At 40.8% G+C, this 288,358-nt stretch overlaps 1 protein-coding gene across 1 annotated transcript; it reads right to left on the bottom strand.

Moving 5' to 3' along the window:
- Positions 1–17,330: 17,330 nt before the first annotated feature.
- ADGRL4 (adhesion G protein-coupled receptor L4) lies at positions 17,331–142,315 on the bottom strand. The gene is made up of 17 exons (XM_070746214.1): positions 142,254–142,315; positions 138,105–138,298; positions 136,948–137,112; positions 81,616–81,768; positions 65,034–65,189; positions 64,216–64,283; positions 61,845–62,021; positions 61,565–61,748; positions 57,380–57,496; positions 54,108–54,301; positions 50,256–50,432; positions 47,740–47,940; positions 45,950–46,170; positions 43,594–43,660; positions 28,563–28,654; positions 26,346–26,514; positions 17,331–19,741 (listed from the first exon to the last, which is right to left on the bottom strand). Exons 2-17 carry the CDS (start codon positions 138,223–138,225, stop codon positions 19,679–19,681), a joined length of 2,325 nt encoding a protein of 774 aa, XP_070602315.1. The 5' UTR covers positions 138,226–138,298; positions 142,254–142,315; the 3' UTR covers positions 17,331–19,678.
- Positions 142,316–288,358: the final 146,043 nt, after the last annotated feature.

Here is a 288,358-nt window from a genome sequence, read left to right on the forward strand (position 1 = left end):
ATACCTACTGTCCCTGTTCTAATATTCCTTCTTATAGTACCCATCTTACGTATATAAACTATGTTACATCTATGTATATTACCAATACATACTTGACAAATAAATTAATTAATTAATTAGGGTAAACCCTTAAAAATAAGAGAGAAGTGCAGAGGATGGTAAAATATCAAATAAAGTGAGCCCAGAACACTCTACAATAAAAAAAATACTTAATCCTAACATTAATAAAAACTGAAAAGTTTTAGTTTAGGCAATCGCCAAATTTTGTACTTCTTTTGAATTGTAGCTAGGATGAAAGACACAAAATCAAACAACATCAATTTGGTCTAATAGAAATTGTAGCAAATAAGCTTTGTGCTTCCCAGATTAGTGTTTGCAAATGGGATAAAGATCTTCTGAGATTCTCTCTAAAGGGAGAACAAAGGAGCATGTAGTTTGGGATTCCATAAAGCCATTTCCAAATGGACCTAAAACTATTAAAGAATACAGTAATGTTTTTCTACCAGTCACACTGACCCACCGAGAGTAGGGCAACTAACCTAGCCATGATGAAGCCCCAGCAAAATTGGAATTGGGAAAAGCAAGAAATTGACAGCATATGGTAAAATCTATAGACATTAATTTAGAATCTAAAAGCCATCAAATCTCCTTCTCCCTAATCACAATCTCATAAGAATCTCCCCTTCACCAAATTGGGCACTTCCAAATATTCCTTCTCTACTCCCGCTCAATTTTAATATCACAAATGTCTCTTTTTCCTTTTTCTAGGAAGTATACATGAATATACACAGCATTTATAACTCCTCCCTTCAGAAGCAACTCCCCCTTCCCTCAGTTGCCTGATAATATATATATATATATATATATATATATATATATATATATATATATATATATATATATATATATATATATTTCAAAATCCTTGTTTCTGACCAAGGAGAGATTCATTCTGGAATTCAGGAGAAACTTTCTTACAGTTAGAGTGATCAACCAGTGGAATAGCTTGCCTGTGGAGGTTGTGAGAGCCCCAACACTTGCTACCTTCAAGGGGAGATTGGGCTGCTATCTAGCTCAAATGGTGTAGGAACTCCTGCTTGAGCAGGGGTTGGAGAAGATGACCTACAAGGTTTCTTCCAATTTCAACAATAAATCTAAATGTAAGTGGTAACAAGTCCCCCCAAAAACCTTTGAGAATGCCTCTTCTACTATTGTACATGGCCCAGGCTTGTTTGTTTCACTTCAAGATTTTCTGACTGAAAAGCAGGAACTGGAAGCCATGCTCTTGATAAAGAAATGGCTGACTTGGATGTGCCAGCAGAATAGGAAGTGCTGTAGAAACAACAGCAAAGGTGCGTCCCTCCCTCGTACCTTCCTTTCCCTGCCCCCCCTGCTATAATGCTTATTGGGATTTGTGTTTATAGGCCTCAACATGGCTATCTCCCCTGCTTTGACTATTTCTATGCTTTTGAGTGTCAATTGCTCAGCTACCTCACATGTTTAATTGTTTAGAATTCCATGAGCTGCGATGCCAATATACTAGGTGGGGGTAGACAGATATGTTCAAGCATGTAAGTTTGAATGTTTGACAAATCTAAAAAAATAATATCAGAAGTTTTAAGGAGACAGGTGGCCTTATAGAAAGCTTGCAGTAGTCTTGGCTCGTGCACCTTGCCCATTACTGCAAAAATGTATCTATAAGTTATTTGTGCCTGATTCAGTAGCTTGTATTGCCCTCAACTCTCTTGAAAGTGTTGCATACAAATTATCTATTAAAAAGGTAGCCTATATAATATCAGAGGAATTTCTTTTAAGATTCAGTGGATGCCTTTTCAATTTTGCTTAGCTTCAGGGGAGACATCTTTCAAACTGCAATCAACTGATGCATTTCCCATTCCCCAATAATTCATAAATCTACTCCTCCCCCTCTGTCTGCTTAATGCTTTTGTCTACTATCATGTACAAGCAAGGCCCAAATCCTTCAAAATGAGGATGTTCTCAGTTATCAATATGACCCCCCCCCCGTTCATCTTTTTTTGCCTTGACTTTGAGGCAAGAATTGAAGCTATACAGAATGTGAATAAATGGATTGTCCCAAATTTCTTTGCTTGATAAGAGGAAGTATAGGCATCGGACCAGAATATCTCCGGGACCGCCTTCTTCTGCACGAATCCCAGCGACCGGTTAGGTCCCACAGAGTTGGCCTTCTCCAGGTCCCGTTGACTAAACAATGTCATTTGGCAGGACCCAGGAGAAGAGCCTTCTCTGTGGCGGCTCCAACCCTCTTGAACCAGCTCCCCCCAGAGATCAGAACTGCCCCCACACTCCTTGCCTTTCATAAAGTTCTTAAGACCCATCTTAAGAACTGAGACATCTCCCCCAGGCCTATACAGTTTATACATGGTATGTTTGTGTGTATGCTTGCTTTTAATAATGGAGTTTTTAGTGTTTTTTAAATTATTAGATTTGTTCTTACATTGTCTTTTTGTTATTGTTGTGAGCCGCCCCGAGTCTATGGAGAGGGGCGGCATACAAATCTAATTAATAATAATAATAATAATAATAAAAATAATAATAATAATAATAATAATAGTCAGTTCAGATTTAGTCATTCTAAGACACATTAGACTTTACTTAATTACAATTAAGTTAAAGGTTAAGTTAAAGTTTGCCATGCCAAGCTGCTTTCACATCAGGTAACATGATGAGCACCAGGTAAGCCTGGCTATGCCAAGCAGCCTCAACACAGTATTTGGCAGCCACAATGGGGAACGAATTGGGGCCAGTGCAACTGATGCCTGCCAAACAACAATCTGGCAAGCAACCCCACCACACTGAAAGAAGCTGTGAGTCACCATCCATCTCAAGGGGTCCCCATGCAGCATGGACATTGACACTGGGCCATTTGTCACCATCATATCTTGTGCCACGCTGTAACAAGCAATCCTGGGGATCCAGAAGAAACAACTGTGGTACCAAGAGCTGAGGTTGACTAACTACCAAGGCAACCACATTACAGTCATTGGCCATGGCACCTTCTGGGTGCAATTCAAGAGTTTCAACGCCCCCCTCACATTGACAGTGGGAAGCGGTTCCTTCCAAGCCTACTCGGCTTGGAGTGTTTTGAGGCCCTCGGCATGGGAGTGACTAGAAGACACCATCATTGACAGTGTCACGGGAGACCATATGAGAGAGTTTTAGCAGCAGTCTAGGTACATATAAGGGAACCCCAATTTCATTTAATTTGTACCTAAGTGTAGTGCCAATTCGGATTAAACCCTGGAGGCCTTCTCTCACCCTCTGACCAAAAATAGATAAGTTATTGGACAACCTAACTGGCCAAGATGTCCTAGAGCCCATTGGCCATGCATGCTGGAAACCCATATAGTGACCCTAGTCAAGTCGGATGGGTCAATTCACCTCTGCACTGACTATAAGTCTGTGCTTAGTAAGGCACTTCAGCAGAGCGCCTATCCAGTTCCTGTGATTCAGCATCTGCTGCATTCCCTGGGCCCAGGAAAGATTTTTGAAAAATTCCATCTTTTGCAGGCCTACCAGCAGCTGCCTATAGATGGTGCCACTGTGGAGGCACAGACTATGGTGAGGAGCAGGGGTGCATTTAAATATATGTGGCTCCAGTTTGGGGTTAGCGTAGCCCCCAGATTGTTACAAAGTCTTATGGAATCCTTTCAGAATTCCAGAGGTCATACCGTATTTTGATGATATTCTAATTTTGGCCAAAGACAAAAAACAATTACAGTGGAACCTCAAGATACAAACCTAATTGGTTCCAGGGGGAGGTTCGTAACACGAAAGGTTCGTAAGACGAAACATTGTTTCCCATAGGAAACAATGTAAAGTCAATTAATCCGTGCAACAACAAAACCCCCCCGCAAAAAACTGCTGCCGCCTGGCTGTCACCTTTTAAAACAGCCCAGGGGCTGTTTTAAAAGGTGACAGCCGGGCAGGGGGGCTTCCCAGCAGCCTCCCGAACCCGGAAGTTTGGGAAAAGTTCGGGATTCGGGAGGCTCCGGGCCGCATTAGCCTTCCTCCGCCACCACCAGCATCCAGCTCTTCCTCCGCTTCTCCCTTCTCTACAAAATGACAGCCTGGCGGCGGCCTGGAGGCTAGGAGGGGGACGGAATATGGGAGAAGGAGGGAGGCAGCGTCCACGCTTTTCTTTCTTTGGCTAATTGGCCAAAGACATTCCCAGCCCAGCGGTGCTTTTACATTGATTCCTTTCTCTGGCCACTTAGCTCTTCCTCTGAAAGGAAAGCGTGGAGGCTGCCTCTCTCCTCCCGTATTCTGCCCCCCTCCAAGCCGCATTCGCCTTCCTCCGCCACCACCAGCATCCAGCTCTTCCTCCGCTTCTCGCTTTTCTACAAAATGACAGCCAGACGGCGGCGCCACCAAAGGAACCTCCTGATTCTCCCCGCTTCTCTGTCCCACCCATCACCCATATCTAGAAGAAGCTGCCACCCGAGTGCTCTTGCCCGGCAGGAGGTGAAGCATATGGGTGGGGGGGCTGACAGGACACCCCCCCACCCCAGCACTTTGCATCCCACCGGCAAAGAGCAATCAGGCAGCAGCTTCTGCCGGACACGGGCAATGGGCGGGACAGAGAAGTGGGGAGAATCAGGAGGCTCCTTTGGCAGCTGGGGGCTGACTGGCTTTGTTGTTTTGGCTGCAGTGGGTGCCAGGCAACCTCCAGCCGCCAAAGGAGCCTCCTGATTCTTCCCGCTTCTCTGTTCCGCTCATTGCCCGTGTCCGGCAGAAGCTGCTGCCTGATTGCTCTTAGCCGGCGGGATGCAAAGTGCAAAGAGCGCTCGGGTGGCAGCTTCTTCTAGATACGGGCGATGGGTGGGACAGAGGGGTGGGGTTAAGCCCACGTGGCTGGGCTCCACAACAGAGACCCGGCGGGGAGGAGAGCGGAGCTCACAGGGCTGGGCTCCGCAACAGAGACCGTCGGCCAGCTGGTTGGGCCGGTGAGGAAAGGGGCGGAGCCCACATGGCAGGTCTTTGCGGCAGCTGCCTGCTGGGCTGATAAGAGGGGGAACGGAGCCCACATGGCTGGGCTCTGCAATGGAGACCGCCAGCCTTCCCAGGCTGCTGGGAAGCCGCCCAGCTGTTTTAAAAGGTGACAGCCAGGCTGGGGGACTTCCTAGCAGCCTCCCGAACCCCGAACCCGGACGTTCGGCAAAAGTTCGGGGTTTGGGAGGCTGCTGAGAAGCTCCCCAGCCCGGCTATCACCTTTTAAAACAGCCGGGCGGCTTCCCAGCAGCCTCCCGAATGCTGGTTCGTAACTCGAAAAAAGTTCGTAAGAAGAGGCAAAATTTTTCTGAACCCTGGGTTCGTATCACGAGTTGTTCGTAAGACGAGGGGTTCATATCTTGAGGTACCACTGTATTTCAAAGATTGAAGTCACTGCTGACCCGAATTTGTGACAAGGGTCTGTGGCTTAAAAAATAAAAATGTCAAATTGGAGTGAAAGGGTAGAATTCTTAGGGTACATGATTGACAGTTCTGGAATCTACCCCACAAATTTGAAAATTAAGGCAATTCAGGATTTCCCTACTCCTCTGAAGTAGACTGAACTACAAATATCCCTCAGGCTCTTTAACTTCCATAGCAGAAGGCTATGATTACCAAGCTTCTCCACAAGCTGCTGGGGGAAAAGGTCTGGGGGAGGACTGAGGCAGCCACTTTCGCAGCTGTCAAATGCTTATTTTCTGTGGGGAGCCTCCTGATCCAGTATAATCATACCTTGCCACTTGTGTTGACCTATAACACTTCAACCCTTGCAACAGGGCTGTCCTCAGTCATCGTGTACCCAACAGCACCAAGGCACCCAGCACCTTCTATTCTAGCACTCTGTCCACCATAGATCACAATTATAATCAGCTGGACAGAGAAACGCTGGCTGCAGTGGCTGGAGTCAAGCACTTTCATGACTATTTGTATGGGCGGCAATTTGACTTGATCACTGACCACAAGCCGCTTTTGGGACTCATCACAGATGAGTCACTATTGCACCTGCCTTACTATCATCCAGGATGACTAGATGGTCCATTTTCCTGGCTGTCTATAGCTACCAACTAATTCACTGGCTTGGACAGACTTTGGGGCATGCTGAAACCCTTAGTCGCTGTCCCTTGCTAGAACTACTGCAAGACCCCATACCTGAGACACCTGTTCTTCTAATTGACTGCTTGGCCCCTGTCCTGATAACCTCACTTGGGATTGCACAGCACTCTACCAAGGACAAAATAATTACCCAAGTCTTGCCTTAGGTGTTGAGGGGGTGGCCAAAGGGGCTGAATTTAAAATGTTTATGACCAAACAAAATGAACTGTCAATATTGCGGGTTTGCCTTCTCTTGGGGGACTGAGTGGTTGTTCCACAGAAACTGCATGTTGCGATATTGGAAATGATTATGTCAGTGTTCAGGGAATGCCGGGTCAAATATGCACAATTTCTGCAAAATGGAAGTCAATGTTATTTCTTCAAAACATAAATGTTAGATTAACTCCCTCTCTCTTTAAAATAGATACTTTCCATAATTACCTTGGCTTGATGGACTTAGTATGCATTTACAAAAGACTTGCTCAAGCTAAAATTTAGGGATATAAAGAAATAACAGATAATACTGTAAAAACATTGGTTTTGCTATTCCATTAATGTTTCATAAATTTTATAGATTATATGAAAATGAATCTTTGCAAAAATTTCATTTTACTTAAACCGTAGGCTGAGAGCAATGGAAGGATGTTCCATCTGTCCGTCCATTACCCTGGGGGGGGGAATTACTGACCCCCTCAGAGAGGGTCCGCAACTTGGGCGTCCTCCTCGATCCACAGCTCACATTAGAAAACCATCTCTCAGCTGTGGCGAGGGGGGCGTTTGCCCAGGTTTGCCTAGTGCACCAGTTGCGGCCCTATCTGGACCGGGACTCATTGCTCACAGTCACTCATGCCCTCATCACCTCGAGGTTCGACTACTGTAATGCTCTCTACATGGGGCTACCTTTGACAAGTGCTCGGAAACTTCAGATCGTGCAGAATGCAGCTGCGAGAGCAGTCATGGGCTTACCCAGGTATGCCCATGTTTCACCATCACTCCGCAGTCTGCATTGGCTGCCGATCAGTTTCCGGTCACAATTCAAAGTGTTGGTTATGACCTTTAAAGCCCTTCATGGCATCGGACCAGAATATCTCTGAGACCGCCTCCTGCCGCACAAATCCCAGCGACCGATTAGGTCCCACAGAGTGGGCCTTCTCCGGGTCCCGTCAACTAAACAATGTCGGTTGGCGGGCCCCAGGGGAAGAGCCTTCTCTGTGGCGGCACCGGCTCTCTGGAACCAACTCCCCCCGGAGATCAGAACTGCCCCTACTCTTCCTGCCTTCCGTAAACTCCTCAAAACCCACCTTTGCCGTCAGGCATGGGGAAATTAAACATCTCCCCCTGGGCACGTTTAATTTATACATGGTATGCTTGTGTGTGTGTCTGTTAGTATATGGGTTTTTTTAAATCTTTAAATCTTTTAATTAATTGGATTATTTATGATTTGTTTTCACTTGTTGTGAGCCGCCCCGAGTCTTCGGAGAGGGGCGGCATACAAATCCAAATAATAAATAAATAAAATAAATGTTATTAATGACATTTCTGGGCTGTTCCATGCAAAACATTGCATGGAAAACTCTGAAATAATAACTAAAGCAATATAATCCTTATTGTAAATTACAAATACATTACTTTCTAGGTGTATTAGCAAGAAAACAGATTTCTTGGGAATTTGGATTAAGCAAAAGGATAAACACATACAGTTCCTATGATTTAGAAAAGCAATATTCAAACTGAACAACTTTAAGATTTGTAGACTTCAACTTCAGGAATTTCTCAGACAACATGGGTGGCTGAGGAATTCTGGGAGTTGAAGTAAAAAATATCTTAGAGCTGCCCAGTTTGAAGACCCTTGGTCCATTTGGCTAGTTCTGTAGTTTGTAGAATATTGCACAAAAACCTTGAAGATGAAAAAATATGCAGTTTGTCATTGACTTACAACATTTCTGATATGTTTGCCATCAAAATGCATCTCTGCTTTATCAGGAAGATATCAGAAATAGCATGAATAATTGGTGGCATAATAAGGGGCAAGTTTTTAGCATCACTGCAATTCATTTGCATTTTCAGATTTCTGGAATTCAGTTCATAATTTATGTATAACAATGTCAACAGAAATATCCTTGAAAAAGCTTTGCAGTTTTTAACTCAATATGTGAGGAAATCAGTTGCCAGTAAAATACAGTATTGTAACATTTTTTTCCACGTATTTCACAGGAGCATTATGAATGCAATTTTCATGTATTCATGTATTTCATGTATTTCTCATCACTGTAAACCAAGTCAGGAGGATATTCTTTAAAATTACACATAAGACAATACAAAACAGCCTTGCAAACAATGTCATTTAAATTTTTCTGCAAAGTAATTGTTAGTGTGCTGGACAATACTTATTTCATTGGCTATCTCTCAGATGGAACTTGTTTTGTTTGTTAAAAAATGGCAAAATGACATTCACTCTTACTTTGAGGCTGAACATACTGTTAAATTCACACTTCAGAGGATTAATATTTGCTAGATTAACTCCTAAATGATTGGTATGTATTTGACTTGATTAATATTATTTATAGCCTGTTTTTTTCTAAATACTTCAAACTGTTTCCACATATTACTAAAACTCTTGGGTCTGATAATTTGTTATCTTCAATTGAGTGAAATACTGCATCACAGGGAAAATCTTTGACAATAAACTCAAACTGGCTAAAGTACAGAATGATGGGAGCTGTTACTAGTACCTAGAGAATAAAATTTGGGAATTTTGTTGCCATTTCAACTGTACTACTGCTGGTCATCTGCACCTCTATAAGTGTCTGATTTGGCTCTGCAACCCAACAAGACAGACACAGACTTCAATGGATAATTAGAACAACAGAGAAAACAATTGCTATCAACTTGCCTTCCCTTGAGGTCCTGTATACTGCACAAGTCAAAAAGACGCCTGAGAAAATATCTACAGAGCCCTCACATCTTGAACATAAATTGTTACAACTTCTAACCTCAAAACAATGCTATAGGGCACTGCACACCAGAACAACTTGACACAGGGACAGGGTTTTTTTCCCAAATGCCATCACTCTGCTAAACAACTAATTCCCACAACTCTATCAAGCTATTTACTAAGACTGTATTATTATTCTCATTCTTTCTATTAGCTATCTCCTCCCACTTATGACTATAACCATGTTGCTTGTATTTTTACAATTTATATTGTTTTGTTTGTTTCCTAGTATGATTTGATAGCTTATTAGTAACCTATGGATATTATTAAGAGTTGTATCTTATGATTCTTGATGAATGATTTTTTCCCTTTCCTTTTATATACACTGAGAGCATATGCACCAAAGACAATTTTCTTGTGTATCCAATCACACTTGGCCAATAAAGAATTCAATTCAATTCAATTTTACTCCACTCCACTCCACTCCACTCCATTCCATTCCATTCCATTCCATTCCATTCTATTCTATTCTATTCCATTGCTGCTGTCAGCAGTGGTCTAGGCTAATGGCACACCCAGAATTCCACTGGGCACATTTCTGACAGGATCACTCTCTGTTGCGCACCCAGATCGGACACAAGATAGCCTTCAACTTACATATATTTGTTTAATGGATGTTTGAAGTTGCAATGGCACTGAAAAAAGTGCCTTATAATGGGTTCTTGAACTGCTGAGCATCCCCAGGGTCACATGATCAAAATTTGAAAACTTGACAATTTGTGTATTTACACTAACTGCAGCATATGCAGGTCATATGATAGCTATTTCTGACCTTTCCACTAAGCTCCTAACAAGCAAAAGTCCATGGGGAGAAGTGGGATTTGCTTAACAACACGGGTAAGCTTCAAAAATTTTAACATGGGGTTCTCTGTCTAGTTGCTGGGTGGGTGTGGCCATGGTGGGCGTGGTCTCCTGCACCACAGCGGGGCATTTTTGCCCTCCTGGGGCTTTAGAGGTTTTCCTTGAGCCTCTGGGAGGCTGAAACCGCTCCTGATGGCTCTCTGGAGATTCGAAAATTCCCATTGTCTCCCTGAACTTCCAGTAGGTCTTTCTTTTGCCCTCACCAAGCCTCTGCGTGTAACTTGCACTTATCTGCATCCAAAAGAGGCCACATGGAGATTCTTGGGAGGACCAGAGGGAGGAGGTGTCTGGGGCCAGCCAGGAGTGGGATTTGGGGGTTCTCTGAACTGCACAGAATCTTAGCTAGAGGTTCTCCCGAACCCCTGAGAATCCCCAGCAGCCCACTCCTGCTTAACAACCATGTGATCACTAAAGACAATCATAAAATTGGGCATGATTGACTTAGCAATCATCTTGCTCAGAAATGGAAATTCTTCTCCCAGTTGTGCTCAGAATTTGAGATGTACCTGTGATGCATGCCAGGTCAGTCCTTCATCATGAAGGAGGCCTTATTACCAGGCTTGCATTTAGCAGAAGCATCTCTAAAGAGCCCTAAGTCTATTCTTACAAAAACTTAGTACAACTAATCCACTAATTTGATGGGGGTTTTCTGCTACTTTTAAAGCTTTGCTTTAGGGTTGACATAACCTTCTGGGAAATCTCCATTTGCTTGAATCTATATATTTTGGGTCCACTTAAGCTATTGGACTGGTTTGGCACTATCTATGTCTAATGCTGCATATACAAAAATGCATATTTTTATCTTGTACATTTTCAGCCTCCAGTACTCAGAATCTTCTTGTATATTCATCATAATGAGTTGAAAAGATCCATTGAGTCAACATTGTTCATATGGCCAGCCGGCAGGAGGATGGCACCTTTGTAAAAAATTATGTAATATAGTTTACCATTCTGGTCCAAATATAGTTGGCATATAGAAGATGTTTTTTGACTTCCCACTCTCAGGTAGACAGAGCTTATTCATATTTTTCTTTCTTATTTAGGGAGCATAGTAAAGCGATTAAAATATGTCAAGAAATAACTTACCTATACCTTTGAACTTACTGTTAAACATCACAGTAAGCAATATTTTTTTAAAAGCCAACATTCTTAGAGTGACTATTCTAAGATAAGAAGTTTGATACCATGGATTAATCTCAACAGTGCTTGTCAATTGGAGGATCTGCTATTTCTTCATGCAGCTTTTCTTCTTTCTTAAACTGCACAAATGCCCTGCTCCTTGAGCATATCCGTCTTGAAAAAAGACAGAATTACAGCCTAAAATAAAATTGTAACTTTATGTTGGCTAAATTGTTTTGCACAAGGTGGATTAGCTGCAGACTGCCACCGTTAGTGAGTAAATAAAATTTGCATGGCTTCTATCCTTTTATCCTTGTGACAGAGAAGCATGAAGAAAGAGGAATCAGGTGACTTTATTATGCTGTATCTGATAATTTAGCGAAGGCTAAATATGTCAGTGAATCATTATATTTCTCACTTCCATTCATTTTGCTTAATGATATTTACAGTCAAGAAGGCAGTGCTTATAACTTACAGGATCTAATAGAAAAAAGTTCAGCTGTACAGTGACAGCTGGATATCATATTTCCAGGTGTGTATTGCTATGATGTGGATAGTGTGCATGGAATGCCTTCACCTTGGATGCCATTCTTCTCAACTTCTTTGTTGGCTTTCTTTTCAGATCATTGTACCCCAAAGTGACTGACTTCAGTTAGAGATAGCATCAGATTTACAAAAAATAAAATAAAAATAAAATAAAATAATCAAATCACACACAAGGAGATGAATGCAGCATGGCTCTGTGGGCTCATTGTAGTGGGCTGCTTTCATTGCTTCTCCCAAGTCCCAGGAATCGGGCTACAAGAATGGTGGAAGGTCTTAAGCATAAAACGTATCAGGAAAGACTTAATGAACTCAATCTGTATAGTCTGGAGGACAGAAGGAAAAGGGGGGACATGATTGAAACATTTAAATATGTTAAAGGGTTAAATAAGGTTCAGGAGGGAAGTGTTTTTAATAGGAAAGTGAACACAAGAACAAGGGGACACAATCTGAAGTTAGTTGTGGGAAAGATCAAAGGCAACATGAGAAAATATTATTTTACTGAAAGAGTAGTAGATCCTTGGAATAAACTTCCAGCAGAGGTGGTTGATAAATCCACAGTAACTGAATTTAAACATGCCTGGGATAAACATATATCAATTGTAAGATAAAATACAGGAAATAGTATAAAGGCAGACTAGATGGACTTTTTCTGCCGTCAGTCTTTTATGTTTCTACGAATCTGTGATATCATGGAATTCCAGGATCATAATCTGGAAGCCTTGCATAAGAGATGTGTGCTGTGCAGTGAAAAAGGTTGAAAACCACTCATATAGGATGTTCAACTTTTGCCAAGGTCAAAACCAAAACTGAACAGTAGTGTTATGTTGTCCCTTAAGAGTTGGTTCAGGTGAACCTCCTGCAGTATAGAATTACCACATTCATTTAATAGAGCCAGGAAAGAAATGCAACCAAGCAAGCAGACTATTGCAATGCCCTCTACATGGGGCTACCTTTAAAGAATGTTCAGAGCTGCAGTTAGTGCAAGATGCAGCTATGTGAGCCGTTATGGGCCTTTCAAGGTATCCTCATATCTCAACACCACTCCATGAGCTGCATTGGGTACCAATTGGTCTCCGAGCACAATTTAATTTAAAGCCTCTCCGAGTCTTTGGAGAGGGGCGGCATACAAATCTAATAAATAATGATAATGATAATGATAATGATGATGATGATGATGATGATAATAATAATAATAATAATAATAATTATTATTATTATAATATAATATAATATAATATAATATAATATAATATAATATAATATAATATAATATAATATAATATAATATAATATAATATAATATAATATAATATAATATAATATAATATAATATAATATAATATAATATAATATAATATAATATAATATAATATAATATAATATAATATAATATAATATAATATAATATAATATAATATAATATAATATAATATAATATAATATAATATAATATAATATAATATAATATAATATAATATAATATAATATAATATAATATAATATAATATAATATAATATAATATAATATAATATAATATAATATAATATAATATAATATAATATAATATAATATAATATAATATAATATAATATAATATAATATAATATAATATAATATAATATAATATAATATAATATAATATAATATAATATAATAAAGTGTTGGTTATAACCTATAAATCCCTAGAGGGCTTAGGACCAGGTTACTTATGGGACTGTCTCCTGACTCATGAATCCTAGCGACTGGTCAGGTCCCATAGAATTGGCCTTCTCCAGGTCCGTTAGCTAAGCAATGCCATCTGGTGGAACCTAAGGGTAGAGTCTTCTTTATGGCAGCTCCGACCCTTTGGAATCAACTCCCTCCAGAGATTAATACCGCCCCCAACCTTCTGGCCTTTCCTAAGGTTTTAAAAATTCACCTCTGCCGGCAGGTTTGGGGCTATTGAGCATTGGCCTTTTGCTCCATCCACATGTATGATTGTAATGGATGATTGTTTTTAAAAAAAATTAGATTAGACACAGATTAGTTTTAACATTTGGGTTTCTTACATGTTCCTTATTGTATTTATTCCTGTTTTGTAAGCCACTCTGAGTCTACAGAGAAGAAATAGAAATCCAAATAACTAACAAGCAAGCAAGCAAGCAAGCAAGCAAGCAAGCAAGCAAGCAAGCAAGCAAGCAAGCAAGCAAGCAAGCAAGCAAGCAAGCAAGCAAGCAAGCAAGCAAGCAAGCAAGCAAGCAAGCAAGCAAGCAAGCAAGCAAGCAAGCAAGCAAGCAAGCAAGCAAGCAAGCAAGCAAGCAAGCAAGCAAGCAAGCATTGGTATATAGGCCACCTAGTTTCTGGAATTATTAAGTATTATACCAATATTAGATATTAGATTAGATCATAAGGATCAGTGAACTCAAATAGATGGGTAGACAGGCAGGTCTTTAATAAGAAAGAGGAAAGAATTTATTGGATGACAGTCTTCATTGCTCCAATCTGACCCCTTAGGAAAAAAAGAAAGAAAGAAAGGAAAAAGAAAAAAAGAGAGGGGGGGGGGGAAGAGAGGAAGGGAGGGAGAGAGGGAGACAGGGCAGGAAGGCCTTTGGCTCCAAAGCAGAGGGTACTTTTTACTAAAGGCATTGGTTGCAGTCATGTCAGCTCTGAATTCTTCCATGCTTGCAAGATACAAAACAGATTCACCCACAGCCATCCTTCCCTGTGACTACTCCTTTTCCAGACAACTGGAACTCGCCAAGATGTTTTGAGAATACTGAGATGCTTGGGGGTAATCCGCATATTTCTCAGGGTGCTCGGCCTTGGATTGCTGGTACGAACAGCTCTGGTCTTTATCACTGGTCATTCCCCACTCCTGCTTTCTCCTCGTGTAACACACACAGCTTTTTTGCCCTTTCATCCTCCCTTCTCCCTTCCAGCCTTTAATGGCTGAATACTTGTGAAGTACTAATCCAAATCAGGCAGAGCTGACATTTCAGGCAATAATGGAAGAGTTGCTTGATGAACATAAACAACATTAAAGCTGTGGATAAATAAGGGCTAACTTGAAGGAAACCTCAATGCCAAGCATGGAGAAGGCTCAGAAGGAAGACTGATGGTTTGAGGAATCTCAAAAACCCACTATGGATAAACTTTTGGGGAATTATTAGAAGAAGTAGTGTGATGCTCTTGGTGAAAATGAAGACAATGAAGGAAATGAACTGAGCACAAGTTTTTATATTTGAACAAAACAGCTTGGGAAAGAAATGATTGAATGAGAGATCACCATGTGAGGAAAAATACAGTATCCTTTTTCATGTAATTTAAACTCTGCCAAAAGAGGTCTAATTTTCATTTTTTTAAAAAATCCAATAGAAATGTTAACAATATTTATCTTGATAAAAATCAGGTGGCTCATTGTCCTGGAAATAATTATACATTTGCCATCTAAGCTATAGTATTTTTCTCCTACTTCCTCAGAGTCTTAAATAGAACATTAATAACAATCCAGATTATTATTTAGACTAAGCAATCTTATATTAAAATGGTACAAGCTTTTGTGAGTTGAACCAATATTCCTACCAGAATTCTGATTTTTTTTGTCCACTCTTCTTGTAACAGGGACAGGAATAGTAACTGATGAGATAGGAGGTGGCATGAACAATCAGTCAGTTCTATCCCTCTCTGTATAGACTAGCTGTTGATGGTGACATGAATATGGATCATGTATCCCAGTGACCAGTCAGGTCCCACAGAGTTGGTCTTCTCCAGGTCCCATCAGTCAAGCAATGTTGTCTGGCAGGGCCTAGGGGAAGAGCCTTCTCTGTACTGGCCCTGGCCTTCTGGAGTCAACTCCCTCCAAAGATTCGTATGGCTCCCACCTTTCCAGCTTTCTACAAGGTTTTAAAAACTTACCTTTGCCGACAAGCCTGAGGCTATTGAATTTATAACATCCAGCCCTGGGCAACAATTGAATGCATAATGTATGACAAGATAAGATAAAATGTGGATAATTGGTTTTAAGCATTAGAGTTTTAGAGCATATTTTTAATATTAGATTTCTATGTGTTGTGTATTTTCCAATGTTGGGAGCTGTCCTGAGTCTGCAGAGAAGGGTGGCATAGAAATCTAATTAATAAATAATAATAAATAGAAACATAGAAACATAGAAGACTGACGGCAGAAAAAGACCTCACGGTCCATCTAGTCTGCCCTTATACTATTTCCTGTATTTTATCTTACAATTGATATATGTTTATCCCAGGCATGTTTAAATTCAGTTACTGTGGATTTACCAACCACATCTGCTGGAAGTTTGTTCCAAGGATCTACTACTCTTTCAGTGAAATAATATTTTCTCACGTTGCTTTTGATCTTTCCCCCAACTAACTTCAGATTGTGTCCCCTTGTTCTTGTGTTCACTTTCCTATTAAAAACACTTCCCTCCTGGACCTTATTTAACCCTTTAACATATTTAAATGTTTCAATCATGTCCCCCCTTTTCCTTCTGTCCTCCAGACTATACAGATTGAGTTCATTAAGTCTTTCCTGATACGTTTTATGCTTAAGACCTTCCACCATTCTTGTAGCCCGTCTTTGGACCCGTTCAATTTTGTCAATATGTTTTTGTAGGTGAGGTCTCCAGAACTGAACACAGTATTCCAAATGTGGCCTCACCAGCACTCTATATAAGGGGATCACAATCCCCCTCTTCCTGCTTGTTATACCTTTAGCTATGCAGCCAAGCATCCTACTTGCTTTTCCTGCTGCCCGACCACACTGCTCACCCATTTTGAGACTGTCAGAAATCACTACCCCTAAATCCTTCTCTTCTGAAGTTTTTGCTAACACAGAACAGAAATAAATAAATAAATAAATAAATCTCCAATACAATATATATTGTACTATGGGACTATCAAATCCTGTTGAATATGAAGAGATTTTAGCTTTTTGTCAAATTCCCACGTTAGCTACTTGCATAAAAATAACAGCACTTTTCTAACAGTGAAAGTGTTCTGAAATGACAGACCTCCTGGATGACTTCTCGAGATGGATTGTGTTGATTAAAAAAAAGCCTGCGTAAATAATGGGCTGAAAATAAAACATAATCCTGAGAGCTGTTATGTGGAGGAACTGAGGGCAAGCTCAGCAAATAATTAATTTGCTGCATTGTGTCCAGAGTGTTTTTAAAGTAATGCAATAATAACTTGACATTAATATTACATTACTGATATAATTCTTCGGTTGCAAGGTGACTCAAATGATAGGATACATTGCCATAAGTAGAAGTTGCCATTCAATAGGAAAGTGAAGAATTAGAGAAAGAAATGCAAGGGGTAGGACTAAAAAAAGAAATAAAAACAACAAGGAAACATAAATTCCCTCCATAAAGAAAAACAACAACATCAAAGACATATAAATAAAGGCTTTTGTTGCTCATATCTTTGAGCTTCGCTACCTCGTTACATTTCCAATTCAACTAGAATTAGAAAAAGATTGAGAACTATTTATATGTAACTTGTTTCTTTACATCAAATACTGGTTAATAGGGAACCTATTTGGCCAGCTATAGTTGTTCTTTGACATTGCTTGTGTTTTGCTGTAAATATCCTCAGCCCTCCCCAGCATCCCTAAGATTTTAGAGTCTTTGAAATTACAAAATAGAACGGTGGAGGAGGTAAAATTACTATGACAACACTCCAGTTCTTGTTAACATAGATTTGATTTATTATTATATAGATGCTCTGGCATTTGAAAAACAGCAACATTCTCTTTGATATTCTTAATTTAAAGGATTTATTTAATCCAATAAGTAGATTTACACTTACATCTAGGCATACATGTTCATCTCTCATTTATTCAGTCCTCTAAATTTGTTTCTCATGGAAGCCTACCAGAGAAATTCTGCATTTCTAGAAAGCCTCTTATTTGTAGGTTTCACGTGCATTTAAACATTTTGAAATTAGTCCTTCAATGACCATACTGGCCTGAAGAGGTCTTGCTGGAAGCAAATGTTGTTATATACAATGCAGTTTTCACATATACATGCATTGTATATAACAACATTTGCTTCCAGCAAGACCTCCAGCAAGGCACATCTCTAACTACATATGGCATTTGGCTTGGGCACCATGCCCTGGAATGACCAGTTTAAATTTTACTAGCATATGCTAAAGCTTATCTGGGCTGGGAAAGTTCAATGCCTTCTTTGGCAGCATCAAATTAGTCCTGTCTAATGAGATTCAGTTGTGTGAGACTACCAACATTGCTTTGGCAAAGGAATTGGGATGCCTTCTTCATTTCAGCAAAACAAAAGGCATTGTCTCCATCACCTGATTCAATTCATTAAAGCAAACTGGCTGAATTACATGGCTGTGCTCCTGTTCGTAACAGGTTGACTTAGATCAGGGGTGTCAAACTGGCGGCTCACAGGCCGGATGTGTCATGTGCAGGCCACACCCATCCCAACTCCACTAAGGGGGAAAAACATCACAAAAACATCATGTGATGGTAGTGTGATACCACAGGTTTGCTACCTGTGACTTAGATCTTACAGTACTTACAGTACTCCCACCTGGTGAAACTACTACTTTCATCACAATAACTGTGACTACCCAGTTGGATGTGGGGATGGGAAGACATTAATATCACGAGTTCTTGCAGTACCTTTTCCCAGGTAATCTACATCTCTCTCTCTCTCTCTCTTCCCCTCCCTCTCCCCTCCCTCTCCCCCTCCACTCAAAATTGGGTGAAACTCTCAAAGGGTCCTGTTAACCCTTCTGTGGGACATGGCTTCCATAAAGTTTTAAGGAGAGGTTACTTTGTCACACAACTATGCTTTGTAAACTGGTCCCTTCACATGCTTTCCATACTGGTGATCCACTCAATGTTGTGACATCGCCATTATTTTAAGGCAGTATTGCAAAAGAAAAGTTTTTTCTTTAAATACATATCTCTGTCAAACATAAAGAGCTCCACCTTTTCTTTGCTATGCAGATATGTTGTTTTGAGTGAAACGTTTGAGGTGCGAATAATGAATACTGATAAGCTATATATCATTATTGACCGTGCCATGTCAGAAACCCTCACTAGCAGATCATGGAAATCTGTGTGAGGCAGATTTCCTTTATCTAGCCCTATATGGATAAAAACAGAGAATTCCACTCCTCTCTCTCATGGACAATTTATTTATTTATTAGATTTTAATGCTGCCGTTCTCTGAAAACATGCGGCGTCTCACAGGATACAATGTAAAACAAAGCATACAAAACAAATCTAATAAGTTAAAAAACCACAGCTAAAAACCTAATATGTTTAAATCAGTCAACAATGAACGACTAGTATGCACCACCACTTTATAGGACAGGATTAGACGATGTTTTTTCCCCGACTTTAGCACATTTAAGTCTGGTGGACTTCAATTCCCAGAATTCTTCAATCAACATGGCTGGCTGAGGAATTCTGTGAGTTTAAGCTAAAAGAAGTCTGACACCTTCTATCTAAACTTTCAGCAAAATTGCTGTATGTCTTCCCCTTATGATCAGAACTAAAGAACTTCTCACACTGCCATTTTCTTAACATAGGTCCTTTCAAGGCAGGACATGGTATTTTGATCGAGGTAAAACCTTTTTAAAACACTTTAATGGGTTACATTTTCTTTAAATAACAATAAATGAAATTATTTCATTTCCAAGCATTAGATAGGAAATGAAGAGTCAGTCTGCCAATAACAACAAAAAGCTTTTCACCTTGGATTCACTTTTCTCTCTTTCAAGCTTTAGCTGTTTGCCCTAAAGAGTCCTGGGTGCCTTTAGAAGCCTTATTTGTTACACAATAAACCAGTCTGTCTTGTACAGATATGCAGTTTTTGTACACAATATAGCGTGCCTGAGTGCACATTTAAGTACAATACCTATACCGGAGAGAAAATAATTGATTTAAGAGAGATGACAGCTCAGTAGCTCATTTCATACTTTCACAATATAGCAATTTTTCGAAAGCCTCTTGTTTTATGTTTCCTTCCACAGTGCTGTGCATCTTGCCTTTCCATCAATTTACCTCAAGCATCTAAAACAGCAAGGGACATTTCTGAACAGCCTGGAGTATTCATCCTGGATCTGAAATGAAGAGCACCTTGACTTATTAATAGGTAAATATGTATGTTTTAAGTTTCTTACACCAAATGTGGCTTATTCTGTTAGAAGGGCATTAGATAATTTGGCCCCCTAGGGAATTAGAAAAGATGCTGATGAGGTTTTTACAATATAAGTTGTAGGACATTAGAATAAAAAGTTTCAGTCTGGAATCAGATGACTATAGTTAGTGAGCCTCTTTAATCATTTGATAGGATTACTGCTGTATAATTTGAAATACCTTCTGAAATCCCAGACCTGTGTTATATAAATCAGATTTCAAAGTCTTAATACATGAGTGTGAATTATGCATGTGCATGAATTATTTTATTTAAGCATGATGGCAATTCCTAACTCATTTTTAAGTATGGGGCACCAAACTAAACCAGACTTATTATAATTCATTTAATGTGTGCATTTCCAACTTTTTCTAGTTCAGATTATATTTTTCTTTAGAGCTCATTCAAATCTGAACTAGGCATTTAAAGCTTGCATGGTACTGCTATGGGAAACAGCCATTCATTCATTCATTCGTTCGTTCATTGATAAACTTTCCAACTGATTTCTGGGGATACTCTTATATTTGCAAGAAATTACTAGTCACTTGATCCCAAACATGTTTGTGGGTTTTTCCATATCAATTCTGATAATTCCTGTTGAAGATTTTTTAAAAAAATATCAATTTGGAAACTTAATTTTACAACGCTGCTTAATATATTTCTTTTCCAAGTATGAAATAGCAAGGTATGATTTCTTTTTTCTTTAAATGGTTACCCTTTTGCATTTGTGCAAATAAACACAATACAATCTTCCTCATCATTATATCAGTCAGTCAATCAATTTGGTCCTTGTTACTCTGTGATGTGCCCCTATCTTGCTATAAAACAGAGGTGGACACCTAAATCCTGTATACCTAGAACAAGTTTTATTTTATTTATTTATTTATTTTATTTTATTTATTTTATTTATTTATTTTGTCCAATACACAATGAGGATTTTAGTGAGTATATATCAATATACACATAGTAAAATACATGATGAAGGTTATAGAGGAGATACTCATAGTAAAATATATCTAAGAAATAATAGAAAAGAAGATATAGGAATAGAATACATAGGAATAGAATATATAGAATATATAGAATATAGGAATAGAATATATACACATATACATATATATATATATATATATATATACATATACATACATACATACATACATACATATACATACACATATATATATATAGGAATAGAATATATCAATGAAAGAATAGAAGAAGAGATATAGGAGATATAGGAGAGTAATAGGACAGGGGACGGAAGGCACTCTAGTGCACTTGTACTCGCCCCTTACTGACCTCTTAGGAATCTGGATAGGTCAACCGTAGATAATCTAAGGGTAAAGTGTTGGGGGTTTGGAGATGACACTATGGAGTCCGGTAATGAGTTCCACGCTTCGACAACTCGGTTACTGAAGTCATATTTTTTACAGTCAAGTTTGGAGCGGTTAATATTAAGTTTAAATCTGTTGTGTGCTCTTGTGTTGTTGTGGTTGAAGCTGAAGTAGTCGCCGACAGGCAGGACATTACAGCATATGATCTTGTGGGCAATACTTAGATCTTGTTTAAGGCGTCTTAGTTCTAAACTTTCTAGGCCCAGGATTGAAAGTCTAGTCTCATAGGGTATTCTATTTCGAGTGGAGGAGTGAAGGGCTCTTCTGGTGAAGTATCTTTGAACATTTTCAAGGGTGTTAATGTCTGAGATGCGATATGGGTTCCAAACAGATGAGCTGTATTCGAGGATGGGTCTGGCAAAAGTTTTGTAAACTCTAGTAAGTAGTGTGAGATTGCCAGAGCAGAAGCTACGTAGGATTAGGTTTACAACTCTTGAAGCCTTCTTGGCTATATTGTTGCAGTGGGCTTTGGCACTTAAATCTTTTGTTATTAGTATACCAAGGTCTTTAACCGAGTGGGCATTATCTGTGATAATTTGATTATTCAGTTCGTATTTGGAGTTTAGATTCTTCTTCCCAATGTGTAGGACAGAACATTTGCTAGTTGAGATTTGGAGTTGCCATGTGTTAGACCACTCAGAAACAGCGTCAAGGTCTTTTTGGAGAGTAGTTGTGTTATCGGTGGTGTTGAAGAGTTTTACATCATCGGCGAAGAGGACACAGTTGCTTGTGATGTAATTGCAAAGGTGATTGATGTAGAGAATGAAGAGCGTTGGTCCCAGTACACTACCTTGGGGAACACCACTTTTAACTGGGACAGGGGTGGATATGGTGCTTCCTATTTTGACCACTTGTTGTCTGTTTGACAGGAATGCTGCAATCCATCTGTGGAGGGATCCTGAGATGCCATAGGATTTGAGTTTTAGGAGTAGTTTGTCGTGGACCACTGAATCAAAGGCTTTGCAGAAGTTAATATAAATTGCATCTGTAGATTTCCCTTGATCTAGATGAGTTGTCCATATATTTTTGCAGTGGAGGAGCTGCAGGTTGCAGGATAGTTTTTTTCTGAAACCAAATTGTTTGTTAGAGAGCAAATTATTAGTTTCTAAATGGAGAGTAATTGATTTGTTTATAATTGATTCCATGACTTTGCATGGGACGCAGCATAGTGAAATTGGTCTGTAGTTATCTACAAGAGAGGGGTCTCCTTTTTTGAAGATGGGGATGACCATTGCTTTCGACCATAGCTTAGGAAGTGTGCTGGTTCTGAAGGATTTTTCAAAAATTATGCTTAGTGGTTCAGCTATGGCAGAAGAGAGCTTTTTTAGGAAGTATGCACATAGACCATCTGGTCCGACTGATAGAGAAGGTTTAAGGTCACGTAATGCTTTTTCAACTTGGTCTTCAGTGAAGTCTACTTGGGTTAAGTCGTTGAGGGAGTTTGAGGTGCGATTGATGAAATTGGGGGATGAGCCATTGCTGTTAACAAAGACAGAGCCAAAGAAAGAGTTGAAGAGGTTGGCTTTGGATGAATCATCATGGTATTCTTTGTTGTTGGGTCCTTTGAGAGGTGGGATTGGTCTAGAGTCTTTGAGTTTATTGTTGACAAAGTTGTAGAAAGCTCTATTAGATTTGGTGCGTAGGAGGTTTTCCTCTTGTTCGCTGTAGTAGTTAAGGCATTGTGCTTTTATTTGATTGCAAATGCTTTTATATCGGCTTTTGAAGTTGGAAACTTGTCCTTTTTTGTTTTTTCTCCAGAGAGATTTTTTTCTTGTTTGTAATTTTCTTATTGAGATGGGGAGGTAATTTTTTTTGTTTATGGTGCATGTTAGAGGTACATGAAGTCTGATAATAATTTTCATTTCGAGTAGGAATGTGTTGTAGAGGTCATCAGTAGTGTAGCATTCAGAGAATAGAGTTTTCCAGTTTAATGTTGAGAGGTGGACTTCAATGAGTTCGTAGTTCGCTTTTTTGAAATTGAATTTTGGTGTTGTATTATTTTGGTGGTTCATAGTGTGGCTTAAGTTGAGACGAAAGTTTATCATGCTGTGGTCGCTGTTGGAAAATGGTTCTGTTATTTGTAAGCCATATATTGTACTTTTGCTGTTACAGAAGATGAGATCCAGACAGTTATCAAGTCTGGTATTTTTAGTTACTAGTTGGTCGAGTCCCAGATGGGTGACGGTATTATATATAGTAGAATGGATGGTTTCCGTGCTGCATTCATTTAAGGACCAGTTGATGTGTGGTAGGTTGAGGTCTCCGAGGAAGATAATGGGGTATGGGCAGTTGGTTGCCCATGTTAGTAATGTGGATAATTTGTTAGCATGTTCAATGTCGTAGTCCGGGGCTCTGTAGCAGAGTAAGAAGCGAATTGTGGTATTTAGGGATAAATCACAGACAATAGTTTCAGGTACCAATAAATCCTGTGCAACTTTGAGGATTTTTAGGTTCAGCAATTTTTTGTAAAATATAGCTACTCTGCCTCCTCTGCGGGATTCATGGTCTGAGCGGAAAACATGGTAGTTTTTTGATGTGATAATGGAGTATGGGTAGGAAGCATTTAGCCATGTTTCGCATATAAAAACTATATCAAAATTGGAGGTGTCAAGTAGAAGGAGGAATTCAGATATCTTGTTGACTAAACTTCTAGCATTTAATAGTTTACATTTGAGATTGGTCTTATGTTGGGGATTGGTTTTGGGGTGGTCAGAGGAAGTAAGGGGCACGCTTTCCTATTCTTGGTTTGAGGTGGTAGGTTCAGAGAACGGGCGTGTTTTTTTCCCCCTACAAACAAAGGACTCTTTCATAAGGCTTCCTAGCAGAGGCAGCAGTTTCCTTGTTAACTATTTCAGAAAGTTATAAATACATAAGGATGTCTTCCTAAAACTTTTGCCCTTCACTGCAAAGGCACCCTGCAGACTTTTCTGTTCCCGTTTTAATGCATGCTTTCTACTTTCTGTTAATAGCAATCCTTGATATCTGGATCAACTGCGGTGTCTTATTTGATGTGTTCAGTAATTCTCCCATCTGTCGAGCAAAGGAAAGTGAGAATTAAGGGACTCTTTAGACTACATCACCTTATGAAAAAAGGATTGAACAAGTCTTTGGAGGACTGGACGGTCTTCAAGAAAGTCTCACCTGGATTGGACATCTAGGTGAGGGAAAGAAGATGATTGCTAAAGAGATGTTCCAACCCTGATCCCTTTTGTTTGTGAGAGTATAGGGAAAGAAGGAGGAGGGGAACAGCTTCTTAGAGCCTCTCAGATAGAAACCATGGAATTGGAGAAATGGCAGCATCAGACCTGCTCCCTTATTCTCTTCCCACTTCTTCTCTTGCCATGAGTGTCAGGAGAAATAGTGGGAGAAATGGCACTTTTGGTACACTTTTCCAATTCAAAGAAGTAATGATTGCTTAGGATTAGAAAACTGACAGCAGAAGACTTGCTCAGACTTGTCCTTCAAAGGTGGGTTCCTACCAGTTTGGACTGGTTCTATGGAATTGTAGTAACTGGGCGGCCTGTGTTGCTAGAACTCGCAGCAACCCAGGCCTGCCATGCCCCCAAACTGGCTCTCTCGGCAGCCCCATAAGTGACACCATCTTGCTTTTTGCTTTTGTGCATATACAGAAGCTGGGGTTTTTTTTAGCACTGCACATTGCCCAAACCTCCATAAAACATGTGCATACAGTACGCGTTCCCAGCACGCAACACACCTACATGGCACATCAAGGAGCAAACTGGCAGCAAGGAAAATGAGAACCCAGCCCTCTTATCTTTTCTTGTGTTGCTAATAGTGGTGGGTGGAGAAGTAGAGAGGCAAGAGGGAAACAGCCACTTTGATACCATGTAACTAATTCCTAGAGTGGTCATTTAATGACAGTTCAACAACATGGGGTCTTCTCTTGGCATTAATTGCTATCCAAAGAGGCTTTCCCCACTCTATTTCTTTCTCTTTGATTTTTCTTGTGCCAAGACAGAAAAGGAATAGCACAAAATAAACCAGGGCACTGTCTTAACATCTTATCAACTATGGGTTGGAGCTCAACATGTGCAGTGGATATAGACTAATTTTTCCAAAGAGAGACTGAATCTGCTTAACTTTCAGAAAAGTAGCTTGAGTGGATATGTTAGCACTTTTCAAGTATCTGAAGAGGGTTTCAAATATGTTTTGTCGTAGATTGCAAATTATGGAATAAGGGCTTTAAGTAATAGATGGGCAGACTTAGATTTAATGTTAGGCAAAACATTTTATAAGCAAGAGCAGTTTGATAATCAAGCAGTTACTTATGAATATGACAGGATATATATTTCTTTGGGATATTTTAATTTAGATTATTGCAGTGAGCAGATCATCCTGCATAAGATGTTGAAAATGATATAAATGATGGAATATATTAAACATAATTATCAGTATTGTCCTTATTCTGTGGGTGGTGGAACAGTGCAGTGCAGTGCAGTGCAGACATCAGAGAAGTTTTCTTTACTAGTTTACTAGAACACCAAGACTACTACTTGGGCAATGCAAGTAGTAGTTTCAGAAAAGGTTCTTTTACTGAGACTGGGACTTCGGTGACTAATCATCCAATCAAACTTTCCAAGAGCCAATTTTATTCAAACTCTTCTGAAACAGCTCTAACTTTCAAGTAGCTGCTATTTACAGGAAGGAAGGAAGGAAGGAAGGAAGGAAGGAAGGAAGGAAGGAAGGCAGGAAGGAAGGAAGGAAAAGAGGGAGGGATGGTGTCAGCATTCCCAGGAAGATTTAGAACTGGCTTTTCATTTAGGGCGGGAGATGAAGGAAGACAGGGAATGAATGAGTGAGTGAGTGAGTGAGTGAGTGAGTGAGTGAGTGAGTGAGTGAGTAAGTAAGTAAGTAAGTAAGTAAGTAAGTAAGTAAGTAGTATATTGACAGAAAGGGACCGACGGAGAGAGGGAGGGAGGGAGAGAGGGAGGAAGGAAGGAAGGAAGGAAAGAAGGGAGGGAGCCAAGGAAGGAAGGAATATATTGACAGAACGACAGAGAAGGAAGGACAGAGAGATGGAATGAAGAATGGCAGGAAGAAGAACATTTTAAGGATAATTTTCCATAAATTCATCTCATGGTCTATTTTATATATTGGGGAAAAAACCCTTACTTTTCGTGACAGCACACAAAGAAATATAAAGATGAACAGTCCTTGGAATGCATTGAAAATTGTGAAAAGATATGCCGTGGCCACTGATCCCTGGATGACATGGAGCACGCCAAAAATCCACGTAGCCCCCAGGAGAAAAAGGAGAGAAAGTGCCCCTCGTGCGCAGGATCTAGGGAGAAGGGAAAGAAGAGCTGTTAGCCTTGCTTTTCTTTCTAGTTCCTTCCCTTAAATGTGACTCACTGACAATCCCTTGCGTTCTGCATCGCAGTGGCATGGTTTCTTCTTTAGGGTGTGCTGCAGTGCCGTGGATGGAATAAAGTTCCTATTTTGTTTTCTGAGCAGTCACCAACAAAAGTGGAAACGCTGATGGCTTTTAAACACTGGCTGTCTTAATCTTCAAATCTGTTTTCTCTAGTGTGCTGCAGAACCATATGATTTGATTTTAAATCTACTGTTGGTGCAATTCCCCAAGGTAAAACATATGTCTGTTATGAAGTATACCCCCTAAGAAACCTTGGGAAAAAAAGAAATGTACGGCATGCTCTGAGGTCAGCATATGTGTCAGGTAACAGAGGGAACTTTTGGGCTGTTTCTCAGTTTCAGCCTCGGAGATGGTTCTTAGTTTATTCAAAACACAGACTTTCTCCTTATTCTGAAACGATTTTGCTTTCACGATGCAAAGGAAGTTTAAATTGTTGCAGGGTCAAGATATTGACTCCCAAGCAGCTCACAGATCTGTTCCCTGAGATTGTTTCTCTCTTCTTACGTTAACACATTCTAATATAAGTTTCTCCAGCTTTGGTCATGAGCTATGACAAATTACACAGTGTGCTCTTGCAAATGGACTCAGTCATTAATTTTCTGTTTCATTTGCAGCCCACTGGTTTTGAACTACCTTTGCAGAAAGTTGTTTCTTTCTCTCTCTTTGTCTCTCTGTGTCCCCCCCCTCTCTCACTCTTGTTCTCTGTCTCTCTCATTCTCTGTCTCTCTCTATGTCTCTCTTTTCCTGTCCTCCCCTCACACACACACAAATCTCCCATCCCCACCATCTCCCTTTTCATGTTGCTTCCTTAGACATGTACACAATAACCATTTGACTCCATTAGACTTGGCCCTCTGTGAGAGCTGATCAGGTGGAGAATGGGAGCAAAGTGATCAATCAAAGAGCTGCTAAATCCTAACTATAAATCTAGTGCAATGACTTGAAACAACGTGAATGTTTCCAAGCAACAAAAACAGTAAGTTGCTTTCAATGGTCCCTATAGCACATTCCAGCTTTCCCAGCACAAATGCTTTTCAAGGTCTCTATAAATCAGTTTAAAGAAAACAGATTGATGGAAAAATCATAGTAGCTTATGAAATAAAAAAAAGAATAACAATAAAAACCAAACCACAGTGAAGGAAGAAAAAAAAATAGAACACCTATTTCTATAATCTCTCTGAAAATAGAGTGAAACATCAAAAGCCCTACTGAGAGTTCAGAACAATAGAGTTAAACATATGTTTGGCTCCCTTACTAAAGAGTCTCCTATCTGGATTCTAATGCAATATAAAACTTTAACCTGGCATGCAAGACTAAAATGGTCATATCAGTCAAACTTAATCTCAGATTTGTTGTTGCTTCTAAAAAAAAAATCTCCCAAAACTTTAACTCTGAAGAATGATCTAGAGTAGGGCTATCAACTCCCAGCCTATGAGCTGGATGTGTCATGCACTGGCCATGCCCATGCCTGGTTTAGCGAAATGGAAAAAAGTCCTGATATGTCACAGGACACTGTTGTGATGATGTGGGTTTGACACCCTTGATCCAGACGGAGCAACCTCCCAGCCGACAGCTGCAAAAGCAGAATATTAGCAATCAAAGTTTCTCATTTGAAAAGCTTAACATGTCTCAGAAATATTGATACAACAAGAAATAATGTTTTTTCAAATGTCTCGGTATTTTGTGATGTCAGGAGATCATTTTGTTTCACTATTATTTTGTTCCCAATAGATCCTTATAAAGGGTAAAATATCAATATTCTTTTGTAAAGAAAAACATCCCATGCAACTTAGGTCAGCAAAATAAATACTTTAATGCAATACAGTGGGGATGTCCTTTCTTATTACATTAAGAAACTGAAAACGCTTCAGAGAGTTGTAGTTCGCTAAGACTACCATTGTATGGTATCAATTTAAAACATGCTGCCAAAGAATTCTCTCAAAGTTGATTCTTACCTTATATTTTCATAGCAGCTAACTTCTGGTTTTAGCATGGCTGTTTGACGAAATACTTTATAGATAATTACTCCAAATGCCATCCAATTCACCTTGAAAAATATAGATTGACATTTTAGTTTAGAAAAAAAAAGGCTTTTCCAGGTTGCATTTGTACTTTTTTTATATAGAAAACAACTAAATAAGTCCACTTGATGTATTCTAGAGGAAGAAAAGCCACTTTATAAAGTAGTAGTAAATCCTGTACTTGTGCAAATCTGAATTATAATTCTTTTTCCTTACAGTTGAAAATGGGCAAAGGAAACATAAAATACTGATTAGTGTAGTATGTAGAAAGTATATTTATAATTAACTAAACATTACAAGTTAGTAAATGGCATGAATAGTGGAAAAATAAAATAAAAACCTTAAAAAAAATTCCAAAAAGAATCTGAAAGGGAAAATATATCATATTTTGTCAACTTTTGCATAGTACAGAAAACAGTATTTACATTTTTTATTTAAAATATGTCATACAATTTGGAACATTTCTTTTATTACCCAATATTATCCAAATGTGTATAACCAACTTAGGTGCTGAAAATATCACAATACTGATATTGTAATTGGGATGAAGCTCTTGCCAAAATTTCAAGGAAAACAAATAATAAATCTAACTGGGTCCCTCATAGCATATATTTAATATAATTTTTATTCTAATATATTGCATTTCTGACATTAGCAAATAAGTCAAGAAATATAGTTAAAATCAGTAAAATAGAAACCACTATAATTAAATAGTATGGTATGGTAATTTAAAGTGTTTTCCAAAAACACATTAAATCTTTTATAAATGAATTGGTAAGGTTATTTGGAGAGCAGAAATTCATCCAAAATTTAATTATAAAATACAAATATTTATCTTGGGTTTTAATTCAAACCAAATTAGACAAAGATCAACCTAAAATATTTTGCATTCCCCTCATTGCCAGAAATGGAACACTAACAAAAGGATATATTGATAGAAACTTTGAGTACAGAATATAGAAATATATGAAGATTTCACAATGAATTTGCATTAAAAGTTTCTGTGTTAGTCTGTGTTAATCTACCTTTCTTTTCATCAAGCAATGTATTAAAAAAACCCAGCAAATGAATATTTTTTCTCTATGTTTGAAAATATTCAAAACTACCTGTAGTAATTAGATTAGATTAGATTAGATTTATTGGATTTATATGCCGCCCCTCTCCGAAGACTCGGGGCGGCTAACAGCAATCATAAAACAGTGTACAATAGTAATTGGTTAGAAATGTTATATTTGTTTCACTAATAACTAGTAAAAGAGAAATATAAAACTTCAACATATAGTGAATAACAGTATCACACATCAGTCTTTTGGAATAACAGTATCCTATACAGGAAGAACGTCTTCTCTAACAATAATACTTGGGCTATTCTGCACCTATTCCTATCAAATAAATTGCAACTGTGTAGCAGTTATGATGGAAAGCAATTACACACACACACACAATATCACATATCAAAACAAAACCAAGAGCAGTTTAAGGACCTAAACTAAGGACTATCTGTGTAGGGAGGTGGAAGGACCTTCACCATCTGGAAGGCTTTAATTTAGAGCCTGCTTTTGAGCAGTTCTATGATTTAAATTAGCTATGTTTCCCTTTGTCCTGATTTTTAATTTAATCCAAAAGGGAATTTCAATGGTTATATTTTTGAGGTAAATATTATGGGCCATGACAATTCTGTGTCATTCTAAAATTAAATGTTTATCATGAACTATGTGTAACCCTTCACATTGGCCAATCTTTTAGGTTTTGGCTTCTGGGTGGAGATCATGGTGAACTAATATACTTCTGCACTGCAGAGACAATTCTGAGTTAAAGATTGGCAGCTAGGAGTTAAGCCCTGGCTGATCGTCTTTGAGATAAGTTATGGGATCTGTGAATTGAGTTCTGAAAATTATTTAAAATGATTTATTTATTTATGTATGTATGTATGTATGTATTTATTTATTTATTTATTTATTTATTTATTTATTTATTTATTTATTTATTTATTTATTTATTTTGTCCAATACGCAATAATGCACAATGAAGGTTATGGAGGATATAGTAGAGAAGAAATACGAGATATAGGAGAGACTATAGGACAGGGGATGGAAGGCACTTTAGTGCGCTTATGTACACCCCTTACTGACCACTGACCACTTAGAAATCTGGAGAGGTCAACCATGGATAGTCTAAGGATAAAATGTTGGGGATTAGGGGATGATACTACAGAGTCCGGTAATGAGGTCCACGCTTCGACAACCTGATTACTAAAGTCATATTTTTTACAGTCAAGTTTGGAGCAGTTAATATTAAGCTTGTGTGCTGTTGTGTTGTTGTGGTTGAAGCTGAAGTAGTCTTTGACAGGCAGGACATTGCGGCATATGATCTTGTGGGCAATACTTAGATCATGTTTAAGGCGTCGTAGTTCTAAGCTTTCAAGACCCAGGATTGTAAGTCTAGTTTCGTAGGGTATTCTGTTTCGAGTGGAGGAATGAAGGGATCTTCTTGTGAAGTATCTTTGAATACTTCACAAGAAGTATAGGGGAATTATGGGTAATTTACAAGTAGAGCTCTAGCAGCTGAAAAAGAAAACATCTTAGTCACAGCCTTTGACAGATTGGAAGAAATATTTAACATTTAAGCAAAAGAGATACCAACATAATTCAGTCCAGAAGGCAAGAGATTTTTAGGAGACCAACTGAAATGTTTAAATGAAACCATCAGTTAATGCAAAAGGGAAAGTCATTGCTCCTTGATGCTTTTTCCATCATTATGCTAGTCCTATTCAGGTTACACTTTCAATCCTGCTTCGGGATTCATCCATTTGACCATTCATGGGTCACCATGCAGGGATTCAAAAGAGCATCAATAGGTTCACAGTGGTGTGTTTGTGCTGCTGTAATTTATCCTATAAATGATTTTTGATTACTGAATTTCTGGCAGATCTAATGTAAAGCAGCCAAACAAAGTTTATTTAGGTCATGGAAATGACACCCATAAATCAAACCTCACATTAACAATGATATTCTCTGGTTTACCTGAAACTTAAATTAAAAATCTACACTGATCACAATGTACATGAGAATTAAATTTAGACTTTATATTTCAGTTCCACTTTTCATACTTATATAACTATATATAGATCTCAAAATCAAAACCTTTTAATCCCTCTTTTAATTACATAAATATATATTCCCCTTTGTTAATGAAAATATCTGGGCTGATGGAGTGGACAGAATATTAAGTCAACTGCCCAGGTAGGACAGAACTGAAGGGAGAGAAGATTGTTTCTTGCTGAAAAAAAAGATAAGATAGCAGGCTATCGATTAGTAATTGAATGCATAAGGGGATAATATAAAGATATAATAATGTACTAAACCAGAACACACTCTTTATGGGATTTTTTTTAAATGCTAAAAGCATAGGTTGATTTTATTAGTCAACATTCATGATCCTTTTTTATTTTTATTGTTCTAAACTTTTCTATTATTTTATCCTATTTTGTTTTATTATTTTATTGAGATAATAAAGCACAACAGTTAATCCAATAAGGCTGAATATGCATCCTTGGGAGAGGACTCAAAATGGAAGGCCAAATAACTCTTGGTTTCCAATTTGAACAAAGACTCCTAACTGACCGTTGGCCGCTTTAAGGCCGGCGGCATTTGTGGGGGCACCGGGAGCACAACGGAGCCCGGCGGCAGGTATCCTGTGGGGGGGTGATAGTAGGTGCACACATATGATGTGTGCCCCCCCCCATGTTCCCAGCATGCCCCGTGCACGTCACAGGGTGTTCTGTCTGGGTCACTCCGGAAGCTATGACCAACCCAAAAAGATAAGCCAGACACACAGGTTGAATCCAAACACAGTTTTATAATGGTAAAGAGAAAAGAAGCCAACAGGAAATGTCCTTACAGGTCAGGAAAGCACTGGAACTCCAAAAGAAACATGAAAGCAATTGTTCATAGAGAAAAACAGGATCCTTAATGCCAAATGAGGCTGTTGAGCTAAGAGACACAAACCTCCCACCGGTCTTCAACACTGCTGGGCCACGAACCAGGAACAAAAACTCTGAGAGAAAATGCAGATAACACCAACTCCTCTTTGATAACACTCCACACTGCCGAACTGGTTCTCATGCCTTATAAACCCTTCCCTGCTAATGAGGACCACACCCAACCCCCAGGTGGTCCTCCTTCAGCGCTGATAATATCTACGCAGTTGAGTTCTCTTTTGAGCTATGCGTCTCTGCCGCATACTAATGATAGCTTGTGCTTCGTCATCCAGGGACTCCAGGGAATCCAGAGAATCCAAGCTACTTGCTTGAGATAGCCCTTCCCCAGGGCTCCCAGGCCTTTCTTCATCTTCACTTTCTTGACTGCTGTCTCCACTGTCTGGCTGCAAAGAACTCTCCCCTCCGCTCTTAGACTCCCCCAAGCATGGAGCCAGCACAGACGCAGCTGGTCTTTGATCTGGCTCAGGCTGAACCACAACACCGGGCAAGACGAGTTCCGGAAGGTGAGCCGCATCCCCCATATAAAAGGGGGTGAAGCACCACTCGCCTCCTCTTCTTTGTTGCCACCAGCCTGGATCGCAGGCATCTGCCCCCTCCCTTTTATGCAGTGTGTCTGGAGGTCGCTTACGGGGGCTGAGTAGGAATTTTTGGCGGTCATAACGCTTTTAGTTTTGCCATTTTTTCGCCTACTCCACATTTTCTGTGTCTGTGTGCTTACTCCGCATCCACCGCAAAGTAGATGGGCTACTATATACAGTAAATGGACAAATATTTAGCATGTCACACTGCAAGAATTCTTCTTTGCTAGACTATGATGGGAAAGGATGGAAAACATTTCATGAGCAGAGAATGGACTGCATATATAAGAATCAGAATTCAGATGATTTCTACTTAAAATATCCAACTTCTTTCCAATTGTAATTATTATGGCCTCCAGAGTGAAGAAAGTCCGCTGTGGGTTTGAATTTATATTATTAAATCTTTCAAATGTCTTGGTCCCTATGATATTTACCAAGATAAAGCTGTTTTTCGTTTATATTCTTTGGGTTATTTGATTCAGCAGCTTTCAGTGTAAACAACAACCATAAAATAAAGTATCTTTTAAATGAAAAGTTATTGAATGCTATAGTATATAAATAAATCCTCCAGTGTTTTAACTCTGTAGTGCCTGTTTTCAGGTGGCAGGAACAGCAAGTACGAATCATTGTAATTCTGAGTTCCTCTGGAGAAAATCAGAAAGCCACACGATATCTAGTGTATTAGATTTTGCATTAGGATCCATGACTCAGTTGTAAGACATCCAGACAGCTCCATATTGAGCTCACATCTGAGGAATACAAGGCATTTCATCTTCTACTGGCAGTTTGCTTAAACAGCTGGCTTTGAATGCATAGCTTGCCTTATACTGGCATATAGGAAAAAGAATTGAATTTTGATTTGCCCAGCCATAGTCTTTGTTGTGAATTTAAAAAAAAAGTTTGGAAGCATCTAGTTATTCACTGAAGCCATTTCCCTTAGGCATTTAACCTCCCCCCCCCCCCCCAAATATATCTATGATATATTTCATCAGCTCAGATTCAATAGGAAGACAGTTTTTCCTGCCTATTAATAAGGATCAAGGGATGACGGGTGAAAGTGTATTTAAGAAAGAAATGGTAGAATGTCATAGGTTAAAGAGAAGAGATTGGATCCTGTCTCAGTAAGTGAGATAAAGGAGAGTGAAATACTTAAGTGAGAGATATCTGTAAGTTAGAAAGGAGAGAGATGATTTGAAGGGTTAAATAAAATAATGAAAGGTTAAATAATATATACTATCTTGGAAAAGATAGAAAGTTGCATTACAGGAAAAATAAACTAAAGCTCCCACCCCAACTATTAATGTTTCTGTTTTGTTTTCCCTTTCAGGTCACAAATTATCCATATTAGATTCTGCTTTAATCGGCCCACTGACTTTAGGATGGTCTATAGGCAAATAAAAATTAAGTAATAATTGCACATTAAATAAGAAATATTTTAAACATCTTGCCCTCCCAGGGTGAGATTGGCTCCCACCATCCTGATATGCTACATGCTGGGGTGGCGCCTCGAGAAGGGTGACATAGAAGTTAAATAAATAAGCAAATAAGCAAATAAACAAATAAGCAAATAAGCAAATAAACAAATAAACAAGCACATACATACACCTAATTTGGAAGGACTTTGCGGATGCTCTTAGTCATAGTAATATTCTAGTTCCCATCAAGGATCATGTTTTCTTCTAAAAGAAACACTTTGATCCAATATTGGAAGAGATCTTCCTTTTTCAGGCTAAAAGGCTGGAGATATCATTAGTCCATAATGATTTTTTGCCTCCTTTTAGGAAAAAAATTAGATAGTTTTTGGAACACTTTTGAATTTCTCAAAGTTTACCCTAAAGGGTCATAAAACTCTTCAGAGCCTTTAGGAAATTACTGATGGCAGTTTTATTTCAACCATGCCTTCAACCTTAATTAAATGTCATTAGTATCCATCTTGGATGGTAATTTGGTATAATAAAGATAATTATGTTTATTAATTTTAACATATTATAACTTTACTCCAAAATGTGTGGTTTTATTCTAGTCAAAAAACTAAATAAGAAAACAGAGAAAAAATAAATAAAAATTAGAAAGGAATATTTCTATTTCTGGCCATTTCACATCCTTTCCCCTATTTCCATGTGACATTTCTCTCATGGAAGTCATAAAGTATACCTGCCATATTTTTAAAAAATATTCTAAGGAGAAAAAAAGGATTTCTTGATTAAAAAGAATACTTCATTCTCAAAAGATTGAATATTCAACGCAACGATTCATAAAAACATATGTGAAAATGATCATGTGCTAGAAATAAAAATATATGGTGGGAACATAGAGGTGAAAAAGTAGTTGAAAATGAGCAGGTTAAAACATTGTGAGATTTTCAAATGCAGTCTGATCAAGTTTTGGCTTATTCCAGATTTCAACCATATTTGAATACCAGGTAGTCATTGAGATATGACTGCAATTGTACCCAAAATTTCTGCTGCTAAGCAAACCAGTTGGTAAAAAAAATTGCACCATTTTGCCACAGTTGTTAAGCTGTTAAGTGAAGCTGGCTTCCTGCATTGACTTTGCTTGTTGGAAGCCAGCTGGGAAGGTTACATAAGGTGATTACATGACCCCGAGACAGTTCAAATGTCATAAATACATGCCAGTTGCCAAATGCCTGAATTTTGATCATGTAAGCTTGGGGTTGCTACAATGGTCATAAGTTCGAAAAATAATCACTTCAGTTGCAACTTTAAATGGACACTAAATGAATTGTTGTATGTTGAGGACTTTTACAAAAATCTGTTAATTGAATGATTTGGAGGGTGAGGGGATGTGGCCAAGGTCAGAATTTTCTCATATAAGACTCTAAATTTCAACTTGGAGTTCTAGATAGAAATTCTCAAACTTGCCTGCTTAAATTAGATAGGCACTGGGTCGTTAACTAATACCATCTGCAATACATGTTCACACCTTCTCCCCTCTCCCCAATAACCTTTCAAAATTAGGATTTGCAAATAGATAGGTAGATTGAGCTTACTTTGCATATTTGTGACACTTAGTTAATGACTTACTTTCATATGCATTACTTGTGCTTACTGAGTTGAAGTATGCACATTTACATCTATATCCTATTATGAAGAGTTGCAGGGATAGTACACAGCTGACAAAGCTGTGGAAAAGGGTGAGATAAGAACCTTCATTGGTATTGCCATCCTATTTGCTGCCACAGTAAACTAGAACAGTGTTTCCCAACCTTTCTTAAGCTGCGACACATTATTCACATTTACAAAATCCTGGGGAACATTGAAGGGGGGTGGTGGTAAAAAAAGTTTGGACAAAAAAACCCTTTCTTCCTCCCTTTCGCCCTCTTTCTCCCTCCCTCCCTCTTTCTTTCCCTCTCTCTCTCTCCATCCCTCTTTCTTCCTTCCTCTCTTTTTTGCTCTTTCTCTCTCCCTCCTCCCCTCCCTCTATGTCTTTCCCTCTCCATCCTTCCCCCCCTCTTTCTATATTTCTTGCTTTCTCTCTCACACATACTCTTTCTCTCTCCCTTGCTTTCCTTCACTTTTTCTTTCTTTCTTTCTTTCTTTCTCTCTCTCTTTCTTTCTTTCTCTTTTTTTCTCTCTCTTGCTTTCTTTCTCTCTCTTTCTCTCTTGCTTTCTCTCTCTCCTCCTTTTTCTCTCTCTCTCTTTCTCTCTCATACACCATGCTGGCAACAGAGAGAGAAAGAGAGAGAGAGAGAGGAGAGAGAGTGGAGGGCAGCTTGCCGGTCCACGGCCCCCTGGATCAGCGGCCCCGCATGGCCCCAGCGTGGACTCCCCTGTCACCTTTGCCTCTGCCCCGGTCCGACTCTGCAGCTAAGAGGCAGCAGCCACATCCACCTCTTCGCCCTCCCAGGCGTTCACGGTGCTCAGTGCCCGGCCACGCGCCACCTCCGCCTCCCGGTAGCGCACCTGACTTCTACCTGCAGGAATAGGTGGTGGGGCACAATGAAAGGCATCCCTTGAAGGCCGCCATGGCGCCATTGTTGTCATCATGGCGCAAAGCCACGCAGTCCTGGATTGCTCGCTTCTCCAGCCAGCAAGCCGGCTGCCTGGCAAAGCAGCACGCTTTTTAAACACACACTTTTCAAATGCGGCACTTTCCTGGGCAGCCGGCTTTGCTGGCCGGAGAAGGGAGCGATTTGGGACTGGGTGGTTTTGCGCCACTTCAAAAGTGTCTGCCGGTGGGGGGGTTCCTAATGGCTGTGCGGGCGCATGCACACGCAGCTTAGAGGCAACAGTGGCCGGCGCCCTCCTACCGGGCCCCAAACCTCACTTGCCGTCACCATCAGGGAAGCTCCAGCCGGGCCGGGCACGCAGCACACCTGACCATGTCCCGCGGCACACTAGTGTGCCGCGGCACACTGGTTGAAAAACACTGAACTAGAAAGATGACACCAGGTGTCAATTTGGTAACTGGTGGCATGACTAACAAAGAGATGCCATCTTCATTCTGCTGTAGCTCTAAGGCTGGCAGTAGTAACTGTAGCTGAAATTTTATGTTTACAATTATTGTTAGTACAATGTATGCACCGTCATGGGTTGTAAATAATTTTGCCGTGGGTTGTAAATAATTTTGTGCACTGATGTGTGTGACACTTCTATACATGCTCCAAAGCATCCTGGGTGGGTGGGTGGGTGGAGCCTCCCGCCCCCAGTGCTATTGGTTCTAAGAACCAATCCAACCCAGGAGTACCCCACTGCTGATACCTGCCTTGTGGAACAAAAGCATTATGCATTAGCAAAAGTGAAGTACAATTGCTTATATCAGATGCTAGCTAAATAATATTTTAAACAGAATAATTTAGGTGCAACTGAAGAAGTCAAGCAGTAATTACGAGCATATTCAAAGGGAAGAAAAGGAAAATATGACTCCTCTTCAAATCTCAATGATAAAATAATATTGAATGCTATATATTATGAAAGTGAAATACGTAAGCATGAGACTTTTATGGCACTCCTCCTGTAAAGAAAAGAAACAGCCTAAGAAAGAGATAATTCTGAAGATTTTGACATACTATTCCTTAGTCTATTCAGTGTTTTATATTCAAAACTTCAGAAATAAAACCTCCAATTCATCCCTTTTTCACTAACCTAGACTTTCTCTCAATAATTGATGAAACTATCTATATGCTGATGTTAAATTTCAGTAAAGCAGAGAGAAGCAAAGTCCTCTCCTGCTGCTTTTTACAGTCCCATTCTTCCTTTTTCCTATTTTTTTAAAAAAATCTATTTAGATATGTTTCCTTAAAAATATCTGATGTCACTATACAGACATCATTCTTCCTGTGACCCTTATTATCAATGTTAGAAATAATAAGCTAGAATTCTGAAGTGCAGCCTTGCATGAAGAGAGAAAGATTTTTGTCTTCTGGCTAATGGCTGGTGAAATGAGGCTGCTTCGGGGTTGCTTCCATCAGGGTAGAAGGTAACTTGATAACTATGCAATGGTTTAAACCAGTCAATAAAAATGTATGCCATATTAATTGCCTAAAATTGCCCGCAAGCTGTCAGTCAACAAAGAAAGTATGTCTGCTGTCTTATTTTGTCTCATTATCATCTCTCACATGGATACACCTGTCCAAACACTTTAGCTATTTGTTCTAGTTTGACACAACTGGAAACATGTTTAAGAACAACAACAGGAAGAAATGCTGATGGCAGAGTGAAGACTGAGCAGGAAAGAACAATCTTATAACAGCAAAGCCATCCTTTTAAATTGTAGTGGACTAAGTCTGCACTCGAACCTGCTGAGAGAGAAAAAGAATGCCCAACTTCATAAAATCCACCTTGGGGTAAAGTTGCATTCTGAATTGTATATGAGAGGGAAATTTCCAGCCCGAAGTAGTACAAAATGCATATCATTAGGTAAAGCTGCACATTTATCACCTGAGGATTGGAGGATTTGTGTTTATTTATCTTGGGAATGAGAATAAATATGGTATAGTCTTTATTTGGCCAAGTGAGATTGGACACACAAGGAATTTGTCTCCAGTGTATAAGCTCTCAGTGTTCATACAAACAGCAACATGATAAATCATAAATCATAAGATACAATAATAAATCATAAGATATAAACAACAGTGATAAATCATAAGTTACCAACAGAAAAAAAGTAATAGGAAAGATGAGAAGACCAATAGCAATACAGCCCTTCTAGAACAGAATAGAATAACAGAATTGGAAGGGACTTTCTAATCCAACTCCCTGCTTAGGCAAGAAATCCTATACCAGTTCAGACAAATGGTAGTCCGATCTCTTCTTAAAAACTTTCAGTATTGGAGCATTCACAACTTTTGGAGGTAAGTTGTTCCACTAATTAATTGTTCTAACTGTCAGGAAATTTCTCCTTAGCACTAGGTTGCTTCTCTCTTTGATTAGTTTCCATCCATTGCTTCTTGCCTTGCTTTAGTGAATAGCTTGGCCCTCTTTTCTTTGTGGCAACCCCTGAGATATTCGAACACTGCTATCATGTCACCCTAAGTCCTTCTTTTCATTAAACCAAACATAGCCAATGCCAGCAACCATTCTTTATACGTTTTAGCCTCCAGTCCCCTAATTATCTTTGTTGCTCTTCTCTATACTCCTTCTAGAGTCTGAGAATATGTGAGTAAATATCCTTAGGCATAAGACAATGCTGTGGGAATTACCATAGGTGTTTAGCAGAGTGATGGCATGGGAGGGAGGGGGGACCTGTTTTTGTGTCTAGATTCTGTATGCAATGCTGTGTCATGGCATCTTGAGGGCAAGGGTTTTTATGTACGGGATCCTCCTCATAATGGCACCACTGATGGCAGCCTTAGTGACAGGTTCTCTAGATGTTATTAATTTTTGTAAATAGAATAATCAGAAACTGTTGTAAAATGGATTAATAACAGAATATGTACAACATTAGCTAAAATGAGCCACCCTGAGTCCTTTGGGATTGGGCGGCATAGAAGTCTAAATAAATAAATAAATGAATGAATGAATGAATGAATGAATGAATAAATAAATAAATGGATATAGGTTCATAGTTTGCTAGATTTATATTTTAGAGTGATAACCTTTCTTTTCTTCTTTTTTCATTATCTGGAAGAGATACTAGAAAATCACTGAGGTTTCTGACTGTATTCTTGAGAGGTATTTGGGAATCTAAAATGAAAACTTTATATGCAGTCAGATACTCTTCTGTGCAGCTGGATTATTGGTATAATCAAGTATCCAATTTACATCAGACACTTTGGTCTCCTAAGTGAATTGTCAAAATTTCCCTTTTCCGTAATAATCATGGGAAAACATCCTCACCCAACTAACGTGTGTTCTTATTTATTTATGTATTGCTTTATGATAAATGGTGTGCAAAATTTTAGTTGTAATACCAGTACATGGGATGGCTACTGAGGCATATATGATAATGTTTCTTCACTCTTGGCCAGATAAATAAAGAGGCATTTGTTTACTTTCTTACTAGCTAATACAGTATATCCTGTTACCACTCACTCTGAGCATCTTAGCATAATATATTCCATAAAGAAGGATTAAAAATTACAATCTCAAATTAACTCTCAGTTCCATACCAGGCACCATAAACTGACTCAATTTGGAAATTAAAATATCTCATTTCAAAAGGGAATACATGATTTTCTGTCCCCAAGTCCTGCTCAAGAAATTAGATTTCAATAGTCTTTCTAAGATAGGTTGAGGTCTTCTTCTGCATAATTCTTTTCCAAAGAAATCTGACTTAAGAATCCTTTCCAGTTTGCTGATCATATGTCTATTCACACTTTCCCCACAGTGTTGTTGAATTTAATATTGAAAAAGGTTTGGTACCAAAGTTTTATAAAGGAAAGACTGGATCTGCTGGAACTAAACAATTCTTGGGGGCCGTTAGTATGATTTCTAATGCCTTGTCTCTCAGTGATTTCATGGAGGCTTTCAATTCAGTCCTCCGACAGCAGCCTGGAAGGAGGTAAATATTGAAGCACTTCTGACTTCCCAGTGCTTCATAAATATCCTTTCATGTAGGGTTACTTTTCTGTACAAGAGTGGTTACAGTGGCTGAATACTGTATCGCAGCATAGAAGTTAGCAGGTTTAGCTTAACCTTTTTATATCACCTGTAGCCATAATTACTTTCACCCCTTCCTGCAGGCAGCTTTTCGCTATTTCCCTAAAGCTTATCCTGAAGTCATTATTTTATTTTAAAACTATATTATATTTGCAAACTCCCTGCCCACTTGAGCTTTGATCTAATCTAAAATATAGTCTTGGAATTATTGGTGGTGCAATAAAGACTGCAAAGAGAAGCAAGTTGGGGAAATTATCTTTGGCACACAGCTTGCTTTACAAAGGTTTAAAGCACTCCTTCCTCTTTGCACACTCACACTGACCCAATATTTTCTTTTTTATATTTTTTCATCAAGAAAATAATAATTAAAATGTTGATAGGATCAATTATTCCACAGGCCTATACTTTAGAATTCTAACAGTACGTCATGAATTAATGAATAAATAATTCAGGAAAGCGAGCACTGTTTAAACACTTGGAAAGGAACAAATGTATAGTGATGAATGTTGAAGTGAATGTCTTTTTAAAATCAGATCTGTAATATTAAAATTGCTTCATAGTCTTAAAACAAAGTGTGATGTTATAAATAACCCTTATAAATCTGCAGGGTCGCTATAACTTTAATAAAGTATGTGAAACTTCCAAGGCATATTATGATATACTCTAACTCATCAAATTACATCTTTTCCCCATTTATTTATAAAGAAATATCCAGAAAAGCATAGCAACAGCTTCCCTCCAAAGCTTTATTTAAAACATTATGGACTCCAACAAGTATTCATTCTTCCATCCTAATAAAAATCAAAATGTTTCACGGCTGTTACATTCCTATGTTATATTGTCATATTCTTATGTAAAAAGAAAGATTTTTTAAAAGTATTTTGATTACACGATGGGCATATTCCTCTCAATGGGGAAAAAATCATATTCCCCTTTAGTTTAGGCATGGTGATCTGACTAGAAATGTTTATGCAATTATTGTGTTCTTTACATTAGCTTGTAGCTCAAAGTTAGTAGAGAGAAAATACTCAAATTAATATGAGTATTTTTTCTAGATCAAGTATTCGCAGGTATCGCTGTTGCTAAGATTATTTCTATATTTGTTAATATTCTTCCTGGTTGTGGAATGCTATTATTAGCAGAGCAATATTTTGCAACCATTCCAATGCTGAAGACAGCAATGCCACATTGAAAATCCTTCTAGATCAGACCTGGGGAAGGAGTGGCCTGCTACGGGCCACATCCGGCCCACCAGTTGTCAGTGACCAGCCCGCCCACTATCTGTGACCGAGTCTAATGGTTGATGTATAGCCGTCTGGCAACCACAGAATTTAAGTCTAAATGCTATTGCTATCTAAATGCTATTTATTATTAGATCGTGTGCATACGGTAAAATGAACTCCGGGGTCAGTTTATACCAATATAAAAGAGAGCAATTTGGATGCCGTGAGACTAATGATTGCTTTCATTCTTACATTTTTTGATACCAACCTGGTAATATATTTATGCTTACTGTATTTCATGCTAACCATGCAAATATATTTTAAACAAATTTTTTATCAGCAAATGAGGACCTGCTATATCATTGACCTAACAGTCAACAGTTCTTACTTGATCCAAATTAAGTCTTACATGTTTAACTTCCTGGCACTTTGAAAGCATCAAATATTTCCAAAAGATCAAGTCTGAAAACAATTCCAAGAGGAATTAAAAAGTCTTCTTCCATCTGAAATATAGGCTATCAATTCTCAACTTGCCTGTCTGTGTGAAATAGCAGGTTCTTGTCTCTGATGTTGCAATTTTGTTTAAAATAGCCTTGATGATGGCAGGGTACACAAGAATGAAAAAAAAAATCAAAAAGATGACAGCCTAATCTTCAAAGATGACCGATCACAGATAAAAGATTAAGTAACTCAGCATTTGAAATACCAGATTATCTGTCTCCTGGCATCATGTCTATATACCTCTCCTGCTGAGTTCTGCCAAGATACAACTGACATGTAAAGATGCTACATCTTACACAACTGAATTGCTATAGAGAATTCTGTTCCCTCCAGCAATCGGGTTAAAAGAAACAAATCCTCAATTGAAATATTTAGTTAATCAAACATATGTTTTTGAGACAGGCAAAGCACTTAGATGTACAAGAGGTAAATATATATTTAGAGCCAGTTATGTAAAAGCCAGTAGTTCATTTTGCCGTATTTAAGCACTCACAGATGGCCTATCAATAGGTAGGTAATGATTACACACCTTTGTTATTATTATTATTTTATGTATTCCATTTTTTAAAAAAAAAATAAATATGGGAAGAAAAGCATACTTACAAGGATTATTAGACATGCTGGTCCTATAAAACTCCATATAAAGTTATTCTTTGTGCTGAGCCAACATCTGTAAGGTAAATAAGATGAAATATTTTGAACTACATTTACAGATTAAACCTTATTGGCCTGATTTTGAGAGCTGAAGCCAAATATTTTACTTTTTTGGTATTTTTATTTCTGGACAAATTTTACTGAATGCATTGTTCTTTGGGCTACAGGTAACCCATTTTTTTGTAGTTGTGTACAGTGTTATGAAGGTGTGCTTCATTTCAAGGGAGGCTTGGGAGAAGCATACCTTTAAACCTGTTTGACAAAGCATTGTATACTAATTTAAAACGGGAGGTGAAATAGCCACGTTGTTTCACTTCACATTGTTTGAATCCCTGGTCAGGCATCAGCTACTGGATAGGCCAGAAAAGCTTTGGAGAGAGCTAGGACTGATGAAAGAGATGAGAAGGCAGAGATGTTATGGGAGGTACGTGGAAAAGGAGTATTGTGTTACCTCTATGGTGACATGACATGACATAACAGCCAGCTTTGTCTGTGTTTAGGTATTGGTCTAGAAACCAGGAGACTGTTAGTTCTAGTTTTCTCTTGGGCTAGTGACTCATTTCAGCTCAATTCATCTAATATAGTTGTTGTGGAAAAAAATAGGAGGCGGGAGGAATATTAGGTGTGTTCACTGCTATACAGTACTAAAGGTAAATTTGATAAACAAATAGATGGCTCAAATATTTTATGCTGACACCTAATTGAACAATCTTGAATAGGTCTTGTTTCTGATTAGAAGATATAGTATTGCCTTAAAGATGGATGAGGTGAGGAAAAAGGAATAATTGAATAGATATTAATGAACAAAGTTGATACAAAGTATGGAAGAAGCCCCAGAATTCTCAATTTCTGGGATTGACATAGCTGCCTATTCAGAAAAAATTGAATGAAATTTGCGCTAAAAAAAAATCTTTTTTGAAAGGAAATTATTTGGCCAAATTTTATCAATGCCTGATTGTTAATCTCTAATTGTTGCCTGCCTTCAGGTACAGGAATAAAGTGTTATAAATCCTGTTTCGGCAGGTTACAAAGAAAAAGAAAGTGTCTGTATGACTTTATTCAAATTTGAAAAAAAGATAAGGGACCAAATCTAAATCTTTGCATAATAGGAGATAATATTTCCCCTTGAAAATTAAATATTTAAATGTCATTGAAATTGAAATATCATTGAAATTATTTTTGCAGCAGCTTGGATAAAAGAAAAGAGAAAGGAGGAAGAGAGTATTAATTTTTAAAAATGGAAAATATATATACAGCATATAATATCAGAGCAGGGCTGCTAAGTGTTGCCTTCTTCCAGGGAAATAAATGGAGAAGCCTTTATAGATGAGACCAGAGATGGGCTTCAAAAATTTTAGCAAGGGGTTCTCTGCCCAGTTGCTGGGTGGGTGTGACCTAGTTGGCCTTCTGCACCATGGTGGGGGGGTGTTTTTGTCCTCCCCGAGCTCCAGAGGCTTTTCCCGACCCTCTGGGAGGCTAAAAATGGCCTCCTCAGGCTCTGGAGGCTCTCTGGAACTCCAGGAGTCCCATTTTTCGCCATCCCTAAGCCTCCATGCATGTCCTCCATTTACCTGCATCCAAAATGGGCAGCGTGGGGACTCCTGAGAAGGGTGGGGCAGGCAGAGCCAGCCAGGAGTGGGATTTGGGAGTTCTCCAAATTGCACAGAATCTTACCTAGAGTTTCTCATATACCCCTGCAAACCCCCAGCAAGCTACCGCTACAACTAGTAAATTTGATCATTAGATTTTTTTTTTGTCTTGCTCCAGAAATAAATAAATAAAAATATCTTGCCTTGAATGCACACTTTCAGACTTGGTCATCTTATTTAGACTTGGTTACAACTGACAGTTTCCACTTGAATTGATATACTGGGTTTCACCCAATTCAACAAAGGAGACAGAACTTTGGAATAAAGTGTCCATACATTGAACTACAGGCCAATATTTGTCTGAGGCTAAATCTCTTCTGTCACTATAAAGGATCTTGTGAATGTTTCTAGTCTTCAGTCAAAAACCAAGTGCACTCAAGACACAAAGAGAATGGTCAGCATAGGAACTCCAATCCCGTATTGTGCACAAGAGACTGATGGCACAACACCTACTGGTAAATTAACGTCTACTCCCCATTCTTAAATGAGGAATACTGAAGTCAAAATTGTTAATGATATTTCAAAACTGTTAGTATCAAATGACTAGTTTTGTTAAAAATAAGAAAGTCCTAGCCAAAGCATAGTTGTGCTTTCACATCCTGACAGACTGTATTTGGGCCACGTTTCACATATTCAAGGTGTAAATGGTAACTTACACATCACTTGTTCCATAGTATTTATATCCCAGTGCAGCAGAAATGCCAACCACCACTGCTGGGCTTACATAGCCAAAAATATAGAAATTCTTGTGTAAAAATCCTTTATTGTAGATTACTCCCACAACAATAAGATACAAATGAATGCCTTCAATACACATCCATGCAAAAGCCGCTAAGAGGAAGTAATGGAGCAATCCAGCGGTGATGGAACAGAATAGCTAGAAGGAGGGAAAAAGGAACACTATAAAGAGACTCATATAAAACAGTACATTTATTACAATGCAGGTTAAAACTTTCTTCCTGTACAGGTTTTTCTGACATTTTGTCTCAATACAAGATAATTAAGGACCTAACCTCAGCAATTACAGTATCTAAATGTGGACCAATGTCATTTGAAAATTGAAGCAACATATATGCTTGTTTTGCCCATGTAAAATTTTTAGCTTGAAGTATTCAGCCTGTCACATCAGACTATGCAAACTGCACATTAATCTACAGGTAGTCCTCAATTTACAGCAGTTCGTTTAGTGACTGTTCAAAGTTACAACAGCATTTAAAAATGACTATTTTTCACATTTATGACCATTGCGGCATCCCATGTATGACGGTTGTAGTGTGATACCTCTTTTGTGACCTTCTGACAAGCAAAGTCAATAGATTCATTTAACAACTATGTTACTAATTTAACAGCTGCCATGATTCACTCAACAAATGTGTCAAAAAGGTCGTTAAATGGAGTAACACTCACTTAAAAACACATTTCTCACTTAGCAACATGCATTTTGGACTCAGTTGTGGTCATAAGTCAAGAACTACGGGTATTCTGTCCTCCAGGAGATAGATGTAGATTTCTCTTCTTTTCCTTACAGATAAGCAACATTTTTTTTCTATACTGATTGAAAGTAAAGCAACCCAGTAAAACAAATTGGCAGAACTCCTGCTGATATTGGAACATTGCCAGTCTAAACAATTAAGAGCCTGCTTTCACTTCCATTAACGAAAGTCTCAATTCTCCGGGAAGTCCACAGGCAGAATTATTATTCAGTGGAGTTTATATACTCTGAATTGAACTGAATTGGCTGGAACTGTTAGATGAGGATTTTAATGGTTATATTAAATGCCAGCATTCAGCTTTAAACTGGAATATACCCCACAGATAGTGTCTGTTACATGCACACTATGGCATCATTGCATAAATGACAAAAACAATGCAATCTGTGGGATGATGACATCCTGTAACAATCCATATGACATCACATAGAAACATAGAAGACTGATGGCAGAAAAAGACCTCATGGTCCATCTAGTCTGCCCTTATACTATTTCCTGTATTTTATCTTACAATGGATATACAGTATGTTTATCCCAGGCATGTTTAAATTCAGTTACTGTTGATTTACCAACCACGTCTGCTGGAAGTTTGTTCCAAGGATCTACTACTCTTTCAATGAAATAATATTTTCTCATGTTGCTTTTGATCTTTCCCCCAACTAACTTCAGATTGTGTCCCCTTGTTCTTGTGTTCACTTTCCTATTAAAAATACTTCCCTCCTGAACCCTATTTAACCCTTTAACATATTTAAATGTTTCAATCATGTCCCCCCTTTTCCTCCTGTCCTCCAGACTATACAGATTGAGTTCATTAAGTCTTTCCTGATACGTTTTATGCTTAAGACCTTCCACCATTCTTGTAGCCTGTCTTTGGCTCACAAAGACTCATTAGGACATACACCCTTGAAAACGAGCACTTTAATGTACGTTTTTCGGTATTAAGAAATGATACTCACTTTATTAGTGTTCATGTTAATTCCAATCAAAAAAATAAACTCTGCCAGAAAAAGGCTGCAACAGAGATTTTTATGAATCGTTGTCCTCGTACTTTGGATTTCACTGAAGAACCAAAACGTGAAAATGCACATGGCAAGGCAAATCAATGAGATAATTATTCCCAGCTGAGTGATTCTTGTAAGAATATAATCCTTAGCTTCCTGGGATTGAAGAAAAAGTTTAGTGTACCTGGACATTTGAATAAAACTTTATTTTATTATTTTGTTATCCCCCCCCCCAAGGGTATCCATATTGCGTGTGTATATGTGTGGTGTAGCATGAAAAGGGCAAATGCACCTGCTCCATCACTTTCCCCTGTATTTTCCCTGGTTTTAGTAATACATCAAATAAATAAAAATCCCTTGCCTAGTCTTAGTCTTGATTATCCATTTCTATCTTGATTATAGATATCAGTTTCCCTTCCCTCGCCTCCTATCACTTCTCTCTTCCCCTCCCCTCTCTCCACTCATACCTCCCTCTACTATCCTCAATCTTGCCCTCCCTTCCCTCTTGCCCTTCCCTTCCCTGCCACCCCTTCCCTGCCTCCCCTCACACCTCCCTTCCCTCCCCTCCCTCACTTTCCCCCTCCCCTCCCTCCCCTTATACCTCCCTTTCCTTCCTTTCCATTCCCTTCCCATCCCTTCCTTCTCTCTCTCTATTTTGTTATTATTCAAATTATTCAAAGTGAATGGCACAGAGGAAGGAAAAATTAGTGTGGGTTTCATTTTAATGTCAGTTGTACCCTTTCTGAATATCAAAATAATCTTTGTACATTTTTGAATGTTTCAGTGTCATTCATAAATAAAAAATATATTCTAAAATTATAATGAAGAATGTTGGCACTAAAATGGATATGCATATGAAGAAACACATACTTTAGTTACTTTTCATGTAATTTATTAGCATAACTCTAGGTCAGCACTGCGAAATCTAATTTTTGAAATGTCATCTCCAAAGTGTGAAAAGTGTGAAACTTCTGTGTGTTCTTCATTCTAAACCTCTGGAGTGAGCACACACTGTGAATATTAAAAATGATGAAGGACAAATGAGGGTCTTTCTAATGGCTTTCTGAGATATAGTACACAGACTAAGAAGTAATGCATAGAAAAGTGTTTAATGAAACCCACAGTTCTTGCAAAGAATAAGTTTGGCAAAGAAAAAAAAAGTTTGGACAGCAATCAATTCTCTTTCACTTTACAAAGAACTGATGAGTGGGGCAGTTGGAAAACAAGGTAGTGATTGCAGGAGGTTAGGTTAAACTGTAGCTAATATAATGCTCTTTGTCACATTGCAGAGTCAGACTGTCAAAGAGACTTCATTGATCCATACAATTTTACCAGGGATGCTGAAACTTTGGCATGCAACTGTAGTAATTTCTATTGTCTGTGAAATATAGTGCAGGGACGCATAGCTGGTGTAGGTCTCTCATTTTCATTGGATCTTTCTTCCAACTAAATGTAGGTGAGAATACTTTTTGAAATGGAAAAGTCATTTCGAGTTCAGATTATTTAAAGTATAAGGCAACCCATTTTTTTCAAATAAGGACATATGAAAAAGTAAAAGAAGAGCTAGCCGTTTGAAAAAATGACCATGAAAAATGAATAGTGAATAACCTTCTAATAAGAAATTACTGAGTCTGTCATCTGCACTTCTATAACCATCTAGTTTGGTTCTGCAACCCAACAAGACAGACACAGCCTTCAACGGCTAATTAGAATTGCAGAAAAAACAATTACTACCAACCTGCCTTCCATTGAGGAGCCATATACTGCACGAGTCAAAAAAGAGGGCTTTGAAAATGTTTACTGACACCTCACATTCTGAAATTGTTTCAATTCCTATCCTCAAAACAATGCTAGAGAGCACTGCACACCAAGACAACTAAACAGTTTTATCCTGAATGTCATCATTCTGCTAAACAAATAATTCCCTCACTACTGTCAAACTATTCACTAAGTTTGCATTACCATTATTATTAATCTCTCATCATTCCTATCACCCATCTCCTCCCAGTTATGACTGTATGACTGTAACTTGTTGCTGTATCGTTACAAATTATATTGATTGTTTCCTAGTATGATTCAATTTCTTATTTGTACCCTGTGACTATCATTAAGTGTGGTAGCTTATGATTCTTGCCAAATGTATCTTTTCCTTTTATGTACACTAAGAACATATGTATCAAAGAAAAAATTCTTGTGTGTTCAATCACATTTGGCCAATAAAGAATTCTATCTCTAGAATAGAAAATAAGTTAGAAAGAGGGTCATGTTGTACCAATGGATATCTAGAGATTCTAAGAATGTGATGTTCAGGGTCAACCTAACTACAGAAATATCTAAGCCTGAAGAAGGAAGTGGTGTAGGAAGAGATTACTCTGTTTGCAGAAAATATTCCTTATAAATGGGGTTTACGGCTCCAAATAAAAAAGACTAATTAAAAAACCCCAGTCTTTAAATAAAAAAACCCCACTTACAACTTTAGAGCTGCTTGAAGACATCAAGACTGCAAAATGAGTAAGATGGTTACATTTGCATGACGTATGTGTGCTATTAGAATGAGTCCTCTCACACCCTTCTGTGGCCCAGTTTCCTTCCATTATATCTTCTGAATAATTCCAAAACACACATTTAACATCCCTTCTTCCTACAGTCTGGAGCAGAAACAAAATATGTTAAGAATGATAATGGAATACAATTGTGTGAACCTCTTCTAATGAACAACCTCACCCCTGAAACTTGGAAGGTCTTGAATATCTGGCTTTTATCTTTGCAGGTTCAAGTCCCAGTGGGTATGGCTAGCTGATGAGGGCAAAATAAGGCGTCGCATAAACATGCAAAATATTACACAGGGCAAAACCCGAACTCAGAACAATCTACATATATATATATATACATATATACATACACATACACATACACATACACATACACATACAGTGATCCCCCGCTCGTTGTGAGGGTTCCGTTCCAGGACCCCCCGCAACGAGAGGGTTTTCGCGAAGTAGTGCTGCGGAAGTAAAAACACCATCTGCGCATGTGCAGATGGTGTTTTTAACTTCCGCAGCGCTAGCGAGGAGCCGAAGATTGGGGGGCGGCGTGGCCGCCGACATGGGGGGCTCGCTAGCACCCCCCCGAACCCCCAACCCGGGTTTGGGGGGGTGCTAGCAAGCCCCCCATGTCGGCGGGGATGTTTTAAAACACCCGCGCGGCTTTCCAATGAGTCCCGAAGACAAACGCGGAAGTTTGCCGTTTGTCTTCGGGACTCATTAGAAAGCTCCGATCGTTTTAAAACAGTTGCGCCGTTCTCCGCTGACTCCTGGCGAACTTCCCCGCTTTAGGAGTCAGCGGAGAACGGCGCGCCTGCTTGGCTTCCCTCGCCAGCGCAGCCAACGTGCGCTACGATCTTCTGGGCGAGCCAGGCTCAGTGACGGAAGGCAGCCGCTTGGCCCGGGATGCTGGGCCGAGAGGAGCTGGGCTTGATCCGCTGAGCGTGGCTGGCCCCATGATCGTAGCGCGCGTTGGCTGCAGCGGCGAGGGAAGCCAAGCCGGGCCAGCCACGCTCAGCGGATCAAGTCCGGGCGAGCCAGGCTCAGTCACGGAAGGCAGCTGCTTGGTCCGGGATGCTGGGCCGAAAGGAGCCGGGCTTGAAGATCGCAGTGCGCATTGGCTGCGGTGGCGAGGGCTTGCGATGGAGGGTGGAGGAAGCGGCCATGGGAGGGCGAGCTGCCTCAGGGAGGAGGATCGGGCGGGACCAGGTGGGGGCTGGAATTTCTCCGCTGGGAAGAAGCGGCCAGGGCGAAGGGCGGGCGAGCGGCGAAGGGCGGGCGAGCGGGTGCTGGGGAGGGCTTCTCGCCCTCCCGCCAGCAAGAGGGGGAGCGAACGGCATGGGCGGGCGAAGGGTGGGCGAGCGGCAGCGAGGAGTTTGCGTGAGCGGTGGGGAAACTCCTCGCTGATGCCAGCAAGAGGGGGAAGACCCAGGGAAGCCGCCCAGCAGCTGATCTGCCGGGCGCCATCTACGCATGCGTGCCCATAGAAAAAAGGGCACGCATGCGTAGATGGTATTTTGACTTCCGGGTTCAAAATTCGCAAATTACCCTGTTCGCAATGGTTGGGGACCCAATAACCGGGGGATCACTGTATATATATATATTTGCTATTGGATACATTTGACTTTCTTTCAATCTTGAACATTTAATATATACGGAAAATGCCTCTATTTTTTAAAATGTCCTTCTACCATCCCTTCTTCTTTATTCTACCTCCAAAGTTCACACATGGGATGTTGTGGTTATTGTTATATCCTGAACCTCCTCCAAAAAATTCACAATAGGTCCTTGACATTCATGAGAGTGCCTAAATCAAGAAGCGTTTACTTTCCACGAATATGCAGTGGGTTTAATGGCTATGTGTGGATTAGAATGTTCATCTTTTCAATCCAAATTTATCATTCTGTAGCTCTCAGCTGTTATGTACTATCACTGTATAATGGCAAGTAATCCAAAATGAAATATCCGGAATTATATAGCTATTCTGTGAAACTGTCACTGTGATTGCTGACGGCTGTAAGAAACAGTGGCACTGTTCACTTAGAAGCCCTGTTAAATTTTATTCTTTGGCGTAGTTGTATTTTGCTAAGTAACATAAGGAATGCAACAGCCTCCAACTTTGCAAGTGGAAAATTGCTCAGAGTTGAGAGTTTGAAGTACAAACTTATTGGCATTGACCCTTTGGAATCTCATAATGAAATGATCACCAGGAGGGCAGTAGGGCGCTGGTAGAGTGTTAAGGGGTTTACTTCACCTATTACTGCTTGTGTAAAAGATGTTTAATGTGAACCATCCCCTCCACTTTTTTTCTGAATATATGGTAGGAGCCAATAATCTAGGCCTGTGATGGTAAATAGTATTGGGAGAACCGAACTTGCAAAGTTTGGGTCCGTGACGAACCCGAACCTGAACTTTTTAAAAAGTTCGGGTAAACTTCGGGTTCGGGTTCAGCATTCGCTCGAATACTACAAAACGCTGCCACCTGGAAGGAGAGTGGGGAATTCCATCGTGGGATTTCCCACCTCCTTTTGCTTGCAGTGCCGCAAGCAAAAGGAGGTGGGGAATCCCACGAAGAGTTTCTGGGGGCGGGGCTTTGACGTCACGGAGACTCCTTCCTCCCCGTTTCGGCCAGCCAGGAAGTAGTCTCCATGATGTCAAAGCCCCGCCCCTGGAATCCCATCGTGGGATTCCTCACCTAATTTTGCTTGCAATGCCGCTGCAGCATCCTTTTATGTAAAAATAAAAGGAAGCAAAAGGAGGTGGGGAACTCCCCACCTCCTTGTTTATTTTTACAGAAAAGGATGCCACAGTGGCTTGCTGCTGCTCGGGTTCGGGTTCGGCGAACTCACCTGAACTTCACGGCAAAGTTCGGGTGAGTTCACCGAACCTGTACTTTGTTGGGTTCGCCCAACACTAAATTGGTAAACCTATGGCAGCATGCCCCATGTGGAGGCATATCTGCTGTGTTGCAAGCAGTTGCCCTAGCTCAGCTCCAGAACACATATGCACTCCAGTAAGCTGATTTTCAGCTTGTGCAGAGGCTCTAGGAGGACATTTTCAGCTTCTGGAGGGCCTCCGGGGGGGATGGCATTTTCACACACACACACACACCCCGGCTCCAAGAAAACCTCTGGAGCCTGTGAAGGGCAAAAAATAGGCCTACCAGGCCCACTAGAAGTCAGGAAATGGGGCCGCAAGGGTTCATGCATGGGAGGACTTGCGTTTTCATGCACAGTGAGGTGGGTAGGGCATGTGGGAGACATTGAATTATTGGTGAGGCCATGCATGTATGTGAGATGGCATATGCATGCACACTCTCGGCACCTGAGGAAAAAAACGGTTCACCATCATTGATTTAGGTTTTACTTATTCCCATAATGCATTTTCTATAAATGAATCTTTCTTTTTCACTTACAAAATGTGCTTCATTAATTCCTACTTGGGTGCTATTTTCCTTTTTCAAAAATGCTCATATATACTTCAGCCTCCAACAAGGAAGAACCTTGGATTATACTTGCACATTGCCAGCACATGTGTAATAAGACTTCCATGCATTCATTATTCTTGTCAGTTTCTAGTCACACATTTTAGTAGCTACCTACTCCTACTCCCTGCCTTGCACTTGCTGTGCTAAACTCAATGTTGTAATTTCCCTTCTAATTATATTATGCCAAATTGGCAAACAAGAGAGTTATAAAGATAGTACCAAAGCAGCCCTTTGCAACCCACTACAGAAAAATTACAGTCTTAAGTGAGACATGTTTTAAAAAGAAAGCTTACCTGTGTATGTTTTAAGGTAAATATTATTTTCTCAGCTGGATATAACCCAGGTGGAGTGGACCTAATTGCAATAGCAATAACTGATGAACCTACTATTTCTCCATCCTCTGTATTTTCTTTCAGGGACGCATTCTGTGGTAATGAAAGCAGAGCTCCAATATTGTCGTATCGCAGAAACACAACTGCAACTGTGCCTATCCATCAAATAAAACATGCTTAGTGGTTTGAGTATTGTTGATTTATATATATATACTATATATACAGTATATATAGTAAAATAATGTTTAAAAACACTAAGGAAACAACAATCAAAAGACTTTTTAGAACTGACAAGAAAAATATCAAATCAATGGAAATGTTGCAGAAAATGTATGGAAAGACTACAGAAACAGAGGGAAATGTTTAAAGCAGTAAGGGTTGTGCCACTGTCATAAATTAAATTTAATGATAAAAAATTCAATCAAAGAATATCGTCCCTATTTCTGGGAGGTAAATCTTCCAACTGTGCAGTTTAAGAGGCTATAGGTTCTAAGCCAGTGATGGCAAACCTATGGCATGGGTGTCACAGGTAGCATGCGGAGACATATCTGCTGGCACATGAGCCGTTGCCCTAGCTCAGCTCCAACGTGCATATGTGTGCTGGCCAGATGATTTTTGAGTTGCACAGAGGCTCTGGGATGGTGTTTTTGGCTACTAGACAGTTTCCAGGGGGATGGAAGAGGATGCAATGGCTCCAGGGAAGCCTTTGGAGCCTGGGGAGGGTGAAACACGAGCATACTGGTCCCACCAGAAGTTGGGAAACAGGCCGTTTATGGCCTCCAGAGGGCCTCCTGGGGGCTGTTTTTGCCCTCCCAGGCATTGAATTATTTATTTATTTATTTATTTATTTATTTATTTATTTATTTGTCTGTTTGTTTGTTTGTTTGTTTATTTGTTTGTATGCCGCCCCTCTCCGTAGACTCGGGGCGGCTCACAACAACAATAAAACAATTCAAGACAAATCTAATAATTTTAAAAACACTAAAAACCCCATTCTTCAAAGCAAACATACACACAAACATACCATACATAAACTGTATAGGCCTGGGGGAGATGTCTCAATTCGCCCATGCCTGACGGCAGAGGTGGGTTTTAAGGAGTTTACGAAAGGCAAGGAGGGTGGTGGCAGTTCTAATCTCCAGGGGGAGCTGGTTCCAGAGGGTCAGGGCTGCCACAGGGAAGGCTCTTCCTCTGGGTCCCACCAAATGACATTGTTTAGTCGACGGGACCCGGAGAAGGCCCAGTCTGTGGAACCTAACTGGTCGCTGAGATTCGTGCAGCAGAAGGCGGTCCCTGAGGTAATCTGGTCTGGTGCCATGAAGGGCTTTATAGGTCATAACCAACACTTTGAATTGTGACCGGAAACTGATCGGCTACCAATGCAGACTGGTTATTATGGGTGTGGACACTCACACACCTGAGGAAAAAAAGGTTCGCCATCACTGTTCTAGGCATTAGGGGCTTAGTTTTCTGTATCAGACAAGGGTTATCCACATTGCGCATTGCAATTATGCACGTGAACCTCCACCTCACTTTTAGATGCATCATCCAAAAGGTTAATGTAAAAAAACAAAAAACAGAAACCAAGGTTCAAGATTTCATTCACACAGTTATGATTTTCCTCCTCTTTTTTTAAGCCCCGCAAACCTCCCCTGCTCATATAATTCCCCAAGCAATATAGCTCTTATGAACTGGACAACATGCTGAAAATAATAATAATAATAATAATAATAATAATAATAATAATAATAATAATAATAATTTATTGGATTTGTATGCCGCCCCTCTCCATAGACTCGGGGCGGCTAACAACAATAATAAACACAACATATACAATCCAATAATAAAAAAACAACTAAAAACCCCTATTATAAAACCAAACATACACACAAACATAGAACTATATATTTTCCTAACAAGTGACTTTGCTTGGAAATGGTAAGGACAGAAGGATGATCATAATGTTTATGAAATATAGGAAAACCCCAGCAAATGCTTTTAAAATCCAGTAATTTGCATTCCTTACTTCTCATCATTTAAACTTAAATACAGTCTATCCAAGTGCATTTATACCTTGCCAAGAATATTGCCTCCCTCTATTGTTATGATCAACACTAAGCTCTGAAAGCATTTATGTTTGGCGCTCCTGCTGAGACAGAAAGTCACATTAAATATTGTGTACAATATGGAGAAAGGAGCAATCAATAGGAGGCTAATTTCGAGGTCAGTTCATACAAAGAGTTCAGATGTAACTCATAAGCATACTCTGATACTTTGGCATAGCTGCCAGGATGGCATCAAAATATTTGCTTCCATTTCTAACTAACCACATTTTCTGTGAACCACAAGCTGTGAATAGGGAAGCAAGCCTACTTCAGAAATCAGAGTTTGACACTAGCTTATAAAAGGAACTCTTCCTTCTGAGAGAAGATAATTAAGATACCAGGCAATTTCATTTTCACCATCTTCTTCTCATTCTAAATTTTAGCCTTCCTGTGTCTATCCTTACAACCTCACACTAGCAGTTTGTATTCCTCCTTCTCTGTTTCCATTTTCTATCCTATTTCCATTTTATTTTTTGACACTGTGATTTCCCTATTTTTTCTTCTTTTTCCAAGGAGTTTGTGCTTGTGATTTCAGTATTTAATTTACCAGCTTCTCCTTTTAAGGCTTATTTATCCTTTAGAATTTCACCGCAAGGTATGCCGCCCAAATATCACTTCAGAAACTAGTGACTGAAACCATGACCAAAATGATGGAGACCTTCTGCACCAGTATTTCTCAACCTTGGAGGCTTTAAGATGTGTGGACTTCAAATCCCAGAATATAGCTGAGGACTTCTGGGAGTTGAAGTCCACTCATCTTTAAGCCATCAAGGTTGAGAAACACTGTTCAGTGATTCTGCTCAGGATTCAAGAGAAACAGGGGACTGTTTGCCAATGATTGTTCCTCTGAAATCTAAGGAAAAGGTTTCCTTATAGACAAATGTAGTTTTCACAAGCTCATTACCAGTCAATGTATGCAACAGACCATAAAATACTTATGAAGATTTATTAGTGTGAGAATGAAAATCCCAGAATGGCATCAATTTTTTTCCATGCTCCATTTCATCTATTTATAACTTTATACTGGATTTCACAAGTGGAGCAATATGGCTGATGAATCTTAGAAAAAGAGAGGGTTTTCCATTGAGTCCAGATATTGTACCAACAGCCCCAAACCACCATCCTAACCTTTAGCAGCTGATATTTCCTTTTTCTTTGCCGAGATCTTAATACTGTCTCCTCCCATCTGAGTATTTTGGTTGATGATGTTTACCTTCTCCGTGTCAAAAGTATAAAATCTTACAGCTGAAAAATAAAAAGTGGAATAATGTAATAACAATTACACTGAACACTAGCTTAATATAAAGTTCTGTAAGAACTATTGCAGGCAGTTTTCGGCGTATGGCCACAAATTGAACCGAAGCAAAAAAATGTTCCATTTTATAAACTTTCTTGCCACAATTATTAAGTGAATCACTTACAGTTGTTACACAGTTGTTAAGTGAATCTGGTTTCTATATTGACTTTGGTTGTCAAAAAGTTGCAAAGGAGGAATCACGTGACTCCGGGACACTGCAACCATCACAAATATGAGTCAGTTGCTAAGCATTTGAACTTTGATCATGGTACTTAGGGATGCTGCAACGGTCATATATTGGAAAAATGGTCATAAGTCACTTTTCTCAGAGCCGGACGGACACTAAATGAAATATTATAAGTTGTGATCTACCTGTACACTGGGCTTTACATTTATTACAGCTTCAAAAACATGTTAATAATGTTTAAAAAAACCCCTTCAATCCAGTAATTCCACAGCAGAGTGCAGCGGTACCCAAATAACAGCACAGCCTATTATGTGAATGATCTTATTGTGTGTGCCTGCATTTCTCAATGTTCAAGTACATAAATTAATGTCAGTATTAATATTGTGCATTCATATTAATGCATAATGTTAATGCATTAACACAATATCATGCAATATGCTTCATCCTTTGTCCTTTCGACTCCACCCCCAGCACTGATCCATAGCCCGTTTTACTATTTTGCTCATGTGTTTTAAACTCTAGGACCATGTTATTCATGGTAGGTGGATGTCCTTTAATTCCATATTTGTTCCTTTTCATTCTTTGCCTGAGGGGGGGAAAATGTAACCTCTAATTTGCTTTGCATTAAGTGAGGTTTGGTAAAGAATAACGAAAGCTGCTTTCAGAAGTGCTTCCACTTTATTAAAAATGCATTTCTGAAAGTGAATACCAATTTCTTTAAAAGCACAGGAGACAATACCTTTGAAAGTATTTATTTTGCAATCCATTCAGTGTGCGTTTATGTGAAGATAAAGGCATGCATTGGATTCTAATGATATTTGTTGTCAAAAACAAACAGACCAAATATCAACCCCCACTGCAGAGTAGAAATGAGAAAGTAGCACATGAAACCTTTTAGCTTTACATTTCAGTCCAATGCTTTAATCCTGTCTAAAACAATAAAAATGAGCAATGAGCAATGAGCATTATTTTTATAAACAAACAAATGTTTGATTGAGGGGTTGGGATTACTTAGCAGCATACACCTACTTATGCAGAACTTTTGTTTAGTTATTTATTTTTTTAAAATGATGGTTTTCAATTTGCAGGTTCTCATTAAAGACTTTTCCAGCACCTAAGAAAGAGGTTCTCCTTTTTCCAGAATATAATAGAATAGAATGAAATGGAGCGGAGTAGAGTGGAATGAAATGGACTGGACTGGACTAGAACAGAACAGAACAGAGTTAGAAGAGACCTTATAGGTCTTGTAGCCCAACCCCCTGCTCAGATAGGAAACTATATGCCAGGGGTGTCAAACTCATGGTCCACTGGCCAGATGTGTCACACCCCTGCCTAGTTTAGCAAAGAGGGGGAAAGTACCAGTACATCATGTGATGCCACCATGATGATGCAAGTTTGACAGCCCTGCTCTATAACATTTCATAGAAATGGTTGTCCAATCTCTTCATAAAAACTTCCAGTATTGAACCATTCACAACTTCTGAAGGCAAGTTATTCCACTCATTAGTTGTTCTGTCAGGAAACTTCTTAGATCTAGGTTGCTTCTCTCCTTGTTTAGTCTCCACCCATTATTTTATCTCCTACTCTCAGTTGCTTGGGAGAATAGCAGCCCATGAGATATTAGAACACTGTTGGATATTGGAACACTATTGGATATTGAGGGACATCATCAGTAGAATATGGATGGTTTGAACATGAGGAAAGGGTAGTCTTTTTCCTATTCTGATTCATGCATTTGGCCAATTGAAAGAACTACAGGTAATCCTTGACTTACAACCATTCGTTTAGTGATCATTTGAAGTTACAACACCACTGAAAAAAGTGGCTTATCACCATTTTTCATACTTATGAACATTGCAGTATCCCATGGCCACGTGATCAAAATCCAGATGTTTGATTCATATTTATGATAGTTTCAGTGCTTTGGAGTCAGGTCATCAGCTTCTGACAGGCAACATCAATGGGGAAACCAGATTCACTTAACAACCATGGAAACATAGAAGACTGACGGCAGAAAAAGACCTCATGGTCCGTCTAGTCTGCCCTTATACTATTTCCTGTATTTTATCTTACAATGGATATATGTTTATCCCTTTAAAATATTTAAATGTTTCGATCATGCCCCCCTTTTCCTTCTGTCCTCCAGACTATACAGATTGAGTTCATTAAGTCTTTCCTGATACGTTTTATGCTTAAGACCTTCCACCATTCTTGGAGCCCGTCTTTGGACCCATTCAATTTTGTCAATATCTTTTTGTAGGTGAGGTCTCCAGAACTGAACACAGTATTCCAAATGTGGTCTCATCAGCGCTCTATATAAGGGGATCACAATCTCCCTCTTCCTGCTTGTTATACCTCTAGCTATGCAGTCAAGCATCCTACTTGCTTTTCCTACTGCCCGACCACACTGCTCACCCATTTTGAGACTGTCAGAAATCACTACCCCTAAATCCTTCTCTTCTGAAGTTTTTGCTAACACAGAACTGCCAATGCAATACTCAGATTGAGGATTCCTTTTCCCCAAGTGCATTATTTTACATTTGGAAACATTAAACTGCAGTTTCCATTGCTTGTTACTATGTTATCTTGTTACCATGTTACTAAATTAACAACTGCAGTGATTATAGTCATAAAATAGGGCCAAATTCACTTAACAAATGTTAAGCAACAGAAATTTTGGGCTGATTTGTGGTCGTATATACTCCTACCTTTATACTCCTCGTATATTAAGAGACTGTAATGAAACAAATTCATAGGCTGCTTGTAGAGGTGTTTCTCTCATTGGAAGAGGTTAAAGACTTTCATGCCACTGGCAAGCCAGAGGCTGTCTAACCTGAGAAATGGGATTGATCAGGTCAGAAAAGAAGTGTGTGCAGTCTATCCATTTCTGGAGAAAGGTTTAGCTAAGGTTCTCCCTAATGCATGCCTGAAAATTCAGTTCTAAATACAGTGATACCTTGTTTTACAAACGCCTCGTCATACAAACTTTTCGAGATACAAACCGGGGTTTAAGATTTTTTTTGCCTCTTCTTACAAACTATTTTCACCTTACAAACCCACCACCACCGCTGGGATGCCCTGCCTCCGGACTTCCGTTGCCAGTGAAGCACCCGTTTTTGTGCTGCTGGGTTTCCTCTGAGGCTCCCCTCCATGGGAAACCACACCTCCAGACTTCTGTGTTTTTGTGATGCTGCAGGGGAATCCCAGCAGTGCAAAAACGGGTGCTTCGCTGGCAACGGAAGTCCAGAGGTGGGGATTCCCAGTGAGGGGAGCCTCAGTGAAATCACAGCATTGCAAAAACACAGAGGTCCAGAGGTGGGGTTTCAAGGACTTCAGTGTTTTTGCGATGCTGCGATTTCACTGATACTCCCTTCGCTGGGAAACCCCACCTCTGGACTTCCATTGCCAGCGAAGTGCTCATTTTTGTGATGTTGGGATTCCCCTGCTGGGATTTCCCTGCAGTATCACATGGAGATGGGGTTTCCCATGGAGGGGAGCCTCAGGGAAATCCCAGTAGTGCAAAAACTGGCGCTTCGGCTGGCAAAAGGGGTGAATTTTGGGCTTGCACGCATTAATCGCTTTTCCATTTATTCCTATGGGAAACATTGTTTCGTCTTACAAACTTTTCACCTTAAGAACCTCGTCCAATTAAGTTTGTAATACAAGGTATCACTGTACCAAGAATAAATAGCTCACATCCATTGGATTTCAAACAGTCGAGAACAAACGTACAATTCTGCTTCTAATATCAACAATTTGTCTGCAAGGATGCAAAAAAATCAAGCAAGCAAGAAGAACAACAACCCATCTTTTGTTTCCCTGTGCATACCCATATCACTAGCATTAATGTTTACTTCTGCCATCTTTGGGAAATTCTGAGATAGGAAGGCTGTTGTTTCCTCAGTAGTATGCATCAATTTGGTGAGGCTTCTTCTTCTGATGTCTGCTGGGACTGCCTCCCAAGCTGCTTTCTTATCTTCCTGAACAAAGTTATTAACAGTACTAACAAATTCCTGTTGGGTTAATAAAAAGATGATGTTAACGTTGTATGCTGTATCCTGAATAAGATATCTTGTAAGTAACCAAAACTTAAATCCCAGTTCACTCACGTTAAGAGTTTGATTTCTAAGCCTCTCATCAGAAATGGTGTAATTTGTGATACTCAGCAAGGCAAATGGTACATGTAACATTTCCACATAAGAAATTACTTCAACTGGTGTAATGAGTCCTATGCTGTTCTTGTGGATTTCTTGTAAGACAGCCAGAGGATCATTTAATTCACCAATCTGAAAGAAAGTTTTAAACCATTACGCATGTCATCCAATACTTCATTTAAAACAAAAAATCATAATACTCAATTGATAGTTTAAAAGTTGCTACTACCATTTTGGTTTTGTTTTTGTTTTTTTCTGAGCTTGAAAGAGAGAATTTTATGGTGGATAAAATATAGGTTGTCTACACAGAGAAGGCCTGGATTCAAACGTAACCTTGGTATGAATTTCTGGATAGTAATAAATATCTCCAAGTAAGGTTATCTCCCAATTTTGCACTAAGAACGTTTTGCTTGATACCTAAAGATTATTTCTACCCAGCAATTCTTACCCTTAGATGAATATTTGCTCCAGGATAAATTTAATTCTAATTATCAATTCTGTATATCAATTTCAGGGTATTTCTGTTATATGTGGCTGAAATAATCCATAGATTTAAACAAGAAAGATAACTAAATATATATTATTTCTCTCTTTCTCTTGTTGTGGAATGAGTTGTGAGAAAATTTAGTGTGGGAAATATCATTAATGTTAAAAGATGGATTGGGTGTTTGTAGAATATCTAACCTTGCTTGAATTATAGCCTGATTCCATGAGACAGCATATATAAAACCTTTTATTGAAAATACAAGTGCATTGGCAATTTATCAAACTTTTATATGGGAAAGAAAGTTGTAATTAAGTTTTGTAAAGGTTCTCTAGCTTCCAGAAGAAATGAATACTAGCTTTGTATGAAGAAAGTCCATTTTATTTTTGTTCTGGATGTGGCATTATATAGCCTTTGAAGCTTTCATAAAATTTAAGTAAGTACAGGAAACTACAATGAATCCAAATTCAAAAAATCATATAATCATATAATCAACCCTTTTGGGTTTCTTCTTGCCACACACTGTCGGGTATTTTCATTCTACAATTCTGTGCTCTGTCACTTTAACCCCATAAGTTGGGTCAATTAATCAGATGCCTATAAAATGCCCTAAATTAAATTAATTCAAGGTTACAAGCCACTGTGTCTGGTACATTATCATAAACGGATATGAAAAGATTGCAATAAATGTATATTATAGAATTGTGATAGCAATTACTTACTCATTACATTTATTCCCTATTTTTCTTCAACAACTTTTGAACTGTACCATGTTCTCTTAAACATAATTCTATGGGAAGATATAGACCAGTAATGGCTAACCTTTTCCAGACCGAGTGCTCAAAGCATGAGTGTGTGTGTGTGTGAATGTGTCCATGCCTTGAACCCCCAGCATGTGCCCTGCCCCCATGCACACATGCCCCCACAAGCACTCCCGCACGCACCACCACATGTGCCCCATGCATGTACTTGCCTTCTTGTGCATGTACATATGGCCCCCTGTCCCCCCCTCACATGCACGGCAAAAACTCAAAGACCTGCTGAGTAGTAGAGCTCAACAGGAGAATGGCTCACAGGCCACAGAGATGTCTCTGTGTGCCATCTCTGGCACACATGCCATAGATTCACCATCATGGATATAGACCAGTGATGGTGCACCTTTTCAGGTGCTGAAAGAGCATGCATGCACACTATTGCGCATGGGCGAGTGCCCACATCCATAATTCAATGCCTAGAGAGGGAGAAAACACCTTCCCCTACCCCCCCAAAGCCCTCTGGAGGCCAGAAACAGCCTGTTTCCCAACTTCTGGTGGGCCCAGTAGGCTCATGTTTCACCCTCCCCAGGCTCCAAAGGCTTCCCTGGAGCTGGGGAGAGGGTAAAAACACCCTTCCCCATCCCCCGGAGGCTCTCAGGAAGCCAAAAACGCCCTCCCAGAGCCTCTGTGGGAGCCAACAATCAGCTGGCTGTCACACACATGTACGTTGGAGCTGAGCTAGGGCAACAGCTCACATGCCAACAGATATGGCTCCATGTGCCACTTGTGGCACCCATGTCATAACTTCACTATCACTGATATAGACTAATACCAATAAACTCAAAAAATCCATTTAATTAATTTAATGACAGAATAAGGTTCAGGGCTGTCAAAATCTTGGTCCTTGGGCAGATGCATCATGTGCTGGCCATGCCCATGTCTGGTTTAACGAAGGGAGAAAAAGTTCTGATATGTCACATGACACCATCAGGATGATGTGAGTTTGACACTCCTGCTCTAGTTTAAGCATTTACACCAAACTAGGAGCTTCTGACAACAAATATATACCTATGTAAATCTTACTTACTTTAGCTAAAGTTTGGTTAATATTTTTAATTATACAGTTGTTCACTTCACAGGTTGTTGTTGGTATTGCTGCAGGAAAGAAAAAAAGAGAGTAATTAATATGCCATAACGTGATAATTATACATAGTCAATTTCTAGTCAATGAAAGAAAGCCTCAGTGGCTTCATGCTTTCACAAAGGCCAATATGTAAAGTGCTCCTTAAAGACAAATATATAAGCTTTAATTGCCAAAAGTAGGCTACTGAAAATCATTCAGTGTAATTTGTCTATTTAACAGCACAGTGGCACAATACAGAAGAAAAGCAAATTTCTCTTTTATAATGACAGGGAATTCATGTTTTAGCAGATTGACTTGGAGTCTATGTGTGTGTGCATGTGTTGGCTTTATTCAAGAATATGCATTACATTCAAAGGTGTGTCCCTGCAGTGGTTCCCATCATTTGTGTAAGTAAATCACTTTGTTGCATGATGTGCACCAATTTAAAGCCTTTGCTGGATGACACCATCTTGCAAAGGAGGCCATTTGTGATATTTGCATAATTGGATGATTACCCACATGTAAATCACTGCAGGAATCTGATCTCTTGCTGGTGAAGTCAGTTATGTTGAGATCCACTTAACTTTCATTGTATGCAGGGAAATGACTTATGTATTTCAACAGGCAGACATACCCTATATATATATATACTGTATCTGAGTATTCACGCATTACTACATTTTCATATCCAGCTGATTAATCTAGGCAACACTGAACAGACATTGGTGGGCCTCTCATAAGAGACCCTTCTATAATAACAGATAAACCATAATATAATTTACCTTGGCAGGAAGTACCATCATTTGGCTTAAATTGTAATTTTCCTGTGGATGGTTGATAACCTTCGTTACAGGTACAGGTGTATTCTCCATCCATATTGACACATTGTGCATGATCTCCACAGTCAATGGCTCCCAGTTCGCTGCACTCATCTATATCTGGCAATTATGAGAGAAATTGATTTTTTTTAAAAAGCTTGTACATATGAACACTTTATTGCAGTTTTGATAGCAAGCCAACAACATATCCATACTTTCTGGACACAGTGAGTCCTAAAAATAATAATTTTAAGAAAACTAATCTCTTCTTCCAACTGGCAGGAAAATATACCATTATAAGATTGCGTAAACAATTTGTAGTTTTGGAAACAGATGGTAACCATGCCTCATACCTGTTTGGAAAGTATTTGACTGTTAATTGTAAACTGGGCTCTAATTTCAGTTTGTTTATAGTGTACAGAGTTTTTTTTCCAATGAATGAAATGCCCTTCACAAAGAATTACATTATCTTTATTCTTTATTATATATTTCAAGTTCAGTTGAAAGTTCCATTAAAATCCCCCCCCAACTTAATTGCAAGAAAAGTATAAAACTAAGCTTATCCTTTAACCTTGGATACTTGAGTTCCCATTTATACTTTTTTCTAAAATAAGGATTCTTGACATTAAAATTGTATAACGGTTTGCAAGATTTGATATCTTACTGTTAATTTATACCTTTTCATGTTTTGAAATTGCTGCATATTAATTATTGTAATAGCAGAATGTGAATTATTCATGTTGAACTATCTGGAATAAGTAAAACAGCTTTCCTTACCATTTCAAATGGATCAAAAGTTTTGCATTCAGTTTAATGCTATGCTTTTCCTTGGTGCAATCCAGGTCACCTTGACACACACACACACACACACACACACACACACACATGCCACAGTGGATCTTAGGTTTATGTGATATGTTTTGTTTTTATTAGAATTATAAATAAAGCTATTAAAATACGTGGTAGCTAGTGGAGCTTCTTCAATTTCACTATGAAAGATTATATTTCCCCTTTGCTTTTGGGGCATAGCGTGGAAAATGTTTTATAATATAATATAATATAATATAATATAATATAATATAATATAATATAATATAATATAATATAATATAATATAATATAATATAATATAATATAATATAATATAATATAATATAATATAATATAATATAATATAATATAATATAATATAACATAACATAACATAACATAACACAACACAACACAACACAACACAACACAACATAACATAACATAATAATACAAAACCAGTGTACAAGATGATGGACAAAAAGCAGGTAGACTCACATTCTATTACTCCTTTAGGCACAGGAAATAATTGTGTAACCTTGGTTCAGTTACTTTTACTCTATGATCTAGTTGAAAATTGATTGATTATGTGCCATCAAGTTGTAACTCTTATAACCACTTAGATAAATGTCCTTGATGATCTATCTCCTAATCTGGTCTTATAAGTTATCTAAAGGTGCACTCATTGCTGCTTAACTGAGTCTATCCATCTTGCTTCACTTCTTTTCTTTTCTTTCCCTTTCTTTTCTTTTCTTTCCTTTCCTTTCCTCTTCTCATCTCCTCCTCTTTCTCTTCCCTTTCTTCATTCTCCGCACTCCGTTCTCCTTTGCTCTACATGGGGTTACCTTTGAAAAGTATTCGGAAACTTCAGATCATGCAGAATGTGGCTGCGAGAGCTATCATGGGCATTCCCAGATATGCCCATGTTTCGTCATCACTCCGCAGCTTGCACTGGCTGCCAATCAATTTCCGGTCACAATTCAAAGTGTTGATTATGACCTGTAAAGCCCTACATGGCATTGGGACCAGAATACCTCTGGGACTGTCTGCTGCCACACTAATCCCAGCAACCGATTAGGTCCCATAGAGTTGGCCTTCTCCGGGTCTCGTTGATGAAACAATGCTGTCTGGTGGGACCCAGGGGAACAGCCTGGAGGAATTGATATATCCTTAGCTGCCTTTGATTTTATGGATGGTGTGTTTGGGCTGTATGACTGTTTTAATAGGTTTTTTTTAAAAGACTGTTTTAATATTGGATTTGTATATGATATTTTATTGTTGTGAGTCCTCGGATTTGTATATGATATTTTATTGTTGTATATGATATTTTATTGTTGTGAGTCCTCGGAGACGGGTGGCATACAAATCTAATTAATAATAATAATAATAATAATAATAATAATAATAATAATAATAATTATTATTATTATTATTATTATTATTATTATTATTATTATTATTATTATTACTGTACTCACCAGTTCACAATAATAATAATAATAATAATAATAATAATAATAATAATAATAATTTATTTGTATGCCGCCCTGAAGACTCGGGGTGGCTCACAACAATAGTGAACAATATATGACAAATCCAGTAATTAAAAACTCTGTCTAAAAACCCATATAATTTAAAATAACCACACAACCCAATCATACCATACATAAAATCTTATTAGCAAGGGGATACATCAGTTACCCCAGGCCTGGCGACATAAGTGGTTTTTGAAAGACTTACGAAAGAGGGGGGGCAGTCCTGATCTCGAGGGGGAGTTGATTCCAGAGGGCCAGGGCCACCATAGAGAAGACTCTTCCCCTGGGTCCCATCAAACAACATTGTTTAGTCGATGGGACCCGGAGAAGTCCAACTCTATGGGATCTGATCGGCCGCTGGGATTTGTGCAGCAGAAAATGGTCCCGAAGGTATTTTGATCCGATGCCATGTAGGGCTTTATAGGTCATTATCAACACTTTGAATTGTGACCAGAATGTCACTAAAGTGCATGTTTTACAGATTGCCATTCTCAGTAGTTAAATCAAGTGCTTCCATATTGTAAACAAAGAAAGGAGCATGAAAAACAGCTGTGGAACGGATCAGCTGGGCTTCAGAAGAAGTAATAAAGATCTGTATAAACTCAGAGGTGGAAGGGAGGGCCCACTTCCAAGCGCACAGAGAAAGGAAAAAAAATAAAAAAATTCAAAACAATAAAAAACCAGCAATCCAAGATGGTGGCGCCCAGAGATTGGCATCAACTGAATCAGATCCATGATCTCGTGGTGACATGACCATGGATTGCTACAGGTTTGGGTGAACTGGTCTGAACTGGGAGGCACCCACTTCTGCAGCCACCATTTCTTTGAGAATTTGAGCTCTGCATTGAGAAAAGGTGAACTAGGAAGTGGATTGCACAAGGAAAAGCTAGGATAAGCCAGAATAATATGGAATGAAAATATGACAGGGAAAATAAGACTGGGTAGAAAATTTTAAATAAAAGCATAGAGATTAATTATGAAAGCCTGGATCCAGCTATTCTTTTTAAAGGAAAATAAAATCCAATATGTTTGTGACACTTTCCTCCTGTGTCTTATATAGTAAATCTGTTTTCATATCCATAGCGAATGAGGACACATTGGGGAATGAAAGTTACATATTTGCATGGCGTTCAGATATATGTATGGAAATATTTCAATGAAATGGGCAAACGTGATGTTCTAGGTTACAAATTTCTGGCTTAAAAAAAATCCCTGATTACACAGAGGCCGCAGGCAGGCATTCAATAAAATCACAGTGGATTTGAACGAGGCCTATACAGTGACTGGATTCCCTGCCTGCATGTTCATTTTATCGAAGACATCCAGGGAAAACAGTGTCTAACATACGCTAATTCAATTGGATTATTATGAGCTCAAGGGTAAAGCTTGAAATATAGACCTACAACAGATTTTCTACAAACCCCATGAGCAAAGAGCAATAATGAGCACACATTTAATTTATTATACCTGAATCTGAAACTTCTATTATGTCGGCTGAAATTACAAATCCACATGACAACGTAGAACATCAATCCTCTCTTTCAGAGAAGCAGCTAAAATAGAGCTGTTCTGAAGGGCCTTTTGGTTAAGCACTGTAATTGTTTTGCCTTTAGTTGTGTTTACGATGGAGTAATTTAATTAATGATGTTATGCTCCTAGTGTAACATTGGGCCTGCATTATTTGAGATCATTATCCTGATGACTTCTTTTGGTTTTAATCAGGAATCTAACCAATGTGCATCTGTATAAAAATGAAATAGTAGATAAATAGATCTATAATCAAGGGTGGGTTGCTGCCCAGACAGGGAGGTGGGGGGATGCAGTGGAATAATGAAAATGGAGCTCCACCCCAGAGCACCCAATTTGCACTGAAAGATGTTGAAAGAAAATGCAGGGCATCCTGCATAAGCCATGCCCACAGTGTGGTAGTAAAAAATTTGGTAGCCCTTCACTGTCTATAATAAAGAGCCATAGTGCCGCAGTGGTTCAGTCTCAAGGTTGACTCAGTCTCAAGGTTGACTCACCCTTCCATCTTTCCAAAGTCAATAAAATGAGGACCCATATTGTTGAGGGAAATATGCTGACTCTGTAAACCATTTAGAGAGGGCTGTAAATCACCGTGAAACAGCATATAAGTCTAAGTGCTAAATTTATAGTCTTATGAAATGCAAACAGATTCTATTTTCTTTTTCATTTTCAAGAAAATAAGCTATTTACTTTATTTAATTTAAATAATCATCAAATTTTAAAATGTCAGATTATGCATACAGTGACCATATTTTCTTGGGGAAAAATGGATATACCTAAAAAGGGGAAAATCTAGAAGGTGATCTTAGGGATAAACAAAACATTGTTTATGTTTATAACTCAAGAAAAACTGTACAAAATGCAGTTTTGCAACTCTACAAAGATATCTACAACAGTATATATAAATGTATTTTAAATGGAGAATTCAGTTCAATATTTTTCATATGAATGTGAAAGACTGAATTAATGGCACCATTTGTACAATAAAAGTGAAACAACCAAAATAAAGGTGAAAAGCAAGTTGTTAAAAATAAATCTAAAAGGACAGATTTTGGATAAAAGATTGCCTTTTATAATAAAAGATTATGGTCACAATAATTATACATTTCATTATTTTTTTAAAAACTTAATTTCTTAAATATGTCCCCATTGCATTTTAATATGGTTTGGGTCACACACTTGTGAGTGTTGCGGTCAGCAGGCACTTTGTGTGTTTGACACCTCTGAATTACTTACTCACCTCTGATTTATTAGCAGGGGGTTGGACTAGAAGACCTCCAAGGTCCTGTCCAACTGTTGTTGTTGCTGTTGTTGTTACTTCTCAATTTTTATTTTTTTTATTGCTCTGTGATTGTTGAGTTTATGATTTAGTTTAGTTTAGTTTTTTATCATATGATGAACTCATTCCCTCCATATTGTAAATTGCCAAGAGTGAGATATAAATTCAATAACTAATTAAATTTGGTAACAACTTTCAGAGATTTCTCAAAGTTGTGCCTAAAGCTTTTGACAGCCACATAAAGCTCTGAGATCTTTTTTTCTTTTTATTTAGAAGCTTAACACCTCCCAACTTTAAGAGGTATTGAAAAATATGAAGTTTAATTGTAAAAAGATAAATTAATATGGTTATCTGTTAAGAACCTGCAATGTATTTGAACATTTGGTGATTTATATAACTTATTTTTCCTTTTTGCAAGCAATTGTGGACTTTAATACACATATTTTTCACCTTCTTTGGGTTAATCACTAAGGTGATGTTAATGCTGGAAGATACAAAGTATTTTCTATTACCTATACAACAGGGAGCCACATTCAAATTTCTAGGTGAATTGCCAGTGATGTATGTTCATTAAATATATCAAATACAACATGTTGAAAATTAGAACATGATTCTTGAATATTTTCTAAGGATCATCTGGGCTATAATTAATGATGCAAAATCATGATTAAAGAAAACAATTGATATTGTTAAGCTGTCATGGCTGTGAACTTCTGCATATATTTAAAGCCTTTGACGTTTTCTGAAATAAATTCCTAATTACCTTTCGGTGATATCTTCTACACTTTATTAAAGTACAGAAGTGCCACTGGGCCATAATTATCTGTTTATTTAATATCAGTCCTTTCAACATTCAAGGCGTTTACATTAACAGTTTGACAGATTAACAGAGTTGTAAGGAATGTTGTAGTAGGTATTCTTATCCAACTGCTGGTCAAGCATGAGACCCTGCACCATTTATTTTTTAAAGATTCCAGTGATGAGGCTCTCACAACTTCTGAAGGCAAGCTGTTCCATTGGTTGATTGTTCTCACTGTCCAAAAATTTCTCCTTATTTCTAGGATGAATTTCTTCTTAATCAATTTCCATTCATTATTCCTTGTCTGGCCTTCAGGTTCCTGGAAAAATAGCTTGAGCTCCTTCTGTCTGTGGCAACCCCCAAAGTATTGAAACACTGCTATCATGTCTACTCTGACCTTCTCTTCACTAGACTAGCCATGCTGAGTACTTGCAACTGTTCATCATATGTTGTCTTGGTTGTTCTTCTCTGCACTTTTCCCCAATATCTCTTTGATAGTGTGTTTACCAAAATTGGATGTGGTCTAGGTGTGGTCTTACTAGAGGGTCATTGGTTTATGGAATTCACTTCCAGAAAAGGTTGTGACAGCTGTCAGCCTTGATAGCTTCAAGGCAGGATTAGATAGATTCATGGATGCCAAGTGTATCAGTGGTTATTGAAACGAATGTCCATGTGCCACCCCTATGTTGGTTGAGGCAGGCAGGATTCCCTTGAGTACCCTTTGTTGGGGATCAGGGGAAAGGGAGGGTCTTGCCTTCTCTTTCTGCTCAAGATCCCCATGGACAATTGGCGGGACACTGTGTGACACAGAATGCTGGATTCAATGGGCTTTGGCCTGATTCAGCTTGGCTCTTCTTATGTTCTTACTAAGGCTTTACAGAGTGGCATTAGTACCTCATTTGTTTGTTTGTTTGTTTGTTTGTTTGTTCATTCATTCATTCATTTATTTGTCAAACATGTATAGGAAAGTGATAATTTGTATGAACATAACATCAGTAAAAAGTTAGGATAAAAGAGGACAGTAGGACAGGAACTGTAGACACAGTGGTGTGCTTATGCACACCACTGTGAAATAGGGAGAGGTTGACTGTAGATAGCCTAAGGTTAAAGTTTTTGGGGTTTGAGAAAGAAACCATAGAGTCAAGTAGTGCATTCCAGGCATTGATCATTCTATTGCTGAACTCGTATTTTCTGCAGTCGAGTTTGGAGTGGTTTACATTTAGTTTGAATCTATTACATGTTTGTGTATTACTGCAGCTGAAGTTGAAATAGTCACTAACAGGAAGGATATTTTGGTATATGATTTTATGAACTACATTTAAATCAGATTGGAGGTGACATAATTGTAAATTGTCTAATCCCAGTATTTCAAGTCTGGTGAATTGCGAGTGGAGGAGTGAAGGACTCTTCTTGGGAAATATTTTTGGACTCTCTCAATTGTATTAATGTCTGATATGCAATGTGGGTTCCAGACAGGTGAGCTGTATTATAGAATTGGTCTATAAATGCATCTACTGTTTTACCCTGATCAAGTTGAGTGATCTGTATGTTGTTGCAGTGTAAAAATTGCAGATTATACCATAATTTTTTCCTGATACAAAATTGTTTGTTATTAGTTTCTAAGTGGAGTGTAATGGATTGGTTTATGATTGATTCCATGACTTTGCAGATGACACACTCCAAAGAAATTGGTCTGTAATTTTCAACATTACTTGGATCTCCTTTTTTGAAGATAGGGGTGACTGTGACTAATGACCATAAGTTGGATAAGGACTAGTCCTGAAGGAGTTTTTAAAAATTATGCTTAGAGGTTCTTGTGGAGATCTTTTTTAAGAACTCTGCACATAGTCCATCAGGTCCAATAGATAGAAACAGTTTTAGGTTGCATAATGCCTTTCTTACATTATCTTCTGTAAAATCAATTTGTGTTAGATTGTTGAAGTTGATTGTGGTAAGACTAGGAAATATTGGGCATGAGCCGTTGCTGTTTAAAAAGATTGAGCTGAAGAATGTGTTAAAGAGGTTGGCTTTAACTGTTTTATGATTATAGTCTTTACCGTTCAGTTTGGATGGATCTTGAGTCTTTGGTTGGTTGTTTACAAAGTTATAGAACACATGTGTGGACTTTGTGCATAGAAGGTTTACTTCTTGATTGATGTGATAATTGGTGCATTACCTAACCAAGTCAAGTGATCAATCATACCAATAAAATATCAGATCAATAAAAGTCAAATAATAATATAATCTGTCTCAAATTAAACAATGCTTGATTAATGCCTGAATTATTAATTCATCAATTGAATGGAAATAAAAAGTTAAATATTATAATGAGAAATGATGGTAGGAAGGAATATTGGTTGAAAGATAACCAGACTATCAGATAAACCTGTACAGTAATACCTCGTCTTACGAACTTAATTGGTTCCTGGAAGAGGTTCGTAAGGCGAAAAGTTCGTAAGACAAAACAATGTTTCCCATAGAAAACAATGTAAAATCAATTAATGCGTGCAAGGAAACCCCCCCCCCCCAAAATGGTGCTCCGCTGGGCACCGCCGCCCGGCTGTCACCTTTTCAAACAGCCGGGGGCTTCTCAGTGTTCTCCTGAACCCAAACGCCAAACCTAAACTTTTGCCGAACTTCTAGGTTCAGTGTTCAGGAGGCCGCCGAGAAGCCCCGCCACCCAGCTGTCGCCTTTTGAAACATGGACTCCAGGAAGGATGTCTTCATGACGTCAAAGCTCTGCCCATGGAATTCCCTATTGGGATTCCCCACCTCCGTTTGAGCCTCCCGACCGTCCGACAGCTCTGCGGCTCTTTTGCAAAGCTGACAGCTGGGCGGCCAGGGCTTCTTGGCATTCTCCTGAACCCGAATGCCAAACCCGAAATTTTGCCGAACTTCTGGGTTCGGCATTCGGGAGAATGCAGAGAAGCCCCCCGGCTGTTTCAAAAGGTGACAGCCGGGTGGCGGGGCTTCTCGGCGGCCACCTGAACCTGAACTTTTGCCGAACCTCCGGGTTTGGCGTTTGGGCGGCAGGTTCATAAGGCGGAAAAAGTTCGTAAGAAGAGGCAAAAAATTTCCGAACCCCGGGTTCGTATCTCGGAAAGTTCGTATCATGAGGGGTTCATATCACGAGGTACTACTCTTGATCTTATCCTTGATTGTATTGATTTATTGATATTGTATTGTATTGTATTGTATTTATTGTATTGTATTTATTGATGCTTGATTGTATCCTTGATATTCTTGTTTGATTGATCTTGCTTGTATCCTTCTATTAATGCAACATAGATCCATTCATGTTACAGATGAGTTGGTTTAAAAAACTGTAATTGTATTGTATCACTGTGAAAGCTGTGTAATTCACAACTAATTTGCCATTGGTCAAAAACAAATATATTTCAACAGTTAACCCCCCCCCCCCCCCGTAACAATTGTCTGGTGAATTCTGCATAGAACTGGGGCTTAAACTTGAACCTTATTTCAAATCCAAATTACACCATTCTGGCATTCCACTTTCCACTGCAGTACTAGTAAGGATTTCTTGTATTGCTTGTCTTCATTTACTATTTGAGACAATAATTCTGAATTCCACCAAATGTTTTCCCCATGATTAATGACTTCTATCATGTTGGATACAATATAGAGTGCAAAGTTAGTCCACTTCTTATGTTACATAGAACACCCTATTTCTCCTATTGGTTTATACTGTTGTTATTGCTATTGATAAAACAAGTTTCCAGGTAGAATAACAACTGTAGATTTGGAAACTTTCAATGAGATGAACTGTTTTACTATAATGTTTATGGTACGTGTAACAAAATCAAGTTTATCAAGTATATAATTGTAATTGGTCTTTTGTGTAAATTTATGTCTGTCTGTGTAGACATACATAAACTTACACAAAAGACCAATTGCAAGTTTTTCCATTTTCATCATGGTTACAGAGATCGGCTAGGGACCAATCTCATTATCACAACTGTTTTTCTTCGTATTAGTTGCATATAGGAGGCTGTGTCCTAAATGCATCCCATAAAATTATATAGCTGCTTCTCCAGGGATAGACCTAAAGCAGGCTTCAGTGATTTTTTTTTTTTTGGATGTGATTGACAAAATAATATACTGCAGCCAGGTTTAAAAAGGCAGTTATAAATAGAATATTAAAAATTAATGCATACATTAATATTAGCAGCACTTTCCCTCTAAAACATAATAAACACTGAGCAGAGTTTGACATGAATAATTTACCATAGCTCAAAATTATCAGTGCAAAAGACAGAGGTTAATTATGAATGTTAATAATTTATAAGGATTTTTCCAGGTATCTTTCAAGATTTTTTTTAAAAAACCCCTCAAAATGCAGTTTAAGGATTTATTGCTGATGAACAATTCAAGTGAGGCTTTTCTAATAATACAATTGGATAATAAGATATGGATTTATTATCAATTAAAAGATACAAATACACCTCATTATCATGTAGTTCTATGTGCACTTGCGGTAAGACTGACCAAAGACATTATACTGCCCAGAAAAAAATTGGCTGCATTATTGCAGCATTGATTCAATAGGTCTGCAATCATTTATGATTACTTCAGAAATGTAGTTCAAATTAATCTATGGTACTTCAACTAACTGTTAGTTGTAGTTCAGCAGTTCAAATCTCATCACCAGCTCAAGGTGGACTCAGCCTTCCATCTTTCCTAGGTGGGTAAAATGAGGACTCAGATTATTGGGGGCAATATGCTGATTCTGTAAACTGCTTAGAGAGGGCTATAAAAACACTATGAAGCAATATATATATAAATGCCCAGCCGGCAGTTTGTTAAAGCCGCCGGCTGAAATTGCCACAGGGCGGGGGCAACGCTGAGCCAGCTCTTCTCAGGGCTAAGCACTTCCGGGTTCATTCGGAACCCGGAAGTTCGGCTTCTGGCAGCGTGCCAATGAAAGCGTGCTGCCGGCTTGCTCTGCCGGGTCCCTGATCGCCCTATTTAAAGGGTGATCCGGAAAGGACCTCCATTGCGCTTTGCAGCGAACACCCGCCCACCCTCCGCTATCAACAGTGTGTCCTAAGGAGGTCGCCTTCGGGGCCGAATAGGAATTTTTTGCGGCCTCCCCTTTAGAGGCGGCCGTTTTTTCGCCTATTCCACACTGACGGTGCGGACTGGATTGGTTAGGGGGTGCGGCGCTTTTAGTTGTTTAAATAGGCCTCCCTTTGGTCACTGGGGGTTGGCAGGTTGGGGGTGAAAATGGGCAATTAGAAGCAACTACGCATGCTCCTTTAGGGCATCATTTAAGGGTGATGGACCGCCTCTCTCCAGGAACTAGAGGTTTGAGCAACGTCGGGGATTGGAGAGAGGATGTCCATGGGAATCATCGGATCCAATCTCCCCCGGGGATTGTAGGGTGAATTCCTCCCACATGAAGGGGCGTGGTTTGATCCATGTGAAGGTGGTACCTCCACCTGGTTCAGCAAGGAGTTCATTGCCCAATGTTGCCAAGGAATGTTATTGGTAGGAATTTCCGCCCCGTTAGTTTGGCTCTGCAGGTCCTTAGTCTGTTTGAATTAAATATTCAAAGTTACGTATTTAAATTTATTTAAAGTCATTTAAATTTATGATAATTAATAAATGACCCTTAATCCACAATATATGCCCCAGCGTCTTTACTCCGCCTCTGGGGGGCAAGTCTAAATGCTATTGCTATTAAATGCTATTGCTATAATCTACTGAATATTTATGTAATTTTTTATCACTTATCAGTTGGTGTATAGCTTAATCTAGATATTTAAAGCTCCATTAAAGCACAGAAAGCTTATCCCTTCCAAATGTTTACTAGTTTTAAAAAGTATTGTTGTCTGCATTGTAGTTTCCTGAATCAAGCATCTAAGAGTGGCTCATTATCACTAATGTCGCCTTCGTCCTCTGACTTGCACCAATCACTCATTGACATATCTGCCACCTCTGGTTCATCCAGGTCTATTTCTCCTTCACTCCCAAATGGGCCTGGCTCATCCTCCTCACATTCATTACCAGAGCTGGATAAGGAGCACTCACAATGCAGTCCATGGGTGCCACCATATTTTTTAGTGAATTTTTCCCTGTTTAGATGGCTTCTCTTCTTTTGCAGCTTGAAAAAGGGCCCTCCTGCCCATGCCCCAGTTAATACTGTTCTTTATTTCTTCACCTGAAGCACAGCTGATCAACTCCTCAGCTGTGTTTTGGTCCGATTCCAGCTACTGAGCATGCATGGAAGTGAAATTGTATGGGAGAACATGAGCATGTGCACAAAATATTGTGCTGTGAAGCAGGGGCAAAGGTAACTGGAACCGACCCCTGATTTAAAATAAATAAATAAAATAAATAAAAAATAAAATAATAAAAATAAAGTAAATAATAATAATAATAATAATAATAATAATAATAATAATAATAATAATAATTTATTAGATTTGTATGCCGCCCCTCTCCGAAAACTCGGGGCGGCTCACAACAATAATAAACAATGTACAAATCCAATATTTAAAAACACAATTTAAAAAACCCTTATAATAAAATAACCACACAACCCAATCAAACCATACATAACATACACCATAGTTAGGGGAGGTGTCAATTTCCCCATGCCTGGCGGCAAAGGTGAGTTTTCAACAACTTACAAAAGGTGAGGGGGGGGTTGTTTCCAGAGGGCCGGGGCCACCACAGAGAAGGCTCTTCTCCTGGGCCCCGCCAGACGACATTGCTTAGTTGACGGGACCTGGAAAAGGCCCACTCTGTGGGACCTTATCGGCCGCTGGGATTCGTTCGGCAGAAGACAGTCCCAGGCCCAGAGGTATTCTGGTCTGATGCCATGTAGGGCTTTACAGGTCATAACCAACACTTTGAATTGTGACCGGAAACTGATCAGCAGCCAGTGCAGGCCGCGAAGTGTTGACAAGACATGGGCATATCTGGGAAGGCCCATGACAGGTACAACTCAAGTTACAACAGTTCATTTAGTAACTGATCAAAGTCACAATAGTACTATAAAATGACTTGTGACCATTTTTCACAATTATGACCATTGCAGCATCCCCATAGTCACATGATCAAAATTCAGATGCTTGGCAACTGATTCATATTTATGATGGTTGCATGTCCCTTTTGCAACCTGATGTGCAAGGTCAATGGGAAAGGCAGATTCATTTAACAACCATGTTACTATCTCAACATCTATAGTGATTCTCTTAACAATGGTGACAATAAAGATCGTAAAATGGGACAAAACTCACTTAACAAATGTCTCAGTTGGCAAGATCAATTTTGGGCTCAGTTGTGGTCATACGTCAAGGACTACCTGTATGTAGATGTCAGCATTAAACAATTTGTGCTATCCCATGGGAACCAAGGAACATTCAGGCCAAGAAGAACCATTTTTCAATGTAGCGATTTGGAACAAATTCTCTTAGGGAACACAATTGGTGACATTTGTAGCAGCCTTCCATAAGTTAGTTAGGAAACTGAATTGTTTCAGAGAATGTCTGAGAGTGAACTGAGATTTGTGCTGGTTTTATTTTGCTAAATTGTTTTATATTGTACTTTACTGTGGACATTTTACTGTTGCTGCATTTTAAATTGCTATAACCTATTGGGAGTTGATAAGATGTGGCAGCATATCAATTAAATAATCAACAATTAAAATAGCACATTGCAATATAAAGTTTATCATCACCTCTATTTTAATTGTTAATGGAAAAGAATGTGTGATCTGAATTCAGATGAATGCATAGGTATAGAAGAACGTCTTATCTTTTTTCCTTGCATGACAGCATTCCAACTTTGAGAACTCCTAAAAAAGTATGAGTTATACTTTAAAAAAGTTAAATTATGATGGGAGCCCTTAGGAATCTGCCATGAAGCATCTTAGAACATTGGATAATTTTTACATTGGAGAAAACAGTGCATGCATGCACTGGCCAACTGATTTTCACTCTTGGGGAGGGCCGTTTTCACCCTCCCCAGCCTTCAGGAGGCTTCCCTGAAGCCTCCAGAGTACAAAAAGTGACACAATTGGGCTGAAAGTTTGGCAAAACGGACTTCCGGTTTTCCTGTTTGGCCATTTTTCAAACTCTGGAGGCTTCAGGGAAGCCTAAGGGTGAAAAACAGCCCAACTGGGGGGAGGGGGAGTGCATGTGTGGGAATGTGTGCATGCATGGAGGGGAAGGTTGTTTGCTGGCACACTTATGCACTGGCGCAAGCACACACTCCCATTTTGGCATGCAAGAAGAAAAAGGTTCACCATCACTGCTATATCTCCTTCCTTCCTTCCTTCCTTCCTCTCTCTCTCTCCCACCCTCCCTCCCTCTTTGTTAAAAATGAGTATCATGTGATTACAGTAGGAGCAGCAATAGCAGTGCTGAAGCAGCCACAACTTATTCCAAATTTCCTTTCCTCTGGATTCCTGGTTCCTGGATTCCTGGTTCCTCTAAATCAGTAGTTCTCAACCTGGGGGTCAGGACCCCTTTGCGGGGTCAAATGACTGTTTCACAGGGGTCATCTAAGACCATGAGAAAAGACAAATTTCTCATGGTGTTAGGAACTAAAGCTTCTATTCTGGCTTCTTGGAACATGTTTTTACAATCCGACCAATCAGGCGTTTACAATGGGGCTATCCCTCTGGCCTTACTGCCAATCAGCTTAAAACTCTGTTGGGAGAATTGGTGCTAGACTTATGGTTGGGGGTCACCACAACATGAGGAACTGTATTAAGGGGTTGCGGCATTAGAAAGGTTGAGAACCACTGCTGTAAATGATCTCATTTGAAATACCTTGGTTCTAAAATTGTTATTTGTTTAATTGTTACAATTAATTTTTTATGTATTTATTTTTATTCCACCCCTATTATTTTACAAATAACAGAAGGTGGGAAACATATCCAACACACATTCCTCTTCCTATTTTCCCTACAACAACGACCCTGTGAGATGGGTTGGGCCAAGAGAGTGACTGACCCAAAATCACCCAGTTGATTTTTCATGGCTAAGGCAGGATTTGAAGGATTCACTTTTAGACTAGTTCCATACACACACAGAGACATGGACAGACACAAACACACAAAGAGAGAGGGGGGAGGGAGAGAAAGAGAGAAAAAGAGAGAGGAAGGGAGGGAGAGAAAGAGAAAGAGAGGGAGGGAGGGGGAGGGAATATAATTGGCCTAACATGAAAATATTTTAGAGAATCAAATTTTTAACCCCCCAGCTTCAATGAATATAGTAGGAAAAAGATAACTGCACAGAAATTTATTTCACTTGAGGAAATACTTCTTCAGGACTTTTATAACCCTAAAAATAATAAATCAGTTTATTTTTGGGCAAATATAAAATCCCTGTGTTGATATTACCTTGTTCAAGTCACATCTCTTTAAAGTAAAGAGATGTGACTTGAACAAGATAATATCAACATAGGGATTTTATACTTGCCCACAAAATAGATTGATTTATTATTTCCTGGACTGGAAAAGTAGAAGAAAAGTATTATATTCTTTCCCTGAATGAAAAATTAATTTCTTCAAGGGTATATGCAAAATTAAATACCATGTAAAGTATTAAGTGTTTGTTACATGTAACAAGCACTTAATATTTTAATTAATATTAAAGGTAAATCATTAAGTATGGTTAAAACTCTGTGGTTGTCAATTGGAGAGTTGACAGCTCACATTTGAGACCTGAGTTCTGCGCAACAGTTGAGCTCTTGTTACTTGCCAATTTTAGTCTGCCTAGCAGTTTGAAATCATGCAAATGCAAGAAGATTAATAGGTACCACTTTGGTGAGAAGGTAACTGTTCCGTTTGCCTTTGATGTAAAGGCATGTTGGTCACATGACCACAGAAATTGTCTTCAGACAAAAGTTGCTCCCTTGGCTGAGAAACAGAGATGAGCACTAGAATCGGACATGAGTGACTGGGAAACCTTTACCTTCCAGAGTGGGCCTTCTCCGGGTCCCGTCAACTAAACAATGTCGGTTGGTGGGCCCCAGGGGAAGAGCCTTCTCTGTGGCGGCACCGGCCCTCTGGAACCAACTCCCCCCGGAGATTAGGATTGCCCCTACTCTTCCTGCCTTCCGTAAACTCCTTAAAACCCACCTCTGCCATCAGGCATGGGGGAACTGAAACATCTCCCCCTGGGCATGTTTAATTTATGCATGGTATGTCTGTGTGTGCGTCTGTTAGCATATGGGGTTTTTTAAATATTTAAATATTTTTAAATTTGTCTGTTTACTTATGATTTGTTTCTACATGTTGTGAGCCGCCCCGAGTCTTCGGAGAGGGGCGGCATACAAATCTAAGTAATAAATAAATAAATAAATAAATAAATAAACCACCATGTATTAAATTATCACAAAGTGATACATACAAAATTATATATAGCTAAAATATTATATTGAGTTCATTTCATCTGTTAGAGTCTATTTTTTAATATATATATATTCATTTTCATTATAATTTATGAAAATATTTTAAGCAACAGAACAAACAAGTGCATAAAAAAGGAAAGGCAGAAAGGGACATATTGGTTAAAGGAATAAAACTTCAGTAAATGAACAAGGGATCTCTTGGGAACTTACCTCTACAAGAAGTACCATCATTGGTTACAAACCTTCTGTTGCCATTACTAGATTTGTATCCATCTTTGCACATGCAGAAGTAGCTTCCCAGAGTGTTTGTACAGTTTGCTTTTTCTCCACAAAGTTGTGTGGCATTTGCACATTCATTATCATCTGGAAATAAAGAGAATTATTTGCTCTTGGTTAAAATGATTTTTCTCCTTCCAAAATGAAGACTTAAATTTTCTGAGATTTCTCAAGTGATATTGACGTTCATATCTACTTTTTTCTCAGTAGAAAAACTTTAAGTAAAAGGTTTAAAATAAAAACTTTACAATCCAGATATCAAAAGTCTGCATGATTCAGGAACTGCATCCTCAAATAAATTCATACCTTTGGTTCAATACACAAGGGGTTTGTGTGTGTGTGTGTGCTCACACACACTCATTCTGAAGGCAAATACTCATAATCAGGAATAGTAAACATTTGTTTCTGGCATCGAGCTATGATGGTAACTTCCTTTTGCTTCTTTTTTGAATACAGAAAGGTGCACTCAGATAGTAAATTCTCATTTTTAAAATTGACCTAAAAATCTTAAATTCACTAGCTTTAAATGGGATGTCTTTGTTTATGTGTGAGCAAAGAGAAGTGACTTGAAATATCAACATAGGTATTTTATACTTGCCCACACAATATATTGATTTATTATTTCCTGGACTGGAAAAGTATCATATTCTTTCCCCTAATGAATGTATGTGCAAGCCTGTGGTGAGTGTTTTTGTGTTATGTACATATGTATTATTGTTTTACATATTTAGGTTGATAGAATGACATGGAACTTAGTTTCCAGGATTGAAGCCTATAATGCTCTGCTACCCTACTCATGTATCTGGGGATGGGTGGAAAGAGAGAGAGGAGAGAGAGAGGAGATGAGATGTTGGGTGGTGAAGATAGAGAGAGGAGAGAGAGGAGGGGAGATGTTGGGTGGGGAGGAGAGAGAGAGAAGTGAGAGTAGAGAGAGGGGGGAGAGAGGGAGAGAGAGAGAGAAGAGAGAGAAATTTTCATTCAATAATGAGTCTAAGAATAGGGTTCTGCGTGATCCATGGCATTCCCATGACACAAACCATTCGTCTTATTGACCTTCAGGAAGTGCTAAATAATCTGAAGGGAATTCCTGGTATTTACTTTACTTTAAGTAGAATGTGAATAGAACTTTCAAAAACGGTTACAGATGAGTCTGCCACCTATTTGTCATCAGTGAGTTCAGATTTGCCATTAAATAAGCACGGTCATAAATTTGAATTGAAGAATAGAATAGAATAGAATAGAATAGAATAGAATTTTATTGGCCAAATGTGATTGGACACACAAGAAATTCATCTGAAAAATAAAACATGGAATTTCTAGAATGAAGAGGAGAATATCTCTGGCCCAACTTTTATACAACGAAAGAGATCTACAGAATTTTTTATGAACCGCAAGACTTAATCTTTAAAATAATAGAGCTTTCCCTAAATTCATAGCCAATGAACTCTGAACTATTGACCTGACACTGAAGTCATAACCTCAAAATCTTAAAATATTTCGTCTAAGAGGCATATGATAGGATTACATCTGGGTAAGGTAAAGGACCTTACCAAGTGTAAGACATAAATTAGTTGAATGTTTTGAACAAAAAAGAGGCATTCCTGAATACATGACATTTATGGTAGGTGTGTATATACAATTCCATCAATTGATATGTGAGTTCACTGAATTGGTATACCATTGTTAGATAGACATTGTTAACCTTGCAACCTACAAGAAAATGTTTCTTGACTCTTTATAGATCTTGATCTTATTGTGGCATTTCAGTCTGTCATTTATTCTGCTTTTCTCCTTCTCTAGCATCTTACATATTATATAAAACTTACATAGGACAGTGTACTCTCTCTGCAGTATATTTTTTCATTTATTTTTTGCTTTTCTATTTCAACATTTGATAATCTGTGCCTATAATTGTGAGCAGAATATTTTACTCAGGGCTATGACTGTTTTTATATATATGCACTTTACAATTCTTTTTGAAATATTTTGGGCATTCTTGAGCATAATATTTCCCAAATACCATGGATCATTTTCATTCTAAATCCCCAAAGTGTTTACATAAAATTGTTCAGCAATATACACTAGTAAAAGGGCAAGAGCCATAAATCTTCATTGATAACATTTTTATATGGTTAAACAAACTCCCAATTAAATAAGTGGGTCTTTGAACCTTGGCAGAAGCATTACATAATGGGAAATTGCCACGCTCTAAGGGATGTTATTCTCCAGTGGGAAGACTATAGTATAAGTATAGTATCTGGACCACAATCAAATGAATATTCCTAACTGGGAGGGGGGGGGAAACAAATGTAAACATCAGGTAAACTAATATGGTAAAAGAAAATGATTCTTCTGATGTCTATTAAGATTCTCAGCCATCATGGTTGAGTCAAAGGTGCTTTTTCCACCTTTGGGACAATCATGAACTGAAGAAGCTTCTTGGATAAAAAGTGAAAAGTTTTCAAAGAAAAACCAAGGAAGTCCAGCTTTTGTTTCAATGGTTTCTTGACTCTTTATAGATGTTAATCCTACTTTGGCCTTATGGAAAAATCACTTTTTGGATTAATATTTGGAAAATAAATGTTAGAATTCACAATTGGGTGAAAAAAACCTCCAAGAGAATGGGATAATATATTATAGAACAATACGGTTGCTTTCAATCCATTATAATTGTATTGTTCCATATTTTTTCTTTTTAAATACAAACCAAATATTTCCATTACGTTTTTTCATGGACTGATATGTGGTACAGTGTGCTGTGGTTGGATCACAGCCAGCTCCTTTAATCACAGACTTTGAAGAGGAGGAACTAGGTCCGTCTGAACATCATAGGCTCGTGTGACTATCAGAGGAGTTGGATAGTGAGAGTGAGTGAGGGATGGAGATTGAGGGTCCTGCAGAAAATAAAGAATACTGAGCTAGGGTCTTGTCTGGGTCTCATGAGAAGGGGGAGATTGTGGATCCTATTTTAGATGCACGGGTGAGAAAAATGCATGGGTGACAAGAGCAGACATAGAGGGAGGCCTTGAATACTGCTGTGTGCAGGTGTAATCACAGAGTAGTTACACCCTGGAGAGGTGGTTAATTGATTAATAGTGGTTAATATTAATTAATATTATTAATATTAATTAATAGTGGTTACACCAAGGAGAAGAGTTTTGGAGGTTCCCTTTTCAGGAAATCAACGTTTATACCTACAAGAGGGAAAAAGCAAGTTTCTTCCCTCTCAAATATTGCTGCAGTCTTGAAAAAAATAGTTTTGAGAAGTCTGTGAGCATTTCTGCTTCAGTCAAGCTATAGGCTTTAAGTTACAACTCTGTTTTGGAACATTCCTTATCAGTTTTGCTGCTTGCTTTGAATTTTGGCAGTCAACAGACATTCTTTGCTTTAATTTATGGCTTTCAACAAGTTTTCTTGTACAATAGACTATTATACTTCCCAACTCTGTGTCTGAGTATTAATGGGGATTTAATTGCTGACTGGTTATATAGTCAGACAGAACACAGTGCAAAAATTTGCTTTTATTCTGGGAACCATACGCTATGGACCCACATTTGGTGGGTTTATGGTATTCTCTGGGTTTATGGTATTCTCTGCTGTGACACCTGCCTTGTGAAACATTCTCTGATGATTATATTCTATAAAGGGGTAGGTTTTGATGGACTTTAGTGAAGTGGCAGTTTTCTAAGATTGAGGGAGCTCATTCCAAGGAGAGGAATAAGAGAAGAGACAACATATCCCATAGAGAGATAGAAGTCAGAGGAAGATAGGATAGCCATTCACTAGAATCTCACAGGGTATATCTATCAGGCTAAGGTTAATATAAGTTTACTCTGGCAAATTCTGGGTTATTCTATGCCTTTCTTAGGTTTCTCCTGACACATTCTTCCTGCTGAAATTAAATTTACTCCATTCATTTTGACATTCCAAAAGTTCCTCAAGAACTTCAATTATAATCAATTCTAGGGTTCCTGGGGCTCCATTGCTAGGTGCCATTCATATCCTCCCTTTTTATAATTTTTATTTTATCCTGGATTTTATATTTTTAAATTGACTGATTTTGCATTTGGTGTTATTGGATTGTTGTACACTGCTCAGAGGTGCAGTTTGTGAGATGGGGTGACTATATACATTTTATTCACAATGAATAAATAAATGGTTCAATCCTCAAACGAGGCAAAGCATGCTTTCCCTATAAAAATCTTTAAAGGTTTTGCTTATTAATTTTATCATAGTGTTTGCAGCAATCCACATAGCTAGGTCCTTGTAAAAAATGTAATGGATCTATACACAGTAGATCCTCTTCAGTGCTCAATGTCCTTTCCAGCAAAGGATATCACTTTTCATTTGCACAAAAGGAACAACAAACTCTTTATTGCCAACTTTCAAGGTTAGCTTTTCTTTAGTTATATGGGCTAACTAAATTTCTGGCGGAATTAATTTGCTTTCAGAAGCAACCTGCAGAAATAAGAGACTTAGATAAACCTGCTCCAATATCCAGTGCCTTATTTAAAAGTAGGGAATCAGTTTGGGGAAACTGTGATGGTATTATAGCTTTCAATTTATTTTCTAGTAAGAGTCAGTGCTTCCTTGGATAGTTAGAAAATAATTATGGTAACATACAGCCTCCCACTTCTACCCCCAAATGATACATTGAATACTTTTCCAGGCTGAATATTACTTTTTTTTACTGCACTTTTATTTCCATCTGACTACTATATCAGAAACTATTTGATCAAGCTAAAAAGTATACCTGTGGGGCAAATTCAATATGAAAAAATATAAAAGCTACATATTGAAATAGCCGTAGTCAAGTTATATGAAAGTTGCAGGGGTGTTAATTTAGCCATTAGGTTCCTAAGCCATTAGGAATCAAAGTTAACAATATTGACAATCCTGGGTGACATTTAACAAGGGTACTCCAAATAAAAATATTATTGAGAATGAAGACCATATGTATGGATTGTGAATATCTAGGTTATAATATTGCTTTGTATTTCCTGTAGAGCATATTAATCATCAGCATGTTTTTAATAAATCAAAGACACAGGACACAATAAATCAGTTCAGGGACCTAAGGGTTGAAATTTATCTTTTAACTTTTTATCATAATTTACTATGCTATTGAATGCTGCATGGTTCAAGGGAAATAGCAACTGCGGGGTTTATAGATTGAAAAATGTGTAACCTTTGTAAACAAGCTTGTTTTTCTCATCTTGGTTAGAAAGGATACCTTTGAAGGCAACCAAGTATATACTCCATGACCGCATTACTATCTAGCTTAATTATGCATATCCAAATGACTTCTGGCAAGGATACTCTTTAAGCACTGAGGAATAAACTTTTTGAGAACTCAAGATTTACTTTAAGAAGAAAACATTTTAAAGAAACTCAAGAAAAAAAGTGTGCCTGCTAAGTGATAAGAAGATATTGATTGGCCAATGATATATATGCTCAGTGGAGTTTTGCACTGGAAATTTTTAAGAATTTCAAGTGCGCCTCCACATGAACATGAATGTACGTAACACCCTTGCAACTCTACTCTGATACAATTAGAATTGGATAGTTGAGATTTGATAAGGACACGATTCAATTTAAATCTGTGATTGGAGAGCAAACCCGTTTGTTTCTCAAGCTGTTTTGTGGTTTGAGATTTAATTAAAACAACATTAGTCTCTGTGTTATCATTGGGAAGTCTCAAGATAAATACAGCCAGTGACTTCATTTTTTTTTTTGTGGTCAAAATAAGAGAAAAGAAACAGGAATAGTAGACTATTTAGAGGATATTAGCCATACCAAAGTTTGGTGGATATCTTTAAGAACATCACCACATTAATTTTTTTAACAATTTCCACTTTACATCTTTTAATACAGACAGAACAAGTTCAGAAAAGCCGGTCAACACACAAAGCACCTCAATTTAATTTAAAATTTTTCGTGTGTGTGTGTGTTCACGCACTCTCAGACTTGGCAATATTCTGAGTAATGATGTTCAATTTGCTCATATGTGTAGGGATGATTTGTAATTGTCGGCTGCAAGACTGGCCTGTCTTGGGGGTGGGGGGACACCACTCATCATTGGAAGAATTTGTTTATGCCACAGATGTGACTTTTTGGTAAAATTCAGGGGAGGTAACAAAACAGGCTGACACAGTGGAATATATTGCCAAAAGGACTGACAAACTAAAGTAAAAGCAGTTGTCTCAAGAAACAGTAGTATTTTCTTGTCCTTGTTAACAAAAGAATAATTCTTGGCCTATGCTCCTGTGTTTTATCCTGCTACCAATTCATTCACACTTGAGTGTCTTATAGTGTATTAAATGTAACTCAAGAAAGCCTGATTTGTTTGACCCAGGGATGTATAGCCTTGCACCAGTTAGTCTTGTGCCCATAATAATAAATAAATGTTTTGTCAGCACCAGTACCAAAGAGTAGGAAGGGCAAAAATATAATTATGACTGGATGTTAGATAGGACTGCACTGGCAGAATTTAGCAGAGGCTTGACATTTTCAATAGGGAACTTTTATTCTGGAATTTTGAGCACCATTCCAGCTGAGCTTAAATAGAACAGTGAAGAGACTTCTGAAAGAACTGTTTATATAGTGTTGCTGTCAGACAGCCAACCAATCACAATGCTTCAACTTCCCACTCGAAAGGCCTTTTGTGCTTAGCCAATCAGGCTTCAGCATCAGCCTCCCTAGCCGGTCATAAGTTGAGGACTATGCGTTTCTGGTGGAGTTGTAAATTGAGGACTTAATTCCCCTTACCTCCCAATTCGCACACGCTCGGCCAAATATGCCACACGACGTTGACTCCATCACGATTGTTGTAGCATAGGGCTAGTGCCAGACGAGCGAGGACTAGGAGGTCACTGGGTGTATGCTGGAACTTCCTGTGCCTTGGGAGTGGCTAGGCTGGAAGGCATTGATAGCTGAATAGGAAGCACGGCAGGAAGCAAATAACTTTCATGGGTTGGAGACTGGGGAACAGTGGGCTGGTAGACTGGGATCCGAGGCAATGAAGAAACTGCCAAAGAGGCTTAGGCCTGGTTTCGAGGCACTGGGTATATGCAGGGAAACCTCTGGCAAAACTGATCAATGTGTTGGCACCAGAGGCAGTGAGCTGGACCCTAAAAGAATAGGGTCTAGTTAGGTGGGTCACCTGTCCCAATAGCCACTTCTTGCCTGCCCAAAAATTAAGTGTGAAAACAGGATCCCCTACTGATAATTTCCTTGCTGTTGGTCAAGAACAGGGGGTCATCCAGGATTGAAGTTGGGATGCAGATGGTCCAGCATTGTCCTGAGATGGTAGCCCAAAAGTATGATCTGGCAAAGGGTGGTGTGTTGGGCAGTGAGGTATGTGCAAAGGCTCTAATGCCAATTGACATAACCTAGGCACCCAAGTGCTTCCTTTGCTGACCTAACAGCCCCCTCTGCCAACCCTTTAGCTGCAGAGTGTGCTGGTGCTGTGTGGGCATGGTCTACCCCTAATTTGGCCAAGTACATTTTGAATGCAGCAGAGGTGAATTGTGGTCCATTGTCAGTAACTATAACATCGGGGAGCCCATAGGCTGCAAAAAGCTTATCTAAAATTTTCATGATCATTTCAGAGCTAGTTGTGGTCATCAAAGCCAGCGGAACCGATTTGGAGTAAGCATCCACAATGACCAAGAACATGCAATAGCAATAGCATTTAGACTTGTATAGACTTCATAGTGCTTTTACAGCCCGCTCTAAGCAGTTTACAAAATCAGCATATCGCCCCCAACAATCTGAGTCCTCATTTTACCCACCTTAGAAGGATGGAAGGCTGAGTCCATCTTGAGCTTGTGTTGAGATTTGAACTGATGAACTACAGCTACGGTAGTAGTTAGCTGAAGTAGCCTGAAGTCCTGCACTCTAACCACTGCACCACCCCTGGCTCAATGCGCCCCTGCACTGGGCCAACCAAGTCTATGTGCAGCCTGGCCAGTTAAGGGCTACCAAATTTTTTACCATCACACTGTGGGCGTGGCTGATGCAGGATGCCCTGAATTTTCTTTCAACATCTTTCAGTGCAAATTGAGTACTCTGGGGTGGAGCTCCATTTTTGCTACCCCACTGCGTTCACCCCCCATCCGGGCAGCAGCCTACCCCTGAGCCTGGCCCTTGGAGCCCTAGGGGATTCCCATTTGTGGATTGGAGCTGAGGGCAGGGCTAGTTATGAACTCTGACAAGTGGGGCATCTAAACTGAAAGAAATGGGGGTCTCCTTATAGTTACCCAGCCCACCATTGAACACATCTGTGAAGTCTTCGATGATGCTGGTCAGCCTGTCTGGAGATGTAGAATGGATGCCTGACAAGGTGAAGGCCAAGGCGGTGAACCAATCAAGGCCCAGGAGCGATGTCAAATGACCATTGACCACAATGAGTGGCAATAGGTCTGAAAAGACCTTGTAAGTGACTTTAAATGAACCACAGCCCATGGTTGGGATCAATTTGCATTTCAGAGTAATGGTACAATGTTGAAGGTGCTGCTTTGTGAAGTGGGTCAGCAATCAGGTAAGTTACCTAGGAGAAGAGACACCTGGATGAGCCAGTGTCCACCCCCATTTTGCAGGGATGCCCTTCCAGGATGATGGAGAGATAGAGCTTGGCCATAGAAGGGGTGGCTGAGGCATGGTAGGCACCATCAACAGGAGGGCTATGGACACTGATGACTGCGAAACAATCCTCCCATCAGTTTGGTGGTCTGCAATCATAGATCTGAAGTGGCGCGTAGAGCTGGGGTGGCACAGCAGGTAGAGTGCTGTGCTGCAGGCTACTATAGCTGACTGTAGATCTGTAGGTCAGCGGTTCAGATCTCATCACCGGCTCAAGGTTGACTCAGTCTTCCATCCTTCTGAGGTGGGTAAAATGAGGACCCAGATTGTGTGGACAATATGCTGGCTCTGTTAAAAAGTGCTATTGCTAACATGTTGTAAGCCGCCCTGAGTCTAAGCAGAAGGGCGGCATAAAAATTAAACAAACAAACAAACAAACAAACAAACAAACACGTCTCTGACTTGGCTGGGCAGGTGGAGCGTCCAAAGGTAGCGGAAGAGATCAGCACACCTTAGAGAGATGGCCCTTTCGGCCACACCGCCCACAAATTGCTAAGTGGAAGCAACAGTAAACTCTATAATGGGCACCCCTGCAGCCTAGGCAGGGAGGGAATGGTGTCTTAAAATTGTCAGCTCTTTTGCCTTGAGGTGGCAGACATCTTCTACTTTTTCTCCTTCAAAGTAGTGCCAGATTCCTAATGGAGGACTGGAATTACTGGCTAGTGGGGAGGCAAGAGCATATCTGTGCAGCTCAGATATAGATTGCTCAGAGCATTCAGCTGTTCTAGCCTCATCTAAAGCTGCTTGCAGGGTCAGCTCAGATTCAGCTAATAAGCGACGTTGCAGCCTAATGTCTTTGACCCCACATACCAGCTGGTCCAGATATAAGTCATCTAAATCAGAGGAATTACAGATGTTAGAGGCTGTGTGAAGAGCAGCCACATAGTCATTAATAGACTCACCTTCATACTGAACTCTGTGGCGGAAGGCATGCCTGAGAGCTATGTGAGAGGGAGCTTGAGCATAGTGGTTTTGAATCTTTTCCAGGAGAGTCTCCCAAAGTACCTCAAAGACAGGCTGAGGAGCTGTCAGGGTACATGCTGTGGCAAACATCTCTTTATCCCAGAAACTGAGAAAGTAGCCGGGCTTTCTGGCACTGGACAGCTCTGCAAGGTTGTTAGCCCTCGGCACACATTCGAAATGTGTGAGGTAATCTTCTCAGACTTCTGTTGAAGGCTCAAATGGAGAGAAAGCTGGCAGCTAAGCCATCCTGAAAAGGATGGATGTAGCTAGTGATCAGCTTTGAAATGCTTCAGCTCAAAAGACTCAGCTGTGGAACTTGCTGAAGAAGACAGAGGCGGTTCTGAGGGGCCTCAGCGCAAAAGATTCAGCTGTGGAACTTGCTTAAGGAGAGACAGAGCTGGTGTAACAGAATTCTGAGAGGAATCCACTTTCCTCAGTCGCCAGTGTTAGATAGGTGAGACTTTGTACTGACAGAACTTAGCAGAGGCGTGACTTTTTAAACAGGGAACTTTTAATATGGCATTTTCAGCACCACTCCTGCTTAGTTTAAATAGAACAGCGAATAGAATCCTGAGTAGAATAGAATTCTTTATTGGCCAAGTGTGATTGGACGCACAAGAAATTTGTCTTGGTGCATATGATCTCAGTGTACATAAAAGAAAAGATACATTTTTCAAGAATCATGAAGTACAACACTTAATGATTATCGTAGGGGTCAAATAAGCAATGAGGGGACATTGAAAGCTCCTTTTATAGTGTTGCCGTCAGGCAGCCAACCAATCACAATGCTTTAACTTCCCACTCGAAAGGCCTCTTGTGCATAGCCAATCAGGCTTCAGAATCAGCCTTCCTGGCCAATCATAAGTCGAGGACTTTGCAGTTCTGTTGGGGTTGTAAGTCGAGGACTTAACACTGGCCACATTAAAGAAACCGAGAATTGTGAAAAAGAATAACATCCTAAATAATGGTCCTCTTGCCATCTCAACAAACAAACAAAAATCATAAGAACAATCTCCCAGATTTGATAAGATGAAACTCGTTGGCTGGCTATTCATATCAATGTCAAGCATCTCAGAATGCCACTCAACCTCCACCCCCATGGAAATAAAGTTACAACACTGTACATCACACAAGTAGTAGAAATGTACAGAAATGTGTAGCGTGTTTCCAGAGGCTACAATATGCTTTGAAGACACCTGTTTTGATCTGCTGCTCCCAAGCTGGTCCCCACACCAATTCATAAATCTCCTTTGATGGCGTAACTTGATCAAAGGTACAATAAATCGAAGCATCCCTTCAAAGCTTTCCCCAATCCTAATATGCACAATGAATGACTCTCTTCATTGGGGGGGGGGGGAGGGATAGAAGAAGGCATCGCAGGAAATAATTCTTTTTGACATCTGAGAAATCTCAGAGCACTTATAGCAATGTACACCTAATGTATTGATGTAATTTTTTTCCTTTGATGGCCATGGATAATGGATTGAATCCTCACCATTGTTAACAATAATAGCTTAAATAAGACAAGGTAACTTTAGGGCAGATGTTAGCATTGAACCAGCACAAATAGGAAAAGTCGAGGCCAATAAATGTTCTCCACATAGCATCTTGATAGCTAATTACCAATCACACCATCAGCTGCTGAATGAGACTGAGTGAATCATGTCTGATATTGTGGAATATTCCATCGGGAAAGCTATATTAATTTATTTACTCAGAAAACAACAATATATCTGAGATTAGCAAATTCAGTGTGGCTCATAGTAAAATAAAATTTTCTGTATTAAAACTACCTCAACCTTAGTTCTTTTACAGGAATATCCACTATGGGAGAAAGAAGAGAGGTTTGAGAGAGACATTAGGGGCTTTTGATTAGATCATATTGTGTGTAGATTATAAAGTAATATGCTGGCCTTGTTCAATAATTCCATACTGCCTATATTATTAAGTGGAAATGCTGCTGACCAGATTCAGAATCTCTTCAGGAATGTAATAGACTTCTACAAGCTGATCTGCAGATTACTTCCCTAGAGTTGTAGCTTCAACTAGCGCAGAAATCAGTAGTAATTCAGTTAGAGAACTTTGCTTAATTCAAACCCAAGAAAGATAACTGTGGCAGAATATGAAAAGTCATAACTTAATGCTTTCAAGAATATACGCAGCGAAGACTCAACAAAAGCTAAGGATTAATTAAGTGTCAAACTGACTCTGATCTTCAAGATTAGGAAGTTTGCCACATCTTAATCAGAGCTTTTAGTAATTTACTTTCACTAACTCAGTTGAGGAAAAATGGCAGTCTAGATTTTCTTTCTAACTTGTTTCAGCTAATGAAAGATACCTTTGGACAACATTAATTTACCGGTAACAATTGTTTCCGCTTCTACTTTATAAATATGAAAATGCAAACTTTATGGGACAAAGTCTTTAAAATAAGCATGATAATCCTTGTATACTTGTAATTTTATACATACAGTAATACTGACTAAGAAATAGGTTTAGATGAACATGGGTAGATCTTTTGCCTCATAAGTATGTTTAGACATGATAAAACAATACAATTTATAGAATACTTATACATATATTTCTGTCTCCCAGGCAAACATGTTGGCTGACTGTGCACACTTAATATTCAATAAAAATTGATATATCTATTATCACTCTTTTTTATCACCACATAATTCACTCACAATAATTTTAATGCTGTATCATCTGAATATTTACATCTGTTCTCATGCTTCTAAAATAACTGGGCGGGGGGGGATTACCATGAATTTTAGGGGACCCTGGATTACTCTTCATGGCAATTTTACAAGGAAACAGTATATATTAAGGAGAATCATAATCAACCACCTCTTATAATGCTAAATATAAGTGAGACAAAATAGCAAAGTTAGATATGAACAAACTCCAGATTATACGGGGTAGCTTGAATCCTCATTCTCAACCATTGTTATGATTAACATCCTCATACCACCACCAGAAATTTACCGTAGTCGCTATTATGAGGATGGCAGGCTGGAGATACACAGTTTCTTGTTAGTACATAGAGCAATGAGAATGTAATATGTGTGTGGAAATTAAGGGAAAGCAATGAAGTGGTACATGGAGAACTGTGGTAGTATATACAGGATAATGAGGTTTGGTAGGCAGGTGGCATCAGTTATGAAATCAGCCATTATAGGGATCCATTGTACTGGTTTCCTGTTAGACTTGACGTTGTTATAATTTTATGTTAAATTGTCCCTGAGGTCATCTTCAAAGAGGCCCTCTACTTGCCAACCATCCCATATCTAAGTAATTAGCCACCTGTTAATAAATATCCATGCTTCTCTTACAGCCCTCATTTTCTTCAATGGCATTTTGACCTGAGTAGTTTTTTGACAGACTTTGCTCAAAAGTTTTTGAACTTAAGGATGTAGCCCTCCCCCCACAAAACAAAACTCCTCGCTACCATCAAAATGACTCGTAAGGTATGAAATATTTCACCTCTTTCTCTCCAGAATAACCTGGACATAGGGTCCCCTGTGATCAAAACCTGTCTGGGGTGAATTTGACAGCTTCAGGCTGGTGGCCGCTGAGGGGCTGTCACTGCACAAAACTGGACAGCCCTGGTTGGGAAGTGAATGGAGCGAAGGTGGCTAGGGAACACATTGATTCATGGCATGCAGCTCTATTTTTTTGACAGCCGCTCTCTGCTTCTCTGCTCTCTGGGGATATCGAAGCTGTTTTCTGTAGCGTAATCCCCAAAGGGAAGTAGTGGTTAAAGTTGCTCACTTAACCCCTCCAAAACAAGAAAATGAAGTCTTGCTGTAAAACAAATCCTAGCGATATTCACCTTGCTGAATTTAGCTGGCGTAGAGGTCTCCACGTAGCGGGCAATCTGGAATATATTACCTATTCAGCTACTGCTCTAGTTATACAGAAACAAAATTAAGTTCACAATCATACTTTCCCTAATAATCTCCACCATTACTGAATAAAGGTTTGTGGCTGTGCAGTTTTCTAACTAGCACTAATGAATTTAGTAAACTTCAGAAATTGAGGAACTATTCTTTGGAGCTCAAAAAAGTTTAATCCTCAAAATTTGGAAGTAGTGGAGATTAGCAGAGACCATTTTCATATTGTTTTACTGTATGAAATAATTTGTATGATTCTTATATATGTTTTATATCAGGGGTGTGTTCCAAATTTTTTTACTACCACACTGGTGGTTTCATTTTGTGGGAGTGGCTTAATGGTCATGTGGCCAGGTGGGAGTGGCTTGGCAATCATGTGACTAGGTGAGAGTGGCTTGGCAGTCATGTGACTGGGTGGGAGTGGCTTGATGGTCATGCGACTGAGTGGCTGTAGCTAGGTGGCCATGCGACTGGCAGGGTATGGAAAATTTAGTGGTCCATTTTGCCAATTTAGCAGTCCATTAAACAATACAAACAAATTAAACTTTAATTTGTTTTGCTCCTGGGGGTGTTTTATGTGCTTTTGCTTGCATGTTGCTCTTTTGGTTGACTTTTCTTTTTACTAGATTGTTTTTTAAGTTGTTTAGGAGTCTAGTGGTCCACTTCAGAAAACTCAATTTTGCAGCAATTTTTCTCAGATCCAAGGAGCTTACGGTCAACAAATAGAACAAACCAGAGAAGGCCTTGCCTCTCCTTGTTTTGGGTGGGTGGGAGGTAAGTGACTCAGCCCAAAAGCTGGGCCTCCTTACAGAGGCAAGGGAGCAGGTTTATGTCTACTCCAGAACCTGGAAACTGGTATTCCTCAGCAACAACCTCCTGCATACTTGGGTCTGTTCCCTAGCCAAGTTCCCCAACCAGCACAGGCTCCTTTTGTTCTCCCTTCACTGTTGCTCAATGCCAGAACAGACAAAAAGGAAAAGCGGTGCTTCTCCTCTGGCCTTGATTCCTCTTCCCCTTCCCCAATAGCTCCCTTGCCAAGACTGTGGCTGAAGCAGCAGCCATGAGACCCAAACAAGCCTCTTCTGGCACAAGGACCTCCTCTCTCTGCCTGAGCTGAGCTAGATTACCAAGTATAGTAGCTTGGTTGCCTGTTAACTGGTGGGGAAAGGGAAAATGAGGAATTAATAGATTGACCTACCTTCCCAGAAAGTGCTGCCTCTCTCTCCTCATCCTAGCCCCCAACTTGGCTATTGAAATTAAGGCTGGCTTCCCCTGAGCCCCACTCTTGACTGGGTAGTCTATAGCTGGCTCGGAAATCTAGGAAGAAGGATAGGGGAACACTTGCTCCCATTTTCCAATTAAGAAAATTTAAAATCTACAATTCTGCTTTATTCAGAATGCTGTGGCAAAAACCTTTTCTTGGGCAGGGAGGAGGAAAACCACCTTTAATGAAGGGCTCCTGCTCCCTCTGTCACTGTGCAAACCTATTCACAGCAAAGGGAAAATCCAGGGAGGCTTCTAATGCTGCCATCTTCCGCACACTCCCCTCCATCTTGTCAGTCTGCTTGCTGTCCATCACTGGCAAGGCCAGGTGGTACTCTGGGAAGCCTAGCTACCCCCCACCCAGACCTGTTGTTCTGTCCCAAACAAGGTTGGGAGTGGTGGTATTCGGGCCAAGGGATTTGGCTGTTGCAAGGCATTTGGGGAACAGCAAGGGAGGGTTCTGATGCCACTGTCTCCTTCATGCTCCGTTCCCTCCCTCCTGCCAACCTGGCCACAGTTGCAAAGATTGAGACCACCACAAGGGAAGAGAAAAAGCAGAAAAACTTGTAAAAGTGGAGATAGGAGAGCTAAACAAGTGAGTTAATTTTCAGCATACCAGCTGGCCTCTTTATTCCCCTTCTCTCCCAAGGAAAGCCCTCTGGAATGGCAGCAGTGGCACCTGTGGCTTCAAGAGGAAGAGAGACTGGGTGAGAGCCAAATGCTTTCTGGCTCCCCTTGTCACAGAAACATCAGCCCCGCACTCTGTTACCTGTGCTAGCAGCTGCCTCCTTCTCCCTATCCCTCCTTGGTGATCCTGTGTGAGAAACAGGGCAACTGCTAGCAAGGGGGGGGGGAGTGAGGGGCTGATGCTTGTGATGAGCGGTGCTGCAAAGCATATGGATCTCACCCGGCCTCTTTTCCTCTTGCAGTCACGTTTGCTGCCACTCACATTCCAGAGGGCTTTCCTTGGAAGAAAGGGGGAATAAAGAGGCCATAAAATGGGTGAGTGCATGGCTGCCCTAGCTGAAATCTTGGAGAGCCACTCTCATGCTGGCTATCTGGAGGGCAGGGGGAACTGGCTGCTGCCTCCTAGCTTGGAGTCAGCCAGCGGCGAGACAGGCAGAGGCAGTGGCAATGGTGGAGTCCGAAACTTGGGTCATGAGGAGCCACTCTGCCAAGGCCAGCAGGCGGCCCCTCCCATCCTCCCAGGAGAGCACTCCTGCTGATGGTATGTGGGTGGGCGATGCCCAGAGAGGGCAAAGTTAGTGTGGTCCCAGCTGCACCCTGCAGTGCCTCTGCTGGTTCAGGAGATATTTCAGGAGGCCATCAGGAAGAGGGGAAGCTGGCCTGGCAACCTTTGTAGCCATGTGACTGCAAAGCTTGCCAAACTGCCCACCACCTTCCCCGGCATGCTTGCAACTTTTATCAAAAGGTGCTGCCGGCAGGAAGAGGGAAGCTGGCCTGGTAAACTTTGCAGTCGTGGAGCTACAAAAACTGCCAGCTCCCTCTCTCCCTGCTGGTCTGCATCTCCTGAAGCATCTCCTGAGCTGGCAGACGCACTGTAGGGCACAGCTGGAAGTGCACTAACCTTGCCCTCTGTGGCATTACACGCTTGCCTCCCATCAGCAGAGCTGCTATGGAAATGCTAGAAATTCCTCATGGGGAACCTTTGAGGTATTTACCCATCCAGTGCCTTTCAGGACCTGCTTCTCGCTCTCCTGCATTTGCCATTTTTTTCCTCTCACATTTTCTTCCCTCTTGTGCTTGCTGAGGACAATGACTTTGGATTCCAGACCGGGAGACAGTTTTACTCCAGCATTGCTGCATGTGCACTGCATGTGCAGTGCCAAAAATTCATATTTTTTAAAAAGCCGAAAACAAGATGGCAGTTCATGCGCAGTACTGGGCACTCAGCTTCTGTTCATGTGCACAAAAAATCAGTAAAAAATTCCCATTTTTTTAAAAAAAGATGGCGGCACCCACAGTCTGGCATCAACTAACCTGATTCCGTGATATCATTGTAACATCACCAGCGGGTCACTATTGGTTTGGGCAAACTGATACAAACCAGGAAGAACATACCCCTGTTTTATATCTCAACATGTGGAATTGTAGAAGCGATCTGATTAAAGATTAGCAATCTAGGTGAGCCCCTATTATGTATTATACATTATTTTTGGGCCAAGGTCTGACAAATTTCTAATCTATTATTTTTAATAAAAGGAACACAGAATTATGCCAGAAATGAATGGACATTGGACTAACTTCAGAAAATATATGCACTTTCCCCCCATACTTTAAAATGGTCAATATACTTATAGCAGCTCCAAGAATTTTAAAAAGTAGAAGACTCCTTTTTGCAGTTTTAAAAATGGGTATGTGATGATATAGTTTTGCAGGGTCACACGGCTAATCCAGGAAGTGATAAAATAATGGTTCCACTCTTGAATTGTTGTAATTAATGTATCAGGAATCTTTTTAGTTTGTAAAAGGAGGGGGGGGGGGGGGAGAATAGAATTATCAGTCACTCAGAAAATTAAATAATAATGGAAGCCACATCTTGTTCAAAAAGAACCATCCTGTAGGTAAACAAAAACTACCTATCAATAAATTAAATTTCATTTTCTTGATTCTGCAGTATACACGTTAGACAGATGGATAGAAATTGTAATCTTATTCTTATGTGCCAATTATTCATTAAAATTATATTCTCTATACTACCGTACTATTAGTAAAAAAAAGTTATATTTAAGATTTGCCATAAATTAGAATTTTCAGCATAATAATAAACTGAAATTAAACAAAACGAAAGCAAAAACTTTAAAACAAAAAGCTTGGGGCCATGTTGGAGGAGACCCAAAGAAGTAGAAAGACATAAGTTTAATGCTTCCACAGATTCATTATTGTAGTAATAAACCAATGAAACTGAAACAGAACTGCTGTCTTATTTTGTTATCATCAAGAACAGTTATTTTGTTAAGTGAAAAAGAGAATTTTATTTTCTTGCAACATTTGGAACTTTTACACATGAATCACAAAATGAGGGGATGGTTCTGTAATAGATCCCACTGATCATAGAACAATTTTGTGTCTTAAAAGAATTAAAATTCCTTTCATTTTCCTCATGAAGATCTATTCTGTTAATATGCTTAGTCTATTATTATATTTTATCACCCAGGTTTTGAGATTTTGTCTGGGTTATCTACATTTGGAGTCTTATGGTGAAGAAGGTTATAATTTTTTTTTAAAAAAGAAATAGAACAGTCATGTTATTTTTGCATTTTCAGAAATGACAATGCTTGTTAAATTCACACAACAAGGTCAACATGGTTACTAAATCAGCCCTATTTATGAATTTGCACACTATCCTAAAAATAAAATAAACATGAATGATGTCTAAGCCACAAAACCTTAACCAAAGTTTACAATACACTTAGTACTTCACGTAAGGCTTTCATTTGATCTAAACATGTTGGGTGATCACAGACAGATATTTTCAGTGTGCAAAAATCTCAGGATAAATATATGATCATATGCTTATATAGACTTATGCATGTAATAGTAAGCATGACACAGTGTGTTTTATTATGTTCTACTAAATGGTCAAGATAGTTGTATGAATTTTTATTGTATGTGTTTTGCTTCTCTATTAAGCCTGTTACATTTCCTTATTTCAACGCTTCCATTTTGAAAAGATATTGGCAGAATTTAGGTTTAGATGCCTTAATTGGTTTCCCCATTTCTTCTTTTAAACATAAGGAATATGCAAAGATTTAAGGGGGGGGGGGACCTCAATAAAAATTAGTGGAGGGAGAAAATGAATGCTTAGCAGAATAATTTGCTATTACATAGAAAGTATATTTCCTAAATAAATCCTAGAAAAAATAACTTTACTATATACAATAGAGAATACATCTGGTCAAATGTCAAAAAGAATGCTTGGGTAAAAGGCTATAAACTAGATTGTTTGGGCGAGATAGCGAAAATTATTAGTTTTACTTCAGGTAATAGGAAATAAATGGGTCATTTGCAAAAATTAATTTGCCCAGTTGGAAATGCCTTTGATATACTTTCCTCCTTCTCTTAGTCTGCTTGCTTTTAAATTAGAGTCAGATTAAATGATTCCATTTACATTCTTCCTGAGACCACCTACTTCTTTTAATTGGAGACAGATAGCATTGTTCAGTGTCCAACTTTAGGATCAAAGGTACATTCACAAATAGATATTGATCACTCAAGCGTCACCACAATTATAATATCAAATGGACTTTCAAGTGTCAGCAAACCAACCTGGATTACAAATATAACCGAAACATTTCCATATCACTTTACCTTGACTCATTATGGAGTTTCAATTCTAAAGTTAACAATTAGAACTTTTTTCCTATGTCAGAGGTAGGAATTAGCAGGAAATGTAATAATCTATAATCTTTTTCTATATGCGGCAGGGAATTCTTACCCAAAAGAACAACTTGTATAAAATTCACAAAAGATATCATATCCTGTACAATGTTACTTCCTATCACAAACCATTTCTCGAACATAGACAAATGCTCTGGAAAGTGTCAATCAAAACACCTCTGTTAGTTTTTTGAAATGATCTTGCATTCTGTTTTGAAATATCTCTTTATCTAATCTTCCATTATCTTCAGTTTGGTTTGCCCCTAGGTTAGGAAAAATGGTGGTTGCCCTATAATTAATTAACTTTAGGTACAGATGCAAGGAGAGCTAGTCTGATGCAGAGGTTAAGGAATCGGACTTCAAACTGAGAGACCATGAGCCCTAGGTCCACTTAATCTCAAAACCATCTGAAGATTTTAGGTTCAGTTACTTTCTCTAAGCTCTACAGAGGAAGCAAATGGCAAACCATTTTTTTTGAAAAACCTTACCAAGAAAAATGTCTATGGAGCTTCTTAGTCATCCAGGCCATGGTTGTCCCCAAGGTGGTTTTTCAAGAGATAACTAGAGTTTCTGGTTTTCCTTGAAGACATTTTGCTTTTCATCCAAGAAGCTCCTTCAGCTCTCTTTCAACTTCTTGGATGAGAAGCAAATGTTTTCAAAGAAAAAACAAAAAGCAAAAAGTCCAGTTGCCTCTTGAAAAACCACCTTTGGGACTTGCCAAGAAAACTGCAGGATTTGTTCAGGCAATCACTGAGAATTGAACACAATTGAACATTAAAATAAAAGGCAATATTGCAGTAAAACTAGAACACATCCCATCTAAATCTTTTCCTGCTTGCATATAGTGAATAGATTAATTCTTTATAACAACTCGTCCAGGAATACTTGAAAATATAGAACACAGAAGGTTTCTATTTACATCAAGAACAGCTTCATACCGGTAATTACCAAGGAAGAGAAATCCAAATATCCCAGATAATGTGAAATAGAGTCTCCAAAGTATTCAGGTCATTTAATTCTATAGAAAAAGCCACTGAAGCACACAACTTCAGGTTTTTAAAAAAGATATTGTTTGAAAGGAAATGTTTTTCAAATTTAATAGGAAAAATACTGAAATCCTTTTCTGAATTGAAAGCTCCTCAATAAATGCATCCAGTACATTGACTGCACTTTTGCTGGCAAGCCCTACTATTATAACATTATGCAAAATTCACAAAATACAGTTGGAAGATACAATAATGCATGGATTAATCCGAATCAGATACATTGATAATAATTGATACTAAGTGGCAATGTGCACTTGAAAACAAGTGCATTAAATTATTTTCTCATCACTAAGCTGGTAGATAGATAGCTATAGGTCTTCATTCTTAGGTGATGTTCGTCCATCATGTTTGAAGAGGACCTTGACATCTCATGGGTTGTAGGCTGGGTGCAATGTGTGTCCGCAGGTGGCTGGTAAAGCCTATACAAGCACAAAATGTTCTGCCACATGTTGGGCAGACATGTATGGGCACCATTGTTGCAGCATTTGCAGTTTATCTTTAGGTAAGTATTACTAGCTACACATAACAGACTGCATTTCTGGATTGGGCTATGCATCAAGGGATCTATACCAGATTTGAATACTTTTTAAAGTTTAGAATAAGTATCCCTATATTTATTAATTTATTATTTATTGGATTTGTATGCAATAAATAATAAATTAATAAATAAATATAGGGATACTTATTCTAAACTTTAAAAAGTATTCAAATCTGGTATAGATCCCTTGATACATAGCCCAATTACTTTTCTTCATCAAGTTACATCAAGTCTTTTCTTCATCAAGTCAACATAAGGGATTGACAATGCAGTGCAAAATGTTATGTAATAGTCTATGAAGTGGGAGAATATGCTGCCCTTTATGGGAGGCCATCTGGTTACCATTCATAAATGAGTTTGAATTCGGCCTGAAGTAGAAAGAAGAAGATCTTAGATTTTGCACTTTGATATAAGTCTGACAATTGACAAATCTGAAAACTGCTTTTAGGATTTGTAGTTCTGGTTTCAACTTCTGAAGAATTCGTTTTATTCAAATGCACATATACCTACGTATGTTGTATGGAAATGTGGTTCTGTATTTCAGATACTTTTTAAACCCCAAGCCAGAAGACATCATGGTATGAATCATAGAATGGAATTGTTTGTGTTCCTATATGTGGCTTGACTGGAGCAGACTCAAATTAAAATAAATTAATTATTTTTCATCTGTTTCATTCCATTTAAAATATTTGTTATTTTTAACCAAATGTTACAATTTAGATCAGTTGACCAGACGTCCCACTTTTCATGAGACAGTCCCGCTTTTGGGCAATTTGTCCCACATCCCGTGGCATTTTTTAAAAGTCCCAATTTTTAAAAAACATGATGTCTGGTCACCTTACCTTACCAGCTCAGTGCCTTTATAATAAACTATCCCTTCATCCCAAACCTGCCACTCTATGCTTCCCAAGGTGGCCCCTCAGCATCTTCAGCAAGGAATTCTGGGACTTGTAGGCCCAGCCCCTTCAGAGGCAAGTGCTGCAATCCTTTGAAGAGTACCCAGATGTCACTCCCTCCTGCTTCCACTTTGGGGCTTGTGGCAGGGAGAACAAAATGGTGGCTGATGTTGACACACCCATTGGTAAGTTTCTATGGTAACCACCAAGACAACCCCTCATTGCCTGTCCCTCTTTTTTGTCCCCCCTCTCCCCTAAGTCACCTTCCCACATTTGCGCTGGCAATTGGGAGTGGCTAAGCTTTGGGGTTGTTGTTGTTTTTTAAAAGGACGAGCAGTCCTACAAATTTCAAAACGTCCCTTAATCTGTTTCTACAGTTTTCTCTTCGGATTATATCATACTAACAATAGTTTTGCTTGCATACTTTCCCAATGGACAAAGAAAACAGGGAATCTTCAAAAAATATAATTATAAAATATGTCTCCCCTTTTTCACGAAATGAATATTATAAAACTCACTATATGTGTGCATGAAAATAATTTTAAAGTTGTGCTTTAAATAATTTTAAAGGGATGCTCTGCTGTGATAAAGATTTGAATGTAGCAACCCTTGAAGCTACTACATGAAGTCACGTGTTTCTTAAAATCTAAGTGCACAGTTGCACCGTCTTCTGTAATATTAATAAAAGCCAGGGCTCTAGATGCACAGAACCACTTCTGATGGGTCCAGATACTGAAATAATTTGAATTTTGGCTATGGAAAAATCTAGCAAGCTAGGAGGAGACTGCAAATCTTACCAGATTTGGAAGCTGAATTGTGTCCCAAAAAGTGTCTCAATGAGGCAGATCACTCCAACTTTGATAGACTTAAGAGCATCTATTTTTTTTTCCAAAATGAATTTCTTATTTTGCACAACTATGCAGTTTAAGTTCCAGAAGGTGCTTAGCTCATATAAATGTAGAGAGCTAATGAAAAGAAAATATGCGACAAGCGATAACAACCAGTGTAATAATAATAGTGCTGCATGAAAACCCATTTAAATCTCTATTCTCTGCTGACACGATAGACTCTTACAGAATTCAAAATCAGTCCATTCTTAACTGAATGGTACTTGTCCTTCTGTAGTACTGTCTTGAAAACAAGTCTTTAAATTCAATACATTTTAAAAATGATCCTACTATTATTTAAAAATTTATTACATTTATATCCTGTCTTTCATTCAGGAGCCGAAGGCTTTCCTCTTTCTTTTCCAAAAACCACAAGAGATACTGAGCTGAGAGAAAGTGATGGACCCAAAGTTACTTAGTACATTTTCATGGCTGAAAGTGGATTTACCTTGAGTTTTTATTATGAGATAATTGCTGACGTTGCAAGCTTCTATCAGTGTCACAGAGGACCTACATTTTAGAAATGGGCATTGTTCTTCCTAGTGTGAATAGAATGAACTATAATGGTTTTAGTTTGACACCCCTTGGTTTACATGATAGTGTCTCAATTCTGAATCAACACCGACAACAACAGGTCAACAGAACTAGTACTAATAATTCATTAGCTTTGTTCCGTAGATGAACAATCTGTGTTTATTAGAGTAAGTAAGCCCTGTATGGTATTGGACCAGTTTACTTGCGGGACCACCTCCTGTTGCATGAGTCCCAGTGACTGGTGAGGTCCCATAGAGCCATCCTTCTCCAGGTCCCATCAAGTAGACAATGTCGCTTGGCAGGGCCCAGGGGAAGAGCCTTCTTCAGCCTCTGGATCAGGTCCACCTAGAAATCCATACTGCCCCCACCCTCCTCGCCTTCTGCAAGAGTCTCAAGACTCATCTATGCCACCAGGCTTGGGGCCATTATACCCTAGCCCCTGGCCAAATGAATGTAATGTATGTTTGCTGTGTAAATGGCAATGATTGATTTTAATATTATTGGGATTTTAGATTAACTGTTTTTAAATTAATTCGATTATGATGTTGTATTGTTTTTATATGTTGTAAGCTGCCCCCAGTCCTCGGAGAGGGGCGGCATAAAAGTCCAATAAATGACTGACTGACTGACTGAATAAGTAAGTAATTAAGTAATTAAGTAATTAATTAAGTAAGTAAGTAAGTAAGTAAGTAAATAAAGCTAAAAGGTCTATAAAAATAGGTGTGTGTGTGTGTGTGTATAAGGGTAAATAGAAGATTATCAGAGAAATTTGAATAGGCCAAAATACAGTATTTAACATAATTTCTATTGTTTAATATTTTGTCTGGCAACGCTCTTTCAAGCTGGTCAATATTTTTTCTTAGGTTTATCTACATTCCAAGATAGCAAACCATGTTAAGAGATGCAAAATAAGTAGATATCCTCCTACATAATAACATTGACTGCCTTGTAAAGGTAGAACCAAACTAGTCTTTATCTTAATTTTGAAAAAGTCATCCAGAATAATTATATTACGTCTGTATAAGCATATCTGAAAATTTTACAGCATTCTTAAAAGGAATTTGTATCCTAACTTTTACTGCTTCTTCTTTAGATAGAAAAGAACATAATGTCCTTGAAAGAACTGGAACCTATGAATCACTTGAGGAAGCAGTATAATTTATAAAAAAACAATGAAAAGGCTCACAATGAGACAGTGCAAAGGTTCAGGTTTAACTCACATTTTCCTACGGAACAGGGATTATGAAAACATAGGGTCAAACAATGGCAAGAATAGGGCTATGACACTAAGAGAAAGTAAACTTTCACAATGTGAAGTTGTTGCAAGTTACTATCTGACAGCAAGCTTCTTGTGATAATATAAACAAGGTGGCTTATTTAATCACTGTAGGCTCTTTACAGTGGGTAGATATGACACTATTAAAGGGAATGTCTTTGTTATCCTTTCTTAAGGGAGGATATTCTTCTTTTCCTCCTTTGAAAATAGATAACACTTCTTTACTTATATTATCAGAAGAATTGAATGGCCGGATGAATAAATGACTGCCCGAAAGTTGCATTGGTTTGTGTCTTGGGCGATCTCGTGAGATGGTGCAAGATCACCCTATATCCCCATAGATTCGTGCAGGGCTTCCTGGGGCCAGGGGCATGCCAGGCAAGCCCTATAAATAGGACTGTGCTCCCTACCTTCTTCTTTTTCACCTCTGGCTGTGCTTAAGTGAGCATGCATTCAGCAACGCTTTACTTCCACGTTTTGATTCCGGTGGGGGGGGGGGCGGTAGAAGGCTGGGAGTTTGGATCAGCTGTTAGGTGGGATAGTTCCACCCCTTCGCAATTGTGCAGCGTCCCCTCGTGTGTATATTAGAGGCCTGTGAGCTCATCAATCCCCCCTCCACTGCCTCAGATCAAAATAAGTCAAGTCTAGTTCTTCCCATCTCTCACTGGTCTGGGCCTCACTCCCTTCAAGGACAGAGGCCTACATTGGTTTGGACTTTTTTTAAAAAAGAAGAAGGAATAATCAATCAATAAAAATAATAAAACAAACAGGCATTTAAGAGGTAGTGAGTGAGTTATCAAAGCAGGCCTATAGTTTTAAAAGTTAAGGCTACTGCCTTACAAGGCATAGACCGCAGGTTCGAATCTGAGTGACAATAGGCTCGTAATTGATCTATACTAGTCTTTCTTCCTTTTCAAGGGATGGATTTTGGCCTAACACTGTTTGAATTCACCATCAGTTTTGTTGCTTATGGGTTCATGGCTCCCAGGAAGAAGCAGCCCACACCGGCGGGCCCCGAACCCACTGCTTGGCCCATTCAGTTAGGGCTAGACAGGCCAAAAGTTCTAGGATTGAGTACCAGGTGCTAGTCTGCCATACCATCTCATTCTTTGCCAATGATCTTAGATTGGCTTGATGATATGGATGCTCACCTCCATATGGTCTATGCGCGCATACCCGAGAAGTGGTCTTCAGGGTCAGCTTCATGGCCTGCAGGATCTTTGGACAAGTCCAGTCCCTAGCTAGGGACTGGTGGTGCGGTTGTTGTTGGTGCCCAGCTCGTCACTATAGAGGCTCCACCTGGCAAAACAGGAAGTGACTCTCGGGCTGTGGATGAGCATCATGAATCACACTATGGTGAACAGCTATTAGGTCCCTCTCCTAATCAGGTGCCTCCAGATGTGGGTTCAGGAATGCAGGGTCTCCCTACACGGGGGCCTGGAACAGCTGTGGTATGTGCTTAGGTCTGGTCAGCTAGTACCCTGGCCAGGTATTTTGGCTGGGGGTCAGATGGTGGCTACACCCATTGGTGGGACATCACGGGGACCGGGTGTTGGCGTTCTGGGGGAGCACAGTTTATGGTTTCTCTCCAATTCTCAATTGATTTTTTAAAAATACAAAATTTCCCTCCCTTTCCATAATAGAGGTTCGTGAATATTTTTCAGTCGTTCAGTTTGGTATATAGCAATAGAAATAGCACTAAACTAAACCTTAGGAGATTTATGTTTCTTAGTTAGACTTAGTTTAAAAGTGAAATGTTACTGGAAATTTCTACAGAGCTGTTCATATATCAGTGCTTCTTTCTCTCTCTTTCTTTCTCTCTCTCTCTTTCTCTCTCTCACACACACGTACAACACACGTGTTAAAACCTGTCATATGATTAGATGACTGAAAGCATCTCTTAATTATATACCATTACTAATTCTGATTTGGAGCTAGAGAGATAATTTCTTTTTAAAGATTCACTTTCCATTTTATTTTCCAGTTCTTGTCTTTTGCCCACTCAAAACACCCAGAAACTTTATTGTGGCTTTAACGCATTTATAAACTGCTATTCTACTTTTTCTAGAATCAAAACAATCTATACATCAAATAAACTTCCTGTTTAACCATATGGTTTTCAATTCTTTAAAAGAACAGTTAGAAAAGATTCAGATAGCCAAACAGGAATATTGTCATAAGGCATTAACCCCGTTTTTGCATATTGCTACCATTATCTGACAAAGTTAAGGCCATATCTGTCTGAAATACTTTGGGCTTTGTAAACACATGAGGTTGATGCCATACATATCCTCTAGCCTTCTATTTCAACTCCATCTTGCAACAATTCTTTGGCAATAGAAATGGCCTATAGATTCTCTAGATACTCATGATTTGTTACTATTGCCATAGTAACTTTGCAGTACATCATAGCTGATAAATTCTACACCAAGTAAGCACAGGCAAGGGCTGCATTTTCTATTTTGCCTTGCATCTCCTGTTGCCTGTGTCAACCCCCCCCCCAATTCTAAACAATTATTCCATTATTCTCATGGAGCCATCATTGCATTTAGCTACAGGATAATGCCAGAAATGGACTTCCTGTGATAAATGATTTCTGTCCCAACTTGTAGAATCATATATTATGTGGGTGTGCAACTAGCTCCATGCCATCAGTAATGGCAACCACTGGATTTTCACAATATAACTGTAGGGAGCAACATAATAAATAGTTCCATACATTATGAACAGTCATCGTTTGGCACATTTTCAAAGCATTCCCGTAGTGTTTGCTATTTGATAATTCTATTTGTAATTTGCTAATTCCAAATCCCTTATAATTGTATAAGTTCTTGATTACATGTCACTTTACTTTTTGATCAGTGAAACATTTAGCGCAAACTTCTTGATCAAGGTTTCTGCTACCTGAAACCAGGGGTTTCCTTATCCTCTGGCCCTTTCCCACAATATGCCTTATTTTGAAGTATATCAACATTAGTGTTGGGCGAACCCAACAAAGTTCGGTTTCGGCGACTGAATTTTTTAAAAAGTTCGGGTTCGGCACCCGAACCCAAACCCAAACTTGTGCCAAACTTTTGAGTTCGGCACTCAGGAAAGCGCCAGGAAGCATCGCCGTCCAGCTTTCACCTTCCGGAACAGTCGGGGTGCTTCCTGGCGCTCTGCCGAACCTGAATTTTTGCTGAACTTCCGGGTTCAGCATTAAGCTGGGCGGCGGCGCTTCCCAGAACAGCCGAGGAGCTGTTGGCCGATCGGGAGGCGCAAAAGGAGGTGGGGAATCCCACAAGGGTATTCCAGGGCTGGAGCTTTGACATCACTGAGACGTCCTTCCTGGAGTCCCTGTTTCAGCCAGCCAGGAAGGACATCTCAGTGACGTCAAAGCTCTGCCCCTGGAATCTCCTTGTGGGATTCCCCACCTCCTTTTTCACCTCCCGACTGGCCGACAGCTCCCCGGCTGTTCTGGGAAGCGCTGCCACCCAGCTGTCACCTTCAGAAACAGCCGGGGCACTTCTCAGCAGTCTCCCAAACGCCGAACCTGGAAGTTTGGCAAAAGTTGGGGTTTGGGTTCAGGAGAGCGCTGAAAGCACCCAGGCTGTTTTGGAAGGTGACAGCTGGGCGGCAGCACTTCCTGGCGCTCTCCCAAACCCGAACTTTTGCCGAAGTTTTGCAAAAGTTCAGGTTCGGGTTCGGTATGCTGAACCGCACAAAGTTCGGTACGAACCCGAACTTTGCAGGTTCGGTTCGCCCAACACTAATCAACATTTCTTTAGAGGAGTTACTGTAGAAACTGAGGAAGGTAGTGGTAGTATGCAGAGTATTTGTGACGGCAAATGCTGCTTTAAAGTTCAAAGCATACTGCTGGCAAATGTTCAAGGGTTTTCTGCCAAAGTACAGAATATCATTTAAAACTGGCCATAGTGAATTTAGCTAACCTAGACTGATATTGGAACATTAAATAGGGTAAGGTCTGAATAATACTAAAATGGGAGGTTATCAGTATTTACTATACCAATTCACCAGACTTGTTTGTTTGTTGTTTTTTTAAAAAAAATCTGACTTCTGTAATATAGCCAAGAGAACTTTGGATAAGCGTTTCTAAAATTTCATAGTAAAATGTATCATTTATCTTGAGATCTTTAATTGAGATTTTTCCAAGGCAGGAACAAATTTACCCCACAGGGAGTAAAAGAATGCTCTCTGCATGATTTTCCATATAGCTCTTTTCTTTCTTGAAACATTGAAAATTCAGGAAGACAGCTGGAATATTGTTACTGCACCCACACCCTGTAACAATTTTAACCAGATAATGAAGATGGAACTCAGTCCCACTAGTATCCATGACAAACTTGTTCCAAATGCATATTTTATATCCGTGTCACGAATGACTCACTCAAGTCTACCAAATTAAAATAAAATGTGCCTGTTTTTTATATATATGTTTTTATGAGATTATTAATTTAAATTGTAACTAGATGGGTGGGCATTGGATTTGGTATTATGTACTGTACTGTTTTTTATTATTGTTGTGAGCCGCCCCGAGTTTGCGGAGAGGGGCGGCATATAAATCCAATAAACCTAACCTAACCTAACCCCCACCCAAGATACATGAGTAGGTTTTTATTCCTTCTTGTATTTTATGCTGTTAAAATTATATTCCATCTTTATGCTGTTAAAATTATATTCCATCTTTTTCTGCAGGAGCTCAAAAGGAGCGAGCTCTCTTCCTTTTATCTGATCAACTTTTGAAATACGTTGGAAATATATTTGGTGAGTGGCCTAATATTACCCAATAAATTTTCATGAATGACAATAAGAAAAATAAAAATAAAAAAGGATTTTTTAGTACCCAGATGTACTGATTTTATTTTGTGTTACCATAGACTAACATTAACACAGACGAATAGTTCTTCTCCTAAATGGCTAAAGATAACATTAATCCTGGGTTGCCCTAATCCTAGCTTATTAGGGACAAGATGTATCACTGCACCATATCGGTACTGACTTTTTTACATTCATATTTACAAACAGAGAAAGAAACCAGAAAATAAGGCTCAACTTCAGGGAGATCAGAGATGGATGGAGCCTGCTGAGTGTCTATTTTCAAACCTGTAATAATGGAAATCAATTTATATGCAATGCATATCTTTTTTTAACTTATGCAGTGACTTGGAACAATTACTGCTGTCCTACCAATGTTGGCACCTGGAAGGCAAGGCAATTCTATTTAGAGGATGTCAATCAATGTCATATTCCTTGATGCATCATGAAATGTTATGATGAGGTCTGTACTGCCTGCTTGTCTTTCTTGGCCCAGAGAGCAACAGGATGAGGTCTATGATTGTATCCCAAATCAGAGTTTTGTAGTTGAATGACTGTCAACAAAGTGTAGTAACTAGGATTGAGGAGACCGGGTTCAAGTTCATTCTCCATGGAAACCTCAATGGGTGAAATTTGTTGTGATCGAAAGATAACAGAAAGAATGCCTGAAATATACACCGCCTTATATTCCTGAAGGAAAAGTGAAACAACCCAACCCTACCCAAGCCTCTATTGCCATGATGGCAAACCTATAGCATGCGTGCTGGAAGTGGCATACAGAGCCATCTCTCCCAGCATGCAGAGCCGTTGTCCATTGCTTTTCTAGGTTCTGGTGCACCAGCCAACTAATTTTCATGAGCATGGGTGTACTGGAAACTGGAAGAGCAACCGCCCACTGCACATGTACACTCCAGGAAGGTAATCTTCCTGTTTCCAGCATGCGCATATGAGTCAGCCACTTGGTCTGATTTCTGGTGCACATGCATGGATAAAGACCAGTAATGGCAAGAGCAATGGGCACGTAAGTCCAAAGAAACATAAAGGATATCCTGGCGGTCGCTTCCTAGAGGAGCACAGATGTCAGCCAGGATGGGTGGGCAGGGGCTTCCCTCCCTCCGTGCCCTAGCAGGCTTCTTGCATAGCCCTATTTAAGAGAAGGATTGGGAATCTATGGGTACCCAGCCACCACCTCTTCTTTCCCATCCCCCTTTCTCTGTCTAGTTTGGCATGAGTCTGAAATGGTCCATGGGGCAGGGAGAAAGAAACAAGGTCCCAAAGAGCAGCAGCAGCAGCTGCACTGGGAAGGCAGGAGTGACCGGATGACTCGGGTTCACAGGACAGCAGGGCAGGCTGGGAGGGAAGCCCTGTCCTGCCTGTTCTTGCCATTGCTACGTCTTGGGCCCAGCAGTGGTGCCTGTCATGCTGCTGCTTTCAGCTGGATTGCTGAGCAACCAGGAGAGGGAGAAGTGAACAGCCTGCCACTACTGTGGCTGCTCCCCCTGCCAGCCTCACTGTCAAACCTTACTGGAGATGTGTGTGAGAAAGATCCTGGTGGTGTTGGGAACATCCGTGGTGCCAGAGGCTGCAGCCACACTCCAGAGAAGCCTCATTGGAGCTGTGATTCAATTAGTTGTGTGTATGAATGGCAGCCAGCACAAGAGAAACAGGACACCCGATGTTCTGCTCTGCCCCCCTATGGAGCCAGTCGGGTGATTTCTGGAATGGCCTGCATTGTTGGGACACGTAGCTTGCCTATATAACTTTGTCAATTCACTGTCTTTGCAAAGGATGCAGAGCTGCACAGCTGAGTGTTGGGCATCCTGTTTCTCTTGCACTGGCTGCCATCATGCACACAGCACACAGCTGCAAAATCCAGGCTCCTGTCCCAAAAGGAAAATACCTGGGGTCATGAAAGTGTCGGGTGTATTTATTTATTTATTTGTTTGTTTGTTTTTTCAAGTATGTATTGAGATATAAGAATATTTATATACGCGATACTAGTAAAAGAGAAACATTAGGACAGGGAATGGAAGGCATTCTGGTGCACTTCTGCACTGAACTGACCTCTTAGGAATTAGAAGAAGTCGACAGTGGATAGTCTAAGGATAAATTTCGGTGATGATGATGATAATGATGACGATTTATTAGATTTGTACGCCACCCTTCTCCAAAGACTGGGGGCGGCTCACAAGACACAATATAAACAATACAACAACAAATCTAATTAATTAAAAAATTACAAACTAAAATCCCAATATATTAAAATCAGTCAGCCAATTCATTCACAACCACTCATCAGATTTAGTAAACAGGTGGGTGGGTGGGTGGTGTTGATACTACAGAGTCAGGTAGTGAGTTCCATGCATCAACTACTCAGTTACTAAAGTCGTATTTCCTGCATTCGATTTTAGAGTGGTTTACTTTACGTTTCTTTCTGTTGTGTGCTCATGTGTTGTTATGGTTGAAGCTGAAGTAGACATTGATAGGAAGGACATTGTAGCAGATGATTTTATGGGCTATGCTTAGATCCTGTTTAAGGTGATGTAGTTGTAAGCTTTCTAAACCTAGGATTGTAAGTCTAGTTGCATAGGGTATTCTGTTGCAAGTAGACGAGTGGAGGGCTCTTCTAGTAAAGTATCTCTGAGTGTTTATATCCAAAATGAGGTGTGGGTTCCAAATAGATGAACTGTATTCAAGGATTGGTCTGGCGAAATGTTTTGTGCGCTCTGGTTAGTAATGTGAAATTACGGGAGCAGAAACTACATAGGATTAGGTTAACAACACTTGAAGCCTTTTTGGCGATATTATTGTAGCGGGCGCTGGCACTTAGGCCATTTGATATGAATATTCCAAGGTCTTTTACAGAGTGAGGGTTATCTGTAAAGTCTTGTTTATTCAGCTTGTATTTGGTGTTCGGATTCTTTTTGCCAATGTGTAGGACACAGAGCATGTTTGGTTGAGATTTGGAGTTGCCAGGTGTTTGACCATTCTGACACAAATCAAGGTCTTTTGGGAGATTAGCTGTGCTATCGGTGGTGTGGAAAAGTTTTATATTGTCAGCGAAGAGAACATAGAAAATATAGGCACACAAACACAGATATATAACCATTCCATTCTATTTATGGGTCAAGCAAGTGCCTTTGGCTTCTTTTACATGAAAAGAAACAAGACTTTTCTTATCAGGTGCAACTGGACTCTGCAAGCAAAGCCATCTCTCACCCCTCTTTGCCTGACGCCCCTGGAATGCCCGGCCGGTGACTTACTCCCCGGCCTGGATTTGCTGCAGGGCCAGGGAGACACGGCCCTCAGCACAGCCGCCATCTTGAAGGCTGGGATCTTGCGAGATTTTGCGAGATCCTGGCCATTTTGGGCTCCATTGGCCATAACCGATGACGTTGTCGGGGGCAGAGCCTGCCAGCCCTATAAAAAGGGCTGCGCAGGCTTTGGGCCTCCTTTTCGCCCCAACGACGATGAGCAGCGAACACCCACCCACCCTCCCTATCTTCCAGTGTGCCACTGTGGGTCGCCCTTAGGGGGGGCCAAATAGGAATTTTTGGTGGTCTCGGTATTTTCTGTGACCGTTTTTTCACCTATTCCACACTGTGGTGATAGATAGGTGGTTAGGGGGTGTTTCGCCCCCTGTTTAGGCTAATTGGCTTACGTTTGGTCATTTGGGTAGGCAGGTTAGGGGCGGAAAATTGGGTGGTGTTTAGCAACTGCGTGTTCTCCGTTGGGCATCTTTGGGGATGATTGACAGGTTCTCTCCAAAGGTCATGGTACCTTTAGCTCGATCTGACCATTTGGGGGGAACCCGTCTTTGGGTCCCGCCCATTTCTATCCCCTTGTAGGGGTTTAGATGGTGAGACCTCCCACATGCAGGTGCATGGCAGAGATCCAGGTGAGGGCAGGGCCCTTCACCTGGATCAGCATGGAGCTACACCCATAAGTTTCCCCGGAAGTTTTTCTGACGTCATTTTCCGCCCCGGAAGTAATTGTTTGACCCTGCGGGTCCTTGTTAGGGTTTAGTTAAATTTATCCTAATTTAAGGAATAAATTATGCAAATTTAATTAATAAAAATGACCCATTTTAAATCCAGCTCTTTGTGTCCGTGTTGTTACTCCGCCTCTGCTGCAAACACACCCTCTCCGGAGCATGGCTGTAGTCTCTGGCACCAGGGATGTCCCCCCCGCAACACCAGAATCTTTATTCCCCCATCCCTGGCAAGACAAACCCCAAAGTTTGACAGCGAGATTGGCCATCAGAGGAGGTGCAAAGAGGCAGCATCGCTTTGCCAGCACAAACAGCCTCCAATGTAGATCCCAGGCAGTGCAGCTTCAGGGCCTTTCCTGACCATGGCAGCCAGATAAGCAGGTGCAGGGGAGCAACTGGGCAGAACTAGTTGTCCATCATGTTTTAGGTTCCAGGCTGGTGCAGGAGGTGTTCCAGGCCCAACATGGGGCAGGAAGAGCATGGGCAGAGAGGTGCATGGACCATGGCAGGGGTGGGGGGGCGGGTTGTCACATGTGGATGTGTGAGTGAGGGGGTTTATTTATTTATTTATTGGATTTGTATGCCGCCCCTCTCCGCAGACTCGGGGTGGCTAACAACAGCAATAAAACAGTATATAACAAAATCCAATACTAAAAACAGTTAAAAACCCATTATATAAAAACCAATCATACATACAGACATACCATGCATAAAATTGTAAAGGCCTAGGGGAAAGTATATCTCAGTTCCCCCATGCCTGGCGGCAGAGGTGGGTTTTAAGCAGCTTTCAAAAGGCACAGTATTATACTGTGCAGAAATGTCAAAATTGACTTCACAAGTTAGAAATGAATCCTCGGCTACGTTCAACGAGTGTTGGGACCCTTTTTATAACTGGCTAGGAAGCAAAAGCGAGAACAATAGGCTATAAGATTGTGATTTTTGACACCACTTCGAACTGTTACAAATCTGGTATAAACCATTTTATTATCTCATAAAATAGCACGAGACATTATATATATTTAGATATGAAGATTTATTAATATCTGTTAACTTCTCCGCAATGTGTTTATTTCAACTCTGGCATTGAACCCTTCTGATACAATCCTCGAAACATGGTAATGAGCACATACAATTGGACCCAATTTTCGTTCTCAATACAACTCCCCTGTTTACTCGCCGACACTTTTACTCGTTTTGTCTATAGGTTTTTCTTTTGTTTTTCTTTTTTTTCTTTTTCTGTACTGTTTGTTCTTATGTTTCGAATTGTACCATATGTTGTATTATATGATGTAAATGTTTTCATTTTAATAATAAAATAATTTTAAAAAAAAAAAAGGCAAGGAGGGTGGGGGCAATTCTAATCTCTGGGGGGAGTTGGTTCCAGAGGGCCAGGCCCACCACAGAGAAGACTCTTCCTCTGGGTCCCGCCAAGCGACATTGTTTGGTTGACGGGACCCAGAGAAGACCCACTCTGTGGGACCTAACTGGTCACTGAATTTGTGCAGCAGGGTTGTGTGTTCATTTGTGAGGGGGTGGGGTGCATTGCATTATGGGTGTGGGCACATGCATGCACAATCACCCCCGCTAACCCCCACGTTTGGCACATAACAGCAAAAAGGTTCGCTGCTCTATTCCCTTCTTCTAATGCAAATGCATGATTACAAATATTGAATAATTTAAATTTTCTTTTCCTTGTCTCCTCAGTCATGGTATCCATGTCAAGTACTGAGTGGACCCTAGGTTAGTTAACACTTGTTTGGGACCCTAGCAGGACCTGTAAATGACAAATAGGCTAAATTAGGGGGAGGGGAAGCCCCCCAACCACTTTGAAGAAGACATTAACAACTACTACAGCACTATTAGTATGTGATTAAATCCATGTAGCCATTAAGATTCAATCCTGACTCACTAGTATCATGACATTTTTTAAAAAAATCCCAGAAGATAACTTTTAGCAATCATTATAATTTGTACTAAGCATTAAAATCTACAAGAAGGGGTTCAAATAAATGCCTTTAGGTAAATTCCTTTTAATTTAGTTATGCAAAATGAAGGTTGTTTTTTTTGTTATCTTTCAATTATAAAACCTAATGTGGCATAAGTCTTGGTCTCATAAGAGCCATGGTGGTGCGGTGTTTAGAATGCAGTGTTGCAGGCTAATTTTGCCAACTGCTAGTAGTTAGATACTAATTGGCTCAAAGTTGACTCAGTCTTCCATCCTTCTGAAGCTGATAAAATGAAGACCCAGATTGTTGGGGACAATAGGCTGACTGTAAACCACTGAGAGAAAGTTATAAAGCACTATGAAGAGGTATATACATACCTTTCTCTATATCAGTGTTTCCCAACCTTGGCAACTTGAAGATATCTGGACTTCAACTCCCAGAATTCCCCAGCCAGCAGTCGCTGGCTGGGGAATTCTGGGAGTTGAAGTCCAGATATCTTTAAGTTGCCAAGGTTGGGAAACACTGCTCTATATAACCAATATCTTGATTCTTTGGATAACCTCTATCAAACCCCACAATTGTTTCTTGCATTTATTTATTCTTGCATATAAAGGCACACTCCAGCTCCTTTCCTTAAAATAATGTTATCTTTGGGGCCCAAGAGGTGTGATTGGTCTTACTCTGTTTCTTACTTTTCTCCTTTACTTAGTCTTTAGAACACACTCAATACAGTCCCGTACTCACCATTTGTCTACTTGATTGTTGTGATATGCACACTTGCTTGTGTTTGTTGGTTTCAATTTCCCTTTTTTGTGAGCTGCCCAGAGTTACATCTGTCTAGAATTAGGCAAGCCTTACAAGTTTTCAAATAAGTAAACAAATGAATGACTGAATGATTGATTGATTGCTGTGGATTTGTAATTGAAGCCCTGCCCCCCTTGTACAATTTTGCAAAATTGGTACACGTACAAAAGGGGCAGATGCTTGATTGTATTGCTGGGGCCAACATCTTGATTCTTTGGATAACCTCTATTGAACCCCACAATTGTTTCTTGCATTTATTTTCTCCATGCAATTTAGAATCTATAAAAATAAAAACCCTACACCAAATAATAAAGATATTTGGAACTGCTAATTTAAGGATGTAAATATTGGCATGTAGGTTTGCAAGCCTATAAACTATCAAATATTTCAGCATAAATGACTTGATTAAAATCAAGCAGCCCTGTTCAGTGCTTGATTCTGCATGAATAAAAAAATATGAACCTTTTTGTCATATTTATCCCAGAGATGAATGATTGTGTGTATGTGTATGTGTATGTGTGTGTGTGCGTGCTTGTATGCATACATGCATGCATGCAAGCCCACACACTCAAGTAAAGATCTATCTCTCTTCCTCTCTCCCTCTCTTCTACTATATGTTTGCAAACTATATCAGGCACCAACTTTTATAAGCGTTTTACAGGAATAACACTATAGATTAAAGGTCCTTCATCACCTGCTTTAATTAAACAAATTTATCTTCTAAATGATAAAATGTGCTTAAAGATGCAGATAAGATGTTTAATATGTAAAATAGTAATTATACAATGAAGGAGGTATTTCGAAGTGTTTTATGATGCCTCTGTAGTATAGTGAATTGTATTGGGATTTATTGGCCTGAAAAAAAAGCATGCCATTATGAAACAGTGTTTTAATAGTATGTTATCAATTTCACAAGTTATTTATGTTTTAGCACCAAACAGTGAACATCAGCAACAATAGCTATACAAGTTGCTTAGTATTGTCCTCAAAATAAGAAAAATAGCTGCATGTGTATTATAACCAATAAAATCAGTTGTAATGCTTTTCTTCTCCCTCTGCTGATGTTAAGCACTGTAATAATCTAATGTCCTTGCAATTTCCTAAATCTCCTCAATAAGGAGGACATTATCTACTTATTTAATTATTAAATTTCTGGGGACAACAAAGCTTTACCACTACCAGCAAAGGCATTTAGATGCTTTCCTTTATCTTAAAAAAGAATATTGTTGAAGAACAATAGCCTAGGGAAATTGACACAGTGCCTTCCCCATTGCCATTGCTTGTCAAAAGGTTGCAAAAGGTGATCACATGATAACCTCAGGATACTGCAACCATAAATATGAACCAGTTGCCAAGCATCTAAATTTTGATCCTGTGACCATCGGGATGCTGCAACAGCAAGAAGTGTGAGAAATTGTCAGACATTTTCAAAGCCATTGTAACTTTGAATGGTCACTACATGAATGATTCTAAGTTGAGGATTACCTCTACATGGATATCTCACTGTGGAGGCACACACAAAGATTAAACATTTACAAAATGCAACCAATCATCATCATTATCTTCAATATACGTGGCAAACTATTTATTTCTTTATTTTGTCCAGTACACAATGAGGGTTTTAGTGGGTATATATCTATATACACATAGTAAAATACATGATGAAGGTTATAGAGGAGATACTCATAGTAAAATATATCTAAGAAAGAATAGAAAAGAAGATAAAGTAATAGAACATATCAATGAAAGAATAGAAGAAGAGATATAGGAATAGAAGAAAGGTATAGGAGATATAGGAGACCAATAGGACAGGGGACGGAAGGCACTCTAGTGCACTTGTACTCGCCCCTTACTGACCTCTTAGGAATCTGGATAGGTCAACTGTAGATAATATAAGGGTAAAGTGTTGGGGGTTTGGGGATGACACTATGGAGTCTGGTAATGAGTTCCATGCTTCAACAACTCGGTTACTGAAGTCATATTTTTTACAGTCAAGTTTGGAGCGGTTAATATTAAGTTTAAATCTGTTGTGTGCTCTTGTGTTGTTGTGGTTGAAGCTGAAGTAGTCGCCGACAGGCAGGACGTTGCAGCATATGATCTTGTGGGCAATACTTAGATCTTGTTTAAGGCATCTTAGTTCTAATCTTTCTAGGCCCAGGATTGCAAGTCTATTCTCATAGGGTATTCTGTTTCGATTGGAGGAGTGAAGGGTTCTTCTTTGGACATTTTCAAGGGTGTTAATGTCTGAGATGTGATATGGGTTCCAAACAAATAACAGGATAATTAAAACAACTGGAAGGGAATTCTCCTTAAGTAGACCTCAAGTCCTGAAGAAAAAGCCAGGCCATAACCACTTTGCTAAGGGAAATAGAATTGGGCCCAATTATATACGAGGAGTCCTTGGTGTTAGCATTGAGGGTGTTAGCTAGTTTGGGTAATGAAACATCTGCAACAAAACAAACAAACTCAGAGAGCACCAAGGTTCCCTCATGTCAACCTGAGATACAAATATTCTCCTTTATTGGTACCAGTTGTATGTTGTTGGTGAGGAGATAATTCAACAGAAGGTAGTCAGCCACCCAGAAGGCAATATTTAATGTCGCTCCATGCTATTGAAGCATGTAGTTCCCAACCCAGAAGTAACCCTGAAACTTCAGAACCATTACTGTTTGATGGATCTATCCTATGCTTTTTCCGCACGTAAGCAAACAACATATATGTTTGCCTATGTGCGAATGGAAGAGAGCATGTATATCTGCACTTGACACCTATATGGCAGGCTGCAAAGTGTTAGATGAGTCACCAGTTATATGCAGGTCTTATGTAGACATTTATTTACATTTCTGACACTCCAAATTCAATGATAAATCATATGTTTTAAGAATGCATATCCTCTACATAAGCACCCATCCAAAGTAGAACGGCTTTAATATATTGTAAACACAAAGGAGCATGAGCCAACTACCTGTTTACATGAAAGGATGTACTAGATGTTCAGCTAATGAGCCTTTCCTCTAGACCATGCAGCTGTGTAAATAAATTTCACAGTCTGCGTTTTTTTTCCATCTGGAGCAGTCACTGGTGCACAAAGACACCAACTCACTCTATATCTTTTTTTTCCCAAACCATTTTTCAAGATTCTACATTTACTACAAAAATAGTATAAGTGATATGGTTAGGTTTTATAAAATATTGGTCCAAGATCACTTTTAGGAATCTCTTGTTTTCCTCAGAATCAATCATCAAATCTTGTAAATCAAACACTGCAGATTATATAATTTATATAAAATCTGTTCAAAAATGAACATTGTAGAAAAATGATCAGCTAGGTTTCAGTTTCTGTTGCTACTTAAATTAGGATTAAAAGTCTTATTAACTTTGAGAAGTTTCCTTCTCTGAATATAACTTTGTCAATAATTTTTGAAACTATTTGATCTGTAACCCTCAGTCTTTTTGCTATGCAAAAATAGATTATTTTGTGTGCAATGTCAATTGTTTATACCTTACACTGTTGCAGATTGGTACTGTGCCACTGACCAAATGTTCTGTTAAATGCCTATACCAGGGCTGTCAAACTCCTGGTTCATGGGCCAGATCACATTCTGACCATGCCCACACCCGGGTTAGCAGGGGGGGGGGAGGAATCTTGATATATCATGTGATGATGCTGTGACAACTTGAGTTTGACACCTCTGGCCTACATTATATTTCTTTTAATAGAGAATAAAGATTTGGTTTTTGGTCATTAAAGCATTAGTTTTATAATCTTCTAAGCACACAGTGATTGTTATTGCAAGATACATGACACTAACAAAAATATCAAGAAAAGATTATTTGGATTGTAATAGGGATCTTTACAGAATTTTCCCTAACAAAATTTTCCTTCAGATAGATACTGGGGTTTTGGATGATTGCTCTTCTTTGGAAGTTGTTATCAGGCAGTAGAAACCTGTTATTTTACTAACATCATCATTATTGACATAATGATGCATTTTTCATTTTCCCCCTACTTGATTTCATTGTACATAAGCACTTCTGTGCATTGATTAAACATTGCATTGATTGAGCATTGAAAAAAGCACTGATCTGCTCATTCAATTGTATCAAGAACCCCTCAACCATGCATGAGAAAGAAGATCAACCAAAAAGTATAGAAAATTGTTCTTGGGCCATTTTTTGAATTAAATTTGGAGATAATCTTTATAGAGGAAATCAACTAGACATAAGGCCTCTAAAAATGCTGATTAAAAAAAACCCCCAAGAGCTCTGGACATCTATTTCTCTTTCAACTGTAACATTCTTGATTCCAAGATTAATATTGTAGAATAAGAAGTAAAGAAAGATATCTTGGAATGATGAATGCCTTATTTTTGGCATTTTAGAGATAAACTTGACTATGTATAGTCTTTGTTCTCTCTCATTTATCTCTATCAGTAGAATGGATACAGAGAATCACAGATCTGGAAAAAGGCCTCTAGGTCGCTAAACTGAAGCCTTCACACAGTGCAATAATACAAATTGAAAGCATTTCTATCTGATAGCTGGCTAAGCTCCATTTGATAATATTCAGTAAGGAGGAGCTTACCACCTTTCTTTTCTTATGGGTCTTACTTATTTATTTTTAAAATATTTAATCAGAATCTTTTTTCTGTCATTTATATCCATTATTTTGTAACCTACACTCTTCTTGATACAGAACAAATGTTGACCTCTTTCCAGGTATTTGAAGTGGGCTATTATATGATCCTCGGTTTTATCTTCTTAAGGCTAAATCTTAAACATTCCTTTCATTTCTTTTTATAAACTTAGTATCCAGTGCTCTGATCAACTGAACTTTCTCTCTGAACTCATTCAGAGCATTTACATTTTTTTTAAAGTGAGGGACCCAAAACTGAATAAAACACTCAAGTAGGAACCAAACAATATTTCAATTATATCCCACCATGATTTAGAAATTACATTTCTGTTGACAGAATCTGCAATTTAGTCCTTTTTTTCCTGTAACATCACATATTACATTGTTTACAGTAAATTATTATTCCAAGAAATTTTCCTAAGCCAAGTTTTCCCATTCTATATCTGTACTTTTTTCCCTATTTGAAGAACTTTTCATTTGTCTTAGTTAAAGTTATTTTTAGTTATTTTCTGCTATAGCTCTAATCTAGCAAGATGAATATTTTGAATATTTGGGGTATTTGCTATCCTACCCAAGAACTGCAAGTCTGAGGAATCCCACAAAGTTGGTCTTCTCCAGCTCCCGTCAGCTAGGCAATGCCGCCTGGTGGGGCTTAGGAGTAGAACCTTCTCTGTGGCAGCCTCAGCCCTTTGTAATCAACTTCCTCCAGAGATTCGTACCATCCCCACTCTCCTGGCCTTTCATAAGTCTTTAAAAACTCATCTCTGCTGGCAGGCTTGGGGCCGTTGACCACTGGTATTCTGCTCCGGCCATATGGAGATTAAATGGAATGAATGTGAATGACTGTCTTTTTAATAATTGAGGTTTCAGATAAAATTTTGATTATTTTTAACCTTTGATTTCTCACATGTCTTTTTGTACTGTTCCCACTTTGTAAGCTGCTCTGAGTCTATGGAGAAGGGTGGCATAGAAATCCAAATAACAAGCAAGCAAGCAAGCAAACAAACAAACAAACAAGCAAACAAGCAAACAAGCAAACAAGCAAACAAGCAAACAAACAAACAAACAAGCATTTCCTACACTTTAACCCAAATCATCATGAGATTATCATGGCATGAATGACTATCTAAAAGGTCTCATGATTGAGGAAAGAGCACAAGGATGAACCTGGGCAAAGGCTCTCCTGGCTATAACTGCCACCTGCTTGTTAAACAGTACCTGTGAGTCTAGAAGGACTTGTGCACCAGTTTTGATTGTGAAAATGCAGTCCTATGTAAAACCAAGGATGTCGACAACCCTGACTTAGAGGATCTAAATATCTACAGCCAATTAATCTTGAACCTGTGTCTCCACACTCAAAATTTACCTAGCAACCTAGAAATCAAAATCCAAGTCAGATAGTCCATAATCGGAAACCTAAAATATCTTGAAACAGTCAAGGAAACAGTCAGATATCTGGCCAGGAAACACACCAAGGTCAAAAAACATAGCAGAAATTAGACACAAGAATAAACAAAATGCAAAACCAGATGCCAAAATCTTCCATACAGAGCTTAGGGTTTCCTTGCTCAGTTGTTGCCATTTGGGGCATACATAAGTGCACTAGTGTGCCTTTCATCCCCTGTCCAATTGTCTCTCCCTATCTCATATCTCATATATCTTTTCTTCCTTTCATATATCTTCTCCTCTATTTTTATATCTTTTCTTCTATCCTTTTCTTTATATATAATATTGCATGTCTATTCTCTTCAATATGTATTGTGTATTGGACAAAATTAATTAATAAATAAAAATAAATAAATAAATAAAATAAATATCGAAGCACTGTTACAATATTGTTTGCAGAATCAGCATCTTTCATGCTGATAATAAAGTACTTATTTCAATGGGGTACACGATTCTCATGCTGAGGGTATTTGCCCTGCTTCTTGACATACCATTGCATAAAGAAGGTTCAATGCCAGTTTAGGAAAGATCTGAGACAGTGTGTTTCATTTAGTGGCTGCTAAATCACAGGGGCATGAGAACCTGATCGCCCTACGACTTAGAGCCTGGTTCCAAAGTCATGACACTTTTTGTCTTTCTCCAACAATGTTTTAAGCATTGCTTCTGGTGTTACATCTCTCAAAACTCATTATAAAATCAAGGAGCACACCAAGATAGAGACTACATTAGAAGTAGGTGGTCTAGGTTGCAGGGAAGGCCTAGGCCAGAGTACTTGGCAGGTCTTGGAATGGTGGGCAACCAAGGCCCCTTTGGACCTGAAAAAGAGGGCCAGCTGAATAGGCCCTCTCTATATGTCTTCATCAAATTTATATGGCCACCCATCTCACAAAAAACTTCACATACTCCTCACAAGTATTACATTTATCTCTAAGTGCTTCTTGAATTACCTTTACCTTTTGAATTCAGATCTCTCTACAGCTCTATTCTTTAGTTCCCTTAATCCTTTACAAATTCTCCTTGAAAATAAGTTCCCTGGTTTTTTTTCAAAGATGTTATCTATTCATACAGACCATCAGCAAATTTTCTAAGTATCTTAATATTATCCCGTAAAGATTTAATAATAAATATTTCCTCTTCCAGATCTGCACCCAGTTCTAAATAAGAACAAGTGCCACTGAGTTCAACTTCCAAAAATATAGCCCAATGTCTATTTCTTAAGCATCAACAACCCTAAAAAACAATTAACTGGCAAAAGTAGATAAAAGAGCCAACAAAAGTAGAGAGAGAGAGAGAAAAAAGAGAACAACAGATAAGGGGAAACAGACTTAATAACATTAGTGTTGTATTTGTATTATCTATATTGCGATCACAGAATTTTCCGCAGCCATTGCAAACAATACAGTGAATAGATAGTCCCAAAGTTAGGAGTTGCTGATAGGAAATACAATACAGTATAAAAGAGTAGATTTTCACTTATTCATTATAAGCCTAATTACTACTGCTGTAGATGCAGATAAATAGGTAACAACTACAGTTAACTGTGCATGTGTGCCTTTGTGTTAGAGTTGAGTCTTGGTGACTGGAAAGGTACCTGCAGCTTTCTTGATAATCATTTGGAAGTGGTCCAACCTTGTCTTCTTTCCAAGGCCATCTAGCTGGCTTTGTGCATAAACTGAGATTAGAATTTATGGTCTAAGTAAGTACCATGACCACCTACTGGTTCTGTGGGCGTGGCATGGTAGGTGTGGCAGGGAACGATACTGAAAAATCTTCATTCCCAACCTCCATAATTTTTATTTTGGGAACGGGACAATGTACTCTGCACTTAGGATCACCATTTTTTTCCTTGCATAAGTCACAATTTATTTCCAAGAAATCTAGAATGTCTGTATAAGAAATACGTATTAAATCAAGAAATATGCTAGTCACTGCAAGAGCTTATACCGACTCTTAAAATAACTTGTTTAGATGGCTGCCCATGTGAATAGCTTTCATTATGAATAAAGCATCAGACCTTCACATATCCACCCAAGCTATTTTTCTAAATTGCAGCACCCATTACACAGCTGCCTCTAAAATATACAAAGATTGGATTCAAATGTTTGAAACAAAATAACCATTTTTTTTGGGGGGGGGAGGGGGGACATTCAAAAAGTTTTATTTTTTTTCTTGCAAAACAAGAGTTTGGTGTTTTGGTCATTCTATCTGAGTTTAAATTTATATATTTGCAGATGATCTAAACAATCTTCAAGGTTGTTTTCATATACTTTTCAAAGATTGACTATGCATTCTGCTCCATAAATACACATTTCTAGGTGATCCTTAAAAACAAGATACAGTACTTAGACGCTTCTAAATATGACATGGTTGGTTTCTTTTTTTAAAAAGATAAAGGCAACATAAATGAACCCAAATTTAGTCCCCCCCCCCTAGTGATTAATATGTCCTAACTTCCATTTTGCGTGGCAATGTGCCTTCTATATACCATGTATTTTAAAGGGAGGGGGGTACTTAGCCATTTGTTACAACAAAGCTGTGTCTCTGATGTAAATCACAGGTCTATATAAGAGGAATTCAGATTATGACAATAGGTTTCGCTTCAATTTCCATGCACTGTTTAAAGTTTAACCCTACTGCCATATTTCCCAGTACAGGCCAGCAATCACAGGTTCTATAAGAGTTACCTACATGAAGGAAAACTGTTGACCTCACCCAATTCCTAAGAGGTCAGAAAGGGGTGTGCATAAGAGCACCAGCATGCCTTCTCTCCCTGTCCTATTGTTTCACTCTTATTATCATGTATATAAACATTGTTATATATTTTATACTACCAATACATACTTGATAAAACTAACTAACAAACAAAATAAATAAATAAATATAAAATAAAATAACTGAACCAACCAGTCAAGGTCAGGTCAAACTGTTAAATAATTTTTTAAAAAACTATGTATTGTAGATGGCATCATAAAGGACTTCTTAACTGCAAGAGTGTCATTCCCTGCAGTCTTTGCCAATTCTCCCATTTCCAACAGAGGAGTATAAGAAGGGAATTGTTAGCTCAAACCAACAATCCAGTATATTCTGTTTTCTGTTTCGAACCAGATTTTTAAGCAAAGCCCATTGAGAAGACATGAAAGTATCAGTATTTTCATAGAATGATTGTTATTAACAAATTATTTTAATGACCGTTTGTAGCCTACACTCATGGATGTACTGGCAATGCACCCATTAACCATAAAACTCCCTAATGTGGAGAGGTCACTTTTTCATTGTGGCCAAATAAATACAGTAAATCTATGTGTTGGGTTTTTAAGTTGCTAGCTGTTTCCATTCAAAATCTGTTACAGTGGATTAAAACAAAAAACAAAAAACAAAAATGCAGTTTCAATCAAAACCAACTTTCATCACCTATGAAAAATAATATGATTCAGCTTTATGGCAGCTTTGAACAATCAAGCTATTGTTTACCACCTAGGGACTTGAGAGTGATATTGCTTTAGCTTTTATGAATGCATTTATTGCTTTAAATAAATGCATTCTTTCTGAATTCCTTATAATTGCCTGCTCTTTGGGGATTCTGTCACTGTGATCCAGCCTTACTGTGGAACATTATATTTCTACTTTGCCATCATTCGTCCTTCCTTCTCCCCTTTCAAAAGTGTCTCAATCAATTGTTTTTAGAGTTTATTCTCGGTGTATTTTTATCTTTTCAAATCTCCCAACTACATCCCCCTTTTTCATTGCTTTCAAATGTTTTTTTATTGTGGCTTCACTATATAATATTTTATTTACTGTAAGGTGCTGAAGCTGCACTGCACAGGAGTGATAGATGAAGATGCTATAAAAGAACTGTTACTATTAATATTTGAGCATTTTAGTGAATCATGTAATTATAATCTAGACATTCTGTAAAATACATTTTGCTTTTCACCCAGGCTGCTCTCACTCTGCAACTGCAAATCTCAATGGAGGAGCATAAGAAGACTGACTGGCATGAGAAGGTTTAATAGGAAAGTTGACAAAAGAGGAAATATATGATGTTGTACAATCCTCAATATGTTTGCTTGGAAATAAGTCTCACTTAGTTTAACAGGGGCTCTTTTTAGGGAAGAAAGTTGCCTTAAATCATGTATATTTCATTTGAGCTATACCTTATGCTTGCAGAACATAAGTGGAATATCTTGCAATCTCTATGTTTGGCAAAGAGCAATATTGTATGAATTCATACAATATCGGAACCCCAGTTGGAATAGGATCCTAACCTGGCCCAAATCTGCTCCAATATTTCAACTATCTAAAGCAAAAGATTTCAAATGAATGTTGGAAATGCAAAAGTAAAGGAGGGACCATTTATCACTTATGGTGGACATGTAACAAAACAAAGAAGTATTGGAGTAGGATTCACATTCTAATACTGAAGATTCTTGAAATGAATCTAAAGATTAAACCAGAAACTTTTATTTTGAGTTTAATGGAAAAAACAGAACTTCTGTTTTTAGATAACACAGACACACACACAAACACAAACACACACGTATGTGTGTATGTGTGTATGTATGTATGTATGTATGTATGTATGTATGTATGTATGTATGTATGTTTGTTTGTTTGTTTATGGAAGCAATATTACTTTTTACAAAATATCTACAGTGTATATCAGTGGTGAAATCTACTTCCCTTCCCTACCGGTTCGGAAAAGTGCACGTTTTCACCCTCTGCGCATGCGCAGAAGGCTTTGAAAATGTGAAGAAGGTTAAAAACATGAAAATGGCAATGTCCAGGTGGGTGGGTAGAACCTCACGCTGCAACTGCTTCTGGTTTTCTGAACCACCAGTGACCACCGCTACCAGTATGTCCGGATCGTGACAAACTAGTAGCATTTCATCCCAGTTATGAAGGTAGCAAACACAGAGATTGGAGGAAGTTAATTTCATTAATAAACTGCTACTAATAACTGGCTTAGTAGTGGATACACACAGAAATTTAAATGAAATATTTTCTTACAAAAAAACTCACTGCTAATTAATCTTCATTTGCAGCTGAAATAAATTCAGCAAAGTCTTAGATCAGAGCAATGCAGTTTTTTCTTGTTATCTCATGAAATTTCAAAGGCTTGTCAAAATGCCTAGAAGTCTTTCTCGATAAGCAAGCCGAAGCAGGAAAGCAGAATGGAGAGTTAATCACAACGGATACACAATTCTAAAACATTGTTTCCTGCAGCCTTTCACCTTTCTGTTGTCCTTAAGTAGACTAGGAGAGTGGCCAATTAGCCCCAAGTCTTACTCCTGAGTAGACCTACTCTGGAGTAACCACTCCTACTTCTTGGTTGCGTACTCTTGCATTAAGTAGAAGAAAAGCCCCTTCTTCCTTATCACTGGCAAGAGATGTTGGAACTTCTGAAAGCCCTGGCTGAATCTCTGCTTCTGGCACCAAGTCCTTGCCAGCCTCCTCACTATCCGACTTGGGTGCCAGCTGCACTGGCTGCTGGCGCATCACCAAGTCATCTCCTCTTGAACGGGATCTGCTATCAGCTGCATGGGCTCCTGGTGGGCCATAACATATATGGAAGAACACTTTGACTCCCACAATGGATGAATAGCTGCAAAAGTTGATGGAGTTAGCAACGATAGCTAAACCAACTGTTTTGATTAAAGGAAATAAATGCAATTACTTTTGTTTCTACATGGAAACTGCTTCTGGGTTTTGTGCTTGAGGTGGGGAAAAAATAAAACTTTGATTTTGAGTTTTACTGATTAGATAAGTTTGTTGTAATAGAAATGGCTAGTTTATACTATTGTTATTTTTTTTAAAAAAAGAAGTTTGATGTTATTATCTTATTCTACTGCACCAAATGGAGTTGGAAGACAATGCTTTTTGTTTCTTTCTCCCCTTTCACCCACACTTTTCCCTCCCCTATTTTTCCTACAAGTTTCTTTTGTATTATAAACTAATATATATAAAAAAGAAGTATCTAAAGCAAAAGTATAACAAACTTTTTACTCTATATAGATTCCTCTTTTCTAGGTTCCCATCAGCTTAGCTTATTGAGAATTATGCCTGATTAAATGAAAAATCTGAAGTTTTATTATTGCATAACAGAATCATGACATTGGGGCATTTTTCTGCCCAAGTGATGGTGTTTTCTGCAGAATTTTCCAGATTCTTCCAATAAATCCCAAGGTATACTATGATGTGCTTGAAACTCCTTCCTGAGTTTACAGTTAGGATGGATGAAATATCTTGTGATAAGCATGACTTCCTCAACTTGCTCAGATAAGTTGAAATACATTTTACATAGAAACAATACCAGCAGAGCACAGAGCTCATTTTGCATTTCTTAAAAAATGAATTATGGATAAGAGAAAAATTTAAGCAGGTGAATGAATTGATTTCTGCTTTGTGTTATTGGGCAGACTAGTATGCTAGAAAGTTAAGAGTCTTTCGGTGTAGTAAAGAAGGGGTGGGAGGGCTATAGGCAGTGATGTCTGCAGGAAAGGATCAATGACATCAAAACAATTGGTACAATCGGGGTGATCAAATCTCTATTCCTTTTTACATGTGGGTGATGCATGGAACACATAATACAAAGGGGTGGAGCTTTGATCATCTGTTGCACTTGCCAGTTTGATGTACAATGCCTCGGGCCAGACTTTGCCAGAACCAGACTGTAACCTGAGGCTAAGGCATAGTTAACTAAGATAGACATTCAGCCTGCATATTTCTCATGCTAGTAATATCATAGCAAGTAATATTTTAGGATCTATTTCATACCAATGTCTTTTTTTCTTTAGAAGCAACTTCTTTTAAAGGTAGTAGTCCTGCAATGTTAGTCGACAGATGGTAACACTTTCCTATCTTCCTCCTTTTAAATATTTCCTAGTAACTCAGAACACATCAGCGATTTTAGGATTATCTGTTGTCTAAGCACATTTGAATGAAATCAAGTTAGCAAATGTTGTGTTCACTTGTAATACATATTCTCAATCCTTAACAGGTTTAATGGTGGTGTGGTGGCTCAGTGATTAAGATGCTGTGCTTGTCAGCTGGAAAGCTGACAGCCCAGGTTTACGACTGACGCGCCCATCCTCGCTACCACTCTAGCAGTTCAAAAGCATTCAAATGCAAGCAGATAAATAGGTACCCCTTTGGTGGGAAAGTAACAGTGCTCTAGTACATCATGCTGGCCACACGATCACAGAAATTTCGTTGGATAATGCTGGCTCAATGGCCTTGAAAAAGAGTTGAGCAATGCCTTTGGCAACAACTAGGAGAGTTAAAATCACAGGGGGACTCCTTAGACAAGTATAAAAGACATCTTTTATAGAGAGAAGAGTTTGACATTAACTAAGCAAGACATTCTAGAAGCTAATAGAAAAAGGGAAAAAGTGCCAAAGAAGCTTGATCTTTTTGATATTAATAATATTTACTGCAATATATCTCTGGTTTCAGCACATTTCTTCAATATTTGGGTTTGTGAAATGGGAGGCTATGTGATGGTGAATCTACGGCGAACATAGAAACATAGAAACTTAGAAGACTGACGGCAGGAAAAGACCTCGTGGTCCATCTAGTCTGCGCTTATACTATTTCCTGTATTTTATCTTACAATGGATATATGTTTATCCCAGGCATGTTTAAATTCAGTTACTGTTGATTTACCAACCACGTCTGCTGGAAGTTTGTTCCAAGGATCTACTACTCTTTCAGTGAAATAATATTTTCTCACGTTGCTTTTGATCATTCCCCCAACTAACTTCAGATTGTGTCCCCTTGTTCTTGTGTTCACTTTCCTATTAAAAACACTTCCCTGCTGAACCTTATTTAACCCTTTAACATATTTAAATGTTTCGATCATGTCCCCCCTTTTCCTTCTGTCCTCCAAATTATACAGATTGAGTTCATTAAGTCTTTCCTGATACGTTTTATGCTTAAGACCTTCCACCATTCTTGTAGCCCATCTTTGGACCCGTTCAATTTTGTCAATATCTTTTTGTAGGTGAGGTCTCCAGAACTGAACACAGTATTCCAAATGTGGTCTCACCAGCGCTCTATATAAGGGGATCACAATCTCCCTCTTCCTGCTTGTTATACCTCTAGCTATGCAGCCAAGCATCCTACTTGCTTTTCCTACTGCCCGACCACACTGCTCACCCATTTTGAGACTGTCAGAAATCACTACCCCTAAATCTTCTCTTCTGAAGTTTTTGCTAACACAGAACTGCCAATGCAATACTCAGATTGAGGATTCTTTTTCCCCAAGTGCATTATTTTACATTTGGAAACATTAAACTGCAGTTTCCATTGCTTTGACCATTTATCTAGTAAAGCTAAATCATTTACCATATTACAGACCCCTCCAGGAATATCAACCCTATTGCACACTTTAGAGTCATCGGCAGATAGGCAAACCTTCCCTACCAAACCTTCCCCATGTCACTCACAAACATATTAAAAAGAATAGGACCCAGAACAGACCCTTGTGGCACACCGCTTGTAATCTGTCTCTGCTCAGAATACTCGCCATTAACAATAACTCTCTCACAGGTGGTACATGGAGCCATATCTGAGGGCATGAAACCCTGTCAGCGCCAGGGTGCATGGGTGTGCTGACTAGCTGATTTTTTGGCCTTAGGGAAGGCTGTTTTTGCTCTCCCTAGGCTTCAGGCAGCTTCCCTTAAGCCTCCTGAGTGCAAAAAATGGCCCAATGGGCAAACCAGAAATCTGTTTTTCTGAACTTCTGGTTTTCCCTTTGGGCTGTTTTTCACACTCCAGAGGCTTCAGGGAAGCCTGAGGGTCAAAAACAGTCGAGCGGGAAGTGTATGCTTGGAGATGTCTGGTTTGATGAAGGGATTGTGTGTCGGCGTGCACTCCCACTTTTTGCACGCAAGAAGAAAAAGGTTTGCCATCAATGGGCTATATAAATATGGTAAATAAATAAATACTGCAAGAGATATGACAGAAAAGTCTGCAACAAAGAACAGAAAGCTAGTGCCCATTACTCACTAGAAACAAGAAACACCAACAGCTAAATCCTGAAAAGATTAATAATTATTTCAACGATGCATTTGATCATTACATTACAAATATTTAATTTGCATATGCAAATAGGATACCTCGTTTCAAAGACATAAACTGAACTGTCATATTACTCAAACACTAGCACACTTAGTTCTTAATATTTTTGAATGTTCAAGAGCTAAAGGAAAGTTACTGGATCTGAAAGCAAAGGAATTCTCACACGTGATGCCAATGCCTTTATTGTGTATGTCTCATGCATTATATTGGTGGCGCGTTTCAGAATGTATGCTAAATGTTGTGACACTGGTTGTCTTAAAAGATAGCCTGAGTTGTAAAAACATTTTTAAAAAGCAAATACAATTGCTTTGTATTTGGGAAGAGAGATACTCTAGCTTTTCAGAGCCATAACTACCTGTGAATTAAAGTAGACCTGACTACACCATTCTTGATATCTAGGAAAGCTGTTTCTATTTTTCAGGGAAGATTGATTTGTTTTGTAAGAGTGAAAATTGTGATTCATATTTGCAAAATAATATTGTGCTATTGTGTCTCTACTCCCCCTGTTTTCTGGGCTCAATTGAACAAACAACTTTGCTTCATTGTCCTGACATATTTTAGAAATACGATTCACTGCGATTCAACTACTAGTTGAATATTCTGCGCTGTGCTATTTCTAGAGCAAATTGGCAGTTGGCAAGTAAAAAGATAGGGGATAGTAAAATAGTAAAGCTACAGAACAGACTATATGTCAGCTCTTTTTATCTCTAATATGGGGAAAAGAAAGGGAAAAATTCCAAACAATGCATTTCATTTATCTTCTTTGTCACTCATAGGTATCCAATAGTGTCTGAATAGTTTCTGGACAGGGATTATACATAGCACTAATTCTATTTTTCTGCTATATTTTTGCAAAAAAAAATTGATTTACATTTAAATCAAATATAAAACTGTAATTGTAATGTACAGAAATGGTTCGATCTTCAAATATAAAACCCTTATCTGATTCCTTCTCACCCCTTTCCACATTCTGTTTAACTTCTTTCTCTTCCCTTTCTTTCCCTTCTTACATATCCAAAGGAGTAATGGTTGACTATCCCATATATGAGTTTGTTTCCTGAAATTAACAATGAAATTAAGTGAACAGCTCTTTTTGAACCTAAATTGCTGAATTGCCTACAACTGATTTAGTCCATCCTTTTGTCCACTCTGCATCATTTTGCACATATATTGGAAAAAGTAATTTTAATTTGATTATGCATTTGTAGATGTGTTTGTGTGTTTTATGAAAGAGAGTGCACATATTGCAGTATGCATGTATTCTAGTTGAAAATCTGACTCTATATATGAACATTCCCAGGATTCACATTCTGGGACATGGAGAAAGATTTTGAGAGTTATTGCAGAAGCCTAGAGATTTGGCAGCAATTTAACTCCTTGATTTTAGAGTATGCTTGCTGCAAGGATAATAAAAGTTATATGATACTCAAGCCACTTCCTGTCATTGTCATTCTTGATAAAACAGATTGCAGTTCTAGATTTGATCAAGAGTTACTGAGGGGAACTTCCCAAAGCTATTGGTAGATGTTTACTGCAAAATAAAGAGGTGATAGAATTATGTTTCTCTTAATAATTGATTAATAATCTGATCGTTAATAGTCAATTCATAATCTGATAAGCAATAAACCATGGAAAATGAAGCATAAATAACTAAGATTGGCTCCCAACCACATCTTTCTGCTCAAAGAGAAGTGAAATTTTACTCAGGATGCAATTCTCCTGCTTTTTCCAACAATTAAGAATTAGATTTATAATTGAATAAGCTTAGAAGAAATTATATTGATAACTTTGATCTTTTCTTTACCATCATAAATTATTTTTTTTCCAAAGGTTGAATTTTATTTTTGTAAGCTACAGCTCCCGTGGCTTCTTTGATTATTCCAATAAAAAAGTGCCAGAAATAGAGTGGGAAAAATGACTATTTAAATAACATCATTAACAATATCATTAAAAACTAGCTATTACTGAACAGGTGCACAATTGTTAAATTGATGCTAATAACAGTAACAGTGAATGTTACCACCTATCTAACTAATATGCTTTCACTGTAGGTGCTATTTGGGGAACTGAGATTCCCGTGAGCACACAAAAATGAATCTGTGTTGCTAGAAGAATAACTGCTAACAAAGATTATCAATTAAAATGAAGCCAGCATTTATCTCTACAACAGTAAAAGCCCTCTCTATGAAAAAAGGAACTCGGAGTGGGGGCACAGACCACAGTATCTAACATATCATTAAGTCAAAGCATTGTTCCATATTTTAGCTTCAAGCTAATTATTATCCTGACTGTATTTTAATCCTTCTAAGATCTTATCCAATTACAACAAGATAGTAGATATGCTCTTAGAAGACAGAAAATATTAACCCCAAACTGTTACTGCCTTCAAGAAATGTTTTTTTCTTTTAATTTTAAAGTGCTCTATTATCTAGTTCTTAGACATAATATTTCCTTGCTCTGGGAAGTGTTTCTTTTAGTTAAAATTCTTTTCTTTTCTTTTCTTTTTTTGTACTCCAGCACAAAATGTTCAAGGAAGCCAATAAAAATAAAATAAGAAAGACATCCCTGTAACACAATAAAACATCAACATCTCCCTATGCCAGGTCCTTTGGAAGATGTCAATAAGTGGATTAAAAATTCCAAACCCAGTCTGAACATCTGGTTAACTGTGCAATGAAATTAATACTATTTATTATAATTCTATTTTAATTAATATGGTAGCTTTATTATCGTAGATCCTTAGGGAGGAACTAATGATAAAAAAAATATAAAATATCGTCAGAAATTTTGCATGCTGATTTGGGGTACTCTTTACTTGAAAAACTGCATCTTTGTATATCCAAGTATACAACAACATTGTCAGGCATTTTGGAAGTTTAAAAGTGAATCTGGTTTTCTATTAATGGAGGAGAGGAGTGATCATAAACTTCAAAACAATTAGATAAGACAGCAACAATGCAATATATTACTGTAATCAATATCTTGAGAAACACTATAGAACAACATTTATTGCAATTTGATAGAAGGTATCATGAATATAAACATGAGAATGAGCATTAATTTGCCATCTGTTGTATTTGCAGCAGGTTATTTTCTATATTTGTTATATGTGCTTACAATATGCATAAATATGAATATTTAATCTGTGTTTTTATGTTGGCAGTTTAATAGCTGTAATAATGACACGTTGAAAATGTGCAGAGAATCAGAGGCTGATATTGCTATCCTGTAAAAAGCTTATTCAGTAAGGAGAACTTTACTGAATAATTTGGGAATAGTTTGACAATAAACATGCCTAGGATTGACAGGTTAAGCATTTATTAAAACTCAGAATCATAGATAAAATCTTCCATTAACACCTAAAACCTAGAGAGGAATCAACAAATAATTATCCCTCTCCAGTGGTTCTGTCTTCGCGAGCTCTCTTCTGAAAGTTACTTCAAAGCAAAGTGACAGTGAATAAAAACTTTGCCGGTGACAGTTGAACAAACAGGATATAATTTGCAGAAAACTGCCATTATAAAGTATAATTTTTATTGCCATTGAATTTTCTGTCCAGCTAACAATTGACTGTGCTAGACAGTAAGTGGTCAATTCACAGAAAAACCTATACCTGTACTACTAATGTTTGTTTGTCATGAGCTGCAATGGCATCACAACACACTACATGAATTCAAGAATTAAGGATGTACTAGCCTGGGCAGTTGCACAGGCCGTTAAGAAATGCATAATTTCAGAAACAAACTACATGATACAGCTGTACACATTCTGAGAACAATTCAGAAAAACTGCTTTAGATTTTGTAGGATCACAATACCCAATAACCCCCTCTCCCCATGCCTTACCAGTTAAAGCAGGCACATCCCCTTTTGGCCTTCCGAGTGACCCTGAAAAGAATGGATGCTGCTGCTTTAAGAGCCTCTTTAATTCTAGTGAATTAATGCCTGAAACAATCGTATCTTTTTTCCCTTCCAGGTTTGCATGGAAATCTAAAACGTCTGCTTTAAAAATAGATAACTGCTGTACTTCCACTTGGGCAGGATTCAAAGCATTTCTTCCCAATGGCTTGCAAAAATATCCATAGCTTTCCTATATTGCTATACAACTTCATATATCTACATTTAGCACCATTCTCCCATATGATCTTGATATAATTGCAAGGCTGTCAAAAGGAGGGAAAGTTATTAAACAAGGCTTAATGTCTCACCATAACAACCACTGTTGCCATCTGCATCTATCCCAGGTCCGGTGAATCCTGGGCTGCAATAACAACCATGGATTCCATTGCGAACTTCACATTTGGCATGCTTGTGACATGGGTTGGTACAGTTCTGGAGGCTGTAGCAACTATCCAGCAGGGTGGTAAGAAACACTAGAGAGATTGAAAAGCAACACAAAACTGCTGATGTTAAGTGTAAAACTACCGGTACATGCCAAATTTTAAACCTAGCTCTATTTCAAACAGTTTGGGACTTGCTAGGATGAACCTGAGGCATCTTATTCCCAAATGGAAAATTACATTCCCACTACTAAACTTTTAAAAGCTCTGCTTAAAAATAGTTATATGTCTGAGTAAGCATTTGAAAATATTTTTGTTGGGAATGTTTTATTGTCTCTGTCATATTTTATGTTACTGCTCTTTCCATGCTATCATAAAAAATTCTTTCCTTTGTTTTATATAGAGATGTGAGTATATGTGTATGTGTGTTTATATGTGTGTGTATATATGTGTACACATCTTTCCACATTTACAAATACAAATATGTGCACATGTTTGTTTGAACAGAATGAACAGAATGAACAGATGAACAGTCTGATTAGCACCAGTCAAAAACACGCTCAGTGGTAACTTCTCCCAAGTTCTTTTTTTAAAAAAAGAACCTAATGATCAAGAAGTGTTTGGGCAAGACCAATTTATAGAGGAGAGAACTGATTTACCTATCTATTGCTTTTTTTTCTGGATCACAGTCCTAAAATACAAGTCTAAAATGAATTGCTTCATGAAAATCAGAAGCTGCTTTCTTGAACTACAATAATAGATACATTTTAAATAAGTTTGTAAATATAATGCTGAACTAATTCATATTATCTGTGGCATTATTATACATTATTACTATTCTTTCATGCAGAGAATGCATCTTTTTTTAAAAAAAATCTGTCCACTTATAAACAAATAAATCTACTTTGGCTGTGTTTTTTTAAAATACAATTTCTTCAAATTCAGTGAGAATGATGCTAAATGTTTGTTGCACTTGTCAAATGTAGCAACTACCATAAAGGGATTTCTGAATTGTTGTAAAAACCTTGTTTCTTTCCTAACTCTAATTAAGTCTTAATCTTTATTTAGAAAAGGAAATCACCTACCTAAAAGCAAGAGAAGCTTCATGGATGGTGCTTCTACGAAGTGTCCAGTTTCAAGTTCTGTTGTTACAAATGAAGGAATCTTTTTGGATGTCGTATGCTCATGCGCCCAAAATCCACACATGCCAACAGAAGATAAAATCCTTATAAAGCTACTGATCTTACAATGACGTATCCTTAGATATGCTCTTCCAGATCTTTTAATGAAAGGGCAAAGTAGAGTAAAATGGTGAATTAGGAGTTGAGAGATAAAAGAAGAGTTTTAGAGAAAGGCTACAGAAAAGTAGGGAATGTCAAGATCAGCATGGTAGCTACATGCAGAGGTTGCGATGTTAAGGGCTGTGGAAGGATTTGTAAACCAAACTTGGTCTTGGAGAACAGATCAGAAGTAAAAACAGGGGGCAAACCAGGTGTTAGCTTATTATCTCTCTTTGTTAAAGACGGTTGAGCATATCAAAACTCTAGCATTCCAAAAGCTTGTGAAGTCTGACTGTTTCTGCGTTGTTGATGGCTTTCCTTGAGTGGCCAAAATATCCCAACTGCTATATGAAATGTTGTCACTTTAAGAACAGCAATGTAAGAAGGAGGTACAGGAAATCCACTAAGATTTCTTTTGTGTGGAAAACAAAGATATAAAGCTCTGGAAGGAAGTAGGCAGGAAACTGAATGTGCAGCAAAGAATTTCAGGGACAGCAGGGAAACCTACGCAAGGAGATATAAGTAAAAGGTCTAAAGCAGGTGACATCATAATAACTAAGGAATACAAGGAGCAATAAAAGAAACTATATTATGTAGTGAGGAAATGGGAAACAAGAATTTTGTTAGACCAAACAAAGAATGGTGAGGGAAAAAATGCATTCTCTTCATCGCTGATGTGTTATTTCCTGTTATAATTGCTCCGTGTGAACTTCTTTGAAAGCTTACCTTAAACTTCTTCCAACAATATTGTACTGAAATGTCATTCTCTGCATTAGGAACTCCCAATTGTTTCTGTTATGGTGTCATCTTCCAAGGCTTTGATTGAATGGAAGTTTGATTACAAATAAGATTTAATGCTCAAGATTTCTTGAGAAAGTATTTCAATGTTTATTTGAAAATGCTATATAATATTAATAATGAGGTGAGTGTAGGTCTTCTGTGTGAAGGCAGATGGCTCTTTCTCTAAAAATAGACAACTGAGTGTAGTTCCAATTAAGCATAAAAGCTGTGGGAAATCTTAATGTGTATTCTTAAGCTGTCTCCCATTTTACTTTGAACAAACTCTTCAAAATAAATTAAATTCAGAAGATTGTGGTCTAGCAGAAGAGTTAACTGTCACTTTTGTGATGCTCATGGGAAAGGATCTTTCCCCTTTTTTGGGATACAGTGATCCCTCGATTTTCGCGATCTCGATCTTTGCGAAACGCTACACCACGGTTTTTCAGAAAATATTAATTAAAAAATACTCCACGGGTTTTTTTGCTATACCGCGGTTTTTCCCACCTGATGACATCACTCTCTTCCTTGCTTTCTCATCTTTCTTTCTCTCTCTCTTTCTCTATCTTGCTTCTTCCTCTCTCACACTCTCTTCCTCCCTCTCTCATCTCTTTCTTTCCTTCTCTCTCTTTCTCTATCTCTCCCCCTCTTGCTCTCGAGCGGCGGGCGGCGGGCGGGCGGGCGAGCGGCGGGCGGGCAGCAGCGAGGAGCCGAAGATCGGGGTTTCCCCTTTGCGTGGGCGGCGGGGAAGACCCAGGGAAGGTCTCTTCGGCCGCCCAGCAGCTGATCTGCTCGGCAGCACGGCAGCAGCGAGGAGCCGAAGACCGGGGTTTCCCCTTTGCGTGGGCGGCGGGGAAGACCCAGGGAAGGTTTCTTCGGCCGCCCAGCAGCTGATCTGCTCGGCAGCGCTGCTGCAGGAGGACCCGTGTCCGAAAGCCGGTGAGAGGGGTGGATCGGGCGGGCGGGCGAGCGGCAAGCGGCGGGCGGGCGGTAGCGGCGAGAGCGCCGGACGTGCTGGGGGGGCGGGGGCAGCCAACATTCAAAGCAATCTTTGTCGGCTTCCGCACTTTCATCGCTCCCCGGCTCCACCATCTGCGCATGTGCGGCCATGGAAAAAGGGTGTGCATGTGCAGATGGTGTTTTTACTTCCGCACCACTATACTGCGGAAAATCGATTATCGCGAGAGGTCTTGGAACGTAACCCTCGCGATAATCGAGGGATCACTGTATACACTATCTTTACTCCATCATACTCTATGCCATTTTGCTTGTGCTTCTCTACAAAAGAAGTCTACAAAAAGAAAAACATTTTTTTCCATGTTGCCTATCACTTTCCTGCCTTGTTTGTTCATTCAGGGATAGTATATACAAGTGCCAATAGCAATAAATAACAGCAGAAGGGCTGACAAGATGTAGACAGACTAATCTAATGATTTCACAGATGTCCAATACCGTTTTTTGATACCTACCCTGCCTGGACAATGATGGAAATAAATAAATGCCCAGACATATAAAACCATGTAATAGGAGGATAATTTTCTAGTCTGGTGATGTTAGGAAAAACTCACTAAACTTTACAATAGATACCAATATATATTTTTTAAGATCAAAAGCAGACCCATGGGTTCTTACAACTTTTAAAGCTTTAAAATCTTTGTGTTAGTAGTGAATAGCCTCCTGCCATAAATTCCAGTGAAAATGGATTCCCGAATTCACTCCCAATAGGACTGAGACAGATGGGGTTCTTTTTCCATCTTATTGTTTTCTGTCTGGACTGTATTTCGTTTTATAAGGGATTTATAAATAACTAGACCCTAAACTGCTTAAGAGCCACCTTCCTCAGCTTGTCCAGTTTTACACAAAAAAGGTACATCAAGCTGTCAATCACTTTTTTGGGTGAGGAGGTATTGTTATTTGCACATTTATCAAATGGACTGATTCCTCTGAAACTTGTCCTTTCACTGCTTGTTATCTTTAAAAATGTGTTCTATAATTCAGAGAGTATATATTTGTATGTTTCTGCTTGAGTCCTACGGGATTGGGTGGCATAGAAGACAAATAAATTAAATTAAATTACATTTCCTTAGATGTTTAGATAAATTTTAGTAACTATTTATGTAGACATAATAGGATTCTTCTAATGGGACTCTTCTAGGCATTAGAAATGTCCAACCTTCCAATTTTACATGGAAAAGGACTTGAGTGGCTTGTTTTATTATTAAAGTCATCAGAATGTGATGGACACTTTGGCACCGAAAGGCTATGATATAGGCAAATGCCAATAGCCAATCAAAATTTGTCTTTACTGGCTAGAAAGGAAGCAAAGATATTTCAGGAGATCACTGTTCAGGTATTGGGCAGAAAATGATATTAAAGTAAAATACAGCTGTTGCTGCTGCAGCAGCATTCATGCCTGTCAATACGATTTCCCCATTTTCAATGTCCCCACTAAAAAAATCCCAAACACACAAACAAGGACCAGAAATCAAGATACGAAAAGTTCTGACTTCATATCCACAAGAATTTCACTGAGTAAACATTGGCATAATCAGTCCCTATCTCTACTTGTTTCAGTTTGTAGTGTGTGATTGAATGGAAATTTGTGTTCCTGAGTTCTTTCATCTATATCAAGTCTCACTTCATGTAACAAAGCAGGAAAAACGCGTCCTTCCACCTATCCAATTTCTCTTTTAGTTAACATTCATTCTTGCAACAAATCCCATCCTTTCTTTAATTTATTACTATCTTTCCACCCATATTTCCACATCATCCATCCATTTTGTCATTTTAGTAAATAAGCTATCAAGGTGCACAAATTTATTTGCAGGCTCTAATTTGTTGCCATCTTGGATAATTAGAATTGTTCACTCCATTTCCCTTGTCATATTTTTTCAGCTATATTTCACTATTATTTATAAGACCACATAAAAAGTTCAGAGGTGGAAAGGAGGGGAAAATGGAGTTTGATGGGAAGCTTAGATGAGTCAAGAAGGCAGGAATGAAAGGTGAAAAGCAGACAGGAGCAGGAAAGGGGTCAGCCCATAAGACTATTAAGGATAATACAAGAAGCTTACATCAGATGTAGCAGGCAACAGAGAACTGGCAGAGATGACAATTTAGGAATGTCACAGCCCTATCTTAATGGAGGATTATTTTCAAAACAGATTAGCAGCAAACCTGAATGTTGAGGGTATCAGCAGGAACCTGAAGAAAATGAGGTTGCAATAATCAAGGATGAACAGGATGATGGACTTGACAACTTTTATATTTCTGTGGTGAGAATGAAGAAGAAATGGAAGATTTTAGAGACATTTGGGAGATAAAACTACCTGGATTTAGTGATCATATCTAGCAGTATATGGGGATAAAGAGTCATGACACCTGAGAGAGGACCATAGAGTAGGGGAGAAAAACATCCTTTCAAAATCCGCTGTATTATCAAGTTTTTCTTATGACTCTTCCTGTGTGAAAAATCAGAAAACATTAAGCTCTTCTCTATAATCAAATAGAGAAAATAAGCACCAAAATGCTAAACCTGCATTTTGTTATGAGTGTAAAAGACAGGCTAATCATCACTTTGGCCAATAGTAAATTTGAAAGTCTGTATTCCAACTTTACAGTGGCACAAATTGACTAGTGTTTGTCCTTTCTCAATCAATAATCTGGGAAAAAGTGTCACAGAGAAAGTGTGCTAGTGGAAGTCATATATAGTAACATTTGCATTTAAAAAGTCTGCATAAGGAAAACGTCAAAGCATGGAAGCTGGCTGAATCGCATTAAAAATCTTCCTTGAGCAATTTACTGCAACTGTTACATAAATTATGGGCTGCTACAGGAAAAGTTTCCATGTGTTATAGAATATTGCATATGTAAACTGAAATTTAAATGTAAAGAGTTTTTTTTCCAAAAAAAGGCAAACCCCCAAAATAGCACCAGCGGACTTACCCACCGGCGACGTTTGCGGGAGGGGCCGGGAAGACACCGGACCCCATGGCGGCTGCCATCATGGTTCTTGGGCGAAGTCTTGCGACGCGAGACTTCGCCCGAGAGTCGAGCCTGCATAGGCCCGGCTGCTGATTGGTCCGGGCGGGGCTTGCTCGCCCTATTTAAGGGCGGGCAGGCCCGAGGCTCAGCCTTTTCACCCGGACCATCGCCCCGAGCAGACACTCGGTTGAGTTCTGCTTGTGGCGGCCGCCATTTTGTGGCTGCTCGGTGTCCGGCGAGAAGGCCTTTTGCAGTTCCTTTGGGCGAAGTCCGGAGGCAGGAGCCTCTTCCTCTCATCGCGGAGCCAGCATCGGCTGGGCTCCGCCCGGGTTTGGTGCTCCGGTTGGGGTCCGGGGGCGTGGGGGGTGCTTTTGGGTGGCGCGGCCTGGTCCTTTTCATTAGGCCCCTTTGCATTAAAGCGGTTGGCAGTGAGGCTTTGCTGCCACAGCTGGGGAGGGGGGCGGATTGGCCTTCTGTGGGGTCCCCCCTGGTATAGGCCTGCTGTGAGTTGGGGTAGGCCTCGCCTCCCGACACCAGCTCATTGTTGTCTGGGTTCACCTCATATTTTTTTTATGGCCCCAAAGAAGAGGCAAGCTCGGCCCCCCCCGGCCCAACCTGTAGTTCGGCCTAGGAGGACTTTGAGGCCTTCTGCCCGGGCGCGGGCTGCCACGGAGGGGCCCCCTAGGGTGGTCCCATCTGAGGGGGTGGTGGGGTTTGTGCCTGCAGCCCCTCACCCTGAGGTTTCTCCGTCTCTCTCTTGGGCCAGGGTCCTGGAGAGGCTAGATGACTTAGAGTGCTGGCGGTCCGGAGCGGGCCCAGGTGGGCTCCCCCTTGCTGCATCGGCGGCCTGGGGAAGGGACCCAGAAGAAGAAGCAGCCCAGGCCGGGCAGATGGCCCAGACCGTGCAGATGGCCCAAACCGGGCAGATGGCCCAAACCGGGCAGATGGCCCAAACCGGGCAGATGGCCCAGGCCGGGCAGATGGCCCAGTCGGGGCAGATGTCAGCTTTCCAGGGCCCCGCTCGGATGGGCCCTCCGTGGATGTCGTCCACCCCATATGGGGCAGGTGAGGTTGCACCACACTTAGCCACTACATCGCTCCTCCCCGTGCAGGGTCCGGGGTTTAGCCCACCTGCGCTGGGGAGTGGCACTAGTTTTTTGGGGTCTGCGTCAGGCACATGTGGTCAGGTTTGGTCCCCGCCGGCCCCGCCGGCAGTAGCGCCGGGGGTGGCTTTCCCACCTGGGGCAGGGGTGGGGGGTTGGATCCCTCCAGCTCTTGCTATTATGCCCCCGCCCCCTTTGGCATATCCACCAGGGCTAGGAGTGCTGGGAACGGGGGTCTCCACCGTGTGGGACCCCTTCGCCAGCATCAAGCCTGGGGCCATCCCTTGTGGGCTGCCTGCTACACCCTTAGGGTACCACCTCCACCCATCAGTGAAGGAAGCAATTTGGCGAGGGGAGTATGTGGACCTCTTCTCCCTCTTAAATAGGGAGGTCCCCAAGCAGGACAAAGATGTCGTGCCTGGGGAAAAGGTGAAGAAAACGAAAGTGACAAAGTGTTTCAGCTCATGGCTGTACGCTTTCTTGACTTTCGCATCTGTAGTGATTCAGAGGCAGCCGGTTAGGGCTGCTGCTCTGCTTAAATACATTGATTTAATTGCCAGGGCTAACTTTGAGTACGGAGGTACCATTTGGAGGCATTATGATAAGGGGTTTCGGATGCGCATAGCCCATGACCCCTCCTTGCCCTGGGATATGGTGGTCCCGGACCTTTGGTTCCAGGCCATGTATATGTCCGGCAAGGAGGGTTGTGACAGGACCGACAGCGGTCACTTCATGGAAGAGGAGCCCGTGGCTTCCACGCCAGCCAAGGCAGCTGCGGGGGGAGCGGGAAAGGGGGCTTCCCTGGCGTGCCATGAGTTTGCCGCAAAGGGGGCGTGTTTTCATCCCTTTTGCAGGTATAAGCATGTGTGCGGTAACTGTGGGGGGAACCATGCCTCTTCCGTGTGCCCCCACCCCAAGAAAGGGGCGGAAAAGAAGGGTGGGGGTCCACCAAAGCCTCCCCCACCAGCTGGGGGAAAGGGGGCCCAGCCCAATTAATTTACAGGTGCTTGAGGGTTGGTTAAGAGACTACCACCCTCGCTCGAGAGCGGCTGCTCTCTTGCTAGGATTCTCTAAGGGATTTAGGATCCCTTACGTGGGGGTTAGGAGGGCCTTCATGTCCGACAACCTCAGGTCGGTTGTGGGACATGAAGACATTGTTAGAGAAAAGATTCGGAAGGAGGTGGCCGAGGGCAGGGTCCTGGGGCCCTTCCCGGAGCCGCCCTTCCCGAATCTTAGGGTGTCCCCCCTAGGTGTGGTCCCCAAAAAGGCGAGTGGTGAATTTAGGTTGATTCACCATTTGTCTTTTCCAAAAGGGGAGTGAGTGAATGACTGCATTCCTGACGAGCTTTGTTCAGTCCGGTATGCATCCTTTGATGCTGCCGTGGCTATGGTTAGGAAGTGTGGGGTGGGAGCCCTTATGGGTAAATGCGACATTAAGTCGGCATTCCGGCTCCTCCCCATACACCCAGACGACTTTGAGCTGTTGGGCTTCCATTTTGAGGGAGGTTATTACGTGGACAGAGCTTTGCCCATGGGTTGCTCTGTCTCGTGCTCTCTTTTTGAGAGTTTTAGTACCTTCTTGGAATGGGCGCTCAGGAGGCACAGTGGTCTGGGTTCGGTCGTTCACTACCTTGATGATTTCTTGTTGGCGGGGCCTGCGCGTTCGGAGCAATGTTTTGCCCTAATGTGGGACTTCCAAGCCCTTTGTGCTCAGTTGGGGGTGCCTTTAGCCTCTGAGAAGACCAAAGGCCCCGCCACCAGGATTACCTTCCTCGGTATTGAATTGGACTCAGAGGAGCAATCTTCTAGATTGCCCCTCGATAAGTTACTTAAAATTAAAGTAAAGCTCGATGAGGTTCTTGGTTGCTGGAAGGTCACTCTCCGGCAGCTCCAGGAACTAGCGGGGATACTCAATTTCGCCTGCCGGGTGGTGGTTCCGAGCAGGGCTTTTTCAAGGAGCTTGTACAATGCGATGAAGGGGCTCCGTTTGCCCCATCATCGTACCCGCCTCTGCGCAGGGGTCAGGGATGACCTCTGCGTGTGGTGGGAGTTCTTGGACAGGTTTAATGGCCTGTCTTTTTGGAGGCACGAGCTTCTTTTGGAAGCTGAGTTGCAGCTCTGCTCCGATGCTGCGGGGACTTGTGGTTTTGGGGTAGTGTTAGGTGACCAGTGGTGCTGGTCGGCGTGGCCTCCGGAATGGAGTGCCTCTTCTCTGGTTAAGGACCTGACTTTCTTAGAGCTCTTCCCCTTGATAGTGGCCTTAGAGCTTTGGGGGGAGCAGTTTAGGGACAAGACTGTGCATTTTTGGTGCGACAACCTAGCGGTTGTCCATGTTGTGAATGCCCTGTCCTCTAAGAGTGACAGGGTCATGCAGCTTGTCCGCCATTTTGTGCACAGGTCCTTGTCCCTAAACACGTTGTTTTTGGCTAGGCATGTCCCCGGGTTGGATAACGGGGTCGCTGACGCCTTGTCCCGTGGTCAGTTGTCCAGGTTTCGGACCCTGGCCCTGTGGGCCTGAGAGTCGCCGGAGGCATTCCCCGGCCACCTTTGGAGTCTGGGGGGGGGGGCTCCTGAGCGGTGGAGAGACGAGGCATCCAGGGCAATCTCCCTATCTGTAGCGCCCGGCACCCTCAGGGCATACCAGCGTGCAGGTAAGGAGTTTGGGGATTTTAGGCAGGGTAGGAGTTACCCCCTTAGTTGGCCTGTTCCTGTTGAGCACCTGGCAGAGTTTTGTGTCCAGCTTAGGCAGCATGGCCTGTCAGTTAGGACTATTAGGTCCCGGTTAGCCGGCCTCGCCTTTTTGTCCAAGGCGGGGGGGTTTGCGGATTTTTCAGGTGACTTCCACATTCGGAAGATGCTGGCAGGCTGGATGAGGGAGCAAGCGGGGGCCCCTGGTGACACTCGTCGGGCTCTGACGGTTTAGCAGCTGTCCTTGCTTAATGGGGCTTTTGACAGTCTGTGCACCTCCTTGTATGAGGCCCGTCTTTTTAGGGCAGCGACTTGTGTCATGTTTTTTGGGGCCCTCAGGGTCAGCGAGGCCATGGCTTCATCTCAGGCTGACACTTCGCTCCGAGCCTTCCAGTATGCTGATCTGGCCTTTAGACAGGGGGGGGGGTATCCCTTGTTGTAAGGCATTCTAAGACGGATCAGCTGCACAGAGGGGTTAGTATCCAGCTTAGTGCGACCGCCGACCAGTCGGTGTGTCCGGTGGCCACCCTACAGCTTTATTGTAGCTTGCGAGGGTCCAGGCAAGGGTACCTTTTTAGGCATTGGGACGGTACCCCTCTGACCCGTTACCAATTTTGGGTGTTAGTGTCCAGGGCAATGGCCCAGGCAGGCATGAATCCTGCCGGTTATGGAACGCATTCGTTCCATATCGGTGCCGCCACTAGTGTGGCACTTTCTGGTTTCCCGGCCCATCGGATTCGGGAGATCGGCCGCTGGCGGTCAGCGGCATATTTGGGTTATGTTAGGCCCGCTGAGGATTCTAGGCAGGGCTAGGCTAGGTAACCTCTCTGTGTGTGTCCTCTTGCAGTTCCCCATGCCAACGCGACACCGATGGCGCTGCTGTGTGGCCACAGCATGATTTTTTGGGCCGGCCGCTCAGCAGCCAGAAGCGCCATTGGGACCCAGTTGTCATTGGGACGGTGGGTCACAGTCGTTTGGATGGGCCGCAGAGGTATGCGGTGGGAGGGGCTCCTACCGTCTTTGCTGGGAGGGCGGCATCCAGTGGCTGCTCCCAGATGGCTGGTCTTGCACCTTGGTGGCAATGGCCTGTGCCTGCTTGGGGGTCTACCGCTGATCATCCAGGCGAGCGAAGACCTACGACGGCTTCGCGATGTGTGGCCCACCACGCAAGTGGTGTGGTCAGAGATCCTCCCAAGGATCGTGTGGAGGGACGCCCTTTCCCTTAGGGCCATTCACCGGGTCAGGCGTAGAGTGAATAAGGCAGTGTGCTAGGTGGGTCGCCCCTAGGGGGGCCGAATGGGAATTTTTTGCGGTCCTGCCTGTTAGCCGGGCCGTTTTTTCGCCCATTCCACACTGGGATGATGGGTGTGCGGTTAGGGGGTGCTTGCACTTATTAGGCTGATTGGCTTACCTTTGGTCATTTGGGTAGGCAGGTTAGGGGCGGAAAACTGGGTGGTGGTCTAGCAACTGCGTGTTCTCCCTTGGGCGTCTTTGGGGATGATTGACAGGTTCTCTCCAAGCTTGTGGTGGAAGCGACCTGAGCAGTTGGGGGGAACCTGTCTTTGGGTCACGCACCTTTAAGTCCCCTGGTAGGGGTTAGCAAGTGCATGGCAGCGTCTCAGGTGAGGGAGGGATCCCTCACCTGGACTAGCATGGAGCTACGCCCATAAGTTGCCCAGGAAGTTTATGTGACGTAACTTTTCCACCCCGGAAGCAATTGTTTGACCCTGCAGGTCCATTGTTTGGGTCATAGTTTGTTTATGCTAATTTTATGCTAATTTATTTGAATAAATTATGCTAATTTAATTTAATAAAAATGACCCAGTTAAACCAGCTATTGTGTCCGTGTCGTTACTCCGCCTCTCCTGCAATACAATGGCTGGCCAGCATATAATAGAGCAAACAAATTTTTTCAGAGATTTGTGCATTCATTTTAGATTTGCCATTTCTATGTTTACTTAGAAACAATCCCCATTGTACATTTATTCTTGATCGGAAATGCATGATTTCTGCATTAGTATATGCTATGCTTTATAGCATAGGTCTCCAAATGTGGCAACTTTAAGATTTGTAGACTTCAACTCCCAGAATTCCTCAGCTGGTTGCGGACAGAACAATTAGAAGGATTTGTTTTGGGGGAAGTGTCAAAAAAGTCCAGATAGCAGTTGTGACCAGACAATTAAAAACTTATTCCTTCTGTACATTAGACATGTGACATGTGTAAAAATCGTGCCACATATAAAAAAGGGGCAGGGCATCATTACGGATGCCATTTTGATTCATTGATCCTTTGCATACATATTGAGAACAGTAATGTCATTGACCTTCCCCTCCTCAAATTTAATTGCCATGTCTCCTTTATTGGGAGGAAAAAGCTATTTTTGTGACCTCTCCTTTGTGTCCTCAGTGGCCAATTAAGTCTCCTTTAGCTTCAATAAATGTTATTTCCTGTTTGGAACTAAATATATATTATAATTTTCTTCTAAATCTGCCTCAATATGGGAGCATGGTGGTTTTAATATTACATACTTTTGCACTCCTAGCCATATGCATAAAAGAACATTCAATTGATATGGATCTGCGTACTGTAGCTTCCTGCCTTAGGACTATTGGATTGTGATTCATAGATGTGCAGTTTTCTGGACAGAAGGATAGAAATGGTCTACATGGTCTTCTACAGCCCTGGGAATTTCCTTTAGAAATATTAATCAGGACTGATCCTTTGTTAGGCCAGACAACCTCCACCCCTGGGACTTTTTATTTAAGACTTCTTCCCTTCACAATTGTTGTGTTCGGCTCTGGCCCAGTTCCTGCCCCAGGGAATGTGGAGGTGGAGGCAGGGGAAACGTCAACATGTCCTAGGCCTGTTTTGTCAGGGAGTGCAGTTTCCTCGGACGAAGAAGAAGGTGGGGATGACTTGGAAGAGGGGGGCTTGGCACACAGCCCAGGAAGCCAATAATCATTATCTTCGGTCGATTCGAATGACGAAGTGTTAGACCCACGCAAGCACAGACTTATGCATCGAAGAGACCAATTGAGGAAATATTACAGGACATAAGAGAGGTTGCCTGTGTTTGGGTGGGGCTCCAGTTATTAGAGCTGCTGCTATAAATAGCAGCGTGCTAGTTTGGCCGTTATGGAAGATTATCTGATCACCGTTCTTCAGGATCATGCCTCGCTGTTTCTGAACTTTGTGGATTTTTCACGCCCTTGATACCAAAGCAGAGTAAAGTGTGTGTATGTTTCACTTTGTGGGAAGGAGGGCTGTGACGTTTCTTCACAGCTACTAGCTAAGTACTTAAGGACTGATTAAGGGACTTGTACAGCCTACAAGGTTGTTTTGGGGAAGAGTGCTTTTTGCAATACAAAAAGGGTGCTTTGTTTCTTTTGAATTTTGTGATAAAGGACATTGTTTTGAACTTTCAAACGTGTGTGTGTCTGAAATTTGTACCCGTGAATTTTTGGGAGGCTTCTACCAGAGAGCCCGGCAGAACAACAATATATTGTTATATTCCATGTGCAATGAGCTTTTGACAGGGGACTGACTTCTCACAGAAGATCACCCAAACTATGTTATTTAATCCTGGGTAGAGGATTACACCTACTGGTTTATTTGTTTATTTTGGTGAGAGGGGTCCTACCCCTTTGTACACAGCCATGATCTGTTGTATAGATCGATGGCCTTTTCCTTGGTGGGGCTGTCAAAATTTCAGCCATCCCCTAACCCGTCTCGAGGCAGAATCTGCAGTTTGCACAGCTGCAAATTTTACAGTGCTGTTAGATCGTCTGTAATTTTTCTTCCCTAATAGTCTGTCACATTCCATTTGCCTTCTTGACCTTTGCAGCATATTGAGCTGATGTTTTCAGTGAACTATCCAAAAGGCCTCTGTATTTGTGCTTTTGGATTCCTTTGTGTTTTATTGCTGCCTGCTCAAAATACATGGTTTTCTGGGAGGGAAAAACCCATCGTATTGCCTTTTCTTTCGAAAAACATAATTTACCTCATCATTCTCCCATGTTGGCTAGGTGAAGCAGTGTCAGTAATATTTACCTTTGCCCCTGTGAACTGCAAAACTGTGACCTCTTAAGCAAAGGTAGGATTTCCCATGGTTTCAGATTGTTGGCCTGCCAACATTTCTTGGAAAGCCTCCAGGTTTCAGACAGTTATAATTCACACTGTACAACCTCCTAGAAGTCCAAGTAGGATATCTTAAAAAAATATATAAATAAACCAGCATATGTCACTACAAAAGAAAAAAGTTACGATTTTTTTGCAATACAGTGTTCCCTCGCTTTTCGCGGGGGATACGTTCCGAGACCGCCCGCGAAAGTCGAATTTCCGTGAAGTAGAGATGCGGAAGTAAATACACTATTTTTGGCTATGAACAGTATCACAAGCCTTCCCTTAACACTTTAAACTCCTAAATTGCAATTTTCCTTTCCCTTAGCAACCATTCAGATTATTACTCACCATGTTGATTTATTAAAGTTTATTTAAAAATATATTTATTAAAGGCAGACGAAAGTTTGGCGATGACATATGACGTCATCGGGTGGGAAAACCCGTGGTATAGGGAAAAAACCTGCGAAGTATTTTTTAATTAATATTTTTGAAAAACTGTGGTATAGACCTTTCACGAAGTTCGAACCCGTGAAAATCAAGGGAACACTGTACTTCAAATAGCAGAAAAGAGCAAATGTCAGGCAGACCTAAGAATTATGTAGAAACAATATTTTAAGAGCAATTTAAAGTCAAAATTTTCCAGGTTTAAAACTTGGACTGCTGTTACACAACAGACAGGATAGATCACTGTTTGTCCCTCTTAATAAGCATCGAAAGTAGGCATAAACTTACATTATTCCTGTTTAAATTTTGAGGCCTTTTATACAACTCTAAGATCAGCTGCATCCATAGGTATGTTGAGTTGCTCATTTTCTTTTGCATATCCAGCCATTTTTATATACACTGATAGGAAACAAATTGCTTCCAAACATGCTTTCAAAGGAGAAGGTTTCTCATTTGTAAAATGTGGAGATCTTGTGCTTATCTTGGCTGCAGCTTTCTATTTCTTATTTACAATCAGCTTTGCAGCATTCTTGGCTTTCTGTACTTATCATAAAGCCCAAGGGAAATGGACACGCAATAATCTCTCCGCTGTGGCTTTTTTCAGATCAGGAAGTGGGGGCAACCAAGGATCCGCTGAGCTATGGAGAGATATGAAGTAAGAAAAACAACTGGGAACTTCCTCAATCAACCGGCTCTCAACAAAGGTGAGCTTAAAAATGCCACCAAAAGAAATTCTAAAAATACCATGAAAATAAATCAGACACTTGAGCCTCAGGAGGGTGGGGGCAGGTTTTGAAGGAAGAAGGAGAATACATTTTGGCAGAGTATTTTTCACTCAAGCAGATGTGATTCAAAAAAACCACATCACACAAAAGTTTGATGCAGCAACATGTAAGATTATAGCCTATAAAGGAATTCAGCCTCAAGAAAGAGAAAAACTGAAGGAATTTGGTGCTGTTTGTCTTACATTATTGCTTATTTTGATGCATGATACCAACTAAGTGTTCAGGATGGTATACAACAAAATCAAAATGCATAATTAAAACTACATAATCAAATTATGACAAGTCAAGAGAAATAAACAATAACCAACATTAACACATTGAATATTTAATATTTAAACATTAAGATTAAAAATTAATAAGAAAGAAGACACCAAAAATAAACAACAATCATTATATGTACCCTGAGGCAGAAAATTAAACTAGGACTACAATATTTATATTATATGCATATTTATTTGGGAATAAGTATCACTGTGTGCAGAAGTACTTACTCTCAGGTAATTGTATAGGAATGTATTCATCAAAAAGAAGACATTCTGACATGTCTGTTATACCCTCTTGAATAGATTTTATTTTATGGATTTATCAATGTTGAATGCAAATATTTTCTCAGATAGAATCATATAGAAATAATAAATTTACTTACAGGAAAGGTAGGGTTTTAATTATACAGTTGAGCTCACTATTTTGACTTGATATCTACTTGGAGCATGCTTGCAAATTATTATTTATTTGTTTATTAGATTTGTAACTCAAGGTAGTGAACACATATAATACTCCCTCCTTTTCCTATTTCCCACACAACAACAATAATATAAGGTGGGTTGACCTTAGAAAGAGTGACTGGCCCAATTTTCATTCCTAAGGCCAGCACTTTAGCCACTATAATCAAACTAGTTTTCTTTATATTAGCATAAAGCCGCCGGCGACCTTACCAGCCGGCGCGGGGTTGTGGCGTGGTCGGGGGAAGGAGGCCGCCATGTTGGAGGCGGATCCGGCGGCCCCACGTCATCCCTGGGGGCCGCGGTGACGTTGTTTGGCCGGGCGAGGGTGAGGCAGCCCTATAAAAGGGGCTGCCTCGTGGCGCAGTTTCTCTCGCCCGGCAGTTGTGAGACGGCCCTGCTGCTCCCGGACGCAGCGAAGAGAGCGCGAAGGCTGAAGAGGACGCGTGGGCAGCAATAGGAGGCTCGGGCCGGCAGCACTTGCAGCGAGGGGAGCGCGGCAGGCCCGGTGGCCGAAGAAGTCGCGTGGGCAGCATCTGGGGGCTCAGGCCGGCAGCACGCACGCGAAGAGGACGCGTGGGCGGCGTTTAGAGGGCCGGCAGCGCCTGAGGCATCGGCTGCCTGCCGGGCCTCTTCTGGTTTGGAGTCGGGGGGAGCATTAATGGCAAGGGGCAGCAGGGCTAAGTCGGGGACCCGGCGGCGGACAGCGGGGGGGCAGGCCGGCGATCAGGGCACCCCCCCATCGAGCCCCGCCGTACTGGAAGGAGGAGGGCCCCCAAGAGGACATGGGGGGAGGCCCCTGGGGCTGGACAGGCCAGTAGGCCGGGCAGAGAGGGCAGCCCCAGGCGGGAGGAAGGCAGCATGGGGCGGGCCGCAAGGCGCCGGGGGCTGACCCCTAGGGCAGCAGGCCGCCGCCAGGGGAGGGCCCCATCCCGGAGGCCACGTGGTAGGAGGGTGGAGGCCTCTGAGTGGGTCTGATGAGGGGTCCCCCACGGCACGGGCGGTTGTTAATGAGGGGGCAGGGGAGGAGTCAGTGTCTGTCTCCTCACACCTTCTTTCTGCCTTGCTCGAGAAATTGGATGAGGGGCCAAGGAAGAGGGGCAGGTCCCGGCACGAAGACGCCAGGGGTGCCACGAGCGCAGAGGGGACCCGGAGCTCCTCGGAATCGGAGGAAAGGTCCCAGAGGGTGAGATCCGACCGGCGCGCTAAGAAAAGGCGCAAGAGGAGACGGGGAAGCCGGGCTGCTTCCTGCTCAGAGGAGGCTGATGACGACTCTTCACATTGGGGTGAGTGCCCTGTGCCTAAGCATCGGTGGTCCCGGCCACGGGGGCCACGAGGCAGGCTACGGGCAGTTAAACGCAATACACACAAGACATGGCGTTCGCGCACGGCGGCCCAGGTGTGGGGGAGGGGCCGTCATCGTGGTGTGACAAAGCGGGGCAGAAGGAGACGGGACACTTCGAGGGATAGCTCTGAGTCCACAACAACGGAGTCCACTGACCCCTACGAGGGGGACAGTGACAACCCCTTTGCACCCAGCCTCCCTGACATGCCCCTTAGCATGCACATGTCACAGGCCCTTAAGCGAAAAATTTGGCGCGGGGCTTATGTTGATATCTTCAACATTTTGTTACCCGAGAAATCTAAGAAGGATAAGGACAAGGATGGTAAGAAGGGGTCCGATGAGGCGAAGGACACCAAAATGGATAAGGGGATATTGGCGTGGGCCTACGCCTTCCTGGCATATCATTCGGTGGTTGTGGAAGATGATGTGCATAAGACACACGAGCTTATCCTATATATGAATATGATCTTAATGGCGTATCAGGAGTTTGGGGGCGAGGCTTGGAAGCAGTACGATGAAACGTTTCGGAGATTTGCCGCACACAATAGGCACTGGCCTTGGGACATGAGGCACAATGACCTGTGGCTTCGAGCCACGCAGAAAGCAGCTACCCCGGCTAGCGGGCGGACGCCTACCGGCCACCTGCTGCTGACCCAAGGAAAGGAAGCCACCCTTCCCCGCCCCGGGGTAGGTTCGGGGACCCCGGCCTCTGCACAGCGTAGTGGGGCTGGTTCGCCCTTTCGGATCCCGCCGTACTGTTACAAGTACGGCGCCAGGGGAGCCTGTTCCAGGCCAGTTTGCCGCTTTCGCCACGCCTGCTCTTTGTGTAATGGCAGGCACCCAACATCAGCCTGCTACAGGGGCAGGGGGGAGGCGGCAATAAGGGGGCAGGGGCCCCTTCTAAGCCCCAGCCAACAGGAGCTCAGGGTAATGGGACCAACCCCAGTTAGATTGGACAGGTTGAGAGCCAGGCTTATCGGCTACCGCCCCAGGAAGGGTGCCGAATTTTTGGTTGCAGGTTTCACGGAGGGCTTTAGGATTCCGTACGAGGGGCCTAGGATCGCTTGCCTTGCTGACAACCTGAGGTCTGTAGCCGGCATGGGGCATGTGGTAAGGGACAAAATTATGAAGGAGGTGCGGGAGGGACGGGTGCTGGGCCCCTTTATGGGGCCGCCCCTGCCCTCTCTGCAAGTATCCCCCCTGGGAGTGGTGCCCAAGAGAACAGCCGGGGAGTTCAGGCTCATTCATCACCTGTCTTTCCCTCCGGGTGCCTCGGTAAATGATCACATCCCTGAAGAGCTGTGCTCGGTGCGCTACACGCCCTTCGAGAAGGCTGTCTCGATGGTACGGGGGTGTGGCCCGGGGGCCCTGATGGGTAAATGTGATATTAAGTCAGCCTTTCGACTTTTGCCGATTCACCCCGAGGATTTCGACCTTTTAGGTTTTCAGTTTGAAGGGGGGTTCTTTGTTGATAGGGCCCTGCCGATGGGTTCTTCAATTTCATGTTCATTGTTTGAGAAGTTTAGTTCTTTCCTAGAGTGGGCCCATGTGAAGAGTACCGGGATTCGGTCAGTTGTTCATTATTTAGATGACTTTCTTTTCGCAGGGCCGGCGGGCTCTGACGAATGCCAGCGGGGGATGGCAGGGTTTCAGGATTTATGCTTGGACCTCGGCGTGCCTCTGGCACATGAAAAGACCGAGGGGCCCACCACTAGGCTTACATTTCTAGGCATTGAGGTGGATTCGGTAGCGCAGACGTGTAGGCTACCTGAAGACAAGTTAGCGAGGTTGCGGAACACGGTGAGGGTTGTTCGGGCCGCTAGAAGAGTTACCCTTAGGCAGGTTCAGGAGCTAGCTGGACTGTTGAACGTCGCTTGTAGAGTGATAGCGCCGGGTAGGGCGTTCATGTTTAGGCTTTACCAGGCGACTGTAGGTCTTAGCAAGCCGCACCACAGGATTCGCTTGACGGCTAGCGTTAGGAAGGACCTGGGGGTGTGGCAACAATTTTTGGACACGTACAACGGGGTCTCCTTTTGGAGACAGGACATGCTGTTGAAAGGCGACTTCCAGGTGAAGTCGGACGCAGCCGGGACGGCTGGTTTTGGTGTGGTCTGGAAGGATAGGTGGTTTAGGGCTGACTGGCCGCAGGGGTGGCTGGGCACCGCAGTTTGCAGGGATCTGACCTTTTTGGAACTGTTCCCAATTGTCGTGGCCATCGAGCTTTGGTCCCATAGCTTCACCGGGAAGACAGTACATTTCTGGTGCGACAATATGGCGGTTGTACATGTGGTTAACACGCTTTCCTCCAAGAACGAACGGGTGATGGGGTTGGTTCGTCACATGGTAATGAGGTGCCTGGCACACAACATGCTATTTCGTGCGCACCATGTACCGGGGATTAGGAACGGGGTAGCCGACGCATTATCCAGGGGACAGTTAGCTAGGTTCCGGCTGCTTGCCCCACAGGCCGAGGAATACCCGTAGGCAGCCCCCCAGCACCTGTGGCTGATTGGAGGGCCGACGTAAACAGGGCATTGGACATGTCCATTGCCGCAAGCACCAGGAGGTCATACCAGCGGGCAGGTAGGGAATTTTGGGCTTTTCGTCAACTTAGGAGATACGATCAGCTCTGGACGGCCCCGGTCGAACATCTATTGGAGTTTTGTACACTATGTAAGCACCGGGGGTTGTCAGCCTGCACCATTCGGGCCAAGCTGGCTGGATTGGCTTTTATAGCCAAGTCACGAGGCTTTTCAGACACCACGGGGGACTTTAGGGTTAGGAAAACACTGGAGGGGTGGATCAGAGAGAGGGGCCCGACCCGGGGTGATAGCAGACGCCCCCTTAGGTTAGTTCACCTGAGGGGTTTGGGCGACTTGTGGGACAGGCTTTGCCGCTCTCAGTACGAGGCGGCACTTTATCATGCGGCTGCGGTGACGTTGTTTTTTGGGGCCTTTCGTGTAAGCGAGGTCTTGGCGGCATCCAGGTTTGACAGCTCCGGCCGGGCCTTTACGGCTAGGGACATTAGATTCAGGCGGGGCTCAGTCTTCCTGCGGCTGCAACGGTCCAAAACGGATCAGAAGGGACAGGGCGTGACAGTTAAGCTTTCTCGAACCAGCCACAGGAGGGTGTGCCCGGTGGGAGCAATATTAGTGTATTGGGCCCTTAGGGGCGGAGATCCCGGCCCGCTTTTTTTGTCATTCCTCTGGGGAACCTCTCACCAGGTACCAGTTTTGGGCGGTGACGACCAAGGCCCTGGCCCGGATGGGCCTGGACCCCAAGCATTATGGGACTCACTCTTTCAGGATTGGGGCAGCTTCTTTTGCAGCGGAGGAGGGCTTCAGCGCGCCGGACATACGTGCGGTGGGCCGGTGGCGATCTGCGGCCTTCCGGACTTACATCCGCCCTTAGGTGAGTAGGGCGGGACTGGGTGCGGCCTGCGCGGCCACTTCTGATGCTGCTTTGTTTCCTCCCTTCCTTTTAGAGAATGCACAGGGTGCGCAGAGAGTCCTGATCTGTGGCCACATCATGATATACTGGGCAGAGAGGAGGGCCCGGGTGACAACGCCAGGCATGCAGTTGGAGCTGGACCAGCATGTGATTGTCCAATGGTTGGGCCGTAGAGGCCTACGGTGGTTGGAGTTGCTTCCCCTGTTGTTTAACAGCGGGAAGGTGCAGGGGGTGCCGGGATGGTTGGTCTTGCATGTGGGAGGCAACGACCTGGGAGCAATGACTGGCGTTGACTTGTTGTGGCACATTTGGGATGGTTTACAGGTAATCTGGAAGCGGTGGCCGGACACCCGTGTATTGTGGTCCAACATCTTGCCACGTAGGTGCTGGAGGCATGCTAGGAGCCCCAGGGCGTTTGATGGGGCCAGGAAGAGGGTTAACAGAGCAGTTAAGAAGTGGGTACTACAGGCGGGGGGGGGAGTGATAGACCACCCCGATGTCAGGGCTTCCCAGGTAGACTTATATAGACAGGACGGGGTACACTTAACAGATAAAGGTAATGACAAATTTATAGCGGACCTGCAGAGGTGCCTGCACATTCATGTGCAGGGGGGGGAGCAGGGGGAATAAATTATAATTTCACCCCCTGCTGTGGCCGATAGGGGGTGGAAATGGGCATAAGCAACTGTGTGATCTCCTTTAGGGGCACCTCTACTGAGGTGTGGGGGGATCTCCTTCTCGGATTACAGGGCTCGACCGGCCTGGGTTCGGTGAGGGAGGTCCCTCCTGTGGCTCGCTGCATGGAGTTTATTGGAGACCAGTGGCGAGCCATCCCACACGCCGTGGGGGCGTGGCAGGGGGCAGGTGTAATTTACCATGACCCTGCACCCAGGCTTGGAGCTTTCGCCCTAGAAGTTGCTCAGTTGAGTTTGGTTGGAAAGTTAACTCTGCCCCCATTTGATTATGCACCACTGCAGGTCACGTGGGCATATTTGGTTAAATAGTTAATTCAAGTTGGTTTTTAATAAAAGTGACCCTATTTATACCCATTACTTGTGTCCGACTGTTACTCCGACTGCGCCGCAAAGCCGCCGGCGACCTTACCAGCCGGCGCGGGGTTGCGGCGTGGTCGGGGGAAGGAGGCCGCCATGTTGGAGGTGGATCCGGTGGCCCCACATCATCCCTGGGGGCCGCGGTGACGTTGTTTGGCCGGGCGAGGGTGAGGCAGCCCTATAAAAGGGGCTGCCTCGTGGCGCAGTTTCTCTCGCCCGGCAGTTGTGAGACACCCGCCCACCCTCCCTCTGTTACAGGGTGCATATGATGGGTCACCCAAGGTGGGGCCGAGTAGGAATTTTTTGCAGCCACAGTAAATTGGCCGAGCTGTGGTTGTTTTTTCGCCTGCTCCACTCTGTGCGTGGGAGTTGTGGTTAGGGGGTGGACTCACCGACTAGTGCCCCCCCCTTAAGGTCACGGGGGGGGGACGGCCGATAGGGGGCGGAAATGGGCGTAAGCAACTGTGTGATCTCCTTTAGGGGCACCTCTACTGAGGTATGGGGGGATCTCCTTCTCGGATTACAGGGCTCGACCGGCCTGGGTTCGGTGAGGGAGGTCCCTCCTGTGGCTCGCTGCATGGAGTTTATTGGAGACCAGTGGCGAGCCATCTCACACGCCTGAAGATGATGAGTGGGACCTCGTCGAAATGTTGCCAGAAATTTCCAAATCCTACATGGGAAGAAACCCGAATATACCAAGACTATCATACCTGTACCCGTGAAAATCTATGAAAACAAATATATATATATATATATATATATATATATATATATATATATATATATATATATATATTTGTTTTCGTAAATTTTCACGGGTATATGTATGTAGATTGTTCTGAGTTCGGGTTTTGCCCTGTGTAATGTGTAACATTACACAGGGCAAAACCCGAACTCAGAACAATCTACATATATATATATATATATATATATATATATATATATATATATATATATATATTGTTCTGAGTTCGGGTTTTGCCCCGTGTAATATTTTGAGTGTCTATTACACGGGGCAAAACCCGAACTCAGAACAATCTACATACATATACCCATGAAAATCTACGAAAACAAATATATATACTTCCCGGAAAATCTTGATGTAGTCAGTGATGAGCAGGGTGAGCTACTCCACCAAAATTTGAAGGTCATGGAGGCACGGTATCAAGGTAGATGGGATGTACATATGATGGCTGACTATTGTTGGAGCATCAAGCGAGAATGTTCACAGATTAAACAAACAAGAAAAAGTTCTACGTGATTTTTTTTACCTTAATACATATAATTACCATTCAATTAAAAAATGACTATTTGTATGGACACAATTTAACTTGCAGTAACTATTATAACCTTTGTATGAATAAAATTATTCTTTGTAAACAGTATATTTGGTAAGTTTTTACTTTACTTTATATGCACAATTTGTAGGACTTTAGAGGGTATCCTGTAGCTTTAAATGTTGACGTGATAGACATATAACTGTGGTTATTTTTGGATGCAGAGGCCAAAAGTTAGTTGAAAACAAGTCACAGATTTAAGACAACAAAATTGCTGTTCCCCAGTGATAATCTATTATCTCTTTATCTACAAAATTAAAAAAAACAAATATACTAAAAGACACATACAGTGATACCTTGTCTTACAAACTTAATTGGTTCCGGGACGAGGTTCTTAAGGTGAAAAGTTTGGAAGACGAAACAATGTTTCCCATAGGAATCAATGGAAAAGTGATTAATGCGTGCAAGTCCAAAATTCACCCCTTTTGCCAGCCGAAGCTCCCACTTTTGCACTGCTGGGATTCCCCTGAGGCTCCCCTCCATGGGAAAACCCACCTCCGGACTTCTGTGTTTTTGCAATGCTGCAGGGGAATCCCAGCAGGGGAATTGTAGCATCATAAAAATGAGTGCTTCGCTGGCAACGGAAGTCCAGAGGTGGGGTTTCCCAGGGAGCATCAGTGAAATCACAGAATCGCAAAAACACTGAAGTCCTCTAAACCCCACCTCAGGACCTCTGTGTTTTTGCGATGCTGCGATTTCACTGAGGCTCCCCTCCCTGGGAAACCCCACCTCCAGACTTCCGTTGCCAGCAAAGCACCTGTTTTTGTGCTGCTGGGATTTCCCTGCTGGGATTTCCCTGCAGCATCACAAAAACACGGAAGTCTGGAGGTGGGGTTTCCCATGAAGGGGAGCCTCGGGGGAATCCCAGCAGTGCAAAAACAGGTGCTTCGCTGGCAACGGAAGTCCGGAGGTGGGACATCCCAGGGGCGGTGGTGGGTTTGTAAGGTGAAAATAGTTTGTAAGAAGAGGCAAAAAAATCTTAAACTCCAGGTTTGTATCTCGAAAAGTTTGTATGACGAGGCGTTTGTAAGACGAGGTATCACTGTAGTTGCAAAAGAAAAGTAATCTGTGGCAATATTGTATGAATCATTGTAAAGCCTCTCATTTTGCCAAAATTTTTCAAATGTTTGCATCCATTTGCACCAATGAAATTAAGTACATGCCTTTATTTCAATTTTTCACTGGCCTGCAGATAAAGTTATGGTTTCTCCACTTTCTGTCACAATAGCAGCAGAATTGATACTGTTCATAAAACTGTACACATAAAACAACAACAACAGGAAGTCTATTAGATTTTGAAAATTCCTTGTTTTTGAGAAATATACTAGAGACAGATATATTTATTTCTTTCAAAATTTCTGAAGCAAATAAAAGAGCAAAAAGAAATCTGTAGACTTGTGTTTTAAAGGAAGAGCTCATTGCTTACTTTTATTTTGCCATATAAGAGAAAATACCTGTGAAAGGACCTTTATCAACAATATTGTTTTTCTTTTTTTATGAAATGTCTCAGTAGTCAGGTTTTAAGGCTCAGAACATGTCAGTTGAAGTATAAAAGGTATAAATTTTGTCAATTAATTAACTTGATGCAATATGTTTCCCGCAGAGAGCTTGATGCCAACTGTCTACCTTTCAAGCACTAGGCATATTATATTTATAGAAGATTGGGGCTTTTATTGCAAGTGTTACATAAATGAAGTCTCACAAGGCAATAAGACAAGTACAATAAACAAATGGTAATGTCTGATGACTGAAATGCAGCCAATAACAGACTTATGGCAGGTGTGACATCGGAAAGCTAAACTGAAATTTATAAAATGCATGTCATAGAATTTCATTTTTCTTTCTTATTTATTGATGGAATGATATGAGAGATGCCATAAAAGAAAAAAGCCCAGCTGAAATGAATTTGCATGTGGAAATTCTGCAAAGTTTCATTTTTCTCCCAAGTACCTAAGAAAACCAGGATCGATTCCCCTAAGGACAGGTGGAATTTGCATTTTTTTTATTATGCCTCATCATTTTTCAACTAGTCTATGAGCCAAAAAATTTAATATTATAAAGTAAGGCTGACTCCTTTATTACTGTTCCAAGGTATTTTTAATTTATTCAGGAAAGTTAAAAACAAGAAGAAAACCATAAAGCAAATAAAAATAAAAGTCTGAAAAAGACTCTTTATTATATCTGTCCCTGATGAAGCTTGCTAGAATAGTGAATACATGAAATATAATGAAAACCTGATATGATTTGTTTTAACTCTGCTGAGGTAAGTTTGAGGTGAATCAAGTTAACAACTGGGGATTGAATATTCTTGCTTGTGCTGATAGAAATCAAAGCCCACTATGGAATAAATTTCAGTAAGACATGGAGAATTTATTTTTTAATCAGTTTTGAAATGCAGGCTTCCAATAACAATTTCCTTTGGCATTTACAGCTTCCTTTGCATCCCAAAAGAAATGTGGGAGAAGAAAAAAGGAGAACAGGAAACCAGGGAGCATTATTGCCCTGATCTGGTGGGGTTTTCCTTGTTGAAAAATTCCAGCATCCTCTTTTCATCAGGAACTAGCAGGCAGACTGCACTGAAAAAACATCTTCATGCTTACTGAAATTGATGTGTATTACATGAAGGGCTGTGTTTAAAAAGCAAATGTGTAAGACATTGAACACCATGCCGTGCAAGCTGTACATAATCTATGCAACCACAACTGCAATTATATCAAATAGAGCAAAGGGCAAAGCAGTTCTCTGTGATTCAACTGGATGATTGAGGAATGAATCTTGTTTGTTAAATATCGTATGGCATATAACTTCAGGGTGGTTAGTTTTGTTCCTTTAGCTGCCTTAGGGGACCATGACAAAGATGAATAAGAGAAGATTGATCCCATCATTTCTGAACTTTCTCAAACTATTTACACATATTGTGTAACATATTTACCAGTCATATTTGACCAAAATTCATCATGGGTACTTCATCATGATTTCAGGGAAAGCTTTTCTGAGAATGGCAATGAACGACAAGCTGAAGCAAAACTATATAGAATTAAGAATGGATCTAAAGAATCACTCACACATATCTACCTGATATAATATTTGCTAGCACTTCATTGAAAGTAGATGACCACATTACGGCAAGATCTAATTTCTCACGGAGGGACCTTTTTTATACAGATATTCCAACACATTAAGTGTAATAAATTAATTTATATGCATTGTATTTGAAGCTTGTTATTTCTATCCACATAGAGCCCCGTCCTTCTTTTTTTATATTGCAATATCACACCACTGGTATTAAATGACAATTTTGAGAAAAATACTTTAGACTTTTAAAAAATGGAAACAAAAAGTATAAATAGATATTTCAGCCTTTTATGTTCTTCTAATAGCATCTTTGGGCCTAATATAATAGCTGTCTATAAAGAGTATCTCATTCATCCAATCACTTTTTAAAAAAGAAAATAGATATTATCAACTAGAGGTCCTATTAAGATTTTGACACATCATGATACTTTAAGCAAGTTTATGGAAATTGTCAGAATGGTTCTGGTAATGTTTAGAACTGCTCTTGTCACTAGATCAGATAACCAGTTTACAAGAAAAAGAGAAAGTAAGTGAAATATTTGGGAAGATGGTAGGTGGAAGCCAAGAGCAGAGCAATCAGAATTCCAAAAATGATGGAATTATATCAGGGCCACTATATCTGCTTTGCAAAAATCTGGGTGCTCAGTAGATGGAAGCAAAATAGAGAAAGTTGGATTCAGATGGCAACTCTTAATTATAATTCAGTAAATCTACAATGTACATAGGTAATTTGTAGAGCCACCATTCATGAGCCACAAAGTCATAATAAGCTGCTTGCTGTAAACTATTTTCAAGCTCTAACAAAATCTTGATACAAGTAGTCTCAACTTATGACTAGTCATGTAGCAACTATGTGAAATGGATCTAGAATAGGTACTTTGTGATGTCTCTGTGGTTTTGTGGCGTCTTTGTGGCTCAAGATTTTATGTGACTGTATTTCATGCACTTGGTGACAGATTGGCCCTAGGATTTGATTGTTCCACGTGATCATGGTTTGCTGCTTTCTGATCCCTATTTTGGTTGTAAGTCAAGGACTACCTGTAGTGGAAAAAGATCAGTCCAGTACAAATTGAGTCATAATCTTTGTATTTAACTGTAGGATTCTTTGTATTCTAAACAAAGCTATTAGAAGAGCTCAGGGATTTTTATTTCTCCTTGTTTACTTTTATTGCTTATCTCTTAGAGACTCATGAACCTTAAGGTGAAACTTTATTTCCAATTCATAGTTAGTTGCTACGTTTATTTTTCATTGAGTTACTTTCTCCTGTTTTAGCTATGTATGTGTATGTGAACGAGAAGGAACAATTTTATCTCAAGATTAATAATGGGGGATAGAAACAATTGAAGAAGGACAAGGAAGATTTTTTTTATAAAGTATTTCTCAAGGGAAACAGAGGAAAAAATAAATTATATGGTAGTAATCATTTGCTGTTAGGAAGAAAAGTGAACAGTTCGTGCTGACTATTGTACAGAAAGTTATGTTTTCAAATATATCAAAGGTTACACAAAGAGGGGTCATCCCCCACCTCACAATTTTCACATAATAAAGCTGAATATATAGCAAGGCTTCTGGCTTCACCAAAATTGAGAGAAAAACTACTGATATGTGTATAATTGAAAGAAGTAGACATTCAATCCAAGAAAACTCAATAATACAAACACAATATAGAACTAATTTGCTGTAAGAAACTTTTTTTAAGTGGTAATTTTTTTAAAAAAGTATCAAAATTATTAGCAACAATTTGACATATTTTTTAAATCAGTTGCTGCTGAAAGATTTGGAAAAAGAAAAACACAGTATTCAATTTTTAAAAGAACTGAACATAGAAATATGATTATTTCTTCGGTCTTCGGAGAGAGTCTTCGGAGAGGGGCGGCATACAAATCTAAGTAATAAATAAATAAATAAATAAGTAATAAATAAATTATAGGATCGCCTATTAGAATGGATCACTTTTGGATGAATTTCAATTCAGGAACTATTTTCTCCTGATCTAGCCATTCAAGGTTTCACAGTTGACATATGTTAGCCCATGGGTGAAATTCAGCAGATTCTCACAGGTTCTAGAGAACTGGTAGTGGAAATTTTGAAAAGTTTGAAGAACCAGCAAATGCCACCTCTGGCTGGTCCCAGAGTGGGATGGGAATGGAGATTTTGCAATATCTTCCCCCCAGGAGTAGGGAATAAAATGGGGATTTTGCAGTATCCTTCACCTGGAGTAGGGTGGGAATGGAGATTTTGTAGTATACTTTGCCTGGAGTGGCATGGGAATGGAGATTTTGCAGTATCCTTCTCCTGGAGTGGGGAGGGAATGGACATTTTGCAGTTCCTTTCCCCAGCCAAACCCACCAAGCCATGCTTATAGAACCTGTTCTACCGGGCTTCCCGACACAAGCCCCCAATGAAGTTCAAAGGTAGGAATTCAGACACACACAATTGTAAAGTCAATAACACTGTTTTATCGAAAGGAAAATACAAGCCAAACACACTTTTAGTCAGGCAAAGTGCTCACCTTCAAAGCAACAGCCTTGAATGCTGTGAAGAACAATAAGCAAACACAAAGCAGATAAAAGGCAGCTGTAAAGACGTCACAGCCACCCTCCTTCAAGAATTCTCAAGTCACAAACTTAATTATGAAGTAGTCCAAATGTACTGGAAACAGTTCAAATAGTTCTAGTAGAATCCTGATTCAAAGTACACTTCTCCCCTTCATCGAACGGATAAACTTCCATGCCCAGAGGCAAGAACGCTGACAATTTAACCCCTTTAGCCTAATTACCCCCAGCCACAGGTGCTCTACCTTATTTCCTGTAGTATTTCCACAGTTGCTCTTTTCTTGACATTGCCCTACGTCTGCGCACATCAATGAATGTCTCCCCTTCAGAATCCACTGATGATAATGATGATGAATCACTCACGGGACAACTCTCTAATGGGCTGCCTGTAATTACCTCTTCTGAGGATCCCATTTCACTTTCACTATCTTCTAAAGACACTTTCCTGTCAGAAGCAGTCAGCAGCAAAACTGGTCTCTGACATTGGGAGGATTCACCCACATTCACTCCCACAGTCCTTGGAGCAGAAGCTGGCCCAGAGCCAACAACAATGGAACCGGTAGGGAAAATGTTTGAATTTCACCCCTGTGTTAGCCATATAGTAAGTACATACCTTTTCCAAGGTATGTATTTTACACTTACTACTCTACCCTTGATCAAAGCAAATCATAAAAATAATCTCCTTTGTATTAATGCCAATTTGTAAGATCCATTCTATAAACTCAAACTACTATTGCATGCAATACATGATTTGGTACAGTATACATTTTCCTAAGATTTAAGACATTTTCATGAAACTACTCTTGTGTTAAATTAAGGGCAAACCATTCCAATGTATCATTTCAAGTTATTGCCTTACCAGAGCATTTCCACCTAAGCTGCATTCAAAAACACAGACATGCCTCAGCAATATGCAGAATATTTTTTATACCCATCAACAATATGATTTTTTTTTTTTGCTGTCTCTGTTGTCAGATAAAACCATTCATATTTTATGAAGATGTAGTGCCAATCAAACTGATTGTGGAAAGAGAAGAGATCATAAGCAAAGGGACCGAGGAGAAAAACTTGCAGAGACACTGGGGAAGATAAACAGAGAATAACAGAGGCCAAAAGAGAATGAATAAAGTGCCAATGAAAGATAGGGCAGTGGGAGAAACTACTGATGAGGTAAGATTAGAGAGTAGGAAAGCAGGAAGATGACAATCAAAGGAATCAAAAAGGAATAAAAAACATGATTTGTGGCAGCTTCCGCTGAAGGAGACCATGAGCCTGGAGATTTCTTGACACAACTTATTACAAGAAATGAAGGAGTCAGAGAGAGCTAGAAAGAGGGCAGTCCAATTTGGCAGATCAGAACAGAAACACAAGGGTGAAATCTCAGAGAAAGTGTTGATCATTTATGGCCCAATGAATGTGACTGTCAGGTTCCACAAAGGAAAATGCGACCAGGAAACAAGTCAGACACAATCTTTATTTCCAAGTCTCCGGCACTAACAATCACTTCTACAACACTCCATGGCCTGCATTGGCTGCCGATCAGTTTCCGGTCATAATTCAAAGTGTTTGTTATGACCTTTAAAGCTCTACATGGCATTGGATCAGAGTACCTCCGGAACAGCCTGCTACCGCACGAATCCCAGCAACCGACAAGGTCCCACAGAGTTGGTCTTCTCCGGGTCCGTCGACTAAACAATGTCGTTTGGCAAGCCCTAGGGGAAGAGCCTTCTCTGTGGCGGCCCTGGCCCTCTGGAATCAACTCCCCCTGGAGATTAGAACTGCCACCATCCTCCTTGTCTTTTGTAAACTACTCAAGACTCACCTATATTGCCAGGCATGGGAGAGTTGAGACACCTTCCCCCAGGCTCTTTATATTTTATGTTTGGTATGTATGTGTTGTTTGGTTTTAAATATGATAGTGTTTTATATGCTTCTTTTTAAATATTAGATTTGTTTTGCTATAACATTGTTTTTTATTATTGTTGTGAGCCGCCCTGAGTCTTCGGAGAGGGGCGGCATACAAATCTAATAAATAATAATAATAATAATAATAATAATAATAATAATAATAATAATATAAAATAATAATAATTGTTACTGTTACTGTTACTGTTACTGTTACTGTTATTATTATTATTATTATTATTATTATTATTATTATTATTATTATTATTCAATGTTCTGCACAAATGAATTTATTCTCAGCAGCAAACACCCAGTGCTCCCACCACCAGTTTAAAGACATCACATGCCCCACCCCACAAATCAACCCTTCCCCTGATATCATGTAACACAAGCCATGATTCATTAGTCTCCAGAGAGCTATGTGTATGCTCATCATCATTCCCCAGCAGTACCACAAAGCATCTGGAACAGAGGCAGCCCCCACAAACACTGGCAGTGATTTATGGAAGCTGGTGGGTGATGAATGGCAGCTCAACAATTTTGGAGCCAACAGTGACCTTAAACCAGTGTTTCCCAACCTTGGTGACTTCAAGATGTCTGAGGAATTTTAATAATTTTGATCCAGTCATCTTAAAGTCACCAAGGTTGAGAAATATTACCATAATGACTCACCGCCCTGAGTCACCTTGAGAAGGGCGGCATAGAAATCTAATTAATAAATAGTTAATAAATAAAAATATAGAAAATAGTACTAATTCTAAGCTATAAATGAAATATGCAACCAATTCTGTGCAATGTGAATGAGAAAAATTAAAAAAAAATGATATAAAACATTTACGTGTGACTAGTTTTGACTTAATGCGTACGGATTTTCCTCCCAGGTGACAACATGACCATACACATCAGTAGTGAGTTCTAAAACCCTTTACTACCGGTTCTGCGCATAAGCGTTCCAAGTTAGAAAGAACACTCACAATGTAGGAGATATTTAATTTCATACAAGTATATGGAAATCAATTTCAGTGTTAAGGATGTTAAGGGACATTTTTAACATTGCTAATGTAGTGAACTAAATAACATGTGCTCTGTAAATGAAATGAACTGTGACAAACAAGTAAGCAGTAACATTTTTACTTATATTATCACAATTACTCTGCCTATCGTTTCAGCCATTGATAGTCACAATGTTCCAAATTGTCTCTTCCTGCTATCTTTTTGTACTTTTCCAAAGGGGAGAAGTTAATAGTAATGCTGGCATTCTCACTGCTGTTTGTCCATTTTCTGGCTTGTCCACTGGATAAAGCTATTCATGCAAAGATGAAAAGAGGCTTAAGTAGAGGAAAATTGATGGAGTCCTTAGTGCGTTTCCATGGTGGGTTGTCCTAGTTCAGCACAGTTCTGTGAATAGGTAGCACTGGCAGCAAGACACTCTGCCCACTTGCCTATGCGCAGAAGCATCACGAGCACACGAACCAGTAGCAAAGGGTTTTAGAACCCACTACTAAGGCACTATGAACTTGGTTGTTTACTTGCAGAGATTTCTTTACCAGACTAGATAACAAATGGTTATTAATTGGGTCTCTGAGGATTGCAGCCAGTCCAGATCAATGGTGTTCTTGGATTAATGGAGATGCATTACTTTGTCTTGATTCAACGGAACAGTTAATGGACCCAAGTCATTTCAGTTCTACAGAATGGGGAGAGGAACCTAAACAGTTTTGAACAAACTTCCAGCAGACGTGGTAGATAAATCCACAGTAACTGAATTTAAACATGCCTGGGATAAACATATATCCATCCTAAGATAGAATACAGAAAATAGTATAAGGGCAGACTAGATGGACCATGAGGTCTTTTTCTGCCGTCAGACTTTTATTTTTCTATGTTTCTATGATTACCTTCTTCTTTTAGATGGAAGTCACTGTATATGCAGGAACCACTTTTGATGAAAAATTAAATGTACTTCATGTAGATGTATTGCTTGAAACACAATAGAAATGAACCACTGATCCAAATATTTGCACAGCTCTTTTGTTATTATTGGTAACAATTCTCTAATTCTTGTGAGTTGACATTTTCCAGCCCTGGAAAAAAGAACTGGAAACTTCTATGTACACAGTCTGTATTGTATCATTAAATTACAGATGCAGATCATTTGGAATGATAATGATATTAATTTGTCTAGTTTTATCCATATATTACTTGGATTGCTATTTTGTTCTTCTTACCTGAGTAAAAATGGAGCAACATTATCCTTGTCTTTAATGTAATATGTAATATGATATTAAGCTAGAATACTGGCATTTGATATAGTAACAAAAACCTCATAAGATGTCTTAAGCAATTATATTAAGACCCTGTAATATCAGTTCCTATACTCTAATTAGACTATAATAGAAAAATCAGTGATTATATTAATGGCAAGAATGTGACAGTCTAGAAGAAAGAGTACTATACAATTCAGTTGTTTAAAACAAGTCTCTGTCATATATACCTCCAATTTTCTGACAGCTGTAATAATAACTTTACTTCTTTGAAATTAGATTTGTTTCCCTTTTATAACTAAGAATAATTATGTATGGGGGTAAGATGTCTGTATCTGCATCTATACCTATACCTGTATCCAGTAATGGGCAGCCAAAAATTTTACTGCCACACTGTGGGTGTGGCTTATTTTGTGGGTGTGGCTTAATAGTCATGTGAATGGGTAGGAGTGGCTTGCCAGCCATGTGACCAGGTGGGATTGGCTTGAATGATCATTATAGTTCAAGTAAACTGTTAAGTCCTCAACTTACAACCTCACCAGTGTTGCTCACTGGGGTGACAATTTGCTTTGTGTTTCCTGCGCTCTCCTTCCTGAGTCATCCTCCCACCTCAGGCTGGGTAGCTAGGCAAACGGGTACTGCCAGAAGCATAAATGCTGCCAGTGCTGCTTCTACCCACGCTTTCTGCTTGCACCTCAGGTGGGAGGGGGCCGTGGGAGGCTGGAGGGGAGCCGAGCAGGAGAGAGGGAAGCTCATCTCAGGCCAGGAAGGAGGAAAGAGGAAAAAAGCAAGGAGTGCAGACACAGAAGCAGCAGCAGGAAAAAAAAGGAGAGGTGAGCCAAGACCAGTAATTCAGGAAGTGACAGCTGCCAATTAGCTGGAGCTACGCACGCGTCTTCATTATCACTGGTGGAACTGCATTCCACACTGTCCTGCCTGCTGCCACCCCTGTATGTGTGATCAGTGCAGTGGCTTAGAGGTGAAAACACTCACCTCCCACTCAGAAGGTTGAGATTCAATGCTAGCCGGCAGCTAGTCTTTCTCTATCAGCATGCAAAGAGAAAATGTATGCTTTGAACTCCACATAGGTGTCAGGAAGGGCATTCAGCAGTAAACCCAGTTCCATTTGGTCACCCTGATTCCACCTTGAAGCAAAGGATTACAGGGATGTAAAATCTTTTTAAAAAAATGTTCATATGCATTACAATACAAGTACAAGTACAAGTGCACTAGAGTGCCTTTCGTCCCCTGTCCTATTGCTCTCCTATATCTCCTATACCTTGCTTCTATTCCTATATCTCTTCTTCTATTCTTTCATTGATATGTTCTATTACTATATCTTCTTTTCTATTATTTCTTAGATATATTTTACTATGAGTATCTCCTCTATAACCTTCATAATGTATTTTACTATGTGTATATAGATATATACCCACTAAAACCTTCACTGTGTATTGGACAAAATAAATAAATAATAAACAATGTATCAAATGTATTACATATTATGTTTGTTTGTTTATTTGTTTATTTATTTGGATTTGTATGCCGCCCAACTCCCAAGGGACTTTGGGTGGCTCACAACCAAAGAATAAAACATAAACATGACATTAAAACCCCTTTAAAACAATCTAAACAATTTAAAACCAACAATTAAAAAACTATTAAAATAGTTAAAAAACATACATGTCATTAATGGTCAGATCCTGATGGCGTACAATCAGATCAACATCCCCAGCCCTGCCGGAAAAGTCAGGTCTTTACAGCTTTCCGGAAGGCCAGTAGTCTGTAGGGTAGTCCGGGGGTAGTCTGGAGCTCACTAGGTAGCTAGTTCCAAAGAGTCAGAGTTTACATATTATGTATTATGTATATGTGTATGTGTGTTTCCAAATTTATCGTATGAATTAACTAGTAATTTTGGAATATCCCTTTTTTTTCTTTTACTAGGACTCTTTTCTAGTTATTCATGGGGGAAGAATAAGTAACAACTGCTGCTGTTAGGTCCATGCCATTCTTACTAACAAAAGAAAATACAAAGTTAAAAAAAAAAGTTTCATTGCAGCTACATGACCATAAAGGTAGAAAACACATCATCTAAATGAGATGAAAATAGTCCATAATTTATGTATTATTTTGCCAGACGATGCCCTGATTCCAAATATTTTTTTCAAACAATATTGGCATAAATAATATAAACAATCATTTTTCCTGTTCTTTTTCTTTGCCAGGAGCAGTAACAAGATGGAATTGTCTCCCCGTGTATTTTTATAAATGTATGTGACACTTTGTTACTGTAAAATATAGGTATCGCAATGATGAACATAAATTAAGTTTGGTGGCTAGCTTGGAAATAACACAGACTATTAATATACTGTATATTTTAGTTCCCTTTCAAACTGTAAGGGTGCTATATGAAATCCTCTGAAAACAACAGTAACATTTTAAAATGACCTTTGATCATTAAAAGATCATTCTTAACCATTTGGAAGAAGATGTGCAATCTAGAAATAGTGATTAATAGGACTTTTCTAATCAGGCTTTTAGCTTGCTAGATATTTTATTTATTTATTTATTGGACCTATTCTGCCCCTCTTCAAGGACCTGAGGCAGCTCACAACACATAATAAACAATGTACAATATCTTGGATCCAATTAATTAATTAAAAGTCTAAAACCCCAAAAACCCATTTAAAAAACAGTCATTCCATTCACTCAGCATTCTCTCAACACATTCATTGGCCAGGGGGCAAGAATCTAATGGCCCGATTTTATTATTTATTATTGCATTTGCACTTGCCAATATCCCTATACAGTAGTACCTCTAGATACGAGTTCCTCTACATGCGAGTATTTCAAGATACGAGCCACGAGGGGAGAGACATTTCTGTTCTAGTCCCAAGCTCAAATTTGGGATACAAGCCGAGCATCCACTAGGTGGCGCAAGAATCCTTGCTTTTGGTTATCTCGGAGGGGAAAAACAACTTGTTCCAGATACGAGTTGCCTCGAGATACAAGCTCCCTTATGGAATGAATTATGCTCTTATCTAGGGGTACTACTGTATTTGGGATGTTCACTGATTTAATCCACAAAATTGAAAAAAAGGACTATTCTTCCCATGTAATTCTGTACAGGGATATAGAGCTTGCCTGACATGGCTACTTACAAACATGGAATTAGAAGAGATCTTCTATAAGACTTGCAAGATCTTGCAGAATTTTCATGGCTCTTTTGTAAAATGAATTACAGGCAGATGACCATCCAATATCTATTGAGCAACATCATACTGTTATTGTCATTGTTATTGTTACTGTTATTGTTACTGTTACTGTTACTGTTATTGTTTATTAGATTTGTATGCCGCCCCTCTCCGTAGACTCGGGGCAGCTTACAGCAATTTCATCAGGTAGCCTAATCAATGTACCGTGAGGAAATTCCTTTCTAATATTTATTTCACAATCTATTAACATTCATTTTCTATGAAATACTGTAAATAATGGTATGTGGAAACAGCCTTGAGATAGAGAGAGGAAGACCCTCAGATTTTTTAAAAATGATTTTTATTAATCTTTTCGTTTAAAAAACAAAAAATAAATACAACATTAAAACATAAAATACATACATAAAATAAACCAAAAGCATAAATTGATTAACTTTTCCATTTCAGTGTTATATATTTTCCATTCCTATCCCTCTACATTTCATATTGTGTTTCTTATTTGGGTCATTCTTTGTCAAGTGGACCAAGTGTCCTCACTCGACCACCTTCAATTTCAATGAAACTTTGCATATATATTCCTTATGGTATAAAACTGAGGTGTGCAAAATTTTAGCTCCATATTCCAAACATTCAAGTTGAAAACAAGTGCAAAGTTTCATTGAAATTGAAGGTGGTCAAGTGGGGAAGATTCTGAAAACTGGTCCACTTGATAAAGAGTGACCCATTTATATCATTATAGTATTCTACATATTTTTTTTAATATAATCCAATTCATATTCCAAGTTTCCAACTCATTACTCATTCATTTTCTTATTCTTTATTTCTATCCTCTGGACATTTATACCATTTGTTCCACACCAAGTAGTATTCTGTTCTTCTTTTTGTTTTGTCTATTTCTGCACAGTCCAAGATTATTTTTCTTATTACTTCTTGCCTTTTATGTATTTCTTAGTTTTTCCAATTTTGAGCATAGGCTAGCCATGCTGCCGTTATTATACGCAGAATTAAATAGTAAACTTCTTTTTTATATTTATTTATTTATTTATTTATTTATTCATTCATTTGTCCAATACACAAATACATAGGAAGAAAAATAGACATGTGGTAATATATATAAGGGTAAAAGTGAACTTAGAGGAGAGGATATATGAAAGGAAGAGAATATATATGATAGGTAAAAGAAAGGAAAGACAATTGGACAGGGGATGAAAGGCACACCAGTGCACTTATGTACGCCCCTTACTGGCCTCTTAGGAACCTGGAGAGGTCAATCGTGGAGAGTCTAAGAAATGTTGGGGGTTAGGGGTTGACACAATTGAGTCCGGTAATGAGTTCCACGCTTCAATAACTCGATTGCTGAAATCATATTTTTTACAGTCAAGTTTGGAGCGGTTCGTATTAAGTTTGAATCTGTTGCGTGCTCTTGTGTTATTGCGGTTGAAGCTGAAGTAGTCATTGACCGGTAGGACGTTGCAGCATATCATCTTGTGGATACTCAAATCGTGTTTTAGGCACCATAGTTCTAGGCTTTCTAGGCCCAGGATTGTTAGTCTATTTTTGTAGGATATTCTGTTTCGAGTGGAGGAGTGAAGGGCTCTTCTGGTGAAATATCTTTGGACATTTTCAAGGGTGTTAATGTCTGAGATGTGGTATGGGTTCCAGACAGATGAGCAGTAGTCTAATATGGGTCTGGCAAAAGTTTTGTAGGCTCTTGTGAGTAGTGTGAGATTGCCTGAGCAGAAGCTGCGTAGGATCAGGTTAACAACTCTAGAAGCTTTTTTGGCGATATTGTTGCAATGGGCTTTAGCACTTAGGTCATTCGATATTAGTATTCCAAGGTCTTTTACTGAGTGCGGGTTGGCAGTGAGAGATTGTTTATTCAGTTCGTATGTGCGGTTTGGATTCTTTTTGCCGATGTGGAGGGTAGAGTAATTATTCCCAATAAATATCCACTCACTCTCTTGCCTATTATTACCTCCAATCATTTTTTAATTTTAGTCAGTATTTTTTTAGCATTCAGGCATGTCCACCATAGATGATAGTAGGATCTATACGTTTTCTTACATTTATAACAATTTGGTTTCTTGTTTGGAAACATGTCTCAGAAGACCTTTTCGCTGGACTGTAAAAGAAAGAGGTATCTGTGTGGGGAGGGAGAGATGCACTTTTAGACTTGCAAGGTTCGGTTAATGTAGCTTTAGAATAAAGTCAAATCTACCAACAGTACTTCTTAGTGTGCTTTTTGTCTGACTACCTCACAACACTGACAATTGTTTCATTTTAAGTTTACTGCATCTACTCAACATAAGGGGGAAATCACAAATCTTCCTAAAGTGTTTTCAACAGTCCTAATGGATCTTCGGGCTTGTTTCATTTTCCTGACAATAAAACAGCATGCTACTTGTGTTCTTTCACTGTCGAAATAGCACACAAACATTTTACAATGTTAACCTTTATTTTGCAATCTTCTCTTTTCAAAAGGTTGATCAGAATTAATATAGTTCCTCTACCCTGTGGCATTTGTTTTATTTAGGAGATTAGAATTGTAAATTTGCAATTTTTTTAATAAGAAGCAATTTTAATGAATATTTTACAGATGACTAATTAACACAGTCTCATACAGGAATTTGGAAACAATATGAAATTGACTAAAGTAAATAAATTAAAGTTTATTAAAGGGATCTCGTTGCGACTGGTAATGAGCATCATCAATTTCACTGTTCATTATGAATATTTCAAACTATTTTCGTGTTCAAAATGTTTTGGAGTGTTCATAATTTTAAAGATGATTAAGAAACAAAAGACAATTACACACCAGAAAGAATGTCCTGAAATTATCATTCTCGCTTGGGGAATTTACAGATTCTTTCCCATTTCAAATCAGCTGAGATCTCTTAACTATGACAGGAAATCAAAACAGGAAAAAAATATTCTCCAAAAGCATACAGATAAAGTCCACATCCTTCAAAGAAACATGACCAATCAAATTAATTGTTTTTTTTCCAACTACTCATTTGGGTCAGTTCTTTTTCTTGATAGGCTAAATGGACAAACAGGGCAATTGATTGTGGTTAAATGTTCCTTTAATATGAGTGGTTGCATAGAGTTGGCTAAATTCTGCATAGGACTGGCTATTTTTTGTACTAAACATGACTATGTCTTGTATTAAACATAGATATTTTGGGTAGGCTGGCTGGTCAATTGTCTTCTTTTTGATTTGACTTAATAAATTACACACTCTTGAGCCAATTAAGTGTCACTATCAGGAAACTTCCTTTCTTGAGAAGGCTAGTCAAGTTCTCATTTTCATCAAAGAGAGTTTGTAAATTGCATCTCCAATTACCTTTCTTAATTTTAGTTTTTGAAGTAATGATTGATTCCACTATATTTGTACCTGTATCTCTTTGTATACCCACAAATATACCCATATTCATATCAAAGGGGGTGAAATTTGCCATGCTAGTCCAGTGTTGGCAAGGAAATAGATGTTTTTGGAGTTCCTAGTTTAGGCCTAAGTGAGAGTGACCATAATATTCAGCCAGTCTCCATGCATAATGGATGACTAGACTGTGCATATTAGTCCATTACCTCATATTGATTTGGGACTATTCCTAAATCTCTGATGCACAATTTGACTGAGGCTTCAGTTTAGCATGACCAGACGTCCCACTTTCAGTGGGACAGCCACACTTTTTCATCATTTGTCCCGCGTCCCACACCCTTTGAAAAATGTCCCGCTTTTTTTTTCTCCAACCAGCCCCCTTGGGAAAAGGCTGGAGGGAGGGGAGTCCAAACTCTCCGCTGCTGCCTCGCCCTCCACGCCCCAACCCAGCTTGTCTGGAGGTCTCTGTGCTTACTTCCGGCCAGCTGTGCAGGGTCTTTGCTTGCCCATTTCTCCCACCCAGCTCCTCTCCCGCCTTTGCCTCCACCCAGGCACCATCGGGGCAGGGAAGCTGGTTGGTTCCTGTGCTGCTGACACGCCACCCATCGGCCTCTGAGCCTGAAGGAGGAGTGGAAGCCCCACTGTCTCTCTCCAGGTGAAGCTGCTCCTGGGACAGAGTGCCTACTGGGCCCCGGGGAAGGGCTGGGTTCATGGGGGGGAGAAGAGGAAGGAAAGGAGAGAAAGAAAGATAAAGAGAGAGAGAGAGAAAAAAAATGAAGAAAGAAAGAAAGAAAGAAAGGAGAGAAAGAAAGAGAGAAATAGAGAGAAAGGGAGGGAGGGAGAAACAGAAAGAAAGAAAGAAAGAAAGAAAGGGAGAGAGAAAGAGAGGGGGAGGGAAGGAGGGAGAGAGAAAGACAGAGGGAGGAAAGAAGAGAGAGAGAAAGAGAGAGCAAAAAGAGAGGAAGGAAGAAAGAGAGAAAGAAAGAGGGATGGAGAGAGAGAGACAGAAAGAGGAAGGAAGGAAGAGAGAGAAAGATTTGGTGGGACCCAGGGTAAGAGCCTTCTCTGTGGTGGCCCCGACCCTCTGGAACCCACTCCCCCCAGAGATCAGAATTGCCCCCACCCTCCTTGCCTTTCGTAAGCTCCTTAAAACCCACCTCTGTTGTCAGGCATGGGGGAACTGAGATATGCCCTTCCCCCTAGGCCTATACAAATTATGCATGGTATGTTTATGTGTATGTTTTGTTTTTTAAATTAGGGTTTTTAAAATTATTTTAAATATTAGATTTGTTATATGTTGTTTCACTATTGTTGTTAGCCACCTCGAGTCTGTGGAGAGGGGTGGCATACAAATCTAATAAATAAATAAATAAATAATAAATAGGAAGAGAGAGAGATATAAATATTTTTTGCTAATTCTTTTTGGCTAAACATTTTTTAGCGCCCCCTCCCCCCTGTCCCCTGCTCAATGGTATCCCTCTTTCTCAATCTTAAAATCTGGTCACTTTACCTTAGTTCCTTCCTGGAACAAGGGAATGATGATAACTTTAGATTGAATTGCATTATACAGACTCTCCCTGCAAGAAACCTGGAAATTTCAGAGACACGTGATGTAGGGAGATTATATGGCTAATGAGACACCAAAGCTTTGCTTGAAAAACAACGGTGTTTGAAAGAAGAAAAGCTAAACCCTTCGATGAATTATTACCTTGCAGTGATTACAGTAGCAAAACATAATTATTTTTCTGTTCTTATTGCTTTCACAGAGAGCTGGGCAATAGTGACATTCAAAGTGATGTTAAAGCATGTGTTAAAAGAGGCAGAAAGAATAATCTTGAGGAAAAGGGGGAAAGATTAACTACCAAGGCTACAGTCAAATAAAAGAAATCTGAGTCTGGGACAACACTGCAAACTGAGAAAATATCTCAGATATATCTTGCTAGTCCTCATGAGGATAAATGGAGGGAAGGAGAAAGTGCATTCAAGACGTGCAAGGTGCAAGATTTTGTTACTATAACCTTATAATAATTTCACTGTGGAGACTATTAAATAATAGGCTATTTAATCAATATTAATATTAATGAAGTGATCATTTGTAGGCTTTATACTGAACAGGAATACTCTTGAATAAAATCAATAGGATATAATTCTACAGGCGAAATTAAATTCCTTCTTTCACAAAACAGAAAAACGTATATTATGATCAACACAAAGTGAGCTATTGAGAGAAAGATGTAAAGTTCAGATTGTAGTAAACAGTTATGAATTCTGTGGAGCTTGATTTAAGTATAATTTTAGCTAGCTTTTGGTATAATTAATACATGTAAATGAATTGTTTAATCATTTAAGGTATTAAACAAAACATAGATGTTAAGGAGTTGGAAAGGATTATAGAGAAATGTGCACAATATATCCACATTACAGTCCAGCTGTTTTAAAAGTTTTATATAACTTTTCCCCATTTTTCGTATCTTTTAGCAGAAGCCATCAAGTAGCTTTTAGAAAATGGTTTTAAACTGCTATTTATGGCTTGCACAAAACTATGACCACCATGGTTCAAATTTACATCAATGAGTTTTTTAAAAAAATAAACCTTAAATATGGATATTTAATTTTTTTTAAAATTAATATTGTTATTTATTGAATTTCCTGGAGCAATGTTATTGCTATCTGAAGATAAGTTCTGACGTAACAAGCATTTGGCACCAAAATCTTTCCCCCCCCCACCCTCCCTTTTTTACAATGGAAATTTTTTCTAGTGTTTCTGTAGAAAACCACCTTGGGTGTTTCTGTCTGGAAGTATGATTGTGCTTTGTGGGGAATAATAATAATAAAAAAGCATGTATACAAGAGAAAAGGACTCCGCTGAAATATGGAGAGAATGCTATGAAAAGCTGGCAAGAACATTTGACTGGAAGAATCAACACTTTTGTTCTAGTTTTGAATTAATGCATTTAACTGTAGTGGGACAGGAAGAATGTGATATGAGCTCAACAGGGAATGCAGTGTAGCCATCACTATTAATAGGAATTTTATGCTAGAAGAATCCACAGGTAGTGAATGAACAGCTGGGGAACAGTTTGATTCACAGATGCTTCAGTTTTGCTAGAAAGGCCTGTGGTGAAAGTCATGGATATATTACAAATAAATCCATTGCTTTTCCAGCTGTGACTCACAAATAACAGCCCGAGCGTCCTGTGCAGATTGCCCTAAGAACTGAAACATATTGGGTCGAATAACATAAGCACTTACCCTATAATAGTTCCACCTCTGCATTTTAACAAGCAGAATAATGCTGGGACATCAGTCACCGAAAACCTAATCTTTCCAACCATTTCCAGATCAATCATTCAAAAGCAAATGGCACTTGTCATATTCAGCATTTTGTTTGGTTTTTGTTCCTGGAGCAATAGTAGGTAATATCTGTCTTACAAATGGTGCAAGTTTGGGATGCTTTCAGACTCAGAAGAATCTGTGTGTGTTTTGTTTTGTTTTGTTATTTGTTCTGACACAGAATGAAATTGTGTGTGTAATGTGCTAACTAAATTGGAAATCATTTGCCCAATCGGATGCCCCCAAGCAATGGTTGATAAAATTATTCACTAGGGCAGCACACAAGGCTGTAAATGGCTCTCTGTATAGATATCCCATGTATGTGGAGAATATTTTCATTTGCATTTCACATTTTTTTTCTAATGTGGATTAGCAAAATGTCTGGGGAGTATGAAAAGGGGTTTATTGCATATCCTGAAACAACCAATAAAACAACTGATCACCTACAGTGGGGATTATAACTTCATTCTTACCAATCAGTCCAATTTATAATATTTATTTTTATTAGTGCATCTTTGGTGATATTTTGCATATCCATCTCAGATTAGTTCAATATAATATGAATGTGTTAACCAGAATGAATTCCTTTCAAATTAAATTATCTGTAGCCTCATTAGAAACATAGAAACATAGAAGACTGACGGCAGAAAAAGACCTCATGGTCCATCTAGTCTGCCCTTATACTATTTTCTATATTTTATCTTAGGATGGATATATGTTTATCCCAGGCATGTTTAAATTCAGTTACTGTGGATTTATCAACCACGTCTGCTGGAAGTTTGTTCCAAGGATCTACTACTGTTTCAGTAAAATAATATTTTCTCAGGTTGCTTTTGATCTTTCCCCCAACTAACTTCAGATTGTGTCCCCTTGTTCTTGTGTTCACTTTCCTATTAAAAACACTTCCCTCCTGGACCTTATTTAACCCTTTAACATATTTAAATGTTTCGATCATGCCCCCCCTTTTCCTTCTGTCCTCCAGACTACACAGATTGAGTTCATAGAAGATTGACGGCAGAAAAAGACCTCAAGGTGCATCTAGTCTGCCCTTATACTATTTCCTGTATTATATCTTAGGATATATGTTTATCCCAGGTATGTTTAAATTCAGTTACTGTGGATTTACCAACCACGTCTGCTGGAAGTTTGTTCCAAGCATCTACTGTAGCATCTACATCTGTAGCATCTACTGTAGCATCTACAAGCATCTACATTAATACACTATATATATTTCATACATTTTCCTACTACACATGTACACACGCATACTTGCATATATCAGGGGCGGGTTCCTTTACTTAATACCAGTGCACTGTATGTGCATTGCCATGCTTTCCTGCATGCATGTTTGCTATGTGTGTGCATGCATTCACATCCTCGCATGTGACTTTACTTTTTGTGCATGCATGGAAGCAAAATCTCACAAGGGCATGCTCTCTCTTGCATGATTTTGGTGATCTTTTGCTTTCTGCACATTTGCAGAAGCAAAAGGTCACCAAAATCTCTCACATGCGAGCATCTCCTTGCAAGATTTTGCTTCCACACATGCACAGGAAGCAAAAAAAAGGCAAACATTTCAGGAAAAAAGATGGTGTGTGCGACAGCTCGGCAAAGATAGTACTGGAGCCGTAGCACGCAAATTACACAATTGGCGGGCCACTACTGAAACACAGCTCTGATACCATACTGATTAGACTTTGAGAAGAAGTATGTTTTGGTCAGTCTGATGATAGATTTTTCAGACATTACATTTTACACAATATTTTGTGTAGAGGTACAAATGATTCACATAGCTGTTTTGTACTTCCTGGTCAGGAGGAGCGAAGTTTAAATTAACCTTATGTATTTCCACTAAATATCTCTGCAGGAGTTCAGAGGATCCTTATTCTCACCTTCATTGAATTTATTGATCTGGTTATCCTTGAAATATTTACTAGAGACTAGAGCATGGCAAGATAATAAAAAATTTCCTCTTGTGAAACTTAAAACATTGTAGTCTCTAAAACATGGATATTGTGACGGGAATATGAATAGATTTGTATCCACCAGTTATGTCAATCTTACCAACGAGCATACAGCAAATTTCAACACAGCAATATTATTAATAATTATCAAAACTTCCTTCAGTCTAGCTTCATGTGGAAGAGAAATAAAGAATCCAAGGTATTTTCAAGTTATTAATGGTCAACAAACTCTTCCATTAAATGATGCTTTTGCAATGAAATTGTGTATTCTGTTATTTATAGATAAGGATGAAGATATCTGAACCCACAAAACATTCATAATTTTTTAAAACACAAAATAGAACTTGCAGTGATAATAAATAACATGCTCTACTGGTTTTGTGGGATTTCACAAAGGTCTTAGATAGAATATAGAACTGTAAATAAGACAGAGTTACTTATTCAAAAATAGGGCTAGGTTGAGGTGTCTGTGTATATACAGGGTCATGGATTGATCTTAGAAAGGCCCAACCTAACCCAACCCAATTCAACTCAACTCCACCCAAGGCTTTGTTCTTTGTTTAAGTTATTTTTAAGTACTGTAATTTTCTCACCTTTTCTATCCCATGATAAAAATAAGAGCATAATACTTATTTCTGAGGAGGAATTATATGAGAATCTTTTCCTACAAGACATAAACATGGAATTATAGTTACTGGTAGTTAAGTCCCAAGAAAATGTCTTTACTTTCTTTATTTTCTAAAGAAGAAATAGTAGTAGAATGAAAGTTTATATTCTCTGTATAAGGTAAAATCTAATAAAAATGGGTTGAGAATTTTGCTCATTTTATATTTTCAGGTTCGTGTTTGCTTCATCTTCAATTATAAATCAAACTTAATAATAACAATAAAAAATAGCATTTTGCCAAGACAGATTTTTTTTGGCTTAATTTCATTTTATTACAAACAATATTGCTGACTGCTGTGACTTTCTGAATTGGCTGATGTGGAAGAATTCCACTGTTTAGCATATTTCATCTCAAGAACTAAGGAAATAGTGTATTAGTGGTACAATTTTTTGAATGGTTTGCTTGAATTCTTACTTTTCTTGATATCTTTCAAAATAGATATGTAGACAGTAACAGGAAACCAATTTCCCAGGTAAAATAATGCAAGCCTCACAGACTATAAGAAATCTCTTTTTTTCTATTCTCTCCCCCTGTTTTTAAAAAGACACTTGTTTGGAAGGATGAGAGGGGAAAATATGCTTTATTCCAATAGTAATGAAGGTCATTTTTAAAAACCATGGTCTATTGCTGCAATGTTAGCTACATGACTATAGAAACTGAAAAAACAAACTATTTTTCAGTAGCATCATTTTTATATTTGTTTATATATGGATCTGCTTTGTCTAATCTTCATACAACTCTTTTGCTTTTACTCTATTTAATAAAGAGTAAATGACACTGGTGATTATGACTTTAGGCTAGGTTTGCACTACAGAACATTCCCAATCCCCAGGTATTGATGGTTTATCAGGAATTCAGTTGTATGGATCATGGGGAAAGTTGAAGAATTATGTTAAGGAATTTGAAAAGTGATATTTCATTTTTCAAAGAATTGTCAGAAAGATGTAATCCATCTGTTTTATAAAAGGCAATATTGTCTATCAAATACAGCAGCTTATGTGTATAAACAATGTGTATAAATATATGTTTAGATATATGTATGAAATATATGTTTGGTTTCTTTTTTTAAGATTAAAGATTGAAAAAAGAAATATATATAAATTTATATATTATAAATATACAAATATTATATTTCACATTATATAGATGATAGAGATAGACAGACAGACAGACAGACAGACAGACAGACAGACAGATAAATAATCAATTTCTGGAAGGAAGTTTCTATTTATTCTCCTTAGTGGGTGGAGCTAGCCTCCAAGGATGGGAAGACACTGCCTTTTAGCCAATCAAGACTGAGTCTAAACAAGTATAAATTATGTCCCTCTGCCTAGTAACCCCATTCTTTAGGCTCAGTCCTCAGTCTAAGGACATGTGCTTTGCCCCCATCCTTGGATTTTAGCTAACTTCTAACTCTCATCTTTTTATCTAGAAAGATTCCTTTCCAGCTTGAATCAGCCTCATATCTCCTCCGTGATTGCTGTCATCTGCTCCTGGGTTGACAGTGACAATGGGCCCTAGGCCCAGCTACAGTGTGAGCCTCTGGGCAGGTGGACTGGAAGGGCTCCAGCCCACTCATTCCAGCTGTCAGAAGGCTTCTATGGTAAAATCGTAGGCTGTCAGCCAGCGCTTCCCATCATGCATTCAGTCTGCACTGCCAACAGCACAGGGAGAAAGGGGATAATTGGATGACTGTCTCCAAGTTGCAGAAGTTTCATGCCTGTGCAGCCACCATGCCTCTCCCTCCAGCTGGGTCCCGATAGCTGGCATGCCTGCTTGCAACGGTAATACCTCTTTTAGCCTTGTTGGCTCTACCTCAGCCTTCACCACAACCCTCTAACACCTCAGGAAATCCTCGCAAGGTCCAGCAGCCACTTTTACAGCATGAACGGCCTACACCATCAGGCATCTGTTGCTGCAACATTCCTCACACCGGTGGACATTCTGAGGGGCATTTTTCTCATTGCGGTCATCATTTTGCCCAGGCATTTGGAGGAACCATCACAATGCCCCCCCAGACCTCAAAAGGTGCAGGTAGGCAAAGAGCTGCCTCCCTCCAGCTGCACCAGCGCAGACCTCTAAGGACCCCAACTGACTGGATACTGTGTCCCTTGATAACGTAAATTTGCATTTGGGAGAAACTGATTTTGGGAATCCTCAAAGGTGGCCAGGGAGCAGGACATCAGGCACAATCCCCCTTCCTTTTTGGACAAGGTCCTAGAGAGTCAGGAGGTCCAGGATAAGATAAATGAGGCCATTAAAAGAGGAATCAAGGTCGCATTAGGGCTCTCAAGGGGTCCACCACATTACACACTCTGCAACCAGCCTCTTCCTCATATGCCTACTGCCAGGACTTGGACCACGAAGCAAAAAGGATATTGAAACTCTAGAAAAAGTGCAGAGAAGAGCAACAAAGATGATTAGGGGACTGGAGGCTAAAGCATATGAAGAACGGTTGTAGGAACTGGGCATGGTTTGTTTAATGAAAAGAAGGACCAGGGGAGACATGATAGCAATGTTCCAATATCTCAGGAGTTGCCACAAAACAGGAGTCAACCTATTCTCCAAAGCATGTGAGGGTAGAACAAGAAGCAATGGGTGGAAATTAAACAAGAAGAGAAGTAACTTCGAACAAAGGATAAATTTCCTGACAGTTAGAACAATTAATCAGGAGAACAGCTTGCCTCCAGAAGTTGTGAATGCTCCAACACTGGAGTTTTTAAGAAGATGTTGGATAACCATTTGTCTAAAGTAATATAGTGTTTCCTGCCTAAGCAAGAGGTTGGACTAGAAGATCTCCAAAGTCCCTTCCAGCTCTGTTGTTGTTGTTATTATTATTATTATTATTATTATTATTATTATTATTATTATTATTATTATTAAGAGGAGATAAACTACAGATTGTGAGTAATAATACATTTAGATGGATTGGGGGGTGGGGGACATTCTCGGTAGCTACTATTTCCAGCTTTGTCTCTTGTGAGATATTATAGTTATCAGCCACATTACTTGAAATTGGTATTTAGCTTTATAATAACTCCTAGAAAATTAAGTTCACTTGAACTTTCCCTAATTATGGATTATTATTTTTAATAAAGCTTAGTAAAACCATCAAAATATTCTGTAATATACTTTCACTTATATTGCTTTCTGATCCAAAGATTCCCAAAGTTTGGGGAAAAGAGGAACAATCTGCTCCCAGGACGAAGAGAATGAAGAATGGGCAGAACTAAAATTCATAATTTGTTCTGCCTCTATATTTATTTATTTTATTTATTTATTTATTTTGTCAAACAATTATAGCGTGATAATATGTACAAATAAAACATTAGATAAGTAATGATAAAAAGTAACAAAAGAAGACAATAGGACAGGGACGGTAGACACAGTGGTGTGCTTATGCACGCCCCTTACAGACCTCTTAGAAAGGGGGAGAGGTCAATTATAGATAGTCTAAGATTAAATGTTTTGGGGTTAGGAGTAGAAACCACAGAATCAGATAGTGCATTCCAGGAGTTGATTACTCTGTTCCTGAAGTCGCATTTTTTGCAGTAAAGTTTGGAGCGGCTGACATTTAGTTTAAATCGATTTTGTGCTCATGTGTTGTTGCAGTTATATATTATAAATTCTATTACATGATATCTGTAGCTCATATGTGACCAAATCAGTTAGGTTCTCTCAGCACTCAACTTTGTGTTTGGAACTTTCTACCGATGGGTATTATATGCGTATCAATATAATTTTACTTATTCCATCACAATTGTTTGGAGAATGGATGTATGCAGTATTCTACCACCTAGAAGAATTCCCAATGCTGGCTGGAGTTGAGGTGCCTAAATCTGCCAAATTTGGAGACCCCTGGCCTAGGACACTCTGTGGCCAGCAGACAGCCAAACATGATAAAGGAGGCTGACCTTGCAGAGTTTATGCAATTTTAATCCATAGATCTGTGGCCCATATTTACCCTAAATCTGAACTGAATATACTCTTTACATTGCGGCAAGTATACTTCATGTTTATTTCATATAAAACAGGCTGAATATTGATATCCAAATCTTTAATTCTTTGAATAATTATTTATTTTCATTATATAACATTAGGACTCACTCTTGTCCTGGTCACTTAATTTATTCATGTGGTCTTATATACCACATAGGATAGCAGAACTCAAGAGAATTGATGGAAAGCCATAGATGTTAGACACTGCTACCCATGGATTCAGCTACGTTAATTATTAGAGAGGTTGCTATGTGTTTCCCATCCACTTGCTGGTCATTTGCAGCTTCTCTAAGTTGAAAGAGTTTATGCCCCTCCCCCCCAATGCTCAATTATAGGAAAAAGAAAAAGAGATAAAAGAATCTGGGTAGATAAATGGAAACCCTGAAGAATGACCTTTCTTTTGTTAGAAAAAAGTGTGTACACCCAACAATGATAAATTCTTTTACTTTCCTTCCGCCTTTTGTTCAACATGTCACTGGACTCTATGACATATTCTCCTTCATTATCTATTCTGATTCTTTCTGTAACATATCGTTTCTTTTATGTTTCTTATGCTTCCATGATACCCAACATTTCTTTGGGTCATTATTCAGCTTTCTTTCCTGCCCTTTAACCTATCAAGTACTCAAAAAGAGAAGTAAATATATAGAAAACAAAAATAAAACAAATAACACCAACAGGTCTTCCTTTCAAGCTGGCTCTTTATTTTTATTCAGATCACACCGTAAATTTACTATTGAAATGATATAGCTATTTTAATCACCTACAATAAGTATGCGGAGTGTTTTCTTTTAGATGGGGCTGTACATCTAGGAATATATACAGTTGCAGTTCACCATCAGAAAAATTATTCAAATATCTTTCTTAAATAGAACATAATGAGCAAATGAGCACTAAATTGCACCGCAATTTAGCTTTACAATGAAAAGCTTTTCATTGTAAAATTATAATATTAATTTAATGTTCCTGCTCTTAACAGTCTGCATTGGAACTATTCCTGTTACTTTTGCTTTTGAAGGAAAATGCTTAAATATCTTCCGACATTAAAGGTATAACAGTCTCAGACTGAAGCACATAGACTTCAGTCAGGTCCTCCATTCAGGGGGAAAATACTGATTACTGATTGGCTAGATGAGGGAATAGAAGGGGAACTAACCAAATTTGCAGATGACACCAAGCTGGCGGTAATAGCCAGTACTCCAAAGGTTAGGCTCAGGGTCCAGATGGATCTTGACAGATTTGTACATTGAGTCCAAACAAATACAATGAAATTCAATGCAGAGAAAAGTAAAATCCTACACCTAGGTAAGAAAAACCAAAGACATACATATAAACTGGGTGAAATCATACTCAATATGGTTTCAATATGGACTGCGAGAGGGACCTTGGATTCTTGGTGGACAACCTACTAAATATGAGCCAGTGATGTGCAGCAGCTGTCAAAAAGGCCAAGACAATCCTAAATTGTATTAACAGAGGGATACAATCTAGGACTAGGGAGATACTAATACCATGGTATAAAGCCTTAGTTGATATTTGTTCATCATGTTCAAAGAGGATCTTTATATCTAATGGGTTGTGGGCTGTACCCGATGTGTCCACAGATGGCAGATAATGCCCATACGGGCACGAAATGTTCTGCCACATGTTGGGCGGACATGTGTGGGCACCATTATCAGAGCATTTGCAGCTGTGCCTTTGGCGGGGTGCTAGCTTCTCTTCTACTATGAATGTTCTTTTGGCCTCAGATGTCTTGCAACATGTGCCATGTTGGTTGATCTTGTGCTAAGGTTTCCCAGGAGGTGGTGGCAATGATCCAATGGCTACTCTAAACTTGGTTTGGCAAGCCTGTTGAAGCTGTTGCTCGGGGTGTGGCTGCTGTGCATGCTACAGCTACTAGGAGACATAGATGGGAGCTGCGTGAAAGGTAAGGACCAATTGTGAATGAGCTGCTCTAAAATGAGCTTCCATAAAAGGACACAACATGCCATACACCAGAGATGCTACCCCTCCCTGAACACCCCATACATCCCAAAGCATTAGTTAGACCACAGTAATTTCATTAAATTACTGCATTCAGTTTTGGTCACTACACTACAAAAAAGACATTGAAACTCTAGAGAAAGTGCAGAAGATAGCAACCAGGATGTCTGGAATCTAAAATATATATAGAGAAATTGCAGGAACCTGGCACTGATAGTCTAGCAAAGAGAAGGACTAGTGGAGACATGTTAGCAGCCTTCCAATATCTGAGGGGCTGCCAAAGAGAGGAGGGGATTGGGATGTTTTCCAGAGCACCAGAAGGCCAGACAAGGATTAACAGATGAAAGCTGACCAAAGAGAGATTCAACCTGGAAATAAGGAGGAACTTTCTAATGGTGAGAGTGATCAACCAGTGGAACAGCTTGCCTGCGGAGGTTATCTCCAACACTTGAGTCTCCAACACTTGAGACTTTCAAGGTGAGATTGGATTGCCACTTGTCCAAAATGGTATAGGTATTCCTGCTTGAGAAGGGGATTAAACTAGATGACCTACAAGGTCCCTTCGAACAGTAATAAATAAATAAATAAATAGACTGTTTGGCAGTCTATAAAAGGGCTGGCTTTCAGACAAAACTTTGCTGGGTTGTAAATAGTTGCCAAATAAAGAGCTATTGTTTTGAAGCCACTTCTGTCTGCCTCTTCCATTCACCTTATTTATCAAAATAGTTCAGTGGAGAAAATTATGCAAAGATCAATTCCTTATTTGTTATTCTTCTATATTTTTCCACTATCCTGAAAAAAAAACCCCAATTGTGTGTCGCTTGCAAAGTGGAGTCTCATAACTGCTCTTTGAATATCTTTTCAAGATAAAACCAAATCTCTCATGGCTATCCAAATGATGTAAAGAAAATCTCATTCCCAGAGCAAACACTGCTTCCTCTATGTTCAGTACATTTATCAAATGAAATGGTGTCATCATGCCATATCATGTGACTATATTTAATGGAGTATATTCAATACATCCTTAACTTTCTTTCAAGAATTAAAATAAAAATACAGACACAAATAAATAAATATTGCTTGGCGTCAGGTTTCATTAAATTGCCAGTCCTCGTTCAGGTCTGATTTTCCCTACTTTCTTATTTCATGGATATTTGGGACTTGTCTCATTAGAGTCGAACATTCATGGATGGTTAGAGTTATTCTCAAATCACACTTGAAATATCACTGCACTTTTGCTTTTATGAGCTGTATCTACTTGGTGATGATGATCTTGTTCATTACTCCTCTGCCTGGACTGCCAAAGAACTATCTTTAGTAGTTGATTGCACCTGAATTACCAATTTTTATTCTTTTTTGTCTAACTTTCTGGGTTGTGTAGACATTTGGAAACTGTTAATGTTGGATTTTGGTCACAGGATGTGGAGAATTCAGTACTGACTGCATATTTAGCTATAATGAAGAAATGTGAACATGGAGGGCATTCAGATCAAATGCAGCATAGTATCATGTCCCAAATATTTAGGATTATTTTTCCTTAATAGAAAATATTGGGGGAAAGCAGAATTTTATTTCTCATCCATAAGACAACAGTACTTTTTTTTTTGTTTAGGATTTGTAGCATGGTAGATTCTCAAATTCATTTTTAAAGATATTTTTTATTTAAATATTTAACATATGTAATAAGAGATACACAGAAAAATATATAGTAAAAGTGAAAAAGAAAAATGAAGAAGAGACAAAGAAAAAAGGGAACAGAAAATAAAAGAACAGCTAGGAGTCAGTGGGTTTCTCGGAGCGAGACCCTCAATCTCTTAACTAGCCTCCGCCATCTTCCCATCTGACTAGAGGAGATATGATAGCAGTGTTCCAGTATCTCAGGGGTTGCCACAAAGAAGAAACCTCTAAACTCGACTGCAGAAAATATAACTTTAGCAATAGAGTGAGCAATGCCGGGATGCACTACCTGACTCTGCGGTTTCTTCCCAAAATCCCAAAAACTCTCTCCGCTTCTTTTTTTAAAAAAATATTTTTATTGTTTTCAAAAAAGACAGACAAAGACATACAACATTAAACATTTAAGGAGCTGCCATTGCTCCGCTTGTCGTAGAAGTCTAACTAATACAGAAATATAAAAAACCCTAACTATTATCAGATCTATGCAGAAATGCCACACGTATAAATTACATTCTTATTGAATTTAATTCTATATTTTTAATATTAAACTTATTAATTAAATTTCTTTATATTTTAAAGTGTTATGTACTTATATAAAAGGAAAGGGGATAAACAAAGTATTAGTAATACAGAAAAAAGAAAAAATATACACTTCTAGGTTAGTTATATTATATACTGTTTCATTCTATCTTATAATTCTTCAAATAGTTATATATTCATATATATTTAATTATTAATTCTATTTTTAAAATTCCGCCAATCATATACTTTGTCCCAAATTTTATAAAATTCTGTTTCAGTTTGATTATTCAGACGTTTAGTCATCATGTCTAGTTCTGCACATTCTACAATTTTTTTAAATACCTCAGTGTCTTTTGGTATTGTCTTTTCTTTCCATTTCTGTGCGAATACTATTCGGGCTGCAACCAATATATGTATTATTAAATAATAAATTTCTTTTTTATACTTTGTATTTGAAATACCCAATAAAAAAAAATTCAGGAGATTTTTTAATCTTCTCCTTTGTTATTTCATTTATCCAATTCTCTACTTTGTTCCAAAATATTTTAGTCTCAAGACATGTCCACCACTTCTAAGAGGTCTGTAAGGGGTGTGCATAAGCTCACCACTGTGACTGCCATCCCTGTCCTAATGTCCTATTGTCCTCTTTTATATTACTTTTTGCTTATGTTATGTTATACAAACTACTACCAGGTGTGGGCTACTGCCCGGATGGAGGGGAATGCAGTGGCGTAGTGAAAATGGAGCTCCACCACAGAGAACTCAATTTGCACTGAAAGAAAATGCAGGGTGGTCCTGCATAAGCCACACCCACAGTGTGGTAGTAAAAATTTTGGTAGCCCTTCACTGATTACGACTATCCTAAACATGTGTGACAAACAAATAAATAAAATAAATAAATGTATATGAAGTTTCTTCTGATTTTCCCTGCAAGAAGTTATATATACATTCAGAATGTTTCTTTCCATCACAGAGTGAATCAGCCATCAAAGCAGCTTCTCTCTCCCCCATCAAGGAATTACATTTTCCCCCCAACATTAGAATCTAAAAGCTTTCAGGAAAACAGGATTGCTGTGAGTAACCACCTGCTGATATCTGGACTGTAATTCTGTTTACAGCTTTATTGGGTTGGGTCTTTTGTCCTCCCTGCCAGGGCAGGGGATATGGGTTTATGTCTTACACTTACAAGAAGTCTTCCCAACTACAAAATTAGATTTTAAACTGCATGTCTCTCAGTTTAAAATCTTCCTCCTAACTTTTGTTCTATTTAAATGGTACTTCGTTAAACATGGATTTTTAATCTAGAATCCATGGACAACTTGCTTTCAGAGTCCCTGAACGAGAATGAGAAATAAAGTCACAATTTTATATGAAGATATTATGCATATATTCTAATCAAACCTCTTTCTCTAAGTATACATCATATTTCCCTTCTTTCTGAAACCTATTCTTTATAATAATGAAAATCATAAAAAATTCATCTAAGCACAAAAACATTTTATTTTTTTCTACCAAAAAAATCCATAAGGGGTTTCCAGTCCTTAGTAAATGTTTAATAACCGGCCGAGGATCCTCGTTTTTCCCTTCCTGGAAACCGGGGCAGTCGGGACGGAGTCGCTGTTTGGGCCACCTCGGACTCCCTTGAGCTTGTTTCGGCCCTCTTCGAGCGGAAAAACCGTCCCGGCACTAGGGTCTCCAGGGATGGAGGCCGCTTTGTTAAGGCCGGAGATCCACCGGCGGCGCTTCCGCGGTCTGGATGGCTGCCGCCAGGAGGCCGAGGGGCCCTGGGAGCTTTGCAGCAGCCTGCACCGGCTGTGCCGTCAGTGGCTGCGGCCGGAGAGGAGCAGCAAAGGGGAGATGCTGGACCGGGTGGTGCTGGAGCAGCTGCTGGCCCTGCTGCCCCCGGAGATGGCGGGCTGGGTGAGGGAGTGCGGAGCCGAGAGCTGTTCCCAGGCGGTGGCCCTGGCCGAAGGCTTCCTGCTCAGCCGAGCCCAGAGGGAAGAGCCGCAGGAGGGGCAGTTGCAGTGGCCATTCATGAGGGAGATCCCTGCAGAGCTCCAGCAAAGAATAGAGCCCTCCAGCCCTTCTCAGCAGCTGTTTTATAGGAGGATCCAACTGGGGCCTCCTTGCCAGGGATCTGGTTCATTTGAGGAAGTGACTGTGGACTTCACACTGGAAGAGTGGGAGCTGCTAGATTCTGGTCAGAAGACCTTGTGCAGAGATGTCACGTAGGAAGTTTTGAAGAATATCGGTGATGATGGGCTGGAAAATGAGAATAGCAAGCAAGCAAGATTAAAGACAGAGGGGTGTGAAGTTGAACAAGTGATATTTGGTCATGAAGAGGACACAAGGAGACGAGAGAGGAACCACTCAGAGAATGGAAGCAAGAAGTCATCTACTTCTGTTCCTGTTGGAATCCCTATCGTCCTGTCACAGCAAGATCTGGAAGGAAAGAAAAAGGAAAAATATGGTTGGAAAGAGAAAAATCAATTTGATTTACAAGAATGTGGCATAAACTAGACAAGGGAAAATATATGAAAAATATATCAGTCATTCTTCCTCTCTTTCTTTACTAAAGGAACTATACAGCAAAAGGAAACCACACCCCTTTGTAAAATCTGGGAGGGGTTACAGTTGGAGCAGAGAGATGAAACACTGCATTGAGAGGGGAAAGAGATTCATTAATGAGAGTAAACTTGTTCCCCACCAAAAGAGCCACAATGTGGACAAATCACATAAGTGCCTCAAATGTGGAAAGACCTTTAAAAGGAAAGGACATCTATATCGTCATGAAAGGATACACACAGTGGAGCGACCATGTAAGGTCTCGGAGAAGGCGGTCTTGGCTGGTTGGAACTAGGGGAAGAGCCTTTTCTGTGGGAGCCCCGACCCTCTTGAATCAGCTCCCCCCGGAGATTCGCACTGCCCCCACTGTCCTCTCCTTCTGAAAGAGTTTAAAAACTCATCTTTGCTGCCAGGCTTGTGGCTTTTAGATCATCCCCTTGACCAATGAATATATTAAGTATGATTGTTGAATGTTTTTTAATGTACTATCAATTGGATTCATATTATTGTTCTGTTTTTGTACATGGTGTGAGCCGCCCCGAGTCCTCGAAGAGGGGTGGCATACAAATCCAATTAAATAAATAAATAAGTAAAAAAAAAAAGTAAATGTTTAATAACCATCTTTCTCCAATCAAAGAAATCCATTTGGCATCTTTGCAAATTCAGTCAACTTAAACTGTGGTAGGTTTGTGATAAGTAATGCCAGATCTTCCCATATTGTGCATATAATCTCACAGCAGTAATCATACATTGCAACAATATTCCACAACTCTTTTCCAACATCAGTCCTAAAAGGAAAAATTGTTTCAGGTTAGCAAATAAAATCCAAATGTGTATTTGAATTCATTTTTTAAAGCTTCCTTACGTATTCACCAAATAGGATACAATATCATTTCACATTGTTCACCTTTCATCTTTCCAACATACATTTGCAATGCTTTCTACATTCTAGATAATTTCTTTGGCAACATGTACCAGTAATAGAAACATCATTTAAGAAAAAATATCCTTAAGATTATAGCACAATTTAAATTTTAATCTTTCTAATCACATCTTTTCCCATTGATCCATCTGTACTTAATAAGCAAAATTATATTGGCCCACTTCTTCCATTTTAAATATAAACAAAAGTTTAAATTTAATTTTTAATTTTACCAATTATATGTTCATTACTTGAGATTCATAACTGCGCCTCAAATGCTGTCTTACTTTGCTTCATATCATGCCTGCATATCAAAGTCCTTTATTTTTTTCAATATTTCTATTGCTTTTAACAGATTGTCCAAATCCAGCACCAGGTACCAAGAGCAAGTGCACTTAATATAAAGCTTAATTTAATTTTCAGAGGGTTTTGTTAATTCTCCCTTAACAATTATTTCTGTTTCTCTGAGATGTAAATTGATTTTACCCACTTAATAAAATTATATCCAAAGTTCAGCAATCTTCCAGTAATCTAAACAAGAAAATCCAGTTCAAATTACCCAAAGTCTCTGCCTATAAGAGGATCAATGCAGCTTGCTTTTCATTGTTTTGTTTCAAATACTTCAGAATATCCAACACATTTCTAATATTATCTCATAAATGTCTGTTAGGTTAAAAACTCACATTGATTTTCACGAATAAAGTGCTGTAAAATTATTTTCAACCTTTCAGCCAAAATCATTGTAAACCAACTTATACTCATTATTTGATAAAGATATTGGTCAATAATTTCTTGTTAAAGTCAGGTCTTGGGCCTCTTTAGGTATTAATACTATACTGGCTTCTTTCCAGCTGTCAAGAATCATTCTGTAAAATAATATTAATTGTTTGTTGTAAAGGTTGTAAAAGTTCATCTTCAAACATTTATAGTAAGAGGCTAGCAGACCATCTGAACCTAGTCTTTATAATAGCTGTTATATAAATTGGTGACCCAAAAGATTGTACTTATTTTTCAGAAAGCTATAGATCTTTTTAAGAGTAGATTTGATTCAGATCTCTAAACTGTTGTCTAATGTTCATCATAACAGGGAGATATTACCAAGGATTTTCTTGGAACACAACCCAGTAACTTTAGTTTTTAAAAGTACACATGGTTCTTTGATACAAAGATTAAATGAGAGATCTTTGATGAAGGAAAGGATAGTGAAGAACTGCAAAATTAAGTTAAAATATTTTTTAAGATTAATCTTAACAAAAATACAGAAATAGGAACTGCTTGGGATGCCAGAAATTTTTTATAAGAGGACATTTTCATACAATGTAACAGTAAACTTAAAAAGACTTAAAAACTTTAAAAAACATTTGGATGAGATAAAAAAGAAGGAAGAAGAATTTAAAATGTTCCCAGAGTGAACAACTATTATTCCCCAAGTAAGCATCTACAGAGGCAATTATCTATGTTAATAGTGAGAAAGTTGGAAATAAAGATGCATTACACAAAACAAAGACATTCTGAATTTTCAATATACTGTAAAATAGTTGATATGTAAGTTTGAAAAGACAAAGAAAATAAAGTCACAAAAAGGAAATGCTGCACTTCGGTTGCCAACCGAAGCGCTGGGAATCCCCTGAACCTCCACTCGCTGGGAATCCCCGCCTCCAGACTTCCGTTGCCAGCCAAAGCTCTGGGATTCCCCCTCGCCTCCCCTTGCTGGGATTCCCTTCATTTTTGCCAGCGCTGCTTTGAATCCCAGCGAGGGGAGGCTCAGGAGAATCCCAGCAATGAAGAACAGATGCTTCAGCTGGCAACGGAAGTCTGGGTGGGTTTTCCCAGCGAGGGGAGGGTCAGGGGAATCTCAGCAACGCAAGAACGAGGGCTTCAGCTGGCAACGGAAGGTCCGGAGGTTGGGATTCCCAGCGGCGCAAGGAAAAAGGGGTGACTTTTGCAATGGGGTTGCACGCATTATTTGATTTTACATTGATTCCTATGGGGAAAATTGCTTCGTCTTACGAACTTTTCTACTTACGAACCTGGTCACGGAACGAATTAAGTTTGTAAGATGAGGTATCGCTGTATTTGAAAAGTATTTCACCAGTGTTATTCTATTTTATATAAATGTCAAGAAATCTCCTTGGAAAAATTAGACAAATATTTACATAAATAGGATTTACAGATTACAGAGAATTAACCACATATTGAATGCTCCTATAATCATAAGGAAAGTTGCTTATTTCTGAAATTTAAAGAGCTCTTCTGACATTCTCTGGTTCCATGGGATTGCATATTTCATAAATTCTAATTATAGGAATTGTAATGTAACTCATCATAAAAACCACAGATTGAAAAAGCAATAGCTATATTTGTGTGTTTCCTATAAGAGGCAATGATGTGAGTTTAAGTCATACTGCTTCCTCGCAATACTCAGAAGATGTAGACATAGTCATGCATTTTTTCATAATTTCCTTGTAATTAAGGAAGATTTCAGAATCACCTGCTGGCAAATAATTTTTAGAGAGATACTGAAGATAGCACATACAGTGATATCTCATCTTACGAGCGCCTCTTCATACGAACTTTTCGAAATATGAACTGGGCATGTGTGTGTCACATGTTTTTTTGCTGAATTTGAAAATTAATAGATAGATAGATAGATAGATAGATAGATAGATAGATAGATAGATAGATCTATTTCGGCCTTATTTTGGCCTCATCAGCTAGCCATACCCACTGGGACTTGAACCTGCAACCTTTGCCTTGTAAGGCAGAGAATTATCCTCTAGGCTACAGTATCCAATCCCTTCAGCTCTGCACCAGGGAAGGGTTACATATATTTGTTTTTGTAGATTGTTTTTGTAGATTTTCATGGGTACAGGTATGACGGTCTTGGTATATTCGGGTTTCTTCCCATGTAGGATTTAGAAATTTCTGGAGACGTTTTGATTAGGTCCCACTCATCATCTTCAGGCTGGTGTTTCTGTCCTTGTTCTAGGGAGAACACAGCGAGACCTGAGCTGCCTTCCTTCTATAAATACTGGTGGCTGGGTGTGGTTTGATGGCTCAGCAATTGCCTGCTGTGTAGAAACTTCCAGGTGAGTCAGTGGGGTAACACCAGGGGTCATTGATGTAACTGAGGTATGCTGATTAGTTAATGGTTGTGGATTAGGCGTGATATCCTGAGTAGTTGGAGCTTGCAGGCTACTTGATTGTTTTTTCACATTTAATACGTGTAATAAAAAGTTGCCTTAAAGTGAATTAATTTAATTCACAGTATAAATAAAGAATGTGCAATTATAACATTACCGAAGTAATGTAAAATGTATATACATCTGATGATGGCTTCTGACAGGAATGGGGTTACAAATATCCCCAAATGTTTGCTATATGTTTAAAAATTACCTTTTTTTGTTCCTTAGATAATTTGAACAGTTAGTTTGAAAGTGTTTTCTTTTAAAAAGCCTCCTGTCTGTTAATTAACTTTATTTGCTTGTCTGACTTTGTCATCCATATAGTACCTATAAATAAATACTGAATCCTTTGATGCTTACTTCTGAATAAACATGGAATTAGGAAGCAGAATATCTAGCAGCATTAATATTGCAAAGCAGAACTCTATTTTTGCTTTTCTGTACTTTATTTTCCCTCTAGTCAAATTATTGTTTAGTCCTTAATATAAAATACTTTTCTTTATTCCTTTAAACAAAAATTAAAATGCTGTGTTGTAAACTTGTTCATATAATGTCCTTAGATATTTTTTTACAATCTTTTCAAAAGTGATTTTAGCTTTACTATGTATAAGAAATAAATTATGGTTGAGATTTCAAGAATTTCTGGGGTTTTGGAACATAGATATAACACAATATCTATAGACAGAATTGTAAGATAAATATGTAAATTACTAAATTACTAAATCTGCACTTCTATTCTACTAGTTTTTCTCATAATTCCTATCATCCTTTTCCTCCCACTTAGGACTGAATGAATGTAACTTGTTGCTTGTATCCTAAGATTTTTATTAATATTGATTGTTTCTTCATTGCTTATTTGACCCCTATGACAATCATTAAGTGTTGTACCACATGATTCTTGCCAAATGTATCTTTTTTCTTTTTTAAAAAAATAATTTTTATTAATTTACAAAAAAAATATATACAAAGGGAGGAAGAGTACATGTATCGTGTTTAACATCATTATGATAACATATAATCACAGATATAATATGGTTATTAGAAACATAGAAACATAGAAACATAGAAGTCTGACGGCAGAAAAAGACCTCATGGTCCATCTAGTCTGCCCTTATACTATTTTCTGTATTTTATCTTAGGATGGATATATGTTTATCCCAGGCATGTTTAAATTCAGTTACTGTGGATTTATCTACCACATCTGCTGGAAATTTGTTCCAAGGATCTACTACTCTTTCAGTAAAATAATATTTTCTCATGTTGCTTTTGATCTTTCCCCCAACTAACTTCAGATTGTGTCCCCTTGTTCTTGTGTTCACTTTCCTATTAAAAACACTTCCCTCCTGGACCTTATTTAACCCTTTAATATATTTAAATGTTTCGATCATGTCCCCCCTTTTCCTTCTGTCCTCCAGACTATACAGATTGAGTTCATTAAGTCTTTCCTGATACGTTTTATGCTTAAGACCTTCCACCATTCTTGTAGCCCGTCTTTGGACCCGTTCAATTTTGTCAATATCTTTTTGTAGGTGAGGTCTCCAGAACTGAACACAGTATTCCAAATGTGGTCTCACCAGCATTCTATATAGTGGGATCATAATCTCCCTCTTCCTGCTTGTTATACCTCTAGCTATGCAGCCAAGCATCCTACTTGCTTTCCCTACCGCCTGACTGCACTGTTCACCCATTTTGAGACTGTCAGAAATCACTATCCCTAAATCCTTTTCTTTTGAAGTATTTGCCAACACTGAACTGCCAATACAATACTCAGATTGAGGATTCCTTTTCCCCAAGTGCATTATTTTACATTTGGAAACATTAAACTGCAGTTTCCATTGCTTAGACCATTTATCTAGTAAAGCTAAATCATTTACCATATTACAGACGCCTCCAGGAATATCAACCCTATTGCACACTTTAGAGTCATCGGCAAATAGGCAAACCTTCCCTACCAAACCTTCCCCTATGTCACTCACAAATATATTAAAAAGAATAGGACCCAGAACAGATCCTTGTGGCACACCACTTGTTACCTGACTCTGCTCAGAATACTCGCCATTAACAATAACTCTCTGATGTCTACGCTTCAGCCAGCTGCAAATCCATTGAACTATCCAGGGATTAAGTCCAATCTTCACTAATTTATCTATCAGCTCTTTATGTGGAACCGTATCAAAGGCTTTGCTGAAGTCCAGGTAGGCAATATCCACGGCACCACCTTCATCCAACACCTTTGTGACATAGTCAAAGAAATCAATGAGATTAGTCTGACATGATTTGCCTTCAGTAAAGCCATGCTGATTTGGGTCTAATAAGTTATTGTTTTTTAGGTGCTGATTTATCCTCTTTTTGAGTAGAGTCTCCATCATTTTAACTACAACTGATGTCAAGCTAACTGGCCTGTAGTTACCAGCTTCTTCTCTACTGCCCTTCTTGTGAATAGGCACAACACTGGCCATTCTCCAATCCTCAGGAACTTCTCCTGTTAACAAGGATTGGTTAAACAAATCAGTCAGGGGGGTAGCAATGACAGATCTGAGTTCTTTAAGAACTCTGGGGTGGATGCCATCTGGACCCATTGCCTTATTTATCTTTAATCGTTCAAGTTCTTCTAAGACATCGGCTTCTAAGATCACTGGAGCTGAATCCGTACAGCTGGAAGCAATGCTATATCCCTCTATAGTATTATTTTGTAAGGTGTCTTTTGAGAAAACTGAACAGAAGTAGCTATTGAAATGGTCAGCGATCTCCTTATTCCCATTAATGCATGTATTATTCCCGGTACTAAGCTTCGTGATGCCGCAGTTTTTCTTCTTCTTATCATTAATATATCTGAAGAAGGTTTTATCCCCCTTCTTTACAGATTTGGCAATTTCTTCCTCTTTTGAGGCTTTAGCAGCATATATTATCTGTTTCGCCTCCTTCTGTCTCATTTTATATACCTCCCTATCAGCTATACTTCCAGACTCTTTATACCTCCTATAGGCAGCCTTTTTTTCATTGACTATAGCCCTTACATCATTGCTAAACCATAGCGGTTTCTTCTTCCTTTTACCTTTAGTTATTTGTCTTACATACAGTCCAGTGGCTTTTAAGATGGCCTTTTTTAATACAGTCCACTGGATGCTTGCTCCTGCCATTTTATCCCTCCCCTTTAATTCATTATCTAAATATTCTCCCATTGCATTAAAATTTGTTTTTCTGAAATCCTATACTTTGGTTGCATTATAGGATTGCTCACAATGAGTTTTTACATCAAACCACAAACATAGATGGTCACTGCAACCTAAATTTTCTCCCACCTTGACATCTGAAACCCAATTCCCATTCGTAAAAACTAAATCTAGAATATTCTCCCCTCTAGTTGGTGTCTTAACCAGCTGTGCCAGAGCTGCTCCTGTAAAGGCCTCTACTATATTCTTACTTTTGCATGTAAGGGCACTGGGGATATTCCAGTCAACATCAGGCATGTTGAAATCACCCATAACCACAATATCTCCCTTTACTGCCATTTGGGTAATTTCATCCACCATCTTGTTGTCATATTCCTCGGATTGCCCTGGAGGCCTATAGATCACCCCAATTCTAATGACAGAACCTTCTTTATTTTGCATGCAAATCCAGAGAGTCTCTGGATCTTGACACGTATTTTGAATTAGTGTTGTTTTTAGACTTTCTTTAATATAAATGGCTACTCCACCTCCCCTTCTCTCTATTCTATCCTTCCTATACAGTGTATATCCTGGTATGGATATTTCCCATTCATTAGAATCCTTAAACCATGTCTCAGTTATGGCAACCAGGTCCAAATTATCTCTAGATATTATGGCCATTAATTCACATGGCTTGTTGCTCAAGCTTCGAGCATTTGTGCACATTACCCGAAGAACATTATTTTCGTTATTAGTTTGCCCCTTATCATCAACAACTACATCTATATTATTTGCAGCTCCCTTTTCATAAGCTTCCAAAAACTGCTTTATTCCAAAAACTGCGTTATTCTGTTCAGTTAAACATTATCCAATCAATATTTATTTATTTATTTATTATTTGGATTTGTATGCCGCCCCTCTCCAAAGACTCGGGGCGGCTCACAACAAATAGTACAAATCAATATACATATCGAAACCCAAACCGGTTATGTAATCAAATTTTTAAAATGCTATATCACTGTAGTTCATTATCATTTAGCTCTTCTGACTCTTCCTTCCCTCCCCCTCCCCCCCAGTGAACTGTTGATAACAGTTCTAAAGATTTTAACTTGCTAATTTGGCGGCATATGGTAGCCACGGTTTTTCCAGTATATTTTGATCTGCACTTGCGTTAAGCTCCGAATGAATTGTTCAAGATGTTGATAATAATCCAATAAAACCGTTCAGAGTTTTGTGTTTTGTTAATATAAAAGCTTCTCCACTGTCTGTTAGGATATTTTTGATCTACAGTTTATATTATTTCCTTATCTTTCTTTTCTATCTCCATTTGTTTTTTATTTTTTACCCATTCGTAGAATTTTTCCCAAGTCCTGTAAAATCTTGAATCCTCTTTATTTTATCTTTTTCTTTTATGTACGCTGAGAGCATATGCACCAAGACAAATTCCTTGTGTGTCCAATCACACTTGGCCAATAAAATTCTATTCTATTCTATTCTATTCTATTCTATTCTAATATAAGCAAACCTAAATGTTAGAAGACAGTATAATGAAAAAAACAAATCAAATCAAAACAATAAATGAAATAATTTTTAAAATTGGTAGTTGATAGTATAAATTGTGTCAAACCTATGAGAAATGGAATTAAGTGATATCTTACCATGTTTCCCAAAAATAAGACCTTATCTTATATTTATTTTGAACCATGAAATAAACTCTTGGCCATATTGCCAGGCATTCAAAAGCCCAATTGGGCTTATTATCAGAGGATGTCTTATTTTGGGGAAAACAGGGTAGACTACTTTGTAAATGAATCAAGAGACTGCTATTTATTACTTGATACACTCTGATTTTAGAAAATGTTGGTATCGGTCAAGAGTCACCCAACAATGTAAAGAGCAGTATATTTTATACATTTGCTTATTCTGTTTTCATTTTCTTCTTGCTATCTGTGATACTAATGTTGGTATCTCTCAATGAGTTTTCCAGGTTTTTTTATTACCCGTTTTTTCTTGTCTATTTTATTACTTGGTCTTTCTTAAGCTGGTCTTTTTAAAGCTGAACTGGCCTTTCCCACTGAATGGGGTCACACAGGTTATTTTGATATGTGCAGTGCAATCCTATGTTTATTTACTCAGAGGACAATCCTATTAAATAAAAAGGAGGCCTATATGTCGGTTACTATGGACAGGTCTAAGAATATGTCTCACTAAACTTTGTAGGACTAAAGTTTAGGATTCGTAAGTAGTTTTACAACTTTCCACAGCTATCTGGTTGCATACAGTGTTTTTCTCAGTTTGATTAAAAATTGAAATGGAACACCCATACATATTTTGATGCCCCTTATGGAGTTTTTTAATTAAGTGTTTTCATTTTTCTTTCAGAAAAAGAAAGCCAAATAAAGAAGCAGAGAAGAAAATAATCAAGGATATAATCATTTCCATAGACACCATTGCATACAGCTGTAATTGCTTCCAGATATTAATAACTTTAGACATGGCCACGAAAACAGCATGAAGATCCTCACTGTAGGGAGATCCTGTAATATATATTCTTTCATTAAAATCCCTTGGCTGAAGTTATAATCTTATCACTGGGAGGGTAACATAACACAAATCATGTTCAGATGAGCTCATGGGTTAGAATTCGTCAAGCAACCCCATCCCTTCCCCACATTCTATTTTGTAATGAAGTTAACTGTCTTTTTCATGGAATATTGAATCAGAATCTAGCAATCCATTTAAGAGCAAATGATATGTATGCAATTCCAATGTTTGGTACTCTTTCTTTGAAGCATTAAAAACAGATAGCAGAACACTATATAGCCACCCAACAATAAGGAGGGAATGTATACAAAGAATCTATACAAGGTTAGGTAGCAATAATAAATAAATAAATAAATAAATAAATAAATAAATAAATAAATAAATAAATAAATAAATAAATAAATAAATAAATGGATGGATGGATGGATGGATGGATGGATGGATGGATGGATGGATGGATGAATGAATGAATGAATGAATGAATGAGTGAGTGAATTAATGAATTAATGAATGAATGAATGAATGAATAAATAAATAAATAAATCTTGTACAGATGGATTGATGTGAGTGGAATTTGCATCATGTCCCTGATTGGGTTAACTAACGGTGGGGAAAAAAACCCTGCTTTCGGTGGGTGGCTGGCTAGCCTGCTAGAGCTCAATAACTAGCGAGCTCCGGCAGTCTGTCAGCAGTTTGTATTACTACCAGCTAGGAAAATAAAAGGTGCTGAATTCCTCGCATGTTTGTCTCCTTCTTTTGCACCCACATCTAACACTGGTGATGAAAGTGGGATACTGAAGAAGGGCCAGGAGGACAAAGGCGACTTGTGGCATCTGTGCCTATCTTGCGGCAAGGATCGTCCTGCTCTGGCCAATCTGAGGATGACTATTCAAACTTCCCCCACACCAGTGACCTTAGATCCAAAGACGGAAGAATGGCACACATACATGAGCCGATTCCGGATGTTCCTGGAAGCCTAACAATTACCAGGAAATGCCCAACAACTGAAAGAGAGCCCTGTTCCTTACCTACTGTGGCACAAAAATTTACGACATGGCACAGACCCTTGTAGCATCTGCAGGCACCAAATCCATTTCCTAGGTGACTCTACAAAACACCCTGAAGGACCTGACTGCAACCCCCATGGTGAGCCAAAATGAGTTTTACCATTGCTGCCAAAGGGAGGGGGAAACAATAAATGACTTTGTAGCCAAGCTGAGGGAAATTGCAACAAAATGTGAAATCATCAGATGATAAAGGCATGATGTGAGACCAAATCATTTTAGGGATGAGAGACCCACGCAACAAAAGAATCTGCCTGTGCAGCAAGGAGTTACATTTAAGGATTCTGTAGAAGAAGAAGAGCAGCTGAATCCTCAGACAACTCCACAGCCGACATCCGAAGGACAAGTGGAGTACATCATGCCCACTAAGAGCCTGACTGGATAACTGAGGTCTCAGAGTATGAGAACGATTCCAAAGAAGAGGAAGCCATGCATTGCATCCACCCCAACAAATGGGTAAACCCCAGAGAATATGAGTTTAAATAACCCTGCTGTTCGGATTGCCTGGGGAATCCATACCAGAGCAACTTACAATTTTAAAGATGCCATCTGCAGCTGATGCCAGTGAAAAAGCCACATTGCCAAGGCCTGAAGAGCCACCCAGCCAACTCCCTACCAGCCCAAACCACCCATTGGTAAGGGGAGGAAAGGCAAGCCAAACATGGGTTCCAACAGAACAAGCATTGGGAAGAACAATACTCAGACAACTGGGGAATCTATTATACACCCTGGGTCACTCAAATATGGGTGAAGTGGACAAGTTCCATGTTATGTTCCCCATCGAAGGAACCCTTTGCAAGATGGAGTTGGACACCAGATCAGTTTTTAGCATCATCTCGTGGGACTCTCTGCAACATACTTAGCTGTCACTTTCAAAGAATCAACTCAAGCCGCAACACATGAGACTGAACGACTTCCAAGGGAATTCAATTCGAGTTCCAGGCTGAGCTGAAGTTTACATCCAATTCAAGGAGTTCTGAGGCAAACTACCCCTGAGTATCATCGCTGGGAGCCAGCCCACACTGCTGGGTACTGAGTGGCTTAAGACTTTGGTAATAGGTTTCATGGGAATCAACCAATCAAGGGGGACAACTAGATTAACTGCTGGCAAACTCTGAAGACGTGTTCAATGGATGACTAAGTAAAAATATAGGCAAACCCATTTCAATCCCAGTATCACCCACATAAGGCTAAATCCCTGGAAGGTTCCATTTACTCTGCGGCCCAAGATAGATGAGCAACTGGATCAAGCCATTGCCCTAGAGCCAGTTGATCATGCCATGAGGAAGACCCAACAGTCACCCCAATAAAATCAGATGGATCTATCTGCATGGATTATGAATGCACAATCAATGAAGCATTGCAACAAAGTGCATATTGGGATCCTCACTTCCAGAGTTTTAATATAGATATTTTAAAAACATTAGGGACAGGTGGAAGTAATGCAACAATAAACAGGTATTTATCACTACTTTACAAAAAAAAAAATAACAAGGGGACAGGCAGAACTATTGCATTCAAAAATTGTAATGATGTCTCAAAAGCCAAATGATCTCCATGTTAGGGACCAAAACAAAACATGATATACTTATACCATTGCCCACATGATTTCCTTGAACTAAAACTTCATGAAAGCTCAAAGTGATTTAAGGCAGCATGATTGAAAACTAGTTTTTTAAAAATAGAATAGAATAGAATAGAATTTTTATTGGCCAAGTGTGATTGGACACACAAGGAATTTTTCTTGGTGCATATGCTCTCAGCGTACATAAAATAAAATATACATTTGTCAAGAATCATGTGGTACAACACTTAATGATTGTCATAGGGGTCAAATAAGCAATGAAGAAGCAATATTAATAAAAATCTTAGGATACAAGCAACAAGTTACAGTCATACAGTCAACATGGGAGGAAATGGGTGATAGGAAAGATGAGAAAAACTAGTAGAATAGAAGTGCATATTTAGTAGAAAGTCTGACAGTGTTGAGGGAATTATTTGTTTAGCAGAGTGATGGTGTTTGGAAAAAACCTGTTCTTGTGTCTAGTTGTCTTGGTGTGCAGTGCTCTGTAGCGACGTTTTGAGGGTAGGAGTTGAAACAATTTGTGTCCAGGATGTGAGGGGTCAGTAAATATTTTCCCCGCCCTCTTTTTGACTCGTGCAGTATACAGGTCCTCAATGGAAGGCAGGTTGGCAGCAATTTTCTGCAGTTCTGATTATCCTCTGAAGTCTGTGTCGGTCCTGTTGGGTTGCAGCACCAAACTGTTTTTTCTGCAGTTCTGATTATCCTCTGAAGTCTGTGTCAGTCCTGTTGGGTTGCAGCACCAAACCAGACAGTTATAGAGGTGCAGATGACAGACTCAATGATTCCTCTGTAGAACTGTATCAGCAGCTCCTTGGGCAGTTTGAGCTTCCTGAGCTGGCGCAGAAAGAACATTCTTTGTTGTGTTTTTTTGATGATGTTTTTGATGTTAGGTGACTATTATTAGGTCTTGAGATATGATAGAACCTAGAAATTTGAAGGTCTCTACTGTTGATACTGTGTTGTCTAGTATTGTGAGAGGTGGAAGGGTGGAAGGGTTTCTCTTAAAAGATAAGGAACTCAATATTATGCTTTTTCCTGCTTCTTTTATACCACAAAAGATAAGTCTTAAAGAAAAGAATGGTATCATTGGCCAAAATATCGCCAGCTGACTTACCGGCCCCACGGCGCTGTTGCTGAAGGGCCGGGCAGACTCGGGCCCTTTTGATGGCGGCCGCCATCTTGTTTTCGGCCGAAATCTCACGAGGCGAGATTTCGGCCGAGAATGCCCAGCCCACGTGGCTGGGCATGACGTCGGGTCCGGGCGGGGCCTGCTGGCCCTATTTAAGGGACAGCAGGCCGGGAAGAAAGCCTTTTCGCCCGGACCTGTGCTGAAGAGCAGACACTCGGCTGGTGCTGCTCCGACGCCATTTTAGGTTGCCCTCGTGTCGCGGCCGCCATTTTGTGGCTGCCCGAGGGAGCGAAAAGAGTCTTTCTTTGTCTCTTCACCGAACCTGCTGAGTGAGGCTCCAAGCCTCAGGATTCGTGGAGCTTCCTTCCAGAGGATCCCCCTCGGGCCCGAGGGGGACTGGTAACCTCCTCCCGGCTGGGAGGAGGGCGCGGTGGGGGGCAGTTTGGTGGAGGCCGGATTTCAGGCCTTTCAGGCCTACCTGCGGAGGGAGGCTTTCTCTGTGGCGCCTAAGGGAAGGGGCCTAAGGGTTGTCAGTCAGTGGGGAGTTCAATCCCAGGCAGTAGTGTAGGTTGCTCCCTGCATACTGGAATTAGAAGTTGGGATGGCCCCAAAGAAGAGGCCTGCCACTGCCCCTACGGCTCCGCCGGCTGCGCGTCCCAGGAGGGCCCTTAGGCCTTCTGCCCGGGCTCGGGCCAGTGGGGAGGGGCCTACGGGGGTGGTCCCTGAGCAAGGGGGGGCGGTTTCGTTGCCTCCTGCCCCTCAACCTGTTCTTTCTCCTGCCATGTCTTGGGCCAGGGTGTTGGAGAGGCTCGACGAGCTCGAGCAGTGGAGAAGCGGTGCGGGCTCCGGAGGGTCCCTGGATCAAGTTCCTGCGGCGTTGGGGAGAGATCCTGCGGCGGCCCAGGCTGGGCAGATGGCTCCGGTTGGACGACAGGCCCCGGCGGGGCCGATGGCGGCTTTCCCGGGCCCTGCAACAATGGGCCCCCCGTGGATGACATCAACCCCGTACGGGGCAGGTGAGGCTGCACCACACACTACACCACTGTCCTTTCTTCCTTCCCCCGCCCCGGGTTTTCCCCCGGCGGGGGTTGGGAGCGGGTCCAGTTTTTTGGGGTCCTCCACGGGCACCTGCGGGCAGGTCTGGGCACAGCCGGTTGCTCTGTCGGGGCCGCCGGCGGCCGGCCCTGCTCCGCTGCCCGGGACAGGTCCTACGGGGATACCTGCGGTGCCTGGGGCAGGGGGGTGGGTTCCCCCGGCCCCTGCTGTTATGCCCCCGCTCCCCGTCTTGCCCTACCCCCACGGTGCGGGAGTTTTTGGTGTGGCGGCCAACTCGGTATGGGACCCGTTCGCTTGCATTAAAGCAGGGGCTATCCCGTGCGGGTTGCCGTTTACCCCTTTAGGGTGCCACCTTCACCCTTCGGTGAAGGAGGCTATATGGCGGGGGGAATACGTGGATCTTTTTTCGCTTTTGAACCGAGAGGTTCCTAAGCAGGAGAAAGAGATTGTCCCGGGGGAGAAAACAAAGAAGACCAAAGTAACGAAATGCTTCAGCTCCTGGCTGTATGCTTTTCTTACTTATGGGTCTGTGGTGATTCAAAGGCAGCCGGCTATGGCCTCTGCCATGTTTAAGTATATAGATTTGATTGCTAGGGCCCACTTCGAATACAAGGGCACCATATGGCGCCATTATGATAAGGGTTTCCGTATGAGGATGGCGGTAGAGCCTAACTTGCCATGGGATATGGTGGTTCCGGACCTGTGGTTCCGGGCCACGCATATGTCTGGAAAGGAGGGGTGTGAGCGTATGGATAGTGGGCACTTCATGGAGGAGGAGCCTGGCGCGGCTACACCAGCCAAGGCGACTCCTGGTGTGGCTGGCAAGGGGGCCTCGCCCACTTGTCATGAGTTTGCTGCAAAAGGGGCGTGTTTTCGTCCCTTTTGTAAGTACAAGCATGCCTGCAGGAATTGTGGGGGGTCCCATGCAGCTTCAGTCTGTCCCCGCCCCAAGAAAGGGGCGGAGAAGAAGGGCGGGGGTCCAGGAAAACCTCCCCCACCAGCTGGGGGAAAAGGGGCCCAGCCCAATTAATGTGTCTGTGCTCGAGGGTTGGTTGGTCGACTACCACCCTCGCCCGAGAGCCGAGCTGCTCTTGAGGGGCTTCTCCGAGGGATTTAGGATCCCTTATGTGGGTGTTAGGAAGGCTTTCATGTCGGATAACCTCAGGTCGGTTGTCGGACATGAGGACATTGTTCGGGCTAAGATTCGAAAGGAGGTTGCCGAGGGCAGGGTCCTTGGGCCTTTCCCGGAGCCGCCCTTTTCGAATCTTAGAGTGTCCCCCCTGGGGGTGGTCCCCAAAAAGGCGAGTGGTGAATTTCGGTTGATTCGCCATTTGTCTTTTCCAAAAGGGGAGTCAGTGAATGACTTCATTCCTGACGAGCTTTGTTCAGTCCGGTACGCATCCTTTGATGCGGCCGTGGCCATGGTTAGGGAGTGTGGGGTAGGAGCCCTTATGGGTAAATGCGACATTAAGTCGGCATTCCGGCTCCTCCCCATTCACCCAGGCGACTTCGAGCTTCTGGGCTTCCATTTCGAAGGTGGGTTTTATGTGGACAGGGCATTGCCTATGGGCTGTTCTGTGTCCTGCTCCCTTTTTGAGAGCTTTAGTACCTTCTTGGAGTGGGTGCTCAGGAGGTGTAGTGGCCTGGGTTCGGTCGTTCATTACCTTGATGATTTCTTGATGGCCGGGCCTGCGCAATCGGAGCAATGCTTTGCTTTGATGCGGGACTTCGAAGCCCTTTGTGCTCAATTGGGGGTGCCTTTGGCCCCCGAGAAGACTGAAGGCCCTGCCACCAGGATTACCTTTCTCGGTATTGAATTGGATTCGGAGGAGCAATCTTCCAGATTGCCCCTGGACAAGTTGATCAAAATTAGGACCAAGATTGAGGCGGTCTTGGGCTGCAGGAAGGTTACTCTTCGGCAGCTCCAGGAGTTGGCCGGGATCCTTAATTTCGCCTGTCGGGTAGTGGTGCCTGGTAGGGCTTTTTCTCGCCGGTTGTATGATGCGATGAAGGGGCTACGTTTGCCCCACCATCGTACCCGCTTATGCGCCGGGGTCAGGGCTGACCTCTGCGTGTGGCGGGAGTTTTTGGAACATTTTAACGGGTTGTCTTTTTGGCGGCAGGAGCTTCTTTTGGAAGCGGAACTGCAGCTGTGTTTCGACGCCGCAGGGACTTGCGGTTTCGGGGTAGTGTTAGGTGACCAGTGGTGCTGGTCGGCATGGCCTCCGGAATGGAGTGCCTGTTCCTTGGTTAAGGACTTGACCTTTTTGGAGCTTTTCCCCTTGGTAGTGGCCTTAGAGCTCTGGGGAGAGCAGTTTAGGGACAGGACTGTGCATTTTTGGTGTGACAATCTAGCGGTTGTCCATGTTGTGAATGCCTTGTCCTCGAGGAGTGACAGGGTAATGCGGCTTGTCCGCCATTTTGTGCACAGGTCCTTGTCTCTAAACGCCTTGTTTTTGGCTAGGCACGTCCCGGGGCTAGATAACGGGGTGGCTGACGCCTTGTCCCGTGGTCAGTTGTCCAGGTTTCGGACCCTGGCCCTGTGGGCCCGAGAGTCGCCGGAGGTGTTTCCGGCCCACCTGTGGAGCCTGGGCGGGCTCCCGAGAGCTGGAGGGACGAGGCCTCCCGGGCGATCGCTTTATCTGTAGCTCCTGGCACCCTGCGAGCTTACCAGCGTGCAGGTAAGGAGTTTGGGGATTTCAGGCAGGGTAGGGGTTACCCCCATAGCTGGTCTGTCCCGGTTGCACACCTAGCTGAATTCTGTGTCCTGCTGAAGGGGCGTGGCCTTTCAATCAGGACTATCAGGTCTAGGTTAGCCGGCCTCGCCTTTCTGTCCAAGGCGGGGGGGTTTAGTGATGTTTCAGGTGATTTTCGCATCCGGAGGATGCTGGAAGGCTGGGTGCGGGAGCGACAGGGGTTCCCTCCTGACGCTCGTCAGGCCCTGACGGTTCAGCAGCTGTCTTTGATTAATCACGCATTTGACAGTCTGTGTGCCTCTCCGTACGAGGCCCGTCTTTTTAGGGCAGCGACTTGTGTTATGTTTTTTGGGGCCCTTAGGGTCAGCGAGGCAATGGCCTCCTCGCAGTCTGACTTGTCGCTCCGCGCTTTCCAGCTCGCTGATCTGACCTTTAGACAGGGGGGTGTCCCCCTTTTGGTGAGACACTCCAAGACAGATCAGTTACACAGAGGGGTTAGACTTGAACTTAGTGCAGCCACCGATCAGTCTGTTTGCCCGGTGGCTGCTTTACAGTGTTTTTGTGGCTTGCGTGGGTCAGGGCGTGGGTACCTTTTTGTCCACCAGGATGGCACCCCCCTGACCCGGTATCAATTCTGGGCGATAGTGTCTAAGGCTATGTCTCAGGTAGGCATGGATCCTGCCGGCTACGGAACGCATTCGTTCCGTATCGGCGGCGCCACTAGCGCGGCACTTTCTGGTTTCCCGGCCCAACGTATTCAGGAGATCGGCCGCTGGCGGTCAGCGGCATATTTGGGTTATGTTAGGCCCGCTGAGGATCCTGGGCAGGGTTTAGGCTAGGTAACCTCTCTGTGTGTGTCCTCTTCCAGGTTCCCAGTCCAGGCAGAAACCGACGGCGCTGCTGTGCGGCCACAGCATGGTCTTCTGGGCCAGCCGCTCAGCAGCCAGAAGCGCCATTGGGACCCAGCTGTCGTTGGGACGGTGGGTCAATGTTGTTTGGATGGGCCGGAGGGGTATGCGGTGGGAGGGGCTCCTACCGACGTTGCTGGGTACTCAGCATATCAGGGCGGTACCTGGCGCTGCTGGGCGGGCGGCTACCCAGGGTCGCGCCCAGATGGGACTGGGTGGTCGGCAACCCATAGCCGCACCCAGATGGCTGGTCTTGCACCTTGGTGGCAATGACCTGTGCCTGCTTGGTGGTCTTCCATTGATCATCCAGGCGCGCGAAGACCTGCGGTGGCTTCGCACGGTATGGCCCACCACGCAAGTGGTGTGGTCAGAGATCCTCCCAAGGATCGTTTGTAGGGACGCCATTTCCCTTAGGGCCATACACCGGGTCAGGCATAGGGTGAATAAGGCCGTGGGAAAAACAGTCAAAGAATTAGGTGGGGTTGTAGTGGCCCATCCCCTTATCACCGTAGATTGGCCGTGGCTTTACCGGGCCGATGGCGTTCACCTGTCAGAGCAGGGGAACGCCATTTTCTTACAGGACCTGCAGCGGTCTCTGCGTGAGCTGGCGCAGATAGAGGGGGGAGTCGGGGGGCCAAGATAGAGATCTGACCCCCACTCCGTGGCAGGTTAGGGGCGGAAATCTGGGTGGTGGTTCAGCAACTGCGCGTTCTCCCTTGGGCATCTTTGGGGATGATTGACAGGTTCTCTCCAAGCCCATGGTGGGTGCTACCTGCGCACTTGGGGGGAACCTGTCTTTGGGTCCCGCTATTGAAGTCCCAGGGTAGGGGTGAGCCGGCGGGACCCCCCTCATGCGAGTGCATGGCAGGGTCTCAGGTGAGGGAGAGGTCCCTCACCTGGACCAGCATCGACTACGCCCTTAGTTGCCCAGGAATGTTGACCTTTTACGTCATTTCCGCCCCGGAAGTGTTTGTTTGACCCTGCAGGTCCACTGTTTCCGGGTCATAGTTGAGTATGTTGATTTATGCAAATTTATGCTAATTCATGCTAATTTAATTAATAAATTATGCAAATTTATTATAATAAAAATGACCCAATTTTAAATCCAGCTCTGGTGTCCGAGTCGTTACTCCGTCTCTTCTGCAATAGCAGAATTAACACATCATTTCTTATATAATGAGGTAATGGAGTTAAAGTTGCAGGTAGTTTTCAAGACCTCAATTTTAGATACAACGTAGATGATGGTATCTTCAGCAGAACGATTTTCTCAAATAGTTTCAGTGGCACAAATTGATAGATGAGTATTCCTAGCACAGCCTACTCATTAGCAATCTCTCTTCCTTGTAAGAACTTTCCTATCAAAACCCAACATATCAGCTTTGTAAGGCTTAAAAGAAATAAAAAGCAACATATCTCAGCAGCTTAATCAAAGGTTGTAAAGTGACTGAATATTCAGTATGTGTTGAAATTCTCAATTTTTTGCCTCACCTCTTGAATCTTATCCATAGACAATAAGCAATTCCAGATTCAGTTTTTCCCCTAAGAATTCATTTCAATGCTGGGTATACCACAATCTTGACTTCTAATCATCATCTCTCTCAATTATTTCAACTTTCAAAGCCTTTATTGTCATTGTACATCATGTATACAATGAAATTGGTTATATTTCTGAATTTGCTCTTTAGTCATTTCATTCTGAGAAGTTTGAAAAGACCTGCTTTGATTCAGTGCTGAAAATGGATTAGAAGATTTAATTGAAATATATGATTTGATCAAATTTCCTTTAAACTGAACCCACTCCTTCAGTGTTGTACATACCCTAAAACATAATCATTATAATCAACATATTGTATATTAATTCACACATACATGCAGTCTATAGAAAGTAGACTTTTATTGGCAACTAGGATCTGATTAAGGAAAAATAACTCTTTACACTTTTAGTTTGGAAAATGTATAATATTATGAATTTGTTGGTTAACTTTTGCCAAAAAAGAATGCTGCTACTGTGTAGTCTATATTTATTTATTTCCTTACCAAATTCAGATTTTTAATAATGCCATTTTAGTTGCCACCTTTGGAAAGAAGTACATTAAATTCTGGGTAGTTCTCTTAATATACTTCCTTTCCAAATTATAAGGTGCCTTTGCAATTTGTACAACTAATACAGTTTTCTCTACCCAGTTCCAAGAAGGTACAGGCTGTCGGTACTGATGTTGAGTCTGTTACATATGTTTTTATCACTTTTACCTTTTCTGCGTGACTCTGCTTGACAATCAGAGAAAGTCCCCTGAGAGAAAAGTGAATTCTACACAATGGCTTCCCTTGGGATTTTACTGAACAGTAGAAAGTCAGGAAGCTAATAGAGTTGATTGTATAGTGACAGAGGGTTAATTTGAATAGCCAAGTACAGGCACCTCATAAATAGATATAATTGCAAGATTATATTCCAAATCCCATCTCCAATCATTTTTCATTGTTTGATTCAAAAAACCAAACACAAGTTATTTTCCACGAAATTGTGTGTGTGTGTGTGTGTGTGCATGTGTATGCATTTGTGATGAAATGCTAATAATACCAAAATAATTGTTTGGAACTATGCCAGAAATAATTGTCCACTCTCATAAAATGCAGAATATTTCTGTATAGAGGTATGAAGACAAAGGATTCATGTCTATCCATGTTATCTTTGTTAAATGAAACTACAGTTCCATTGTCAGGAAACTCTGTTTTATTGATGCACGTAATGACGTGTTTGGGCAGCATCATTAAGCTTTGTGAGGTATCTGAAATTATGATCTCCTGTATTTTGGGCCCATAAAAATAATATATTGCCTACTGTATGTATACCAATGAGTATAACATATGCTTTTTGTCTTTTGAAACCTAAAAGGAGTTGTACAGTGAAGGAGTAAGAGAAGATGATTCCTTATTGCAGAATATCTCTCATTTTAGATTTAAACCTTATTCCACTATATTTTAAAATATAGAGAGTTCACTAACCCTTTCCTCTGTGCATGGAAAATGATTCCCTTTTTAGCACTGAGACACAACTCTAGGGATTTAAAAACAATCACAGTACTTAAATGAGGAGCAGAGATTACACAGAACAGTGCCATTTCATGGTGAAGGAATTTGGTTGAGTTGCCCAGATATATGGAAAATAATCTCAGACCTATCAAAGCAAGTGCAACTAAGCCAGCTATAGAATTTTATGTGCTTTATAGCTTTTGGAAGTCAACTTATAAAACTGAAAAGCTTAAATGAAGATCTGCTCTGCTCAGGAATGACATTTTATGTATGTATGTATGTATGTATGTATGTATGTATGTATGTATGTATCGATGTATCGATGTATCGATGTATCGATGTATCGATGTATCGATGTATGTTTGTAAGAACTGCAGAAAAAACAATTGCTACCAACCATTGAGGACCTTATACTGCACGAGTCAAAAAGAGGGCTGTGATATGATAATTGTCAATAACACAAAGGATATGATTACGCAAAATGCTTAAGGAGGTCAGGAACAAGATTTATCACGATCTTTTATCAAATCTATCCGTGTGATTTTATAATTCTAACTCAGTCCTTTACATTGTCTTAGATTCCTTGTGGGTCCAGGCTACAGGTGAAGTCAGAAATTAAGTTAATTCAACAACCAATTTAAAGCAAGTTCTGGGAATGCTTAAATTGAACAAGTTTATTGTTTATAAATTGAACAAAGAAGGTAATAATTAAATCTGACATTTAAGTATAAGTATTTTATATTTGCCACAAGATTTTGATGGACTTCAAAAAAAAATCAAAATAATTTAAAAGGCATTCCTAAACTATTTCTACAAAAGGAGTAAATTCTCACATATGCCCAGATAGGTTGGCCAACTTCTGGAGAAGAGTGGAGGATTGTGTGGGAAGCATAAGTTGGTTAGCCAATTTCTATCCCACATAATTATAAAAAGTATTATTCATGTTCATTTAAACAAGTTCTTAGAAGAAGGGAGGCAAGTGAAACAAGATGTTCCAGAAAATGATAAATATTTTAATAGTTATAAAAATACAATATATCTATTGCAAAAATGATTAGCAGCCCAGTCACCTTATAAGCAAGATGAGCAGCAATTAAATTTCAGAAATAAAATAAAATGATCAATCCACCTATCCTTCAAAAACAGTACTTTCTGCTCAAGGAAATCCATCCTTTCTTTCTTTCTTTCTTTCTTTCTTTCTTTCTTTCTTTCTTTCTTTCTTTCTTTCTGGTAAATACAATTGGTGAATCTTTTTTCCCCAAGCATTCTTGACTTTTTGGCATATAAATGTAATAAGTAAATAATTGTAATAAATACATCAATAAAATTCTTGCATTTTCACTTCTGCACATTGACTGTCAGTTAACACAGGTTTTTCATACAATACTACACATACTTATTCAATTTTTGTTGGAGACTGGATTAGTATGCATAAATATAGAGAGCAAATTAAAACTTCTTAAATTCCTGTTGATATTAAGACACTGTGGGGTGCAGGGATATTTATATATATTAGGGAAATAGAAATATATCTTAAGCGGTTTTAACCAATATCATTATTTTTAGCATGTACTTTTCCCATGCACTCATGGGAAGTTTCTTGAGCTGTTTATCTCTGCCTCTCATTGGAATCCCCATTTAGAAATAAATGTAATGAATTTTAATAGCATGTCTGACCAGTACAATTCTTCCCACTTCCCATATGCCCAGGGTCAAATATAATATTGGTTCCTAGAAATATTTGGCGTGTATGTTTGTGTGACTAAGGAAGGTACAAATTAATACTTTATATAGAAAGGAAAAGTGGAAGGCCAGACTGACAGAAATAAGAGAAGTAATATAGTGAACCAAAAACAATTTTATTGGCGATCTGATTATGTTTTTACCAAAATGTAGTTTTAAAAATATTTTATGAAATATTATGTGAAGTTTTACTGTGTGTATGTGAGTGTGTTGAGGAGAAACAAATCCTTAGTAGTCCCCTTTGGGACTGCTTGTATACCCAGCTTTGAATTAAATAGGGCCAAATCACATTAGTTTAAATTCTGTAACAATTTTAGCCTGAAGCAATCTAAGCATTTTTCCCAACACAATCAGCACCATTTAATTCCCAAGACAGCTGGCTTGAACATAGTCTCTCCACAGGATACCTGAATGATAAAATTAGCACATTCAGGACTCTAAATCACATTCTATTACATCAAGCCCTAAGGTCCAACATTATGGAGAGCAAGAATAAATTGCAGAGTTATTCATAAATTAACCCTCTTAGTCCAATCTTGAAATAAAATTACCATGTTCCCCTCTTGAAAAGCTATACTGGAACTTAAACAGGTTTTTTTAAGTATATTTCCCACTGCATATTACTAATTTCAACAGGTCCTTGTTGGAACATACTGTTCGTTCTAAATTCAACAGTAAGTAACTTCTGAAGCAAGGTCCATAACCCTGCAGTTTACATGCCCAGACTAATCATGGGTCTACTATCTTTGCACCCCAAGACATATTTTCAGGGACAATAGGATTTTTAAACACTAGATTTAGTGGAATAAAGTAAGTTCCCGGATAAAATTTATTTATCTTCTGTACTCCCCACAAATATAAAAGGCAAATTTACTGCTGTTAATCTCATGACACCAAAATATAATTAAATTATCATAGGATAATAAGGCAAAGTTTTTATAAAGTGAATCAAAAGCAAAATGAGAAAATGAAGTCTTCCTTATCAGATGGGAGATGCCATAAGATAGGGCCAACTCTGGTACGTTTATAGAATAAGATAGATTCCAAATTTTGAAGGTCTTTGAAAGTGATCACATTCTGCTGATATATTAAATGTAGTGATGGGCGAAGCAAACCCGCACAATTCAGGTCTGAATTGAATTTTGCAGTGTTCGGTATGCCGAACACGAACCCGAACTTTTTTCAAACTTCGGGCAAAGTTCGGGGTTGTGTTCGGCGTTCGGAGCTTTGACATCATTGGCAGGTTACTAAGGATGCTAAGGTGATCACTTCCTGGATTCCATGGAATCCAGGAAGTGATCACCTTGGCATCCTTAGCAACCTGCCGGTGACGGCAAAGCTCCGCCCCCAGAATCTCTTCGTGGTAGGGATTCCCCAGCTCCTTCAAAGGGAGGTCTTCACATAAAAATAAACATTGTTATTTTTACAAAAAAGGACACCACAGCGTCACTGCAAGCAAAGGGCAGTCCTTTCACGTAAAAATAAACATGTTTACTTTTACATGAAAGGACCGCCCTTTGCTTGCAGTGCTGCTGCGGTGTCCTTTTCCGTAAAAATAACAATGTTTATTTTTAAGTGAAGACCTCCCTTTAAAGGAGCTGGGGAAGGAGCCGACCCCGGAATCTCTTCGTGGGAGGGATTCCCCATTTGGGTTCGAGTTCGGGTTCAGTTCGGGTTTGGCCGAATTTTGCATAAAGTTCGTCCGAACTTGCTGAACCCGAACACCGTTGGGCTCGCCCATCACTAATTAAATGCCATCAAGTAGGTGTTGTCTCTTAGCAACTATAGGCCTTTACCCTAGCAGGTTGTCTGTATAAACTTGCTGAAATTATTTTTAGTGAGAAATAAGAATCCACCACATTATTATTATTTTCTGATATTCCTCTGGCTTTACCCTCTCTTGTTTAGGTGCACAATCTGAGACTTCAACTTACAACCTCAAAATCTTTAGGTATGGCATCCAAGAGGTCCTCAAATTTGCTTTCAAATTTAGAACAGTAAATTGTGAGGCAGCTCAGTTGCAAAGAACTGAGACTATTTTGCTGAAACAGCTGCAGAAGCCGCTGCTTTGTCAAGTGAGGTTGAATAAATATACTTGAATATAGTGAATTATATCTTAGTCCATTGTTCCTATATGGAGAAAGTGTAAAATAATTTAGAGTTGACTTGGGGGAAGATATGATAGAGTTATGAAGGAAGGAAGGTACCATTAAGGAGCGACATGGCAAAGTAATTACACAGTCTTGAGATAAAAACAAGAATCAAAAAGAACCTCAAAATAACCTTATTTTGATTTTGTTTAATATAAGATAGGATAGAGAGCCACTTGGACACTTCCAGTATTTGGTTAATAATATAAAATTCCTCATAAGTCTGTTGAAGTCCAAAGTCCTCATTAGGCATGGTTATTAACCTTTTCTTCAACAGTCCTTCTTTAAATACCTTTTGATTTTTATATATATATATATATATATATATATATAGAGAGAGAGAGAGAGAGAGAGTTTTTTCAATTTTAAAAACAATACATAATCATATTTACAGGTGAATCAACATCTTATATATACATTTTAAATCTACATTGTCTTTTAATTGTTCTTGAACTTCTTGATGTTTTATTTTGGTGTTTAGTTTGAGTTTCTTTTTTTAGTCCATAAATACCATTTTGTCCAGATTGCATAGTAGTCCGAATCTTTTTGATTATTTAATTCCATTGTCAGTCTGTCCATCTCTGCGCACTCATATATTTTCTTGATGATCTCTGTATCTTCAGGTAGTTGTGGATTTTTCCATTTCTGTGCGAATGCGATCCTTGCCACTGTTATTATATGCAGGATTAAATATTCAACATTTTTGGTATAAGACCCTCTCATAATGCCAAATAAAAAGAATTCTGGTGTATGTTCTATTTTTATATTTGTTATTTAAATACCTTTTGTGATCAGGGACCATGACCATATACAGTACTTCCAAGTCTTAAATCAAGATTTAAATTATAACTGTTGCATCCCGGTGACCCCATCAACAGCTAAGATCGCATATCATTGGTTGCTTCCTAGAGTGGAAGCTCTAGCTTCACGGATTGGCTGCCGTGCCTGACAGCTCACTATAAAAGAGCCCTCTTTTGCCAATACTTAACAATAACACTTCTTCAAGCCTTCGTGGACCCTCTGTGATGACGTCATTGCTCACCCAAGTTGAGAACCACCATCTCATATCTTATTTTTTTAAGCTGCTGCTATCTTATGTTCATGCCAGTTTGACTCAAATCTGGTTCAAGAAAATTTTTCCTGGAGTGAGATATTTGGCCAACTGCTCGGAAAATATTTACTACAAAATGAAGACTACCATATCCTCTCATTGGACAATTTCTTTATTTGGGTGAGAGATGAGAGAACAATTTGTTATGTCCTATCACCTCTCTGTACTTGGAAAGCGATATTCAATCACTTGTCTTCCTGTGGCCAGTTCCCCAGAATGTACTTATATTTATATACAGTATATCTATACATTCACACAGGTATTTACATTCATTTTAAGCCCCAAAAGAGGATGACTTTCACCCAATTCTTAGACAGTCCTTAGATTTTGGCGACTCTCTAAACACTGTGCATAAAAACTTTCTATCTTAAGTAATTGGAAATGGTGGAATTCTCTGATTTGGGGCAAGAAATTATAAAATAATAAAAGAAATTTATACAGCAGAAAACAACCTGCTCTGGGGCTTCAAACCAGCCACAGTTGAATGACAAGTGTTTTACAGATTATCCTGTTGTAACAATTAGAATAAAATGACTAAAGCAGTCTTTATGGTCAAACTTGGCAACTTTAATGTTGAAAATTCTCCAGCCAAAATGCTGGCTGGGGAATTCTGGGAGTTGAATGCTATGCATATGATTTGGAAATCACAGTGGGGAAGAAAGGGAGTCAGAAAACCATATTACATTCACCCATAAGCAATTATAAAGGTTTTAAAAAAAATATTTTCCAACATTTAAAAATGCACTAATAACTAATATTGCCCCATTGTATCTGGATATTTCCCCCCAAGTTTTCCCAAATGTATGGAGCTTTGGAGTGGTGAAAAGCTTTACCATCTGCCTGCTCCCACATTGATATAATGTTATTTATGCCTATTCCTTCTTAGAGGAAATGTATGCCATCTAAGCTATGTCAACAGATGAAAGATGGCAGAAGGCACATTTACAGGCCATGGGACATTGTGTAGCCTGAGAAGATCTGCTTTCCAAGAAGTGAGCAGGACAGAACAGATCCAGAACAACTTTGCTCTAGTATTTAAGGCACCAATCTAGAAATGAGGAGATGGTGAGTTTATGTCTATCTTTGACATGAAAACTAGGTGATTTTGGGCCACTCACTCTCTCTTAGCCCAAATCACCTCACAGAATTGTTGTTGTGGGAAGGGGTATTAGGTTTGCTCATTTTCTTCAGTTATTTATAAAAATAATAAAGGTAGGATGAATAAAAATATTTTAAAAAATGCAGGAAAGCCTAGCTACATTACTATGAATAGAGTAGTATTCAAGGCAATTTCTAATTACTTTAACTTGTTTAGTGCTTTTCTACAATTCAGGCAGTGAAAGGCTACCAAAATTTTTACTGTGGGCGTGGCTTATGCAGGACGCCCTGCATTTTCTTTCAACATCTTTCAGTGCAAATTGGGTGCTCTGGGGTGGAACTCCATTTTCGCTACCCCTCTGCATTCCCCCCCATTCAGGCACTAGCCCACCCCTGAATTCAGGTACATTTGTGTAGCACATAGTATTGATCTTTAAAGACAAAAGACATAAAGCAATGCACAGGATTGCAAGGATAGAAGACGTAGAAAATTCTTGATTTTAAACTAATTTTAGTGGATTCCTTTTCTTATCTCATTTCTCTCACTCATTGTTTGTTTGTTTGTTTTTATTTCCTCTCTGATCTTTGTGTTCACTTACCCGGAAAGGGATTAATATAATGTGGTGCATACAGGCATTAATGGAACCACTTGAGTGTGTTCATTTTTAAACAATTCAATTCTGTATTTTTCTCTAAGCAGAAACCATTTTCAGTGGGAGAGGTTAAGTATCCTGTGTTGTGTTTGACTATGTTGGGTATTTATAGGTTCTACTTTTATTGGAACGTCTGAAGGAAAGGTCATTCCATCAAAAATGCCAGAAGGCAGACTCAGTAATCTGTGACATATCTTTTGATTCAATAATCCAAATACAAGTACTATATTTCACTGGAATTTTGACCAAAATAATAGCCCCTGAATATATACTTGACATATATTTATCAATCCAAACCTAATCGATCAGTTTTAACACATTTTTTCCTTAATCACGTTATTCCCACTTATCCGTTTCATTTTTTAGTTTAATATCCAATTTATATATACAATGGAGAAACAAATAGTGATTTAGGCTATGTATCTAAAAAAGAAAAGCCAAGGACATTTTTAAAAGATCTAATTAAAGCAAACTGGATTCAGTTAAATCTTTTGAAATCAACATCTTAGAGCAGGCAGTAATGGAAATATTTAGAAGAACTGTTGACATACTTAGTAACAATGTGACTATATATATCTGGGTATGGGCTTAAACTCTGAATAAAATGTCAGGCTGAGCAATGTTCAAATTATGATGATTTTCAAATAATGAGCTAGCTGTGACATATATTCACCACAACTATATATAGGATGTATTCAGAAGTGCTCTAAAGGAAAGTATATAAAAGAACATGAAAGAGAAAAAGAGGGTTTAGATTAGAAACTGCTTGTTGAGGTGGACTTTCACAGTCAGGGTATTTTTTTGGTGTCTACCATTAAGATACTCCTGCTGTTCAAGCCATTCATAAAATAGGGTTGCAGGTAAGTGAGGATTTTTGAGCCTGCGTTTGCAATTGCCATTGCAGTTGTATTCACACAATTTAAAAGTGTGGTTCAAAAAGCATCAATTTTATCAACTGAACTATTAAATTAAGACTATAGAAATGGACATTGCTGTTAATAAAGATTATAAGCAGAGGTGGGTTCTTCTCGGGTCAGACCGATTTGCCTGAACCAGTAGCAATCCACTGGTGATATCACAGTGACATCATGGAACTAGTACTGTCAGTGCCGGTCAGTGACCGCTACCATTTAATTAAAAAAAAAATAAACTTTTTTATACCTCCCCCAAGGTTTTCTGCACAGGGACCACCTTCTGCTGCAGAAATCCCAGTGACCAGTTAGGTCCCACAGAGTGGGTCTTCTCTGGGTTGTGTCAACTAAACAATGCCACTTGGTGGGACCCAGGGGAAGAGCCTTCTCTGTGGCGGCCCCGGCCCTCTGGAACCAACTCCCCCCAGAGATTAGAATTGCCTCCACCCTCCTTGTCTTGCGTAAGCTGCTTAAAAGCCACCTCTGCCGCCAGGCATGGGGGAACTGAGATACTCTTTCCCCCTAGGCCTTTACAATTTTATGCATGGTATATTTGTACGTATGTTTGGTTTTATAATAAGGGTTTTAAACTGTTTTAGTATTGGATTATTATATGCTGTTTTATTGCTGTTGTTAGCCGCCCCGAGTCTGCAGAGAGGGGCGGCATACAAATCCAATAAATAAGTAAGTAAGTAAGTAAGTAAGTAAGTAAGTAAGTAAGTAAGTAAGTAAGTAAGTAAGTAAGTAAATGTGCAGAAGCTGAGTTTCTGGCACTGCCTTGCTGCTATTCCCCAGGCTCACGTGGATGAAGAAAGCCCATCGTTGCTCTTGGTAGTTTCTCCCGCAGCATTTTTTGAACTGGGAGAACCCAAAGTGGCAACTCCTTACTGTGTGCTTTCCCAAGGCCCCAAGGGCAGAACTCCTGGAGCACCACTGCCACTGCTCTGGAACTTGTCTTCCAACACCACTGCAGCTGGAGCTGCCATCAGGATCGAAGGCAGGCAAGCATGTCAGGGCCACCCAGCTACAAGGAAGGGAGATAGCACCCCTTGCACTGATTGGAAATATAGCTACTGTGCTTGGGCCAAGAGGGGCAGTGGTGGGGCATCCTGGAAATCCCAGAAAGTCCTCTGCATAGGTTTGTGTGTGTGTGTGTGTGAAAGCGAGCTCCATGCAGTGGTGGGCCGCATCCTGAGAAGCTGGGTAGTGCCACCTGCCATTGCCTGGAGCTTGCTTTTCATCACAGGGGCAACTCTTCAGCTGCATCCCGTTGGCCACTTTGGGCAGCGCAAATACCATTGTTGCTTTCTGTGCACTTCTGCTTGCTGAACCACTTCTTCACAACAATAATAATAATAATAATAATAATAATAATAATAATAATAATAATAATAATAATAATATCCGCTGAGATCCCTTGGCACTGCACCCAGCGTGCCAAGGACCACTGGGACCACTTTCACTGGCTTATGCCAGAGTCGTTGCAGCTCCATTTTTAGATCTTCATATTTCACTAATTTCTCTAGCTGCTTTTCCTCAATTCTCCTGGGATTGCAATGTCGATGATCCATACTTTCTTTTTGTCCACAATCAGGATCTCAGCAGACATTTGAAAATCATCAGAATTGACAAGGTCTCCATCTGTCAACTGCAAAAGGCCACTTTACTGGGATCAGCACACATAATTTGCCGCTACATCACGCAGTCCAAGGTGCTTGGGAAGCGCCCGACTGATGATGAAATACGAAATCCAGCATAGTGATCTCGTTTGCTGTGTTATACTGACAATAATAATAATAATAATAATAATAATAATAATAATAATAATTTTTAAAAAAAGCTAGATATCAAAAGTCAACCAAAACAACCCCACTCAATGAAGACAACATTTCATTGAAAAGAACATATCTTCACGTTATGAAGAAAAGAAGGCTTAGAGAATAGGAAAAAGGGAGAGAGATTGAAACTATTAGACAGGCATTTACTTATTTTTTGCCAAACCTGCCAGCAATTAAATTAGAATCTGAATGATACACACACTTAATGCAGCTTTTCTCCTGTATATCTTTGCTTTCTGCCTTCTTTTTCTTTTTAAAGATAATTAAAACAAATATTCAGACTCTAGGGTTGCCATGTAGATAATGACTTTTGAATTTAACATAGATACATCAGTAGATATCCCCCTCTTAGTTAAAGTCAGCAAAGAGCTGCAGTAGGGATTCTTGAGGGCTTTGATATTTGCAAATTCCTGCCTGAAATTATTCAAGACACAGGTTGGAGGTTAATCCATGGGAAAATATACTTATCGATCAAAGTTGGGCATGTCTGCATGTTATAAAACTGCTGTCTACAACCCAGAACATATCAAAATAGCCATTAAAGGGAATTGATGATTCGAGTTAAAATAAAATTCATGTTGAAATAAATACAATGGGTTTTTAGAAAGATTTTGAACTTAATGTTGAAACAAAAACACCAAAGATGATTTCGAATTAGCCCTAAAGAAGATTTACAAAATCTTCTATATGATTCAGTCATATTTAGTAAGCATGGAACTCACTACCTGACTCTGTGGTTTCATCACCTATCCCCCAAAACTTTTCTCTTAGTCTATTGACATCTCCCAATTCCTAAGGGGTCAATAAGGGGCATGCATAAGTGCACCATCGTACCTTCCGTCCCCTGTCCTAGTGTTTCTATTTTGCTAGTATCATGTATATAAACATTATTATATCTTTGTATACCATCAATATGTACTTGACAAAACAATAAAATAAATAAATTTTTAAAATAAAATAAAAATATAGGTAGCCCTTGTTAACAGTACTAAAAAACTGACTTAGCAACCAGTCTTTACATTTATGACCTTTGCAATGTCACTTTGCTTTTACTTTCAGTTGTTTATTTACCATATACTACCGTATTTTGGTGTATAAGACGCACCCTGATTTTAGAGGAGGAAAACAAGGAAAAATGGCAGCGCCGGACTTACCCGGCAGGCAGGCTTTGCTGGAGGGACCGGGAGACACGGTCCCTCATGGCGGCCGCCATTTTGGATCCCGGGCGAAGTCTCGCGATGCGAGACTTCGCTCGGGAGATCAGGGCCTGATTGGCCAGGCTCCTGATTGGTCCGGGCGGGGCCTGCTTGCCCTATATAAGGGCGAGCAGGCCCGGGGCTCTCCCTTTTCGCCCGGACTGCAGAGCTGAGCAGATGTTCGTCAGTCTGCTCGCGGCGGCCATTTTGTGGTCGACCTCGTGCGAGGCGCCATTTTGTGGCCTGCAGGACAGCGAGAAGCCTTTTCTTCACAGTGGAGCCAGCATCGGCTGGGCTCCGCTCCGGTTTGGAGCCGCATTAGCCTCTTTAGTGGTGGTGTGGTGTGCTGCCCTTGGGTGGTCTCGCGGGCCCGCGGGGGTCCTCCTGGGGGCTTGGGGCCTTGCATAAAAGGCCTGGTGGTGGGGCCTTCCTGCCACAGTTTGGGAGGGGTTGGTGGTTTGGCCTCCTGGGAGGTTTGCACTTCGGGGCCTGCTGGTAGGGCAGGCCTTGTCTGGGGGTGCAGGGCCTTCGGGGGGAATTTGTCACGCCCTCTTCTCCTTTTGGTGATATTGGATTACAAGTTAGGGCCATGGCTCCTAAAAAGCGTCAAGCTCAGGGCCCTCTGCCCCAACCAGTGGTGTGGCCCAGGAGGGTTGCCAGGCCGTCTGCCCGGGCTCGGGCGGCGGCAGAGGGGCCCTTGGGTGGGATCCCGGTGGGGGGGGGATTCACGCCCACAGTCCCTCAACCCGAGATTTCCCCTTCTCTCTCCTGGGCCAGGGTCTTGGAGCGACTTGAGGACTTGGAGAGGTGGCGGTCGGGTGCAGGCCCGGAGGGGCTTCCCACGACTGCCACTGCAGCATGGGGCACCGACCCCGAAGAGGAGTCCACCCCAGAGGGGCAAGGGGCCCACAACACGCAGACGGCCCACACCGGGCAGACGGCCCACACCGGGCAGACGGCCCACACCAGGCAGATGGCCCAGTCGGGGCAGTGGTCATCGTTCCAGGGCCCAACAAGGATGGGCCCACCGTGGATGGCTTCTACCCCTTATGGGGCAGGTGAGGTCGCACCACATGTAGGCACATCATCGCTTCTTCCGGTGCAGGGTCCCGGGTTTATCCCGCCGGCATTGGGGAGTGGCAACAGCTTCATGGGGGCTGCTGCGGGCACATGCGGGCAGGTCTGGTCTCCGCCTGCCCCGCCAGTGGGGGCGCCAGGGGTGTCTTTCCCGCCTGGGGCGGGGGTGGGGGGTTGGATGCCTCCTCTGCCTGCCGTTATGCCACCGCCCCCTTTTGTGTATCCTTCGGGGCTTGGTGTGCTGGGCTCGGGGGCCACCACTGTGTGGGACCCGTTCGCCAGCATCAAGCTTGGGGACATCCCTTGTGGGTTGCCAGCGACGCCTTTAGGCTACCATCTTCACCCGTCAGTGAAGGAGGCAATATGGCGGGGGGAGTATGTCGATCTTTTCTCCATTTTGAACAGGGAAGTCCCTAAACAGGACAAGGAGGTGGTCCCTGGGGAAAAGGTTAAGAAAACAAAGGTCACAAAGTGCTTCAGCTCTTGGCTGTACGCCTTTCTGACCTTTGCGTCGGTGGTAATTCAGAGGCAGCCGGGTAGGGCCGCTGCCTTGTTGAAGTACATCGACCTTATAGCGAGGGCCCATTTTGAATATGGGGGCACCATATGGAGGCATTACGACAAGGGGTTCAGGATGCGTATTGCCCATGACCCCTACTTGCCTTGGGATATGGTGGTTCCGGACCTGTGGTTCCAGGCCACGCATATGTCAGGGAAGGAGGGCTGTGATAGGACCGATAGCGGTCACTTTATGGAAGAGGAGCCCGTGACGCCCGCGCCGGCCAAGGCCGTGGCGGGTGCCGTTGGAAAAGGGGCCTCTTTGGTGTGTCACGAGTTCGCTGCAAAGGGGGCGTGTTTTCGTCCCATTTGCAGGTTTCGTCACGCCTGCGGGAGTTGTGGGGGGAACCATTCCGCAGCCGTGTGCCCCCGCCCCAAGAAGGGGATTGAAAAGAAAGGCTCGGGTCTCCCAAAGCCTCCCCCGCCTGCTGGGGGAAAAGGGGCCCAGCCCAATTAATTTAATGGTGCTTGAGGGTTGGTTAGGTGACTACCACCCTCGCTCGAGAGCGGCCGCTCTCTTGCTAGGTTTTTCGGAGGGATTTAGGATCCCTTACCTGGGTGTTAGGAGGGCCTTCATGTCTGACAACCTTAGGTCGGTTGTTGGACATGAAGACATTGTTAGGGAGAAGATTCGGAAGGAGGTGGCCGAGGGCAGGGTCCTCGGGCCCTTCCCGGAACCGCCCTTCCCGAATCTTCGTGTGTCTCCCTTAGGTGTGGTCCCCAAAAAGGCGAGTGGTGAATTTAGGTTGATTCACCATTTGTCTTTTCCAAAAGGGGAGTCAGTGAATGATTTCATTCCTGATGAGTTGTGTTCAGTCCGGTATGCGTCCTTTGACGCAGCCGTGACTATGGTTAGGAAGTGTGGGGTGGGAGCCCTTATGGGTAAATGCGACATTAAGTCGGCATTCCGGCTCCTCCCCATACACCCAGATGACTTTGATCTGTTGGGCTTCCATTTCGAGGGGGGTTATTACGTGGACAGAGCTTTACCCATGGGTTGCTCTGTCTCGTGCTCTCTTTTCGAGAGTTTTAGCACCTTCTTGGAGTGGGCGCTCAGGAGGCAAAGTGGTCTGGGTACTGTCGTTCACTACCTTGATGATTTCCTGTTGGTGGGGCCTGCGCATTCGGAGCAGTGTTTTGCTCTGATGCGGGACTTCGAAGCCCTTTGTGCTCAGTTGGGGGTGCCTTTAGCCCCTGAGAAGACCGAAGGCCCCGCCACCAGGATTACCTTTCTGGGTATTGAATTAGACTCAGAGGAGCAATCTTCCAGATTGCCCCTAGAGAAGTTGGTCAAGATTAAGCGGAAGCTTGATGAGGTGCTGGGCTGCCGGAAGGTGACCCTACGGCAGCTTCAGGAATTGGCAGGCATTCTTAATTTTGTCTGTCGGGTAGTGGTACCTGGTAGGGCTTTTTCCAGGAGGTTGTATGATGCGATGAAGGGGCTCCGTTTGCCCCATCATCGTACCCGCCTCTGCGCTGGGGTCAGGGCTGACCTCGGTGTGTGGCGGGATTTCTTGGTCAGGTTTAATGGTTTGTCTTTCTGGCGGCAAGAGCTTCTTTTGGAAGCTGAGTTGCAGCTCTGCTCTGATGCCGCAGGGACTTGTGGTTTCGGGGTGGTGTTAGGTGACCAGTGGTGCTGGTCGGAATGGCCTCCGGAATGGAGCGCCTCTTCGTTGGTTAAGGACCTGACGTTCTTGGAGCTCTTCCCCTTAATAGTGGCCTTAGAGCTTTGGGGGGAGCAGTTTAGGGACAAGACCGTGCACTTTTGGTGTGACAACCTAGCGGTTGTCCATGTGGTGAATGCCCTGTCCTCAAAGAGCGACAGGGTCATGCGGCTTGTCCGCCATTTCGTGCACCGGTCCTTGTCTCTAAACGCATTGTTTTTGGCTAAGCATGTCCCCGGGTTGGATAACGGGGTTGCTGATGCCTTGTCCCGTGGTCAGTTGTCCAGGTTTCGGACCCTGGCCCCGTGGGCCCGAGAGTTGCCAGAAGCGTTCCCCAGCCACCTCTGGAGTCTGGGGGGGATCCAGAGTGGTGGAGAGACGAGGCATCCCGGGCAATCTCCTTGTCTGTAGCGCCCGGCACCCTCCGGGCATACCAGCGTGCAGGTAAGGAGTTTGGGGAGTTCAGGCAGGGCAGGGGTTACCAGCTTCGTTGGCCTGTCCCTGTAGAGCACTTGGCCGAGTTTTGCGTCCAACTTAGGCAGCGTGGCCTGTCAGTTAGGACGATCCGGTCCCGGTTAGCCGGCCTCGCCTTTCTGTCCAAGGCGGGGGGGTTTGCTGATCTTTCGGGTGACTTTCGCATCCGGAAGATGCTGGAAGGCTGGCTTAGGGAGCAAGCGGGGGCCCCTGATGACACTCGTCAGGCTCTGACGGTGGAGCAGCTGTCTTTAATCAACGTGGTTTTTGACAGTCTGTGTTCCTCATTGTACGAGGCCCGTCTTTTTAGGGCAGCGACTTGTGTCATGTTTTTTGGGGCCCTTCAGGTCAGCGAGGCCATGGCTTCATCTCAGGCTGACACTTCGCTCCGAGCCTTCCAGTATGCTGATCTGGCCTTTAGACAAGGGGGGGTGTCCCTTGTAGTAAGGCGGTCTAAGACAGATCAGCTGCGCAGAGGGGTTACCATCCAACTTAGTGCGGCCACCGACCAGTCTGTGTGTCCGGTGGCCGCCCTACAGCTTTATTGTGGTCTGCGGGGGTCAGGTCAGGGGTACCTGTTTAGGCATTGGGACGGCACCCCTCTGACCCGTTTCCAATTTTGGGCGCTGGTATCTAGGGCAATGGCCCAGGTGGGCATGGATCCCTCCGGTTACGGAACGCATTCGTTCCGTATCGGCGCCGCCACTAGCGCGGCACTTTCTGGTTTCCCGGCCCATCGGATTCGGGAGATCGGCCGCTGGCGGTCAGCGGCATATTTGGGTTATGTTAGGCCCGCTGAGGATCCCAGGCAGGGCTTAGGCTAGGTAACCTCTCTGTGTGTGTGTCCTCTTGCAGGTCCCCAGGCTAACACGAAACCAACGGTGCTGCTGTGTGGCCACAGCATGGTTTTTTGGGCCGGCCGCGCAGCAGCCACGAGCGCCATCGGGACCCACCTGTCCCTGGGGCAGTGGGTCAGGGTTACCTGGATGGGCCGGAGAGGTATGCGGTGGGAGGGTCTCCTACCGGCGTTGCTGGGCGGTCAGCATTCTGTGGCTGCGCCCGGCAATATGGGGGACGGCTCCTGGAGTCGCGGCCAAGTGGGTATGGGTGGGCAGTGTCCTGTGGCCGCACCCAGGTGGCTGGTATTGCACTTAGGTGGCAATGACCTGTGCATACTGGGAGGCCTGGCGCTGATCATCCAGGCACGCGAAGACCTGCGAAGGCTTCGTGAGGTATGGCCCACCACGCAAGTGGTGTGGTCAGAAATTTTACCTAGGCTTGTGTGGAGGGACGCCTCTTCCCTTAGGGCCATTCACCGGGCTAGGCGACGGGTGAATAGGGCTATGGGTAAAACAGTTAGGGAATTAGGTGGAGTGGTAGTGCCCCATCCCCTTATCACAATAGACCGGCCATGGCTTTACCGGGCCGATGGCGTTCACCTGTCTGAGCGGGGGAACGCCATCTTCTTACAGGACCTGCAGCGGTCTCTGCGTGAGCTGGCGCAGCTAGAGGGGGGAGTCGGGGGGCCAAGATAGAGATCTGACCCCCACTCCTGTGGCAGGTTAGGGGCGGAAAACTGGGGTGGTTTAGCAACCGCGCGTTCTCCCTTGGGCATCTTTGGGGATGATTGACAGGTTCTCCGCAAGCTCATGGAGGGAGTTTCTGCCTGAGCAGCTGGGGGGAACCTTTCTTTGGGTCCTGCACCTTTAATTCCCGGATTCCGGTTAGCCGGTGGGACCCCCCTCATGCACAGCATGGCAGGGTCGCAGGTGACGGCCTGGCCCTCACCTGGACTTGCATCGAGATACGCCCATGAGTTGCCCAGGAATGTTTTTTGGCATAACGTCATTTCCGCCCTGGAAGTAGTTGTTTGACCCTGCAGGTCCATTTCCGGGTCATAGTTGATTATGCTAATTTATGCAACGTATTGAATAAATTATGCAAATTTATGTTAATAAAAATGACCCAATTTAAATCCAGCTCTTGTGTCCGTGTCGTTACTCCGTCTCTCCAGCAAAGGAATTCTGGACCAAATGGTGTAGTATTATGTTGTTTAATAAAATACCAGTGTAGCAGAATACTTTTAAAAACCATGTACACTTTTTACAAACTTCAAACTTGACAACTTTAAGACTCGTGGACTTCAACTCCCAGAATTCCTCTACCAGTCCATTATGAAAGGGAGTTGAAGTCCACAAGCCTTAAACTTGTCAGGTTTGAAGACCCTTGCACTCCTAACATCTAACCCAGGTGTCTTCAAACCTGGCAAGTTTAAGGTTCTGGTCTTCAACTCCCATTCCCATTCCTATTCAGCCTATTCTAAACCTAAGCACTTTAAGATGTGTGGACTTCAACTCCCAGAATTTCCAAGTTTTTGAGGCACTTTTTTTGAAGTGAAAAGGTGCGTCTTATACATCGAAAAATATGGTAAGTGGCCAAAAGTAATTAGGGTTGCTCAGGCCTAACTGTAATCTGAAAAGGAGAAGGATCGTTATGAGGAACCATTTCTGTACTGTTGTACATACATATTTGAAAACAGTGATACTCTCTCTCCAGAAAAATATGGGTCAGAATAGATAGTTAAAATCTTCAATAACATTAAAAATGAATGAATTCTTACCTTCTTAAAAGAGCAGCTGAAAGATTATTTATTTATTTGTTTATTTGTTTGTTTGTTTATTTATTTATTTGTTTGTTTATTTATTTGTTTATTTGTTTATTTATTTATTTGTTTGACTTCTATGCCACCCAATCCCGAAGTCAAGAAAAAAACAAACTAATTTCTAAAATTCTAATTGAAACTTAAAAACAGTTGAACAACACACGTACTAATAATTCATACTGATTCATATACATGGACAAGCTAGCGGTTAATTTAGGGCCCCCAGGTCTGCCGTCATAGCCAGGTCTTCATGGCCTTATGGAAAGCCAGCAGGGTGGGGGCCATACGGACCTCGGGGGGGAGTTGATTCCATAAATTTGGGGTAACAACAGAGAAGGCCCTCCCCTGCGGTCCCACCAACCTGCATTGTTTAGCTGACAGGACCCGGACGAGGCAAACTCTGTGTACTCTAATTGGTCTCTGGGAGGTATGTGCCAGGAGACGGTTCTGTAAATAATACATCCTTAGTGTGTGCAAGGATTTGTGACCTTTCTGATGTCATCTAAATATAATAATAGAGTTGGGAGAGACCTTGGAAGTCTTCTAGTCCAAATCCTCTGGCTCAGGCAGGAGACCCTATATATACCATTTCTGTCCAGCGTCTTCTTGGAAATCTCCAATGATGGAGCACCTACAACTTCTGAAGGCAAGTAGTTCTACTGCTTGAATGTTCTCACAGTTTGGCATTTTTCCTTAATTCTAGGTTGCTTCTCTCCTTGATTACTTTGCATCCATTGCTTTTTGTCCTGCCTTCAGGTGCTTTAGGGAATAAGTTGTGGCAGCCACTTAAATATTAGTTAGCCACTGCTATCATATCATACCTTATCTGGTTCCCTTATTTTAGTTGACATTTTCATATCTCTGCTTTGTTTGGATTTTTTCTTTCAGCAGCTTTAATATATAATTCTTCATCCATACTTCTGATATCTATACTTCATCTATACTTCAATATCAAGGATAGGCTATGTATAGGTTGATACATCATCCAACTATCTACATGGTTGGTTAAGTAGTGATTTGTTCCCCTCTCTCTGATAAAGGTATTATTTTTGACAGACATGATAAGAAATGCTTTAAAAGCAGAGTTGTCACTTATTTTAAAATGAGATTTTTAAATAGGGATAAGCTAATTTTAATTACAGATAATATAGTTTCAGAAATTAAACCATCTTCATTAAAGCTGCTTCTGTGAAATCCAACTATAATTCAGCAAGACAGAGACAATATTGACCTTTTTATATGGGACATTTCATGAAATGTTCTGATGGTCTGAATCAAAAGTTCTCAGGATTACATTAAACTGAGTCTTGTGTGCCATCGTTCATACTGAAGTAGTGTGGCAGAGTTCAAATATGCGCTTACACACTTGCCTTTTAAATTATTCATGTCCTTTTCATTAGCAAACTCAAAAGTCAGTTGAAAAACTCAGTAAAAATTTTATGAAAGCTGCAAGATCATAATAATGTGACTTTGCATTCCAAGGTAACAACCTTGGGCCAGATATTTCCTGTTCTCAATAATAAAAAAGCATATTTAAAAATTTACATCTCTGTAAGGACAACGCCGGCAAACAAAACATAAGCATGCATTCCGGCATTCCAGGTTGGATGTCTGTCATTCACATTGTCATGCCGCAAGCAATTCCGATACAATTGAGAAAGAAAATGAATTTAGTTGGATGGATTTATACAGGATGATATCTGCATGAGTGACAGATGTTTGTGCCCCAGCAACTTTATGCTCATTCAATTTTTATTAGAGAACAATTGCAGGTCTAATATCTTTTAGATATGTTCAACATGTTGCAAATTCATATGCATATTGCCTCTCTCCCCCAATTTAAGAATGAAATTTTGGCATTAGCAGGTTGTGGGTTTTTGTTTTGTTTTTTTAAATCTTAATAAAAAGTCATTTGGCAGCACTGACTGGGCAGATATGTGCAGTGGTCTATGCATTCTCAAAGTGCTACATATTATGTCTTCATGGTTCAGAGAAAATGTTATACAAAGTCTCCAAAGTATTACCAATTGCCAAGGGTACAATATCATCTGTACTATAGAGTGGGAAGTTTTATTAACACATTCATGACTCAAATGCGTTCTTTAAAATGTGGACCTGTAGAGTGGCAAGGATTACTTTTTTTTCTTTTCATGTCATCTGGCATTCAAATTTGTGCTGTTTTCATATATTAAAGTATGTAATTTATGATTCTTTTTTCACACGACAAGAAATCAATGTCAGCTGATGAAAGAGGTTATTAAATGAGGATAAAGTGGTTGGTTTTATTGTGTTGCTGCTGCCATGGTGTGTGGGATAGACCTTTATGGCTTTTTATTGCATAGTGGATTTTTAAAAAAAATTGTAAGGCACCTGGAGTCAACAATGTATGAATTGGATGGCTATATACATTTCTTCAGTCATCAGTCAGTCAATCAATCTATCAATCTTTCTGCAATCTTTCTTGATGCTCTTGATGCTCTAATTTTAATTATCCCATTTCCCCTTGCTTCTAGATATTATCAAATTATTATATTTGTTTAGACATCTGATATGTAAGTCCCAAATTGGTTTTACTTTGGTCTTGCTTAATCTGTGGAGAAAAAAATACCCAAATTTATCCAAAAATTATATATGTTTGTGAACATTTACTTTTTCAGAGGACTTGACAATTTCAAAACTTATATTCCTCTGCATGATGTTGTTGCAGTTGGGCTGAGTTATAATTTGAGTCAGATGTAAATTGTCAATAAATGGATTCAGATGCACTTTAGATATGTCTCTTAATTGTGAATAAAACTTTGCCCTTTTAATTGTACATGTAATTGCATTGTTTGGCAGAAGGTTGTGAAATTCCATAAATAGCGCTAAATGATATTAAACGTTATTTTAATTTGTTGAAGAAACTTCACAGATTTTTAGGCAAGCCATAGCGTATCAGAAGAAAAATATTTGGATATGGATGGCTGCATTTTCCACTAGCAGAAACTTTGTAAGAAAAGGAGACGTCTTCTGCATACATGTTCATATATTTCTATTGGTGGAAGATGGAAAAGAATTAAGGAACATGTGCTACACATTGCAGGTTACACTCTGGCATTTACAGCTATGATCGAAAACAAGTGGTCTGAAATCTTGCAGATCTGCTTCTACTTTACATTATATTGAATCAAATAAATTAATGAGCTTGATTAAGTTAATTGCCATCATTCTTCTGCAATCCTTATGGTATTAGCTTGTAACTTTTTTTATCTTCAGCTCAAGAGGTTGGAAGCTGGACCAAAGTTTCTCAGGTTATTTCATAAGTGAAATTGAAATTCAATACCCAATTTTTGTGATGGTACAGTAGTTCAGAATTCTGTCTACTGTATCACAGGATATCTCTGGAGGTTTTTACCGTGGTAGCAAAGTGTGTGGTTCTGGGTTGGCGTATTGTATCACTGGGGTTCTTTGAACATGGATGGAAAACAAAAAAAAAACAACTTACAATTGAAGAGGATCCAGGAATTATTTCATTAATTCTAAATTTGACTTGGTTCATTGAGTTGTTGGTTTCTTTTATTCAAACAATAGCAAGAATGTAAAAATTGAATATATTTGATATTGAATATTGTTCATACAGGTAGTTTTCATCTTACAACAGTTTTTATAGTGACTGTTCCAATCTACAACAGCATTAAAAATGACCATTTTTCACACTTACGACCATGGTCCCCATGGTCACATGATTTACATTTAGATGCTTGACAACTGATTCATATTTATGATGGTTGCACTGTCCTGTATTCATGTAATTATCTTTTGTGACTTTTGACAAGCAACATTAATGAAAAATCAGATTCACTTAACAACCATGTGTCAACTGTCCATACTAGTGAATCCAAAATAAGGAAACAATCTCAGGAGCTTTGAATACCCAAAAGTAAAACTTTATTGGATAAAGAGAAACACAAATGGTTAAACAATAGCTTCCCTTTCTTCTTTCTCCATAGCCCTGGATGATCATTGTCCAATTATGAGGAGTCCTTTTGATATGAGAACAGTCCATCTCTTTCTCAAGTACCTGCAGTGGTGTCCTTGATGGATGCCAGGCTATCATTGTTCATGCACACATTCTCAGCAATCTATTTCCCCCCTTTCTTGCCTTCCCATCAGTTCATTGGCAAGCTGAAAAGCATTAAGGTTATGAAAGAAGCAAAGCAGTTCAATCTTGACACCATCTTACTAATTAAATGGCCGCAACAATTCACTTAACAAGTATTGTTGTGTATGCTAATACACCTCCATTTACATGCCGGCCGCGGATTGGCTGAGACGCCGCTGACAAAATTCAAGTGGCTGTCACGCTGTTGTTCTTTTTCTGGTTACTGTTCTACCCATGTTATCCTATTGCTAGAGGTATGTTCCAGCTTAGCTCATTAAATCTACAATGTGGTCCTCCATTATTTCGAAATCTAACAAGTATAGCAAGAAAAGTTGTAAAATGTCACTTAACACTTATGGTAGCAACATATTCTGGGCTGAATTGTGGTTGTAAGCTGAGCACTACCTGTACACTGAGTCAAGATCCCAGAAAAGTGGAAGAATTGGTTTAGGATTGGTAAGGCATCACCATTTGAAGTAGGCCATACCAGGAAACACCCTCAAGAATGATTGTGACTTGAGTTTATTGATAAAGGTTATAGTAACAAAAAAGTGACAGTCAGTTTTCCATCATCTTCCTCTTATACACCAGGGAGTTACCGTGGAATAATCTGAGGGCTCCCCACTAAAATCTTTCTTTGTTTTTCAGACTTAAACTATGTTTGTATAACTGTCCCTGCGTACTTTCTCCAAGGTTATCTCTGTGCCTGTCCACAGGAAGCAAAATAATCTTTTTGTGATGGGAGGGAGGAAATGATTTTTTTAAAAAAAAAATTGCTTGCATGTTTAACTTAAGCTGATTCAATACTTTATTGGGAAACGAGGAAGGAGATAAGGGGGCAACACCACGTATCCACAAATCTCTTGCTTTGCTCAAGACATAAATCCTTACAAGCAATTAAATCATTGACAATGTATTGGCACAAATAGCAAAATTAGACACTTAACTGGGCATCTGGGGAAAAAAACCAGAACTAGAGAAACGTGCAACAGGAACAACCCCTCCCCCCTCAAAAAGTCCCTTTCATATTAAATGAAACTATGGAAAGACACAAGGGAGCCTTATTTCAATTTTCCCTATTAGATAACATCATCAGTGCAGTGGCTTTGAAGAAATGAGTTCATTGGGCAGGGGTTATATATATATCTTCTGCCTTGCATGCTTTCTGCATGCTTGGATGGGAGCCGATGCTGTTTTGCAAATAATTGCTGCTTCGTTGATGGCGGATTATTGACTTCGCCGATAAGGTTTTATCTCTGTGTGGGTTGCTTCCTGGGTAATTGCTGGTGTTGGTAGCTGAGTAATAGGATGGCTTGTGGGAAAGGTGCTGTTCTTTTTCTGTCATTGTTGCCTTGATGTTGGCTTTTGATTGTGAGGTTGATAAGCAGATGGCAGCTGTATGTTGATAACAATGAGGAATGCCTTCTGGGCTGGGGGTCTTTGGTCCTTGTGTCACCATTTATCTGTGACCCTGTACATCGCTCTTTCTCAAGAATAATCAAGAATAATATTTTGAGAACTTGTTACTTACCCACATTCCCTAGTTCGTATGTTTTTAGCTTCACTTGGCAAAATATGTTCCTGTTCTTCCCCAAGTTTTAAACGGGTCGCTATCTGACTGGTTTATAAACATAATGCTTGTTTTTATTCAGTATACAAGTTTGAAAAAAATTGATTTAGAGAGAGAAGAAGAGAAGTTATCAAAACAAATTCTTTTGGCTTTTTTTGCCACCTTCAGGGTTCTATTGTCATTGATGTAGGAAAGTACTTGATTTGGAGACAGCTAAGAGTGCACCTTGTCCTGAGAAAAATAAGAAATACCAGGAGGTTTAAGAGAATAGAATAGTAAAGAATAACATGGTAACCTGAGAAATGAAGCTATATTTTCACCAGAGATGCTGTCCATTTTGCTTATTATCTTTTCCTTACAAGCAGGCACCTCTAAAAGCTTCCCCCATGCCAAATATTGTTTTTTTTCCTCTTCAGTTTTAAAATCGCCATGGTGGTCTTAAAAAGTGATAAGGGTCCTTTAGGTATTTCCAATTATTTTATATTGCTGTACATTTTTATCACATATATTTGGGGTCAGTTCTCCTGCACTAAACTCCCTGGGAGTCACCTGTCAAAATTTATTGTAAAGACTTGTTAGATGACATGTATCATTTTTCTATAGAAAGCAGCAAAAATAGAAAATGTGACATGCTGTGATTCAATTTCTGATTCCTTTCCTTTCCTTTCCTTCCTTCCTCCCTCTCTCCCTCCTTTCCTTTCTTGCCTTTCTTGAACACACCAAGTGATATTTAGCTATTTTACATATTGTTATTTTCTAGTTGCCTGTAACTAGTTTATTACATTATATGAGAAACAATACATAGCATATGTTCCAACAATCCATCAGATTTTATTTGTGGTACAGATGTAAAATAACTGGATTTTCCTGGGGACATTCTCTCCAGCTTACTTTCTATTAAAGAAAACTGGTTAGATGTCAAAGAGAGCCATGGTTTCAAGGACATGTTTTTAAGCTGACAAGGCAAGAGCGGTGGCAACAAAGTTTTGCCTGATTCTTTCTGTTGGGGGACACTATTTATTTTCACGGTAGGCTAGCCTGATTTTCTTCAGTGAGACTGATCATATTGACCCTGGAAAGCTGAAGTAAACTTTAGCAGTCAGTGTCCATCAGACACTATGTTGTCCTTTGCTTAGTTAACATAGCCTTTCAGTCAGCAATAATATGCTTTTTATTCATGCTGCACAGATTTTTGAAAATGAATATGGTTGATTGTGCAAATTATTTTACTTTTATTTGTAGATAAAAGTTGCATATCAAAGTTTAAGAATCTGAACTTTTATCCCAGTTCCGTTTGTGGTACAGTATTCTCAATGGAAGGAAATGTCTGAGTAAAACCCTTAATGTTAGTGATTTATTACTGGGGGTAAGAACTTGCTTTGGATGAAAACTGAAACAAGAACTAAATTGCTTTGGAACAATTTCGGTGACTTTTGAGTTGAATCAGTGATTTTCTAAAGCTGTCTAAAGAGCGTCAGGTTGCAGTTCCTTCTAACCATTTCTTTAAAAAGAAAATTTTAGGAACTTTTAGAAACAGAATCAGAATCACAATCAGATAATAGTGGTGAGGAACAGAACTACATATTCGAAGCAGCAATATTAAGGTGAAAATTAAGGAGACACAAATGATTTTTCAGTCATATTAATTCATTAATACCCGGCCGGTGCTTCACTGCCCGGCCCGTTTTGCTGCAAGGCCAGGGAGACACGGCCCTCAGCATCGCCGCCATCTTGGAAAGGTCGAGATCTCGCGAGATTTCATGAGATCTCGGTCAGCTTCGGCAGGCTTCGGCCTAGCCTATGATGTCGTCCAGGGGCGGAGCCTGCCAGCCCTATAAAAGGGCTGGACAGGCTTTAGGGCCTCCTTTTCGCCCTGGACGACGAAGCGAACACCCACCCGCCCTCCCTATATTTCAGTGTGCCACTGTGGGTCGCCCTTAGGGGGGCCGAATAGGAATTTTTGGTGGTCTTGGGATTTCCTGCGACCGTTTTTTCGCCTATTCCACACTGCGGTGACGGATATGTGGTTAGGGGGTGCTTTGCCTCCCTGTTAGGTTAATTGGCTTACCTTTGGTCATTTGGGTAGGCAGGTTAGGGGCGGAAAACTGGGTGGTGTTTAGCAACTGCATGTTCTCCGTTGGGCATCTTTGGGGATGATTGACAGGTTCTCTCCAAAGGCTCATGGTGGAAACGACCTGAGCAATTGGGGGGAACCTGTCTTTGGGTTCCGCCCATTTCCTTCCCCTTGTAGGGGTTAGACGGCGGGACCTCCCACATGGAGGTGCACGGCAGAGATTCAGGTGAGGGCGTGGCCCCTCACCTGGATCAACATGGAGCTACACCCATAAGTTGCCCCGGAAGTTTTTCTGACGTCATTTTCCGCCCCGGAAACAATTGTTTGACCCTGCGGGTCCTTGTTTAAGGTTATAGTTAATTTATGCTAATTTATTTGAATAAATTATGCAAATTTAATTAATAAAAATGACCCATTTTAAATCCAGCTCTTTGTGTCTGTATCGTTACTCCGCCTCTGCTGCAATATCTGGACCTGCATCTCTGAACATTTTCAGGCATTTTCCAAGTATAGAATGAGATTAAGATGTGTATAGAACAGCAATAAAAAAGATGATTTTTTTTTTTAAAAAAAATGTTATGTACATAGAAACAGTTTATGTACATAGAAATAGTTTGGACTCTTAGTTTACTTATGCCATTATTGTTTTTAGACCCAATATACATACTGGGTGAGCAAATATGTCCAACTATTTTTTAGCTGAGGCAAAGATTTTGCTATACATACATTATAATTTAGACATCATTGCTAAAGTGACATCTTTTTTTAAAATAATCTTTATAGTCTACCACATCTCTACTTTCCCCGATTGGTCTATTCTTCTTAAAAGTGTCTTTCAAATTCATTTCAATGAATTGCTTTATAAGGCTATGTAACATCCTATCCTTAGAATTCTTAATGTCCTCTTAGAGTGAAATTTCATCAAGAAATTTGGTCATTTTTTGAACAGCCCCTCCCCCTTCAAAATCTATTCTTCCCAATGTTAACAAATTATAATTATTTCAGCATGTTCTGAATCGCAAAGTCACTAATTTATGCCATGTGTTTATGCACAATGCATATAATAACAATTATTAATGGCGACTTTATAATTAAAAAAATACAAGCTATGAATATGAATATTCACCCCAAAATATTGAATCTATTCAATGTTGTACAATAAATATAAAATGCCACAATTTTTCACAATTGATTATGGAATCTGTATACAGTAGAGTCTCGATTATCCAACATAAACGGGCGACCTGAAAGTCGGATAGCCAAAAATGTCAGATAATCCAGACTCTGCTGTATGTGGCCTTGACATGACTTAAAATCAAGCAGGAGAAAAATAAATAAGTCTCCAAAGGTCCTGGGATAAAGCAATTTTTAGTGTTTTTTAAATTATTAGATTTGGTCTTACATTGTCTTTGTTATTGTTGTGAGCCGCCCCGAGTCTAGGGAGAGGGGCGGCATACAAATCTAATAATAACTAATAATAATAATAATAATAATAATAATAATAATAATAATAATAATAATAATAATAATTCAGGAGATATGAACTAAAGATGAATCCAACTGTCTGCACATTTATGACATGTATTTTCAGAGACTGCTTAGGCTCCCTCCATCCCAGCTGCCCAGTAGTTTTACAAAGCGGGAAACCTGAACATTGATAAGGGAGCAACGGGGCTCTGGAGCAGGGTTTATGGGCGTCGATCTCTGCCCATTTCTTTCTTTCCCTTGCCCTCCCTTATCCAGAAGCTTTCCTCTCCATAGCAACTGTGTGTGTGTGTGTGTGTGTGTATGTGAGAGAGAGAGAGAGAGAGAGAGAGGTAAAAGACTTGTTCTATAGTCACTAGATCTGGTTTGTTGGAAAGGTAGTTTTTGTATCTTCATCAAAAGAAATTACAATTTGCAATGCAAACACACACACACCTTGACTTGGGAAAGGAGATGCGGTGATTGCTTGTTAAAGTTGTTTCCAAGTGGATTTAAGATTGGAGGAGAGGGACAGAGCAAGAGCAAACAAAGAGCAAAGAGGGGAATGAAGAGGATTGTTAAATCAGGGGCGGAAGAAGGAACGGGGCGCATAGGGCGCTTCCTTTCTCTCAGCGGTGGGACAGATCTAATTTAACACACACACACAAAAGATTGTTAAATTAGATAGACCGCTCCCACTGCCGAAAGAAAGGAAGTGCCCAATAGGCCCCATTTCTCTTTCCACCCCTAATTGAACAATCCTCTTCATTCCCGTTTTGCTCTTTGTTCGCTCTCGCTCTGTCCCTCTCCTCCAATCTTAAATCCACTTACAGGACTTGGAAATAACTTTAATAGGCAAGTGCCGTGGTTCCTTTTCCAAGTCAAGGTGTGTGTGTGTGGTCTCTCTATGTGTTAGGTAGCACATTCTTCCTAGCTGAGCAGCCAGTGAATACAGGAAGCTGTGTGTGGAGGAGAGGAGAGAAGTAGCTTTATCTTCTCCACTCCATCTCCTGCCTCTTTCCCCTCAATTGAGGCTTTGCAATCCTTCGGGACCTCTTTCCCATTGTAGCTGTCATGTTTGGGGGTATGTCTAGGGGTGCAGAAATGCCTACTGCCATTCTCCCAAGGAGCCATCATATTGGATGATCCGGAATGTCGGATATCCGAAGGACAGAAAACCGAGACTCTACTATACAAGAATTCCTATTTTACTAAATCTCATATGAAGTTTGTTTTATAATATAATTGACTTCATTCCTGCTAGGTTTGGAAACATTTCATATGCAATTGCTTAGAAAAAAACAGAAATATAAAACAAGTTTTGCTACATTTTCTTTCTTTCCTTCATTCTTTTTAATAAATGTATGAATTTGCTGAGTTCCATCACAACTTCTGTCTTATTTCTTGCTATGGGTTTTTCTGCTTGCAAATATGCATACTGCTGGGGCAAACCCTTTCCTTTGTGCGTAATTTAATAAGCCCTTTCAGGAGAATTTAGGATTTTTGAAGAAAACACTATACAACAGATGCATGCCTTCTCAAATGAAAAACACACATCTGTTTGCGAGAAATCTAAATATCAACAATGAAGCAATCACATAAGCAGCTTGGAATTTGTTTTTCTACAGATGCTTCTTGTTTGGGTAGAAATTGGGGGAGATACAGAGAGCTAGCAGATAAACCAGATTAAAAAGGCACCTTCATGGATTTTTGGAAGGACTGCTTAGTTTCAACAACCTGCGAGGGTATGTGGGTATAACCTTGGGAGACAGGAGACAAAGTCACAGGCTGTGTCATGGGCATGTAAAAGATATCTCAGCCCAAGAAGGAGAAGGAATATGGTAAACATTGCAAACAGGACCCTTCTTAGTTTTCATCATCATCATCATCATCAACAACAACACTCCGAGGCTTGCATTGGCTGCCGATCAGTTTCCGGTCACAATTCAACGTGTTGGTCCTGACCTTTAAAGCCCTACATGGCATTGGACCAGAGTACCTCCGGAACTGATACCGCACGAATCACAGCAACCGATAAGGTCCCACAGAGTTGGCCTTCTCCAGGTCCCGTCGACTAAACAATGTCATTTGGTGGGCCCCAAGGGAAGAGCCTTCTCTGTGGTGGCCCCAGCTCTCTGTAACCAACTTCCCTCAGAGACTAGAACTGCCCCCACCCTCCCTGTCTTTCATAAACTACTCATGACTCACTTATACCGCCAGGCATGGGGGAATTGAGACACCTTTCCCCCAGGCTTTTTTAGACTTTGTTTTATATTTGATATGAATGTGCTGTTTGTTTTTTGTTTTTTTTAAATAATGATAGGGTTTTATATGTTTTTTAATATTAGATTTGTTCCACTACTTTATTGTTTTTATTACTGTTGTGAGCCGCCCCGAGTCTTCAGAGAGGGGCGGCATACAAATCTAATAAATAAAATAAATAAAAATAAATAAATCATTATCATCCTCACAACAACAACAGCAGCAGCAGCAGCAGCAATAGCAACAATAACAACAACAACAACGGGAGATGTACTTTTGGGTTTCCAAAATCCTCTACCAGGATTCTATTGGCTTACAATAAAGAGAAACAAACTCATCCTGCTTGGGATTCTTGTCTTAATTACTTCAAAACGTTAGCAACAACCACTCTGAAACTGTTTCGTTTATCTGGTTCTACTTATGTTCTACTTATCCAGTATTCTCTGGTCATATTCTTAGCCTCCAGATCATTTGATCTGGTTCAGATGGCTTGTCCCAGGATAAAACTGAATAATCACATATTTCAGACTCTTCCAAAACTGAAGAGATACTGAAAAGTACAGAGTGTATGTGTGTGTGTGTGTGTGGGTGGGTGGGTGTACACAATGGCACCATTTGCTATCCACATATAGGGACAAAGAGAGTATGCAGCTCAATAACATTATCTTGGGGGTCAATTTTCCTTTTTTCAGGAACTGAGAAACACTTTCATAAAATTAAGCATTAAGATTAATTCTATCATCCTTGCAGATCCTTCCGAAATTAAACTCTAATTTAATCTGCATTTGGTCTCAGTTAATAAAAACTGCATCATAGAAGCCACTAGTTATACTGATTTATTTGAAACAATTGCCAAACTAATAGCTGGTTTTCGGTTACCCAAGCAACATTCCCATGATATACTTGGCTAATATGATACCCAAGATTGTAATCTGATCTTTTATTATTTATTTATATATACACATGTGTTCATAATCCCAAAGAACTCTGAGCAGCTAACAAGACTCAAAATAAAAATAAAAATATAACAATATATCAATACCCCTGACAACAAAAAACATATATTCAACAATGCCTGTGATGACTACCCATAATCACTTAGGCTCAAAGCTCTGTCGAAACAGTACAACATAGCTTGTTTTTGGAATGCAAACATAGTTAGGTTACACAGTTGGGCTATGGAGATTCTTAGTCATCTAGGGTGTGGTTGTTCCAAAGGTGCTTTTCCAAGGGGCAACTGGATTTTCTGTTTTTTCTTTGAAGACATTTAATTTTCCTCAAGAAGCTTCTTCAGCTCAGTTGGGCTACACTAACTCTGGACAGCATGGGGCTACTGCAGAAAAGATCTGCCTTATAGGTTCACATCTCACGAACCAGTTTGAGAAGGATGCTCTGACAAGATCCACAGATTCAATATAATGCTTTTATATGATGTGTTTTTCTGCTTCCAAGGCTTCAGAAACTCTAGGATCAACCTCACTTCTTTGACTGGTGAGAAAACCCAGGAGACTTCTGTGCTTATATTTGGTTTATCAATATACTGTACATATAAACTGAAGATGTGAAAAACTTGCAGGTTCTTTTTCAAGTCTCTACATGGGGCTACCTTTGAAAAGTGTTCGGAAACTCCAGATCGTGCAGAATGCAGCTGCGAGAGCAGTCATGGGCTTACCTAGGTATGCCCATGTTTCACCAACATTCCGCAGTCTGCATTGGTTGCCGATCAATTTCCGGTCACAATTCAAAGTGTTGGTTATGACCTTTAAAGTCCTTCATGGCACTGGACCAGAATATCTCCGAGACCGCCTGCTGCCGCACGAATCCCAGCGATTGATTAGGTCCCACAGAGTTGGCCTTCTCCGGGTCCTGTCAACTAAACAATATCGGTTGGCGGGCCCCAGGGGCAGAGCCTTCTCTGTGGCGGCCCCAGCCCTCTAGAACCAACTCCCCCCGGAGATTAGAACCGCCCCTACTCTCCTTGCCTTCCGTAAGCTCCTTAAGACCCACCTTTGTCGTCAGGCATGGGGGAACTGAGACATCTCCCCCGGGCATATACAATTTATGAATGGTATGTCTGGATGTATGTTTGTTTAGAAAATGGGGTTTTTAAAATATTTTAAAATAGTAATTTAGATTTGTCGTAAATTGTTTTTCACTTTGTTGTGAGCCGCCCCGAGTCTGCGGAGAGGGGGCGGCATACAAATCTAAATAATAAATAAATAAATAAAATAAATCAACATATCTGCTCACCGGATTCCCAGAAAAATACTATGTGTTGGAGGCAGAGGCTCATTTTGTTAGATACATGGTTATTTTTAATTTCAAAGAATGAACAAAGAAAACATTTTTGACAACTGATATCCTCTTGAGACCTCACCAAAGTCTTCTTTAGACCAATTATAAGCAGTCCTTTCTGAAACAATATGGGGAAAGTAGTGGTTGTAAAGAATTTGCAAAATTAAATTCCAGTTTGCAAAATTTGGAAGTCTCTATATAAACCTTATTTTTAAAAGAATCAACACGGTCTCTCCCTTACCTGTATATTCAAAATGCCTTCAGCAAACTGATAATAATAAATTGCCCAGTAGCTTAGAGCCGTGGCCACCAAACGTTTGGGCACCAGGGACAGATTCTGTGGAGAGATGTTTTCCACACACAGTGGAGAGTGTGTGGTCTTGTGTGCTGCCTGCATTCTGCAGATGGAGCTTCGCTTGTTTGTGCAGCCTGGTTTCTAGCATGTTGTGGCCAAGTGCTGGTCCCTGAACTGGAGATTGGGGATTACAGTAAGATAGAGACAATACATAAAGTATGTATTATATATCCTATTTCAAATATCCACATACAGGTTGTGCAATGCTCATATTCAAAGGGTAAAAGATACATTGAAGTGTGCAGGGCACTCATGAAAGACCAATTGACAACTCCTTAAAACAGCTGCAACTTTTACTAGGAGATGTATTCTTAATTCATTTAACTGTACATTTATTTAGACGCACATGCACATAAAAATGCAGCACATAAATATATTCACACATGACATGCATGCTGCATATCTGTATCCATACATATATGAATTGCCATATTCTTCAAGAACTTAACTTTTAGCAATGGTAACATATGTCTGTCTGTATCCATCCATCCATCCATCCACTAACTGTCCATCTGTCCATCTGCCTGTCCATCCATCAGGAACACAAGCATTCACAAAATAAAATGTTGGGCTAATTCACAGGAGGATTATTACATATTGAAAAGTTATACCCAAATCATATGGCATCTTAACAATTATTTAAACTGTGCTTCACTATAAAAATATTTTATTTATATGCTGAAAACACCCTGTCCCTGCTCCTGATTTGTGATCAAAAAAAGAATCCTTTGTGAAAGTTTTCGAAAATCTGTCATTGTATCCAGGGAAAATGATGTGTGATTGTTAAACTATTTTGAGAAATTTCCCTTTCATACAAAACTTTAGATTTTCAGATCAAGAAAGATCAAAAACATACCAAATCTCTAACAAATGGGCTTGGTATGTAAAAGAGAAAATCTTAAACGCTATTTTCTATTTGATGCTTTAGAGATGTTATTTCTTTGCAGACAAAATGGCACTGCAGTCAAATACTTTGTAAAAGTGACATGCTGGAATTTAAAAGTGGGGCATTTAATATTTAGAAGACATAAACACTCTTTCTCTATCCTCTCCTCTTCTTTCAATCATTTCTCAGGTTGCAGCATAAAGCAAATACACCTCTTCCAGGTTGATAAGAAAAGGAATATATTTATTGCTATGGCTTCTCCAACCTTGATAAAGGTAGTGTTAATGACATTTTCCCCCAAAAAATCCATATTATTATCCTCTCGATCAGTGGTTCTCAACCTGGGGGTCAGGATCCCTTTGGGGGGGTCATCCAACTGTTTCATAGGGATTGCCTAAGACATGGGAAAAGACAAATTTTCCATGGTGTTGGGAACTAAAGCTTCTTTTCTGGCGCCTTGAAACATATTTTTACAATCCGACAAATCAGGCGTTTACAATGGGGGTGTCCCTCTGACCTTCCTGCCAATCAGCTTAAAGCTCTGCTGGGAGAATTGGCGCTAGACTTATGGTTGAGATCACCACAACATGAGGAACTGTATTAAGGGGTCGCAGCATTAGAAAGGTTGAGAACCACGGTCCTAGATCATTCTGCTTCACACAACGAATGACTATATTATGGGAATAAGATTACACCACTGTTCACGTCTTTAAGAAATAAAGTTTTATCCACCGTAAAAATGCAACTGCCTGATGATTACCAAAATTGTTCATATACACTGACTTTAAAGATGTGCTGTATTTTAAATAAACTTTATTTTTCAATTGGATGCAGTTGTTCAGACACATGGAACCAGTTATTCAGCTGAAAGACAGAGAAGAAAATTCAAAAACTGAATCAATTTTTTTGTATAGCCTTCCTTGGAGGTCCAGTTATAGGTCGGGCAATCAGCCATTTGCTGTGAATGTTGCTTCTTTTAAATTTTTTGCTGAAGGCATTTATAGGTTTGTTTTTAATGACTGTATTAAAAAATATCCTGGAGTCCTAGAATGTGAGTACTAAGACCTTAATGAAATCAGGTCCGCCCCGCGCCTTAACTTACTGCGCCATCAAATTCTGACACTCCTTAGTCTTAATGAGATCTTTGTTACAATAACCATATTTCAGGGTTACACCCAAATGTAGTCAAGGTTGTTTTTATTTCAAGCATAATAGTGATTTATTATACAGGGTTTTAAATGAAGTTAAATATAAGGATATCAGTAGGAATTAAGAAGGGATTCTGCAAGCACAGCACAATGACCAAAGCTTTTTATTTGTTTATTTATTTTGTCCAATACACAATGAAGGTTATAGAGAATATACTTGTAGTAAAATATATAACAGAAAGAATAGAAGAAAAGAAATAAGAATAAAATATGTCAATGAAGGATAGAGGAAAAGATAGAAGGATGGAAGAAAAGATATAGGACATATAGGAGAGACAATTGGGCAGGGGATGGAAGGCACGCTGGTGCACTTATGCACAACCGTTACTGACCTCTTAGGAATCTAGAGAGGTCAATCGTAGATAGTCTAAGGGTAAAATATTGGGGGTTAGGGGATGACGCTATGGAGTCTGGTAATGAGTTCCATGACAATTTGATTACTTACAGTCAAGTTTGGAGTGGTTAATATTAAGTTTGAATGTTGCAGCTTGTGATCTTGTGGGCAATACTTAGATCATGTTTAAGGTGTCATACTTCTAAGTTTTCTAGATCCAGGATTGTAAGTCTAGTTTCATAGGGTATTCTGTTTCGAGTGGAGGAGTGAAGGGCTCTTCTGGTGAAGTATCTTTGGACATTTTCGAGGTGTTAATGTCCGAGATGCAGTATAGATTCCAAACATATGAGCTTTATTCGAGGATGAGTCTGGCTAAAGTTTTGTAGGCTCTGGTGAATAGAGTGAGATTGCCGGAACAGAAACTACGTAGGATAAGGTTAACAACTCTAGAAACCTTTTTGGCAATATTGTTGCAGTGGGCTTTGGCACTTAGGTCATTTGATATTAGTACTCCAAGGTCTTTTACTGAGTGGGGGTTATTTGTGAGATTTTGTTTATTCAGTTTATATATGAAGTTCAGATTCCTTTTGATGATATGGAGGACAGAGCATTTGTTGGTTGATATTTGGAGTTGCCAGGTGTTACACCAATCTGAAACAGAGTCAAGGTCTTTTTGGAGAATAGTTGTGTTGTCAGTAGTGTTGAAGAGTTTTAACCATCACAAACACAGCTCAGTTTTCTCATGTTCATGACTTCTAAAATGATGTGCAGTAGTACAGTAGTACCTCTAGTTACGAACATCACTACAAACAAACTTTTCAAGATACGAACCCGGTGTTTAAGATTGTTTGCCTCTTCTTAAGAACCATTTTCACCTTACAAACCCAAGCCCAGGTGCGTGCACTCTTTTACTGTGTGTGCACTCTCTTACTGCTGCAGGGATTCCCCTGCATTGTGACTGCCACCGCTGGGATTTCCCATTTGCTTGCCGCCCCCTCCGGGATTCCCCACCTCCGGACTGCCAATATCGACTGTTGTCGGCCGAAGCCCCTAGGATTTTCCCTTCACTTTCCAGCAGCTGGAAAGCAGTGGGGGTATTTGAGGAGGGGGCTCAGGACTCTAAGTGCCATCCATGCCAGCTCCTAAAAGTCCCTGAAACTTTATTTTTAAACTTTTGGCAGCATCCTGGCCAATTCCTCCCTGGGAAGGAATTTGAGTCCTCCTCACTCTATTATAGAAGGAATGGAGCTACAGTGGCGGCATCCCGGCTTCGGGGTTTCTGAGGGGAGGCTCAGAGAACCAGGGAGCTGCTGACACAGCTTGGGGGCGCTGAAGGGAGGTGACTTTGGACCCTGAGCCAGATATCCCCCCAAGCGGTTTGTCGCCCACCAGGCAAGAGGGGGGGAGGCAGGCACAGCTGGGCTGGCTTCAGAGGGTCCCGGCGGGCAGCAGTTGCAGTTCAACCAGCTGATGGGCAGGAGGGGCAAGGAGGACTCAGAGTGGTTTCTCCCATACGGAGAAGCCATGCAAGCTTGCTGGAGGGAGGGAGGTGAAGCAGTGGGCGGATTTGGATTCTGGGCTGCAACTTCAACTGGCCACCACTTCTTTGGCCGGGGAGACAAAGGGGAGCACATGGCTGCCCCTGCGGGCTCTGGAGGAAGGGGACGGGGAGGAAGGGGGTCATCTTGACCAGCCACTCCATCCGCATTTTGGCATCTTCTGCTGGCTGGCATATGACCGGCTTTCCAATCTCCTTGGCCCAAAGTGGGCAGATAAGCCGGGCTCTCCCTGCCTGCTTGGAGGGACCTGCGGACGAGCGATGTGGCTTCCCAAAGAGCAAGAGCTGAAGGGGCCCCAGACGTCTTTTGCCTGCCCTTAACAGAAGGGACTGCCTTGGCTTCCCCAGTGAGGAATCAGCCGGGATGCTGCTTTTAGGAGCTGGCATGGATGGATACTGACACCCATTGTTCCCAACTGGGAGGAGGAGAGTCTGCCTTCCTGCTTAGCATCCTGAGCCCTCTCCTCAAATATCCCCCACTGCTTTCCAGCTGCTGTCAAAAAAACCATGAGCGGACTGAGCACAGAAAAGGGAACATGTCTGGGGTTTTGGCGTGTTAGAAAAATTCGCTTTCAAAGGTGAGGGGAAACTTAGCCCATGTGTGAAATTTTCCAGGCAGCTTCGTGTTGGATCCGGGTTTTGGACGGGGGTGCTTCAAATTCCCCCCCCTTCATTTCTCCTCTTTATGACCACAAGGGAGCCCTGAAGGAACTTGAAGGGATTCTCCTGGAGGAAGCAGGTGCCAGGCACAGAGTGAGAGCCAGGGAGCCTTGTCTGAAGCCGAAGCCGGGGTGTTGCAGTGGTTAGAGTGCAGCACTTCAGGCTACTTCAGCTAACTGCTAGCTGTAATTGAGAAGTTCGAGTCTCACTACTGGCTCAAGGTTGACTCAGCCTTCCATTCTTCTGGGGTGGGTAAAATGAGGACCCAGATTGTGTAAACTGCTTAAAGAGGGCTGTAAAAGCACTGTGAAACAGTATATAAGTCTAAATGCTATTTAGAAGGAAGCAATGCCAAACCATTTCCGAGAAAACTAAAGGGACACAAGTAGTTGCCAGGAATTAAAACTGACTCGAAGGCAGACGCACAAACAAAAAGATAGTGAAGATAAAAGTAAGCCTAAGTCAGCAGAACTTCAGAGAAATAAGAAGATAATAAAGTGAAAGATAATAAAAAGAATTGAAGTTTCTTTCTGTATCAGAAGGTCATGGAGAAGGGGTGTGATATAAGTGTTATCACAACACTGGGGATATAGGTGTTCTTAACAGCATTTTTGGAGAACTGAGAAAACAATTCAGAGCAATTTTGGGGTAGCAGTCATGGGCCAGGGAGGAAATCCTTTAAATTTACATTATTTTGCCTGAGATGAAACTAATCTGCTCTGTTGAAAGCCCGTTTGAATTCTATTGTTATTTGTTCTGTAAATATAAGTCTGTGTGGAAAATAGGTGGAAAGAAACAATTTAACTTTGATGGAAAGAAATGTGAACAAAAATTGCATGGAGAATTGGAAAGGAAAATTGCTTTATTAGTTAAAAGAAATTGGCACAATTCCAAACAGCCCTTTCTCTAAACAGCAAAAAGAGTTTTGTAAAGTAACTAAACTGTACTACACCATTATCATTTAACTCTTCTTTTTTACTTCTCTGTTTGATTTGTTGCCTTACCAGAAGCTTTTTCTGCATTTTAAAAGGTTCTGTCTCAATTAACGTCACTCACATTTAATATGCAATGAGATATTGTCCAAATGTTTTTAAATGAGGGAATGTTTTCTTTTCCTGGAAGTGCACATTATATTGAAAAGAAGGAAAAAGACTTTTGAGGGGATAAAGTGATAATGAATGTAACAGTTAGATAAGTAGGATCATTCCCAAAAGTAATTCATAATGATGGTTAAAAAAAAAGAAGCTTTTTTTTATTCTTTGCATATGGGCATATATGTTCTTTTTCCATAACTAATGTTATTTTCTTTAATCAACAAACTTTCCAAACTATTTAATTACAGCCAGCTATTATTTTAAAATAAGCTTCCAATTTGTATGTTACTTATTCCCTCTCCCTTTCACGCCCACAGTTCTATAAATAATTTTGCAACTAGAAATTGTGCAGAAAATCTAATCCTTCCCAAAGAAAATAAAACACACACACACACACACAAGTACAACTGTAACATATCCAGAAACCAACTTACACAATAGCTTTAAAAATATAATTTACTAAGCAAATATTTTAGTTCTAAGCCCTGAAAATTGGCCAAGCTGTGATGTGATTACCGCAGCATAACAGGCAAAATTCCAGAATATCTAAGAACTGAATATCGTTTAATAGGCCCTAAATATTTAGCAGGTTCCTTGGAGGATAAAAGCACTTGTATCTATTCTGCATTGATTGCCAGTTGGACAAGTGTACAAGAAAGAACAAGGCAGGATCTTGAGTTATTAACTGCATTTTTAAAGTTTTTGCTGTATATAGGCTGTGGTTACGTGGTTAGAATCCTCTGTTGTATAACTGCTTCTATGTGCGGGCTGGACATTTGGCTTGAAATTTGGTTCTCTTGGATAGGCAGATTGATTGGGAATGGATGGATCAGGAAAGTCATCAAATTCCCTTGAGGAAAGAAGTAATGTCACTTATTTTTCAGGAAACAATGGTGTGGCTTGCGGTGAAGGCAGAGTAACACTCGGACACAAATGCTTGGGTATAACGGCGTCACTTTTATTAAATTACCATTAATTAATTAATTAATCATATAAATCACATGACCTGCAGAGGTGTAAATAAATTAAAAGGGGGCGGATTCCACTGTCCCAAAACCTTTCTAAGCAACTCTCGGGTGAAAGCTCCTTGCCCGGGTGTAGGGGAGTGGTATCCTGACACCTGCCCCCTATCCCGCATCATGCCCCCTGGCTCATGCCAGGTCTCTGGGAAGCACCAGCCAGCGAGCCCCATGGGCGGCCCCCCTCCCATACCCAAACCGGTCGAGCCCTGTAGTACAGGAAGGAGGTTGTCCCTCACCTCCCAAGAGGCGCCCTAAAGGAGATCACACAGTTGCTGCTTGTGCCCATTTCTGCCCCCCTTTGCCCCCCTAGCTGGTAAGCACACCCCCTAAGCACACTCCCACACACAGAGTGAAGTAGACGAAAAAACGATCACAGTGAAGCCAATATACCATGACCGCAAAAAGTTCCTACTCGGCCCCCCAGGGGCGACCCATCATATTCAACCTTTAACAGAGGGAGGTTGGGCGGGTGTCTCTCAGCATGGAGACAAAAAAAACAGAGGGCACGGCGCCGTGGGCAGGCCCTTTTTATGGGGAGCCTCCCGGACCACCCCTTGACCAATCGGTGCGCCATGCGCCGCTTCCACGTCACTGTGGCCCCAGTCTGATGACGCGAGGCTGCAGGCTCTGCCCCAACATGGCGGCCTCCTTCCCCGCCATGCCACAAATGCCACTGGCCCAGCAAGAGGCCAACAGCCCTTCTCGTAACATTTATTTGCCATGATAAACAAATTTTGGCTTTCTTGCCTTTTGATCCTAGGAAGGTATAAATTTTGTTTTTATGCTAAAAGAGTTACTGACTGACTTCCAAGCATCTTTGGAAAATGGCCTATTGAAACAGAAATGAAGGCTATGTTGACTTCCTGGTGGACACCAAACAATTAAAAAACTATCCCTGGAATGTACAGTCTGTAGTCACTCACTGCTTATTTCTTTAATATATTACTTTTTACAGCCAGACATCAGTAATCAGTTTGAACTGGAAAACTCCACCCTTGGCGAGTGTTACACTTTGTGTTACAAAGCTGCAGTAGAAGAAAAGGAGAGCTATTTTGGGAAAGCTTTAAATATTGTTCCTCCCTTCTCACTGTTTCAGACCTCAAGACACTGTTTCTCCAAAGAACCTACAGTCTCTTTATAGTAGATTATAAAAACTATTATTTACTTTCATGATACCTACTGTTAAACTTACGTTAAATCTACACTACCAATTTCAATATAAAGATACAATGTTTAACTTTGTAGGAGCGCAGAAATCTATGTTCACCCACGTTAGTTCACTGAATTAACTTTGGGTCTCAATGGGAGAATAAAGCACCATGTGATGGACTCTCATGTAGCAAAACCACGTAGAAAGTTTTCAAGGCCTTATGTAAGGACCGGGGGTAAAATTCAGCAAGTTCTGATGGGTAGTGGGCGGGGCGGTCACATGAGATGGCATGCGATCGCCCTGGATCCTTGGCTCTTTCTGTGCATGACTGGGCAGAGGCTGGGGGCAGGCCAGGCTTGCCCTATAAAAGGGCTGAGCTCTGCCTGTCCTAGCCTTTTGGCCCAAGCCTCCAAAGTGAACAGCCGTTCACATCAGCCGCGCCGAGCCATGTGGCGCAGGCCTGGTTGTTGGAGGCTTCTTTCCTGTAGTATTGGATCCTTTGGGGGAGGTCTTCCCTGCCAGCTTATTTGGCACAGGGCATAGGTGGTCTTCCCTGCCAGCTTATTTGGCACAGGGCATAGGTGGTTGGGATGAAAGGTTTTCTTCTTGGTGTGTCCCAGCATGTGCTGGTGGATGCGAGGGCTGCCCTCTTGGGCATCCATCCTGATTTTGGTCCACTATTGCACCAGGAAATAAACGTTAATACAGTGTTTCATTTATAGCGAGCCATACATTTAGGTTTATATACAACTGTTGAGAATATATCTGCAGAACAAAACTCTGCATTACTCTAGTGGTTCTCAAGCCATGTGCTGATGTCAGCTTTTGGAGCTTTATGCTCTGAGCTGGGGGTTCCTCTGTCATCAGAAAAGACAGAGTGTCCCACTGCCAGGATCACCTTCTTAAATATTGAACTTGATTCAGTTAGACAGACTTACTGCCTTCCGATGAAAAGATTGAGAAGCTGCGTACAAAGATTGAGGAAGCTTTAGACAGCAGCAAGGTGACTCTGAGGCAGGTTCAGGAGATAGCCTGGCTGCTGAACTTTGCATGTCGAGTGGTGCCCTTTGGCCATGCCTTCTTGCGAAGGTTATATTCGGTCATAGGGGGGCTCACCAAACCCCACCATAGGGTATGCCTAGGGGTGGAATCCAGGAATGACCTTTTGACTTGGCAGGACTTTTGACATGGTTCAACGACATGTCATTTTAGAGAAACGAGCATCTGCTGAAGCTGAGCCCCAGGTGAAGTCGGCCGCTGGGGCAGGCAGCTTTGGTGTGGTGTTAGGCGATAGCTGGTACCATTCTCCATGACTGCCGGGATGGATAGCCAACGACCTTAGGAGGGATCTCACTTTTCTGGAATTCTTCCTCTTAGTAGTCATGGTGGAGATTGGGGGGGGGGTGAATTTGAGAATTGGACGGTCCACTTTTAGTTTGAGAACCTAGCAGTTGTCCACATGGTCAATACGTTGTCCTCTAAGAGCGAACGCATAATGCGCTTGGTCTGTTACTTTGTAAGCTGGTGCCTTGGACTCAATGCTCTATTTTTGGTTCACCATGCCCCTGGCCTGGAGAATGGCATGGCTGACACTCTGTCCCATGGACAGTTGGCCAGGTTCCGGAGGCTGGCACCATGGGCATGGGGAACACTGGTGGAGATGCCCAAGCATTCATGTAGCTTTGGTGGGCTGAGGAGCCTTGGCAGATCGAGTTAAATAGGGCAGTGAGCTTGTCAGTAGCCCCAAGTATAGGATGGCTTATCAGAGAGCAGGTAAAAAGCTTTGGGCTTTCAGACGTGGGAAGGGCTATGGTCAAATGCTTGCTTTGTTTGGCTGTCCCAATCTTTCCTTCCATTTGAGACTAATAGAGTCAACCAATAGCCTCTTGACTAAAGTTTAGGGTTCCTTAAAATTTAAAATCAGCTCTTTAGAATCTCCCCTTTAATCTCTCCTGCTAACCACCTCATTGAAATGATCATTAAATACCAAGGGAAATTAAGTAGGAGTTGAAGAAAAAAGTCAGTATTCCTCAGACAGATACTAAATATGAGTTGTATTGCAAAAACCTCATTTTCGTACCTTTTATTTTCTTTTATTCACCAAGTAAGAAAGGGAGAGAGAAGGAGTGAGAGAGAGTAGTCTCTTTTTCAGAGAGAAACGTTATTTCACACATCCTGGGAATAAAACCAACTGCTTTTATGTTGTTTCAGGTGAATATAGATCTAATGCAGTTATACTTACAAATGCAAACAAAACAGAACAAACCAAACCTTGATATATTTTTTGAATAAAATATTCCAATTACCCAACATTTTAGAAATAGAAACATAGAAACATAGAAGTCTGACAGCAGAAAAAGACCTCATGGTTCATCTAGTCTGCCCTTATACTATTTTCTGTATTTTATCTTAGGATAGATATATGTTTATCCCAGGCATGTTTAAATTCAGTTACTGTGGATTTATCTACCACGTCTGCTGGAAGTTTGTTCCAAGGATCTACTACTCTTTCAGTAAAATAATATTTTCTCATGTTGCTTTTGATCTTTCCCCCAACTAACTTCAGATTGTTTCCCCTTGTTTTCATGTATTCTGAAGTGCCAATAAACTACTCGGGGACACAGATTGTGTCCCCGAGTAGTTTATTGGCACTTCAGAATACATGGTAGAAATGTCAGTGGATTTGGGTTAAATAATCTCATTTAGTGCCTAAGGAAGTGCCCCATCTCACTTAGTGACCCAACCTAGCCTGCAAAGCACTTGAAAAAGAAGCAATGGATGGAAACTAATCAAGGAAAGATCCAACCTTTTCCCCCTCAGGTGCCAAAAGAGCATGCACGCACTCTATTGCACACGCACAAGTCCCCACATCCATAATTTAATGCTCGGAGAGGGAAAAACAGCTTCCCCTGCCCCCCCCCCCCCGGAGGCCCTCTGGAGGCTAGAAATGGCCTGTTTCACAACTTCTGGTGGGCCCAGTAGGCTGGTGTTTCACCCTCCCCAGGCTCCATAGGCTTCCTTGGAGCTGGGGGAGGATAAAAATGCTCTCCCCCATCCCCCAGAAGCTCTCTGGAAGCCTAAAATGCCCTCCCAGAGCCTCCGTGCAGGCCAAAAACCAGCTGGCTGGCACACGCATGCACATTGGAGCTGAGCTAGGGCAACAGCTCGAGTGCCAGCAGATATGGCTCTGTGTGCCACCTGTGGCACCCGTGCCATAGGTTCCCCATCACTGGTATAGGGTTTTCTGCCTGGGAAGGGAATAAGATCTCCAAGGCCCCTTCCAGCTCCATTATTCTGGTGTAATCCCCCCACCCTATTTGTTCCTCCCACATCCTTCCCATCTCTATCACTATGCCTTCCTACTCTACTAGTTCTATGTATGCATTCTGATCTTCCACTTCTCATTTTCCCTTATTCTTTCCCATTGCTCTCTGGGCTCATTTTGTGCATGTATGTGTATATGTGTGTTTGTTTGTTTAAAGGGATGTGAAAAACTGTTTGCGCTGTTATCAGAGGAAACATGGGTGTGCCACTACTGCTATTCAATAGCACTTTCCAAGTACTCTAATACGGCACCTAAAGCTTTGTGGTCTCATGTGACGGCAAACTTGAACTATGCCATTGTTTGCTGGAAAACTGCATGCAAAATATTTGTTTAGGCGAGAAAGCTGATTTCAGAAGTCCTGGCTCTTACTAAAGATGGCTAAAAAAATCAGTTTGTGTTTGGCAAAGTTGGGTATGAAGAGAGAGTATTAGAGCAGGTGGTATTTATTAAAAATGGCTATTAAGAAAATCTGCAAAAAAGAATAAATTTAAGGGATTTGTATGCAATTAGCATAAACGTTGGATTTTTATATAATCTGCATATGGTGATAATCATCCAAATCTCAATGATTATAATTGTATAGGAAAAAAAAGTCTGCTTCATTGGAAAAAAATAAATCCTTGTCAGAAGACAATAATATATGAATGCATATAAAGTTAGGCAGATTGGATTCGTAGTGATGCTTGCCTTCAGGGGAATATAGGATTTTCAGATTTTGGAAAAGTCATCCATTATTTGCAAATGCATTTAAGTAATTTTCCTTGTTAACCCAAGTTCTTCAGTTCCTAAGTTCTTTATACAGTCCTTATGACTCTTTGTGAATTCTGTTTGAGTGTTCAGCTTCCTATCTTCTTTAAAACAGACATTTGTCATTGGATTAATTTTGTGCACAGGAAATGAGGCAAGTAGATAAATTACTGATAGAAATATCTTGGTTGAGACTCCTTTTTTTGGCAACTGATTTTACTTTAAAGAGAGGTGTCCACCTGCTAATTGCTGTACTAAAAAAGATAAGTATAAAACATAACTCATAAAACATAGTCTAATTTATTTTAATAATTTAATTTAATCATTTTTTAATTCTGATTTAAGTATTTGCTTCAGTGGGAAGCTTGCCTTTAATTGGGGCTTCGTTTAGCAAACTTTACTACCTAGCTAACTATTAAAGAATGTTTTATTCTCTTCATATGACTATTGGATTCCAGTTCCAAATCTCTATTTTGGAGAACATCTCCTGTGTTGGTAGTTATTCAGAAGTGGCTTCAACTCAGAATAATATCCAGGAGGAATTCCCAAAAGCTCTTTCAATTCCAGGAACTGAATTAGGCAACTTCCCTGTAACTTTGAAATTCAAAGCATCTTGAAACTGATCAGTATCATCCTAAATCAGTGCTTCTCAATTATTTTCTGTTATGCCCTCCCTCCAGGAAGAAATAAACATTTTGAGTGCCCCCCAACTCTCTGATCTGGGCCCAAATGGAATTTTGGGGTTAATATTTATTATTTTACTTATTATAAACTGCAAACAAACTATTGGATGGGGAAGGCTGCTCTACCCACTTACCTGGGAATAAGTCACACTGAACTCAATGGAGCCTGTTTTCAGCTAGGCAGGCATAGGCTATTGTGGTTAGGGCCTCTTTTGATGTGGGGCCAGGCCAACTTTAATCAAGCAATGTTTTGGGGTTGCCAGCCTGGCCCATAAGCGCTGCCTCTGCCAGGCATTCACAGAGATGGAAGGAAGCCTTAGGGTGCTGTTTGAAGCTTTTGCCCAACTACAGAGGATGCTCCTCCTTGTCCAACAGCAGGCTCACCATGCCATTCAAAGCTGCTGTGGTACCCGCCAAGAACAACAAGAACTTACACAGCTGCCCCGCCCTGCCTGGCTGCCTTATCTTCCCAGCTTGGAGCAGCGTGCAAATGGGAAAACACTCCCCCCCCCCCCCCCGTCCAAAGGAATCAATCAAGAAGGACCATGAATTTTCCCTGGGGTCACACGCAACCTCGGCATTGCTCCATATCTACCCAGGAAGGCATGCTCCACTATTTGAGAAGGACTGTCCTAAATGAAATTCATTCAGTTTTTCAGCTACTAAGATTCTTGGACTAGTAGGCACAAAAAGGAAATAATTGAAGTCTGGGAAAAGGGCCCACACCATCAGCTAATCAATTACTTAGAAGATAGCAATAGCATTTAGGCTTATATACTGCTTCATAGTGCTTTCACATCCCTCTCTAAATGGTTTACAGAATCAGCATATTGGGTCCTCATTTTGCCCACCTCAGAAGGATGAAAGATTGAGTCAATCTTGAAGCCGATGGTGAGATTTGAACTACTGAACTACAGCTAGCAGTTAGTTGAAGTAGCCTGCAATGCTGCACTCTGACCATTGTGCCACCCTGGCTTTATGGAGGAGAGAGAGTGGCTGACTAAAAGATGAGGGCTGGGCAGCACAAACAAACAACAGTCAATGACTTAATAGCCAGCCATCAACAGACTGCAATCAATATTTTAAAAGCCACATACAACAGGCACCATATAAATAATACACACTAAACAGAACTCACTTTGCTCGAGAGAAGTTCCCTGAAGATTGAAATCCAGCACAAGTCCAAAAGTTTGGAACACAAACCTTTGGTGCCAGTGACCAATCCAGATTGAATCATGTAAATGAAATAAGATCAATTAGATGAAGCAACAATTTAAACAAGCCTTTAATTCTTTTTTTTTTAGTTGTATGCAGATGTATAGGATGCCGTTGTATAAAGGTTCTTAAATTGTCTCAGGGTAGATGCAACATCTACTATATTCTTAAGCTACAAGAGAGATTCTGATTTTCCTTTATTTCCTCCTTAAATGTTTTGTTGCCAAGTCATGTCCAACCCATCGTAACCTCATTGACAACGTTTCTCCAGACCTTCCTGTTCTCTACCATTCTCTGGAGTCCATTTAAATTCACGCCTACTACTTCAGTGACTCCATCCAACCATCTTATTGTTTGTCGTCCCCTTTTTCTTTTGCCCTCAATCTTTCCCAGCATTAGGCTCTTCTCCAATGAGTCATTCCTTCTCATTAGGTGGCCAAAGTATTTAACTAAATATTTTATATTTAATTAAATACCTTAAATGTACATACATATAGAAGAGTTAGTTGGCCTCTTTAAGCAGAAGTGGGAATTTGGTATCAGAGTGACTTGCAACAGATAAGTAAGAGCTTCTTCCTACTATTTGTTTCATAATAACAAGACAAATGAATCTTCCACTTTAACATGCTGCTGAAATGAAAATGCTTATACAAAACACATACATTTTTTTCTTTTCAAAATGCACCAAGAAGGACAAATTTACCCTTTTTTCCTTAACCACCTTGTTTGGATATAAATATGTATCTAATATTCACAGGGAATGATGGAAAAAAGTATTCCATTGGTATCATATTTCACAAACTCTGTATTCATGGTATGGATCAGGCTTTTTTCTCCCGTTGAACACAGTGGTTTATAGTGCATTTCCAGTCAATAAAGAAAACTAGACAGTGTGCCGCGGAATATATATTTTATGTACCATGGAGTTTGCCCTGAAGAACAGAGTTTGGGATAAATGGACTATGAGCATTATACATTTGCGATATTAGAAACAAAACATGAGGCTGAGTACACTTGGAAATATCCTGCTCCTCTCACATTGTCATTGTCTCCCTTTTTATATCTGGCTCTGCTTAATGGATCTTGGTTTTTGTAGCATGTAAAGCAGATCTAATCAATGAAGTCTAACCACTTTTGTTCTGCTGTAATGTCTCAGGTGCCTAAAGCTAAAGAAACTCTTGAGCTGTGCTCAGCTCCTGGGAACTGCAACTTCTGGTGTCTTTCTTGTAGTTTTATCTATTGCACACATAACAGGAGATAACAGAATAATAGAGTTTGAAGGAGTTCGGAATTCTTCTAGCCCAAACCCTTGCTCAGTTCAAGTTTGCGGTCACATGCAACCACAAACCTTTGGGTACCATATTATTATTGTTTTAACTTTTATTTAAGAAAATACAATACACAAAACAACACAAAGACATTTAAAAACAAAAACAAAAAATTGGACGAAAATGTAGCATATCCTAAAAATGGTTCTAACTACATTGAACAACGGTTCTAACTGTATATTGACATTCTATTCTAACTGTATATTGACATTCTATTCTAACTGTATATTGACATTCTATTATAGCTCTGTTGAATTAGTCATGTATACCAGTTTTTAAAAGATACAAATCTTAAGTCATATAAGTCATCTTATATCTTTATATTTAACTATAAATTCTATTACGAGGCAATATCTTTATCAATTAAGTATTAATCAACTGTACATTAATTAGTTTATCCTTTTTCCTAAAACACGACTTAAGTATTGCTCACAGGATCATATGCTGCAACGTCCTACCTGTCAATGACTACTTCAGCTTCAACCACAACAACACAAGAGCACGCAACAGATTCAAACTTAATATTAACTGCTGCAAACTTGACTGTAAAAACTATGACTTTAACAATCAAGTTGTCGAAGCATGGAATTCATTACCAGACTCAATAGTGTCAACCCCTAACCCCCAACATTTCTCACTTAGACTATCCACAATTGACCTCTCCAGGTTCCTACGAGGTCAGTAAGGGGCGTACAAAAGTGCACTAGTGTGCCTTTCGTCCCCTGTCCAATTGTCTTTCCTTTATCTCATATATCATATATATTTTCTTCCTTTCATATGTATTCTCCTCTATTTTATATTTTTCTTTATATATATTACCTCATGTCTATTCTCTTCTATGTGTATTGTGTATTGGACAAAATAAACAAATAAATAAAAATAAATAAATAAAAAATCTCTGCACAAGTTGTAATCTTTTCTATAATCTCTTCCTCCTGAGGTATCATTTATTTTTTCTAGTGTTGGGCATATATTAACCTAGATGCCATAGTTATATGGATAACCAATGATACCTGATATTTTTATAGTTTTTGGTGGAATATTCCCAGCAAAAAGCCTTCTGCGGTTTTTCCTATCTTAGTACGCTTTGGGTACCATATTAGAGTACTTGGAAAGTGCTATTGAATATCAGTAGAGGCACACCCAGAGAAGGGTTACCAAAATTTTTACTACCACACTGTGGGCATGGCTTATGCAGGACACCCTGCATTTTATTTCAACATCTTTCAGTGCAAATTGGGTGCTCAGGGGTGGAGCTCCATTTCCGCTCCCCAATTGCGTTCCCCACCCATCCGGGCAGTAGTCCACCCCTGACCCCTCTCTACAAAGAAAATCCTTGAATGGGCCTTTATTCTCAATGTCAGAGAGTAATGGGGAAGAATAAGGGATAGTGAGAGGTGGAGAATCAGAATTGTTGTGTCCAGAGGACAACTGGGAAATATGGTCCGCCCTTTGTCCTTGGGCGGGAAAATACAGAGCCAGGATTGGCTGGATTAGCCTGGCAGCGGGAGATATAAATAGCCAGGAGATGCATATATATATATAACTAGTACAGAAGGAAGGAAGGGTGATAGAGATGTGACAGATATGGGAAGTGTGTTTGTGTGAGAGGAAGAAATGGGTGGAGGGTATTAAACCAGAATAATGGAACTGCAAGAGACCTTGGAGGTCTTCTAGTCCAAACCCCTTTTCAGGCAGGAAACCCTATAACAGTGGGTTCTTTTTGTTTGTTTGTTTTGTTTGTCGATATGTTTTGATTTGGCATTGTTTCAATCTATGATGTATACCATTTATTTTGTTTGTGTAAATGTGTATATATGTAATAAAAAAAAAATTCTAAACCCCCCCCCCAAAAAAAACAACCAGTGATGGCGAACATTTTTTAATTTGCATACCAAAAGGAGGGGCAGGGAGGTCACTTTCATGCATGCCCACACCCATAATTCCATGTTCGCCTGTCCCCCATTCATATATGTGTGGAGTGTACTCCCAGCACACATTTGTTTTTATTTTTTGCTCTACCCAGGCTTCAGGGACTTTCTAGGAGCTTAGGGCAAACAAAAATGGACTTTCCCCAACCCCTCCAGATGCTGAAAAAAGCCTGTTTCCTGACTCCCAGTGTGTCTAGAAGGCCCAAAAAGCAGCTGGCTGGCATGCACATGCACATCAAACCTGAGCTTACGTGCCCACCGATATAATCTGCATGCCAATTGTGGCACATATGCCATAGCTTCATCATCATGGCCCTATACCATGTCAGACAAATGGTTATCCAACATCATCTTAAACATTTCCATTGTTGGAACATTCATAACTTCTGGAGGGAAGCTGTTCCACTGATTTTCTGATGTTCTGTCAGAAAATTTCCCTTTAGTTCTTGGTTGCTTCTCTCCTTGATTAATTTCCATCCATTGTTTCTTGTTTTGCCTTCAGGTCAGTGAAGGGCTACCAAAATTTTTACTACCACACTGTGGGCATGGCTTATGCAGGACGCCCTGCATTTTCTTTCAACATCTTTCAGTGCAAATTGGGTGCTCTGAGATGCAGCTCCATTTTCGCTACCCCACTGCGTTCCCCCCCATCTGGGCAGCAGCCCACCCCTGTTTCAGATGCTTTGGAGAATAGGTTGAGTTCCTCCTGACTGAGTTGATTTTCCATTGTCTTCTTCCAAAGTTTTATTAATAACTCCAACTCTAGCTATCCACCTGAATTCTCCATCTACATGCTAATTCCCACAGCCGACTTACCGGCCGGTGGGGTTTGCGGCGATCGGCGGGGATGGAGGCCGCCATGTTGGGGGGCAGAGTCACGGCACCCACGTCGGGTGCCGTGACCACGTGGTGCGGTGCGTGGGCACCGATTGGCCGGGCGAGTGTGGGCAGCCCTATAAGAGGGGGCTGCCTTGTGGCGCAGCAGTCTCGCCCGGAGCATCATGAGGCGAGGCTGCTGCTGCTGCTGCCGGCTCGTGGCTGCGTCATTCGACCTGCGTCACAGGCCCGAAGGCCGGGGAAGCAGCCGATCGTCGAGGGACACTCGGCGGGCGCCTTTGAGGCTTGAAGAGCCGCGATCGGCGGCTGGAGAGGCAGTTCGCTTCGGCGACACCCCGTCAGGGTTTGGAGGCGCAGTTTCGAGCGGTGTTGATGGCGGGGGGAGGAAACAGCCGCACAGGGGCCCGGCGGCGGGCTGCAAGGGGGCAGGCCGGAGGGTTAGGCACCCCCCCCAGCGAGCCCCGCCGCACCGGGAGAAGGAGGGCGCCCAAGCGGGCATGGAGCGAGGCCCCAGGGGCAAGGCCTGCCGGGAGGCAGGCTAGTGAGGACGGCCCCAGGGGGGTGGCGACCCCCCGGGGGCGCACAAGGGGCCGAAGGGGAGCTTCAGTGGGGGCGAGGGGTCCCCGCCAGGGCCGGGCCCCGCCCGTGGATCCACTGGGGGCCCCAGGGGTGTTTTCTGGCGCAGAGGAGGGGCCTCTCAGCGGTATGGAATCGGGTTTATCGGAAGCAGAGGCATCTGCTGTAAGGCCTGCCAGGAGGGGGCAGGGGGCGAGGGATTCACTTTCTGTTTCCTCACGTATACTGTCTTCATTGCTCGAGAAACTGGAAGAGAGGCCAAAGAAGCGGGGCAGGTCTCGTCGGGGCCGGGCCACGCAAGTTGCCAGCGCAGAGGGGTCTCGGAGCTCATCAGAGTCGGCTGGGAGCCCACAGAGATCCCACGAGGACCGGCATGCGCAGTCAAAGACCAAGCGGAGGAAGGCCAGCAGGATGGTGTCCGGCTCTGAGGAGGCTGACGACGACTCCTCTCACTGGGGTGAGTGCCCTGTGCCTAGGCACCGGTGGTCCCTCCCAAGAGGGCCTCGTGGCAGGCTACGGGCTACAAAACGCACGACACAGGGGGGTCAGAGGACCTGGCGCTCCCGCACAGCTGCGCAAGTTTGGAGGAGGGGGCATAGAAGGGCAGTGGCTAGGAGGCACAAACGGAAGAGGGATACCTCGAGGGACAGCTCAGGGTCAACCACCTCGGGGTCTACCAGTACTTCTTTTGACAGCGATAATCCTTTCGCGCCGGGCCTACCAGACACTCCGCTTAGTATGCACATGTCCCAGTCCCTCAAGCGTAAAATTTGGCGGGGCGCTTACGTGGACATGTTTCAGATTTTGCTACCGGCAAAGTCTAAGAAGGAGAAGGATAAAGAGGGCAAGAAGGGGTCGGATGACCCAAAAGGCACCAAAATGGACAAGGGAATTCTGTCGTGGGCGTATGCATTTTTGGCCTACCACTCTGTGGTGGTAGAAGATGATGTCCATAAGACACATGAGCTCATCTTGTACATGAACATGATTCTGAGAGCGTATCAGGAGTTTGGGGGGGAGGCTTGGAAGCGATATGACGAGGATTTTCGCAGGTTCGCCGCCCACAATAGACACTGGCCGTGGGATATGCGGCATAACGACTTGTGGCTTCAGGCCACGCAGCAAGCATCAACTCCGGCCAGTGGGCGGACACCCACAGGTCATCTGCTCTTAACAACGGGCAAGGAGGCTACTCTTCCCCGCCCGGCTGTGGGGACGGGGACCCCGGCCTCCGGCCAACGCAGCACGGCTGGGTCGTCCTTTCGAGGCCAGCCGTACTGTTACGAGTACGGCGCTAGAGGGGCCTGTTCCAGGGCATATTGTCGTTTTCGCCACGCCTGCGCCTTGTGTAGTGGCAGACACCCGACCTCCGCTTGTTACAGGGGACGGGGTGGGGCCGGCTCCAAGGACGCCGGGACCCCCGCCAAACCCCAACCTGGGGGAGCTCAAGGTAAGGGGCCCAACCCCCGTTAGATTGGACAGGTTGCAGCATTGGCTCACCGGCTACCGCCCCAAGAAGGGTGCGGATTTCCTGCTTGCGGGGTTTACCGCGGGCTTCAGGATCCCGTACGGGGGGCCGCGCAGGGCCTGCATGGCGGACAATTTGAGGTCGGTGGCAGGTATGGGCCACGTAGTGCGGGACAAAATTATGAAGGAGGTGCGCGAGGGCCGGGTTTTGGGCCCCTTTTCGGAGCCCCCCTGCCCTTCCTGCAGGTGTCCCCACTCGGTGTGGTGCCCAAGAGGGCCGCGGGTGAGTTTAGGCTTATACATCACCTGTCGTTCCCCCCTGGTGAATCGGTGAACGACCACATTCCCGAGGAGCTCTGCTCGGTGCGCTACACACCATTCGAGACGGCTGTCGCGATGGTCCGGGCGTGCGGAGTGGGGGCACTGATGGGGAAGTGTGATATCAAATCGGCCTTCCGGCTTTTGCCTATTCACCCGGGGGATTACGACTTGTTGGGTTTCCAGTTCGAGGGCGGGTTCTTTGTTGATAGAGCCTTGCCAATGGGTTGTTCTATATCCTGCTCATTGTTTGAGAAGTTCAGTTCATTTTTGGAGTGGGCACATGTTAAAAGTACGGGCTTTGCGTCTGTAGTACATTATTTGGATGATTTTCTATTCGCGGGGCCGGCGGGCGCCGTCGATTGTCAGCAGGGAATGTTGGGTTTCCAGGCTTTATGCGCGGATTTAGGCGTACCTTTGGCTCACGAAAAGACCGAGGGGCCTTCGACCAAACTGACATTTTTAGGAATCGAGGTGGACTCCGTTGCACAAACGTGTAGGCTACCCGATGACAAACTGACCAGACTCAAGGAAGCGGTGAGGGTCGCACGAGCCGCAAAGAAGGTGACTCTGAGACAGGTGCAGGAGCTGGCCGGCCTGTTGAATTTTGCTTTTCGGGTGATTGCGCCAGGAAGGGCCTTTATGTTTAGACTGTACAGGGCAACGGTTGGCGTGACAAAACCGCACCACAGGATCAGGTTATCGAAGAGTGTTAGGGAGGACCTCGTGGTGTGGCAAGGGTTTCTGGACGGGTACAACGGTGTGTCATTGTGGAGGCAGGATATGCTGCTGAAAGCGGACTTTCAAGTGAAGTCCGATGCGGCGGGCACGACCGGCTTTGGAGTGGTGTGGCAGAGCAAATGGTTCCGGGCTGACTGGCCGCAGGAGTGGCGCGGAGGGGCCATCTGTAGGGATTTGACATTTCTGGAGCTATTCCCAATTGTCGTGGCCATTGAGCTGTGGGCTTCCAGTTTTGCCGGTAGGACAGTCCACTTTTGGTGTGACAATATGGCGGTAGTACACGTAGTGAATACTCTTTCCTCTAGGAACGACCGGGTTATGGGTTTGGTCCGGCATATGGTTATGAGATGCCTTGCCAACAATATGCTTTTCCGGGCACATCATGTTCCAGGGGTAAGAAACGGGGTGGCTGACGCTCTGTCCAGGGGGCAGTTGGCTAGGTTCCGGCTGCTTGCCCCACAGGCCGAGGAGCACCCGGAAGCAGCCCCACAGCATCTGTGGCTGATTGGAGGGCCGACGTAAGCAAGGCCATGGATTTGTCCATAGCTCCCAGCACCAGGAGAGCATACCAGCGGGCAGGTAGGGAATTTTGGGCTTTTCGTCATGATAGGAGATACGATCAGCTCTGGCCGGCCCCGGTCGAACACCTGCTCGAATTTTGCGCGCTTGACCGCCGCCGTGGGTTGTCTGCCCGGACGATTAGGGGCAAGTTGGCAGGCCTGGCCTTCGTAGCCAAGTCTCGGGGCTTTGCGGACACCACAGGGGATTTCAGGATTAGAAAGACATTAGAGGGTTGGATCAGGGAGAAAGGTCAGGCCCAGGGTGACAGCAGGCATCCCCTAAAGCTCACCCACTTGATGGGGCTTTACGAGCTGTGGGGTCGGCTCTGCCGCTCTGATTATGAGGCATCACTGTACCACGCTGCGGCGGTGACCTTGTTTTTCGGGGCTTTTCGGGTTAGCGAGGTTTTAGCAGCTTCCAGAGCCGATAGCTCCGGCCAGGCGTTCACCACAAGGGATATCAAGTTAGGTCGTAGCTCGGTGTCCTTGAGGTTGCGACGGTCCAAGACCGACCAGAGGGGTAGAGGTGTGACGGTCCAACTTTCCCGGGCTAACAACCGGCGGGTATGCCCGGTGGCCGCGCTTGGGGCGTATTGGGCCCACAGGGGTGTAGAGCCGGGTTTTTTGTTTTGTCATGTGTCCGGGGAACCCCTGACCAGGTACCAGTTCTGGGCTGTCACGTCCAAGGCGCTGGCAATGCTGGGCTTGGACCCTAGACGTTACGGGACTCACTCATTCAGAATAAGTGCAGCGTCGTTGGCAGCAGTCGAAGATTTCAGCAGGCTGGATATAAAGACAGTGGGCTGCTGGAGATCTGGGGCCTTCCGGACGTACATCCGCCCCTAGGTGAGTGGGGCGGGGCGGGGGGGTTGCGCCGGGCCGCCAGTCTGATGCCGCTCTGCTTCCTCCCTTTCTCTAGCCCGACGACTTGACTGGCGCCGCAGAATCCTGATATGTGGCCACAGCATGGTGTACTGGGCCGAGCGGAGGGCCCGTGAGATGACGCCCGGCACGAATTTGGAGATCGATCGAGCGGTGGTCCAGTGGCTGGGCCGACGAGGCCTACGTTGGCGGGAAGTTCTCCCACTGTTGTTCAACAGTGGGAGGGTGCGAGGGGTGCCGGGCTGTTTGGTCTTGCACGTTGGTGGGAACGATCTGGGAGCGATGACAGGTGTAGAGCTGCTGTGGCACATTTGGGAGAGTTTGCAGGTGATCTGGGAGCGGTGGCCAAATACGTGTGTGTGGTGGTCCAACATCCTGCCCAGGAGGAGTTGGCGGCAGGCTAGAAGCCCTAGCGCAGTGGATAAGGCTAGGAAGAGGGTAAACAGAGCGGTTAAGAAGTGGGTGATTCAGGCTGGGGGTGGAGTGATAGACCATCCAGACATCAGGGCATCCCTCATAGACTTGTACAGACAGGACGGTGTACACTTGACCGATAGTGGGAACGATAAATTTATAGCCGACCTGCAGAGGTGCCTGCACATAGCTGTGCAGGGGGGGGGAGCAGGGGGAATAAATTAAAATTTCACCCCCTGCTGTGGCCGATAGGGGGCGGAAAATAAAATAATTAGCAACTGGTGAGCTCCTTTTGGGGCACCTCTACAGAGGTGAGGGGCGAGCTCCTTCTCGGATTACAGGGCTCGACCGGCCTGGGTCCGGGGAGTGAGTCGCTCCTGTGGCTCGCTGGCTGGAGTTTAACGTAGACCAGTAGCGAGCCATCCCACACGCCAGGTGTGGCGTAGTAAGGGTGCAGGGGGTAGGTGTAGTTTAACATGACCCGCACCCAGTTTCAAGGAGTTTTCGCCCCAGGGTTGCTGTCTGAATTGGGCATGTTATTCCGCCCCCATTTGATTTTGCACCCTGCAGGTCATGTGGGGTTAATGGTTTAAATAAGTTAATAAGTTAAGAATTAAGTTGTTGAATAAAAGTGACCCCGTTATACCCACACCTTGTGTCCGACTATTACTCCGCCTGCGCCGCAATTCCCACAGCCGACTTACCGGCCGGTGGGGTTTGCGGCGATCGGCGGGGATGGAGGCCGCCATGTTGGGGGGCGGAGTCACGGCACCCACGTCGGGTGCCGTGACCACGTGGTGCGGTGCGTGGGCACCGATTGGCCGGGCGAGTGTGGGCAGCCCTATAAGAGGGGGCTGCCTTGTGGCGCAGCAGTCTCGCCCGGAGCATCGTGAGGCACCCACCCACCCTCCCTCTGTTACAGGGTGCATATGATGGGTCGCCCTCCGGGGGGCCGAGTAGGAATTTTTTGCAGTCGCAGCAGAATTGGACGAGCTGCGATTGTTTTTTTGCCTACTCCACTCTGTGCGTGGGAGTGTGGTTAGGGGGTGGCCCCACCATCTAGTGCCCCCCCTTAGGGTCACTGGGGGGGGAGGGGTGGCCGATAGGGGGCGGAAAATAAAATAATTAGCAACTGGTGAGCTCCTTTTGGGGCACCTCTACAGAGGTGAGGGGCGAGCTCCTTCTCGGATTACAGGGCTCGACTGGCCTGGGTCCGGGGAGTGAGTCGCTCCTGTGGCTCGCTGGCTGGAGTTTAACGTAGACCAGTAGCGAGCCATCCCACACGCCAGGTGTGGCGTAGTAAGGGTGCAGGGGGTAGGTGTAGTTTAACATGACCCGCACCCAGTTTCAAGGAGTTTTCGCCCCAGGGTTGCTGTCTGAATTGGGCATGTTATTCCGCCCCCATTTGATTTTGCACCCTGCAGGTCATGTGGGGTTAATGGTTTAAATAAGTTAATAAGTTAAGAATTAAGTTGTTGAATAAAAGTGACCCCGTTATACCCACACCTTGTGTCCGACTATTACTCCGCCTGCGCCGCAACCCAAGCTAACGGTGCTTATTATCTGAATCAGCCAAGTTTATTATGCTTCAGTTCCAATGTGTTCTTATCTCCTCTATCTGTCAGATTTGTAATTTTAAGCAAATTTTAAACAGATGCCAGACTTGTTGTTTTAGAGGCTTTTTAAAGAAGACCATCAGATTTGATATTTGATTTCTTCAAAAATAATGATAAGCAGCTGAATGCAATGTAAAGTGTTCTGGAATATTTAAAGGCTAGTATTGAATCTCTGTCTCTGTCTGTCTGTCTGTCTGTCTGTCTGTCTGTCTGTCTGTCTCTCTCTCTCTCTCTCTCTCTCACACACACACATATCTCGTGAAATGCAAGAGGCATTTGGAGGAATAATCTATTCCTATTTTGAATTTAAAATATGCCTATTTCTTAGCTAGGTGGCTGATCTTGAAATGGAAAACCATCAGGCTGAAGACATTTTGAGACAAAAGAAGTGGAATACTATTTTTGTGTTGTTGCTAAGAGGCAGTCACCAGGAGTTGAGCCAAAGTCAGACAAGTTATTCCTTAGATTTATATGTTTCCCTATATTCTTGTTTAATTCCAATAACTGATGCTAATTGGTTTTGAGTTCTTTTATGCTGGGGTTAAATTTATTTTATTGGAACTATGTTCTCAGCTGGAAGTTACTGCAAGCATGTGCTTACAAACTAGTTTAGTGGAATACCTATTAAAATGAATATATAAAGAGCATGTGATAGCAGGGAGGCAAGAAATAAATTTGCCTTAGATGCAAGATAAATTTAAATATGGAGAGGTTCCAACTATAATAAACTAGTTTGTGGCTGAAAGGTTAGGGAGCAAAGATATTTGAGAACAAAATGGCTTTACTTTCACAGTTGCATATCATAAAATAGCATACGGAAAGCGGATTATTACTAGACCAAAATGATATATGAATTCAGGAGCTGACCAAATGTAACTGTTGTGAATCATAAAAAGTAATAATTGCAATGGGAAAATTTCCATTTGGACATTGTACTTTTTTTCCATCTTTGCCCATGGGGCATTAACATTTAAAAGGACTGATCAAGTCTCATATACAGTATGTGCTATCTCCTACCTGGGAAAGGAGGAGAAAAAGATGAGCTGTAAATTAATGCTGTGAATAACACATTTGGTGTTATTTCACACTGAAAAAAACAATATTTATAGTGGTCTATAATCTGATTTCCTCTCCCCAGGAGATTCTGAATAATCAGGTTAACAAATACTTCTATCTCAAATAAATCCAATAGCATCTTAACCTGGGATAAAGATCTTTTAGACTTTTTGGGGATACCATCAGGAGAAACTTCATTCCAGAGATAGGTATCACAATAGGAAAGATATGTTTCCTGGGTTCCAGTAGATGACATTGTCTAATAGAAATGACACATAACATGCCACATTGTATCAGCCAGGCAAACACCATGGGAGATAACCTGCCCCGTAGATAACGTAGCCCTTATGCCACATAGGACTTTTTTTTGTTGCTAACGGTTCTGAGCCTCGGCCTCTGGAGCAAACCCCAACTCAGAAATCACTTATTTCATGATAAAATCCCACTCTTTATTCAAATCAAGCATACATGATGAAAATGCAGGGTTTAAAACAGCACAGAAGCAGTTATTTTTCTGTTTAGAGCTAGCTGTAATTGATGCCCAGGAAGAGCGCCAGAAACTCACTCGTATCTGCATTCCTGAGATAAAGCCCATTCATTTACTTATTATGCGTCTGCTCACCAAAGCTTTTCCTAGCACAGCGTCCAACAAGGATTGTCTTTTGAAGCAGAAGTCATAGTTTTAAAGCTTCATTCAAGCACACTCCCAGTTTCACCTTTCTTCCATAGAACAGTCTTGATTTTCCACACCCCATTTCCTACAATCTTTTTCCTTCATACTGCCTGGAAGTGACATCACACCTCAAAAAGGCTAAGCTGTAAACTAATGTCTTTTACTCTGTAACTCCTCTCCTCGCATTCTTCTATAGCAAGGGTTGGTCTAATTGCTTTCCACTCTCATGTCTTCCTCACTCTCTGATTGAGACCACTCCCCCACTGTCACATCAGCCCCCTCTAGTAGTTCTTCAGGCTCACTCAAGTAACTTTCTGCCTCACTGTTTCTCTCTGCTTCATCTGGAAACCCCCCTGGCCCAGGGTATCCAGAGGGGCCTGGTTCATCCTTTTCAGAATCTGACATGACCTGTGGTGGACAAGGAACACTTACAACACTAACCAGCACCTCAATTCCTATCTAGAAATGCATTGGTAACCACTTCCGCTTCCAAAACTGGGGTGTACATTATTATCACTGCCTATGCTAATGCTTCTGAATGTTCTTCTGGCCTAAGATGCCTGGTAGCCTTGGTGGATAAGCATGTACCATGTTGGTCGATCTTGTGCCAGGGTTTCCCAGGAGGTGATGTTGATGTGATCCAAAGTTATAAACACTCACCCATTCCAAAAAGTGACTAAAGTTTATGCGATCATTTGTTTCCTTCTGTTAGAGTCTTAATTTTTCAGATGGAGATTATTGTATGATATTTTTTTGTATTTCTTGGGGAAGAAAGAAAATCAGCATGGAATGAGTTTTCATAACATTTCCTCATCTGACCATACTTGGTTGTCATGCAGATGGATTTCTTGTGAAAAAATTTTGAGCATACTTTTTCATTTTTGCATTTCATTAGGTTTGATAGATGAATGTGTGCTCCAGGTCCTTGGTCTTAAATATTGTCATCTAGTGGGACCAGGGCAGAGTGCCTTCTTGGCAGCTGCCCCTGCCCTTTGGTCCCCCATTGTAGTGGTGGGATTCAGCCAGTTCGGGCCAGTTTGGGTGAACCTGTAGTTAAATTACTGGCTGACCCTGCCCTTCCCTTTCCAGGAGTTCCCACCCACCCCATTTTGGCTCCCAGGTACGTGCAGGGAGGACTCCTAGGCCCAAAATAGGGGTGCAACATTCCCCGTGGCAAGCTTTTACTCTGAGGGGGGTACAGGAGGCTGAATGCTACCTATCACACACCCTGCCCATGCCCATTATGGCCATGCCCCCACCCCGCAAAGCCTGTCATTAGGTCAGAAAACAAGTTGTTAAATTATTTGAATACCACCACTGCCGATACACCTAGCCTTTTGAAAAGATGCAAAGATCTGGGGTTTCCCTCAAATATTGGGGTAATGTGAAGCTATAGCCCAGAAAGTGCTTTTGTGCATATCAGGCTCCTGAGGGTTCCAGGAGTTTTCTATATTGGTGTTTATATATTTATAGTATAATGATACATCTTTTATTATAAAACGTTATACATATATAAAAGGTTACCTTCATATTATAAACACTTTTTTATAATATAAGGGTAAAAGAACACCATTTGAAACGCTGTTTGGCTTACAGTTATAAAAATGTATTTTAAAATGTACATATAAGTCCAATAAATTAATATTTTTAAAAAAGTTATTAATTGCATATGTAGTTTCTGGAAGGTGAGAATTCACAGGAGTGAATTCTGGTTTGCATCTTAGAAACAATGTATTGGGTGTGTACAAAGAATTAGACTAATTAACATTGTCTTCTATTTCTAGTGGGTATTGGTGAGCATACATACATAACACTTGAGAAAGGAGCACATTTTTTACTTTTGTTTGATTTTCTATAATATTACTATTAAAACTTCAAACCTATCATTTATTAGAAAAATAGCATTGCTGTACATCTCTCACAAGTAAATGTGCATAGAAGGTTAATTAGTTGTTACTAATAAGAATTGCAAGTTATTAACATTGTTCGGTCCTGCCTGGGGCAGGGCAATCCACTTATAGTACTGTAGGTAAATCAATAATTTAAGTTAAGATCTATTAGTGTACAATTTGAAGGGGGGAAAAAATATAACAAAGTAAAATACAAATTCATTTCCCCATCTATGTGACAATAGAAAGATAAATACCTGGAGGCATGTGGTAATTGCTAGAAAAAAGTAAGACATTTCTGAGAAATGCAAAACATATTCAGCAATATTCTTTCCCTTCCTCCTCCCTCTCTCGGTCTGTCTCTCTGTCACTATTTGCCTTCTGCTATTTTTATGTACAGTATAGCTTTATGAACATGCATGTGCTTTGGTTTCTGTTGACTACCTCCAGAATATACTGGTCAAACAGAATGACATGATTGGGATGCGACAAATGCTCCAAAGTCATGCCAAGAAACTGTATTTAGAAACTGTAGCAAACACAAGCTAAGATAATTTGAGATCATCATCTGCTCACAGTAACTGCAAAGGGGAAGATTTTGAGATCAAATTAGAAGAAAACAATATTGAGAAGAACAAAAAAGACAGAATTAGAGAATTAACAGTCAAAAGTGATTTAGAAAGGAAACTCCCAGATAGACTAATAATAGTAAGTCAAGTGTACCTCCAAGAAATCCTAAATCAGACTAACAGCTTTTATCTCTGAACTTAGGTTAAGAAAACCAATTCTGCCTTCAGGATAAAGATATTATAGGTCATCTTCTTGGCTATCCTGAGTCTTTAGAACAGGGGTGTCAAACATGTGACAACACATTGTCTTCACATGACATATTGCAACTTCCCCCCTTGCTAAACTGGATGTAGGCATGGCCAGATGTGCCACATACTGGCCATGCCCACATGGGTCATGTGGGCATGATCATGTGGGTCATGAGTTTGATGCCCTTGTCTTAGAATATGACATGGATGTCATGTAACACTATGGAGGCTGCTGATAAAAGGGTACAAGAGTTAGCTCTTGTCCCCTTTTATCAGCAGCCTCCATAGTGTTACATTATAAAGCTGCAGAACATGACACTATGAAGATAATACAAATCTTTGGTATGTCAACAAACTTAAAATGGGCTTCAAACTGACCAGAAAGTATCCATCATGCCCTGATCCTATGCCCTATAATCATATTTGCTCTAACTCAACACAGCTTCTCATATAGCCCAGATGTAGTCAAACAGAGTACCAAATAAAAAAATGTACTATCCTTTTACATTCATGTCAACATAAGAACAGCTGTCATTCAGATTCTCCAATGATGCAGAAAATAAAGATGTGTGTGTGTGTGTGTGTGTGTGTGTGTGTGTAGCACAATGTCCTACCTGAGCTATTATGGTATAGTATTGCATTTTCGGTCTGCAGAATGCCCCCTGAAAATATAATCAACATTTCCAGAGATGGCCATGAGTTTAAATATAGAGACCTTTCAGTGGCCCCATGATTCTGTAGAGTCATTTTCAAAGATGAATTCAGCAAATGAAAATCCATCTATGTCTGGTTTAGTGAAAGATGGACCAGGGGAGACATAATAGCAGTGTTCCAATATCTCAGGGGTTGCCACAAAGAAGAGGGAGTCAACCTGTTCTCCAAAGCACCTGAGGGTAGAACAACAAGCAATGGGTAGAAATTAAACAAGGAGAGAAGTAACTTAGAACTTGTTCTGTCTGGCCGATCAATTATCAGGAAATAACGACTCACGCACACTGCAATTCAAAAGCTTTTTAAATCCAACACAGTTCTGAAATACAAGAGTTAACTGAATGGAATGTGATGCATCTCTCTCATTAGTCGGAGATAACGATGGCCCGTCCGGGACGCTAGCCAGAATAGAGTCATAAATCTCCAATCTTCTGCTTTGACATATTACTCAGACAATCCCAGGGAAGTTTTAGGGCTTTAGCCAAGAACAGGAAAGGAAATCCAAAGGAACAGACACGGCTGTCACTTCCGAGATTATGGCATCCATTATGAACGTTGTCTTCCATACCCCCTTTCCCCATCAGCCCATCTTATATCTGCCAGGGTGTGGCCAAATGTCCCATAAAGATATTCAATGCCCATGACCCCTTCTAGAGATATATTCCTGTCTGGATCTTATCTTCCTTATTCTTGCATCTAATAAGGGTTCTGATCATCAAAGTCCCCATAGTCCTCTGACTCAGACATACCCTAACTGGCGGTTCTACAGCCTCTTGTGGACCCTCAGTTCCTGACTCCTCTTCACTCTCTCTCAGACTCAGATGGCAAGAACACTGGCCTCTGATGCCAGTACTCTAATGTCACCTGATCCTCAAAATTCATGACCAGCTGAGCCAGACATTGACCACTCACAACAGAATTAAGGAAAAATTTCCTGACAGTTAGAACAATTAACCAGTGGAACAGCTTGCCTCCAGAAGTTGTGAATACTCCAACACTATAAATTTTTAAGAAGATATTGGATAATCATTTGTCTGAAGTAGTATAGGTTTTCTGCCTAAGCAGGGGGCTGGACTAGAAGACCATCAAGGTCTTCTGTTATTCTTATTATTATCATCATATTTCAAGCAACTGCATTCTGTTTGATGATGATGCTAAATTATTTAACACCACTGACAATACTGCTATCCTTCAAAAAGACCTAGACCACGTATCAGAATGGTCCGACAACTGGCAGCTTCAAATCTCAACCAATAAATGCTCTGTCTTACACATGGCAAAAAGAATCAAAACACAAAAGACTAGCTTGGAGGACACGATCTTGTAGATGACCCTCACTCTGTCTAGGATCTTGGAGTACTGATATCTAATGACCTAAGTGCCAGAGCTCACTGTAATTACATTGCCAAAAAGGCACTAAGAGTTAACATTGCATAGCTTCTTCTCTGGCAATATTACACTACTAATGAAAGCATACAAAACATTTGCTAGACCAATTCTTGAATATAGTTCACCTGTCTGGAACCCACACTGCATATCGGATATCAATAGAATTGAAAGAGTCCAAAAATATTTCATAAGAAGAGTCCTCTATTCCTCTGCTCGCAATTCCACCAGACTTGAAATTTTGGACTTAAGTAGCCCAGAACTTTGTCACCTTCGATCTGACCTAAATGTAGTTCATAAAATCATCTACTGCAATGTCCTACATGTCAATTATTTCTTCAGCTTCAACCGCAACAATACATGAGCACATAACTGATTCAAATTTAATGTTAATAGTTCCAAACTTGACTGCAGAAAATACGACTTCAGCGACAGAGTGATCAAAGCCTGGAATGCACTACCTGATTCTGTGGTTTCTTCCCCAAACCCCAAAATCTTTAACCTTAGACTATCTGCAGTCGACCTCACCCCAATCCTAAGAGGTCTGTAAGGGTCGTGCATAAGTGCACCATTGTGCCTACTGTCCCTGTCCTACTGTCCTATTGCCTAATTTACCTGTACCTACTTTGCTAATGTTTATGATTATATCAATAAGTACTATCTTGTACATGCCTGACAAACAAACAAACAATAAATAAATAAATAAATCTGATTACACAATAATAGAGAGCCGGGGTGGTGCAGCAGGTAGAGTGCTGTACTGCAGGCCACTGAAGCTGACTGTAGATCTGAAGGTTAGCGGTTCAAATCTCATCACCGGCTCAAGGTTGACTCAGCCTTCCATCCTTCTGAGGTGGGTAAAATGAGGACCCGGATTGTGGGGGCAATAGCCTGGCTCTGTTAAGAATTGCTATTGCTAACATGTTGTAAGCCGCCCTGAGTCTAAGGAGAAGGGAGGCATAAAAATCAAATAAATAAATAAATAAATAAATAAATAAATAAATAAATAAATAAATAAATAAATAAATAAATAAATGAATGAATGAATGAATGAATGAATGAACGAACGAACGAACGAATGAATAAATAAATAAATAAATAAAATTTATTGCAAACTAACAAATGGGGCAATTTCACTGTGAGAAGCACATAGAGGGTAACTATAAAAAAGGAGATATTGCTATCCTATGCTAGGTTTGGTGGATTGAGATATTGAAATATGCTTCTCTTCCATTTTGTGGTTCTTTTTTCGAGCTTTTAATGTTGTTGTTTTTTCAGTACCTTACAAATCTTTGTCTCACATACTTATTTTGCGAATTCCTTTTGTAGGTTCTTTTTGAGCTGTAATAACCTATCCATATTTTTGCTGAATTTTGTAAGCTTTTAGGTTGCCTGCTATGATTACCTAATGGTTTTGATTTCTAACAGCATCTTAAAAAAAAAAAAAAATTAAAACTGTGCAAATTCCACTATTATTATATTCACATGGAAATAACGTAACAGTCCCAAAAGCTATTGTGGTAAATGGCTCCTGAAAGAACACAGTCATGATTTCATTTTCTACAATATATTCTCTATGGTAACTTGGAGTGTAATGCAATATTTTCATTTGGGATTTCCCCCCAATACTGGGCAACAGCCAATTGGTTACAATGTATGCCTCTGCTTCCAGCTACCAAAACCTTTATGTATGTTCTAATTAACTTTTCACATTCTCCTGTTAAATGAATCTCAGTAACAGCTTCCAATGCAAAGTTTAATTACCATGCAAATGGAAATTTTACCCTGATTAGTCACATGTGCAATGTACAGAATAATTCTTTTTCAAAATGAATACTGTCATTTTCAGATAAAAGGGTTGGGGAAAAAAACCCTATTATGAATGTAATTGTTACTTTTAAAAAAAGATCTAACTGATGGCATGCTGTTTTTAAATATTTATCTAGGCAAAAATGTTGATATCTGGCTATAACAATGCCAGGTTTTAAATTAATCCTGATTGCCTTCTTTAAGTAAAGTGGTTAGCAATATAAATTTTGGGCCCAATTGTGGTCATATGTTGAGGACTACCTGTCTTGGCAGATGCTTTATCCCATTATGCTTTTGCTCCGCTGATGCCCACTTCTATGGATCCTCTTTGTAAGATGATGATGATGATGATGATGATGATGATGATGATGATGATGATTGTTATTATTATTATTATTATTATTATTATTATTATTATTATTATTATTATTATTATTATTATTATTATTATTATTACTATTATGTCAATACAACACAGCAAACGAGATCACTATGCTGGATTTCGTATTTCATCACCAGTCGGGCGCTTCCCAAGCACCTAGGACTGCATGATGTAGCGGCGAATTATGTTTGCCGATCCCAGTAAAGCGGCCTTTTGCAATTGACAGATGGAGATTTTGTCAATTCCAATGGTTTTCAAATGTCCGCTGAGATCCTTTGGCACTGCGCCCAGCGTGCCAAGTACCACTGGGACCACTTTCACTGGCTTATGCCAGAGTCGTTGCAGCTCGATTTTTACATCTTTGTATTTCACTAATTTCTCTAGCTGCTTCTCCTCAATTCTGCTGTCTCTTGGGATTGCGATGTCAATGATCCATACTTTCTTTTTCTCCACGATCACAATGTCTGGTGTGTTATGCTTCAGAATTCGGTCAGTCTGAAGTCGGAAGTCCCACAGTAGTTTGGCTTGCTCATTTTCAACCACTTTTTCGGGCGTATGATCCCACCAGTTCTTTGCCACTGGTAAATGGTAGTTCCGGCACAAGTTCCAGTGGATCATCTGTGCCACAGCATCATGTCTATGCTTGTAGTCAGTCTGTGCGATCTTTTTGCAGCAGCTGAGTATGTGATCGATTGTTTCATCTGTTTCTTTACAGAGTCTGCACTTTGGATCGTCTGTTGATTTTTCAATTCTGGCTTTGACAGCATTTGTTCTAATGGCCTGTTCTTGTGCTGCCAGTATTAGTCCTTCTGTTTCCTTTTTAAGTGTTCCACTTGTAAGCCATGACCAGGTGTTTTCTTTATCTACTTTGCCTTCAATCTTCTGCAAGAACTGTTCATGCAATGCTTTGTTCTGCCAACTGTTGTTGTTGTTGTTGTTGTTATTATTATTATTATTATTATTATTATTATTATTATTATTATTATTGGTGTTGTTGTTAATGTTGTTGTTGTTATTGTTATTGTTATTGTTATTGTTATTGTTATTGTTATTGTTGTTATTATTATTATTATTATTATTATTATTATTATTATTATTATTATTTAGATTTGTATGCCACCCCTCTCGGCAGACTCAGGGCGGTTCACAGCAGTAATAAAACAATATACAGTAACAAATCTAATATTAATCTAATATGATGGTGAAACTATGGCACGCATGCCCAAAGTGGCACTCAAAGCCATGTTGCATGGCCTTGCCTGTTTGTATTCCAGATGTCTGGCGTGTATACGTGTGCGATGATCAGCTGTGTGCACATGCAGCAGTGCCAAAAACAGGTGCGCGCATGTGCCAGTTGATTTTTGGGTGTGCATGTGTGCCAGAACCCAGAAGTTTGGCTTTTCCAGAGCGTGATACCTTTGTGCATGGGGCAGTGCCAAAAACAGGCCTACATGTATGTACTGATCATCGGGCGCACATGCACACTAGAAGACAGAAGTTCAGCTTTTCTGGAGCATGGCCCCGACAAGCACCCAAGCATGCCTGTGATATTTCCACATTACCTTTTCAGCACTCGGTTTGCCAAAAAGGTTTGCGATCACTGCTATTGAGTCACACTGTTTGTATGTGTGTGCCTGTGTCTCTCTGTGTTATTTATTTATCTATCTATCTATCTGTCTGTCTGTCTGTCTGTCTGTCTGTCTGTCTGTCTGCCTGCCTGCCTGCCTGCCTGCCTGCCTGCCTGCCTGCCTGCCTGCCTGCTTCTCTCTCTCTCTCTCTCTCTCTAGCTATCTAGCTATCTAGCTATTGCTTTATATGCCACCCAAGGACTCCAAGGACAACATATAAAAAGAAACAATAAAATGCAGCAGCCTACATCTAATTCATTTAAAACTAAGTAAACTAATCTAAAATCCCCAATTCTATTAAAAATCAATCGTACCTACTCAGACAACCATACATAACATTCATCAGCCAGGGGGCTAAGGTCTAATTGCCCCAAGCCTGGTGGCATAAATGAGTCTTAACTCTTTCGGAAGGCGAGGAGGGTGGGGGCAGTGCAAATCTCTGGGGGGAGCTGATTCCAGAGAGCCAGGTCCCCCACAAACAAGGCTCTTCCCCTAGGCCCCACCAAGTGACATTGTCTAGTTGTTGGGACCTAACCGGTCACTGGGACTCATACGGCAGAAGGCAGTCCTGCAAGTAATCTGGCCTGATTTCATGTAGGGCTTTATAGGTCATTACCAACCCTCTGAATTGTGTCCAGAAACCAATTGGTAGCCAATACAGTCTGTGGAGTGTTGGAGAAACATGGGCATGCCTAGGAAGGCCCATGACTGCCCACGCGGCTGCATTTTGTATGATTTGCAGTTTCTGAACACTCTTCAAAGGTAGCCCCATGTAGAGAGCATTGCAGTAGTCAAATCTTGAGGTGATAAGAGCCTGAGCAACTGTGAGTAGAGACTCCCTGTCCAAATAGGGCTGCAACTGGTGCACCAGGCAAACCTGGGCAAACGCCCGCTTGCCATAGCCAAAAGATGATATTCCAAGGTCAGCTATGGGTCAAGGAGGATGCCCAAGTTGTGGACTCTCTCTGAGGGGGCCAAAAGTCCCCCCCAGAGTAATGGACAGACAGATGGAGGTGTTCTTGGGAGGCAGAACCCACAGCCACTCTGCCTTGTCAGGGTTGAGTTTCAGCCTGTTAACACCCATCCAGACCCTAACAGCTCCAGAAACTGGCACATTACTTCCACTGCTTCACTGAGTGAGCACAGGGTGGAGATATATAGCTGAATATCATCAGCATACTGATGGTAACTCATCCCATACTCGTGGATGATCTCACAGCCAATGGAACACACAGCCAATGGAAAGCTTTGGTGCTGAAGACATACAGAGTATAGCTTTCGAGAGACAAGACAGGAAAATGAGCACATTTGGGAAAACCAACTAGATATTTCTATATCTAAACAGGCCAGTTTGAACTGGACTCAGAACAGAGATTCACAAAACACAATGGCAGTCAGAACTATTATCACTCCCTTCTTATAAGCTTGATCCCTCTTTTGCATGCTGCTGTTCTACAAATATCTACAATGCTTTGTAGCTGCTATGAATAATGCTATACAAGGAACCTGAGTCGCTCTGTTTCCCAGTGCCTAGTTTCCCAGGGTAACAACATATTGGCATGAGTTGGAAAGATAAATCATCAAAGACTGTAATGCCAGGAAATATGTTTCCGTGAGGTCATTTCATTTTGTTTGGAGAAGAAAATGATTTGCTTTTCAATACAAAACTGCAGGACAAAGATGAGGTTGTTGGTTGGTAGCTGAATACTAATTGGCTGAGAGACATCACTGCTAACTGGGCACATTCCCATTAGCTCTGGGTCCCCAGTGAGAAGGGATGACTCGCAACACAGAAAGGGCAACTAAGATTATGAAAACATTTCACTGAAGCCCTTGTTTGTTTCCGTTCTGAAATTAGAAGACTTGATCAGTCACTGGCCATCTGGAAAAACTTTTGGAAAGTATTCCAAAGGCTGAGAATAAGATCCTGGCTAAAGAGATCTGTGAAACAATTAGGAAAGAATTATAGTTATTGTCTCATCTTGAATGGCAGCTTATTTCAGAAGTGTAAAAAAAGCATGTTTTATTTGTTTATTTATTTTGCTGAGCAAAGAGGAAAAAAAGACATTATTTCATTGAATTCTATATCATCATTCTTTCATGGGCATAGCCCTGCTTGGATCATCCTTGGATTAGATTTTTTTAAAGCTTAAATCATATCAGATCATTTTTAAAAATACAAATAAACTTCTATCATTCATTTCTGGCTTTAACTTTCGAGCCTGAAATAGAACTAGATATCATCTGTGGTTCCTATTGTATGAAAATATGCTTAAAAGAAATGGAAAATGTGAAAGGATTTAGTGAAAATAAGAAGCCAGTCACAGTCCAGTCAGCCAGAGCACTATTTTCTTATGAATTCTGCTGGCACTAGTTCAGAAAGCCCCAATATCAAGACTTCATGCATAAGTAGAGCTGCATTAGCTTTTGGTAGGCAACAATCAGATAAAGCTTAGGAGCTCCTTTTCAAACAGATTTTATTAAAAGTGCTAAGTTTCCTACGTAAACCTTAGGCTTCTGATGAAGTGAGCTGTAGTTCATAACAGCTAATGCCTTTTATATTTAATAAAATTTCTAGTCTGAAAAGGTTCTAATAATCTTCTGAATATGCAGAAGGAGGAGGTTTGACCAAAAATATTATCTGAGCAGCAATGAGTCCATTTTAGTTTTCTAATTTCAACCAAGAATCCAGATATCAATCACCGCCATGCGCAATAACCTATTCTAAAACAGTTCTAAGAACAGTAGTTAAATTAAGGTTGCAGCTGCTGTGATCTGAGCAAAAGACAGCTAACCATCAAAAGGTGATGGCAGTTAGGAAATTTAAAATTTCATCTAGAACCCTGCTGGTTTAATACCCTGTTGAGACCCTCTGCTTCAGGGAGAATACTAGCAGTAGTAGTTGATCATTCATGGCATACCATGAACAGCAAATATGTCCCACGAGTTGGGAATTTAAAACCTTCCTGACAGTTCTTCTCTTCCAAGGCTTCCCCAGTAAAAAGAAAAAAAAAGAATGATAAACTGCCACCAGTCAAGCTGAACTTCTTTAAGTCTCCCTGGTCTGTATAAGTTGGGAATCTTCACAACTTCTCTCTCTAGTCCAATTCTAGGAAACAAACTTTTTGCCAATAGTGCATGAGAAGGGGAAGTTGTATAAATGTGCAAACTTTTCTGTGGAAGGGAAATAGTAAAACTTTCCTTTTAAAATTAATGAATCCAAATGCTTAGATGTAAAAAAGTAAGGAAAAGAGATAATTAAGGAAAACAAGAGAAGGCAATAGCCAAAAACATAGACTTTCATTGAAGATCAATGATTTACCTAAACCAGTTATGTACTGCCTGAGTAATTTCCTGGGTTTCAGTACATACTTTTTGCAAAAAAAAAAAAATGTTGTAAAGAAATCATTTGGTATTTTCCAAGATAAACAGCTCTTCTTTTCATCAGTCTTCCTTAATACTATTTCAGTTTTACAGAATATAGGGAATAATGGAAATAATCATTTATAGGCAGCTTAACTGTTACTTTTGCAACTATCTTTGATATCCTGGCAAATATCTTAGCAAATCATGCACCTGCCTTATGATCCTTAATGGAATTAAGGAATTCTGATTATCACTGTTTCTGTCTTTCTTCTTTTTGTTGTTCTATGTGCTATTCCCATCTGCAGCTTTACATTTCTCCCACTACTTCTTCCAGTCTGCATGGTGGGGCGTGGCATCCTAGTTGAATCTCAAGTATTGAATGCATAATGATGCGATGTTGAAATGTTGGCCAACTTGACACAGAGTCTGAAGCTTACCCTGCTCCTTTCTCATTGCCAGGCGTGGGACAGACAATGGCAGAGTTATCACTGTTTCTGCCTTTGTATCCATTGAAATATATAGAATGAGCTTTTGGGGGGAAATGAAAGTTGAATCTAGCTATTTAATCCCCTCAGGAGGAGGTCAATTTTTCTGATTTAGAGGGCACTGTGGTGTTATATCAAATTAAATGTTGTCAAAACCTTTCACTAGGCTTTAGGTATTCTATTCTAAAATAATATACTCTTATTTTTAAACATGTTTTTGTAGCTTTGTTGAACTTGGAAAATAGAATGATAAAACAGACCTAAAGTTCTACTTCTATATACAAATGGAAAGATAGAAATGTGCATTCTATTGAATGGAAAAGACATGTGCTACATTGGTCATACCTTAATGCAGGGTTTCAATTTGGGAAAAACTCCCGCATAAAAAATAACAAAGGGAGAAGAAAACTCTGCTTCTAGCAATATGCCCCTTCAAAATTCAAGCCCATGACTCAATACTGAATGAGGGACAGTCAGAAAGGGACAAGAACTAGAAAAATATATGATGCCTTTCTGTCTATCTCAGGGACAGAAAAAATCATGGTACATTGCAACAAGGAACTTACAATCTTGCAACATGATGGAAAGAATCCATGATTCTGGCTCTTGTGAGGTTGTAATAGCATTTGCGTACAGTACAGGCTAATGATAGTGAACTTTTCAGGCTTGATTTGTCAAAAATTCAGAAAGTGCCTAAGTTGATTCTACTCCTCTTCCCCCAATAAAAGAGAACCAATTCTCTACCTCACCACAATCTGTGCCAATTTGGCGCAGGTGGCAGCTTTGAGGCAAGGCTTGAACTTGAAGTCTGGGCCTCGACTCTAGTTTTGGTATCATTGCTGCCACTCAAAAAAGCTACCTTGCACTGTTCACCAAGTGTCTATGGAGATTCTCGGTCATCCAGGTCATGGCTGTCTCCAAAGTGCTTTTTCAAGAGGCAACTGGACTTTCTGACTTTTCTTTGAAGATTTTTCCCTTCTTATCCAAGAAGGTTCTTCAGCAGCTGCCCTTGCAACCCAGTGTTCTCCAGAATCTATCATGTACCTTCAGGCAGTATTCTCTTTCTATTGACTTACCCTGTGGACTATCTGAGAATGCTCTGGGTGGGGGTGGGCTGCTGCCCGGATTGGGGGGGAGGGAACGCAGTGGGGTAGCAAAAATGGAGCTCCATCCCAGAGCACGCAATCTGCACTGAAAGATGTTGAAAGAAAATGCAGGGCATAAGCCACGCCCACAGTGTGGTAGTAAAAATTTTGGTAGCCCTTCACTGGCTCTGGGTCACACTTCATTTTTGAAACATCTTTGCTCTTCCACAGCTTCTGCAGCCTTGGAAAAACCCTGTGAAACCAAACCTAGTTGTTGCATGCTTTTTTTGAAATGTCTGGAAGCTACACAACAGTGTAGCCCAGGGGTCCCCAAACTTTTTACACAGGGGGCCAGTTCACTGTCCCTCAGACTGTTGGAGGGCCGGACTATAAAAAAAAAACCCTGCGGTTTTCTTAATGCCACCGCCTTGAGGGAGGAGGAGGAGGTGAAGTGGAGCAAGTCCCCAACTCCTTGCTGAGTTTTCTCTTTCTTTCTCTCTCGCTTCCTTCCTCTCCTTTTTTCTCTCTCTTTCTCTCTCACTCTCACTTTCTTTCTCTCTCTCTCACTCTCTTTGTATCTCTCCCTCTTCCTTTCTCTCTCCCTCTCTATTCCTTTCTCTCTCTTTCTCTTTGTCCCTCTTTCTCTCTCTTGCTTTCTTTCTCTCTCAATCTCTTTCTAGCTCTCCCTCTTCCTTTCTCTCTCTCTCTATCTCTCCCTCTTTTTTTCTTTCTCTCTCTCTCTTGCTTTCTTTCTCTGTCCCTCTTTCTCTCTCGCTCTTTCTTTCTCTCTCTCTCTTGATTTCTTCCTCTCTCACACTCACTCTATCTCTAACTCTTCCTCTCTCCCTCTCTATCTCTCCCTTTTCTCTCTCTCTGTCCCTCTCTCTCTTGCTTGCTTTCTCTCTCACTCTTCCTCTTGTTTTCTTTCTCTCTCTCTCTCACTATCTCTTTCTCTCTCTATTTCTTTCTTTCTCTCTGTCCCTCTCACTTGATTTTCTCTCTCTCACACTCACTATCTCTCTCTCTTCCTCTCTCCCTCTCTATCTCTCCCTTTCTTTCTTTCTTTCTCTCTCTCTCTCTCTCTGTCCCTCTCTCTCTTGCTTTCTTTCCCTCTGTCCCTCTCACTTGATTTTTTCCTCTCTCTCACTCTTTCTCTCTTGCTTTCCTTCTCTCTCTTGCTATCTCTATTTCTCTCCCCCCTCTCTTGCTCGCTCTTTTTCTCACTTTCTCTCTCCTTTCTTTCTATCTCGCTCTCTGTTTGTTGATCTCTCTCTTTCACACTCTCTTTCTCTCTCTCTCTCTTGTTCTCTCTTTCTCCCTTACCTCTCTGCAGAGGCCGGGGGTGGGGAGGCATGGCACTGGCACATCCGCAACAGGCAGGGGCGGGGGCAGCCATATCTCCCTTCTCCCACTGCCTATGTCTACCGCCGGCACCTCCCGCCAAATCGGCGGCCGGTGCTGCATGTTTCTGGGGTGGGAGCTGCCACTTCCCTCCGGGCAGCCCATCCAGGCGGTCATAGAAAGTGCAATAATCTCTGTACCTTCTACGGCCGCCTGGCTGGGCTGCCCAGAGGGGAGTGGCACCTCCCACCCGAGGAACCTGCAGTGATGGCCACCAGCAGTAGATATAGGTGGGAGAAGGAAAGGGAGCTGCAGCCGCAGCTGCTCTCCCCACCGGAGATGGGCGTGTGCCGAGCATCTTGGTTGTGGCCTCCCCGCCTCCATCCACCAGCCAGCCCACCTGGAATGGAGCGGTGAGGCTTGGCACCAGCATTCTCGGCAGGCACGGATGCGGCTCTTTCTTTCACCCACCGCCGTCGCCTCCAGCCAAGTGGCAGCAGTTGCCGTAAGTTCCTCGGGCGGGTTCTGCCACTTTCTAATAATCTCTGCACTTTCTACAGGTGCCTGGCTGGGCTGCCCAGAGGGAGTGGCAGCTCCCACCCAAGGAACCTGCAGCGATGGCTGCCGGAGGGAGAAAAAAAGGGAGCCGCGGCCGCCCCCGCCTGTTGCAGATGGGCAGGTGCTGAGCCTCTTGGTTGTGGCCTCTCCGCCCCCATCCCCCTGCCAGCCCACAAGGGGATTGGCAGTGCGTGCGCACGCGCAATATTCAGAATAAGAAAAACTTCACCATTCAAAAAAAGAAAAACTTTAGCCGGCCTCGCACTTTCGTCGCTCCCCGCCCCCAACTCCAATGCCCAGCTCTATGTAAAATCTCGTGTGCTGCCACGGGCCAGATAAATTGCCTCAGCAGGCCGCATCCGGCCCCCGGGCCGTAGTTTGGGGACCACTGGTGTAGCCTTTTTGCATGAGTTTTGCAGGGTCTGATTAAAAGCATGCTCCATCTATTCATATGAATAAATTGCCTTCAACTCTCCAAAATTCTTTATCTATGTACCTTTCTTCATGACAATGTTGGATCTAATTTCCCAAAGGAATCTTGGGAAAGATTCAAACTTTTAGCAAGAAAATATTTGGGAACTTGGGAGCGTTCTTGTTGGCAAGCGTTAATTGCAAAACTTTGAATTTGGGTTTTTAATCTGGGGTTGTAAAGAGTTTTTGGTTCTCAAGCTATTTTTCCCCTCTTAGTTTGATAGGCCTATAAAGAATACAAATCATTGCTATTAAAACAGCTGTCAGGTCTTCAAGACATTTTTCTAACCACAGTAAAAATATATAGATCTTCTTATATTGCCAAATAACTTATATATTATGGAACAAGGACAGTTTTTTCCCTA

This window comes from Erythrolamprus reginae, chromosome 3, assembly GCF_031021105.1.
Source record: "Erythrolamprus reginae isolate rEryReg1 chromosome 3, rEryReg1.hap1, whole genome shotgun sequence".
NCBI classification, from domain to species: Eukaryota; Metazoa; Chordata; class Lepidosauria; order Squamata; family Dipsadidae; genus Erythrolamprus; species Erythrolamprus reginae.

Excerpts from the sequence above, each read along its gene's own strand:
- ADGRL4 (XM_070746214.1), bottom strand. The coding sequence starts at position 138,225 with ATGTGTGGATTTTGGGCGCATGAGCATACGACATCCAAAAAGATTCCT. Across the intron at positions 54,302-57,379 it reads GGAAATATCAGCTGCTAAAG|GCACAGTTGCAGTTGTGTTT; the intron begins GTTAGGATGGTG and ends TTTGATGGATAG. Across the intron at positions 47,941-50,255 it reads CTTCAAGCAGCTCTAAAGTT|GAAGCTAAGGATTATATTCT; the intron begins GTAAGTGGGGTT and ends CTTCAATCCCAG.